The sequence below is a fragment of the Astatotilapia calliptera genome, chromosome 14 (assembly GCF_900246225.1).
Source record: "Astatotilapia calliptera chromosome 14, fAstCal1.2, whole genome shotgun sequence".
In the NCBI taxonomy this organism is placed as follows: Eukaryota; Metazoa; Chordata; class Actinopteri; order Cichliformes; family Cichlidae; genus Astatotilapia; species Astatotilapia calliptera.
The window spans coordinates 16,904,994-17,158,162 of NC_039315.1; the positions used below are offsets into that span (position 1 = coordinate 16,904,994).

The 253,169-nt window shown below is 41.3% G+C and overlaps 7 protein-coding genes and 1 long non-coding RNA gene across 15 annotated transcripts; 5 read left to right on the forward strand and 3 right to left on the reverse strand.

The window, feature by feature from the left end:
* Positions 1-20,778: 20,778 nt before the first annotated feature.
* LOC113036989 (uncharacterized) lies at positions 20,779-25,870 on the reverse strand. Its single transcript, XM_026193648.1, has 7 exons — positions 25,841-25,870; positions 24,730-24,848; positions 24,459-24,647; positions 23,709-23,861; positions 22,112-22,270; positions 21,572-21,667; positions 20,779-21,493 (listed from the first exon to the last, which is right to left on the reverse strand). Exons 4-7 carry the CDS (start codon positions 23,829-23,831, stop codon positions 21,173-21,175), a joined length of 699 nt encoding a protein of 232 aa, XP_026049433.1. The 5' UTR covers positions 23,832-23,861; positions 24,459-24,647; positions 24,730-24,848; positions 25,841-25,870; the 3' UTR covers positions 20,779-21,172.
* Positions 25,871-40,584: 14,714 nt separating this feature from the next.
* Positions 40,585-50,771, forward strand: rab4b (RAB4B, member RAS oncogene family). Its single transcript, XM_026192421.1, has 8 exons — positions 40,585-40,781; positions 44,261-44,341; positions 45,094-45,208; positions 45,378-45,440; positions 46,128-46,282; positions 46,361-46,456; positions 46,643-46,818; positions 48,018-50,771. The coding sequence occupies exons 1-7, from the start codon at positions 40,766-40,768 to the stop codon at positions 46,756-46,758; spliced, it is 642 nt and encodes a 213-aa protein (XP_026048206.1). The 5' UTR covers positions 40,585-40,765; the 3' UTR covers positions 46,759-46,818; positions 48,018-50,771.
* A 747-nt stretch (positions 50,772-51,518) lies between these two features.
* Positions 51,519-64,481, reverse strand: ap2s1 (adaptor related protein complex 2 subunit sigma 1). Of its 5 annotated transcripts, none has more exons than XM_026192424.1 (6): positions 64,425-64,481; positions 64,122-64,172; positions 59,135-59,284; positions 58,621-58,734; positions 53,650-53,709; positions 51,519-53,059 (listed from the first exon to the last, which is right to left on the reverse strand). In XM_026192424.1, the coding sequence occupies exons 2-6, from the start codon at positions 64,152-64,154 to the stop codon at positions 52,958-52,960; spliced, it is 459 nt and encodes a 152-aa protein (XP_026048209.1). In that variant the 5' UTR covers positions 64,155-64,172; positions 64,425-64,481; the 3' UTR covers positions 51,519-52,957. The 5 variants fall into 5 exon arrangements, with proteins under 5 accessions (XP_026048209.1, XP_026048208.1, XP_026048207.1 ...); XM_026192423.1 differs by lacking the exon at positions 64,425-64,481 and adding an exon at positions 64,261-64,319; XM_026192422.1 differs by lacking the exon at positions 64,425-64,481 and adding an exon at positions 64,257-64,316.
* A 276-nt stretch (positions 64,482-64,757) lies between these two features.
* On the forward strand, positions 64,758-123,543 carry arhgap35a (Rho GTPase activating protein 35a). 2 transcript variants are annotated; one of them, XM_026192419.1, is made up of 7 exons: positions 64,758-64,816; positions 102,026-105,860; positions 111,151-111,283; positions 116,131-116,208; positions 118,303-118,434; positions 119,974-120,079; positions 120,985-123,543. In XM_026192419.1, exons 2-7 carry the CDS (start codon positions 102,141-102,143, stop codon positions 121,454-121,456), a joined length of 4,641 nt encoding a protein of 1,546 aa, XP_026048204.1. In that variant the 5' UTR covers positions 64,758-64,816; positions 102,026-102,140; the 3' UTR covers positions 121,457-123,543. The 2 variants fall into 2 exon arrangements, with proteins under 2 accessions (XP_026048204.1, XP_026048205.1); XM_026192420.1 differs by lacking the exon at positions 64,758-64,816 and adding an exon at positions 65,182-65,283.
* An 8,992-nt stretch (positions 123,544-132,535) lies between these two features.
* npas1 (neuronal PAS domain protein 1) lies at positions 132,536-194,020 on the forward strand. Of its 3 annotated transcripts, XM_026192037.1 has the most exons (14): positions 132,536-132,602; positions 132,704-132,852; positions 134,512-134,672; positions 167,450-167,617; positions 169,051-169,289; positions 179,501-179,568; positions 181,192-181,281; positions 187,522-187,696; positions 187,842-187,957; positions 188,319-188,515; positions 188,699-188,805; positions 189,010-189,157; positions 190,491-190,603; positions 191,707-194,020. In XM_026192037.1, exons 4-14 carry the CDS (start codon positions 167,523-167,525, stop codon positions 192,807-192,809), a joined length of 2,451 nt encoding a protein of 816 aa, XP_026047822.1. In that variant the 5' UTR covers positions 132,536-132,602; positions 132,704-132,852; positions 134,512-134,672; positions 167,450-167,522; the 3' UTR covers positions 192,810-194,020. The 3 variants fall into 3 exon arrangements, with proteins under 3 accessions (XP_026047822.1, XP_026047820.1, XP_026047823.1); XM_026192035.1 differs by lacking the exons at positions 132,536-132,602; positions 132,704-132,852; positions 134,512-134,672 and adding an exon at positions 155,512-157,731; XM_026192038.1 differs by lacking the exons at positions 132,536-132,602; positions 132,704-132,852; positions 134,512-134,672 and adding an exon at positions 155,512-157,731 and having other exon boundaries at positions 187,845-187,957.
* Positions 194,021-198,444: 4,424 nt separating this feature from the next.
* tmem160 (transmembrane protein 160) lies at positions 198,445-205,090 on the reverse strand. The gene is made up of 4 exons (XM_026193474.1): positions 204,797-205,090; positions 204,576-204,600; positions 199,838-199,930; positions 198,445-199,059 (listed from the first exon to the last, which is right to left on the reverse strand). The coding sequence occupies exons 1-4, from the start codon at positions 205,016-205,018 to the stop codon at positions 198,743-198,745; spliced, it is 657 nt and encodes a 218-aa protein (XP_026049259.1). The 5' UTR covers positions 205,019-205,090; the 3' UTR covers positions 198,445-198,742.
* Positions 205,091-214,592: 9,502 nt separating this feature from the next.
* On the forward strand, positions 214,593-227,200 carry egln2 (egl-9 family hypoxia-inducible factor 2). The gene is made up of 6 exons (XM_026192166.1): positions 214,593-214,888; positions 215,580-217,049; positions 224,895-225,014; positions 225,232-225,368; positions 226,198-226,265; positions 226,381-227,200. Exons 2-6 carry the CDS (start codon positions 215,820-215,822, stop codon positions 226,431-226,433), a joined length of 1,608 nt encoding a protein of 535 aa, XP_026047951.1. The 5' UTR covers positions 214,593-214,888; positions 215,580-215,819; the 3' UTR covers positions 226,434-227,200.
* A 20,550-nt stretch (positions 227,201-247,750) lies between these two features.
* Positions 247,751-250,379, forward strand: LOC113036653 (uncharacterized). The gene is made up of 3 exons (XR_003274472.1): positions 247,751-247,866; positions 247,955-248,024; positions 248,128-250,379. It is a non-coding gene; the product is annotated as an uncharacterized LOC113036653 (long non-coding RNA).
* Positions 250,380-253,169: the final 2,790 nt, after the last annotated feature.

Sequence of the window (253,169 nt, forward strand, 5' to 3'; positions counted from 1 at the left end):
TTATGTTTAAGCAACTGACTCTAGGAGTTGTGAATGTACTGAAGTACTGAACAGTACTATAAATGCAGCTTATTGCCTCATTTAAAAACACACCTGTGTGTATGTGCTTATGTGGCTTTTGTGGTGTATTTCAAAAGTCAGAGCATGTAATTGCACGTAATGTAATGTCATTCCTCAAACTTTATAGCCAAACACAGCTCAAAATGTAATTAAGCAATTTCAGATAGAATGAGATGACAGAAGCGGCCTCATATCTTTTTTCTTATCTCCACCTCTGCTGCACAATAGAAGCTTTTTTTCCATTGATGGCTGCTGTTAATAATTGACTCGAGTTATGTCAGAACATCTTGTTTTCTCAAAGGTTCAAAGGTAAACATTACTAGGCGAGCTGTAGAAAATTTATATTTTTAAGAGTTCAGAAGCCACTAACGTTTTTTCGTAAGGTGAACATCTGCTGTTTGCTTAGTTCCTCGAGTCACCTCGACTGTACTTGCTTTCAGTGTTTAGTCTCAAATTGTATCTGGGGCATGAAAAGTAGTCCCGCCTGTGAACAGTAAGTGGTGATGAAACTGGAGCACAGGAGCACAGAGTTTGGGGTTTAACTCAATAAGGTTTTGATTTCAAAGAGGAGCCTTTTTTCTTTCCTGAGTTGATCATATTCCCTGTTTTGGATCCAGCTGAATGGCTGATGTCACTAACAGAGGTTATGATTGGCTCACAGCTGCAGCCCACTTTGTCTCTGTTGTGTGATTGGCCTACAGAGACATGCATTGTTCCCTCTGTAGAAACTGCTCATGGGTATAATGACCTCATTTACTCCGTGACATGTGTGAATATATTTTTCTCGTCTGTTCTTCCTTGTCTCTCTCTATACTTTGGCTTGTTTATTTCACATTATCCAGCGCTTCCTCTTTTTTTCTGCTGCCTCTATCACCTGCTTATCAGTTTATTTTCCTGGTGTTCCCTGTTCTCTGTGTGATTGCTCGCAGCCTGTGGCGCTTTGATCTCTCATATGGGACAGATAAGACTGCAGGGCATGTGTGTGTTTGTGTGTCTATATGCATACACACTCATTTATGCCTTGTTTCCCCTGGCCTTGGTGTTGTATTATAGTTTAGTACTCCAATAGCTTTCAGTTTGACTGATTTACACAGAACAAAGTCACCTCAGATAACATATGAGTTACTGACCATTCTTAAACGTCCATGCGGGATTGACATTATCTTCAAAAGAGTACATTTATTCCTAAAGTAAACAAATGTCAAACAAGTTAGTCCACGGATTTAGTGGTCACTGATAATCTCTGGGATGAAAGCTAATTATTTACCCAGCGTTGTGACTTATTACTGGTCTGAACAGCTCAACGTCACTGCAGGACCATTGTGTACTTTGGTGTAGAGGAAAGATCATTTTTTTTCCACACATGGAAGATGTGTATCACTAAATGTGTTAAGTGATAAGTGATAAACCCACGAAACTCATGTCCATCTGGACAAAAGAGGAAATCATGCTTTTAAAGGGCAGCAGAGAGAGGAAGTTGGGTTGATGGAACGGGCCAGCAAAAGATGATTCAATATGTGGAAACCTGTGCTAGCTTTGTGTTTTTCCGATTTAAACCAAACCTTTGTTTCTTTAGCCAGTCTAGCTCCACATATGAATGGCCCATTAGCTGGTTAGTCCAAAAGTATTTTAACAGACTAGAATATCAGATGGATTTTAAAAGATATTCTAGGTCATTGGGAGAAAAATCCACCCTGTTTGGTGATCCCTGGGCGTGTGGCACGTGGGACAAAAGTTTACATCAACCACACAAAAGCTAATGAGTGTGATCATCACCTCACTTTTCCTCTAGTTCTTCCATGAAGGTGACAATTATGGTTTTTAGAGTTTAATATTTTTGATCCTATCATAATGATAAATTGTAATGTCACTACTGTTTGGCACATGACCACTAACCAAGACACATTAACCTGTTGACCATTTTGGACTTGTGACAATAATGGTGATGATGTAGGATCAAGAGAATAAGGCCCCAGTCACACAGGCTTGAAGACCTGTCAGTGACCATCTGGCTACCCAGAAAAAATGAATATTCCCAGCTGCAGTTGGTTGATGGCAGTTGCTGGGAAAATTATTGCTAAAGTCCCAGTCATGCAAGCTTACAGGTCAGTGACCTGCTGGCAACCACCTGTGGCTAGAGAAAAACATTTATTCCCCAACTGGTTGGCAGAAACCTCCTTGTGATTGCTTTGTTGTCTAGCAAATTGCTGCAGTCATAGTGTGAATGGACTTAGCTGAAATTGTTAAATGTGCAACTCAAGCCGAACTGGAGGAGTTTCTTCTTTCAAGTAAAGATGTTGGCCGCAGCTCTGAGGTACAACTTTCTGAGGTAGTCTCTATTTCCAGTTTCCAGCACATATTTTTAAGTTTTAGTACCGCTCGGTTAGTTGTGAATATTTGCAACAAACAGGAAAAACTAGAGACAACTGTGGCTTTCTAGCAACCAAAGCAATCACAGAGAGGTTGTTGGTACAGCACCATCTTTGCAATAGGCAGCAGCAACAAACTTCCAAGAACCACTGCCAACGAATTAGGGAATACACATTGTTATTACATCCAATATGGCAAACAACTCTTGAGCAATCTGTGCATGACATCAGTTCAATTCAATTTTATAGCAACCCAGCCACCTAGTAATCAGAATCAGCATACTTTATTAATCCCTAAGGAAATGATGTGGGTTCCAGTTGCTCCAGTATAAATAACATATCAAGGAATAACAGAGGTGATTACTACTAAATATCAAGAACATCTGTAATATTCAACAGGAATATTACAAAGTAGAAAAGAGCGTGTGCAAAAAGCATGTAACTATTGCAGTGTTTACAGTGTATTAGATGGAAGAGTTGTACAGGGAGATGGCCACAGACAGGAATGATATCCTGTGTCGTTCAGTGGTGCTTTTTGGTAATCTCAGTCTCGCACTGAACGTGCTCCTGTGACTGGCCACTATATCATGGAGTGGGTGGGAGGTATCATCCAACATTGTCTTTATCTTGGACAACATTTGCCTCTCCGACTCCACCTTAAGGGAATCCAGCTTCATCCACATAAGATTACTGGCATTATTAAGTCTGTTGGCGTCTGCGACCCTCAGCCTGCTCCCCCAGCATGCAACAGCACAGAGGATAGCACTGGTCACAGCAGACTCATAGAAAATCCTGAGCATTGTCCAATAGATGTTGAAGGACCTCAGCCGCCTTAGAATATTGAGACAACTCTGACCTTTCCTGTAAAGTGCAATGGTGTTTTTAACCCAGTCCAGTTTATTGTCTATTTATAGTCCTCCACAATGTCCATGTTGGCCCCCTTGATTGAAACAAGGGTCAAGGTTTTCCTGGTCTTCCTGAAGTCCACGATCAGTTCCTTGGTCTTTGCCACGTTGAGCTGCAGATGATTCTGCTCACACCACGTGACAAAGGAGCCGACCACAGCCCGGTACTCTGTCTCATCATCCCTGCTGATGCATCCAACCACCGCGGAGTCATCAGAAAACTTCTGAAGATGGCAGGTCTCTGTGCAGTGGCTGAAGTCTGTGGTATAGAGGGTGAAGAGGAAGGGGGAGAGGACAGTCCCCTGTTGTGCCCCTGTGTTGATGATTACCTTGTCAGACACACACTGTGGGAGACGTACATATTGTAGTCTTCCTGTCAGGTACTCAACAATCCAGGACACCAGAGAAGCATCCACCTGCATCGCTGTTAGCTTATCACCCAGGAGGGTCGGCCTGATGGTGTTGAAAGCACTGGAAAAGTCAAAAAACATGACCCTCACAGCGCTCGCCAGCTGGTCCAGATGGGTGTAGACACGATTGAGCAGATAGATGATGGCGTCTCTGTTCCGAGACGGGACTGGTAAGCAGACTGAAGGGGATCCTGATGTGGTCTGACTATGGGTCGCAGCTGATCCAGGATGAGTCTTTCCAGGGTCTTAATGACGTGGGAGGTCAGTGCCACAGGCCTGTAATCCTGGGGGCCACTGGCATGATGTCTTCCACAGCACTGGGACCCTCTGCAGTCTCAGACTCAACATGAACAGTTTGTGAAAGACTCCACAAAGCTGGGGGCCACAGCTGGGTTAAAATGACCTGTTTTTAGCATTCATGCACCTATAACTCCTTATGAAAGTATTTTAATTTCAAAAGCATCTCAATTATAAAAACAAAAGCTGAATTATACATGCCTGCCAACCAGCTAGAATGACTATAGTGTTTTTTTCTACATTTGTTTTACTCTTCCTAACATGATTAAGTATATCAGCTTGCAAGCAGCACAAAAAGATCAACCAACACTGGAGCATGGGTAGTGTTAGTAGAGGAAAATATGGTATTGTTTTAAATATGACAGCTGAGATCCCTTCACCCTAACAAGGTAATAAGGCAAGTTCCAGCCATCCATTTTCAAATCCAATTCAGGGTTTGGAGTCAAACCCGACTGTCACAGGATGAAAGGCAATGAGGCATGTTTTTAAAAAAAACAAAAAAAAAAACAGCTCTGATTGTTTCTTCAGTCTTTGTAGTTTAAAATGAATCTTGTGGAAACACTGTTGCAGGTTTAATGGAATCACTTTCTTTGCCCCAGTTTTCATTTCTCATTTCTTCATCTTGGCTACTGATACACATCTTTCATGGTTCATCAAAGATACACAGTTTACTTCATGTTGAAACTTCTTAAAGATTGATAAGAGTGCTGAGCTTGGAAGTGTTACCTTGTGTCATCATTTGCTCCAAACTATTTGAAATAAATAAGTGGATCAGCAAATTAACGTGGCTTTTTCCTCAGTTCTTGGCGCTTCATCAACACATATGCTCTCCCGCTCAGCCTAAGGAGATGCATACTGACAGGAAACAGAATCTCTCATGGCCAGGGACACTTTGTTCCTCACTCTGCTCTAATGTACTCACCGATAGACATATGAAATCTGAATCTCGAGCCACTCAGAGTTTAGTGCTGCAAGCCCGGCCAAGCCAGCTGTTGGAAGTTACGGGGCCAGTTATGTAAGCACGTCCCTCTCTCCCTATGCGGCCAGTCTCCCTACCTCACGGCATGCTGCGCCTAAAGCTCTTTATCAGTAACTGAGATAACACCTGCAGAAGTGCTCCACTTCTCTGTGCCTGTACAGTGGAGCATATTTCCAGTTCACTGGATGACAACAGGATTCAGCTTGTACATTTGACGTACTTTTTCTTCTTCGCCCTTTTTTTTCTTGCAGCTTTTTTGATTTGTGCTTTTCTCCCCGTCTTTAATCTCATCAGTCTTGGCAGACTTGCGCTTGTCTTCCTTTAATTTTGTTCTTCTGCACCCACACTAACTCCCTTTTTCACCCCCTATTCTTCTCTCTTTCTAGAATCGCCCTTTATCCCACTTCTGAATATATGCATTCATTTCTCCATTGAATACAAAAAAATACAATGCCTTATTCTTCAGTTGCTGACCACCAGAATGACCTTTACCTTTTCTTCTCTCTCTGACCTCCCACTGGCTTTTTTTTTTATTTCTTCTTCGCCAAGTCTCCACCCCCAAATTTCATAACACACTGATTTATTTATTTATATATGTAATTTTTCTCATTTTTTATCCTGGCGTTCTGTTGTTTTACACTTCTTCTTCTTCAAACCACAAAATGTGATTTATCAGCCCACTTTCTACCATAATCCCCTACATACACAAACAACCATACATGCACACACTTCCAAATCTTCCAGACCTAATAGCCTTTTTATTCCCAACAGTGAGCTCACACTGGGACCGTGTTTGTCCACTGAAGTCAAACATAGAGCTGCCCTCAATGATTGATTGCTTAGTAATCTCACAGTAACAACACAACATACACTAAAATCACTGTTTGAGCATGTGGTGCACTACACAGGAGGTGAGGAGCCCCCATAGACAGACCACATGATCTCCCAAAACCAAAAGTTACCCTGACAATCACCATCTTTCAGCAGAGGATATAAGTGCTTCAGTTTTTAGTGTTTAATTGTGGAAGCCATTATTGTTACCCACAAATACACAGCAGCCCTAACTAGAGCTAAACTATTGCTGTGACCCTGCAACCTCAGCCCCCAGCATGCTTTGAAACCTGAGAAAGCAGCCGTGATCTTTGACCTCCAGCCTACCACCTCCCACGGCAAGAGGAGCCCTCTCTTTCTCCCCCTTTGGACAGGATGTGACCTATAAGAGGAGCTCCGTAGGAGGGCCTTTACTCCAGACACTGTCCAGACTTAGTGTCTGGACCCAAATGATCTGAGACTGAAGGCAGCACCTGACAACAAGATGTAAGCAGTTTAGATAAGTGGTAATAGAATAATCGCCATATTTCCTGTATCCTGTAGAAGATGAAAAAAGAAATATAGCCAATTTGAACTATGCTGCTCAAAAAAATGAAGGTGAAACTTGAATCACACATAGGCTGTTAACTAAGTTAAAAGCTGAAATGGGTTTTTTTTTAAGTTAAAAAGTTATACTGCTGTTTTTAGCACTATGTTTATATTTTATGAAGTGCTAATCAACCAAAAATTTCAAGTCCTCTGCTGACTTGTCTTGTAACCCATCATCTTGTCTACTGACTTACACCTAGTTCGTGTTCACTTTTTGTCTTTGCAAAAATGCACTATGTAGCAAAAGTGATGTCACAACTGCTGGTGTCCATCATGCTTGTTTTTGGATTGTCATGCATCTCAGTTTTTGTAAACTGGCTTGAGTGGTGGACTACTGTGTCAGTCATTACCACCATTTCACTGATACATCAGTACAGCATCCCTGTGGCTCAAAGATTATACAGAAAGAGATGCTGGAACATCTTGAAAACGTGAGACGTTGTGGGGATCTTCAAAGCCCTTTCACTGTTTTGACTCATGTGAAACTTTTCACAGTACTACAAAGCAATGATAACATATCTTTCACACCAGACAAACATGATGTTGCCCAGTATTGACAGCTGACCTCAGAAGCTTGCATGGTTGTTGACCTCAAAAAATGCATCCAAACATCTAAACACCACTGTGGATTGAAAAAAGATAGAATAAGTATGATTTCTGATTTCTGTTATGTAAACTATTCACTTTTTATCCAGTTGTCTAAAATGAGTATGAAAGTTTAAGTTGATTAGTAAATCTGTCTTGATGCAGCATTTAACCCAATCCTACATTTTCCTTCCCATACAATTTATTGAGTTAAAACTTTTAAACTGAACGTCACACCATCGTTTTCTTTTCTGTGAATCCCTCCCTTCTGGCCTTTCTTCGCCCATTCCCATCCTCCACTTGACATTATGAATGTATCCAGTCACTGCCAGTAAAGTTTATAAGAACAAACTCGCTTTTGTGATGCCACAGAGCAACGTGAATCCACATCATCCATTTGCTTTTGTTTCTCTGTTTTTCCAGGGCTTTTCTCAGAGTGCACCACTGAAAGGTAGTCAAATCACCATCCAAGCTTCTCTATTCAGTTCAGAAAATGGCTTTGATGCTTTTGATTGGGGCGTTATTGTCCGATTCCTTTTCACTTTGACCTGCTGATTCATTTCTTTGTTGGTCTACAGAGCGTCAGCCAACAAAAACATCAGGAAGAGCTGAGATGTTGAGTACAGGGAGGGAGTTTGGACACGTTGGGAACAGGGTCATGACGTCTGGTTTGTGTCAGCAGTAAAGCTGCCTTCACCTCTAGAAGAATGAGAGTAAGAAACCTGAAACTGGGTTTTAGTGGGATTAAATTCTTACAGTTCAGTAATGTGACGTGTTGTTCTTGCAAATGAAAAATTACCAGCTTAGTAGGTTAGTTTCATTCTAACTGGCTCTTATGTGTGTTCTGCAGTGCCCTGGCTTCATTCACATTTTATATTTTAGGAAGCTGAAGCTTTCCTGGTAATTTTCTATCAGTGCCTTCTCATATTTTTCTTCTTCGTCATTTTAACACAAACTTATAGTCATTTCAGCAAAAGGTAAATGATCAAATTTAATGTTTAGTTACAAATATGAAATAAAAATCCTTATTAATTGTTATTATATTAATGCAATTAATAGAAACAAGCAGTTTTGCAGTTTGCATAACTGGTTCCTGATTATTACACATAAACTATCCCATGTGTCCAGATAATCTTTAACAGGTTATTAACATGGAATTAGATGGAAACAGACACTTTTATATTTTGCAACCAATTTCTGGTTGTTAAACAGAAGCTACCGTTTTCTGGTTATAAGTCACAACATTAAAGACAATGTTTTTATCATTAGCTTAGAGCAAAGAAAAATGTTACGGACATAAACTAAAAGTAATTCGAGCATTATAATATGTTAACAGTGTGCTAATATTATATTATCATCCAGTATTACCTGGTTATTATGGTGTTATTACCACAAGTCTCACTATAAAAAGACTAACGCAGAGATATTACCATTATATTGCTAACATACTATTATATTGTTATCCTCACTATACTATTATTAATTGGTTTTGCCTCATAGGTATACATTTGTTTCAATATTAGGACCTCCTGTTTCTGGCCCATTATTACTATTCTTACTATACTTTGTATTTCTAATATCTTGCTCGTGTCCACCTTATTACCCCAATAATACCACATTATTACCAAGCTGTAATAGTGCATAAAGTTTAGCCATCCCAGACACACTCACAGTTTGAGGGTTTTGAGGGTTCAATGTCTTCCCCAAGCTAGACTTTGGCACATAGAGTTGAGGAGCCAGGGATTGAACCAGCAACCTTCTGACAGGCAGGTTCTGCATTTTTAGTCCACTTAATTTCACCATATGTTTTGCGCCACTGAAGATGAACTAGTGGTATTATGTTCCAGGCTGTGATGTTCTGTGCCCAATCAGTGTCACTCTTTCAAAAAGCATAGATTGCCCATGACAGTGTTCTTCTGCCAGTTGCTGCTATTGAAGCATAGTGTTGACGCAAGCATTTTCTCTCAACTGGATTGATACCATGCAGACTATGCTATATGTGCACTGTGCCAATAATGAAAATGTGTAATTACGGTGTTATAAACAGTTAAAATTAAGTGATATTTACTGAATATTCAAATGTCACCTAATAATATGTTGGTATTTTTACGAGGTTAAAGTGAACAGTTGATTAAGAACTAAGAACCTGCATGTGTCCCTTTGTCAAATTACAAACTGTTCCATTTGTACTTCTGTTTGTATGCAGGTTGAACAAACATGATAAAACATGTTCACCACCAAACATTATAGGTGCTAGTAGGCAGATTTTGATAGTTTTTTGGCAGTGTCAGTGTAGCTGATTCCTCACGTGTGTTTTTGTGTATACCCCAAGTGACTCATTCAACTCCTTTAACACATCAGTGTTAGCAATAAAAAGTGCAATGTGTACGATAATAAATTTACTAATGACGGGTTTTTTTACTTTTTGAACTTCTATTTCTTGAAGATGAATTATTCCTTACCAATCCAATGTTTAAAAAAAAAACACCTCACTTACCATGTCACCTCTGCCTGCACTGGTTTATAAAGTGAGTAAGCAGATGTTCATTGCAAGTCAAGGCTGAGCATCTCGCATTGTTATCAGTGGACATATGCTGACCAACCACCATGGGAATCATATTGCATGTGTGGTGTGTGTGTGTGTGTGTGTGTGTGTGTGTGTGTGTGTGTGTGTGTGTGTGTGTGTGTGTGTGTGTGTGTGTGTGTGTACGTGTGTGGGGGAGTGAACCACACAGAGACAAGAAGGGAGAGAAGGACTGAATGAGCTACACGAGGTCTGGGAAAAACAGAGGGGAGGCAGATCCAGAGAGCAGAGTATACTGTGAGGGAGTGTGATGTGAGTAAAATGAAAGGGTAAAGCAGTCACATTTTGCCTGGCTGTGGGAAAAGAGTCATATGACAGCTGCACCCAACAGTCAAATTCAAGGGAAAGAAAAATCTGCATTTATTGTTTTTAGGTTTTTATAAAAATGGGGATCATTTTCAAGGACAATGTGAGGCTTTATTCCTGGTGGGATTTGAGAGAGGAATGGAGACAAAAAGGGAGGGGGGCAGAGAAAAAGAGGGATTGAATACCTCCTTTGGGCAGCCTTCTAATTGGTCTCATTCCTGTGTAACTTCCTGGTGAGTGCAGGCCGTTCTGACCTTGGCCTTTGAAATATAGACCTATTGCATTTTAAAACTAAGGGCTCTGTGTGTGCCACTCTGCAGGCATGTATGGGATAATATGTGCATGCTCAGAGGCACTCCTGTGTTTTCATGTATATATCAGAATAAATTAACTATGGATCAAAAGAGTTCATAGGCATGGGCAAACTTTTAAATAATGATATCTTTTATGTACTTCCCGTGAGCCAAAGACTCCAGGCATCAGATTGCTCTGAATGTTTGTTTTCAGCGAGCAAATAACCTTAATATGGTAATTCAGAAGAAAATCCATTCAAAGGGAGATCTGTTGCTGTAAAAATGGGGTGGTTTCAGCACTGTACCATGTGCTACTTCAGTTCTCTTTAATTTGAATATAGTAAATATTCCTGCGTGTTTTAACAGATTAACTATTTCCTTCCATTGTAGACACACTTTTGTTTACTTAATTGTAAGAATTATTTGGTCTCCATCTTGCTCTGTATCTCACTACAGACACTCAGCTTGACTGGGGAAGAGCTATATAAGTACTATACCAGTCCAGACCTTAACAATGGAGTTCACTTCTTCACAAATGTAATACTACTACTGTGATTCCCTGAGAAGAACACCCTTATTCTGAACATTTCTTCTCTCTCATTATGACATCCTGCTATTCTTTGCACCCTTCTGTTATAGAAAATGAACGTTTGCCCAGTAACTGCACTCCCAGCTGCTGCAGATGTCTCAGAGGGCCTATAGATAGACTCACTCCAGACTGTCAGTCCATACTCCATACTGGAATTAGCATCTAACTACACACCGCTGAACTGCAGTACTTACACAGCAAATATATAGACAGATATAATTATAAATATATAATTAAAAAGAAAATCAACAACATGGAGCTCTAACATTTTATTTCCCAGTCTCCAATTTCTGCAGTTAATCAACGCAGAAAGCAAGTTTTATGTTCTCATCTTCTCTTTAATAAGTATCACATTGCTACTTGGCAAGTTAAAGTTGACCTGCAGCTTCTTTAATCCATGGAAAACTTGAGTCCAAGTGATGCCTAACATCTGTTTAAACATTGTTGTCATCACTGTGTATGCTTTTCCACCTGGATCTACATGAATAACTATGTGCCTTCAAAATAGCTCATTATCACTAAGGTAAATCTAAACCTATCCTCAGGCAAGCCTTCCAAAAAACAAAGCAAAGCAAAACAGCACTCAAAAACTTGGTTAGGATGGTGTTTATAAAAATATATTCAGCTAGTGTGGGTTTTTGAATTGGTTTGATCAGTATAGGTGGAGCACAAATAGGAGTGTACATGGGTCTAGAGGTCAGATAGTGGGAATGAGAAGCAGGTTAACAGATGACCCACGGTGTATCTGTCTCTCAAAGAGGCCTTATTGATGTGTTGTGAAGCGTAGTTGCAGATAAACAACAGGCGCCATTCTCTTATTCTGACATGTCACAGCTTGGTAGACAGTGTACTGTATGTCCGCCCCTATGCATTATTCTGTCCTCACTCCCCAGTTGCATAACCCGCCCAAAAGCTTCAATGTAATGTTCTGTTCATCACACTCACGCACACTGTGGCAAACACTGAGCTGATTGACAGCAACTCTGGCACACAACCCACAAACTTATGTAGACAAAAGCCAAAGCGATGTACATACTGTACTCAGACATTTATCCAATAACAGGACTCACAGCTGCTACGGAGCCCACTGACAGCAGAGTGAATCAGACCCTAGAAACATCCAGTCACATAAATATAGTAAGATAAACAGACTTGACAAGCTGCTAAATGAGGCTGCTGAGTTATATAAAGTCGGTGGCCTATTTAAGACACTGTGTCTAATGTAAATGTAATCTCACTCCTTCACCTGAAATTAGACATGCAAGCATAGCTAAGAAAAAGTAGCACGAAAGAGCAGTGAGAACAGCATTGTGACATTTTGTGTGTCTGTGAGCTGATGGAAAGTGGGCAGGATGGAAAGGCTTCTGTTTTATGGCCTGGTGATTGACAGAAGGCCTGAGGCTGCAGACAGGCGATGACATAACTGTGTGTGGTGGTGGGGTGGGGGGGGGGGGTAGTAAAGATAGCGATGGACGCAATAGTGCAACTCTTGGCAAGATATCGAAGTTTTGAGGAGGAGGAAAAGGTTGTATAGAAAGGAGACATGGGAGGATACAGGGGGAGGGAGCACACAAGAAGGGCCAGAGGAAAGAGATAAGGAGAAGGGAGGTGAAACAGAAAGACGCGTGGAAAAGTGTTCAAAAGAATAAAAGGAGTGGTGGAGAAATGTTATTGTAAATCTTCTGCTAGAGGCCGGCTATAAAGTCTGTTTCCAGGATTAATTGCTGTGAAATTTACACCTCAGCTTTATCAGTCTTTCTGCAGCGTTGACGTCAGTCACTCATTCAGAGGGAGAACAGCTAAGGATAAAGAGCAGCTTTGAAAAAGATCACCTGCTTGCCATAAACGCTGCCGCGAAAGGGACATTTACTGGAAGTTAGGCACACACACACACTCTCGCTGTCTCTTTGAAAGATTGCTATGGTGAAACTAGTGAACTTTGCTCTGTCATGGAATAGAGCGAGTCTTTTCAAGCAATATAGATAAGAGCCTATGTGAAAGGCCCATGTGTCAGTGTGATCATGTGACCGTGTATTAAAAACAGGTCTGCAACAGTTTCAGATGTTCATTTATTTCTTTAATGACGCTCTCATACACACACGGCACCACAGAGCAATCTTATAAGAATTTTTTGCTGACATTTAGTTTGTCTTAGGTCAATTAAATCAATAAGCAAGAACGACATTCCCACTGACCCTAGATAGAGTTAAAGGTCTCTATGTGCGGACACCAGCATACTGGAACTGACGCACTGCAGGGAACACAAGTATAGTTAGACGTAACCCCCACAACCCTGAACTAGATAAGTGTTTAAGAAAATGAATGGATGGATGGACTCTCTGTTTGATCTCCATGCTTTGAGGTTTCACAGACTTTTTCCAAGTATTTTTCGTTATGTAGCAAAGTGCCAAGGGTTTCACAGTGTTGGTACAGTGGGGGAAATAATTATTTGATCCCCTGCTGAATTTGTAAGTTTACGCACTTAACCAGAAATTTTAGAGAAACAGAATATCAACCAAAATCCAGAAAAAAACACATTATGCAAAAATTACAAATGGATTTGCATGTGTGAAATAAGTACTTGATTCCCAAACAAAACAGAACTTAGTTCTTGGGGGAGAAACCCTTGTTGTCAAGCACAGCAGTGAGACGTTTGTATACATCTCAGGAGGGATTTTGGCCCGCTCCTCTTTACACAAGCTTTTTAAATCCCTTAGGGTTCGTGGCTACGGCCTGATAACTCAAAGCTTCAGCTCCCTTCAAAGATTTTCTATTGGATTGAGATCTGGACACTAGCAAGGTCATGCCATGACTTTAATGTGACTTCCTCCAAACATTTCTTCATAAGTCATCAAACTTAGAAATTCAGCGGAGGATCAAATTGTTATTTCCCCCACTGCATACTGGCAGACATCAGATAACTTGATATTATTCCACGGTTTAAGGCGTATTAACCCTTTATGCCACCTGACAGTGTGGTTCAAGCATGAAAATAATGTTTTCATAAAGTCTCTGTTGAATTGGCAAACATACCATTTGCTGACTTTGGAAGGCAAATAGCAGAATCTAAAAAATCTTGTTGTCAGGCAACTGATCGGGCACACAATACAAACTTTATTTAAGCTCATTAATACTGAGTGAAGATGTGCTCAGGGATCGGTGGTGATGTCACTATTTAATGATGACTCAAAGTTAAACAGAAATGAGACACCCAACCAGGAAAGAGGAGATTCCTCATGTAAACAGTGGTGACTGATGATTGTGTTGGTTGTTGTTCAAACAGCAAAAGCTTCTCTTTTTTCCAACATTTTTTTCCAATGACAGCACCTATGAGATTTCTTTAGTCGTGCTAGCCAGTGAGATTGCAGATTAGCTCACACACAGACTTGTGTTTAAACAGGGGAGAGAAAAAAGTATCTTAATTTCAACCACATTTTATATATAATTTACTTCATGAGCATTACTCCTGTGCATTTCATGAGCAGCTCCCTTGAGAGGAGGACACTGGAGTCAATGATAGCTAGAGCATGCAGCGAGATTACGATCCCCTGCTGGGACAAATAAAGGGACATGTCACTCCGCTGAGAGGAGAGCCTCTTTAAGCCCAATCTCAGGGGTTTATCCTAAAGCTCAGGGCTTTAAACCACATGTAAGTCATAATGGTGAATTTCAGATTTAACGATGTGGTATGCATAATACTGAGCACATTTTTAATGTCTCTCTTTATGAAACTGAAATATCTTCCCAGTGGCTACTAAATGAAGTCACATCAATATCCTCTGGTAATTTGGAAATGTTCATACATTAAGACAAACGTGTTCCTGTTTTTTGTTTATTAAATTGCAGCTCTCTAATATTCCCTATGCCCCACATAGCTTTCAGTCTGTTTGGCATAAACACTGATCCAAAGCAACCTCTTTCTTCAAATATGGTTTGAGTTCATTCAGTGCAAATAGGAGAAACTAAGGCGCAGCGTTTTCGAGTTTGAAATCGTTACAGTATTTAGGACCGCATTTTGTTTCAGCTCTTCCACCGTCTGCCACACTGTCTCCATTATCCCTTCAAAGCAAATAATCTCAGCAGGCAAATTATTTGCTCTGCCACAGCAGCGTGTTTGGAAAATAAAGATTTCGTCAGCACCTTCCTGTTTGCAACGTGACCTCCTCATGCAGGACGCAGAGGCTTTGCATTTCAATCAAACGCAGACACGTGCTGACCGCTACAGACGCACACAAACAGGAAAAGACGGAAAGAAACAAATGCCTGTGTGTCGCTTTGATAGTCAACCAGCACGATCAGTGCACAGTGAATCAGCATTGTTGTGGCTGCGACTAAAGATCACCTACTGTCACCGTTATCCAAAGTGTTCCTAACTCTCCATCTTTTCAATTTTCTCCTCGCTGTTATTATCACGAAGCCTTCATCTGGTTCAGATTTCTGACATTTCGCACATGAAGAGACAAGTGCCCTGACTATTCTTTTCCAAGCTAGTTGCAACAGATTCACTGCAGGAAGGCTCAAAGTAAAGGATGATCAATCTTTCCTCCTCCTCACATTTAGTGTGGGAATCCCCTGACAAATGGTTATCTGTGTTAGGGATCTGCCCTGTACACTATCATGTGTCACACATATACGCAGCACGCATAACATATACACATATATGACAAAACACACACATGCTATGTCCCACAGCTGCTGTGGGTCACTTGTTTTTGTCAATGTGGCCCATGTCTTCTGTCGCTTGAGTGAAAACCAAAGCTTGTCTCAGGTTACTCTCAAACATCTGTCACTCTTGACTCACATGTTTCCATTATTGTCTTTGTCGCACACAAACGAGCAAATAGTCTCAGTTTGCCTCAATCAACTTTCCATTGATAGGAATGGGATTTTCAGAGCTTCTCATCTGTAAAACCACATGTGCCACCTTTAGAGTATATGTTGTGTATTAAATCCAGGAATAGTCATAATTTACCAAAGCAAAAGTAAAGACGGACTGGGGGAATTTTTAAAAGAAAATGCATCTTCATAATTGTTAAGCATGTCATTGTAAACCATTATGATAGTTATTATTCTGCCTTTCTGAGAAAGTTTTGTGTTGGACTTAACAACCATGTTGCAGATTATATTGACATAAGAACACTCAGCATGGCTGCTCAGGTATTGGATGACGCTAAGGAGATGGCTCTTCCACACAAAACCAGCAAAACTGTTGCATTTGGGCCTTCGCTTTGCACTCTGAAGTACCGTCATGTACATTTGCATCAGTCTCGACATCGTTATGGCCTTATCATTTGTGCCATATGTATATATTTCCATAGTTGAGGCATTTATTACACAGAATACAAGTGTCAAATTTTCCATATACAAATGTTATGTCAAGTTTTTTGCATGATGCTTCCTATTCCTGCTTTATGTGTTTAAGGATATATCCTGAATTGGATATGTGGAAGAAAGTGGTCAAATCTAGTAGAGACTGTGTGTTTTAAGCATTTAATATATACTACTGTAGCATTTCATCTACAGCAGGGGTCAAACTCATTCTCGGTTATTGGTCACAGACCAGTTTGACCTTAAATGAGCCAGACTAGTAAAAACAATGGAATGATTAAAAAAAACCTTAAGGTAAAAACATTTGAAAACCCTTTAACCTCCTAAGGCCCGAACTCTTCCATGGCATGCATTTTTAATTTCTCTTTGATATTTGGGCATATTGGGACTTGATGAATGTAAAAACAAAGAATTACCAGATTCCAGATTTTTGTTTTACCTGATTTTTGTTTGTAATAAAAATGAGAGCCACATATGAGGATATTCATTTAAAATTTCGATAGAACAGTGGCAGTATAATGTCCTTGTAAGTGGATATCAGGCCCTTGTAGAGCAAGATTTAGTATTTTGGTCTAAATAACCCAAAATGTGATGTCCACATATGTGGATGCCAGGTCCTAGGAGGTTAATGAAAAATAAAACAAAAAGAAAAAGAACAAAAAGATGATGATAAACAGTCTGAAAACAGTTTTTAGAAAAATAACTCCACTTTCAGTAATATGCCTCAGTCAATAAGCTCAGTTAAAATAACACATCACACTGGATCTTTACAGGCAAAAAATCTGAGCTTTTCAAACTACACAACTGCAGGGCTTTGAATGTCAACATCTAGATGTGCTTTTAACATATTGCACAGTCGCACTGCTGCACCGGTAATATCAGCACATGTTGTTGAACAGCTGAATATATTAACGACTTCACTGCAGTTTACACACATTTTAAAACCATCCAGTTGGCCAAACTGGACCTTTTGGCAGGAAGCTTATGGCCCCCAGACCAGATGTTTGACACCTCAGATCTTCAGAGATCTACCATAGTGATAAGATCATCACATGTTTAGAATGTAAATATCATCATTTGCAGAGTTACTAAAGCTAAACATTGTGTAGCAGAGATAACCATATGAAATGCAATAGAAGTGTAAAACAGCAAAAGGGGATATGTACAAATGTCTCATATCTTAAATCATGTATTTTTCTTTTTTGTGGTTGTTAGGATGAAATTGTAGCTCTCCATTTTACTTTGTGTGGGGCAGAGAGTTTATTAAAGCAGTCACTAGGGGATAAAACATTTGTTCAGAGGGATTTAAAGACTTGGTATATTTGCATTGTGCCTGCTGTCTTTATATAAGGAAATCTAAAACAACAGTGAAAATATTGCAAACACAATATCTCTGGTGTCAGACTGTTCACCAAAACCCTCTTTGTTTCTTCAAGAAATTCCACATTGCGCTGATTTCCGAAAAAAACATCCTCGCTGCTCTCTTTAATTCGCTAAACCACGTACAAAAAAAGTTTTTTTGCACGTGAAGGCAAACGATATTATATATAGTCCTGCACATAAGCATCAGCATGTATACCTACAGTGTTTTTGTAGGTGATAATGAGCTGCTCATCCTCACACGACCTTTTCACATGTGACGAAAGAGCGGCTCATTTAAGACACAATAATATAAAAGGATTGTTTTAGCTGAAGTTTGAAAAACACACAGGAAGTGTAAACACCGATACTCAGTTTAGAGTGCAACTGACCATAGTCTCAAAGATTTCCTCTCTTGCTTATCTTTGCATCAATTAATCAACGGCTCATGTCTTTTGCAGACATGCTCACACACACATACACACATTCCTGTGCTGATATGAATGGGATCCATTGATAAGTCTCCCTTTGAGGCCTGCTTCCAGCATCAGTGTTGTGCTGAGCAGGTAAGTGGTGGTGGGTAAACTGATCTACCCCCGGGCTCTGCTGCACCCCACCTCCTCATTCAACCGCACAGACACACACGTGCACGCTCAGACACACATACACCACTGCTATTGTTCCCCCCTCCATGTTTTCCCACATCTCCTTACTTCCTGGGCCCCAGTGCTACCTGCCGGCAAATTCCTCCCCGGGTCCTGTCAAACCCTTTTGTGTTCACTCTCTTTGTTCTTCTGCTTCCACTGTCACTCTTTCTTTATTACCTTATTTGCCTGTTTCCTCTCTTCGCCGGTGTTCCCTTTGTTTGTGTTATGTCTTACATGCCGCACTCCAACAAATAAAAATGAAGACCAGGACAAAAAGCACCTTTAAAGACTATTAAATGAAAAAGTGTTGAAGATATCTCATAAAAACACCAAACACAGCTTATACATTTTTCCTACAGCTGGAGCTAACTTGTGTCATGTGCATACATGTGACACCGAGTGACATATTCTTTTATTACTATAGACAATCATTGTAATTTATTTCGACTCAGTCCCACATGCAACTGCTGCTGTGAAATCTCATTAAATTAAAAAAATGTGTATTAATCTATATTTACACTTACAATAGTGCTCCCCAAAATCCACCTTGTCCTCATGCTTGAATAGCTCTTTGCTAAAAAGTACAGTGTTGAATTTTCAAGAAAATCACATTTGTAAGACAAAGAGACAAAGGAACAAATGTGAAGTTTCTTGCATGAAATATTTGCCGTCTTTCATTCACTATATTTTAATTCTCGGATGCCAAGAAAATACATCAGAGTGCATCAATAGCAAAACGTGAGGTTTTAAAGCCTGATGATGTGCTACCACACTCCTGGAGCTTTATTAATGCACTTCCCCATATAAGCAACGCCCTACGCTCATTATTTAGTAGGTGATAAAGAGAGATTTACAGCGCAGGCACAGAGTCAGTCTATCTTCACTTCATCGGTCATGCTCACTCCTACACTGACATTATCACTAAATCCTCTAGCAACAGTTGACTTCAATCAATGCGCCTTTTAATCTCTTGGATACAGAGTTACAAAATCACACAAATCAAGACTCCGCCCTCAGGTGTGCTAAGAGAAATAAAAGCTTCAGAACAAGCTTTCTTCCCCCTTCACCCCGAATGTCATGACAGTGTTTAGTCCTTCTTTGTCTGTCCTCTAGTCATATAATGAAGCACTTAGTGACTGCAACACCCATTCACAAAGTTTAAAGCTGCCGTCACCCCCTCCCCCTTTCACTGCCCCCCCATCCTCCTCTGGGTTCAAACTCCTCCACCACCAACTAATATGTCTCTCTAATCTTCTTCCCCTTTTCCTAACCTACCATAATGCCGTCCCCTTAAGCCTTAGCCCCACACCCCTCAGCCATCCCATCCCCAGGAGGCCCCCGAAGAGTCTGACTGGGTGGTCCCCCACCCCAGTCCAATCCAACCCCCTCTCTTTAGGGTCAGAAGTCAGAGGTGAACCCCAACATTGTGTGGGAAACGTGCTCTGCCATGTGCTCGCTGGGCCAGCCTAGAAAGAGAGGAAGGAGTTCAGGCTGCCTTATTTCCTCTCTGGGCCCTGCTAGAACTGCTTAATGGGGCTCTGGGGTCAGTGGGACAGAGAAACACAGGAGTTGTGTTGGTGTTGGTTACAGTTTTGATTTATTGGAACAATTTCTTCTCCAAACGTGAGCTTGTTTGTGTTGAAAGGGAGACAGAGGAGACAGGATGAGGGGATCAAGAGAGACGCCGTAGAGGATGATGGGGGAGATTGTGTGTGTACTTGTCTCTGTTCATGTGGTTAAGTGCAGAAATGTGTCTACTGTCTGTATTTGTGTGTGGCAACCGAGATCCGTTGCTGAGTGTGTGTTAACTTGAAGTATTTATTAGAGACTGTCTAGCCAGTGCAGTGTCTACACTGTAAAAAAAAAAACGTTGCTAAAACTTAAAAACTCAAGGCAACCGACTGCATTTACGTTTTTAGGTTCTGATGGATAACTTATAATTTCAAGTTTAGGTGATAAGTTGCTTTAGCTAATGTTTTTGTGTTGACAAAATTAATAATTGTCCTTTTTCTCAACTCATATTTTATTGTTTTTGCAACGCATTTCCTAAAGTTTACACAAGGTATTAGTTTTAGTTTTGGCAACGTATTTCCTAAAGTTTACACAAGGTATTAGTTTTAGTTTCGGCAACGTATTTCCTAAAGTTTACACAAGGTATTAGTTTTAGTTTTGGCAACGTATTTCCTAAAGTTTACACAAGGTATTAGTTTTAGTTTTGGCAACGTATTTCCTAAAGTTTACACAACATATTTTTTTTGTTTTGCCAATCAATTTCCTAAAGTTTAGAAAAAGTATCTTTCATAGTTTTCATGAGGTGCTCCCTGTTGTACCAATGAATGTTTACACAGTTGATTTTCAAATAACTTTGTGTTCAAACACAACTGCACCACTGACAATGTTGACTTTTGAGATCAGCCATTTTTAACATACTGACAACATTCAGCCACAAATAAAGTCCTTCCAAAAACACAAAAAAAGTCAAATTTTTGTAACAAATGTTACTCATCCAATTTTAAAGGTGGTGTTGTCAGACAGAATATCAAACCTATCTTGATAGATAGTCACTAACAAACGGATTCAAAACATCAGATGGCAGGATGTGAACAACTTCTATCTGGTTTCCATACAGCAAACAACTTTCAAACAAATTTTTCCACCACTTGTCTTTTAATAGTAATGGTATCAACACTCCAATTTCCTGTGAAGTTCAGTATCGCGCCACATTTGTTATAAAACTAATACAAATGTACCTAAAACCAGATTATAAAATTTTTTAAAACAGCTCAAGTTAGAATAAAACCTTTCAACATTTTATAATAACATGTTATACATGAAATCTGCAATCAGCCATGCAAGCTACATTAAGTAAAGTTAGAACAGAAGACATTGATTCAGAACTTTCTGCACCTTACCGTTTTCTTAAAGACAGAAATTAACTTTTTTCAGAGCAACTTGCCACGAAACCCAAAAACAGTAAATCAAAACAAATTGCCATTCTGTTTTACACAAGTTGCATTTGAGTTGAACATGTTGTCAAATAGGTTAGACTTTGGTTAAGAGCTTGGTTTTGAAGCTTCTTATCCTCTGGGAATAGGTAGATGTCAACTCCATAAAAATGTGTTGCACAGCTTCAAATGTGTACTTGAGTTCTTTGGGAAACTCCATGTTGAGCCCATAAAGTAGGCCAAACAAGTAGGCAAAGGCAGTGGGAAGGTCTGGCAGATCATCAAGAATAATGTCCTCTTCCAAAACAATGGCAGTGTTGACCACTGTGGACTGCGAGTTGGGTCCCACGTAGTCCTCCAGAACAGTGAGGATGCCCACCGTAACACCTCGGGTTGCCCTCTCAACTGGATCTGTATCCTATGCAAAATAAAAAACAACAGTACATATAAGTCTCTGAAAACCAAAACTGAAGATTGAGTAGATTTGCATACTCACCAGACATGTTAAGAAGAGTTTGGTCTCGTCGTCGCGAACAAATATCGGTAACCCTTCCAAACTGATGGTTCGTCGATGCTGGACTATGTTTGAGACCTAAAACAAGGAAATCAAATAAGACTCAGTCTCATTTATAAACCTACCATTTTGTTTTTAAAACACATTAAGTGTTGTTGCTCAAAATACAGCCTTAAGAAATAAGATGTTGAAATGAGTTATTACAGATAATTGGTCATGTTTTTGTCAGTTTTTTTAATTTATTTATTTTTTAAGTAATTTTGATGTGCAACAAATGTAGCACACTTATTACAACATTTATAACAAAAAGTGCCATGAGTGGGATGAGAGTTGAACTGTCTGTCATTACCTGCAATCTGCCAAACAGCGCTGCTTGTTAGCTTGTAATCCCATTCAGGACACACTTTTTGAAAACTAACAATTTTTACATCAATTTAGTAAATATTTAATAAAGTATCTTTCGTTACAGTGGGAACTTCAGGTTCCTCATAAACCAGACACAAATACATTTTTATATATTACCTGTTCATCAAACTTCTGCAACAGGGAATCCATGTCATTGCGGAAAGCAGCTTTTCTAATTCGATACAGCTTAATCAGCCGAAGTGAGTAAGTGTCGAGGGCAGTCATGAAGGTCCCCATGAGATCCTTGGTGGTAATGCGTGAGAATTCCGCACAAATCTACAAAGCAACAAAAAAAAATATAGAAGAAAACTTTTAAAGGTACATTATATAAAAATCACATTGTTTTCAAATTTGGTTAAAAGAGCTTAATTTCAAAACATTTAGTTAGTCTCGGTTGATCTATTGGTCAGGCCTTGATTGGATTTTTTTTTTTCTTTTAGTGGTAGTGGTGGTACAAATTATAACTGACGTATTAAAAAAAAACAAAAAACAAGAAAAATCTGATCAGCAGATTTTACAGTAAGTCTATAGAATACCTAATCAAATGTTGATAAGACAAAATAATGGTTTCAATTGTTACAGGATGTATTGCAGAAAAGAAATAAATCAATAAATTGTATTTTAAATTCATTGAAAAAATTCCATTAATTTTATAGTTATGTAGAAATGAAGTAAGAATAACATCCTGTGGTCAAATTTGTATACTTTCATAACACGTAAGTGACTTTCTCAATCCTGTTCTGTGAGTTTCATGGCTGTTGCCCGCTAAGGGTCAGCACCAAAAGATTCTAGATGCCCAGTGAAGACAAGTCATTGCGGCGACCGTGGTTCAGGGGGTTGGGAAGCTCATCTGTAACCGGAAGGATGCTGGTTCTATCCCCAGCTCTCTCTGTCCTGGTCGTTGTGTCCTTGGGCAAGACCCTTTACCCCACCGCTTACTGGTGTTGGCCAGAGGGGCCAGTGGCGCGATATGGCAGCGTCACTTCTGTCAGTCTACCCCAGGGCAGCTGTGGCTACAACTGTGGTTTCCCTGCACCGATGTGTGAATGTGAGAGTGAGTGAGTGAGTAGTGGAATTATAAAGCGCTTTGGGTGCCCAGAGAAGAGTGAAATAAAAGCAATCCGTTATTATACACAGCAAGTTGACAAGTAAATAGATTTCACTTCAATAGAGTTCATATTTTTAGAGCCAAGTATTTTTTTATATTTTATTGTTCTGCATTGTTAGCTCAACGGTAGCCTTCAACCTTTTCTACAAGATATTGGAGTGATACAAACAGATGCTTCTCAAGGGCACAAGAAATGGAGCTCACGTTCATTTACTCACCCAGACAAGTTTCGAGGCATTTGGAGTTGTTCAGAAGGAATTGTAAAGGTCCTATATCATGTAAAATCAACTTTTTGGAGCTTTTAAACACATTTTAATGTTATTTCCTTAGATTAAAATCCCTCCAGAGTGGTTTTTGGCTTAATTCAGGCATTTCTTAGTTGTCTCAGTGAATCCTTTCCCCATAACCGTGGCTCAGCTCTCTCTTGCAAAACGACTGACTCGTAACATTGGGATTAAAATTTCTTTCTAACAACTCCAAATGCCTTGAAATTTTTCTGGGTGAATAAATGAACGTTTTCAATTTTAGAAATAAGACCACACTGGGGAAAAAGGGAAGAAGAAAAAAACGGAAGTTTTCCTTTAAATATTTAAGAGATTATCTTACCTGTTCTTTCAAGAAGAGAGCTGGCCATCTGAGCTGCATTTCCTTGACCAAGGGCTGCATCTCCACAACTTCTTTCCTCCTGAGAGAGAATGTGATGTCCATCTTTTGGGTGATGAGTGCCATGTTCTTATCCCTCTTCTTCACCTTTTGGTTCTGTTGAGATAATTAATGGGTTGGTTTTGAAAAGTGCATCATTTATATTTTTAATTACATCATCATCTGCCTCAATGTTCTGTTAAGCAAGCACCTGTTTGATTCTTTGAAATGAATGAACCTGAGAAAATTTTAAAATGTCACTAATTTCCTCAATAATTCTCTGCAAAGCACTTTTAGAAACATGTAACAATGTTTGCATGCATAGAAAAAGTCTAGCTATTTTATGTTCAAGACATTGGTAATCTACAAACTCATTGTCCTCTTTATCACTTGATGCTACACCTGAACCACTTGGTAATGTCTCTGGCTCCTGAGAGGTATTTAAGGATTTATCAGGGGAGCTACTTTCACTAGGACATGCATTTGCATGAGAAATCAGTCTAATACAGTTTTTTATATCTTTTGAGTTTTTGTGCTTTCTGCTTGTGTGTGACGTAAAGGTTGTTAAATTGTTGGTAGCATAGTCACATTTTTGGAAAGGACAGGATACAGTCTGATTTTTTTAAGTGCCTTAAAATATGTGAAATAAATGTATGCTGTGAGCAGTTTTCCTTAAATTCACAAAAATCACAAAAAAATGTTGAGATCTCCTGCCTTTTCTTAGCCCTGTTGTGTGATCTGCTGAGGTGAGACTTCAATGCCCCTCGTGTCCTGAACGAACAGACGCAGTCACTGTAAACACAGGGCAAATGAAATCCTCTTCTATGTCGTAGCTGGTGATGTCTTAAGAGTACTTCTTGGCTTGAACAGACAAAAGAGCAGAACTGGCACTGCATACAAAAGCTATAATGAGAAGAGAGGAGAGGACAGTGTCAACAATTCAAAAGAAACCTGAATTAATCTCAAATTACCAAAGTTACATTACCTGATAATGTGTTTGGGGCGGGGGGCAGGCACTCCTGTTCTGATTCCTCTCCTTACCAACTCCTCATCAGTCCCTCATAAATCAGGACAAGCAGTGGTCTGGAGTTGGCTTTTAATTCTCTAAATAAATAAAAATAGCAATTAGTTTTAAAATAAAATACCAGCTTCCTGACATTACTTAAGAATTTTTTTGGCTCACTAAAGTGAGCTGATTCTGCCTTGTAAAATGCCATGTGAAACACAGTAAAACAAATAATTTACAAAACATACATTACATCAAATGTTTAATTTATTTAATTTATTATTAACAAATTGTATTCTACATGGAATGCACCAACAGTATACTGGGATGTATTATGTAAGCCAAGGATAATTTTGTGTGATTGGTTTTACAACTTAGAATGACAAACATTGGATTGAGAGTATGAGTGGGATAAAACTCCTGAAGCATCTGTTTAAATTATCAGTGCATTTATTAATGGTGCTCCATAAATAAACCAAAACAATGTTGTTTTGTGCATAACAAAAAGCTCACAATTGTGCAGTCAAAATGTAAAATAAAAGATGCTGAGCATAATAACAAAGACAGATTTTGCAGCTGCTCTGTTTCCAAGTTCTACTGCGCAACTGACAGCCTGGAGTTTGAAATTCTCTTTGTAACCGTGTCTCTTACAGGTGCCATTTATGGTCCTTACACACATAATATGGTAATATTACGTTGAAGCAGAGTACGTATCACTCTGCGAGGCTCCTCGGTAGCCGTAATGCTCCAACAATCCATCAAGCAGTGCAGCTTCATAGCTTACCAAAGTCGTACCAAAACATTTTTTGACATATTTTTTTAAGCTGTGTACCACATAAAATTGGTTCGAGGTCAGTAAGCACAACCAGAATTCATACATAAGGCAGACTGTCGATTTTTGAGATGAAAGGATTTTAGGCCGTGCGTCAACGCGTTAGCCCGGTTAGCTCACTAACGCCACCCAGCCCCACGCACGGGGTGATCCGCGGTAACTAGTTAACGGAGATTTGCCCCGTTAATGCAGTTATGGCATTAACTTTACGCTGACAGCACTAAAATAGTCATCTTCAAATGTTTTCTTTTTACCGACCAGCTCCTCTTTGATAGCTGCCGTGTCCATCTTGTCGTTGCCTGCAGGTGAAGCGATGGGGGAGGGGGAGTTGTGTTCAGTGAAGGAGAGAGGCGGAGTAACACAGCGTAGAGACAAAAGTGGACGAAAGAGAGGCAAACTTGCGGCTCCACGAGTATAATGATAATGTAGACTACATCGATATAAACTATATTGTCACATCTCATATTTCATTTAGTGGAGCTCGCTGGCCATGAGGACTCCACCACCCCGTTCACACAGAAACTAAAGCACACATTTTATTGGCTAGATGTGATTCGAACAAATTAAACAACATGGCAGCAGGCGCCCCCGAACTTTATTTTATTTTATTTAAATAGCGGCGGGGGGTTGCTGCCGTTGGTCATGAGTGAGCCAGCCTATTTTGTTTCGTTCGGTGGTATGGCGGCCACAGACTGCACTTCATGAAATACGCATAGGGGGTGTCGCGGAGGCTTGTCAGATATGAGCGCGCCTCTTTAGTAGCGAAGTTTGTCGGATTTTCATTGGTTTGTGACATGGAATCTTAAATGATATAGTAAACACATACCCATAAGCCACAAGGCTTCTTAGCCAAGAAAGTAATGCTATGCTAAGTTTCGGAAAAATACGAAGAACTTCAGTTGTGATATTTCTAACAGACAAATTGAGACTGTTCAAACATATACTGTCTGATATAATAAAAGAAACATTACTTGCCTTTAGAAACTTGAGATGAACGATCTATCCAGCTCCTAGCCTCACGTTCTCATTAAGGCAGACGGGCAGGTGGCTTTCAGTCCTTGCAAAAGCGCAAAGTAGACCCCGTAGCATCCAAAAATATGAGATGCGCATGCGTACTCAGGCACAGAAAGGCGCCAACAGCTTCAACTCATGTAAAACTTGAATTCATTCATTTTGCCAGCAATAAATTTAATCTGAGACCAACTTTTGCTCCAAAACGTTAAATGATTAGTTGAAACCCTTAATGTATTTGAGTTTATGGGCCAACTGAACTTTTATTGTTGAATTGTGAAAGAAATGACTGTAAGCTCAACAACTGCAAGTTTGATTTTTTACAGTGTAAGGAGCTTAAAGTGATTTATTTGTAAGGCTATAGAAGCTGGTTATTTTACTGGCAAATTGTTGTGTATTTTGGGAAATGATGGCCTTGATTCTGTCCAGCAAAGGATAACAAGCCCGACTGGCAGGCAATACCTGGCTGTGCTATAATTAAACTTCTGGAGGACATACTGCACAGTGTTTTATTGTGCTGTTTAAATATTGACAAAAGGTTCATTCTGTGGACGTTGACAGAAAGTTTTGGATTTGAAATCATGAAACACATTACAGCAACGGTCCCCAACCTTTTTTGCGCCACGGACAGGTTTATGCCCGACAATATTTTCACGGACCGGCCTTTAAGGTGTCGTGGATAAGTACAACAAAATAAAACTAGTACCGGTACCGAAAAAAAGAAGATTTATTCATAACACACGTGAAAAGACCCAGGAAAACCGAGTAAACGATAAAAACGATAACAAAATAACGCTGAAAACCGATAAAAACCCTGAAAACCACACATTTCACACCTGAGCCTCAACTCTCGCGGCCCGGTACCAAACGACTCACGGACCGGTACCGGTCCGAGGCCGGGGGGTTGGGGACCGCTGCATTAAAACATGTATAGATAAAACACCACCAGCAGAACAGCTTGCAGAATTCACCCTTGTTGGAATATAAGACTCACGAACATGGAAATATTTACAATGTGACTTTCAAGTACTGAATGGTTTTGCAATCTAGCACTAGTCCAGAAAAGGCCTCCTAATATGCACATATACTGTACATCCAGCACAGACAACAGGGACCATTTAATTCAAAGGTTTAGTATGGAAATGGTTTTATAGCCATACAAACACAACCTTTGCTACAGATATTATATTGTATAAGCCTTCACTTATGTGATTGCAGATATACCAAGTAAACATAACTAAAGTTATGTTGTGTAAAATGTAAATTATTACAAAAAGGAAAGTGGTTCAAAGACAACATATCAGATGCTGATGCAGATCATTTTGAAACATTTTAAATAAACGCTTAAATGAACTTTGATGCCAAAAAGGCATTTCAAAGAACTTGGATTAAGAGCATGTTTACACGTTTCTGATATTACCTCTTGTTTTAATGACACTCTACTATGCACTTAGTACACCTGTAATTCATCTTGCCCGTGTTCTGCCAGCTTTATTGGAGTTTATAAATGCTTCGGTTTAACATAGCATAGTGAAAGTAATCCAACCCCTATAAGGAGCCTTCAAAATAAACTCTAGTCAAAGGAAAGTGTTGGGAAGATGCAGACATTCTCCCAGATATTCCACTGTGTAGCAGAAGATAGTTGATGTCAGATCAAATTTCGCTATTAGAAATATTTGGTCTGGTTTTGGAGAAGGATGGCGCCAACTGTAGATGTACAGTGGCAGGATGTACGAAGGAAACTCTCTCGCTGTGAATTTACCAGAAGTTACCTGCCCTATTCGCACATGGGAGTAATTGGATGTTGGACACCGAGTTGTGCTGGTGGTGTGGCTGTTTAAAATCTGTTAAAAGTCCCCTAATGGCCAATTTGGACATTTATGTTCTCTTTTCAGCTCTGTTGATCTCCAGAAAAGTTCAGGTCTGCTCTGTATGTGTGGCTGTGGCTCATGAGGTAGAGCAGGTCATCCGCTAATCTGAAGTGTGGCAGCTGGATCCCTGGCTGCTCCAGTCCTTATGCTAAAGCATCCTTGAGCAAGATGCTGAACCCTAAATTGCTCTCGATGCATTCATCCGACCGTCTATGTGTAATGAATGTCAGAAATAACTTAGACATAGAAAAAAGTGCTTGTGTTAATGGGATTAAAATAAATTTTGTATAAAGGATTTTGAAATGCTCAAAAAGAAAAGTGCCATATAAGATCCAGACCTTTTATTTAAGAAACATGGCTGTCTTGGCTGCTCTTTTTTGTTTAGTTACACTTCGGTGAATGAAGTGGTTTCTAAACTTTAAAAGGCTCTGCAGGCCTTCCACTGTCTCTTATTTCTTGTGGCGGATTGTCCTGTCAAGCAACATCACAATAAAACCCTGGAGAAGAATACAATGAGTGGAAGCTCAAAGTAAACTTCCTGAGTTTCTCCTACTATGTTCTTTGTTTCTATTTAAGCATCCAACAATAAACATCTAAAAATAGAAAGACATGTGAGGTCCTCCTCACTCGCACTGCTCTCTTCCCGCACATGTGGTGATGATGGTGTTGTCTTCTGTAGTTTGAATTTATGTGTATTTTAATTACCAGCTGGCTGTGATCTTTACCTTTAAAATGCTAGCTCTGATCTCAAAACCACAATCAATATCAGTAGACAAGAGGACAGTTTTATAGTTTTGTATGTATGAACTAGGTATCTGTGTGCATGTGTGGTGGGGGGTTTCTGAGAGGGGAAGTGACATCATGGAAAGTGACTGCTGTGCAAACAGAGGCTGCAGCCCCCAGGTGGGCTCTATGATTAAGAGATTAGTGAGGAAATGAAAGGGCTTCAATCACACACATATGCAGACTTACATACACATGCAATAACGAACCCAATCTTTAGTGTGGATGTATGTCTATAAATTAGCCGTGCGTGTGCGTGTGTGTGTGTCTAGAAAGTAAAGGAAGTTAGCTCACAGTGGTTGCCTGTCCTGGCTGGCAATCGCTTGCAGCTCTGATTCAAGAACAGAACAGAGCTGATTTAGCATGGCTACAGGCAAACAAACTCCAAATGAGCATTTCAAAATCCTCCTCCGACATCCACTCATCAGCACATCATGAAACTTTCCTAATACTTTAATTTCATTCCTCATGCTTGACAGTTAAAATTCACCTGAGAACACCACCCACATCTGACATTTTCCACCTGAGTGACTTTTTTTTCCCCCGTTGTTTGATGATTTATTGGCCCCATGTGCTGTGAACTCCTGTTGCTGGTTACATGTGTGGTGATCAAAGAGAAGATCTTACACACTTTCCACTGCAATCACAACATCAGAGCAGAATTTTGCTTGGCTTCTAATCAATGCCACATTTACATGAGAGAACAATTGTGCTTTTTATTGAAAACTTTTGCACAAGGGATGAAGAGGCAAGCATCTTGGGAGGTACAGGCCACATGTTGCCCATATGCTCTCGTATTGTTTACTGTAAGGTAAAGTCGCACCTTAAGCAGAAAAGCACCAAAAGGTTCTCATCCCTTCAGCTGCTGGACACGGGAAAGTGATCAGCAGCTCTGCACTGCTGAAGCTTCCTGCTGGGGAGATCCCACAAGAGGTTATTTGTTTCTGCCCCAAGGGGCATGAGTGTAGGTGCTCTGGGTGAGCGGAGGGGAGGGGCGGTGCCCTGTAAAGAAGCTCTCATAGCCTAAAGGATGTGCTTTTGAATTAGGAGATGAGAAGGTTAATCAGAAACTAACCGTGTGAAACTAAGAAAAGTGTCTGAAAGTAGTTCAAAGTGGTAAAAATCATAGCAGGATTGAGTGGATTAAACCTTGATGCGTGTTTACACTTGTGTGTGTAAGAGGGACGTTGTTGTCATAGTGACTAAAGAAGGGATCGACTAAATTGCCACTTTCCCAGGTGAGCTCAAAAGAACTTCTGAGCCCCCTCAAAATGTGTCACATCCACAAAAGCTAATCCTTTTGCACCATTGTGTCCTGTTCTCCCACCAGTCAGGGCCCTGGAGGCTTGCCACTCAGTGCAGTGTGGCCAGCTAATCTAATCTCAGCCTTCTAACAGCCTACTGTTGGAAAACGATTTAACTTTATTAATTGAGAGCCCTTTGAAGAATTTAAGTCACCCTTCAAGGAAATGAGCCTTTATAAATTCATCCTGCAAAATGGTGACAGAGAGGATAAAGGCAACGGGAGGGGGCAGGGGGGTGGCCACGTTTGGCCACGTTTACTCTTTTAATTAAACCAAGGTGACAAGTCTGCGGCTAATGCTTGAAGTGGGCACACAAGACTGAGATTAGATGATGAAAAGTTAAAGCAAACACACGGAGAGCCACGCTTCTTCTGGAAATGAGAGTCAGTTTTGTTTGTGCATACCCTGTGATTTGAGGTAAGTAGCAATGACAAGTGAGAGGAAGTAAGGACAGAGCTGCAGCTGGACTCCTTCAAACTCAAAAGATAAACTTATCATCACCACCTCACCACAATAAGGTGTTTTGTTTTTGGTTTGGGGGATTTTTTTTATCCTTAGCTGACCTCGGAAAGATGGCCTGTGTTATTATGCTTTCGATTTTGTTTAGACTGTCCTGCTCGTGAATCTCAATCAAAGCAGTTGCAAAAACACACCAAAGCACAATCTAAATAAAATAAACAAAGGTCAAATATAGATATTGTATCTAAAGTTTTAGTATTTTGTAGTATTTACATTTCAGTTTAAAGTAAAAATCCATATTTAAATATTAACAGTCTGTATGATGGTTGATTTTACTTGTTCATTGTGACTTTTTGCTCACTGGTTTGCTTTCTCTGCCACATTTTGTGTGCTGTTTTATTGCCCAGAGTTAACTGCTCTGATGACAGGGGCAGTTAGTGACTAGCCTGTAAACATAAAGAAGCATTTAGACACATAGGAGTGCTCTATAAATCTCCTCATTTCTGCAAAACCACAGTAATTGGATTTCAAAAAGGTATGAATCATGAAATTCATTGTTTTGTTAAAATAATCCCAAATATGAATTCCTGTGTCTCAGCAAGGTTATTAATCTTGTTAGGCTGCTTATTTGGAGTAAAGCATATGAATGCAAAATAATGTTATATGTGTGAAGAATTTAAAAAAATCCACTTTTTATACAACTTTAACTTTCATGAACCATCATTTGGTAAGTAATTAAACATCATTCAGTCTTATACACGAGCTACACACTGACACATTAAAGATTCCTCTGCAAAAAAAGGAAAGAGTGGAATAAAGAGAACGGCAACATGAGGAGGAGCAGAGGTTGTGTTTGGGGCTTTTTGAGAGGATGTGGGCTGAGAACACAATTAGAGGAGCTTAAAGGAGGACAGCAGGGGGGAAAGCCAGCGAGGGAATAAGGGTGAAACACACACTCACCTGCACAGGCGTCCAAACCAAAGCACAGGTGTTGCACACCTGGCCTTTTGGGTTTCCCCACAAGCCATAGATTAACCCAACTAGTGAGGTCAATGACCCTCTCTCCTGTTACTAATAGGGGAAGATTTTGTGAGGTGGAATTAGGACATATTAGCAGGCTTATGTGGTGGAGTGTAGTCCAGTTCCTTTAATTTTATACATACTGTGTATAGCAACTAATGATCAGTTTAAACAAAATAGTTTCTAATCATTCATTTATTATTTTTACTTGCTCATAATATTAAATATTCAGTAATACTCATATTTCATGCTGAAAGCAGCAAATTATCAGACTTATAAAAGACTGAGGTTTTCCATTACATTCTGCACTAATTGCATAAGAAATGGATCAAACCTCACTTTGTTTTGTTAATTTCAGCCAATTTCAGCCAATTCAAACACTGTGTGTCAGTGTTATTCATATTTTAATTAATTAATTAATTAAAAATAGCCAAACCTGAATATTTTTTGCAAAGAGTCACTAGTGAAATTATTCTATCCTCTTGAGAAACAAAAAAGATGTGCACAGGCATATATCTGCTTTGTGGATATATGGGTGTTATGGTCAATGATGTCATCCATCATAGCCCCTTACATCATCCTTTTGGGGCAAGTGTTTCCTCTCACTGACACATTGCTACGGGACAGGCCAAGGGCGTGCACGAACTTGCAAGAACATACAAATGAACACCATGACTTGGACGGAGTGTCTTCTTCACATCCACACTTTTGGATTTCATTACTCATTGACCTACATTGTACCTGTTCTCCTGGGATATTTTGGGGTGTGTTTTTTGTTTTTTTTTTTAGATTTGTTTTAGCAACAGACTCTTGTCATAAATTAAAGAAAAACCTGAACCACTGACCCCTACAGTGAGCTGGCTCTGTTTAACTTGGGGGGGGGGGGGGGGGGGGGGTCACTGTAAATCAACAGAAAGTTGGTGATCCCTTTTGTCCAGCGATTTACTTTGATGGGAATTGTCTCTTGGGGGATGATAATCCATAGGAAACAGGTCTCAGTGAATGGTTTAATGCATATTTCTTTTACAGGCACCAGATCTCATCCCTGAATACCTGTGTGGAGATTTTGGACTCATCTGTTAGCCATCATCCTCAACCACTGTAATTAAACTGTGAATAAGGGATTGTCCTTTGAATGAATCAGTAACTTCGGCAGAATTACTGAAACTACTGTTGAGCCATCAGCTCAAGAGTAGTGATTTACTAAGACACTTTATGTCTGTCTTTCCTTTCATTTATACCTCATGTGTAGATGTCTAACGATTTAACAATTCACTACATAATTAACCTTCAAGGCAGGGATTTGTCTGACACATGTATTCATTTCAGGTAATACACAACCCTCGGCTAGAGCAGGAAACGCAAGTTTTCTTCACAGAACAAAGTGCCATAATCAGATAATTAAGGGATTATATCTGTGTGGAGGAGATAAATTCCCATGCTTTTTGACACATGTGAGAGGAAGGGGGTGGTGCAGAGAGCAGGCTGATGTGTGTGCGCCTGAGGCAGGGATATGAGACTGCTGGGCCTGCTGAGAACGTGAGAGATAACCCCTGAGATGGGTGAGCTAGTGGCAAAAAAGAGATTAGGTAATTAATTCGTATGTAACCTTATCGAAGTTGCTTTTGTTCTACGAAAATAATACATGTGCACTTTGGAGTGTCAGATTATAGACACAGGCTTTGTGTGTAGCGGGGATTTCCTCCTCTTTACAGGCAGAGCTCTCCTATCGTTCACTCTCAGCAAGCATCATTGTTCTGCGCACTTTCACCCCCTTTGCGCGTTTGCCTGGACGATCCGCTACATAACGTGCTAATTCACTTTATCATGAACCGATCCCAAAAAGCAGTTTTCACTCATTCAGGCATCCCACGAACGCTTCACACTAATCCAGATCTCAATCTTGTGCACGTCCGCAGGCACTCGTGACTTTCTGTTGTTTGTTTGTTTGTTCGTTTGTTGGGGAGGGGTCATTAGCAAAGTGTGTAATAAAATTAGTTTGCAGTTATTGACGAACATAATCTACGCATCCATCTGATGCGTGCCTAAAAATGACGAATTATTAATGACGACGCTTTATTTAACACACTACAGTAGCAGCAAAGGTGACTTCATCTAGTGGGGGACTTGTGGGGGGGTGCAGGATATAGAGCGAAATTGAGCCCGCGTGCAGTCTGGCATATTCACGGAACGTTTCGCAGTTTATGGACCTTTCAGTAACGATCACAGAACATTCCTATATGAAGAGATGTTGGTTCTTGTTGTCTGCAGTGCAGGATAGAAAGAAAGGAAACACTGGGAGTCTCGTTCAGAGGTGAGCAGGCACGCCACCTCTAGCAACTCTTTTACCTTTTACCTGGAAGACTTGAAAGATGATCTTTACAGCAGATCAGTATGAATTCCACACATCGTGAATGACATCATGCAAAGATTCCTCAACAAGTTTCATCCAGCAGGCACTCACGCTGTGACTGTTTATTTTAATGAAGCCAAGAAGAAGACAAGGAACAAATCAGGGCATGTTGCTAATTAAAATATCATGTGTTAATGGGCTTTCCCCCCCCCCCCACCCTCTTTTTGTGATTTCAGCAATGACTTTTGGCCAGTGGCTTATTTGTGCAACATGTGAAAAATAAGATGTTAATTTTAAACTCTGAGTAAACCTCCAAAAAGAAAGCATGTTTTGAGCTACAGGAAACATGGTGAGGAAAACAGGGTCTTATTGTTGTCTTTCATGCTACATTCACTCACTATTCCTCTTTCCTCCCCAACAAAAAACCTCTCATCACGCCAAGGAATACTGAGCACCTTCTTTTACTTTCAAATGTTATTTCTGCATTATGCAAGGAAAAGTTTGACTACTTTTTTAAAAAAAAATTTAATAAAGTGTTCGAGAGCGGAAATTGTCTTTTTGTTGTTGTTGTTGTTGTTGTTTTTGTTGTGGGGGGAAGGGGGGGTCTAACTTTTTTTTTTTACATTGCGTGTTTTACGCCTACAGCCAGATGGAGAAATATGAGCAGTTGTTAGCTTTGAATATCTTTCTTTAAATGAAAAAAAAATGTTGTGACTGAAATAGAAACAGCATGAATCTTTTTTGCTTTCCCAAAACACCTGACCACAAACAACCATTTGCTCCTCTCCTGTTCCTCCAGGTTGGGGTGTGACAGTGTGAAAAGTGGAAGGAGAGCAAAATGGGTGGTGTGGAGGTCAAGAGAGGTGAATATCTGCACTGAGAGAGGAAGATTTATGCGAAAGCTGCTGCTGTTTGAGAGAGCCATAACATAGCAAATCCTGCCTGTGCTCTTAACCCTTGACAACATGACCTTACGCTCTTTCCAACTGACAGCTCTTTAAAACAGATTTTATGTAAACTCAAATGAACCTCGTAACAGCAGATTGGTTTTAATTATATACCCCTTAAACTGACAACAGGGTGTATTTCAGAAACACATTTATGTTTCTGACACTCAAAGAACTTTTAGTTTAGTCGTTGGGAACTCTTTAAAATCTTCTTTATGTTTTTATTTTCTGCATCATTCATTTACTCAGAATTAAAGGGATCGTAAATCCTCAGCATAGTCAGCCAACTCATGTGGAATGGATTTAGCGTACTATGCAAACTCGTCATTTTCCCAGAAATACAAAAACAAGCTCATGAGAACAAATGATTAGAAATAGGTCCAAATCCAGAGACAGAGTCACAATAGTCATGCAAGTCCAAGTAACAAAATCTGGGCTTTTTGCAAGGATCAGTGATACTAACCTTTGGAAAGTAAGAGGAGAGTCACCTCCAACACAAGAAAATGTCAGCTTTCAGTTACAAGTGGCAAACACCTTATATGAAGGGTACAAACAAGCTTATACCAAAAGCTGCCCTGAAGTAACATGATCAACTAGTTCACCGGTCACTGAAAGAATCCAGGCTTGTTGCTGTTTTGGGTTTGCTTGACCCTGAACTCCAAAGCATTCTTGGTTTCTTTTGACACTCATTCCTTACCTCAGTGCATGTACATGGCCACCTGCAGAGTGAAATTAGACAGTCTAGTTTAAAAATAGTACAGACATACTTACATGTCCATTACATTAGCCACCAGCAGCTGTTGTCTACAATGAAGTCTATATAATAATCATACTGGGACTTTAGCATAGGTAATTGCAAAATTCTCAGTCCTTATTTCAAGTAAAATGTATCTTTAACTTTATATTAAGCTAACAAGTGCCACAAACTGTAAATCTTCAAAGGTCTTGGTTATTTTTGTCCAAACTTACAGTAGCCTATTAATGGAAAGAGCCTTACAATGGGTTTATTTCAAAAGGCCAATAAGCTGTAACGTCACTAACGATCGCAAAACAAAAAAGTCTGACTGTATTTCCATAAGTTTTGTTTGCATTAGCTTTTCCTAATGACCTCCTCCATGACCATGATAATAGATCAAAGTAATTGAGAAGCAGATTGACAGAAAGGTTCCAGTTTTTTATCTACCATAGAAAATAAATTTTACAGGACAGTCTGGGCAATGAACTTTTTCTGCAATTTTCCACATTTATTTCATGAGCCCAAATAGTCTTTAATATATAGAAAAAGAGATATGCTGTTAGAATTGCACTTCCTTTTCTGATATTATTATATCAGAAATATTATATTATATCCTCCGCCCCTTCCTCACACCTCACGCCACTGCCATTCTCATCCATAATCTTGTTATCTCTAGAATTGACTACTGCAACTCATTATTATTTGGCCTTACACAAAAATCTATCAACAAGCTCCAACGTGTCCAGAACTCTGCTGCCCGTATTATTACTAGGACTTCTTCTACCCACCACATCTCCCCAATCCTGAAGCAACTTCACTGGCTCCCGGTCAAATTTCGCATCCATTTTAAAATAATTCTGTATACATTCAAGGCTATTCATTCTCTCTCTCCACCGTACCTCTCTGACTTATTACAGATGAAGCTCCCATCCCGCTGCCTCAGATCTTCATCTTCTCTTTCTCTCTCTGTTCCCTCTGCTCGTCTGATCACAATGGGAGGGAGGGCCTTTAGCTGCTCTGCCCCTCGACTTTGGAATTCCCTACCCCTGGACCTCAGAAATATTAGTTCATTCTCTCTTTTTAAGTCCACCCTCAAAACTCATCTGTTTAAAATTGCCTATTCTTAAATTTCTGTATGTTTGAACTTTTATCTTCTATTTTTATCATTGTGTATATTTCCAGTTTTTATCTGTTGTACAGTGTCCTTGGGTGCTTTGAAAGGCGCTATTTAAATAAAATGTATTATTATTATTATTATTATTATTATTATTATTAAAATATCTGAGGGATTAAATGACAAAAACGCCTTTACACCAACAGAAGGGGGGATTTGATTGGTATGGCCCACTTAAGATCAAAGTGGGCTTTATGGGCCCACAATGTAAGATGAGTTGAACATTCCTGCATTAAAAGATACAATTTATCATCTGTTACCGATCACCTGTTTAAGACCTGCTCCAACACAGTCTCCGTGTACTGCTAATGCCGGCCCTAATCACAGAAAAATGGACGGGCATTCGGAAAAACAATCTGGGAAACTCAAATATGCAGATCCACCCAAAAATAACTTTTATTGAAATATCATTTGTAAGGTTTCTTTCCACAAACAATATCAATAGAAGGAATTCAGCAACACAAAATTGTTTTAGGTTTCTCTGTTCCTACTCAGCTGGTACATTAGGTACATTGTAGGCATGCATACCTTTTAAAAAACAGAAGTAAATTCAACTAGATTAAAGGTGCTTAGTAATCTCCAATGTATCCACACTTGTTTTTGTAACTGCACTGAGTCAGTCAGCATTATCGAGCCTTTTTAAATATCTTAGCAAAACCCAAATACAAAGAGTGCATGACAGAAGCTAGTCATTGTGGTTTTATTTTCATTTCCAAAATGCAGTGCTGTAGGCTGTTATGTATTTTTAGCTAAATGTAGGGGACCCACAGCGTGACATCTCTTTTGATGATGGGAAGATGAAAGGAACATGAAGTATGACTAGCTAAAAGGAAGCTGATATTTATGATATGAGAGACTGCTCTCCTTTTTGTGTAGACCTCAGTTTGACTTTAAAAGATGATCTCTTTTTCTTCTCACTCGTTTCAAACACTGCAGCCCTCTTCTGTAAATGTGTCACTCCCGTTCCCTTTACTTACTGTGATTCAGATAGCCTGGGGCTTCTCCTCTCATCCTCTTGTGTGGATTTGCTGACTTAAACAGAGCGACGTGAAGTAGAAGCTGAAGTGAATGCCCTGGTGTGCAAACAAACAGTTGCACAAGGACTACTGTACAGAGCAGGTATGCACATAAATACACCCCCTTAGTGGGAAGCAGAGCTGTACTAGTCATTCTCCAAACTAGCACACACGACAGTCTGCCTCTTATGTTTTTAACAGCTGGGTTTTAGATTTTTTCAGACTTCAAGTTCTGCATAGGTGAAGTATGTCATCACAAATGCTTGCATGTGTTTCACTCATTAATGCATTCACACCTTTCATCAATTTACAACACCTTGTGTTTTAATAGCCCTTACTTCATAAACTTAATGCCTTTGTTTTCTTTCTAAAACAGCAAGAATCCATCTGTTTTACTGTGTGGGCTATGACTCATGGTGTGACAGACACCTTTATATTTACAGTGATGCCAGCCAAATACAGAGCTCACCTGTCTCCAACTATGCCCTGGAACATGACTCATTGTTTGCTGTAAACATTGTAAATGTTGTATGGTTTATGTGGGGATTCCCTAATGAACGCATTTGTTTTGATCTGGGATTGAGACTGTCTGGATTGGTGCACGAAGAAGTCTCATTTCTGCACATTTTCCCTCCCTTTGTATTTCTGCATTCTTAACGGCATGTGAATCCAGCAGGCAACTTTTCTATTTGTCTGAACTGCGTCAGCACAGCCCAAGGTCAAAACTCCCAAACATCCCACACGCAGATATTGCAAACACCTTGTTTGTCCTGCAGCCCAGCAAATATCAACTCTAGTGATGATACTGCAGTGAACAAAAGGACAAGGAAAAGGACAAGAGAGACAAAGATACAATGAGCATTGGGACACCCATAAAGGAAAAGCGCCTAACGGAAGCACACCCACCTGCCCACCTCCCCCTTTTTCTTTCAGCCTGCTGCACACCTTTGAGGCCAGCCATTCTTGTAGCCCACCTTAAGAAAACATCCGTGCCCCCACACGATGTTGAGCCTTGTGTTTCCTTCTGTCTTTAATCTTAGTGAAAAGAGCTTTTAACAAGGCCAGGGAGGATGAGTGGATCTGCCAAAGAAGAACAAAGGCAGGGAGGGACTTGGAGAGATAGTAGCAGAATGGAAGGCTCTGTAATCTATCACCTGTTGCCCTTGGGCGGCCCTGTACTCCCTGGGCCCTGGGCTTGCTGTGAGCTCATGTGTGTATGTATGTATATCCAGGTATGGTAAGGTGATGAATAAATAAGCAAAGAACAAGAACAAAACAGATATTCTGGATTCTTTCAAAACCTCAGATTGCTTCAAGTAATTTTCTTCACAAGGAAGGAGTTCTCTGCTTGCCAGCCACTCCACACTTATGCCAAACTCCCATATCACAGACATATTTTGACATAGTGTATTTGTGTGCTGTTTCTTTTTTTATTGATTGGTTTGTTTGTTTGTTTTGGTCAAGATAATGGGATTAATGGAGCAATATATCAGTTTCCATAGTGCACATATGAAGAAAAAGTGCAAAATTAATTTATAGTAGCATTTAAATGAGAAAAAGTATGCAAAAGTAATTATAAAATACATCAAAATAGTCACATCACGTGAGGTTAAACTCAAACTTTAGTGTTGTTAGAGGGATCTATATGGGTTTTGCTACATTCTGCTGCCTCTTAAAAACTCAGTTCTCAAGTTCCTCTATCTTTGTCTGCCATCTTGTGGCTTCATGTTGCACGTACCGTAATATAGCCTATATCCTGTACAACATACTATATGGCCAAAAGAGTATACGATGGCTTCCCTCTGCTCAGGAAGATTACATTAATTCTGTGAGAGGCAATGCACAAGCTCACTCTACTTCTTATTTCCACACTATACTGTACAATATTGTAGTAATATTTCGATGTCATGTCTTATTGCATTTATATTCGACTTTGCTCGTATTATTTATTTATTTATTTAGTTTCATCTACCTCGTGTCTATTTTGTGGTATGTTTGTAATCGATGACAATGTGTTGCTGGAACACTGCGATTCATAAATAAACTATCTGTAAAAACTATACAGGGAAAATCTGGTGTCTTGATCTGTCTTAATACAACGCGCTTTACTTTTTAGCTTAGTTAAAGTTGGCTAGACTTCACGCTTCTCTAACTGAGCATCATTTTCTGTACTAGTCGTTCGTTCATTAGTTTAATGAGAACTGTCTATTCGTAAAATTCACTCAGTTTCTGTGCGATGCCAGTGTCCTTTCAGCGTGTTCGTCTCTTCTCTTAAAATTCCAACGTAGCCAATAACACATGAACGCAACACCACTAGATAACTAATGACGTAGCGCGTAGCTGTACTGGTTGTGGTCGGAGCAGAGGAAGCTGGGAAAGGATAAAGGAAACCTCTAGCATCGTAGATAAACACCGTAAAGAGGTGTGAAGCCAGCGGGCACACGGCTGTCACAGTACTAAAAGAACAGTAAAAGAGTCCGACTGAGTTCTCCATACAGCGAGGGTCAACATGTCTGAGACATACGGTATGTTTGTGTGGAGTAGGCGGTCATTTAATGCTTGCTAGCTGTTATGTATGACTGCTTCGTGGTCTAATGTGACAGACTGGCAGCGTTGCTATCAGCAAACTGTAAGATTAGCTTAGCTTAGCCACAGGCTAACTTGCCACCTCACCGTGTCTGTGGATTTTAACAGTAATAATTAACATTCAGTGCTGACACGTAGGTCAGTTAAAGTGCTCTGGTTGGATTTCTTCGTGTGTATTAACTGACACCTCTGTCGTTTGATGGTAGCGTGTAGTGCTTCACGGGCAACAAGGAGAGCAGAAGATGGTGAGACATCAACGGGTAAAAGTTGGCCAAACTTTAAGCAAAAGCCATTAATAGCATGTGTAGAGACGTTGAGTTAACGTGAACTTGGGGAGATTCAGGCAAGTTCTGTGACCTTGCGACAGGAAAGGCTGCTGCGATTTGATGTATATTTTTACTTTTAACTGCTAGCAACAAGGCCTGTAAGAGGAAGTTTGAAAGCGATGGTTGATCATGCATCGGTTACCTGCAGGGCAGACGTTGCTTGGTGTCTCACTGGTGTAATGCATCTGCTTCCATGCTTATTTAAAGTAACTCCGCTCTTGCACTTGACACAGATACGTTATAAATGAATCCTGACAGAATGAATGCTGCCTGCACTTATCTCAGATCATTCACATAATGAGCAGATACAGAGATGTATTCGTGGTCTCATAAATTCATTAAACAGTACTCTGTCTGATAGTCAGTAAGCCTGACACTGCAGAGCCATTTGTTATGAAATGGCACACCATCATCCTCTCCTGTTGCACTCCCAGATACACTCTCTCCTTCTGTTTATACTTGTACCCTGTCTCTCTCTTTCCTCGTATGAAACTTTATCCAAGTGGGCAACATTTATGGGAGAGTGCCAGCACTAATGGGACCTGTAAAAGACTTTTATTGATTTTTTTTTTCCTTCTCTCTCTCTGTCTCCTCAACTGTCTCATCTGGACGATCAAAAGTCGACAAAAAGGCATTATGAATCCAATAAGGGCCTGTTAAGTGCTTTAAAATGCATAGTTTTCACTTGTTAATTTCAGTAATGTCTATCAACATGAGAATCATGAGTTTATGTTGATGTTACAGAATTTGGCACATGTAGCAGGGGGAGAAGGAAATATTGTAGTAGTACTCCTTTTATTGAAGTTTTTGTTGCTGTTAGTTTTTATTCATCATTACTTTTTATATTGTCGGATCTCTCCCCCCCCCCCCCCCCCCCCCCAAAAAAAAAAAAAAAGAGAGAGAGAGATGGGAGGGCTCACCCATTGCACCCATCCTCCCTGGTGGGGGGGGTACTTAATATTGATGAGTGAGGAATAAAGTAGCCTGAGAGGGTAGTTGCTGCAGTCCATTCTCCCTGCTTTTGACATTATTGATGGTTTGATTGTTGTGTCCAGATCTCACACAGAAGTATACGATGTCTGAGAAAATGCAGAAAGGCTTGGGCTAACTTTTAAAACTGAGCGGTCTGTCTCTGATTTTTGTCAGCACTGTCACAGCCACTGAAGTGTGGTTGAGATGTTACGCTGACTGCTGTTACACAGAAAAATAAGTGGGTTTCGACGCCTTCGCTTTGTTGCAGTTACTCTGTTACCGAGACTTTGACCTCTGGCTTGTGTTGCTTAAGAAAACACCCGCTTCAACAAAGGTGCACCATGACCTGAGCTGGCGGAGGTGTGTGTCAGCAAATGAAGGTGGCTCATGGAGCAATGACATAATTGGTTTAAATGTCACCCAGAAAGTAAAGATTAATCTCATACTTTGATTTACTGTTTCTGTTGACTTTGTGTGAAGCTGGTGATATCAACAGCAGCCAGTAATCACTTGCCAGGCTTTGTGCTTTCAGAACCTTTGTTTGAGCTCAAAATGAAATTGAAAATTTACTTAAAATTCAACCTGAACAAGTTCTCAGTAGGGAAGCTGTAGTTTGCCATCATGCTTTCACATATTTAGGAGAACACTATCACTTCTGCATGTCTTGCATTTCATTTACTACCTCTCTAATTATTTATTATGTCTTACTTAACCAGAGCTAAGAGAGATTGAAAGTTGCAAGATAAAGCTTGTGAAGCCTTAGGAATTACCTGGATTACTGACTGATTTCTCATACAGGCTGGTCTTTATGTAAATCACAAGTATAGCCAGATGAGACTTGACTAATCTAACATACAAAGACTATGATTCACTTAAGCACTAACCTTTCATGTCTTGTTTCCTCCCCCTGAGGAAGAGAACTTTTCTGTTAGCAGTTTGTCTCAGAGCGTGCTGTATCATGCCTTTAAAAATGATAAGCATGGTAGAGGTAGCATCATGGTTTTGGGCTGTCCTTGGGATCTGGATGGCCTGTAGCCATTAACAGAACATTTCATTTAAAATTTATATCAAAAAATGTTCTCAGTGTAAGAACAGAGGAGCAGTTCATGACCCGGAGCTTCAAGAAGTTGGGTAACGCAGCCAGACAGTGACTCAAGTAAAACAACAGAGTGGTTCAAAAAGAAGAATTTTTGGGGAGTGATGAACAAACCGCAATCCTGACCTAGTTGAAATTATGTAGCATGACCTAGAAAGGGAGCAAACAAATATATATGAACTGAAACTGCTCTCTTGGAAGGAATGATGCAGAATTCCTCCCAATTATTGTGTTGTGTTAGCCCCACAAGCTGTACATGAAACACATGGTCAGGTCTTTACTGCTACTGCTTGGGTGGTTAAGAAATTCTGAAATCCTGGTTCCAAAGCCCTTTTTTTTTTTTTTTTTTTTTTTTTTTTTTGCAACTTGGTTTTCATAACTGATCAGCGTAAATTCACACACATGCAGCCACTTTTCATGCCTAACTCTCCTTATCAGATCTCCCAGTATACTGGTCAGAACTGCCGTTCAGCATACATCCAGTATGCAAATACCCCCTTGTGTTATCTTTGGCCACAGCACACAATGGCTATCTGTACTCTAAATGGGTTTGCATGTCAAGGGATCAAGTAATTATGGATCATTTGTGTTGGCTGGATTGAGCCCTTCAAAGAAAAGACCCACTTTCCACAACATCTGTGCAAAAGCCTGCCTTTGGTTATTATTCAACCTGTGTGCAAGTCTGTTGCCCTAAGCTGTGGTTAATAATGCTAAAGCTCAAACCTTGCTCTAATGACATGTGTTATTAAGTGTTGGTGCTTTTCTAAGGCTTCAGACACACTCATTTTCAACCTCAGACAAACAAGTGTATTAAATTAGAATCGTAAGTGGCAAGTTAAACTGATTACATGCTAGGCGCTTTGTGATTAGTAGGCTAATTTGGGTTTGGCAGGATACTATGAAAGTAGTAGCTCAATGGGATTAAGAGGAAGGATTGTCCCTGAGGATGGAAGTGCAAAGAGCAGCAGGTTCTCCATTGATGTTGGCATTGCATTGATCTCTACCTCCTTTTTTGTGCTTGCAGACTTCCTGTTTAAGTTCCTGGTGATTGGCAGTGCTGGGACGGGGAAATCCTGTCTCCTCCACCAGTTCATTGAGAACAAGTGTAAGTTCTAAAACGCTGCATTTCTAAAGTTTAATACTGTGCAAACACATAAATGGACACGTTCAAGAAATTATTGTAGTCAGTTTCACGAGTTGCATATTGACTAAACCATTAGTCTGCGGATGATCTGGAGAAAATTCTTCATTGACTGGTATGAGTCAGAGTACAATGACAGGATGATGTGGGCATTTGTCGACCCAGAATAAAACCAATCACCACAGTTCTTTGCCTCACACTGTCCTTCAGAAAGAGACAATTTTCTGTGTGGTTAAATGGAGGGAAAACATTATACTTCCTGTAGACTTTCTCTAGCTAACAATGGCCGAGTTTACACCGAGCTCGATGCTCTCATTATATTGTTAAAATTCTCCATATGAAACATTAATTTGTTTAAAATACAAATTGAAACGTCAATTCAGTTTCAGAGGGGTGGTTTAAAAAAAAACAAACCATGTCAACACTCCTTCATGTACAGAGTCGTGCTCATGATTACATTTAATTTGATTAAGATATCTCAGGGGTCCCTGTGGATAGAGAAAGAGAGGCTGGGCAACTTGGCACTGTTAATCTAATTTGCAACTCCCTGTAGCTTATAATGTGGATATGAGGTATTTGAAAACAGCAGCAGAGGTCTTTTAAACAAGCCAAACACCAAATATTACACATGTAGTTTTTTCGTTTGTTTTCCTGCTCCTTTATGTATATTTCACGTTGTGCCTTTTTACACTGTCTTCTGTTTGTTCCTACTGCAGTTAAACAGGACTCCAACCACACCATCGGTGTGGAGTTTGGGTCTAGAGTGGTCAACGTTGGAGGAAAGACAGTCAAACTGCAGATCTGGGATACTGCTGGCCAGGAGCGATTTCGGTATCTACCTTCAAAATTTACCTAAAGTCACAAGTCCCAGCTCCACTGGGATAATGAAGTGTCTGACTGATGATAACTGTTAAAATGATTGGACAGTTTCTCCTGTCAAATCTCACCATCTGATCTTTTAAAGGAGCCTTTTTTTTTCTCTCCTCCATTTTCTCCGCAGATCTGTTACACGCAGCTACTACAGAGGAGCAGCTGGAGCACTTCTTGTTTACGATATTACCAGGTAAAACAGCCACTGCCCTCGTGCTCCCACTTCCTTTTCATAAGTTTCTCTAACAAAGTGAGCTTTTTTGTTTGCTGTGATAATGGGATGTAGATACTACAGTTGTACCTTAATTTTCCCAGAATAAAAACTACATGTTTACTAAGACTCCCAGAAGCAACAAAATGTAAGGTTGTATTTGGTGTGGGCATTGGCATCTGTGATTAATTGAAAATTTTAAATGTGACTACAATTAAAATGAAATTTTACAGACTTAACTTTGAAGCTTAGTTTATTTTTGAGTGTTCATACAGTTTCATATATCAACTAACAAAAGGAGTCACATTGTGCCTGTACAGCCTCCAGAAATCGTGCTGTTTAATGACAGACCACTCACATTACTGTATTTCATAAACTCTGGGTCGTAAACTCAAGATGGATTGAATGCAGTAGTTTGCTTTTAACAAACTATGGGCTTTTGTTGAGGTGAGGTGGAGTGCGGACTGTCAAGAGCTGTAATATAGAGGCATCCTCTGTCAGGTAGCGTCTGTAGAGGAAAGCAGAAGTCCATCACAGATGGTGTCACCTGACACACTCTCGCACAGGGAAACAGACAAGTGTATACAATGAAACTAGAGCTACAGCCTCATGCTGAAAACAAACTGAAACAGAAAATTGGGTAAATAACATGAATAAAATGTCTTACAGTCGAGAGACATACAATGCCCTGACTAACTGGCTGACAGATGCACGGACACTGGCGAGTCCCAACATTGTTATTATCCTGTGTGGCAACAAGAAAGACTTGGATGCAGACAGAGAGGTGACCTTCCTTGAAGCTTCACGCTTCGCTCAGGAGAATGGTAACTTATCTGTACATTGATGCATTTCAAATGCTTTTTTCCCCACTCTTAGAAGTATTTTTGTTCTCCCACACACAGAGCTGATGTTTCTAGAGACTAGCGCGCTAACAGGTGAAAATGTCGAGGAGGGTTTCTTGAAGTGTGCTCGCACCATTCTCAACAAGATAGATTCAGGTACACATTGTTTTCTTTTTTATAGAAGTGTATCTGAGGTGGATGTTTTTTGTTAGAATTTAGTGACATTTCCATGTTTTGTTTTTAATGCTTTCAGAGCTTGAGCACATGAAGTGATGTGGATCTGACATTTTTAGAGCATACATGTCTGTGTCACTGATGTTTCTCATTGTGCTTCTCTCAAAGGCGAGTTGGACCCAGAGAGGATGGGTTCAGGTATTCAGTATGGAGATGCTTCGTTGAGGCAGCTGCGACAGCCCAGAGGCACCACAACACAGAATAAGCAGCAGTGTAATTGCTAGGGGTCGGGACCCACCCTCACCCCAGCCCACAGGTCCACACAGACAGAACTCCCCCTACAGGTCAGTAACTTGTTAACTAGGGATGGGTATTGATAAGATTTTCACGATTCCAATTCCATTTTTGATTCTGTTTAACGATTCGATTCTTTATCGATTCTCTTATCGATTCTTTTTAAAAAGGAGAACACTAAGGTCGATTAGCTTAGAACTTTGTTTTATATCTTCTCTTTGAACAAGATAGAAATTTAGGAGTAGCATGGCCTTACAAACCCAACAGTGAGATCTTAAGAGATCCTTAAGAGATTCAGCCTATGGCTCTTCAATGGGGTGTCACAGGGTCCCCGGGGGAAAAAATTGTAAATGTAAAATAAATATTCTTCTGTAGCAATAACAAAGTATAACATAAATCATTCTGTAGCAATTACACAAGAATATTCAGTAATGTCCCTGCCTACAATTAAACACATTCACTTACCGAAAATTTGAGGGCATCTGCTGTGGCAAATGGGTGCAAGCCTTTTACCACAAACTTAATCACTGCTCTGTGACATTCGTCTATCCTGGCCTGAAAGGAGACGCTACCGGTAGACTGCAGCAAGAACTGCCAGCATCTGAGCCAACCAGACTCTGTCTGTCTCTCATCATGGTCACCTAAATGCACAGTAATGGCAGGTTTTGTAATAAGGCAGATCGCGCTAACATAATATGCACTGTTAGTTGATTATTTACCTGCGGTATTAACGGGAGAGGACGTGCAAACGTTACCGCGGCTGCTGGGTTGAGATTCACGAGTCTGGAGCAGAAATAAAATCACGACATACATTTAAGGTCATCGCGTGTTTTGTGAGCAAATGCTTTTGCATATTCGTAGTGTTTCCTCCCTTAAATGAAATCTCTACTTTGCAAGTTGCCCTGTTGTCATCCGTTCTCGTAAAGTATGACCAAACTTTTTAGCATTTGAGCCGCCATGTTTCCTGCCAGGTAAATGACGCTCTGCAACGTGGTGACGTCATTCGGGGCGACTGGAATCGATAAGGGAATCGATTGCAAAAATGGGAAACTCAACAAGAACCGGTTTTCGATACCCATCCCTATTGTTAACTCATGTGACCAGTGGGACTTGTAAACTAACAGGTTTTATCTGTGTTAGCGTTGATGAGGGCGTGTCGGTGCTCACTTTGTTTCCTGTTCTTAAACATCTCGGCTCCAGGTTTTTTTTTTTTTTTTGGTGTGTGATCGTCCTTCCCCCTCTCCTTCAGTTCTACACACCTTGGATCACCTTGGGTCGTGGAGATCACTGCAACCTATGACCCTTGACCTCTGGTAAGAGTCTACGGCTTACCTGAGGGGGTCGGTTTGCTCTTGCGTTTGGACAGCATAACCCCTCAGTGTGAGCAAAGTGGAAATGTAAAGAGACATCCTCCACCATGGTCTCTGTTACTTATCAGACAAGGACAAAGTCAAGGGTTGTGTGTTTGGGCTGACCTACTGTTGTGTGTTATTCTTTTTTTCTCTCTTGCTCTCCGCTTTTTCATTCTGGTTTTAGCAATCCCCAAAATACTTTGAGCATTTACATATCATTGCTTGTAAATTATTATTGTTAAACTCTTTTGTGCATTCAACCTGTCCTAGTGTGGGTCATTGGGGGGTTTTTTCTTCCTAGTTTTAGCATTCATAAAGACATCCCTTACTTTTTTTCTTTTTTTTAAATCATGCATCATTAACTATATTTCTCATAAATGATGGAAAATAATATTTTCCATCATTTATGAGAATTTTATTTTTTTTAATGGAAAATAAATGATAAACATCACATTTTTTGGGTACGATTTACACCAGGTGTGATGCAAATCCTTTCTACTTTGTCCTGTCATTTTAATTTTTTCGTAGTAGACCAGATGGATTCATAGCATATAAATCCCAACACTGATATGTATAAACTCTCATGGGGGGATGATCCCATCACTCCATTCTACACCCAAACAGGCAAGGCCGTGGGTCAGGTTGAAAGCACAAAAAAGAGAACTTTTGCTCTTTATTTAAACCAAAAGTCCACAAGTCTGTAAATTGAGCTCTATCAGATTCACACCATGTTTAAATTCACATGTCCAGTTATAGTGATAAATTGGCATTATAATGTTTTTGACTCCTGCTGGGCTTTTCTCCATGACATCTCGTAGATTCATACATGCACGTACTGTATAAGACGTCACAGGAAACCACAGTTGGCTTTTGTTTGGTTTGTTTGGGAAACTTTTGTGCCGCCCAACCAGCCAAAGGTTTGACCTTTGTTTTGTTTGTTTGTTTGTTGTTTTTTAAAATCATGCCACATTGTACGTTCAATTTGACAGGATTCTGTTTTTAAACTTCCAAGTAATCACTTCTCTTTAAGCTCTGGATATCAGAGGGGGGGGGATAAAAGACAACACAAAATTATTATTAGACAATGTACTCTCTAATCATCTTCTTTGTTCATTGACATTGATTGTACAAGTGGAGCTATACTGGAGGGATAAATATTTCCTCATTTGACATCTTAAAATGCTAATCAAGATCCTCCATATGTGCTCGTTTGAGCTGTAGTATATGATTTGTAATATTTTATTTTTTATAGTCGGAACAATAATCCCTCATGCTCTATTGATAGGGCCATTCTCACCCTAGAAGACACCACCTCCATCAGATGAAGTTGGGTTTTGTTTTTTTGTTTGTTTGTTTTTGTGACTATCGGTGACCCTGACCCTCTAAACGGAAAAGTAGAACCGATCCATGCCAGCAAAGTGGCCCTCTCAGTATAACTGAGACACCACATCTCCTCAGTGTATGGGTCAAATTCCAAGTTTTTCCCTTTAATATCTCCCTCTGCAGCTCTGCTGCAAAATGTCAGTTTTGTTGCACCACTGAACTGACCCAGATGTTTTCTCTTGAGAACAGACCTTGTATTACTCTAGAGAGAAACAGGGGAATTTCCACAGAAACACAGTTTCCTCTCTGCTTGTAACACTGACAACATGGTTTGTGGTGCTGCTGGAGGAAAATGAGGTTGCAAGTTAATGGCTTAGAAAATCCAAAGCCCCCGCTCTGCTGTTTAATCAAAGGCACCGCTTCTGTCTGAATCACTGTCTGAGAGCAGGTCATACAAACCAAGCCAAGAGGAGCTCAAAAACAAAGTGTGCGCAAACGTATTTCTCAAGCCTCTGTGTTGGCATACGTTCTCCCAGACAAACCATATGTGTTTAAGCTCAACTGAGCCAGCACACTGAAAGGGCAAACATGAGATCATATAGGACATCAAGAGACAGATGGTCAAAACACATTGCTTTCATAAAATATTTGCATAGCATGATAGTTTGTCTCCTTCTGCAAGTGCACTTTTACTTTTGAATCTGTGTTTGTTTTGTTTATATGCTGTAACTATAGAATTGTACATTTTATTTTACTTGAACTGTATAATGTAATAAATATATTAATTTTAGATGTTATCTTTTTACTAAATGACAACTGAGATTCTTCATATGGTTTCATTTTTTCTGATGCTGTCAGGCAGCAACAAAAAATGGTGTAATAGTGTGATCTCATGCTGTGTGAGATTTGATTGGTTTATTGCTCCCTGCTGACGTGGAGGTAATGATGGAAGGGTGTTGACTTTGTGAGCTGTAGGTGGCCATCAGCAGCAATTCTGATCACTCGTTCACAGGCTGTCATCTATGCGCAGTTATTGAGTCAACTGTTGAATTGTTAGCCTGCATTCATCTGTATTCGCTGTACAGTTCATAAAGTTAATCAGAGTAGCTATATGAACATTTTCTCATTTGTTCCAGTATAGACTTAATAATGTGATGAACGCAATCCAACTCAGTTGTTGCTTAGTAATGTTATATAATCTAACCTAAATACTACTGTACATCTCAAGTAACCTATCCTGTAAATAAGATTTGTCTATTAAGGGTGAGTGTTGCTCATTGATTGTAATGATTATGCAATTCCCAGTAAACTGCTTGTTTTTCATGTAACTCTTTTCACTGGTTTCCTGAATGTTAATGCTATCAGGGATTTTTTTTTTTTAAATTTTTTTTTTTTTTTTAACTTTGGCATTAAGCCACTGTATTCACTCGGTTATTGCTCAAGGGCGTTGAAGTGCATCGGATCCTGAATGTTGGTGACCCCCAGCCCTCGTGCACAGCAACGCAAGCAGCATTTACAAATCAGATTTATAGCCAGCTGACTTAACAGACCTTGAAATTTAACAATGGGTCCTACTAGGTACATGATTCATTTACCTCTGCCTGCCTTTCTTCTGTCAAGTCATTTCTCTCAAAGGCAGTCAGGCTGAGGTTAGGATATCAGAGGACTCATATGATGAAGAGTAAATGCCCTCTGTCACAATTGTCTGGATTTATGCTCTTGGGTCGATGGAGTAATGGCCAGAGCGGTTTAATGTAGCTCAAGTGGATATATTGAATGATTTATTGATTTTTAGACAGGCTATCAAGATGACTTCATAACCACATTGCAAATTCACCGAGGGAAAGGATTGGCTTACCGCTAGATGGCGCTGATGCACTAGACAGGTTTAAATCTGAATTTTAAAGACTTGTATTTACATGTTTTGTCAGTAGCTTTGAGTGTTGTTTTATACGAAATCAGCCCAACAGTTTTAGCAGTGTAGCATGACTACATGTTTTAAGACATCAGAAAAAAGTCAAGATACACCTAATAAAATCCCCTCTTCCCAGAATATTAGGTCAGATACTGAAACCTTTGCATTACTTCATCTGTTTATTATTTACACAAAGAGGGAGATACTGGCATAAGTGAACAGGAGACAGTACTACACGCATCACTTTCATCAACAAACTCACAGGTGGACAAGAAGGGAAGCAGTACATATTTCACTACCGTAATTTTAAAAAATAAAATAAAATACAAAACTTGAATATATGAAACCACCTTTGAGACCTGTGAATAGATATGGTTAAAATTAGTATGACCATGTCAAAGATTTAGGCTGAGCAAAAGGATGTGAGTAAAAGCTTTTTTTTTTTTTCTAAGAGGAATTTAAAATTCAACTCATTTTATGCAATGCCAAAGGAATGTATGGAAATACTGTGAGCAGGAACTATTTGTGTTCACAATATTCAACACAGGCTACACTGTATGTACACACCATACAAAGCAATTTTTACATTACTGATTTATGTAAAATATACCTTCTGTATCTAGGGATAGTTTTAAGTGTTCTTAAGAGTAACCAACCAGCACCATTTGATGTAACGAGCTGCATTAAATGACAAAGATTATTTCAAAAGCAACCGAAATCATCACAACATACCACTGTGCAACCATTGGATGTAACATGACCTATACTATTGACCACCATCAGCCATGAGGACGTCTGGACAGCACAGGTTGCCATAACAAACTGTCAGAACGACACTCGTTCTAAGTAAACTCCATTCAATTGAACTAGCTGTGCTGGGTCAACTGGTCTGAAGAGGTTTCCGTAGTTTGCCTATACTCCAATCCAGATATAAATTGCGCAGCAGCCATGATGAATATCCTAAAACTTCCAAGACCTGCTTAACATTACTTATAGAAAAGGCTGCGAGGCTATTATAACTTCTCAATGCACAGGGGTCATTATAGGCAGTCTCTATGGTGCTTGTTAGTCACAGTAGTGCCATTAAATACATGTTTAGGTTAATGAGAGGAGGGCAGAAGAGAGCAGTGTGACACTTGTTTCCACACTGCACAGAGATAGATGCAATTACTTTGTGGTTACTACAGGAATAATTCATTTCTGTGGCCACTGGCTTGTGGAAGAAGAAAAACAGAATACAGCTGAGTGTAACTAAGGCAGTATATGTAATTTTAACTTGTTGAAATGTGCTGTATAGCCTTCAAAACATCCTCACCAGTAAGACGGGTGCAGAATATTGCAACATATAGACTTGTGACAAAAGATTAATTGGACTCATATCCATATGTAAACAATATTAATCTTCTTTACTAAACACCCCCTCCCCCCTTTCCCTTGAAGTCCCGGTAAATGTTGGCTGTGCAGAGACAGGAACATGACAAATGTCCATTTCAGACTGATACAAAAAAAATGAGCAAGATGTTTTGGGTGCCAGGGCAGCAGATTAGTATCCAGGTAAGATAGATGGTTATCGACTTTTTTTCTTCTTCTTCTTCTTTTTTACTCGAGTGATTGGAGCATGAGGAGCTGCTTGAGGACCTTTGTCTGACTGGTCTCCCTGATCTCCCCCGCCAGGAACATCTCATCCACCACCGTGTACACCTTAAAACACAATTCAGAGGACAGAGCCCAACACTGTGATGAAACTGAGGATATTAAGATGATTCAAAACAGAGTACAAATATCACAAAGTAGTCATCCAGCCTGCTATTTGTCATCATTGTGTAAAAATAACCAGAGTGACAAAGAAATTAACCTGACAAGATGAGTCACTCTTCTTTCCATCACCTGCTTTTCTCAGGTGTGTTGTAGTTTGTGAAAGAGGTTGTAGTTGTCAACAGCTGATTTACCTTATTTGTTGGTTTCTGGCCATGTCATACATGAGCGGTGTTAGAGTAAAGCATGTGGGCGGATGTTCACATGCTTTTTAGGTAATTAGCAATTAACACTAGCGGCAGGTGGGTCAAGGGAGTTTAAGCATTTATGAAAAGAAAAAAGAATCCACCCCCACTAAAGTATTTAAGATCAAAAAGAAAAAAAAAACCTGTGATTATTATATCAGTTACCATGGCACTATACTAAAAAAAGCACTTTCAGAGCTCTCTTTTGTCCTCCTCTGTTCAAGGTCTTTTTAATTGGATATCAAGACTCTTAAAAACAAAGGGGAAGAATTCACTTCTCAATATGCTTACCTTGTAGAAGTTGAACACAAGGTCCAGCTCACACACATTGTGGAAATACTCATTCAGCACCTTCCAAGAAGCAAAGGAGCAATTGAAAATACAGACTTTCAATTCAATCAGATAAGAATCCAAACAGACTACTTTAGTAAGACACACACACGCACGCACGCACGCACGCACACACACACACACACACACACACACACACACACACACACGCACGCACGCACGCACGCACACACACACACACACACCTTAATGTGATGCACTAGTGCAGGAAATTATGTGATGCTGTAGCAGCAGCAGAATCCACTTGAAAACCATGTAATACACTTATATCTACTACATCTAAAATGTGGCCATTTAAAATTAATGTGAGTCTGGCCTCATCTCGTTTCCACAGGAGATCATTTCGAGCAGTGATACGGTTTCATTTACAAAGCCAGAATTACTGACCCCTTGTATTTGCTACAATGAATGTTAAAACCAGCCTGTGAGCAAATCCTGCTGTGAGCTAATAGAAAGTGTGGCATGGTATCTTTTATGAGAATATTTTCACTGACTAAAATAATAATAATTTTTTTAAAAACCCTTCATTGGTGTTTAGATGGGGCTTTATGTAATAACAAGCTTGCCAGCTAGAAAGTAAGACAGCTCATTTTGAGAATACCGTAATGTGCATTCCTTCACAGTCAAACATTACATCAAATGACCTTCACTCCCGGGTGCTCTGGACAAAAAATGGTCTACTGTTTGTCTTAGCTAGTGGCAAACACTAGATTGTACTTTAAGCTCACAATTTCAATTGCTACCACATCATTTAAAGACTAAATGATTAGAAAAATAAAGAGATGTTAAACTAAGCTTTAGAGGAAAGCACACTCAAGCTGACTGATGTGTCCAGACAATCACCGTGATCTACCTATGCTCTCTAAATCACTGATTAAACTAAATGCTTGATAACAAAGGAGTTCAACCATTTTAAAAATAACTATCTCATATCAACTGTTGATTAAAGTCCATGAAGGCAGCATAACTTGTCTCGAACCTGATGCGCCACTGAAGACTAGATGGGTAAAGTTAGTTCTGTATCTGTTTAGGTGTTTTAGGTTCAGAGTTGCTCAAAATGAAACCAGCGACATTGAATTTTGGAGGGAATTCTGACAGCAGTTTGAGGGCATTCATTAGTTATGGCTAGTGGTGCAACAGATCACTATTGATCCGTAATCCGAACCGGTCCCCACTCCACAGTTCGGCACGCACATGATCCGAAGGTTCGAAAAAGAAGAAAAAAAAGTATGTGTGTGGTGCGCGTGGTCAGTCTGTCAAGCCGTAGTTATGGCCAGCGCTAGCGGTCCAAGTGGAGGAGCAGAGGAGTGACAAGATTGTTCCAAGCATTTATGAGCAGGAAAAGTCTAAAGTTATGCCCTTGTGTTTATAGCAGGTAGGTCTTTTCTTGAGATGGCATGTGGTATTTAGTTATGTCTCTGTGTGAACATGCCTTTTTTAAGCCTAACGATAAGGTGAATGTTTTGTGCTGTGACCTTTAGTGTTTTGGAGAAGTTGGTCAGTTTCATTTGGATCACTTGCAATTGTTGTTGGCCAGGTAATAATGGTAACTGTGGTGTTAAGCAACAATTGTTGCTGTGATCAACGTGGGGAGTGATACTGAATTTTGTGGCTATAGTAACCTTCTGTGGTATAGAACCACTTGGTATGTGACTATTTATGTTGTGGGGACAACAGATCACTTCTGGTTGAGATTAGGGCTGCCACGATTAGTCGACTAGTCACGATTACGTCGACTATCAAAATCGTCGACGACTAATTTAATAGTCGACGCGTTGTTTGAAGCTTTGTAAGATCCCAAAAGACGCAGGAATAAGTAGTAGGATTTAAGAGTGTAATAACGGACTGAAACAGAAGATGGCAGCACTGCATGTACAAGGATGCCAGCTGCCGTTAAACCCCGAAGAAGAAGAAGCTGTGTCCCAGAATTCATAGCGCAGCCCAGCTCAGTTTCCAACAATGGCGGCAGCTAGTTAGTTTTAATGTTACTCTTATTATTCTTTCTGGGTCACAAAATAAACGTTTAACATATTTTCAGGCGAGAATGTAGCTGTGTAAACCTCAAATATCTGCTCAGTTTATCAGGACACCACATATTTTCAAAAGCTCTCCGACGTTTTCGGAGACGTCTGTTACCCACTAGCTCGATAGCGAGCCGGGGGCTAGGCTCACTAGAGCCGTGAGAACACCGGACTCCTGGCAAATTGTTTTCAAACCCACCGCTGTCTTTCGCTACTCAGGTTAAACATGATATATAAGTCACTTAGATAACTTAAAAATGTTATTGTTTGGCTTTTTTTTAGTATTTTATTTGTTCCTGAGTAAATCGGTTTGGCTGAGATTAAAGTTATAGTTTTTACACAGCTGAATAAACGTCAAGCAGACAACTGATTATCAGAAGTGTGAGATGCTCGAGAATATACTCCGGTGTCCTGTTATATTTTAGATAGCAAGGAGTTTATTAAACTTCACCGAAACAATCTGCAAATTTCATTAAAATTTAATAAACTATCATCTTGTCTTTATTTTTAGTTAGCACAGACCTTAAACACTTAAAGCTGTAAGCTAATGATAGTTATATTAGAGCAGATGCTGCTGGTGCAATAAGCTGTACGTTTTACGTCCAATGGATGATGATCTGATTAGTCGACTAATCGCAAAAATAATCGGTGACTAGTCGACTATCCAAATAATCGTTTGTGGCAGCCCTAGTTGAGATTATTAGTTACTACTATTGGTTTCAGTTGCAAACATTTCTGAGTAATCATTTTGGTTTGCGGGTGTTATACTCCAATTTGGGTTGATCGCATGTTACTATCGTGTATGCAGTGTAGCAATTTGTGTGATCTTCATAATGATTAAATCCATTTAAATTATTTTAAAAGGACTAAGTTTTTCTGTGTAGTGGTCAGACAGTAGTTTTCTTAATATGGGAGTGGCTGCAGCTCAGGAGGTAGAGCAAGTCCTCTACTGATCGGAAGGTTGGTGACTGGTTTGATCCCTGGCTCCTCCAGTATGCATGCCAAATCCACCCCAAGTTGCTCTCCCATGCAGCCAACCGGAGTATAAATGTGTGTGATTGGTAGATGGAAAGGACTTACGCACAGAAGAAAGTGCTTGTGTGAATGGGTGAATGAGGCATCTATACAGCGCTTTGAGTGTTCTGGGAGATTTTTGCTGGCTTAATCTTCTTTCCAGGGTTGATTTAGCTTGATTGGAATAAGTATGCCACCGTTGCAAGGCACACATATTGTCCTGCTTTCCCTATTTGTATTTCAGATCTAGGATATCAAGAACCAGAAGACTCCAGAGAGGTCTTTTCTTTATTTGGGGATCTTGGAAGAACCTTTTTGAGTAGGGGAGGTGGTACACCCATCTGAAACCTCTACTTGTCTTGCAGTGACAGAGATTGGATAAAGCCATGCCTGAGGTTGGCTTAGGAGGATGGCACTTCTTGTGTTTATGCTCTCTGGCCTTTCATTTTTTGCTGAAATTTTAAGTACTTTAAAATAAAATCGGTGTTTTTAGAAACTCTGGGATCAGCCTTCATGCTGTGACTTTTGAGCCAGGTCATAAAATAGTGCAATACTGCCTTTTGGCACTGCAGTGTATCTATGTGGCAAGGCGTTATCAAATCTATCAATATTTTAACGATAACATTTTTTTCCAGCATGGTATAACACTAACACTAGTCAAAAATGATACACCCAAGACTGTAAAATGAATGTGACGTAAACATAGCTTTAATAGGTTCTGGAATTTGTACTGAAATACAGCGTCATGCTAAAAGTTTAAACTATAGATACAAGCTGTGGTATGAGTTTCGGCTAAGTCAGATTTATAGAAAACAATCTGACTTCACTAAAAACTATGAATAAGTTAGACTTTTAAAAATGCAGAAATTCAGGTAGCACTTTATTCTGAATTTAAAGCATCCTTTATACCTGAGTTATTTGAAATCCAGAATGGCTTTCACATTTGGGAAACAATATTATAATAATGTAAAAACTAAATGATGTGCTCTTCAGAAGCAACAGATAAAAAAGAAAACATATCATCTTTTAAAATTGGACTTATGTATGCCATGGAAGAAAGGGTTTATATCTGCATAACTACATTTGATATTTAAATTTGAATTTCACAGGTTGAATTATTTTATAGATACTTGCTTACTGGGAATATGCTTCAAAAATAGGGCATTCTATAGTATAATGTTGTAGTTCTATAGTCTTATGCAGATTTTATCAGCAGGAAGTCAGATCACAGCATAGTGGATCTCTGCTACCAATTCAGTTTTTACAATTGTCCTCTATTATGTGGAAGGTAAATACTTGAATAACAGCATCATTATGTGGGCAGAGGAAATATATCAAAATAAAGATATTTTTGAAAATAAATGGCAGAATTTAATTGCTGAATATGGGATGCTTTGAGCCAGGGTGAAAACTGAGAATACCAGTGGAGACTAATGAAAGAAGCAAGAGGGGATTTTGTTTTTCTTCCTGTTCTCTGTGTTATGTAAAGATTAAAAAATAATATTGAAATATATGTGCATTTAGCTATAAATGTATATAGGCTGGTAAATAATACGTGGATTCTGTTTAGCTGTACATAATAATGCTTAACTAATTTATATTCTTTTCCTCCGCTTCTTTGTAATCCAGTTTATTTTTTTTTTTACTTTTTCACTTCCACTGTATATACTTCAACTTTAACTACTAAAGACCTTTACTACATGTAATTTTACTGCAATCCTTACAACCCAGAGAAGTTCTAAAGGAGCTCCAAGCCAGTGAAGGATGATAGCCTCTGAACAAAATCATTGAGAGACATTCTTGAAAACCATCAGACCATGACAACTAAATTATCATAGCTCACTTACTAGGTCTATATATTGCGCGTTTCATTTACCTCTACAAAGTTGTGGATTCCCTCGAGGTACGCCAAGTTATTATCAGTCACGTCCACACAAATACAGAAGTACAGACCAGCATAACGTCTGTAAATGATCTTGAAGTTCCTGAACTGTGAGAACAACAGAAAAATCCTCTTAAGAGCTTAATCTCGCATATTATGACAACAGCAGCAGATTTACCAGGGCTGAAGCTCCCACGGTACGGTAAAACACACCCAGTATGCATACATTCATGCTGATTTTTTTTTTTTAACAGCATTAAAAACCTGATCCACTAAAGGGGTTCTCTTTTCATGTGATGTTGTATTCCACTAGAATTTCATTCAGTTATCATATAACATAGAAAAAAAACATGTTAAGAGATAATGCCTGCAATATCTATGTAGTGAAGGAGCTGGGCCAGCTGTGTCATTATACAGGATTAGAGAAAAGAGGTTGTTGTTCTAGCACGTCAAAGAATTGTTTGAAAAAAGAAAATGTGGGTACATGCGGCACTGCCTAATCCCATACCTCCACAAAGTTGGTGTGCTTGGCATCTCTGACAGTAACGACAGCATGCACTTCTTCAATCAACTTCTGTTTCTCATCATCATCAAACTGCATGTACCATTTGGCCAGTCGTGTCTTTCCCGCTCGGTTCTGGATGAGGATAAAGCGGATCTGTAAGAAACAAGACAAAAAAATAAATAAATGAGGCATTCTTTACTTGTCCCTAACATCCAATATTAAGCAGTTTGACACTGACAGAATTATGAAACTCCCAGAAATGACTCATTAGCAACACACAATATAATCTTACTTTGCCTATTAGTAGCTGTCGTACATAATATAACTTTGGAGATACTTACCATTTAGGTATCCAACTATTTTAATATGTAAGATATATTACAAGTAACTGTAGCTACCCTTAGCTTATCTACAGCTTATCGACAGTTAAACATAGTGTTAGCTAAACCACACCCATTCATTTTGACAGCATCGTTTTCGGAGAACTCGGCAAAATAAAATCGATCTATTTCAGTAAACTGATAGTTGTTTGGTAAAACATCTTGATTTAAAATTGTTGGCGTCCCAGTTAGCTTATCGTTTTCTACTCACTGAATGGAATAGCCGATCTGGCGAACTCTAAGATGCTAGCAACCAAACGACAAATGCTACTGACATGAGAAGAAAATACAACATAGTTCGTTTGAGACATATTTACCATTTTCGCCTCCCAAATATGGACCTTAGAGACTCCAAAGCAGCAGGTTCCCAAGTAAGTGTGCAATAATTTTCACATTAATACATCGATATTTTATGACCGCTCGTCCGCTATCTTCTCCAAGCTAATAGGAAGTGGCAAAACTATGGCTGCGTCACGTTGCATGATGGGATTGTAGTTTTTCCTGTCACATTTAGAAGCAATGGATTTTAATATAGAACTACAACAACCAACATCCCTGTGTGGCGTCTCGTATTGAGTCGTGCAGTGGATCACATGAGAAGCAAAGAGCCCATCTCTTTAAATATTTTTGTAGTTTTTCGTGTTTGTTTCAGGTTTTATTCTTTTCTGAAAGAACTACCGGAAGCACTTCCTGTCGAATAATTTCACAAGTATTGCATTTCACTTGTTATCTATTTTTTATAGTATCCTAATACTATAAAATTGATTTTTAAAAATATGTCACTGTTCTCTTGGGCAATTTCCTGTCAGTTCTTAGACTGGTTAACACTTCTTCTTTTGGCTGCTCCCTTTAAGGGTCGCCATAGTGAATCGTTTACCTTCATCTCCTATCTCCCCTTGCCTAGCATACTCCTCTGTCACACCAGTCCTCTGTATGTCCTCCATCACTACATCCATTAACCTTCTCGAAGATCTTCCTGTTGTCTGCCTACCTGGCAGCTTCATATTTAATATCCTTTCTCGAATATATCACCTATCCCTCCGCCTCACATGTCCAAAACATCACACCCTTGGCTCTCTAACTTTATTTCAAAAGCACTTCACCCGAGCTGTCCCTCTGATATACTGATTTCCTATCCTATCCCTCCTGGTCCCACTCCCAATGAAAATCTGAGGATGTTCAACTCTGACTCCTGTCTTTTTGTAAGGGCCACCATCTCTAAACCATACATCTATATCTTCCCTTTCACTCTTGCCGCTATCCATCTGTGACAAATCACCCCTGACACTCGTCTTCACCCACTCCACCCTGCCTGCACTCTATTCTTCTTCTCTATTGTGCACTGTCTGTCACCTTCACTGTTAAATCGGTCTCCGTCTCATTCACACATGTCTATTCTGTCAGGCTTCTATTGACTTTCATTCCTCTTCTCTACCGAGGATACCTCCACTTCTCCAGGCTCTCTTCCACGTGCTGCCTGATCTCACTACAGATCACATCATCATAGCCCAAAGAGACTTTTGTCTGCTCTATTTGTTTATACACATGGTGAAAATTGCTCACATACAGACTTACTAAATGTAAAAAAGTCCCCAAACGTGATAGTGTATTTGTCACATACACAGTTAATCAAACTGTTTTATTTATATCCACTTAATTATATTAGATTATTGCGTATAATTAGCATAAAGACATATGAACAAAAAGGAAGATTTGTAGAATACAAAAGATTTATACCCAAACTCATTACAGGCTGAAAAGTAGCAATAGCCTATATAACTTATTTGCACCCTCTTGAGATTACATTATTTTTGGAGGTTGTTTTCTGCAGAGTCAGAGTTTGTTTACTGGTCTGCCTGGGCAGCCAATTCACTGCAGAACATTGCCCAGACAGCTTGGACAGCTTGCCTCTGTTCTGGGTGTTTAGGGAGTCAGAGGTGGGGGGGATGGGGGACTGTGATTGTCAGGGATTGCACAACTGTGAGTGGAGGAATGCGCTGCCCTTGGGACTGAGACATATTTTAGCTGCAGATACAACGAGGACTGAAAGTGGGATGGAAAAAATAATAATAAAATGAAAGAGGAAACCAACCAGTGATTAAACAAAAAGTGCAGTGTTTTTCTTCTGTATAATGCTTGCAGCTGTGTTTTGATTCTGTCGCGTATTTTAGAGTAAAATAAAAATAAAATTTGCCATGGTGGTTATATAAGAATTATACGCATAAGCAGCACTGCATAGCAATGTTTTGTGATAGTCGCAAGACCTTGGCCTGTTTTAAAAACAAGTGGAGGTAGGCGAAAGGGATGTAAAACAGAGGCACATTATTCAACACACACTTTGACCCCAGCTAATCTTGGTCCGTGTGATTGGGGTCATGCAAATATTGCTGAGAACCTAGTGAGTAATGCAATTGGACAGAAGCGTGTGGACTTACTCAAACACAGGACAGTGCACCTTGAACCCTGTTTGACTGTGTATTTAATGATGGGTCACAATTCAAGCTTGTCAGGACACACATAGTGCACATTATGTACTTCAATTTAATAACTTATGTAAGAACAACATAATTTCTTTCCTATTTTATTTTTATTTACAAATGATTTTCTGCTATGTTTTGATTCTGCTATCCAACACTCCAGGAGGTTGAATACAGTAATAACCTTTAAACACGATGCCTCTATTGTTTACGAAGGTTTAGTCTTAAATATCCCCTAAAGTGCCAAATTCCAGTTCAAAACAATAAATTGAGTTCTACGGCCACACAAACTATTTGTTTTCATATCACACAGAGTTTAGATTACCAGATCGGAATTGCATGTTCTTGAGAGTTCAAGGAAGGACTAACAGGGGGAGAGAGAAAGAATTTCAAGAGAGGGTCTCACTGCTAGACACTAAACATCTGTTTGAGCTCTTAGTACAGGCTGTTGTCTTGTACAACACTGCAGATATTTCTCCAATGTATCTCAACTCTCTGCCTTAATTTTTAAAATGGCTTTAATCAAAGTAGAAAACACTTCACAATAACTCTTGACAAGCACATAACTCAGCGAACAACACTTATAATTAGGACTAACCTTTAAGATGATTATTTTTTCTCAGGAAAGGCATTAAACATTTCCTCTCTCTGCTGTTCAATAACAGTTTAGGTGGGAGTCCTTGGATGAATGCACAACAAATCTTTCACAAATGATTCAGCCATTAACTATTTAAAACTATTAAGCAACAGTTCTGTGCAAAAGCCCTCAGCCAATGATCAATGCTAAGTGAACCACCTAGTATTGACCTATGAATGATTCAACCATAAAAAAGGAACCTAACTCAAAAGATGAACCACACCTGGTTTTCTACACATAACAGATATCAGAAAAATTAGAGACTAATTAAATTTGTTTCTTTAGACACTTTTGTTACTAGCAGTCTGTCACAATCAAATCATTTTGTAATTAGTTCCTCTCTTCTTAAGGTGGCTGTCAAGAAGCCATTCCTAAGGAAAGGGAACAAGAAGAAAAGATCAGTGGCAACAGGAGTGACGAATCCACATTTGAAGTTTTTCTCAGTTGAAATCATCATCATCAGTGTGTGTAGAGGAGATCAGGGCAGGGGTAAAACAGGGAGTGTCTAGAGTATCAGCAAAACATGGTAGAGTGTTTGTCATGGTTTGGGTCTGCAGTTCAGCAGCAGTGGTGTGAGGGATCTGATGGGAACTGATGAAATCCTGAATACAAAAATATAGAGTCAAACCTCAAACACACTTCCAGCGCAGTCAAGGGATACCTAAATTTAAAAAACACATATGGGAACTCTACTGACGTCACTCATTAGAATAGTACAAACTTTGTTTTTGCCTTATATACTGTACTTATATATACTTATATACTGTATTTCCACATATCCTTACAGATGTTTCAATAAATCGCTGAACCTATTTCCATTTTCCTGGCAAAATATAAAGAAACGAATGGGTTATTCAAGACCTTTGCACAGTGTTGTATAACTAATGCTTGAATCTGTCCAGGGAAATGGTGGTCAGTTTTGCAAGGAAGTGGTATGGGAGCCGTGGGGCCATGAACGCAGATGGGCCAAAATAAAATAAATTAATCACAGTCATGATAATATAAACACATTTCCTTTTTATGCGTAGAAAAAACAAATAACCGTTTCATGTTTAACAGTAATCCAAAATGAGACATTAAAGACATTAACCCCACTTTGATACAACTCACAAATAAGTCCATGTTGGACAACGGAGCTAGTTTGCTGTTCTTCAATTTAAAATAAAAGAAAGGGCTATAAAGAAATGAAACTAGAAAGTAACAGAAATGGTTAAAGTAACTAGAAGTAGCTGGTTGCTAGCTAAAGCATAGTCACCCTTTGTGTGCGTGTGTTTTTTGTTGTTTCGAATATGTCTTTAATGTATTCAGTATGTTATACGTCAACTATTTTTTTTAGTTTAAATATACACACGTATGGAAGAGTATTATGATGGTTCATTTCAAATAAATTCACTGTTGGTCTCGGCTTACTAGTCACCATTAGCTACGCCTTAATAGTGTGGCGGTGAGCAGCGTATCATAAACAGTCTGCGTTTGTTGTAATTGTGTATATTTACCGCTGGGCGAGAGTGTCTCTCTGTGAAGAGCATGCCGCCATTACTGGGAAGCTGGGGAAAAAAAATAGACTTAAACACAACGTCACACATTTATCCTGCAAGGGGCTTAACATCAGAAAGGGAAAAAACACACACACACACAAGGCTTTCGTACGAACTGTTGTACTCTTCCAACAGCGGCGCTTTTTCTGTAAATGAAGGCTGATCCTTGCGGTCGCGTTTCCTGTGGACTCTTTTTTTTATAAATTTTTGACACAACAAAGGAAATAATAATTGGTCAAAACAACGTGGTGGAAAACACACCGAAACAGCGCTTTCCAACGCCGGCCCCCCTTTTCTCCTCCTCGCAAGACGTTTCCAGCCGTGGTGAAAAAAACTGAAGTTGAGCAGGATTTTTTTCCCCTGCCCTTTTCCTTACTAGAATTTACTTGTATTTTTTTTCCAGACTGGGAGAAAAGACAAACCATCTATGTATCTCGTGTCTGAAAACTTCAGACTGATGTAAGTGAACACCCTATGTGGGAAGCAATGGACAGACAGCCTGTTTACTGAAAAGGCGGAAAATAATCGATGTGAGAGCTTGTAGGGAGTGTTTTTGTCTGGTTTTTAAAGTATTTCCCCGGCTGCGGCTCGCAGAGGAGCACGGAGAGGAAGAAAGGAGCGGACAAGAGCAGGACAGAAACGGGAATGATATGGTAGGTAGACTGTAGCTTTTCGGCCACGATTGTGTGTGTGAGTCAGTGTGAATAAGCAGTTTTTAGACCTAACTAGTATTGGCAAAAGGCATTTTAAGGCGTTCACCTGATTTTACTTCTCCTAACATTGCAGCTTGGGTTGCAGTGAAGTGCTGCGAGTAACAAGAAACTGGGAGTTAACCCCAGTCCCCCTCCCCTCCACGGGGGCTGGCTTGATTTGAAGCCCGTTAATAGTAATCATAATGACTGCGTGATGATACGAGTGTGTATTAAAATAAAAGGCGTTCTTATGCAGGTTAGGGGTTAACGTGTGCTTGTTTAAATGGGACGTTTATATAGGAGAAAGGGACTGAGGGGGGTGGGGGTCTTAAAAATGGATCCTGTCCAAACCTTACAATTGTTTGGACAACAACACCTGGAATGCATTGGTCTGTCAGACCTGGAGAAACTCCAGGCTATGTCTGAACGTAAGGGGCAAACAGGACTTGAAATCGGGTTAGAGCAGATAGGATGTTTGGGAGAGGCTGAAGATTGTTAAACAGTTGTGTCACAGCATGTTTGCATGTTCAGTTTATTTCTTACTATGCTCTGCTTTAAAAAATAGACTTTTAATGTTTTAAAAAGCTTTGTTTATTGTAATTTCGTACATTTAAGTCGTGTTTAAGGTCTTAATATACCACGTTTTCTTCATGAAAATATATTTTAACCTTTATTGAATGTATCATTAACTTTGTAAATGCCAAAGCTGCACAGGGCTGGCTACTTGATATAGCTGGCTAATGCCTGAGGGTACCTGTACTAACTTCCTCATTTCCTTTACCCAACCTGTAACACAAAAGGCTGTGTTCTTCCTAGAAAATATTTAAAACCTTTCAAGTTATTTCTCAGGTGAGGATATTTATGTTGGCTCACTGAATGTGGAATGTCCACTCCTTTGTCCTTTAAGTTCTAGGCTGGTTAGGGTGACCTAATGGAGACAGTTAACATTATTAATCTATTTTTATGCCAGGACTAGTCACCAGTGTGTCACAGCCTAATCCTGCAGCAAAGTGGTCACTGCCCTGGAAGCCACCCCCTTTTCTTTCTTTCTTTCTTTCTTTCTTTCTTTCTTTCTTTCTTTCTTTCTGTTTTTTTTTTTTTTTTTTTTTTGGGGGGGGGGGGGGAGTCCTTCCACTGGACTTTAGTGCTTTTAATTCAAAGAGTGATCCTTCTATATTAAAGACTGACAATGGCTGATTTTAAAGCATGAGATCTCTGTGTAGCTTTATGACGTTGCCTTAAAACAGAGTATCCATTGGTTTGGTCTGTGCTGCTGTGTCATTGCCAGTTAAAGGAGACATTTTAAAACAGGAACCTTGATAATGGGTATGTGCCTTTGGTATCGTGCATCCTTTTCAAGCAAGTAGGTTGAAGCACACATTTACTGGCTGTGCTTGAATATGTGCTTTTTGATGAGTTTTCCTCCCTTTGATCTTAATCAGCCTTGTCAGGAAGACCATACTAAGGAGGAAATGCACACAGACTCGTATGCAAAGTTTTCTTGGTAAGACGGTCTCTTTGCGCTCAGGTAAATGCATTAGCAGCTGTCAGCACTTCTGTTCTGTGCTTGATTGGGCCCTTTGCAGTGCAGTCACACCTCTCCAGGAAGCATCTTCTTCCCCTAATAGCTGTGCCATTTGCCCAGGCAGCAGGCTAGCTACCAGCATACCCACTCACCCCTGTCAGTCTGTCTCTGGGATCATGTTGTGAGTCCTGGGCTTGAACATGTTCCCGAGATTAGAGGAGAACAGGCTTTGTTTGTCAGCATGTAGGCCAGAGATGAGAATGCATCCTTTGATGAGGACACTGTTCTGTCCCATATTATGTGAACAGATAAATCCAGGGTTTTTCATGCTTTGTAATAGAAGCAGCATAGGAACACTTACTCCTTACAGCAAATCTAAGATGTCAGCTCACTTGTTTTCTCAACAGTGGACCAGGGGGGGAAAAAAACGAGGAAAGGTAATTAGAAATTACCTGAGCCCTGTAGTGTGAAACATTACTTAATTCACTAAGCTAAGTAGTGATTAGTTTATTTCAATAGGGCGAAAGTGTCTCGGGCTTGTAGCACAGCACGGGCCGCTTTGCAGTGTCGACCCAGACTCTTAGATTTCTACTGTGCTGGCTGAATTAAATGGTGGACTTGCACCTGCTCCAGTTTTACTGCTTGCATACCTGTCAGAGTGAAGTTACTCCACCTGCCAAGCATGGAAAAATTTTTCCTACTCATCAGAAAACGCGTCATTCGCTAAATCTCTTTCCTCTTGTATTACAAGAGAGGGTTGCTTGCGAGTCACTGTAAGTCTGTGTTTGATGGAGAAAGGAGCTAATTATAGCGGGCAGCTTTGGAGTTTGGTAGACCAGATTACAGTCACTCTCCTCTCAATGACTGCCTTGTTCTAGTGGCTGATTATTAGGCAGAGAGAAGTGCATTCTGGGATGATTGTATCTGAATTTCCATTAGAAAGTGTGCCTGCCTCAGTTGAACTGAGGTTCTCTTCTCTCCCCTCTGTTTCGGCTCTCTTGCTCATTACAGATTTGCAGATGGGCACAGGCTGATATAAAGGCCTCTGTACTGTGACCCTGTTCTGTTCCAGAGCCAGTTTAGCTCTGTACCCTGATTGACCAATTTATGTACGAGGGAAATGACCCTGTTTTGAGGGAACAAAAAGATTAGAAAGTATTACTAATATTTCTATTCACTGGCCCTTTTCAACAAATTAGTGATCTGAGAATTTTAAATTCAACACAAATAGAATAGAATAGAATAATCCTTTAATTGTCCCACAAGGGGAAATTTGGTTCAACAGCAGCCAGAAAGACACAAACAAACAGTATACAGGACACAGAACAGAAACGTACACAATTTTTATTGCATATTTACATTAAGGACAATAGTTACTATAAACAGAGTACTGTACAGTTATTAAATTAAATAAAAATAACTACAGATAAGAGGCAAACCAGGTTGTAGTGCGAATCGGTTGATTAACTTATTGCAGTTACAGCGCAGATGTAAACATCTATGTTTGTTGGCAGCAGTTCTGATTGTACAGTCTGACAGCTGCAGGGAGGGTTAGGGTTAAATCCAGCATTGTTGGACATTTCTAGATAAAAATAAGGGCTATGGTTATGAACAGTGGTTTGAATGGTGGCTGTACGGTTCTATTGAGGTACTTTAATATTTAAAAAATATTAATACAGTGCTGACAATGTTTGAAATTACTGAGACCATCAAGGACCACAGAGGAATGGTGACCTCTGGACACGAACGGCCGTGTTTTCTCTTTTGCAAATGCGATTAAACAACAGAAGGACAAGAGCTGTGGAGCCTGAACATGAAGGGAGATCTTTAGGAACGAGGAAAAGTGAGAGTGTGATGCCACAAAGTGGGTTTTCAGTTTTTTGTTGGGGGGCCGCTACAAGGATGTTTGAGTAAAGCAAAGTGTGAACAAACTGCTGCCAGTTTCTGCTTCAGGCTGTGTTCCTGGTATGTGCCCTTTCAGCTTTGTGCTCAGGGATCAACCAATCAATGGCAGCCATAAGTAACCCTGCTGCTTGGCTATTGGACACAGCTGAATTCCATGACTCAGCATGGCCGTAGATAAGATGTTATGATTGAGGCTCTGCCAATAAAACGAGGCCACTGCCCGGAGTTCAATAGGTTGGACTTCTGCTTCTATGATTGCACGCACAAAGTTTGCACCACCTACACACACTGCCAACATGGTTCTTATCCTTAAAGTTCTCTGAGGTTTGTGGACTGTGCAGGGTGCTAGCTTAAAATGAGAGATTTGTCATGCATAAATACACGCTCCATTGGATTATCATGTTAAGGGTATAATGGCCTCTGATGGTTTTTGGATGAGTCAGTGTTTATACGGTCTGTTGAAAGCCTGTAGACATTTGAAACCTCTCTCACTCAAAAAAAAAAAAAAAAAGCAACAAAAAGACTGCTCTGAAATCCACCTACATAAGTATTAAAGGATAACTCTGAGCATGTTTGCAATCTGTGGATGCATACACGCTCACAATCATTTCCCACACTAAAGCAACACTCGGTTTTCATTTTTGTCTTAACCTGTTGTGCTGACCTAGCCCTAATCTCATTCGCAAGTCCTAATGCGTTATAGCCAAAATTGGGCTGGAGTGAGCAGGAGAAGTCTGTGTTTGTCATTGTTTGACTTTTTTTTTTCTCTTCTGGAGCTTCTCCCCCTGGTGGTGGTCCTGAATTTCCTGAAGGAAGTCCACTCACGATGCCTGGTCATGTGTTTATGCAAGGGGGATGGGGATGGAAGGCCAAAAGGAGTGGATAGGGTGGAGAAGAGGAGAGCTGAGGGTCAAAGGTGAGGGTAGGAGTTAGAAAGTGGCAACAATGGAGCCAGTTTCGTTCTTCTTTTAAGGAAGAATGGTGGCAAAATGGGAAGAAAGATTGGCTGTTTGTTAGAAAAAATCCTGTATGGTAGTAGAAAAAAAAATCAAATCCTGACCAATCAGCTGTCATGACTATTCTGGAGAGATGTAGGCAAGTCTTAACACAGACCCTCCTTTTGAACTAGTACTACCGAAAAGCCAAATTAGAATTGAGCCTCATTCAGTAGTACTTAAAACGTCAGTGCTCCAAGCACAAAGACAGTAGCATGTGTACATGTATTATAAAAAAAAAATCTACCAACTTAAATATTTAATCCATATATTCAGTATAAAATAATTTTAGTGAAAGATTGTCTGTCTTTTTTAAGTTAAACAAAGTCATTTTGATTAATTGGAGCTGTTTTGCAGACTTGGCTCACTCCAGTTGTTCTTATTGTTTCAATGTGAGTCTGACGTCATCATGTTAGTGGTCGTGTTAAAGCAGGCTGGACGAGAGCAACTGCAGATTGTACCAAATATGATCATGAAAAGCGACGACCAGCCAGCACCTGCTTGTCAGGTTTAGTCTACACTGGACAGTCCCAAGAGGGAGTGTCTGAAACGTTCTTGAGAAGTAAATGAAATTTTTTTTTTTTAGGTTGTGGTAACCTCATTTGATGAAAGAGATAAAAGAAAAATCCGTATAAGTGGGTGTGTGGTGCGGTGGTTAACACATTCTCCTAACATGTGAAAGGTCCCCGGTTCAGTGCTGGGAGGAGACACAAATCCCTGGGAGAGATGCTTCAGGAAGGGCATCCAGCCAAAGCAAACATGTCAATCCATCCGCTGTGGTGACTCCTCGCAAATAAAGGAGCAGCTAAAGGAAGCTACTTAAACTATAATCACAAGATCTAAACTGTACTTTCACTATTAAGTATATCATCAAGAGGCGTTATCTTTTTTGCTTAAGAGTTTTAAAACTTTCTGCTTGTACTTGCTGTCCTAAGTCGTGGCATGTGCTGTGGGTGTTATATGTTTTTAAGTGAAGCAATAGTTTTGTGTATTCTGATACAACTTGTTGCATGTCCATCTTTTGTGAAAGTAGAGAGCGTTAGAGGGCTGGATTTTTCGAACATTTCATTTTAACGGCATGTTTCTCTCTGCAGTCTTATTGTTTAGCGGTGGAGCCCTCGGAGCATCACCAATTGGATTAAATTCACTGGGAAAGGAGGGGGGAAAAGGTTTGTGTAACAGCAACTTGTGTATTTCAAAGAAACTTTGAGGTTGGGCTGTTATCTGTGAAGACTGGCTGGAAGCTCTTTCTGTCAGCCATAATATTGCAACTCAAAACACAAAGCAATAACTAGAATCCACACCTCAGCTGTTTGCTTTTCATTTCATTTTAACTCATTATTAGCAATAATTAGATTGGGTGGTTAGTTGAAATTGGTGGTGCAGAAATTATTTTAGTGTTTGGCAGTGTACAAACAGGAGACCTTGCAGAGGTAGGAAATGAGATGGTGAAGCTGTAATTGGGTTTAGATTTGTGTGTGGTCAACCCCCCCCCCCCCCCCCCCCCCAAAAAAAACAAAAAAAACAAACCACCTGCCTTAGGTTTGTTAGTTCTCTTAGACAATGATGTTTAGTTTGCATTATCCCGACTTGATGTTTGTTTATTGTGACGTCTCTTACAAGCTGCTTCTGCCTGGAGGTCTGACATCTTTATTGGAGGTGTCGGCATACACCTGCGATGCTCAGACAAAGGAGAGGTGGAGAGTGGGAGGCTGAGAAGTGTTCTGTTTCGGAAATATTCTAATTAAGGTTGGCAGCTTTTATCACAGACTGATAAGCATTGGAGAAAAAGGAGAGGGACAGGAGTTGAGAGGAGAGTGAGGGGGGGAAAGGGCTTGCAGACCCAGACAACCAGAGGCCTCAAAAAGAGGTCCACTGGAAGTTTTTCATTTATGAGTTGTGTAGATTGCTTACGCTGCTCCTTTGCTTCCTCTTTTCTCTCCTGTATTTATTTATTTATTTTTTAGTTTTCACAAAATGTTTTTGTTTATTTCTGTGCCCATGGCGCCCTCCATCACTGGATTTTCTTGCCCTTGGAGAGCAGCGCAGTGGTCGTCTGAGCCGCGGTTAAGGACACAGGAAGGGCACCACCTTGTCACTAGACATTTGCTTCAGATACCACTTCAGGGGGATCTGGCCAGCACTGTGGCGGTCTTTGGCATCTCCACCGTGAATACGTGCTGACGCTGTCTCTCTCCTGCATATACATGGCTGCACAAAAAAACCTTGTATCTGGAGAGGGGACATGTTTTACAATGTTGTGATTAGGTATTCTGAAGTTGTATCTTGCCAAAGGCATTTTAACATGTGCAAATCATTACATTAAATGTTTCAGAATTGGTTGTTTTGAGTAATAAGGGCAATGAAACTGTGTGGGGGACAGAAACATATACACTACTTTATGTACAGGCAATGAGAGCAACAGCAGCTGACCTTTCCTCACGCTCATAACATAACTGTCAGCATGGTTCTGGCCATTCGGCAGCTATGTGACAACGGACATCATATCCTCTTTAAGGTGAGAAGATAAGGTGGCTTTTCATAGCCATTTGTTATCACAGGCAGTAGGCCCCTGACACCTCCACATCCCTTATCTGGCTTTGTCCCAGTTTTTGGCCCAAGCCTGGGCTCATGCGTGCCCAAGGCTGATGAGTAAGCACCGCTCAGCCCGCGGATGGCTGTGCCTGCCGTTATCGATCGCAGCGGCACCGCCTGTCATCCAGCCACCACTTATCTAATGATGCCCATGCTATTGTCTCACGCTTTGGAAAACTGCCATTAAACAGAAAGTGACGGCTGATGGCGGCGTCAGTGAATATTTATTTTAATAATAGAGGAGACATACCTAAAGTGGGATCCACTGTAGCGTGCTTGTGTCCGTCTGTTCAGGTATTTGACTTCACAGAGTGGAAGGATTTGGGGATTTCAGCCTACACTGATGTCCGTGTGCACAGGCCGCCAATAAAACTAAGAGCGCGTAGTCCGATGTGGATGATACAGTGCGTAGGTCACATGAGATTGTTTGTTTGAAAAGTGAGTTTAAGCAGGAAAGAAGGGAACTGCGAAGGGGAGAAGTTAGAAATGATAGCAAAGATCAAAAAAAGCAACAAGAGAAGCACAGACAGTGGCTCCGGTGGAGAGTTTTGTTCCCACAGCTACAGCATATAGACAAAGCTGTGAATAGGCTCTCTCTAGGTTCAACCCACAGCCATACCACTTTTTTTAAAAGGAACCTAGGCTGGCCGACACTCTGTTATGCTGTCCTCGTCACAGGCTGTGCTTTCTTTCTGCCCACTCCCTTTCTTTCTGTTGTTGGCTGTCTTTGTTGTGACGCTGGTTGGTTGGTCTGCATTAAAGACAGATCATGATTTCCACCAGTCTGCAACACTTTGTGCTGACCTGGTTGTGACTGTCCTACTCTGATTGTTACTGTTGTTAGGCAAACACACATACGCGTGTGCTTAATAAAAACCCCTGTGATGAATCACGTGAAATTCTTTAATTTAGAGGATTTCCGGAAGGGCTACCCTGACGCGCAGTACTCTTTAAAACTTCTAGACATTTTAGATGCATCCGTCAGGCAGTCCCAGCAAAGGAAGTTGATTTATCTGTGCCAAATTTAATCAGAAGGGTGAAACTGTAATCCCAACCATACAGAATTACAGATTTTCAGTATTGACACTTATGTTGGAGGCCTCACAGTATCTGGAGCTCAACACCATGGAGTTACTTTAGGATTACATGATGAGGCTAAAGCTACTGAGACAGGATTAACCACAGAAGAACTTGACGTTTCCCAAGATACTTGGAAAAATTGACCCGGCAACCTTTAAACGCTACATACATGTATACCAAGGAGAAACAGCGCTGTTTAAAAGTAAAGAGTAGTCAAACTCAATACTGATTTGGTGTTGTTTATTTTTGTGTTTACTCCTCTTTGTGCTTCTGAAAGCACCCTCACTTAACAGTCATTAATATAGCTACTGTGCCATTTTAGAGGATTGCACATGGATTTTTCTGAGTTGGGGTTTCCTGGTGGTGACATGGGTCATTTCTCGTCTCAGTGCCATAATTTCCCAGGATGCAGTCGAGGCCCCAAGGTCCATAGCTCTTATGTCAGAGTTCATTTCCTGTTGGAGTGCTCCAGCAGCTCCTGATCCACCATTTTCTAACATTCCTGACAAGAACTGGAGTAATCCGTGTCACTTCCCCATCAGTTATTTGAAATTGTGGGTTGTTTTTTTTTTTGTTTTTTTAGAATCAGCTGAGGGAGTTGCGGGGAATTTCCCACAAATTACCCAAAAATTTCAAACCATGTTGAAGTCAGTTTACAGTGAATAAACGAAGTGTAGTTGAAGTGAAACTATGCTTGAAACAGCAGTGTGAAATCATTCATCTAGTTTAAGATTAACCTGCTGACGTTAACTTTATGAATCATAGAAGCGAGGGAGTGCAGTGGTTTTAAAAGGAAAACTTCTCCTTTCACTTTTGTGAATCATTACAAACCGAAAACTTAACTCGTAAACATTTTGCTTTTTCGAAGTTGCTGTTTTTGGTTCGAAGGTTATTCGGAGAGAAATATTGCCTCACCAAAGCGCAGCTTACATCCACCAAGGAGAAGACACTGCAGACCTTTGTGGGAAAATGTTGCTGTGAATTGTTGATGGGTTGGTTTCCTGTAGCTTAAATCCATGTAATTTCCCCCCCAAAAAAACCCAAAACATATTTTTGGTGGAAAAGATGAATATAAGACATTGGAATTTGAGTGGGAAAAGGAGAGAATAATGCATGTGTACTGAAAAGAAGACATGCAGCATTTAGATTGGGCTGAATGTCTTAATTGTCGTCATTTGCACAGGTGTATGTGACCTTTCAAATCAAATGCAATTGAAATTCGGCATTTACAAACGATTGCATCCATTAAAGAAAAACACCAGGTATTTAGCTTCTATTTCAAGGGTTTCAGATTTCTAAGATCTTGTGCAACAGTGAAACTGGCTTTTGCATTTGTAGTTTAGTCGGTGTGGATCCTGCATTTCAAGTGTTCAAGCCTAACTGAGTCATTTTCCCTGAATTGGCTAAGCCTTGCCAGAGCCACACACACGACTGTTTTTCCATGCACTGTGTAGACCGCAACTAGTAAAAGGACATTTACATGTGCCCTTAGCAATGAATTAAAGATTAACACTTACTAAATGTTTAAAAAGGCGTTTTAAGAACACTGTTTGTGTGAATGTGTAATTGAATTGAGGTTTCCAATGTAGTGCAGAAATGAAGGATCATATCATAGCATATTAATATCGTATTTCAGTATTTGTGAATTTTCTGTGGCTTATAACTCAATTTTACGACGATCCCAACAAAGAGTGAAGTTGCTTCTCAAGCTTATGTGTAGCTACCGTTACTCCTGCACAAAAAACCCAAAACAGTTTATTCATGTTTATTCATGCAGGCTCTTATGCTTTAAGTCCTGCAGCCACACCACGAGCAGTTAATCACTAACGACTCTGAATGACTAATGGCGTGCTCATCCGCCAGCGATTGTGGATTCAGTTCTGTTTCCTCCATAAAACATACCTGTGACACTTTAAGCATTACAAACGCTGATGGGCACTTTTACAGTTACAATTTTCAGCTCACAAATGCTCTATCTATGCAAGTACTTTGTGGGCATGCCAACAGGCATGAAGGTACCCAGAAGGTAACATTAGTGGTATGTTCATGTTGAGACTTTAAGACTACAACAGAATAGAAACAGCATCTGTTACATTACGCAATAGCGTTTTACACCATGTGCTACAGTTTTGTGCACATACCACATGACTCTAAGTAAGACTTTTTTCTTTAGAGCACAATATTTTAATGTTTATTTTTTAAATTATTATTATTTCACCCGCCATTACGGTCCAGCTCTAACTGCGTAGTTTCAGCATGACTTGAGCTTATATTTCCTTGAATCCATATTCACTGAAGTCACGCCTCATTCCTCATTTGGGTTACAACACTTTTTGTGACAGAAAGAAACGGCGAGCAGTGTAATCCTGATTTACTCAAAGGTGCAGTGTAGCAGTTAATAATTTTAAACAGAGCCAGAAAGGTTTTGGGTCATGTTGAGAAGAAGTTTTGTCACCACAAAAAAACAGTAAAAAAAAATTATTCAAAAAAGTTCCTCGAGCAGCTCTATCACCTGCTCTTTGTGTGTGTGTGAAAATATGCATGTGCTTTAGAGAGACCTAGAGTCACAAAGAAGTGATTTGGAACCTGAAATAACAAGAGAATGATTGTACAAGGAGAAGATCCAAAGTGTATTATATCCATTAGCTTAGGAGTTGACGTAACATGTCAGATTCTTTAATGTTTTGATTGCAGTTCTTGTTTAGGCCCAAGACTAGTTTAACCTGCCCTTAAACAATGATTCGAGGTGTTCCACATGAGCAAGTGTTAGACCTTAAGCAACCCTATTTCAGTAAGAGTCCCATCCACAACTTTTCAGTTTTCGCTTCACAACTCTGTAAATACACCTTCTCTCAGTCTGAGGTCTCCCGGTGTTTGAACATCGTGATTTAGGCTGTAGGAAATTTTGCTACTCTGACTGTTCACATGCAGCTTTTAGACTGCAAAGCTGAGCTTCCATTTAAGGCCTTGCCTTTTCCTCTCTTCCTTTCAGTCGTGCCTTCAGAGGTTATAGTTGACAGGAGACATGGGTGGGTGATGTCAGCCCTTTCCTCAGGGAATTCAGGGGTCTTTAGGGGTCCTGTGAGGTTGGGCAGCAGCTCCAGACGGGAAACGGTGATGGTAGAGAGGGGAAGGAACAGCTCCCTTTTGTTTTGTTTTGATCACGTCAGTGCTAAAGAGGGAGACACAGGATGTCTATTGCCAAGAGGAGCATTTGTGCATAGACGTATGCTGGAGCTGTTGGAAATACTTGGCACACTACCAGTTTTCCAGATTTAAGTTTAAATCGCAGTTTTGCTGCCTTTTGCATTCATTTTTTTCAGAATTTCTTTGTTTTTTGCTACAAGGGTGTAAAAGACGTTTGCATGAAAAGCTGGGAAAACTTCAGCTGCAAGAAACACAGAGTTTGCATTCGTTAATGCTGCGTCACTGACTTGTTCAGTAGGTGTATAATATTTAACATCATGTGCTAAACACTTGAGCGGTGGTTGTGAGAGCTCTGCTAGCGTGTGGGGCTCCTGGGTCTCACTGATGATGTACCATTGTAAACAGTTCCCACTGCTTGCACAGCTGGGGCACACTTGGCAACCTCTGCAGTGCATGTGAAGTGGGATGGGGAGGAGGCAGTCGGAGAGCGCTAGGTTAGCGCTGGACGGCGAGTGACTGGACTGATACAGCAGCGGAATGCTTCGAGGGCCTTTGGGGCATGATACGAACTGCAAAAAAGGAAAAGTGAGTCCAGGGGAAACAAGAGCATAAAACTGATTATAAATGACAAATCCCCAGCTCTTACAACCAAACAGTGTTACCTGCTCTATCCCGAGGATGGTAAAATGCAATCACAACAGCTCTGAGCCCAATTCAATCTCCTGTATGTATTCTGCGTGCATGTGTTGTGAGTACCATTGTGTTTGTGGCCTCCCCGATTTCAACAGTGACAGGAAATTTTGCCCCTCCTCTTCACTGTCCTCCCTTCATCCTCTACCCTCTGCTCGGTGCCTGGCGCTGATTGGCTGGAGGGAAAGCGAGGGATGAGGTTTTGTCGTCTAATCTGCCAGCAGATCGCCACTGATGGGTCTCTGTAGAATGGCTTTAGTAAATTACTGTTCCAGGGAAGGGCAAATCCCTTCTATCAGATAGCAGCTCTCTCTTCATCTCTCCCTCTATTCCAAGTCCCACACTCTTTCTCTTCAGTACGTCAGTCAGGCTCTGACTTTATCTTTTTATCACCATCTAACTCTCCTGTTCCCTTCACAGTTGTCCACTACTTTGTGTTTTCTTCTCTTCTCTTCCCTTCTCCTCTTTTCTTTTCCCTCTCACTTTTCCAAACTTGAACACCTCACGATGCACACCTGTTTGTGCGTCTGCACATTACGCCTGATTTTCCGTGCCGATGGGCCTCACACCTGGAGTGAATTAGATGAGCTGGTGTCAGAAAGAGACGCACTGTGAGTTTTGCTCCGAGGCTACTCATTGACATCGGCACATTACAGTCCCTGTGAACAGTTTCCCCTATTCCCTGGTGTGTTCATGCGTGTTAACAAGATGGGCCAGTTTTGAGAGCAGCCATCTTGCCTCTCAGTGTGTGTGAAATTGCACAAGATAATACAGTACATCCTGAAGAAGGGTGTTTGCGGATTAGAGGGGAACTGTTTTATGCATATGGATTTAGGTTTGCATACCTGTGCCACAAAAGATATCACAGGAATAAAGAAGATTAGGGAGGGAGAAGGATATTGAAAAAAACAAGGGAGTGTTTTTGTCTACCTGTAGCCTGCTGTGTGGGTGCACTCTTGCCTGAGGTGGGGAATGTTGCTTGGCATGAAAAGCTGAGCGAAGCCAAACTCCAAGTGACCTCCTGTGTTTTGTTACAGCTCAGTCTAACTCCTCCTCAGTTGTGTGAAACTGCCAGCATTCTTCTGCTCTGCCGTGACATATGGTAGCCAGGCATGTCTGATGTCACAAAGTACCATAGTTTCTGTGATGATTCTCTGTCTTGACAATTTGCAGGTGGGGTATGGTGAAAGGTGGAGACGCCACACGCGAGTACATTTCAATTTAAAAGGGAGATTTGTAGAAAATGCTGCCGTGGGAGAGATCACTGTTGTTTCTGTTGAATATCTCTGAGCTACTGAAGCCACTTTAGCATTATACGTGCATTATTTGTGTTTTAATACTCACTCAGAGAGTCCTTAAATCACTGTCAAAGACACTGAGAGACACTGTCATAGCATAGAAATGATCCAAAATGCACTGCAGGATAAGCTACATGATCTCAGCTTGCTTTGGGGACCAGGCCTCAGTGTCTCTTAATGCCGGTGGCTGTGACGTCATAAGCGAGGAAGCATAAGTGCAGCTAGAAAGAATAATGGTCTGTGCTGTGGCTAAAAACAAATGGCCATCCTGCTTTCTAATTGTCGCTTGCCAAGAGCTTCTGCCATTGTTTTGTTTACTGTTTATACTTCTTTTTTTCCTCTTATGTCAGACGGAAGGGAAACTGTGTGCTGCAGTGACTCATACCATCTTGGTACAAAGTACTACCTAACCAGCTAGTGCTGGTTTTTAGCCTTACATAATGCAATGTTTTGCCATTAGTAGAAATACATTACAAATATTTCTTGAACAGAATGCCATACCTGCACGTTTTAATTTTGGAATGTTTAAAACTCTTTTATGATGAGATGATTTATTTATTTATTTATTTTTTGGCTATACTGTTAGCATGACGTGTTTCACTAAACATGATTCACAATAACCCAACCCACTGTTTTGTAACTGTTTTATGAGTGTTTGCGGTTAAAGTAGAAGTTTTGAATCATACACTGGCTTTGATTATTGGCAAGATAAGCGCTTTACAAGGAACGCCAAAACTCTAATCATCTGAAGGAATTTGTCTTTGGTGTCTTTGTGTTGGGGGTAAACACACATTTCTTGACGTGTGGACATTGCTGTTGCACAAACAATTGTACTCGGTCACCAGTTGAGTCCAAGATAAGGGCAAGAGCACAGTTAACATTGCAGATGCATTATGGCTGCAATAAATAATTCTTATCATTTACTCAATTTTCTCCTGGAACTTCTCCTGACTCGGCCAAAGTTTACATAAATTTGGTGGCAATGATCAAGAAGAAGGCTGCTAAATTCCTAAATGGAAAAACGCAAGACACTAAGTGTTGTTGCAGTATTCCGAAGCTGTCTACAGATTTAACTAATGCATTCAAGTCAATATTACTCTTACTCTTAGGCAGCTGTCTTGTGATTTCTTTAAGTAGTCTTCAGGAGTATTTCTTCTGTTACATTTTCTTCTGTCCAGGTATGCTTTTACTGCATTGCCAGTGTGTTTGGGAAAATTTCTATGAATCTGGCAAATTAATCTGTTGCCAATTTGATGCTTTCTAGATGGTATTGCATGGTGGATCAAAATCAGAAGTCCAACCTCAAATGATGACAGACCCTCTGCTGTGTTTTACAGACTACCTGTTGTAACTCTTTCCTGAACTTCTCCCTACTTATTGACAATGATCTGAGCCAAAAAATTCCAATTTAAATTCATTAAATTTAAATTCATGTGACAAATAAAGAACCTTGAACCTTGAACCTTGAATTACTCTATAAAACCTGTTGGGACTCATTTTCCTTCCAGTTTTTGTGTAATTTGGCATACTTTAGACTTTTCACCCTGTTTTCTTTTCTGAAGAATGGCTTTTTTGACATCCACACTTCCACTGAAACGATTTCTGATAAGGCTTTGGCAAAACATTCCTCCATTTGGTGAAACAGTTCTCTGAAAATGGTAAGGTACAAAGACTGGACTGAAAATAAGTGAAAAAAAACTTTCCAAAAGACCAAAGAACTGTTGTTCAAGGCCATTTTTAAAAATTGCAAGAAGGTCTGATTCCTTGGAAGCAAAATATAAAATAAAATGAGAGGTGGCAGAAGACCTTTGCAGAGCATTGTGTATATTAATGTTAAGCTACACCTGGATTGTTTATGCCCATAGCTTCTAGTCGGTATTGCTGCTTGTGAAAGTGGATAACAGTAACGTTAATTCTTTGACCTTAACACAGAATGTTTGATCCTTCAGTCCAGATTAATTTTGCAAAGTATTTTGAAAGACTCGAAGGGCTCGTCCCGAGGAGATGCAAAGACAGGCTCAGGAAGAAAAAGCTATAGCTAATGAGAGGAGAAGAGCAGTACACCAGGCAATATGCCGCTGCTAGGGAGCAACCAGATTAGATTAACTCCATATTATAAATATGTATGTCCATCTAAATGTTATATTTTCAAATTAGTTAGTTTACAAGTGTGTTGATAAAATGTGTATCATATACATTTTTATGCTTTATGCTTTGACTTTTTTTGTTAATTTAAACTTTTATGCCAGTCAAGAAGCCAGAGTTGAACTACCCACCCTACAGCTCACAGCTGCTACCACAAATAGAATATTATTTTATACAAGGCTGTTGCAGCCAACATATCTATGCTCTCAAAGCAAAAGAGAAGTAATAAGTGTGCATTTTGTAGGCAATGTTGCTCTTTTTGCCTTACTGCAGTAAGGCAACAAGTCACCTGTAATATTAGGGTGTCGCCTGGACTACACTTGCAGGGTAGTAGTTATGTCTTATTACACCTAATAGTGTGCAGACTGGCTTAATTCTTACTGGAGTACTAACGCAGATTAGAATGACAGGACTCAGGATGACTCCTGTTCGCTGAACCCCACCCTTTTTATCGACTGTCTCTCCCCACAGTCTGAAAGGAAGCATCTGCCTGCCCCTCTGTCTCCCCGCTCCTCACCACACAAGCTCTCTCCCTGTTTCCACAGCCCACACTGCTATCATTGCAGCTGTTAGCTATCCAGCTCACACCGATGTTGGAGCCTCTAATCTCTCTAGCATAAAGGCCATGCAAAGAGAATTTATGTTAGCCTGCCACGAGAATGAAAGGAGAAGCGGAGAATCGTTTGAGCAGGTTGACAGATAAGGCTTTTGTGCTTTCTGTGTGGTGCTTTTTAAGCCATGTTAAGCTGCTTAATTAGACATAATCTACAGACCCCAGACTGAGGCGGAACTAATGAAGTTAAAAGACTCAAATCCCATCCTGCCATCACACTCTCCACTGCTCCACACCATCACCCGTGCTTCTCCGTCTCATCGCTGCGCCGTCCTATCTGCTGCCTACCATCGTCCTTCCTCCTCCTCCTCACAACACACTCTGCTCTCTCTTCCTCCCTACCATCCCACTGTTTCCTTTTAACACTTCAATCCCACCCAAACATTCTGCCTACGGGACAACCTTAAACCTTGAACACAAATAACTTGCCCATCATCAGCATAGTTTCTTTGGAGCACCGAATTGTTCCCATCTAGCATCAGCAGGATATGCTCAGAAGAAATAAAAAGGTCACACAGTGAACCTCAGAAAGAAATATTATAAATGGATATTAACCCCCCATAAATTCATTTATATACTTATATTTCAATATCACAAACCATCCATTGGAGTTGTTTGAGCGGATACTTTTTCTATACATCCAATTGGCAAATCTCATGTACGGCACACTGTTTAAGCTGCTTTAGCAGCTTTACCCTGTCATGTGTTTTCACTGATGCCTGCTCTTTTTTTGAGCTCGGTCTTGTGGCTCTTCTTTCCATCTACACCTAGACTACTGTTAGGATAGATAATCACAAAAATTTCCAACTAATTTGTTGACTCCAGCTGTGACTTCAAAACGCATCAAAGGAACGTTCCTGTTCCTGGCACTTTAAAAAGCCTATACACCAAAGCATTGTTTTTTCTTTTTAAGGCCGCCATCCTGCATTTTTACAAGATGCTAAAACATCAGAAGTGTGACGAAGCACTGAGTGTCTTTTCCGTGGTGAGCACTGCATGTCTTTCCTATCCAAATGGATGGCTGAACATTTACAGGTCAACACCTCCACGGGCCTAAAAGAAAGTTAAACTCTGGGTAGAACGCACAACTTGTTACAATCACTTTTTACCTGGCCTCACAGTAAAGGACGGGTGGGACAAAGTGTACACAACCAACTATTAGGCCCTACTTCTAAGCACTTAACAGCATTCGAGGAGAAGTTACTGCTGCTGGTCTGTCTGTACCAAATGACATCCCCAAACTGCCGCAATTGTGTTATGAAAAATAATGCTTGGAGGAACACGTTGTTCATTTTGTTCCGTTGGTCTACCAGTTAAGCAGCATTCAGGTAGAAACGGGTACTTGCAACATATTTCTTCTTTAGACATTTTTGTATCGTAGCAATTAAGGCATCACAGCTTCCAGAGTGCTCTCAAACGCTCCCAGCAGGGTGTTTTTAGAAGAGTGTCAGGCGTTTTCATCTGGCTTATTTGTGGTTTATCAAGCTTGTGCTAGTCCTGTCTACATCTTGGAAGGGAAGTTTTGCAAATGCATACATGTGTTTTTGACATGTGCTACATACTCTATAGTATTTGTTGATTTCTCTCCATGTAGCAGCTAGCAGCTGTGTTTTGCAGGATAGGTTTCCTAGTAGCAGTAAGTCAAGATGAGAGAGGGATAATGTGACAGTTTACAGCAGCTACAAGGCTGGTGAGATTCTACTGTGAATGGTAATAAAACACAAATGGTGAATATAGTATCCTCTGCGTTGAGAAATACTGAATATTAAAGACAGTTCAGGGCCTAAGAACTCTATATTCCTATCCATGCAAACGAGCTTCTTATCTAAATTGACAGATGTGTGATAAAGTACATAAAGGACAAGGTGCATAAACCAGAAAATGTAATGAGGCAGTAATTGTTGCTTTGTCTAAAAATAGAAAAGTGAGCGAGCTTGGCAGGTGTGGCTTCTTTTAATTTTCGACCCGTGCAGCATTTTCAAACAGCCTGCCCTTGTTTTTCTGTCCCCCTCCAGTAAAAAGAGGATGTTTTCATGTTAATGACAACACTTCTCTTCCGTAATCCCACCATGGCAAAAGAGTCTGCTCTTCAATAAATGTGAACATTTATCTGTAGCTATGTGAGTGATCCCTCATCCACCCATCCACATAGCTTTAAATAGGCTTCGTTAATACATCAGCTTTTGATGCAGCCTCTAGTCGCTGCTTTGGCAAGTTTACATATTTCTCCTATCTTCATATCTTGCAATACCAGCTTCTTTATTTTTACTGAAGCTGAACAGCAGTTGTTCCCTCCACCACCACACACCCTCCCACAGAGGAGTGGCTGCCGTGCTAGCTTGCAAACGCTCATCCTCTGTCCAGGAGGAGATTGCAGCTGACCATTGTTGGGTTTCATCATCGTCATGAATGCTCTGCTTCACTGTCGATGACCTGTCAGAGAATTTTCTTCACCCCATTATCTTTCTGCCTCTCCTCCATATCCTCCTTTAGCCCTCCTTCCCACCTCATCTTACCTCATCTTAACCTATAATGCTCATGGTCATTTGCACTGTCAAACTCATTCTCTTCACTCTCTTTTACGGGTGCTGGAGTATATTTGCATTCATTTAGATGAAGCAAAGGCAAACACTGCCAAATCCTCTAGGATGGAATTTACTTTCAGCTCTTATAAGCTGTAAAAATGTAACAGACGACATTAACGTTATTGTCCCTGTGCATCCTCCTTCAGGTTTACCTCATCTTCTACCTCCCCCTGAATTGGTCTCTTTGCCGGCCGGTATCATGGTACTGTTGAGTGGATCTCAGGGCTGCTGCATTCTGTTTTGCTTGATTAGCCTGTGTGTGATGCTGTAGGCAGCTTTGTTTTGTTGCTGAATGGACTGCTCCACTGAGAGCGCAGCAGACGACAAGGAGCAGAGGAAGGAGGGGATGGAGAGGAGAAGGGTGGAGTGGAAAAGGAAAAGCAGGAAAATGCTGAAAAAAGATAAAGGCTATGAGGGAAGGATGTAAAAAGAGAGGTGGGGAGTAGATAAATGAGTCAGGAGAGAAGGCTGAAGCAAAGGGGAAAAGCAGAAATGAGGAAAGGATTGTGATGCAGAGGAGAAAAGAATAAAGAAATGACCACTTCTCCTGTGAGAGGGAAGATAACTGAGTGTTTAGAAATGCTGAGGTGGACAGAAGCTATATCTTCCACCAACACAGCACCTGCTAGTCTGCCTGCCTCCTCCCATTCACTGACCGACTTTCTATTGTGGGTATTTGTGCGCTTATGAGTGTCTTTCTGCCCGTGGAAGTGTGTGTATCTTTGAATACACGTTATTATTCATACAGTTGCCGTGCCATTTTTGTTTCCACCCATAAGCAGACTGAGATTTTGTGCTCAAATATGACAAATCCCCGAATCCCTGCACTGCACCACTTTAATACATGCGTCCCTTTAATAGCTTTTCATGTAAAATATGGAAAGGGGTCTCTTTCCATAGGTTTCACCTTTAATGACTGCACAAATTCAAAATCTGTATAAACCCGTGGGACCTGCAGCTGTGCATCCTTTATAAGTTGGGGTTGAACGCTCTGATCGTTGCACTGGTCATAGGCGTGGTCTGTGAAACGGCACCACAACAGAGGAGCGACCAGGCTGTATCAGCTGAATGATTTAAATCATTTTTAAAAATGAAAAATATAAGATCCAGATTCCCCGGCGAATAATGTGGTTGCAGTACTTGTACAAAATAGCGCTGCGCTTCTGCAGCGTGCTTACCGTGATAAAGTTTAGAAAGAGATATCTATTTGAAAGTTTAACAAAGACATTCTGTTTGGCAGCCGGCTATAATTTGCCCAGAAATGTAATAAATTGTATGAAATGACTTCCTATTGCAGGTGAATTTTTAACATTAAGTAGTACCTACAATTGCCAATAGTTGTTTTTGTAACCGCTTGAATGAATAGTTGGGGGCGGGGTTAAACGCTTAATTATCCAAGGTTCACAATTTTAGCCCCACCATATTTTCCTTAGTGATCCTTGCTCATTCCTACCAGCTATTTTACAGATACAAATACACCTGTGAATATGGAGGTGGAGCAGCTTCAGCAGTGCTTTCAAATCCACACCTGTTCCCTTACCGCACCTCATCCCACTTCTCCACCTGCCGCCCGTTTGACGACAACACTGTTCATCCTGGTGCAGACAGATGGTGGATGATAAGAGAGCCCAGAAATTTTGTGTTATTTTTTTCATTTCAGTATGAAAAAGGATGATTTTTTTGCTTTCATGTCTTTCTTCCTGTTTTTGTTTTTTGTATGGGTATAATTCATTGTGCCTGTGCCAGCATGCATGTTTGGTTTTGTGGAAGCTGACTGCGCTGTAGATGAAATAAAGCTCACTGTGAGTGCCGACAGGATTGGTTTGTTAGCGCTGATGGGGTGGATGAATACTTAGTAGCGTAGGCTAGGATAGGATGGCAAAATATACTGTGTTTTCTTCGGCTGTACTTGATTGATTCCTGCAAATCTCTGCAAAAATTCAAGGATGCATACGGTAAAATGATAAAAATCCCTCTTTGCCATCTCCAAGCCTCGCTTTCTCTTTCATTTCCTTCCTGTTCCTATATTCTCTTATTCCTCTGTCTATTAAGTGATTTTTCTATTATTGCCTCATCTTGTTGTTCCTTGTCCCAGAACCCATTTTGCTCCCCTTTCTTGTTATCTCTATATGTTTCCACTTCTCCCTTTTGTAAATGGTCTGTTTAATAGACAATTGGAAGAACATGCATGCATGCTTGCATTCATTCACACACAGGCGAAAGGCTGAAATAAAGAAGCCCCTTATCTTTGCTAGCAGAGACACTTTCATGTGCTCGCATGCAGATGAATAATATATGTGGATACACACACACACACACACACACGTAACCCTATTCGATTGGGTGTGATGCTGACATGGGCCGTTGTACGCTGTGCCTGTGTGTGTACTTGGATGACTGCTGGCACTGTGAAGGGATGTGGAGTCTCTAGGGGCCTGGTGATGAATGGGAGTGTTGTCACTAGTCAGGTCCAGCTGCCTTTGTGCTGTCTTTATGCTGCGTGTTCTCCTATTATACCGCAAGCGCTGCATGTTTGGTGCACAGAGAGACAGTGTGGGCGAGCGTTGTTGTTAATGTGGATTGAATGAAACAATCCGAGACGGGCGTTAAGATGTTTACGTGCTGTATGTGTGAGAATATGCGTTAACACTTTCGATTAATGTCTTAAAGCTGTGCGTAGAACATCTAGACATTCACCCATGTGTACATCTGACTACACACACACCAGAAAAAACGGCTTCTCTCTCTTCATTTGCCTGGATAATTACGTGAGCGTCTGTGTAGTTGGTTTGGAATCAATATGAAAGGGTGTCTCCTCTGCCGGCATGTAGATTTTCTTTTTTTGTCCTCAGTGTGTGAGAAGTGAGCTCTGCGAAAATGCTGTCAAAGCAGAAGCTGAATAATTTGCCTACAGACACATTCATGATACAGTGACGTGTGTGTCCATAAATTTGCCTTCCAGAAGACTAGCTGTATGGTTCACATGGTTTGTGTGTATAAAGACAACTCATATCTCAGTGCAGTGGCCAGAGTATGATCATTGTGCGCACTTACGTGGAGGGTTATAGATAATAAACCCCAGCTTCTCTGCTGCGTATAGATGAATCAAGTTGTGGTTTGTGTTCAGTGGGTGGCACACAGGTTGTTGTGGGATGCAAAAAAAAAAAAAGTTTACATGCTTTATGATAAGGCAGTCAGAGCTGTTATACTGATAAACCTCACCAATAATTTCCATGGATGCTGATTCATGTGCAGACAGTCAATGTAGGAACCTGTGCTCCGGTTGTGTGGTCTGATTTCTGGGTGAGTCAACGAATCTAGCATGACTGTTCATAAATTGCTGCGTTCCCCATCTGGCAGGCATCGCTCTGGGTGCAGTGGTGGTATGTTGTTTCACTGTAGACTGGCTGTTCATGAGGTTCAGCACGATTATTTATCACTGGAGATTCATGCCCTATCAAGGTTGGCTTACAGCATTTTCCAGTTATTATTTGTTCTGCTTTCCATCCTGCTGTGATGGAAATGTTACTAGTGTAATCTTGGAAAGTGTGGATGTTTGCAAATGAGGACGCAGAGCTTCTGAGCTCTGATAAAGAGTCACACCTTCCTCCTTGTGATGCAGATCTTTCTGCTTGGGTAAAATCACATTTAATATTTTTGCGGGTCTAAAACTAGCTTTGATACATGTGTAGTGGGATAATCTGACGCCTATATGTATGCGCCAGCCCTACTATATTAGAGTACAGGATACTTGTCATATTATTCCATTAAACAGCTACTGTTTTTATCATCCAGACAATTTTGTTCATTATATTTCAAGTGATAATACTCTAAAAAAAACAGGCGTCAGGCTAAACTAACTCACCTTGCTGTTTATTATGAAAAGCATTTAGTGGTACAGGTGATAATGACAAAATTACAACAAGCCTCTCTGTTATTGTTAGATGCGCACACACACACTCTCTCTCACCTCCCTGTGCTTCTTCGGGGATCTAAATGGGAATCTGACTGGAGGTAAACATGTCATTGTGTAGAACAGCCAACAAACAGACAGACAGACCAGTTAATGGGGAGATGAAGGGATAGGGTTTAATAAGCAGTGTGGTGGATTTATTTAAAAGGGGCAATATTTACCAGTCTGGACAATGTCTGATTGACTTTAAATGGACCTCGCGGTATCTCACCACATCGCTTGTGTTTAAATTCTACTTATTTAGTTCTTTTCATTCATTATCATTTTCCCCTGATTGTGTCAAGTCCTTGATTTAGCTCCCATTGTAGGTTGTTTCTACTGAGGGAAGAGCCACACTTGGAAAAACTAAACATCGAAGTGGACTGTGGGACTGGGGCCAGGAGCAGTTTGTGGCCATTGGCGTGCGACAAGGATTTTAAAGATTATTGTACAATAGGAGCTTATAATAGTAATGTAGTCTATAAATTGAAGGAGGAAGATTCTGGCTGTAAAACGGTTCAGGTTGTGGCTCAGCTCTTCATTTTCGCATTCTTTCACTTTCACTGACTTGCTTATGCCTAAATTATGCTTCAGCGGGAAATCTACGTCATAACTTAACCGGAAACTCCCCGTAACCCTGTGCTGCAACCTGACGTCAGGTCAACAAAACCCACAACAACTGAACGGCAGGGAAGGTTACAGCGTAGGGGTAAGCGTGGTTTCTAGTTACGGTGTAAATTTCCCATAGAAGTCTAAATCGGGCTTTCTCTCCCTTTGTACCTTTTCTTCTACCATGGCAGCAACTCTCTAGAGTGCAATAGAAACAAGTCTTTAGCGGGCTTAATTCGTTTATTCCTTTCTTTCCGGCCTTTTTTCACCCTCCTTCACACTAGATTTTATCACTATTAGATGTTTAGCCATACCCCACTGCTATTGTAGCTTGAGTTTATGAATGAGCTCACTGAAGGTCATTTGATCACTTTGTGTGACGAAGCTCTGCACACGCAGCTCACACATATTTCTCTTATCTCTCGGTATGAAGGGGGGGGAAAGAAAAAGTTGTTGAGTGGCTCACGCCTTCTCACCTACTTCCTCCCTCCCCTCCCCGGCTCTCTTTGTGCAAATCCCCATGGAGACAAGAAGGGAAGGAATAAAGAAAGTACGCTGGAGAGATTGCTAGAGAAACAGAGAGATAAAGAGGAAGAAAAAAGAGAACTTTAAGTCCCCTGATGTGTGTTGAGTGGCCGGTGGCAAAATAATCCCTCCTTACCTTCACACAACAGTCACACTAATGACCTTGCCTGCGCTCATCAGTAGACAGACCAGCATCTTCAGGGAGAGACAGATGGAGTGTGTGAGACGGTGAGTGTGTGTAAGTGGCCCCCTTCTTTGTTTGAGAGGGGGGGGAGTACTCGCACATCAAGGATTAGAAAGGCTTAAAGATGTTACGCCTTGGCGGATGTGCGCATTTGTGCATCTTTTGTGAGGTGAGCGTTATCTCAAATGACGTCAGCACTAATAGAGAGTGGTGTTGCATTTGAAACACAGTCAGGTACAGAGGCTGCAGGAATACTGGCCCGCTGCTGTTATGAATGGACAATTTTAAGAGACGGGAGCATGTTCCTTTGGTTCATTTCTGTGTGTCATAATGGTCTTGTGTCGGGCCAGTGCGACCTTCTGTAAACAATAGCAACTCATTACGATAACCATCTTAAAGTTCTCTGCATTTCTTCCGGGCTGTCTGCAACCTCCTGTGGCTTTCGTCGGTGTATGGAGTATGCTCATTTTTACATGTAACCAATGTGATCTATACAATCTGTTTGTATAGTTGTTCTTGTAATCCTAAAAAAACATACGAAGATTAATCGTCTGTGGTTCTTTTGACTTTGACTGCCAACTGGACAAAACTAAACATCTGGTGACATCATTCCATGCTTTAAGAACATTGTTAAAAGATATTTTTTTACCGCTATTTCCAGACATAAGTTCCCTCATAGCAAGCAATTCAATTCAGACAATAATAATATTCAGGTGATCCCTTTTCATAACTTCTACTGCATCATAGCTTGCTGTGGTGAGTCACAAACCATATGAGTTTTTCTTTTTTTTTTTGTAATTATTTTGTTAAAGTGTTACCAGAATGTTCAAGTTTAACCTGTATGTTTTTAATAAGAGAAGTGATGTGAAGAAAACACAGCTTGAAGAACTGCATTTTTCTTCCTTCTTTTTTTTCTTTTTTCTTTTTACCCTATGGCAGGAATCCAGAGAGAATTTGGACCCTTATCAGCCACTGTGATTGGCCAGTGGGTTCATATGAGAACCCTGGGACATGAGGTAGTGTGAAGCAACAGTGCCAATCAGAGGGAAGAGATGGAATGGGTGGAGAGAGGAGGGGAAAAGTGAAAAGGGAGTCTTGGCATCATTGCTTAGAACGGGAATTTAATGGTGTGTGTGTGTGTGCCTGTGTGTAGGTGTGTGTTAGTTTTCATAAGAATGGAAGAGATGGGAGGGGTGAACACTTGGATTGGGTCCAGGAGAACTGTTGTAAAATCCAACCTGGTTCTTTTCCTGTTTCGCCAGAGAGGATGGTCTAATTCTCACCGCTGCCTTTTCCTGACTTTTTTTCTTCCTCCAGGCCTGGAGAGAGAACAGCAGACAATGCACAGAAACTAGTTTGAAGAAGATTGAATTCTGTAGTAGAAGTGTAACTTCTACAAATGAAGAGGAGGATGAGGTCAACAAGGGTCACGATTGATTATTTTTGGCTGCAGCCGTGTTTATGGACTGCCATTGTGTTTGGCGAGCTTTAACAATTGTGCAGCATCGCAGAGTTAAACTTCACCCTTTACTCCTGGTCTCACAGCCTTGAGGCCTCCAAGGTTGTTTTAAAAGATCCAGACTTTGACCTCTAGGTTTGCTGTAAACACGGGGAAGTAAACCTAGAACCAATCAGATCATCTCTTGCCAAGGAAGTAACAAATATTGACTTAGATGACCACAAAATATGCTCATGTGACTTTTAGCTATTTTTATCTTGGTCCTATAAAACTGTGTATGGTGCAGTTTTACTGTTTAAAATCAATCTGTCTATAGTATATGTGATTTTTGCACCCCACTAACCACTTAACAAATGCTGTGCATAGGTGAGACTTGCTGGAGTGCTACACTAGTTTGTCTTGTGCATCGTTCTCATTCAAAACTGATATTATTATTATTAAGTTTAACAAAAAAAGGAACAAGCTAACATGTAGGCGAAGTAGATGCGCAGTGAAAGGAAATATTAATTGTGCGCTCAAGGACATTCCCTATTACAGCATCACCACCTATTGCATACATCCATTGGCAGTGTGATTACTGTTGCTTTTTATTTTATACTCACACTATTCCACTTTCAATAGAATTGCCATAGACCTGTTGAGAATATCAGAAAGGAAGGCAGTGAATTAATCACAATTTTCTTTTTGTGGTTGCATGTGTAAAATACTAAATGATCCTACTCCTACAAAAATGTTAAACTGTAATTTTTAAAACGTTGACTCTTAGCCTGACTGTAATGTAGACACAACCAATTAGTTAGTGGAGGCTTCTTAGCGAGCCTCGTCAGGCAAAGCTTGGCCTTGGGCCTTAATACTGCTGCAGCTGCAGACAGCTCAGTGCAGAGTAGCAAAGTCTTGAGCTGTAATGGCGCACCAGTGTCTGTCTGTAGACTGCTTTAAAATGGATGACCAAGCACAACCCCCGTAACCTCTGGACTTGCTGCCCCAGAGCCTGCCAGCTTCCTCCATTCAGACTAGGGAAGGAACTCAGGGGTGGTACTCCCACATACGGGCACATAAGCACAGCTAGAAGAGTTCCAAAAGGTGATAGATTAACATATTCATGTGCTCCTAGAGCTTACAGGCTACATATGGCTAAACACTGTGTTCTATATATTGTAGTTTGTTGTATTCACTGCTTTTATATTATACTCAACAACTTCTAGTTCTTGCCATAAAGGAGAAAAAGCACAGATAAAGTTTAATTTGACAGAATTACAGTGAACCAGTGTTATCAGATGATATTGGTCTATTGGTGCGATATGCGCTGAACACATTCCACAACAGAGTGCAGAAGGAGGGTGTTTTCAATATTGGTGTGCTCACCTAGTTTGTCCATTATAGCAGCTCATGGTCACTTTTATGTACAGCGTTGCCTGAAGTTTGTGTAACAGTCAAGCTGTTTGTGAGATGCACTGTTGCAAAGTTAATAAACAAGAACCATGACATTTCCCTTTTTTGATATAACATGTTATATATACTGTTTATATAATATCAAACCTGCATTAGTGTCAACCCCCAAAATCAGTATGAGCCGGGCCCCGATCTCTTTGGCTTTCTATTATCCGTGCATGATTTGCACTTTGGTGAGCCAGGCAGGAGGGCAGAAAAAGAGAGTGAATCTGGTGGAAAAAATGAAAGTGATAAAGACAGAGAGGGAGTGAAAGAACACTGAAAAGAGGGGGAAAAACCTCTGTAACCATCTGCCTTTGTGCCAACAGTTGGTTACTGTAGCAACCAGTAAAAAGTCATTATCTTTAATTGACATGGAGGCATGTTCAGGTGTTTTCAATTGTATCTTTTTTTTTTCTTTCTGCAGTGACCCCACCTATCCCCTAGTTTTTCTGTGTGTGTGTGTGTGTGTGTGTGTGCGTTTTATAGAGAGACCATCAAGCCGTTTTCTTCTGTTCCTCAGGCTTGATGCTTCTGGGTGTTTTAGGCGGTTTAAAGCTGCATACACACTGGAAGCGATTCACTCCTCGCACATCGCTTTGAAGCTGAACAACATTCCAGGCTCTGGTTGCCTAGGTGACCCACTAATGTATATATTACTAGCTCATATGCCAATCATCGGTATTCTTCCCTCTCATTGGTCATTGCTTCAGTTGCTTGCCTGGAAATTTAGAAAAGTTTATCTTTTGCCTACTTCCTGTCACCAGCAGTTATTTCTCCTGTAGTTGCTTGAAGTCGTGGAAAGTCTCTGAGTTGATTATTGAGCAGATGTCAAAAGTGACCAGAGAGCAATTTAAAGATAAAAAATGTCATGAAGATTAAAAGTGAATGGCAGTAGAGACAGGAGACGGTGGTTGGTAAGGCTGAGGACACAAGAGCATTGAAGGTGGTTGTCTGTGATTTTTATGTTGAGGCTTGTTAGGGCAGATGAGCGATGAAGTCGTCCTGTCTGTAGACCATTAGCCAACCGCAAGTTCTAAGCACTTACCAGAAGCTCCTTGTGTTAACTCCCTGCCGCAGCACAAAGTCCCTCTTTCTCTTCTGTTTGTTTAGTTGGAAACTCTTCTTGTTCCTCCCTAATATTTCTTAATACTTCATTTGTGATTTTGCGCACACCTACGCCTCACAATACATTCACTTTGAAAAAACTTTGATTCTTTTCTTTGGCTCATTTCTTTTTCTTTTATAATGTGGTACACCCAAGTTCTTGGAAGGTTGTATTTACCAATGGAAAATAATTTATCTTTTTCTTTGAAACACTCGAAATGAAAAACACAATTTAACTCTGGCGTCAATATAAGCTTTCACAAACCATTTGTACTTTTCAAATCAATTTTTCCATTTTGTACAATGAGCCGTTTCTCACCATCCCTAGCTCAGCCGATCAGTATAAGAGTACAAAAAAAAGCATCCAATTCAACAAAAAAATAATTACACAAACAAAGCCTGCGTTGGGGTGTTCTGTCTCCAACTATTGTTTGAATCTGGGTTGTGCCTTTAATTCTAGGGAGCCTGTCAAAAGCAGTTGGCGGTGCTTTGTCCAGGCGTACCTTTTTATTACTACTGTCTGCTTTATTAGCCTTCCACAGAGCAGGAGAGGACAGAAAGAATTGACTGGAGATGCGAATGAAGGTGGCAACTATTGACTAGTTTGTCTTCTCTTGCTTCTGGCAGGGTGCAATGATGCTACAAGGATGCCGCTGTCCAGGCTAGCCCATTAGCACCTAGACTCCACACATGACAACATGACAAGAACAGACCACCACATGCAATGTGGCATTCGCAGGCTTGCTGCGCCGCTTTCACAGCCACCACTTTGCTTCAGCAGCCTTCTGTAGAAATAGCTTTAAATCATCTTCCACTTCCCCCTCAGTCCCCCTTTTTTTCGTTTCTGTCATTTTCCTTTTTAATTGGTCTCAAGATTCAGCAGTGCATGAACACTTCTGTGGCAAAGAGGAGTGTGGGGGGGGAAAAAGTTTATTTAAACGTTCAGTGTGTAAGCAGAGAGTTGTGAGCATGTGAGTTAGAGGGCTTGTGTATATTGTTAGATGTGAACGTGCCGTATCTATGTTGGAGCATATGTTGTAGGTGTAAGTGGCTTTTTTTGTGTGCGTGAAGACCATCTGTCACCTAGTAACGGTTTGGGTGATCTCTGGCTGATGTAAGAGCTCCCTGTAGGGATCATAGAGCATAATTATATACAAAGCCTGCAGGTCACAAGTACAGATGGAAAGAGTTTAGCAGCATTGCGCTTATACTCTCTGTGATTTGAAGAGAAATTATTGTATTTCTTTAATGTCAAAGTGAAAAATGATCACATGTAAAAGCCTTGGCAGCTGCAATTTTCTGAATGGCGTGTCTTTAATGTATCAGCAGGTTATTAACGTCTCTCTCTTTGATGATATCCTGCATAGAGGCTGACTGTAAAATGTATATATTGTTTTCTTTTCAGGGTTGTGTTTAGAAAGTCAATTAAAGAACCTTTCAAGCTCCTATCACATCTCAAGGAAATCTAAATGAAAGATAGATATACTTTGTATAATTTGGCTTTAGGTTTCTGACGTCAAATCAGCCACCAGACTTGTTTGGTCTCCTCTCGCTTTCCTTTAACAGTCCAAAGCAGGAAGCAGGGAATGCAGAGGATGCACACATGTGCACTGCTTATATGCTGCACAATTGAAACTTTCCTTCGTATTAGGACAAAACAATGGAAGCTGTACCAGTAACGTCAAAAAAACAAAAAAATGTTGCAATCAAGCCTTTGCCCCTGAGTTTATTCTGGCTGTCAAAATCTTTGCAGCGGCTGATAAAGTAATAAAAATTAAGCTCTGGTGGCAGCGGCATCGCTCCGTGAGTGCACACAGCTTTCCTGTCTTGTGCACCATCTGGAAAACACACCCAGCACATCTATTAAGCACTTACTCCAGCTAAGGACGAGCACTCCGCTGAAAATGGGTTAATAATGACAATTAAATTGAAGGTAATGTCAGCAGTTGATCTGCCACTCACAAATCATATTATTTTATGTGAATAGCTTTCTGTGCCTAGGAGTGGAATTGCAGTTTTGAATAAGTGTGAGTCACTGAGCCGAGCTATTGAAAATCTACAAAATTGCATTATTGTGTTTTATCAAGACATTCTCTTACTACATGAAGACTTTCCACCCAGAGGCCAGAGCGCAGAGTCGGCTATGTTCTAATATTTAGGATGTAAAGGATAGAAAGTTCTGCTTGGCTCTGCCGTTCTTTCAGACGTATCAGATGCATATGACTTCTTTCCTAGTTTATGCACTTTTTTTTTTTTTTAAATTGAGGAACTCTATTTGGTGTGGTGTTATTTTATCACATTCATAGTTTATCATAATGCAGTGGCACATGGACGTGTTTATTAGCAAAGACAAATGCAGGCACATGATATCCACCTGTCAGTGCTGCGAGATGGAGGTCATCCCTAGTGCTAAAATGAGGCGTACACACACACACCATCAAACCAATTACACTAGTAATTAGAACTGGAAGCTCATTCAGGTGGAAGATTGCCAGCTGAGTTTAAAAACCCACCTGCTAACCGCTCTCTGCAAAATGTTGTCAGATTTAGGCATAAAACCGCCACGTACGTCCATGTTTTTGTTTACTTTCTGAAAGCCTGCCCCCGTGTCTGCGTTTAATGCTCTCCGTCCTGCCTTGTGCATTGGATATATTTGCGTATGTTCTATATTCGTGTTTGTCGGTTTTTGTTTGTGCTGTTGCATCACATTTGGCTAGGAGGACAGGGTGGCTGTATTGGATGTCTGAATGTGTGTATACAGTTGTGCTGATGCTGACAAGCCTTCCAGCAGGGGAGCAGGGATCAGATGTATGCTAATATCACCAGCAGACAGTCTGCTAGTCTGACAGAGGCCCGGCTGCAAGGTTAGGCACTGCTGCAGGAGAAAGAAAACTGAGAGACAGAGAGGGAGACATGATAAGAAATGAAGAGAGGGGGATAGAAAGAAAAGGACGAAGGTAAAATTACATAAGGGTCAAGGGCATTAAAAGAAATAAGTACGCCAGTTCATGTCAGGCTGAGGGAATTAAGAAGCAGGGAGAGCGAAGGTCCACAGATAAACTTTTGTGCCAAAGGAAAACACAGGCCATCTGTCCTTCTGACCTTGCATGCAAAGCACCAGTTGTTGCTGTTGTTGTTTTTGTTGTTGTTGTACAGCCTGTTAAACAGGGAATTTCTCGGGCAAATGTAAAAGAGCGTGTCTTAAAAAGCCAGTGCTTTCAGTTGGCTCCATCACACATCTGGACTGAAGCCAATCGATCATTTTAATTTCATATTTTCATTTATCCTGTAGATTAATCTGTTAATCAGGCAAATAGTCTCGCTGTTAACCCTGAAGTGAGCGTTACTTTTTTCCTGCTTCAATAACAGTCCGATACACAAAGATATTTTAAGTGCAATGATTTGTCCATTAACTCTTCCTTTTGTCATGCCACTTGAACCTTGCTCTTTCCTAGTTTTTAGCTCCTCCAAATCTTTAGACATAGTCTTGAAATTCAGATTGGACTGTGAATGCAGTCTTTGCTTTGGCTATTTTATTCTCAGTAGTTTTTGTTTATTGCCTCCTCCTGTTTGTCCAGGAGCATTGTCTCCTCGGGGGTCCGTCAGAGGGAATAGCTGCATTGGAGTGACTTACTAATAATGCTCAGGAGCCTTCTGAAAATATAGCTGCAATTAATGTTAAGGTGTATTGTAATTAAAATGATGGTGTTTTACAATGTATGGAGGTATTAATCATTTTTAAAGGTATTATACTCCCATTAGTGTTTCAATGCACATGTTGTGGAATGCAAATATGTACTGAGGCAGAGAGGCTGTGGGGGGTATGATATTTGCCTTTTTTTTTTGTTGTTGTTTTTTGTTTATGCTGTTATATCAATGTTCCATCAGATCATGCTAATGCACAAAGTGTACCACATGTGATCCTGCAAATGGAAAGATGTGACTAGCTGAAGCTATTCCATAGAGTGACCGTAATCCGAGTCAGCGCTAACCAGCGCTTCTGAATCGGGACCTGGCTATGTGATGGTTTGGTTGCTGCGTTAATATTTCTGTTTGTCATATCAAAATATGTTTTTAACGAGTTTATAGGAATTACTTTTTTTAACTTACTATGAAATATGAGAGCTATAGGTCGATTGATTCAGCCTGTGCAAAAGTATTTTTGTAGGAATCATTTATTGCAGTTGGGTGTGCTTGTGCGGTTTGTTTGCCTGGCCACATGTGAAATATGTTAGCAGTGGTATGATTGCAGTGTTTGTCTTCTGTTGATGCATGCACACAATGGATGGAAAGAGTGAGGGTATTTGTATTTCCTGTTTGGTGTGTGATTGATGGATGTGCTGCATATGTGGAAAAGGCAAATGCCTTCTGTTTAAGTGGTTACGCTGAATGCACTGCGCCACAGAGCACTTCGTGTAAAGGGCAGTGAATGTGAAGTGCGGAGGCATTTACATATAGATGTATATACATTATTTGAGTCACTGTAAGACCCACGTCTGTGCGCTTCGCTGGTTAAGTGATGTTTAAAATGAGTTGTTTCTAACTCAGCATTCATATCAATTAATTCCTTTCCACTGCGAGCCGACCCACCCTGAACAGGAAGCAGCATCAGTGGAAGGACTGTCGACACCCACACACAGCCCCAATGCGTTGGCCACAACCCTAGTATCTTACTAATGGACAGCAAGTCTCCAGAGGAGGGGCAAAATGGGAGCAGGCGATGGAGAAGGGATTCTTGACAGATGGGAATCGGAAATCTATATGATGATGGTAATGTTCTGGGTGAGACTAGAGAAGTACAACTAGCTGCAGACCTAATTCATCCAAGGGGGGGTAAGGGGGGGGTAAGGGGGGGGCACGCTGTGGACGAAGACAAAGGAAGGGTCATTCACTCTTGAATCTTCGAGAATACAGGAGAGAGATTTTTTTTTTTCCCCCCTGCTGCCTCTCTGTCATCATCATAATCCTCATCACCACACTGCACACTTCATGACTATTTCATGACCTTTGTTTCTGTCAACTCCCAGCCTTTCCTGAGTGTGTATTACTCTACAACCAGAAGGTTTTCTGGGAAACTCGGCTTCCTAGTTTGTCCTTGCTTAGCACTGTTCACACTGTACTGTGTGAGATTCTCTGAGGCATATCTGATGCTTTTGGCAGCAACTTAAGAAAAGTGATAAAGTACTCCTTCTTTTATCAGAAATATTATTTCTACTATACTTTTCTTTGACTCTATAATCTATAAAATACTTGACCTTTACTAACAGTGTTGCACTTCAACTCAACATTTATTTCCATCACAACTATTTTTCTGACTCTGACTTTAAAATTCTTTCTCCGTAGATATAGCTTTCAGTCATGGTCATCCCATTCAATCCATATGGACTCTCTCTTGTCCAACATTTCCAGTCTGTAAGGATTTCTGTGTGTATCAAAACAGGCCTGGCTGTCATCCTCCCTTGCTAACTGTTGTAACTCTGTAATGAAAGGAATGCAGCCAACTCTTGAAAGCTGGATGGCCTCACGGGCCATGCAGCTACAAAGGGACTCTCCCTTGCTGCCCTTTGTAGCACGTGTAATTCTGAACTTCATGCCCTGACGCCCCAGCATTACCTTAAGGCTGAACTCCAGTACCTCACAGACACATCATATCTGCCTCTACTTTGTCCTCGAGGGAGAGCGAGTGTCCTAAAGGGCTGGTTCAGTCAAGGCAAGATTGCTGTATCTTTCCTGCTTTTAAACAGTTTAAAAGGAGGGAATGAAATAATCAGGCAAATGGAGATGTGGTATTTGGGTAGACCATGCTTATAATGCTATTTGCGATTACACAGGGGGGTGAGTGATGGGATGGGTCAGACTTTGACCCTTGTATCCTCTGCGCCTCACCACGCCCTCCCTCAGGGAATTCCAATCTCCAACTCACATGACCCAGGTTGCTGACCTCTCTCTCTCCTTCCTCTTGTACCCATTCTCGTTAGTGCACATGGAGAGGATGGGGGTACAAACTTCACACCCTCCTTTGCCTCCCTACAGTGCCTTGCCCTCCTTTCCATCTCCTGTCATTCTGCCTACTGTCACGTTTCAGGGTCGAAGGCAGATACAACGCAGGCCTTAAACCAGCCCAGGGCCTCGAGATGGTGGTATGCGGCTGGACATGCGCAGCAGACACCAGGCCTCGGGGTGAACTAGGAAACTGTCTGCCTGACTATTCTGCACCTGGACTGCTGCACTGGGACTAGCTAAGCACAAGCAGTGGTGTCTTTATGGGAAAGAGGAAATGTATTCCCCTAATGACTAGATCTATTGTGTGAAATGCTGCACTTAGGCTGCCAGCAGACGTGCTGTAGAAACAAGCTGAATTGTGCAGTTGCAGTTTAATATAAATTCTGTTTCTGTCAGTGACTTTGGTGCAGCCGTCACTCAGCGAGACATTTCATTTTTCTCTATTATTCACTGTGTTGGAAACTATTGCATCCTCACAACAGACCAGCAAAAATAACATCAACACTTTTTTTTGTTGCTACTTTTTTCTTTTTAAGCCTATCTCCTTGTCATACACACACACGCGTGCATGCACACACATTAACTTGCACTCTGCTCTAGTGAATATGTGGGCTGACTGTCACAAAATCTATATGAACTTGGAGGTCCATGTACACCTTGCACACACGGGAACATAATTAGAAAAAGATAGGTAGGGTCAGCAGAGCAGATGCTAGCAGGGCATCTGTAAGAGTGCTGAGCCTGGCCAGCCGCCAAGTCCATATAGAATTTTGGAGTGCTTGACTGCACTTAATCCAGACCCTCACTGCTGGTCGCAAACATGACCTATTTCACACATGAAGTGATCATCACCAGGATCTTGATTACATAGGATACATTCTGGGTCATCTTTATGTGCACGCATGTGCAAGCTCAGATGAAACATTCATGCTAATGTGGTTCTTCACTTGGGTTTCCTTACTTATCTGTAAAGGTAATACCCCCTCTCAGCTCATGCAGTAGACAGCTACTTCAAGCATGTCACAACAGTTTACGCTACAGAGATAAGTTTTACAAGCTAGCAATGCAAAAATAGAGCCCGCAGACCTACCAGAAATCCCTTTTGGTTTACTCTGGGGGAATAAAAAGAAATGCAGTATATGCAATTTATAATAAGTGACATTGCTGTACAGACTAGCAGTAGCTGTAAAATTAAAGGTTACCACCTATGAGGGATCCACTAATAATATGGCAGCTACAAATATGTATTGTAGTATGTATTGTATTTATTGATGGTCTTGAGTACCATGCAGCTTTTTAATTTCATGTCTGTGAAGGATGTCTGTATACAGCACAGCAAAGGATCATGTAGACACTGTATATTAAGAAATGATTATTATTATTATGCTGAATAGATGTTCAATTAAGTCAGTGGACCATGTCCAGGGGCAGCAGGTCTCTTTTCTTTCTGGTGAATGCAGTTGAGGGATCTGCTGAGGTCATCTGTGTAATGCGAACATAATTAGGTCAGTGAACAGGTTTGTTATTAACCCACAGATACCTCGATAAATACCACAGTGCAGTCCTTCCCATCCAGTTAAAGTGGTGTGTGTACATTCATATACTATCAAGCAAGTAGACACACACATGCCCAGCGAGAGAAGGAGATGAATTAATCACAATTCCTAGGTCATATTCATATTTGATCCTATCGACCATCAAGTCAGGCTGTACACAGTGTACAATGCATGTTGTTATTATAGGGATTTGGTCCACCTCTGTGAGCTTTGATGCATTTTTCATGCATGTTTCCTCTATAAATATCAAAACACGAGGTATTCTATTTGATATGGATTCCTTTTCCTGCTGGTGCTGGGTTATACACCTGGTTAAGCACAGGGGCACTCTTGTCTCTGTAATTTTAATCCACAGCCTGAGTGGAATTTACTTTTAGCAAAACACTAGGCTTCAGCTGGGAACTTTGATTAGTGGCACTCCCTTTCAAATGAAACTCAGAAATGCAGTATATAAAAGATGTAGTAGTCATTACATAGCAGGTTGGGTGTAGCTTTTTTTAAAGTCTACACTATTTTCTAACACACACAAGTTTCTTACCATTTTTTCTTGTCATTGTTCGTATCTCTGGTGAATCAGAGTTGGACAGTGAGGTTCATTTTAGGGAATCCGCAGATCTGTGTTGCCTGACAAACTCGATTCAAAAATAATGAAGGCTTTGGCTGCTTTTGTGTTCTCTGTCAAAAGAGCTGTTCGTGATTAATAGTGGTTTTAATGTCTGTTTTTACTGCATAAATGACTCAGTTATGACATGGAGGGGGTGGTCTCCATCATTTTGAAATGCAGTGCATGCTATCTGTCTGAGAGCTTAACAAGATTTTCATTCCATACAAATTGTGTTGTAACACCCTTTCATGCCTCATCCTTTCCCTTTTCTTAACTTATTTTTAGACCTAATCTACCAGTCGAATAAATAATACTGAGATGAGCAACTAAGCATCTCTATATGGTCTTATGTGTTTTTGCCTTTTTCTTACTTGCAATGCAGCCATTTCTTGCTTCTGATTTAGGTAAATATGCATGACATTAATGATGGTACAGGAGCCAACTCTTATCTGTTTGGTTATAAACATAGGAAAACATGTTTTTGATGGAAACAAGTCAGCCAACAGGCAATGCAGCCTTTTAAAATGCAGATGGCTTTCCCTAGTTGGCCAATTAGTAACTTTAGCTCTGGAACACTTATCTTCTTTCATCTTCCTGTGTGTGTCTTTCATTTAGGGTGCCGAGAGCTTGGTGTGCCTTTTTCTACAAGAGTGTCGTGCTACTTGTGTGCATATGTTTGCGTGCACAGTCGTTTGTCTGTTTGCTGCAGTAGTGAAAGAGCTACATTACTTTCCTCCAATGTTGCTGCGAGTGAGGCAAACCAACCAGACTGTTAGAAGCCAGATAATAAGCCAAAACACACATTGCGTTGCAATGAACATGAGAATGAAATGTGGAAGGCACCACTGTTAGCACTGCAGTTCTGGCAGCATTAAAATTAAATGAGTTAAACTGGGAAAAAATTGCCTTTAACTGAGTTACAGCTGGGTTAAGTAATATGCAGCATTCCAACAGCTTTACCACTGACCTCAATCTTTTCAGGAAATATTCAGTGGAGGAATAGGATCAGAGATTAACAATTGTTAACAGAACACAGGCACATAGTAGGAATTTAGATGCGAGGCACAGTAGCTAAAGGTTATCATTAGAATAGTGGAATTTTTTTTTTTTTGTATATCTCTAGATTAAATCTCACTTTTGTCTCTCTCTTTCTATCATGCAGGACCAAGCCTCAGACCAGTGAGCTTCTCTTGCATGGAAACCCTGCTTCCTTGGCAGCCTGCTCCTCTCTCTAGAGCTCACGGCCAGCATGGCAGGATGAGCCTCTGCCAGCAACGATGATGGCCAAAAAGCAAGATCCGCGGCCACCCACCTACAACCTGGTTGTGCTTGGGCTGTCCGGCACAGAGAAGGAGAAAGGGCAATGCGGTGTGGGCAAGTCCTGCCTGTGTAACCGCTTTGTCCGGCCAAGTGCAGATGACTTCTACCTAGATCACACCTCTGTTCTCAGTACCAGTGACTTTGGAGGGCGTGTAGTGAACAATGACCACTTCCTATACTGGGGAGAGGCTGTAAGGACAATGGAGGAGGGGTCAGAATGCCGTATAAATGTGGTGGAGCAGACTGAGTTCATTGATGATCAGACGTTTCAGCCACACCGAAGCACGGCACTGCAGCCTTACATCAAGAGGGCAGCTTCCACCAAGCTGGCTTCAGCTGAAAAGCTGATGTACTTTTGCACAGATCAGCTGGGGCTGGAGCAAGACTTTGAGCAGAAACAGATGCCGGAAGGCAAGCTTATGGTGGATGGCTTCTTACTCTCTGTAGATGTTAGCAGGGGTATGAACCGTAGCTTTGAGGATCAGATGAAGTTTGTTACCAACCTATATAACCAGCTAGCAAAAACAAAAAAGCCTGTGGTTCTGGTCCTTACCAAATGTGATGAAGGTGTTGAGCGGTATATTAAAGACTCACACACTTTTGCCCTAACTAAGAAGAATCTACAGGTGGTAGAAACCTCAGCACGTTCCAATGTCAATGTTGACCTAGCCTTTTTTACACTGATTCAATTAATAGACAAGAGTAGGGGAAAGCCCAAGATTATCCCCTACTTTGAGGCACTGAAACAGCAGAGTCAACAGATTGCCTCAGCCAAAGACCGCTATGAGTGGCTGGTCAACCGAATTGTAAAGAACTACAATGAGACCTGGCCTGTTGTCAGTCGGCGCATGCAGACTGCCCCCGAGTACAAGGACTATGTTTTTCTTGAGGGCACTGCTAAAGCCAAGAAGCTCTTCCAGCAGCATGTGCATAGACTTAAACAAGAACACATAGAGAAACTTAGGAAGCTCTATCTAAGTACTCTGCCACAGGCACTGTCTACACTCTTACCACAGTTGGATGAGATAGACCACTTGAGCTGGTCTGGAGTTCAGAAAGTCCTGGAGACTAAAAGAGATTTCTGTCAGTGGTTTGTTGTGCTAGATGATACACCTTGGGAGACCACAACACACATTGATAACATGGAAGATGATCGCATCCCACAAGACCTACTGGAGACACCAGCAGCGGAAGCCATTTATGAGTCCCATCTGGTGCAGCTAAGGAATGAGCGGAAACGGGCTGAAATGAGATGGGAGTTCAAGGAGAAGTTAAGTGTCTCTCCTTTTATCACACCAGGGAAGCCATGGGAGGAGGCCAGAAGCTTCATCATGAATGAAGAGTTCTACCAGTGGCTGGATGAAGCTGAATATCTGGATATCTACAATAAACACCAGAAAGAAATCATCGACCGGGCCAAAGAAGACTTTCAAGAATTGCTCCTTGAATATTCTGAGCTCTTTTATGAGTTAGAGTTGGATGCAAAACCGAGTACAGAGAAAATGGGAGCCATTCGAGAAGTGCTGGGGGAGGAGCAAAGATTTAAGGCCCTTCAGAAGCTGCAGGCAGAAAGGGATGCTCTTGTACTGAAACATATCCACTTTATCTATCACCCCACAAAGGAATCCTGTCCCAACAATCCGCACTGTGTGGATACTAAGATAGAGCAGATACTGGCCTCCAGATTCCCAACTCGGTACCCTTCATCAGACTGTGCGAGACTGGAAGGGGGGAGAGCTGAACGGATAAATCTTGTCATTCTAGGAAAAGATGGGCTAGCCAGAGAGATGGCCAATGAGATAAGAGCCTTGTGCACCAGTGACGACCGGTACGTGTTAGATGGAAAACTGTATGAGCTGACCCTCCGTCCCATAGAGGGCAATGTACGTCTCCCAGTTAATTCCTTCTACACACCAACCTTTACACCGCATGGCTGCCTATGTTTGTACAATTCAAAGGAATCTCTCTCCTATGTTGTTGAGAGTATAGAGAAGCTTAGAGAGTCGACTATTAGCAGAAGGGAAAGGGAAAACAGCTTATCTCAACTGCCACTGTCCCTCCTTCTGGTCACCAAGAGGGGGGTGGGGTCCATAGGGGATATTGGAGGGGAGACAGCTCAAACTCTCATACAACAAGGGCAGCAGGTAGCTGCAAAGCTACAGAGTTCTTACCTAGACCCTGCCTCTCCAGGCATGGGTTATGGCCGCAATGTCAGCGAGAAGCAGATCACTCAGATGTTGAAAGGACTCTTAGAAATACGTAGAAACATAGGGAGCAGCTCCCCTCCACTACCTCCTCCATCCTCCAGAGACTCTCAGTCCCAGTCAATGCTCGAGGCAGACCTGAGGATAGTCATGTGCCTGATGTGCGGAGACACCTACGACCTAGACCAACTCCTTGCTCCCTTCCTTTTGCCCCAGCATTGTCGTCCTTCCTCGAGCCTCGGTGGTGGCACCTCTGTTCTGCTGGATCTTAGTATAGGAGGTCAGAAGCAGAATATCGAGCTGTCATTGCTCTCCTTCCATTCCTCATTAGCCCTTCGCAAGGCTGGGCTCGTCCATGGCTACATTGCTGTTTACTCTACTCGCCGCAAGGCCTCTTTGGAGACATTATGTGCTTTTCTGTGTGAGGTACAAGACATCATCCCAATCCAGTTATTAGCAGTAGGGGAGAGCCAGATGGAGCTGTCAGATTCAGACTCTGCTAAGGAACAAGTTATTCAGGGGGAAGAATTGGCTCATGAAATAGAGGCAAGATTTAACACGGTAATATGTGGACATGGTGGCGTAGTAGGTGGTCTTCATAAGATAGATCTCTTCCAGCCTTTCTTAAAAGAGGCGATGGAGAAGCGCACCATTGTTGAGGCCACACACATGTATGACAATGTAGCAGAGGCATGCACCAATGAGAGCGTCAGCCCTCGTGGTGGCTCTCCCAGCCCGGTTACACTTTTGGACTCAGAAGATGATATTGATCCATCACCTCCTTACCCTACCCTGAGGGAGGATACTCTCAGCTCCCAACTGGGAAGCTTCAAGCTGTCAGAAATGGATTCAGATGATCCCTTCTCTTTCATTTCCGAGCTTAGCACTTTTGAGAGCAAGGTGAACAACAAAGTTCCTCCACAAGTGAAGCCCAAGCCAGTCCTTAAGGTTAATCTTGGCCCTTACATGGACCAACAGGGAGGCACCAACCGCCGCTCTTTGCCCCAAGCTGTCACCTGGGCCCGAGGTAGTGATGGTGGCTATGACCCCTCAGACTATGCTGAGCCAATGGATGCTGTGAGCAAACCTAGACACACAGAAGAGGAAAATATTTACTCTGTCCCACATGACAGCACACAGGGCAAGATTATCACCATCCGCAATGCCAACAAGGGTCATTCAAATGGGAGTGCTGGGGGGAATGGGTCAGACAGTGAAGCTGATAGCAGTTCACTGGAGCGCAGAAGAAAATTGTCTGCGATTGGCATAAAGCCTAAGCTTTACAGAGACAGATCCAAACGGCTTGGGAAGTTCAGCAATTTTAGGACGAGCTTTTCTATCGGCAGCGATGATGAGATGGGGAGTTCATTCAAGGCGAGCCAGGATGACGAAGCACTTAAGAAAGACAACTCCACTGAGGATAGTGAGGATCCTAAAAAGAGAAATATTCTCAAAAGCCTGCGCAGAACTAAGGTTAGTGTTCATGCAACTATCTGCTTAAGTTCAATATGAGTGCCATTTTGGTTTAAAAAATTCTGTAAATTAACTCATAAATTCAGAGCACTTTCTTTTTCTTAGTTTAGCAGTTTCCAACACAACAGTTACCAAGCTTTATTGCCAAATGTTCAGTATTTATTATTGAACCAATCGCCTACTCAAGTGCATTTTAAACTGTAAAATTTTCTTAATAACCTCCTCACGTCCTTTAATTGTTTTGGCAGATTAAAGTGTCTAATGCTAAAGTAAGGTAAAATTATTTTTTAAGCAAAAGAAGAAAACATTTGTAATGGTTAATTTTAAATATTCAAAACATGCCAGGTTTACTTTTTAATATATTTGCCTCACATATAATTATAATGTATAGAAAATCTGTATGAAAAATACCTCAAAGAGACAAGTGTGTTTACATATAGTTTATATAAATTCATCTGTATACATGTAGAAAATAGACGCATAAAATGTCCATAATCTCTCCAATATGATTAGTTCTTGTTTGAGATTGAACAGCTGTTTGCTGTTGCGATTAAATGTGTTTCTAACTAAACTCAAGGAATTTCTAATGAGTTGAGAAAGATCTGTCTTCTCTGAAGCTTAGCCCACTGATAACATGACATATACTGTAGGGGGTTTGTATAAAAGGATGTCTGCAATATTTTTTCACTGACCGCTCTGTGGGATCCCTCTAAACTACCCAGATCATCAGAGATAATGGAGGCAAACTCTGGTCAGTAAACCTCTATACCAGAAAGCAGAAACTCTTAATGAATAGGGACAGAGCCGTGGTATAGACTGTGCTATTTCATCTGTCTGTGTCCATCTCTATCTGGTATCTTCAGGTTTCCCTAGAGGAATAATGTTAGACATTGATCTTTTGCAAGGTTCTTAAACGTCTTTCTATACTGGCACTTAAAACAGATTAAAACAGATACTAAATCACTGCAGACTTTTAGAAAACTAGGTGCGAACATCCCTGCTAATAGCACTAACAAGCAAAAAAACAGAATAAGAATATAAGGAAAGTAATCTTTGTTTCAAATTAAAACCTTCCTTTTTAGATTGATCTACGGTATGTGAAGTCTGTATGTAACAGCAGAGTCACTATATGTAGTGTAATGTTTTTGTTGCTTTTACTGTCGTACTGCAGTGAAGTTTTGACTAAGACTGGACTGATTATCTTTATTTGCTTCCTTCCGTTACTTTTCTCATATTCTCAGTTTGGTCTCCTGTTCTTGCTGATTCATACTGCTTCTCACATTCCTGTCACTTTTTTCCTCTCCCCCCATTATATTCTTGTCTTTTGGACACACGTATCTCCTACTTTACTTGATTTCTGTCTCCCCATTTCTTTTCCTTCCTGTGCTTGTCTCTCACCCACATGCAGTGACCTTACAGTGTTCGGCTTATCAGCCTGGTATGCTGTTCATTCACACACATGGTGCGGTATAGAAGTGCCAACTGAACAGCAGTTACATCTGTGTATGTTGTGCTTCTGTGTCTGTGATAATTACCATGGCTGTCAGCAGAGAGGAACAGGAGGGGGATGATTAATGTTTTCACACACTCAGATGTGATGTCCAAGTACCTGAATAGAAGCTGTCCTCCCGGATAATTCAACTGCTAAGATCGCATTCTGTAGCACTTGTTGCCATTCATCCCACTGGGGGGAAAAAAGTGAGAACCTTTAAAACACAAGGTAGCAGGATTTGTGAGCAGACTAGTTCAAGTAGTACACTCAGTGGCACTTTATTATGTACTTGCTAGTATTGAGTTAGATCCTTTTGCCTTCAGAACGGTCTTAATTCTTTGTGGCATGGATTCACCAGGGTGCTGCAAAAGTTCCTCAGAGCTTTGGGGCTATATTAACATGACAGCATCACACAGTCGCTGCACAGTTGTCACCTGCACATCAATAATGTGAATCTCCTGTTCCACCAAATCCCAAAAGTGCTTTATTGGATCAAGATCAGGTGACTGTGGAGGCTGTTTGAGTACAGCGGGCTCACTCTTATGTTCAAGAAGTCAGTTTAAGATGCCGTGAGCTTTGTGGCATGCTGTTATTCTGCTGGAAGCAGCCATCAGAAGATGGGTACGCTGTGGTCGCATGGTCAGCAACAGTATTCAGGTAAACTGTGGCCTTTAAAGAGCCCCAAAGTGTGCCAAGAAAATGTCCTCCACAATGTTATTCCATCACCAGAAACCTGAACAAGGCAGGATGGATGCATGCTTTCATGTTCATCCCAAATTCTAAACGTTGATGCTGACAGCAGCCATGCCACATTCAGAGTCACTTAAATTTTCACTTAAAACTTCTGCAGATCATATTAACGATGTATACATGCCTAAATGCATTAAATTCCCACGTGATTGGCTTGCATTAAAAAGCAGTTTTGCATGTACTCAACAAGGTGGCCGGTGACTGTATGTTAGCAAGTACACAAGATGTAATAGCTGTGATTTTTACACAACCATACGCTTTGACCTTCTCTATGCAAAGGGGCAGAGCAAAAGTGGATCCATAAAAACCCTGTGATTTAAATTTCCAGTCATACCGCCCAGTACTACATGACACATTTTAAACCCACACATTTCCAAAGGAAAAAAAAAAAGCCAACAGAAGGTAGGCCAGTGTCAGCATCATTAGTTATATCAGTGCCCATGATTTGTGCCCTACGGCATGTCTTGGGATCTGGATATCCACATTACAAGCCATTATGGCTTAATTGTGGTTGTAACAAAGTGATCAAGTTCCATCACCTATTTTCTAAGCAGCTGTCTGAAAGATAAGTGTCCATTTTCAGTCTGCTGCAGCCTGAAATCCCTTCAGGAAGGCATTTTATTGAGTTATTTGGTCATTTCAGGGAGATGTATTGTGGCAGTGCCTCTCCATTGGCAAACAACCAGCCATTCCTGTTGTTGGCTGGTTGGGGTTAACTCAGCCTGTTTTTCAGTTGTCTTTTACGTGACCGTTTGGCGTTATGCAGTGTAAACATTTTCTTGGAGAGAGCCTTAGGGCGCTGTCTACCAATCTGAATCATGACGTCTAGGAACAAATAATGGAAGCTACACTCTTAGCCCATTTTAAAGCCCTCTTTACCTCAGGCGCTGACCAACTGTGTTTGTCCTGATCACCCTCCCTCAGCGAGAGGCCGGAAACGTTTCCTCTCTCTTTCGTCTGCACCTTTTTTTTTCTCCCCCTAACTTACTCAGCCAGAAAGAAAAGTGTTTGAAATTCCTCAGTCACCCAGTTTGTCTACTGACTTCATGCAGGAAAAAAAAGGCAGGGAGACAGTCAAACAAAAGGCTCAGAAACAGCCATGGAAAGAAAATGGAGATGAGAGGAATAAGAGTTATGATAAAACTTTTGAGTGGCTTTGTGTTTCAGTGTCCTACAGTGTGTGTAAATGCTCACTGTGGTGTCTGCGTGTTATTGTTGAGGATCTGTTGTGTTTTGATTTTGTGGTAGAGGTCTGTTTTGTCTCCTCAGCGCTGGCAGCATATCCTGTCTCAGTCAGCAACTGAAAGGAGTGGCCAGAAGGCAAAACTGCAGGGAGAGAAGACAGTAAGAGAGGAGAGTGGATGCAGGAGGAGGGGGTGGGCGTATAGAGACAGTCTGCTAAACTGAGATAGGGCACAGATATACAACACGCTCAGTGTGACAGGACACAAATAAATTATGAGCTGCAACATGGAGCTCGAAACCAAACTGGCAGCGAGTTATAACAACAATAGTTCTCTGCTGTTCCTAAAATTCAATTGAAGCTTTACGTTAGTGTTTTGTGAACGCATGAATACAGGGTTCAAATCTACCCCTGGTCCCATGGACGTCCCAGGGAGTGTCAGAGAGGCAGTGGAGGAGGTAGCTGGGGAGTGATAAGTGAAGGAATTCGACTTAGGAATCTGCTCATGTGGGGTTATGATGGAACGATAACTGGGAAGCTGTAACTGACTGGCTGAGAATCTGCAGGTATTTAACATGTATCACTTAGTGCAAGTCCAGACCTTAACAGGATTCTTGAAGGAGGTGCAGACTCTTCTTGGAATACTTTGTTATACTCTTATCTTTTGACATTTAGGGATTTTTTTCACTTGAACTTTTTTTGTCAACCGAAGGCTGTCATAGAGGAGCGTCTTGAGGCCAATGCAAATACTTGGATGCAAAATATATTCTTATGTATTTGTTTGCTAACTAAGCATCGCCTAATATTTTAGCAGTTAATAAGATTTAAGAAGGGAAAATCACAGTGAGTGCGCTAATGACTGAAGAGTGAAACTCATTGGCCTATGTAAAATTGAAGCTCTTAAAAGAATGTGATAAAATGAAACTACAGTTAAAGGTAAGACACATACAGACATAACTCTAGCCTACAGTTATGTGCTAATAATGGCCTTATTCATAGAAGGCTAATGAAAAATATCTTGCCATGGCGATGGCAAAAAACTCCAGGTGAGCCTTTGTTAATCTGCCCGGTCTTAATGAATCTATCACCACTTGTTCCCTCGAGTACCACTGAGAGTGAGTGTGAATATATGTGCAATCGAAAATGTTTGGCAGAGTGCAGCGAGGCCAGTATCTGGAGCAGAGGGCACGCCGTGCTTCTTCCCTCTAATGAGCACTCCTCTGCTCCTTTTCTTGTGTCTGTCAGGCCTGCACTGCACCAGCAGCCTGTGTGTCCAGCCAACCATGCATCTCTGGCTCGACACCCAGCCTTCCAGGCCAGAGCCTCAGGGGGCTGACAGACATACTAGAGATCCAGGGCTCAGAGGCCTTCAAATATCCCTGCTGAACACCATTAAGGCACAGCACAATTACTGCTGACGCCTCAGCCATACGGAGTAGCAGGCAAAAATGTTGCAAGAGTGTATCACAACTCCCATAACGGTAGTAAGAAAGTATTTAAACAATGAATAAGGGAGTTTGATTATCTGTTAACAGCAGTGCGCGTGCGGTAGCAGAGAGAGAAACAGAAACAGAATGCCATACAAAAGAACGAAGAGATAAAGTGATGAAATAAGTGATGCATATCTCTCAGGTATATGCACAGATCAGGGCTTAAGGCAGCCATATAAGTTTAACCTTTTAAGGAATGTGCGGGATAGGTGCATACACGTCTCGTCTCACAGTTGCTAACATAACAACACAGTCACATTTAAATAAGGTCATGGCCATTTCAAGACCAGTGCCACCAGGAAATGTTGATGTTCTTCTTTTGTTTGCTACCAACATTCTGATATATCTTTTTTTTTTCTTTTTTTTTTTTCCTAGAAACCACGATCCAAACCCAGGCATTCCATCTCAAAACCTGGCTACTTTGGCATGCCACTATCCACTGTGGTCACTCCTGAGAGACCAATCCCAGTCTTCATCGAGAAGTGCATCCATTTCATTGAAACAACGGGTAAGGATCTGTACGGATGCCTAATGGCATCCAGTGCAATGCATCGCAGGTTCTTGTGTTTCAGTCGTTTAGCTAATAACTCTTATAAAATGACTTTGTTGTTGTGGCCCTGCATGTACTACAGCTGCTTCCATTAGTGTGAATCGTTTCTTTTCTGGTGGATATTTCCTTATCCGTCCTCTCTTCTTGGTCGGTTTACATTTACATTCACGCATTTTCTTTGTCTCTGTTGTTCTTTGCTCAGGTTTATTTGATGATTGTGCCTAAGCCTATAGGTGGGCTATACAGGAGAACATCTACAACCCACTTTTTTATAAGGAAAAGAAAATGAATTGAATTTGAAATCATTCACATAAATATTAAAGGGTTCATGTGGCATGTTGCAAGTGGTTCATGTAAAAGCATCAAAGAAAACATGGCCGTGGTTATAGTGACAGTATTTTCTGTTGCCTTAGAAACAGAATCATTGATTTTAAGCAGCATAATTTTTCTTTAATATGAAGTATGTTAGAATATTAGTATGAAATATTCTCATCTGCTCTGTGTTATGTGAATTTTGCAGCTGTGTTTCGCTGACAGGTCTTTAGACTGTTGCCTGGCCTCTTGTCTCCTCTCTGCAAGCGCAGACACACGCGCTCCGATAGCTTCCTCTAACCTTGCTACCCTGTTGCCATGCTCCTCAGCTGCCCCACTGCCCTAGGATTGCCAGCTTGCTTCTCACTCTGTTACCAGCTGTTACATTAAACCAGAAGCAAAGTCTTGCGGGGTCAGTGCGCGTGTGAAGACATCGCACGCCTCTCCCTCTTCTCGGCTGGATCCATAAAAAGGATTTTAGCTACTCAAGCCGTCAGTTAATAAAAAAAAATGTGCACACATTAACTTCATAATGGGAGTTGCATTTGGCCAAGCTTACTGACATGCCAGTGCATTCCACTGTAATCTCTGTCCTGATTAAAGACTCAGTATTTGTGGATTACTGCGGCCTTACAAAACATCCGCCTTCCTCTGTGCAGGAGCGTAGGGGCAAAGCTCTCGATAACAAAGCGTCATGATAGGTTTCACCTCGCCCTGTTCAGATGTTCACTGGAAGTGGCTACAGCAGTTGCACCTGGTTAAAGTAGAAAAACTGGTTGCATATGCATTCAAGTACGCACAAGAGTGAATTCCAAGCTCCTCGGGAGGTATTTTCCACCTATTATCCTCACTCGCTGCTTTGTAGTATTTCTCCTAATGCGCCGTTTCCTTTCCCCTCGTCTCTTTTTGTGTCCTTGTTTCTCAACTTCTTTCTCCTGATCTGCTCCTCCTCCTCCCTCCATCTCTCAGAGTACCTACACTTGTCACATTTGATTTCCTTCATCTTCTTCCTAGCACACATTTCTTTTTCTTTCCCTGTCCTGTTGTCACCCTTGTCTAGTCATCATATTTTTTCCCTACTGTTCTCAAATCCTGTGTTTCCTCTTTCATTGCTTTCGGTCCTTCCCCCACACCTTTTGTTTGCATGCGGTTGGGTGTGTTTTAGTTACACCATGGTTATGAAGTTTCTTTTGTGTGTTTGGCTTGTTCGGGTTTTACCTATGAGTATAGGCATGTGTAAGCAGTATAACTTCACACATCTTATTAACCAACAGCGTATGTATGTATGTATATGTGTGTGTGTGTGTATATATATATATGTATATGTATATATATATATATATATATATATATATATATATATATATATATATATACATACACACACACACACACACACGGGGCACAATTCTGGGACTGGAAGGGGAAATGAGCTACAGTGTGCTATTTAGTTTTGATTGCAGCTGCTGTAAAGTCAGACTTTACTTATCCTATCTGCGTCCGTAATCTCTGGGTATAATCACACTCTCAGGAAATTACTTTACAGCACTGACACTATGTTTGTCACTACAGTGCGAGCTGGTAATGACTGACGTTGTCAAGCTGACCTTGGACCTGCCGCTTTAACCTACATCCTTCCCTTTTCCTTTTACCTCGAACAAAAACACTTAGCGCTAACTTGAAGGAAGAGTTCAGCCCGAAATCAAATAAACATGTTTTTCCACCAATTTGTCCATCAAATTCGATTTGGTGTGAGTTACCCAGGTTTGGAGATACTGGATGCAGAGATGTATGCCTTCTCTTGAATATGATGGAAATTGCCTTAGCTCATCTTGCACTGCTTAAAAAGAAAAATATATCTGAGAAACTCTGTGAAAGTGTCTCTTTCCTGACGTCATGACCCAGTTACTTAAACTACTTTATACCAAACTATATCCACCAGCCAAATTACGCTTGCAGTTAGCTTTCAGCTCAGGTAGAGGGATGGTTGGATGGCTTATTTCACCCTTCTCGTGCCATTATATTCCAACATAAGCCAAATATCTCTACAGTCAATATCTCAAAAACTAGAACTTCAGTGAAAGAGATGATCGATATTTTGTTTTATAGTCTCGCTTCAAACCCTGTCCCTGCTTATATGCAGCTGTGTAAATATGAAAGGTAATCCTCCAGTCCTTAATATATACATAAAAAGCCCCACAAATGTTCATAATCATATTTTTTTCTGGTTGTGAATAAAACACTTTTTTTCTCTTCTTGTAGTTTCAATCCTAAAGTCTTCTGTTGCTTCTTTTATTCGTGCTTCATTGCTCACTCTCTTTGTCCTTGAGAATAATAGGAGTGGATGTGGTATTTTGTGTTATTTTCATGCATTCTGAGCTTGTAGAAAAGCAGCTATATAAAATCAATCCACAGCGACTGCTGTTATCTCTTCTCAGCTCCGGCTTTCTCAGCGTGGTAGTCGCTAGTCGCAGTGTGCTCTGCTCATGGGTACTGAGGTGATGAATGTGTCTTAGCGTGTGCAGGCATATCTGCCGGCCGTACAAGCCTCCATAGCGACGAAAAGGGCAGCACCCAGCGACCGCTCGTCTCCATGGTGAACTATGAAATCAGCCTCTGGGCTGCTGAACCCTGAGAGAGACTGGGATCTGGGCTGATGTGGGATCAGCTGGAGTGGTGTCAGATAGTAACACTCTGCAGAATCGCAGCCTCTAACGCGGCGGGAACATTTATCGCACTCTTGGTTTGTGTGATTGCAGGGCTACAGGCATTTTTGACCATTTGATTGCTCCTGGAAGCTAACAAGTCACCACAGATTAGTGTAGTTTAGGTTTTTGTTCTGGTTTAAAATGTGTGTGCAGTGCTTAAAGGTATATGCACCAAAGCTGACAATAATTCATTTGTTGAATATAAACTGTTTTATGAATTGGAAAAGCCTTAAAAAGGTATATAAGAAAATGTCTGAGGGGGCAGAAAAAAACTTGTTTGTCATAGGGAAATTTTTATTTTTGCCGTGCCCCTGGAGTGATTTTATCAGGAGGACAAGGAATTTTTTTTTTTTCCACCTTCTATAGCCACTAGCTTCTTCTCATTGTCCCCTAACCTCCCTCAGTAGTGTGTTTTGGAGTTTTCCATCCTTCTGGTTAGCCCTCCTTATCTTAATCCCTTTATTTTTTCTCATTCTCTCTTTCATCAGTCTTGACTATGCATCCTCACACTCCCCCAGTGGCCATCCCATCCTCGGGTGCTTTTTCTATTTTGCACCTATCTCTCCCTCACCACACCACTACTACACTGCTCCCTCTCTCCGTATCTGTCCTCCCATCCCTGTTTTCCTAGTGTCTGGCTCGAAAAGCTTTTGTGGGTAATTGATTGGTAGGAGGGGAGGAGATCAATGTTGTATGCCTTGACTGAGAGCTCTCTCATTTCCTCCCTGCCTGTTCCTTTCAGGCCCCATTTTTTTTCTGCCACTCCCCATCTCCTTTACTCCCTCTGGATTGCTCTTTGTCTTCTTAGATTGCCACCAATGTGTCAGCGAATACAGGATTTTAAGGATGTAGATTTGGGGGGGGAAATATATTAATTAACCAAAATGAAGTGCACTTTCATTTATGCTGGCACTCCATGTGTCTTTCTGTCCCACTTTGGCTTGTTTGCAGTTTTTCCAATTTGTTCATTAGGTGTGTGTGTTCTGGACTACTAGCAAACTTTCTAATATGTAAAGAAAGTGTTTGCCGTAGTTGGTATGAAAAATCAGTGCATTTGTCAAAAATTATAGTAGGTTAAATTAGAATAGATTATTGCAGTAAACAGATTATAAAATCCAACAGCCTGACATAATAAGCATTTAATTGGCTACCTCAATCATGTTGCATTAGTGCGCACCTGCTGTGAGCCATTAAAAGTCTGGAAAAACACAAATTTAAACAGTAAGCAATAGGAGCAGTAAGGCTTGTAGGAAAAGTAGCACTCATTGCTACTCTTTTGTCTTGTGTTCGTGGTTTGAGATCTCATGTTTGAGGGATTCATATTTGCTACAATTCTTTATCAGTCTGTTCAGAATGTCAAATCATGACTTGGAATTTTAGCTTGATTTCATTGCTTTTCTTATAAAGTACATATTATTGTGGTTGAGTTTAGGCTGCAAATTGACTTTAACTTGGAGAGAAAAAGCTTGTGAAAAACAAATTACAATTTCTCATGTTATTTTATAGCATTGTGGCACTAAGATGGCCTGAATTTCTCACAATGGACCAATGGGCTATTAGCAGACCTGCAGGAGTGCTTTATGGGTTTAATAAATTGTGCTAATAGTGTGTTTAGATTGAAGGGGACATAGGCAAAAAGCACAGCCTTCAGTAGCTGTACTTTTTCTCACACAATTCTATGTTATTTCAGCAGCTCCCACGTATAGTTGACACTTGTTGCAAATTAAACATATGAAAATAACTGTGAGCTAATACCATTTCTCTCTTTCTTTCTCTTTCCACCAGGCCTGAACACAGAGGGCATCTACAGGGTCTGTGGGAACAAGGCAGATATGGAGAGCATGCAGCGGCAATTTGAGCAAGGTGTGTTACTTTGTGCCTACTGTACTCACACGTACATGTGCACATATGCCTCAGATGCACACCTACAGGTGTCTGTCTGCTTCTATCTGTTACAATCTTGTATCACCTTAATTAACCTTGGAGCATTAATTCTTCTGAGGGAATTGGCCTTCACTTCCTCTTAGATTACTTCCTCCTCCATCGTCTACCTGCTTCTCTGCGCGCTTGCAGCTTCACTTGGTACAAGAGCCCTCGATGTGTGTCTCCATGCATGTGGCTGTCTGGTGTGGGCAGTTAATTGCCTGCAGATTGGTTTGGTTAATGAAGCTTGCAGCTGCCGAGATAGATGGCGCAGAAAGATGGCTCGTGTGTGTGTGTATTCACGCATCCACGGCTGGTTGAGGTTAAATCCTACTCTGGTAATCAGAGTTGAAACCCAGTGTTGAATCATTCTGAGCCTCAGGCTGATGGGACAAGACAATTACAGGTGAAGCTACAGCGCAGGTGTCTCATAGCAGTGCTGAAGATGGCACTTCGTCACTTCCACGAAGATTCAGATAACTCATCACAGGTGAAGCAGCATCAGAAGCTCTATGCTTGGAAACTCTAAAAGTGGGAGCTCAAATCAGACTTTCAAGAACTTGTTAAACTGAAGCTGTGAGACTTGTCTGTTTTGCCTCTTTTTTTCTGCACATACTACCTTTGTAAAGTAACAAGTTATCAGAAAATGGCTTTTTTAATTAAGTCTCCCACACACACGCTCTCTGGGAGAGTGGTGCTCTATTGGTTTCTTTCTTTGCTCAAATTAACTTTACAATTATCTGTCGTTGATTGTTCTATTTAACTATGTTTATTAACTAAAATGATTTGTGGTACATCAACAGAGATGCTATTTGATATAGTTTACTTTGATATTTATATCAAGTAAACTATGAAGTGAGAAGTCTGTTTGGCCAGCCTTGTCTCTAAGATGTGTGACACTGGAAGCATCTAGGAAAATTGGCATTATGAAGACCTAGCAAATTGAAGTGCATCATCATATTAAACAAAAATTATTTATATCATCTCCCATTATTTCTACAAGGCACTGCTGTTAATGGGAATAGATCTCGGAAAGTTTGAAATATTGGGTAAGGTTTACAAGATGATACTGAAACCTGCTATGATCTATGGTTTGGACAGGAGGTGGAACTGCAGGTGGCTGGGTTAAACAGGCTAAGATTTTCACTGGGAGTGACGAGGAAGGACAAGATTAGTAATGAGTACATCAGAGAATCATCTCAGCAAGAATGACCTGGTTTAGACAAGTGCAGAGGAGGGATGGTGAATATATTGGACAAAGGATGTTAAAGATGGAGCTGCCAGGCAGGAAGAAAATAGAAATACCACAGAGAAGGTTTATGAATGTAGTGATATCGTGATATGAAGAGGATTGGTGTGACAGAAGGGCATGCTAGCGATTGGGTGAGACGAAGATGGACCCCTAAAAGGAGCAGCCCAAAAAAAAAAAGAATAAGCTGCCATTCAAGATTGCATTATGTCATATGCTGCTGTATTGAATTTGTGTAGTTTTATATTCAAAGGTGAGTACAATGAGCAAAGAAAAAAATAGTAGCACAGAATGAAAAGTTAATCGGTTCCATGGATGCAAAGAAGTATTGATCAAACGTATTGACTGATTGGCCAAAAGGATAACACTGATAATCACACAACAGTGGCATCAGTTCGGTGAATGAATTTTGCACTGGCTAGGCTATATCTTCAAAGATGGCACAAAGAGCCGAAAGACAGTTCAGCTATTTTTCATAATAGAGATTACTCTCTTTCCCTGCAGCAGAGGGGGACTAAATAATGAGGAAAACAATAAATATGTATGCATCCCTACGTGGTACCATTTTGTTCACTGTCCTCAAATGTATTAAATTGCCTTCTTTTACTTGTGTGGTCCAGGGATAAAGCATTGATCTCATGATACCGGCGTGATGACTAGATGAAATTAGAAGAGTTATTTTTTCTTATACATTCTATGCATGCACAGTTGGGATGTATATATTTGGCATACATCTGTCTTGCATTTAAAATGTCGAATTTCCCTTTCATTTTTTTTCCCCTTAGACCACAGCCTCGATCTGGTGGAGAAAGACTTCACCATCAACACAGTGGCAGGTGCCATGAAGGCCTTCTTCTCTGAGCTACCTGACCCTCTGGTGCCCTACAGCATGCAGACAGAGCTGGTGGAGGCCTTCAGTAAGTCCTGGGGCTGTGGGGACGGTGAGGTTGAGGCATGTGTGGGGAATTCTGCACTAAAACCCGAGGATGGATTGGATTTTGCCTGAAATCCTTTCCCCTTCATTGTAACTTTTCTTTAACCTAACAAGCAATACTCCTGCAATCCAAATCCACCCATGGGGAGAATTGGATTTGTCACTTGGTAAAGGGCTGGAAACGGGAGGAGGAGAAATGGATGGAGGGGAGAATATTTAAGGCTTTGAGAAGGAGGATACGGGGCTGATTGCGCAGCGTGATGAGGGATGCAGGAGCACTAGGGTCTGGATGAAGTCATGAGAAAATATGTTAGATAAACGAGAGTGCCCCTGCCCTCTCCACAGCCTCGCTTTTTCTCTTTGTGTCCTGTAATCTGTCAGAATGGCGATTTAAAGCATAGCTTAGTCTTGCATCACGCCAGAGAGATTTAACCCTGGGCCGTGAGGCTGCTGTCACTCACCGAGCTCTGCATCCCATGTCTTTGAGTGTGTGTGTGTTTGTTTTCTAACGCCCCCAGCGTGACCTTTCAGCTGTGACAGAGACCTGATAAAGCTCCTGCAGTCTGTACCACAATAGAGGAAAAGAAGTGAGGGTGAAAGAAGAAGAAAAATTATGGTAGAGTTGGAGATGAGAAAGGCGTCATTTGTGGAAAATAGCAAATTGGGGTTAGCAGAGAGGTGGAGAAAAAGGCGACTGAGAGAAAAGCTGGTGGGTGGATTTTTGGTGGATATTGTCATGGTGACATTACTTTAAATAAGCTGTAAGGAACTCGAGTTAAGTTTTGATCGCTCGTGATGGATGTAGAGCGGGAGGAAACTGTGACTGTGTAAAGTCGTTCGGTCCCAGATCTGTTTTTGATCCGCACTGACCTCATTGTGGGAATACAAACTCAGATTGTGCGACTGTAAATCATGTTTGTGATGTGCAGGAGAACATCTGCTGTTTCTCGCTGCTGCTCTCTGCCTCACTCACGCACACACACACACACAAACTCCCGCACTCTCAATGGACTGTGTTAGCCGGTGACGTCAGTTTGTCTGACTCACTCCTCACTGCCATCAGGCTTAACACACCCTGAGTGTGTGTCAGTGTGCGAGTGTGTGTGTGTGTGTGTTGCTGTAAGCTGCAGGACACTGTAATGGGTGTATGCATGGTGTATTTCTGCTGCAATGTGTGCGGTCCTTGTCCAATGGGGGGGTTTTTTTGTTTTTTTTTTATATATTATTTTTATGAATCTAGTCTGGAGTCCGTTCAAATATTTCTGATTTTGTCAGGGAGAAAATTTTATATTAGGATTAAATCAATGTGTCCTGCACAGACCTCTGCTTTTAGAGCTGAAATTGCCTCCCCATGCTCTTCAAGCTCTCTGCTATTCAGTTGTGCTCTCCCCATCCCTTCCTAATCTTTCTTTACTCTCCACTCGCTCTCCCCTGACATCTTCTCCTCAGATTCTTCTAATCTTGTCTTTCAGCCACTTTTCTCCCTCCTGCTAACCTCCCGTCTCTCTTTGCCACCATTCAGAGATCAACGACAGGGAGCAGCGCTTCCAGACGATGAAGGATGTTCTGCGCCGCTTCCCTAAGGAGAATTATGAGGTCTTCAAATATGTCATCAGCCACTTGAACAAGTGAGTGAACGGTGGGGGTCAGATGACTTCTGGCGACTGTGCTGACTACACCACTGGTCAGACAGTCAAGTGACCCAAGGGTGATATCAGTGTGATGAGCTTACTGATGAACAGAGGTTTTACTCAGTCTGAGAAATGATCGTCATTAATGCCGTGGTCACGTTATCTCTATTTTGAAATGGAGGGTAGTGGATGTTACATTTTAATTTATGTAATAAATGAATAATTCTGTTATCAGCATGTGTCAGGAAAACTGAAACCTGAATTCAAAAGTGTATATAAAATAGTGGCCATCGACCTGAGGGCCTAACCCCCTCTAAAGGTGACAGGATGATTAAATAAAAAAGAAGGGGCATATCAGTTATTAAAAAAATAAGGTTATTTTACAGTTTGGGCTTTCTTTATCTTATCAAGAGACAGTTTCACCTCTACATGGTTGTAAATTGAGAGACTCTTGAACTTCACATCATAAGAAAAAAACGTAATTATATTCTGTGAGATTCTAAACTCAAAATTTGTGAAACACGCTCATGCTCTGAAGGACCTTATCAGATCCTGGGCCAATTCAAGATTTAAGACATAAAATAAAACACTGATTTTGATTAGGTGCATGTGCATAACCAATGTCACCATGTTCCTGTTGACAGTGGTGTGATGTTGTCGATGCAACCTAGCGAAGTGAAGCAATGTCATTCCTTTACATAAACAAATAATAATGTGTGCAATCTGTTCACTGGAACTGTGTTGGTTTACTTTTATGTATGATTTATGTTTGTTTTCAAAATAATGAGTTTTTTTCTAGAAACTTTGAGTTTTATCAAAAATGTTTCCTACAGATATTTGGGGGGGGGGGTACCCTGCCGACAATGATCATATAATTTCACTTCTTTCTTTCTGTTTTCCAGGGTGAGCCAGAACAACAAGATGAACTTGATGACCAGTGAGAACTTGTCCATCTGTTTCTGGCCCACGCTCATGAGACCAGACTTCACCACCATGGATGCTCTGACTGCTACCCGCACCTACCAGACAATCATCGAGAGCTTCATCCAACAGTGTGCATACTTCTTCTACAATCAGCCACTGGCTGACGGCCTCCCTGGCTCCCCCACAGCTACGCTCTCCGGAGGAGGAACCTCTGCCTACTCCTGCATGGCTGGAGGCTACTCATCCTCAACAGCTCCGTCCCCAACTCCCTACGTCCTCCCTGCCACTCCACCTGTTATTCCTCACTATGGTCCTCCTATCCACCATCATTCCCATCAGCATCAGTCCCCATCCCATTCCCCGCCTCCTACTCCCCAGTCGCCGCTCCCGGCCCTGCTGCCGCCCTCCCTGCACCCGCATCACCCCCCGACAGAGCAACACACACTGTGAATCAGGGATCAAGGGAAAGCGGAGGGGGAAAAAGCAGAAGGATAACAAGATTCAGTTTAAAGGTTTCAGAATGAGAGATTTTGAAGTTTTGGGAACGATGTGAAGGAGATGAATTGAAGTAGGAAGTTGGGAGAGAGCGAGTGAGATGCAGTATGTACAGGGAGAAGAAGGGGGGCATTTATTTCAGCCTTCAGTGCTTTCAGAAAAACGGACACACAGAAGCCAGGAAGGAGAAACACTGAGGAGCCTTTGAACTGACAGTATGATCTTTCTCCCTCCCTGCCACTTTATCCCTTTCTGTCTCTCAGTCTCACTTCATCTAGATCTGCCCTCCTTGCCTTATAGCAAATCTACAGACAAACAGGCGAATGAAGAGTCAGATGTATCAGTAATTGTTAAAGGGACTCAGGGAGGGACTAAGAAGTAAATTACAAGGGTGAATGTGTAGTCCTTTATGTTGGGATTGCTTCAGCGTACACACAACCATGCACTTAATGCAAACACCCAGTGGCCAGTGTGCCTCCAACAGCCATTCTCCTCAGTCCCTTAGCTTCTGATTGTGCTGGGAAATTTGGTGGCCTGCACACGTTTGTTTTTTCATTTTTTTTTTTTTTTTCTGCAAATCAATCCACCTGCTGTATGTAATTGGAGGCTGCATCTGAGACAAAGTGGATAAGAGAGCCTGAACACACACATTTGTTTCTTTCACCACTGTACAGAGGACTTGAGCAAGAGACACGAGTTGCTGCTCACCCAACAGGATGTTCTCCTCGATCACAAATTCCTATCTGTCAACCCTTTACTCTGCCGCACACACACACACAGACAGAATCAGTTTTAGTTGAGGCAGTACGCCAAGCACATTAAAAAAAAAAAAAAAAAAAAAAAAAAAAAAAACTCACCCGACTGGATCTACTGGGCAGCAAATTAGAGCAAAGGATTGTGGGCACTGTGCTGTCTATGCATTTTTGGGAAGGCTCCTCCCACTCTCTGTCACTTTGAACTTCATCCTCATGCTCTGTTCTCGTAAACACAAACAGCTTAAAATGTGATTATTTTATTTTATTTGGTGAAAGCCTTCAGTCAACGTTCCCATTACCACTGTCCCCATTTGTTTTTATTATGTTGTTCATTTATGAAAAATCCCAGCCGAACTGGCAACTAGTGTAATGTGTGGCTGGCTGGCTGGCTGCTTCCCTGAGCACACCTGTATCCCTGACGTTTTGTTGAAATTCCCTGCATTAGACAGAGAGTGGAAATAATTCCAGGTTTGGATCCCCGCCTGTCATGTTTCTTCTTTCACGCTGTGGTGGATTCACGAGTGAGCTGGTGCTGCAGTTTTCATACCAAGGACCTTGTTCATAAAGCACTTTTCTGAGCACTTTTAAGGCACATTTTAAATTGGAGCTGCCATAACATGACAGCCACTGTTCACTTTATTGTCAGTCCACCCTACTGTCTCTTTCTGAGAGCACACCACTGACATCTAGAGGAAGAAATGGGTATTGCCGTTGCTTCCACTGCTGCATGGGCGTAGCATCCTTCTCCTACTGTGGTTTGTGTTGCTTCAGATTCTCTCTTAGGTGCAATTGTCAAGAATAATCTGTCAAGTAGGTTAAACTTAAGTGTAAAATTATAAATTAAGCAACTGTGGCAGTTTTAAATCTGGTAAAAATCAGTTGAGATTACATAGATCCTAACAGTGGAACCGCAAAGCATGTGGCCACATTGCAGTTGGTTAAGCATGCAGTGAATGAAATTGCCTTTGTGTCTTTAGTTGTTAGTCCCCTGTGGGCACCGACTCAACATTCAGCCCTTTGTAAAGGAGTTCATTCCACTACCCAGAAGTTATTTTAGAGAAAGAATATGAAGCCTTAGAGACTGAGGCACAATGTAGCATTACATGCAAGAAATAAGAGCTGGAAGTAAGGCTCAAGCCTTGAGAGGTGGGAGGCTTTTTATCCTTGGAAATTATTGGTAACCGCTGCTCTAGGCCCCAGCGTGTTGTCCTCTCATGAGACAGTGTTTAGAGACATGTCTCTAAAACAAAGATTAAAACCTGCTCTTGGTGGACGCAAAATGTAATTTGCAAGAGTGCAACCACTACGCCAAACTCCCTCCATCGTGACTGTTACGCCGCCGCTTCCCCTCGTCATTCGCTGTCCAAGAGACAGTTGGGTCCGGGAGAGACAGCAGACAGAACAGACAGTCCATTCATCCGTCTGCATGACTCGAATGAATTCCTCTGCTCACAGCCTGCTGTTACCGTAGAAACCAGCAAGATGGGGCTCGAGGAGAATTGCTGAGCCCCGATCGAAGCAGGTTTTGCAGTGCGTGTGCATTCATGCACGTGCTTTGAGTTTGAGTAAGAATGTGAAGTTATGTGTGTTAATGTTAAGCAGATGCTCACTGAGGTCACCTGCTCTGTTTGACACTAAATTGCATCTTTGCGCGTCTCTCTCTCTCTGCCCAAAGATATAAGAAAAAAAACATTCAGCCAGTCACTGAACTCTTAAAGGAGCTTTTATCAGTCCACACTACCTATTTACTGCGTGTGTGTGAGTGTATGTACAGTTTGTGTGTAAGAGTGTGTGTTTGAGCAGGTCGGAGCTAACATGCTAGCAAGCGTTGCTTGGCAAATGGCCAGACACCAGTGTGATCCCACCAAACGTGAAGGAGAGGAATGCAGCTTCTCTCGCGGTCATTACCCAACTGTGTAACCCTGTTAGCTCGTCCAGATTACACACACTGATCCTCAGTGAAAGTGTGAGAGAGAATGGGGAGGGGGGAGCGAGAGGGAGGGAAGACAGACAGCAAACTGGTGAATGGGATCTTTATTTGGGAGACGGAGGGAAGAAGGAGGGGTGACCACTGGTACTTGTGTGTGAACGCCGGCCAGTGGCGTTCCCTGTGTATATCAATGTGTTAATACTGAACTGACTGTGAGGCAGCCAAAGACTGGAGGGGAAAAAAGGGTTGAGTGAGAGATGGGAAGCAAAAGTGACAGTTTAGGAGAACATTGGATAATTAAAAAAAATTGAAAATGTGACTTTGAGCGATAATTTGTGGCTGCATTGCTTTCCTTTTTCTTGTTTTTTTTTTTCTTTTTTGCAACAATGGTGACAGATGTCTGTTAAGTTAAATTCAGAAACAAGCAAAGCTATATTCAAATGGTTGTTTATTGGTATGTTAGGGGGTCTAACACTTTTCCCTTTAGTCAGTGGTGATAGAGAAAGTTTCTTTTTATGGTTTATTTTATTAATTAAAAAAAAGAAGCATTTTTAACAATTTCTTGATGAACGATTGAGAGACCAGCCCAGTATAGTGCATGATTTCTTCCGGACCAAGGAAGTGGGCTCCACCACTCTCACTATTTAAGAGATAATAAAAAAAAATATTAAGAAATGATGGGGGGTGGGGTGGAAATGATACAAAAATAAATAAATGAAGTACTGTAAACTGAAATGATAACATCAAACAAAAAAAAAAACTCATTATTTACTGAGTATGGTAATTTGTCTCAATGGGAATGGTGTATACAGCAAGGCCTTATGTGATCTGTATCATAGTTAATAAATCAAATCTTGTAAAACTCTCGTCTCCTGTGTCTCTTTATCGGTTTAGTTACGTCATGTGTTAGGAAACCCCAAGCTACCATAACAGCCCAGATATTTCAACTGGTGAATCCTCTCTTAATAAAGCTTTGTCGTAAGAAATGAAAAAAATAAAAACGGTGTCATAGAAATTAATTCTATTAACTACAGACTGTGGTAAATATTTACAATCATTAATAGCTCTCAGTGACCAAGAAGGTGTGTGATTGGTCAAATGTTATGGGTGTACTTGTGTCCAGATGGTGTTTGGGTTATTTCTGTCAACATTTTAAAGCCTTAAAGTGTTAAAACTGACTATTAAGTTTATTCACATAACACCATAGGGATAAATCATAAGAATTCCAATCTAAAAATAATGTCATTCAGTTTGAAACAGAGGTAATGCTCACGTTTCATCTATTTTTGTAGGCTGTTGGATAATTATGGTGGTGCTCAACAAAAATGCTGCTTTATTTAAATGGGGTATTTGAACAAAGCTGTAGTTAAAGGAGGAAGGAAGGAAGCTGACGACTAAACCAGTGGATATTAAGTGAGCTGGTAGTTTACCTGTCTATGTCTGCAAGTGTTGTGATTTGATGCCAAAGAGAGCTATGATCACCACAGAAAAGTGGTCTCGTGAACTGAAGCTAAATATGAATCTAGTGCACCTTTATAAAGACAGACAGTGCTGTTATAAACATATAAAAACACCAGCAAAGACATTTCACATTTCAACAAGAAATGTCAGGATGGAGAAAAGTACAGAGTCTTTTATAGAAGACAGCTTTTTGGTATATTATAATGCAGTTTAGCAGAAGTATACTTATACCATGGGCTAAAAAAAAAGTTTAGTTTCACACAAATCTCTGTACCACAGTCTGATGCTCTGCTCTTTCTGCACACTGCTGAGGGACACTTAAGTCACAGGGGGACGGGGACAAGGTCACAGCAGCCCACAGGACCTTCCTGGATCCTGTGAGAGCGGCCCAAGAGAGGCTCGGTCTGTGCCATTTCAGGGTGATGTAAGAACTCTGGTCCCTGTGTGGCCGATGTGAAGGCCTCACTGCCATTTCATGGTGCCCTCATCTGACCTTTTCATTGAGTCAAACCAAAGGAAATCCATGTCCATGACCTTTGTGGTGCATCGCTCCATTCTGGCACAGTAAGAAAAAAAAAGAGCAGCTGATTAGGAATGAAAAGGGCAGGCCTGTGTGCACACAGGACACACGACCCATGAACTCTAACCTTTAAGAAGCACCATGAGGGAGAGAGTGCTCTGGGATGTGATTGGAAGTCAAATATGGGGACTGTCAACATTGCTTGACAAGCCAATGTTGCGTTCACGGAGATTTGCACGGTTTCGAACCCAACCTTTGCCTTTTCTTTACCCGGCTGCACTGATCTAATGTTCCACTTTGTTTTAGTAAAGCGATCCTCCTCCTCTTCCTTGCGCATACGCAAGCGCACCACTAGGAGGCTGACTTGTCTCACGCTACCAACCATCCACCTCTCTGCTTACTGTATCTGGGTAAACGAAGCAAAAGCAGTGAGCGCGGATCTAATTGATTGTGTCAAGATTTGGGTGTCAGCGGTGAGAAGGCACTTTAATCCCGCGCTCGCAGCGAGATGGATGCGAGAAACGAGCATCTGAAGACTTTTCTCACTGACTTCCTCTCTCACAGTCTGAAGTTGGGGGAGGAAACAGGTTTGACTAAACTCCAGAGATTGTGAGAGGAGAGGGAGGCGGTGGCGGGAGGGGGTGCTCAGCAAAGTAAGCCTCGGAATAAAGACAAAAGAACTTAATATAAAGTCATTGTTAGTCTGCGTTAGAGACGTGATGCTTTTTCCGCGCGGCGCATTGGCCTAAAAGTTCTGAGGCAGAAGGAAAAGATTGTGGATGGGGATGAGGAGGAAGGCGACATATATGGAGAAAAGAGACTGGTCTTATGATAAGTCGAGGCACGTATCTCCGCTCAACCGTGTCTTTCTGGGCTCGGAGCGCGCAGCTGCGGCGGCGGGTATTGAATTCAGATGCGACCTGTCTCTCCGCTCGGGCCGCTACAGGTGGAAATGCTCTTATCAATACAGACTGTCCGAGCCTGACTGCGGCCCGATCCGTCTCATTGACGATTTTAGGTGCCCCTGCCCTGCCTCTCCTCCCCTAGGAGCCCAATTGATTAATGTCTGGGTCACAGTGGTATTTCCATATTGATACCTCGATTGATGATGGCGCTTCAGGAACAAGCCATATTGACCAGCTGAAGAGTGATACGTTTCAAACTGTTTGGCGGAGGTATTTATGTGTAATGGGTATAACGTGGGTGAAAGCGGAGGATATCCATGATGTGCAAATGTGTATATATGACCCATTCATGCTGATTATCCTGTGTGTATGTGTGGCGCATGGAGGGGGAAAATCAATATTCCCACAATAAAAAACAGCCTGTTATAGCTACTCTTACTGCCAGTACTTATAAAGGATTGATAAGTGAGTAAAATGTAGTGTGTATGAGATGAGCTAAGAGATCAGATCCTATAAATACGCCTTACATTTTCACTGATCACAGAACAATGAGGAAAACATATTAGGATACATGGGATATGCTGATTAAAAAACATTCAAATGTCTGAAAGTAAGTCAAAGTTCTGTGTGCATGCTAGCATACATTTAATTAGCTTTTTATGAAATGAGGATCTACATAATGTAAATGTCTGCTAAGACAACTCTGGGCTTCCTGAGAGGGATTTAATATGCATTCATGCACTTAACAACTTTTTGCATATCATATCACAGTCAAAGTGACCACAGGCCAGGGAGGCCAGGGTCACACAAAGGGGCCCTTCAAAAAACAAAACAAAACAAAAAAAAACACGGCTTATAAGGGGTGACATTAAATTTTTATAACTCCAAATGTTGGCTTAAGTTAGGTTTAACTCCAATCAGCAGCATTTGTCTGCTACAAAAGAAGAAGGCGGTGAGAAAAACACGTGCCAATCAGTAATTTGATAAATGGCTTATTACAGCTAGATGAGACAGCTAACCGAGCTTCAAATAAGCTAAATCATCTGTGCCCAATTTGTAAGTGCATCTTTAAGAGAGGCGGGGATCACTTAGAGGGAAACCAGGGAACACTGAAAGAAGAAGCAACAGCTGTCACGCGGTTACAGTGCTACAAAATGTCATGAAGCCCGGTGCGAGTTTTGTTGCCACATTTTGCCATTCTGAATTTCCTTAGCCCCATGTTTACACGGCTTTGCCTTTGCAGCTGTGTGATCATATTCCTGCGAGTCCACCATGTTTTTCCAAAAGTGGCTATTTTTTTGGGCTTTTTCTTCATCGTGCCAAGAGCGCGCACCTCATAATACAGAACAACTCCACCGAGGGCCCGGAGTTGTGAACCCAATTTTGCAGACGCCCTAATTTAAAGCATAGGGAGACAACAACGTGATTCTGTGAGGCTTGTTCTGCTTGTTGTAGAGATTACTTTGGAGGCAGAGGGCATTGTGTGAAGATGATAGTCAGTGAGGAATTTTAAAAAAAGCATTGGGCAGAACTGATCCTACTTTATACTTTGAGGGTCAGTGGTCGAAACAGGCGCTCAGCCTTCAGGTCCTTGTGACAAGGATCAGGGGCCCCAATGTATATCTGCTGATTACATCTCCTGAAGTGGAAAAAATGCAAATAATAAATGTATGAGCAACGTGCTTGTTTTTTTACTTGATTAATTATGCCGTTTAATTCCAGATCCACCACGCTGCTCCACCGTATAATTTCCCAGTGGTCTTGGCTGTTTCTTCTCTCACATGCGCTCTCTCCTTTTTTCTTCATTGCAAAATGAATCATGGATCCAACCGTCTGTACCCGGGGGAGAGCGGCGAGCTGGCGAACGGGCTGACCAATCATGAGCATCAGAGGCAGACACACAGACGCACGGAGCCTTTTGTTGTGCGCCGCGCTCATTGAGTTAGAAGACAACTACGGATTTGGCCGGAAGAAAATTAAAAGATGGAGTGTAAGGAGACCAAATAGCCGACTTCATCCAAGTTCGTCGATCTGTTTTCTCTATTTTGTTACATTAACTCTCCTCCTCCTCCCTCTGTACTTTCCAGCTTATCCAATCAGGCTGACCAGTATGTGTTTATTAGAGTGGGTGGTGGGGTTTCAGTGCCAATCATAATGTCACCTGGTGAGCCGAATGCTCTTCTATTCCCAGCCCGGCCAACCTTCTTTCAGCCTCTTGACAGTTCCAGGTTAGCCCTTTTTCCTCTCTTCCTTGCCCCTCCTCTTCTCTTCCCTCCAGCTTTCCTCTCCAGCTCTCCCAGGGGCCCCACTGAGAATACTGCTCAGATCCAGGCCTCTGAGCCCCAAAGCCGGTCCTAATCCTCTGCATCGATCGTCCTGAGAATTTCCTCCCCTGCACAGCAGGGCCCGCTCACCGGCACTCACACTCCTCGACCCTGAACAGGCAGCACTTTATGGGTAGACACATGGAAAAGGCGCACTGCCTTTGTCTTCTCAGCAGATGGGTCTTGTTGATGTTATGTGTGTTATTAGGCGGTTATGGCAGGCTGTGCTTTGCTCCTGGGAGAACTGATGCTGCTGCCTCTCCAAATTCAGTTAGACTTGTCTGTGACTGGCTTGATGAACTCTCAGTATCTCAAACTGAAACATCTATACTGTTTTCTGACTGCAAGTTGTGTTCCAGTCAGAAATGATTCAAAAGTGAGTCAGAAGGGATTTCCAACTACAAATACACCCGGAGGAAGTGTAGCATGAAAGCAAAAGACATCCAATTTCATTTGTTTGGACAAACACATATTATGGTTCCTTATTCACAAAGGGTTGCCAAAACAGGTAGCTCTGCATATTAATTTGACAGATTTTTATGCTGGATGCACTTCCTGAGGCAACTCTAAAGAAATTTGTGTCTCCTCCCAGCCACGAACCGAGGCTCTTTCATTGGTTAGGCAAATGTGTAAACCACTACACTGTGGAGCCACATCCTCATAGATCCACTGTCTACTGATAAATGTAGTAAACACAAATGAGGCATAACTTTTTTTGTTGTGCAGTATTTTCGTAATTTCAGCAAATGATAATGATAAATAACAATAGACAAATAATAAAGATGAGTCACAATGAGAGATAAAGTATACCTCAACATTTAGATGACAAAGATTTGAAACTCAGAGAGTTTCAGGGGCCCTCCTTAAAACTGAGGTCTCTGTGCTGTTCTTTTTGATACTGGGGTTTGTGGTATCATCACATTAACAACTAAACAGACCTTTAAGATCTTTAGATAAAAAAAAGATTATAAGTTCAATGTTGGAAATCTACATGTATCATCTATCTCTAAGTGACCTGTCTAATTTATCGAAATTTGCTTTCTCCAAAGAAATTCATTCCAAGAACAGGCTTCTTAACACAAAAAGAACCCCTAAATTTCATCTCAGGATCAGCATGTAGCTACATGAACGAGATTATGCACAATTCAACTGGAAAGGCTGTGTACCAAAGAATCCTTTGTTCAAGTAGGAGCATTGCACCTGAACTACTGTTTGTCCGTTGACCATGTAGGCAAACCAGAATACTTGGAGGAATGCGTGCTAGAGAGATGAATCAAAGATAGAGTTGTTCAGTCATAGTAGCAGTAGACATGTTTGGTACAGATCAAAGAACAGCATTTCAGGAGAAGAACCCAATAACAGCTTTGAATCATGGTAGTGGAAATGCTGTGCTTTAGGGTTGCTTCACTGCCTTAGGGACTGGTAAAAAGGAAGTATAGGCAAGAAACCCTTTAGATATCTCACAACTAAAGGGATTTGTATTAAGGAGTGGTTAAAAAAAAATCAGTGCCAGAGACTGGTGGGAAAAATACCTTCAAAAAGTGACTTCTGACCACTAGTGTACTTGCATGTCATTTTTAGGCGTGGGTCAAATCTGTCCAAATATGTTCAAGACTCCCACTATTTGCAAATGAAACTGCCTTTTAATGGAGGCAGTGGAAAGACTATAAATTAGCTTGCCTAATGATGTGTACAGGTTTGACAGACCACTGAACAAAAACACTGTAGACTATATGAGTAGAAAACTTATACATAATCAACTGTGGTGTCACTGCTGTCATCTGTAAGGGCAGTGGGGTTAGATCTGACTTGAATGTTGGGAAGCACTGTGTTAGCAACACCAGATAAGTTTGAACGGTGCAGTTCATTGCTGGAAACAGCTACACTTTGAGGAATTTAAAACATAGATCTCCTGGCATAAGGATAGACCGTATTTTCATGCGCAAAGATGGAGTAATGGAAGGTGGTGCATGCTATACAACTCTGCTGGAAGATGAGAAAGTATCATTGCTAGAGGCCTCCTGGGAAAGCTCCAACCAACAGTCTATCCTGCGTAACATACTTGTTCATAATTTATTTACGCGGAAAGCTTCCCCTGGACTCTGCTGTGTGTCTTTTTACTGCAAGTGTGGAGGTTTTCGAGAGGTATTTTCCTGTATTTCTGTGCTCTTGTGAACAAGACCGGCAAGGCTATGTATCCAGTGAAATAGTAGATGATTAGACCTCATGCTTTATTAACACATTTGCTGTGTGGTTGGCATGCTAACTTCATCCCGATCATGAACGAGAGGGAAAATCTGGAACATTTGGCCCTCGTCAAAATTTGACTCCCTGGGCCAGTTAGAGAATCACTTTCTATACTGGCATTTAACACCAAGTACAGATGGTAATGTATCAATACTCTTTTTAACGGTGCTCAGAGCCACATTGGTGAATCAGCACAAGGAATATATCTGGCAATATCAGTTTGCAGCCCTTCTTGGGTAAATAATTTCTGTTCAATTGGGGTTTGGTACATTCTCACAATATACTGCAGAGTCATCTTTAATCTGCATTTGGATTTTATTGATAGGGTTATAAAGTATTTAACAGTTACCTTTACCCTCTCTGCCCGTTGTCTTCTCCTGCTTTTTTCTCTTATTCACTAGCCTGTTTTTCTGCCTGAACTGACCGAAGACCCTTAGCCTTCACACTCATGTTCACACACCCTATTTTGCTAGTATTTCCCTCTATCTCTTTACACCCGTCTATACTTTAGCGCTCCGCTCTTTCCTCTCATATGGTTCCTTTCCTGGCATCTGCTTCCTTCCCTCCTGTACTCTCTTCCCATTTTACCCTTGCTCTTCTTGCTCTCCTCTTGTCCGCTCCCTCCCACCCTGCCTTCTCTCCACTCTCCCTCTTTCTCTTTATTAATTTATTGGGTTGTTATTCTCCTTGCCTGGCTCTGCTAATGAAGGCAGGATGCAGATGAGGGCGAAGGTCATCTCCGCAGCGATCGACCCCACCGCCCTGCAGCATGGCACTCTGACTGGCACAGGTCAGTGGCAGCTGTCAATCAAAATGCACGCATGCGTGCACCCATTCACGTGCACACAAGCACTCACGCACACTACCATTAAAATAAATTCACACATAAAGATAACAGCTATGTTGTATGACAGTTAACAATTTATAATTACCCCTCCAAAATCAGATATCATTAGAAGGTAATTTTACAGCAGTGGTCTTTGACACATTCTTATGAAACAGTATCCTTATTTTAGGTGATTTGTTTGTGGTCTCAGACTTAAATTTGAATATGTTTCAGGCCTTTAAAACATAGAATATCACTCGCAAAACTTATTAGTGAAAAGTGGGATGTACTCAAACCACTCCACAAACTAGCCAAACCTTTGGACTCCGAAAGGTCAGAAGCGTAAATGAGCATCTGTAAACATCATCACAACCTTAATAAAGGTAGGATTTATTTAACTAATATCTTTCTCACTGAAATTCTCACTATTCTGACTTCAATCTTTTATCTATGTTTGCTGAAATGAAACACCAGCTACATGTCAGCTGTCATGTCATGTCATGTCAGCACAGAAGGAAAAATAATGCATGATCTGGTCTGTTGTCTCAGATATTCATGTTTCTCGGAGAATAAAATGTATCCACTTTTTTAATTTTCCAAATTTCACTGGTTCAGTATTTCACTTTTGTCTTAGGTGTACCTTGTGCTTAATGCTAGCAACTGAATGTTAGCCTGCTAACATGCTAATGTAGCGCAAAAATGCTGAACCTAGCCACTCAGGCCTACACACTGGCAACACATCTGGGAACCACCGCTCACTAGAGTGAAATGTGTATTTCCTTGCTGATTGTGAGGGGTTGCTGGAGACTGCTGGCAGTTACTATGAAATGACTTGCTTCAGCCTCAGTCATGCAGGCTTAGAAACTGGTCAGCAACCTCATGGTAACCACTGTTTGCTAGCCGGTTTGGTGGTTGTGGGATGTTGTTTGGGTGCCCTGGTGTGAAGCTGATTGCAAAGATGTAAACAGTACTACACGGAAAACCTCATTGCGATTGCTTTAGTTGCTGACTGGTCACTTCAAATGCCTGTGGTTTATATGGAAGAAGTCTGCAAACTGCTCTTTTAGCTGTATTCAAATTTTAAAAATTGCAACCCAAACCAGAAACAGAGTCCAATTATTCACCCGCATGTTGTGACTTTTGAAATTTATCAGCTGTAGCAGCAAGGCACAACTTTTGCTTTTAATGCGAATTTGTTAATTAATTAACCTTAATTTAAAATTTCACTATAGCTTAGAGAGTAAATGAATGTTTACAGACAAGTTGGCATCTTCCATGCATGTACAGGTGACCACTGCAATCTGCTAGCAACCAACCCAATTTCAAGGAGGTTTTTGGTAAAACGTCTTTATTCCAATCAAATTCATTGAATGACATTCAAATATATCTTAAAGATATACATTTAAATATAAATATGTATAGATGCAGATATAAATGTAAATATAAAGTTCTTTATGTGGCAGAAAAATAGGTGTGGCTGTTAGGTAATGAACAAGGAATCTCTTGGGGTGTGTTGTAGGAAGTGGACTGAAACTGACTTTACTCCTACAGCACCCATGCTATCTTGCTTAGATAGAGCGCTTTAGGTTGAAGTTGTAAAATGTTGCTTTTTTTGTTTCTTTCTTTGGGTTTTGTTTGTCTGGCACTGGGATTCTGTGGGCTTTTTAGGCGGGGCATTCATGGAATGGGGCTGCTCACTATACCTTTAGGTCTTTGCCAAGGCGCTGACCCAATGCCATGACAAAGACCATGCATCACTGCGAAAACCTGGGCAGTCATGCAGGCTGTGTTGTCCTGCAATGGGATGCTATTTTGTGGCGGTGGTGTTGCTATTGGGGATTTACATGTGGTGTGCATCTGTGTTTAAGTGTTTAGTTCATGTCAAAGTAACATTCATGAATGCCATGAATACCCAAGTCATCCCAGGAGAATATTGTGTTATATTAAGATTATTAATTTTATTCACTTTGTGGTTTTTGATCATGCAAAGATACTCACATGATCTTTCACTTAACACAGCTCATACATCTTTGCCTCCACAGGTTGACGTGTTACACCCCTGTTAAAGTGCCTAATCCTCGCCCTGCTGTTCATTGGCCTTGACATTGTGAAGACCTTTGGACTGCTGCTCCACGAAATTCCATATCTGAGCACTCCGAAGCATTTACAACCCCTGCTCTTCATCACACCATGTCAGGAGGCTGTGCGTATGTGTGTTTGTAGATGCACTCTGTGTTCAGACATCTTGTATGCATGTCAATGTTGTTCATTGTTATTGTTGTGGGTTTATTTGTGTGCTCAGCCATGTTCTTGAGTGTGTTCACCTGCATCTGGGCTCCTGTGAATGTGCATGAGTGTACAGCTATCACAAACACACGCACACACCCAAAACACGGACACACACACACACATATCTCTATTAGCAGTATAGTAGTGTTAACAGTGTTCTGCCATGCGTGAACCTCCCCACCTTTCCCTCATATCTATGCAAAGCTGGGGTCCTGTCAATCAGTCACCTTGGTGACATAGAGCCCCACCTCCCCAATTAGAGCTGACAGGGCAGGATTAGGAGGGGGGCGGGCCCCCACCGACCTGCCTACGTGTCAATCACGCGCCGGGCATCCACACGCCTGTTTACTGTCAGATCCCATCTCCGTCTGTCAGACTGCACGGCAACCGTCGCCCAGGGAGGAGAGGAGGAGGGTTGTGGGAGAAGGAGAGGGGGGGAGGAGGAGATCTGATCGGAATTAACTATGCTTCTCCCCACAGACCGGCCGTGCTTTTAATTCATGAAAGGGATGAGAGGAAAGTGGGAAGAGAGAGGGAGTGATGGAGGGAGGAGAGCATTTAAAACCCAGAGCAGGGCCTTCTTTAGAAGTTTTCAGAGTGATGTTTCTTCTCTCCCTGACAATCACTTTTCTCACCCCAACTCTTCCACTCGTCTTTCTCCCAGACTTCTTCACTCAGCGATACCTTAGTGGCGATATTGTTGTAAAGGTGTTGTTTTTTTACCCCGGCTGTTTTTAATTCACCCAAATGGGTGTTCGTATTTTTCGACTCAGAGAGTTAAGGTCAATTTTATTTAGTTCTGTACATGCTCATGCAAATTTGTGTCTCTGTTTCAGTACATGTCTTGGGGTTAGGGTCCTGCCTACACACCTACAGTAAGTGAATACATAATGCAATTCTGCTCCTCAGATTGTGTGCTCTAAAGCAGCATCACGCATTTAGAGTTGACACAATGCTAATGAGTGTGTGTTTGTGTGGCTCTCTGTTCACTTCGCTGTGTGTATTTCTTCTTTTTTGGGTCTCTGGTGGTGGCCTACCTTTGACCTTGTTGCCCTTACTCTAATCCTTTAGCAAATGAGGACTGTTTAGGGCTAAAGAGGGGGTTTGAGGGTCTGCATCAAGACACTGTTTTAGGATTAGAGGAGCAGAGTGAAGGTCTTGGGGGTTATTAGGATAGAAGTAGAGGGAAACAATAGATTGTATTGGAGGAGGAGGAAGGATATTATCAGCACTGTGCCCGTCACTAACGTTTTTATATCTCATACAACAAAGCTGTGTTTCTGACTCCCTCGTTTTTGTTTATGTGTCAGTTAGCAGAATCAAAATGTGCTTAATTCCTTTCAGTCAAATTTTTAAAAAAGTTACAGCATCATTAAGAATACTCTTTTTCTGGTATAGAGAGCTCCAATATGGGGCCACTTTTCAACAACTTTCACCTGTGCACTTATAGTCAACATTCCTAACACGATTCATATATTTCCATATGAGCTTAACCTATTTTTGCTTGACTAGAACATTTTGTACACTAAAAGAAAGCATTATTCCTTATTATTACAGTATTATTACATTATTTCATGTCATTGACTGCCATATTGTTCTTGTAATCATGCTTGCGTGAACTGCTGCTAGTATGCATCATGAAAATGTGATCATGTTTAGGCCAAAATTAATTTAAAAAAATTAACTCTTCACCGTAATGCAAACACATCTCTGGCATATCTCAGCTAACTTCCCATAACTCATAGACCATAAGTTTGGCATTAGTTTTTGTTAAATTATATTCAGTGGAGATTGGATCTGTTAAAAACAACTTCACATTTTTCATCTTGACATCGCCTGTCACCTGTTGGTTTGTGGGTGCACGTTGCAGCCTCAACTTTAATTCACTAGCACTGTCACAGTTTGCACAGCAAAATGCATTTTGCAAACTATATGTGGCCACTGCACACACTCACACACGAGTGGCACAGCAAGCCATATTATTTATTGAGGTAATTCCATTTAAAATAATTCACAAGACATATAAACTATAAACTTGATCCACTTTTAAGTTCAGTGAAAAAAGAAGGCAGCTAGCCTGTTTTGGCATCCACCTGCCACTTAAAGGGGCAAATAATTATTTGTCAAATTTAAAACATTTATAAAATAAATTACCCTCCTTTATAAGTGTAGCCATGGGAATGAAAATATGTTTTTTGTAATTTGCTATTAACCTGCTTATTTCTGCTCAGAGGTATTTGAACATTTGTGGTAATAGTCTGTGTGAGCATTTGGGGTTCTGCAGTTTGTGGCTCCTCTGCATTGACCCAAGAAGGTTGCTGCTTGGTTTCTGCACTCTCTTTCGCTCTGCAAAAAAAAAAAAATATATATATATATATACATATATCTCAGATATATTCAGGGTGAATTAACAAATGCTTATTTTGAAGAAACTGTTTGTCAGCTATCATGCCATGTGCTGCTGACAGGCATAGATGCATCCTGTCATTTGCGCCGATAACCGTATGCTCTCGGTGTTTGTTGGTAGCAGGCGTATGTGGGTTAAATATGTTTGTGTGTGTCTGTGTGTGTGTGTTTGCATTTGAGATGCAGGGTTGTGTCTGAGATGCAGCTCAGGTGTCTGTTGGTGTCTGTTGAACGACCTCGCTGCAGGGAACAGGCTATCAGGCTGAGATGGAGGCTATCATGTTAATTACTTTACACACACCCTGCCAGCCAAGCGTGCAACACAAGTGCTGAGCTCACACACACACGGACACGTACACGCAAACGCACTGGCACACGCACCTGAGTACATACACAATTAAGCGCGCACACCGATACGCACAAAATCATCCGTCTTTTCCTTTCATTTTGTCGTTTCTCTGTCTTCCTCCCTTTCGCTGTTTGAAGGCCTTGGACATCAATTCCCTTTTGCTTTCAAGAAAGATTGTTTTATATTCTAATCAATTCAACTCTGTCCTGTGAAATTAATTGACATTCATTCAATGATTTGAAATTCCTCCGAGGCTGTTCTTTTGTTTCAGCCTGTCAGTGAGCTGCAAGTGAGATCGGGCTAAATGTTTTGTCATCTCACACTCCAGGGTAAGCTGCTCCAAAGCATGAGCCCGAGGTCAGTTTAACCTCCTCACAGTCCCGTCTCCCGCTGCCTTTACAGTTTGCGAAGGGGATAGGGGAGGGGGATTCAGGATCAGAAACTTGGGTGAAGCCCATTCTTCAGTGGCAGCCTTCATATGTCTGCTCAGGACTATATTTTTTCAGAATCATGTCAGGGGTTTGAAAGGAGGTGTCCAGAGCGCCCGGGCCGAGGAAACAGAGGAGCTGGGGCAGGTTGATGCCTTTAGTTAAATGATGGTGGCACGCAGAGGGATTGCTTTGGGAAGTTGTCATCCATCATGATTTTAGAATGACTCAAAGCTGCACTCGGCTTTTTGGGGTTATGGTCTGCGATCTGTGATTGATGTGAAATGTGTGTGTTTGTTGTGTGTTGGAGAGAGGAGTGAAAAAGAGACTGTGTGTATTTATTTGCTGAAATAAGTTAAGATTGCCCTGTAGTTAAAGACTTCTTCTGGAGAAGTTTAATTTCTTCTCTTTTTGTTTGTTTTGTTTTGTTAAAGAAGCTGATGGATTAAAGTCACTCAAAATCAAATGATAACGACTCTCACAATGTGGCAAATTGTCTATACCTACTCATTGTTAAACGCAGTTCATCGCATGCCTTTTCCTGTGCATGCGTCTGTCCGCTGTTGTATTTCTTTTTTTTTGTTTTATGTCTGTCCCATTTGGATCTTTAGCCATCAGAATTGTTGTCTGAGGCCAAGAAAGATGCCTGGCAGATTTACTTTACCAAGTGCATCATCATGGCCTTGCCATATTGGTCCATTGGATTGACATTTATTTTAATTATGTATTTATTTTAATTTTATTTTCGGTTGTTACAGACGGGACAGACATGACTGGGGGATAGGACAGGGAGAAAGAAAGAATGAAAGAAAGAGAGGGAGGGAGAGAAAGAAAAATAGAGCAGAGAAGAGATGTTGAGAAAGGGGGGGAAAAAAAGAAAAACAAACAAACAAAAAAAGATGTTTTATTTGTTTAAGCTGAAGCATCTTGTCTGTCTTTTCCTTTCTCCTGCTTCTTTTTCCAGGTCCAAGTCTCACCCAAGTTAATTCTTCAATTAGTGCGATCCCAATATTCTGGAGAGATCATGGAGAGGGGCTCTTCCAATCAATGTCCAATTAACCAGGCTCTCAGAGAAGACGGGGGATGACCGCTCAAGCAGTTTTAGAAAAGACAGGGTTAGGGTGAAGGCAGAGGTTCAGAGGAGAAGGTGGAAAAAGGAGGGAATGGGGGCAGCTTGAAAGAGCGCTTAAAAGATGGTGAGAAGAAAGGATTCAACGTCTGTAAGTGGGTGGGGGTGAGAAGGGAGCATTGGGGTCTGAGGAGGTGGGTGTAGATGTTAGATGCTCAATCAAGTTGTGTGAGGACAGTGTAATTAATCCACTGAAGATGTCTGATTGCAGATGACTTTGGGAATACCAGAGTGGTGGCTGGGCCTGAGGGAAGGGGGAGGGCCGGAACAAGATGGATGCGGGGATGCAGGGAGAGGAAAAGCGGAAGGGCAAACAGAGAGAGAGAGTGAGATTAATCGAGACATGGGAGATACAGTACCTTTTAAATGAGAAGGATGAGTTTCAGTGACAATGTAAAAAAAAAATAAAAGTAAAGAAAAAAAGGGGGGGGGATTGATCATGTGCGGGCTAGGTCGACCATCACTCACAGCGCCGTGGGGGATAAAGACCTCCACCACCAGAAGTCACATGTATGTAAAGGAAGAAGCACGAGGCTTCATGCTCACTTAACTCCGACTTTCTCGCTGGTGAAACACTATCCTACGAGATAAATGGGTGTCTATCCTGTTCTAATGCTAATATGCTTTTAAGGTACTATTAGCTGGCAGAGGTTTGCTTTTATTTAATGGACTATTAATTTGTTTGAATGCATTTTGTCTCTGTGGCTACAGTACAGAGTTGTCTTGGCTTAAGCTCAGCTCTTGAGCGGCACGTGATTTACTTACCCAGAGCTATTTGGAGGCTAAGCCTTTATAATCTAATTAAATTTGATAAAGCTGAGCAATCATTAGAATATTATGGTGAGTACTCATCATACTGATAAGGTGATTTAGTTTTATTGTTATTAAATATATTTATTAAGGTTTTTTTTTTTTTTTTGCATTGCTGTTGGAATATGTTTCAGACTGCATACACTTTGTTGCAGAAGCCCGTGTGGGTTATAGAAAAGCAAATGTTTGTTGTTTTCACAAAGACCGTGATGGTAAACTGTGATGGATTTTCACAAGGCGTCAGTTCATGCGCAGGCTGGTAGAAATTGCTGACAAAAGTTGGATCCTCAAAATGTTTGACTTCTTTCATGGCAGAGAAGATGGGCTGAGTCAAAGGCCCCTTTTCCCCTCTTGACAGCTCACTTCAAATGTGTGTACATGTGGCAGACGGAATAGTCTGTAGTTAGGAAGATAGTGATTTATGTCTACTACTTTTGTTTCAAATTGTGTTTTTTATGTTAAATATGGGGGTTTGTTTCCCCCCCCCCCATATTTTTATAAAAAGTATGCTGTGATGGCTGGACTAGAAAAGTCTTGTATTAAACTTGCTTAATATAACAAATTGAATTTAAATGAAACAACTGCTCTGATTCTCCCTACTTTCAGCTTTGACTTAATTGCTATGTTTATAATTAATTAAAAATGTAACAATTGCATAATTTGGGGACTTTAGGGGAAGTGCAAAATAGCAAGTTAAATACCCATTTAAGACTCATTTTTCAACAACATTTGAATGAACTGGAATAACTTGTCACTCACTAAAACATTCAGAACTTGTAGTAATGCGTCTCTGCACTTGTGCACTGAAGGTTTTGTGTTTGGGACCAAAACTGACTTCTCAACATGTCTCAAAATGATGTTCTATGTGTGACGTGTGCACAGTGAAGATCTCTGCAGAACCATGTAATCGATGTAGAAGCCAGAATGCTTCCATTTAATAGTAATTAATAATTTAATAGTATTTTTTGTTCATCAGTTAAAATCAGATATAGATACAGTCGCTGAATTCAGAATTATTTTACTTAAAATTACCAGGTCCTGGTTTCCATGTTTATCTGATAGCATCAGACAAGTTGCTGCAGATTTGTCAGCTAAACCACTTTGAGATTATTTAAGCTTTGTGACACGGCACATTATCTTTGTGTGAAGCAGCCATCATAAGATGGGTAGACTGTGGTCATAACGAGATGGACACAGTCAGCAAAAATGCTCAGGTAGGCTGTGGCATTTAAACAATGCTGAGTCAGAACTAAGGGACCCACAGCCAAGAAAATATCCCTCATACCATCCAAATGGCACAACAGAAATCAAAGCTCATTAGACCAGGCAATTTTTATCCAATCATCAGTTGCCCAGTTATGGTAACCCTGTGCAAATCGTGTTACGGGGTGGGCTCCTCTTCTTCCAGGTTTGACATACTGTGCATTCAGAGATGCTCTTCTGTATCCCTTGATTTTAACGAGTGGTTATTTGAGTTATTCTTTCCAATAAAAGTCCTTTTTGCAAGTAAGATTGCAAACACAAACATGTATAAAGTGTTATGTTTGCAAATTCACAGCTTTTGTTTGCTGTTGAGCAGAATCTTTTAGGCTGGCAGAAGTAAGATGGGCCTCTGTTGGCCAGTGACAACTTGGCAAGGGCTCGAGAGATAAAAAAGAAATATGTCTTTCCCGGTCTTTACACCTTCACAGATACTGTACAAAATCAATCCAGGTATACATCAGTTTAAAGCTTTAGATAAACATTTGATTCCATTTATTTTACTTGCAATAAAACATTTTACAGTAGAGCGACTACAGCTTTGATCTCAAATCTTGATTTTACTGCAAAACCATTCTGTTTGGTTACATACTAAAGACATAAAATAATGCCACAATAGCTGAAGGCCAGAACTCAAATCGCATTAAAATTCTAATTTTAACTACAGAACTTAAACAATGTGATCGTTGCAGACTTACAGACTGCACAGTACATTTGTCCAATTGCTGCCACCATCCAGTAAAGATAAGGTAATAAATGAACACTTTTTCCCTCCAGAGCACTGCACAATATAAAATAAGATTAAATAGGATGTTTTGATTGGGCTGTGCTCTCCATTTTCTGTCCTGTATTCATTTACAGGACGAATGACATTTAATAATTAATGCAAAATTCTGGCTTTAAAACATTCAATGAATTATTAAAAATGAATATGATACTATTTAGTGGATTGCTTTTTATTTATCTGCATGCTTGGAGTGGCCAAGAATTATTACAATCACCATGGCAGCAAAAAGGGACTCAGCTTAGCTTTGCACTTGACTGCGACACTGACTTGTATGACAAAGTTTACACATTCGTGACTCAGTGTTGTAGAAACTTTTATTAACCCTCACGATAGTTCTATAAATAAATTACCATTTTAATGCAATAATCTAATGATTATTGGAATGAATGTGCACGATGTGTACGCGCAGACATGTTTCAGACGTTGATAACAGCAAAGAGACTGAAACTCGTGTGTGAATATAAATCCATTTATTTGCTGTGTTTTATACATTTTCTATTTTACTGGTAGATAAAACTAACTGTCATTTCAGAAAGTCTAACAAGTAATTTCACACATAGAGTTATGGTAAAAAGAAAGTTCACTCTGTCAGTGAAAGTTTTACATATCAGGGTGTAATAGAAAGTCATCCAGTGCTTTTATGGGCTTTAAAAAAAAAAAAAAAACTCACACGAACAACAACACATGCCATGTTACATCATTATTTATTTAACAAAAACTAAACCAAAATGCAGAAGCTGTGTTAAACATTAGCTTCACCCTATGATCCAGTAGCTTGCTGAACCACCTTTAGCAGTACTAGCTTGCAGTAATTGATCTGTGTGACTTTGTGAAGTCATTTTGGACCACTCTTCTTGAGGTTTGCAGGTTTACACACAACTTTTTTATTACATAACACGGCGACAGGACTGGAAAGTGAGGAGAGGACGAGCAGCAAAAGGGCCTGAGGTCAGAATTGAACCAGTCTGTTTCATTTAGCCTTACAGCAAATAGTTGCCTGCTCAGCCTGTGTGCTAAACCAGCACCCATGCACAGCTCTCTTAAGGTTTCTACTCAGCATTTCAGTAAGGTTGAGGTCTGGACTTTGACTAGGCCAATGCAACACCTCGATTCTTTTCTTTTTCAGCCTTTCTACTGTGAATTTGCTGCTGTGCTTGCGATCACTGTCCTGTTGCATGACATCATTTTGGGCCAAGCTTTAGCTGTCACACAGATGGCCTCATATACTCTGGTATACAGAGGAGTTCATGGTTGACTCAATGACTGCAAGGGACCCAGGTGATCTGGCTGCAAAACAGCCCTGCTACTTTACAGTCTTACTTCAGAAGAGGATATACAGAAGAGTATGCTACATTTAAACACTGCTTCTGGCTTCAGTTTTTGGGCAGATAAATAATAACTCAGAGTAATGTGTTATGTGTTATTGATAAGATCTGCTAAAGACCAGATGATTTTAAAAAATATCCTGAAATGTAAAAACTTCGAAATAAGAGGTTCTTTTGGCCATCACTGTAAGTAAATTCAAGTCCACATGCATCATCACACGGTACAATTTTTACATTAGTGCCATTAAAAAGAAACCTGTTAAAGCATTTCCTAATCTCTATGACATACAAAAAAATTACATCCCCTTGAGTTTAGTTTGGGTGGAACAATAGTGAGGTGGTCTGAATCTGGGCAGCATCCTTTCTGTGCGGAGTGCGTGCTCTCAATGGATGCTCCGGCTTTCCTCCACAGTCCAAAGACTTGCGTGTTAGACTGATTGTCAGTCTGGCTGTAGGTATGAATGTGAGCATGAATGCATGTCTGTCTCCCCACGTTAGCCCTGTGACAGATTGGCAGTCTATCCAGGGTGTTCCCCGCCTCTCGCCCTATGACAACTGGGAGTGGCTTCAGCCCTGTCGTAACCCTGAATTGGATAAGTGAAAGAAAATGGATGAATGTTGGGTATACGTCCAGAGGATTTGTAGTCCATTTATTTTGTGAGTGTTTTGCCTCATTGCATAGCAAGTTGATATTTCTGCCACCGCTTAAAAAGCAACAAGCCTGTGAATTCTCTGCAGTCTTGCTCCTAAGCTGTGACTCCACTCCTCTTCAACAGGCGTGTTTTGATTACTTGAGTAGCAACACGAACACGTCACCTTAGTCGTTACAACAAAAACACAATCTGAGTACTTTAACTCATTATAGGAACTTGTTGAACCCACCCAGATCGCGACACAGCACGTTGTTTCAATACTCACTATCGTCCCTCGTGGCTTGATCTGTAGGGCTCTCTAGTTTGTGAACAGCATCATTTCTGTGCGAGATCGGGGCCACGAGGTCCTGAGAAAAGCTAAAGAGAAAAGATGACAAAATAGAAATTAGTAGAGAGAAAGATAAACAGTAAGATGACAGTTTGAGATAGAGTGATAGGAATATACAAGAAGACTGCAGAGAAAATCATCCAGAGTGGAGAAAAACAGTGACAGGCAGTGGCAGAGTGGTGGGAGAAATGTAACAGACAGACTCAGGGTGAGCGAGGGAGAGGGAGACAGGCAGAGACAGACAGAGGGAGAGATAGACGAGCTGCGTGAGGATGCAGAGAGTGTCCCCCTCTCTCGGCTGCTGCCAGAGGCAAACAGACAGCCTCTCTGCTGGTGGAATGCTAATGCAACAAGCTGCTGCTCTCTTGTCTTCCCGCCCTTCTTTACCTTTCTTCTTCTTTAACTCTCCTCTGTGCAGAAAGTTTAGAGCCTATAAGACAAAAGCATAGACTTTGATAATGGAGACCCTGACCGTTTCATATTATTTGCACTTTATGTCGCGCCTGATTTGAGCAACCACGCCGATTCCTATTCTCTCTGGAAAGATTAATTTTTGGGGGCTAGTTAGTCGTACGTGGACGTGAGCGTGTTGAGGAGAATCTTAGATGAGTTGTTTTTTTCATCTCTCGTCGTCTTCTCGCCACCCCTGTGTCATACACTGACATCATGTTTGTCTGCAGCTCAGTAACTATGGCTACTGTGGTGTCACTTTTGTTTGTGTGTGTGTGTGTGGGGGGGGGGGGGGGGGGTAGGTGGGTGGGAGGTCAGCATATCGGTGGGGCAGTCGCAGGTCAGTCTGTCAACCTCTCTCTGTCTGTGTCACTGCTAGCTGACCTTTGACCCCCAGCTCTAAGACTCGGTCCAGCCGGAGAGACACAAAGCAGGTTTTTTTTCTCGCGACGATAAATGTCTCCTGGCATTATCTTCCAGCCACTTTGTTCTTCCATCATTTAAGACGTTCACATTACACAGAGAAATGGCCGCAAGTAAAAGACAGCGGCTATTTGTCCTCCGGAACTCCAGCGCATTTCCCTGCTGCGGCGACGGTCATCAGTTCTCAACTTTCAGGCAGGACATAACCTTGAGTGGAGCAAGTGGGTTGAGCATGCACCCCACCCCCCACCCCTTACTCTACGCCCCGACACGAAAAACCACACTCGCGGTCTGTCCGCCGGTGTGTTTGTCTGTCTGCGTGGAGATGGCAGGTTCTGAGAAATGGTGGCACGCTCTGAAGTGCGATCCATTTAGATAGCAGCGAGGTTCTCTCCCTGTGCACATGCACACACTTAGCTAAACACACGCAAGACACCCAGACACAGACGAGAGCATGCGTGCGCTTCCAAACACACAAAACGACGTGCACATGGGCACAAAGAAACAGAAACAGATCTCCCTGCTCCATATACCCACACACACACACACACACACACACACACACACACACACACACACACACTATATGCAGCAGTCTCTTGACATGCACTTGCTTGGTTGACAAGTCATCTCAGATAAGCTTGAGTGGCAGGTAGGGAGTGTTGACTACCAGTGTGTGTAGAACACTCTGCTCGATATCACAACCTTATGATTATTGTGTAGTATTTATTTCATCAGATTTATATTATTTACTTCTAAAATAACAGGAACTCATTTCTTAACAGATATGGAGGATAGTATTTTTTTCCCTCATCTCGCGCTTACTGTTCAGTTCATGTGGTATTGGGTTTATTTCTTTTTTTCCCCTCGGTTTCATTTTGGTTGTTAATTTCCCTGCCACCTTTTTCTATCTCAGTTCAAACATATTGCACTGCCTCCGTCATCTAGAGAGAATCTTGTCAGTTTTTTGGCAGCAGATGTATGTTCAAGCTATATTTTGAGGATTCAGGCCTTGTATACCCTCCTGCATTCACTCCTCCTCTCTGCGCTCCTCTCTATCCCCAGGCCTCCCCGTGCTCCATTCCTCTATTTTCTTATCTACTTTCTTCTCCTACTTGCTCCTCTATGTCATTGCCAAATCTCTCCTGTCTGCTCTTCTCTGTCTTCTCCTCTCCCTCTCTCCTAACTCTCTCCATTTCTTTTACGCAGCCTCTTCTCTCTCTATCAGTCTCTCTATTCTGTGACTGCTCTTGCTGGTCCCCCTGTGGCACACCGTGTCGTGTCCCTAATTTATTTATAATTAGTGCTCTTTGTCGGGATGCGCCGGGAATGTTAAAGTACACGCCACCTCGCTCTGGATACAAATGGGCTGATGTTCCTCCATCCTTTCTGCCCGCCCCAGCTGCCCCACCGACACGGCCACTGGGATGGACAGATCTTACATCTCAAAGCCAGACACAGGTTCTTAAAATTATAACGACTCCACAGAGGAGGAAGCTGTGCGCTGCAGGAAAAAAAAAGGGCTATTTTAAAATTGGGCTTTAAAAATGTGTTAGAACATGTCAGTGAAATTCAGTTTGCACTAAATTTTTGTACTCACTTTTAAGAAGTGAGTGCACGTTTCTTAAAATCAACAAAGGAGAGAGGGCTGGCTGCTGCACCGCAATCAAGAAAAATATGACTTGATTGTGCAACATATTTGAAATTCTTATCTGCGCAGATCTTTTTTTCAATTGTTCTGAGATAAAAATGACTTAATAGGAGGGAGAGTTTGCAGGCTGACTGACACCTGCTGAGATACAGATACACATTGTCAGTGCACTCACCTGTGCCGCACCTGAATGCAAAACAGAATAACAAGATTGGACAACATGTAATCTGAAAGTGTAATTTATTAAACATCCTGTTGAATTTTAATGGCCATCACTTGTAAAGTTGACTTGTTTTGGGGATTCGAACTGCAAAACCCCCCCAAAAAAACACACAAAAATGGCCCACAAAAAAAAAAAAACACAGTATTTTTTTATCACACCACATTAATGTCAATGCCATCGTCAGACATAACGTACACGACCAGATGTGACGGCGCTGACAGGCTTGCTGTGTGTGTGTGTGTGTGTGTGTGCGCGTGTGTGTGTGATCAGCCAGGAAGAGCTTTTGTCCTTGGGCTGAGAGGGCACCTGGCTCCTCTTCCTGTCCTTGTGATCTCTCTGTTCCTTCTCTCTCGTGCCGCTCTATCCTTTCTCTATCTGTCTCTTTCTCTCTTCCCCCAGCTCGGATCCCTTCATCCCCCCATCTCGCTCACTCCCTCTCCTCTGCCCAAGGCGATGCCGTCCTGCAGGCTTTGATCAGGGGGCCAGGGAGGAGAGAGGAAGTGGGTCAGAAAGTTGTGCTGGAGACTGCAGGAGAACAAGGCTGGAATATCGAGTAGGTGAGGCTGGGAGTGGGAGAGAGGGAGAGATGGGGTAATCTAGTGAGAAAGTGATAGAGCGTGAGAGGGTGAGATAGTTGGGGGGGGGGGGGGGGAATAGAGGGAGAGTGCTGGTAAAGAGGAAGGGAGGAGGGGTGAAATGGGGCAACCGTGAGAGGTAGAGGGAGGAGTGGGGGCTGCCTGAACTAAACGAGTAGAAGCAGATAAAAAGAAAATGAAGAAAGCAACAGGAGGAGATAGAGGAGAAGGACGTGGGAAAGAAGAGGTGTCTTCATTTACTGAGAGGAGGAAAAAAAGACAACACATTTGTCTTGAACGTGATGCTCAGCATTTAAACAGCAGGTTGGAGGATAAGGCCCTGTTTTAACTAATCTACACAGTGCAGGACAGATAGTTCAGCCCAGTGTGTCTGCATGTATGCGCAAGCCTATGAATGTGTGTGTGTGTGTGTGTGTGTGTGTGTGTGTGTGTGTGTGTGTGTGTGTGTGTGTGTGTGTGCGTGAATACAGGCAGTATAGCCCTGACTGTGGCTCTTTGTTTTTTTTCTATAGATCATTAAGATGCAAGCTTTATTAATATTCAGATCAAACCATTAATATTCGCAGAGTGTTTCTGCTCTCCTTGTGTCGTCAGCTCACCTGGGACTGGGGAGGGCAGAGGAGGAAGAATGGAGGCGTGAGGAAGGGGCAGATGGGAAGAGGGGGCAAAAAGAGGAGTTTACAGGGTAAATCAAGGAGGAGAAATACAAGATGATTGTCGAAGAGGAGAAAGGTGAAGCAGCGGTGATGACTGCATGTGACTTAGGAGGGAAGGGAAGCAGAAAGTACAGTGGAGGTGGTGGAGGTCCTGCAAAGGGTTGGGTGTATTGTGATGGACAATCTGGCCGTGCGGGGCTGTGGGGCGGGGTTGGAAGGTTGGGGTGTTTGGAGGCTCTACCACTGGGACCGTGAGGTGAGAGGGGTGAGGGATTTTAGAGGAGAGATTGGAAGCTTTGGGGTTTTGCTTGTGGAGTAATTGGGCCAATGGGAGGCTAACCATAAACACGCACACACACCAGCACTCATATATTTAAAAAACACACACACACGTCAATAGCACTTTGTTACACTTCTATATTTAAGAAAATCACAGCTATTCACAGTCATGCATGTGAATACATATTTTGATTTTATCAAGGCAAATAATAGCTGCAGAGGTACTCACCAATCACGGATCTGTGCAAACCACTTATACACGTATGCATGCAAAACATTAATGCTTTTACTCAGAAAACATAAAGATGTGCACACCTTTTGGGGGCTTCATTTAATTGTTTGAATCAGTCGCAATGTCTTACGCTTGTTTGTGAAATACCGAAGCAGCAAATCATCACAATTAAGATGCAAAAATGGAAGACAGTGGCTTTATTTATGGTTGAGAAACAAACAATTAATTATCGAGTGTTGTCAGTTCGTTTAATCAATTATTGACTAATTCTTTCACCTCTACTCACATTTATGTGAATACGCGCCCTTTATTATCTCTTGTATGCATACATGTACCCCCCTCACGCACACATTAATACACACAGCAGGCACTCCAGTCAGTTACAGATACACTCAGGCATGCACAAAAGCGGACAGCAAATTAAAGTGGTAATTACTTTTAAGCCCAGAAAGGTGAAGGATTGTATGGCAGGGAGCAATGGGTCACTGTTGAATAGAGAATAGCGATGCAGGCAGACAGTGTGAGAGGCAGATATGCAACTCAATGAAATATGGAGGAGCATATTCAACAAAAAGGAGAAATGGCTCCTTAATGGCCACATGCCCTCAAAGAATTATTGTCTGATAGATTTGGAATATTATCTACTCTGTGGCAGTTATCTTCAAACACCCTTTTATGCCTTTTGTGCGCTGCTGTATAGGGAAGGGGAAAAATGCAACCTAATGGTGTCATTTTGGTCTAATAAACACCAGTAAACTGTTGTTTATGTGCTCAATTGTAGGACTTCCACTTTAACAGTTGCTACTTGAATGTCATGAAGAAACTACCTCTTAATTACTTAGAACAAGACTTGGAATGTTATAATTTTGCTTTAACAGTTATGATCAGTAGCAGAAGGTGACTATTATCCAAAAAATCTAAGATTATTTATCTGGTGCATTTTGTTGATTAATCATTAAAGATCACACAATTAGTCATTGTCTGCACATTTAGATATGGTATGTTGAAATTCATTGTTTATATGGTTGGTTTATTTTTGGAAGTTTTCAGCAGAACAGCTTCATTTTCATTCAGCGCACAGACGCAGTGTGTTTTTGCTGCCAGTTTCGCTGTGTTTACTTTCTACGGAAACAGAAAGTAGGGTGTGTTAGGTCAGGGGACACGTTATAAATCTCATCTGTCTTTAACATAAAACCGCCACAGGTTTTCTTCCCATTGTTTGTGACCTAAGCTTAAATAGCAGCCATAAGTTCTCTTTTTGTAAAGTAAAGTAAATAGTCGTCACCTATGATCCCCGAACAGAAGATGTTTTTTTATTTCCCAATAAATTTCAGCTGCATCTCATGTCAGAGTTTTTACGCCAAGTCAGATTTTGGGTTAAGAACGAGCGTTTATGCTTTTAGTCTTTTCTGTAGCCTCACTTTCCTTCCTTTCCTGCTTCAAATAAGGAATAAGCAATAAGTAAATGTGAATATAGTGTACTTAATTATAAGTTTACTCCTCCCACTAGTTAAAATAAACAAACTTATTTAGTAGTTAGAGTTACCTGTCACATGGCAGGAGCTCAATACAGTCACTGAGTATCAGAATAGGGAAGAATAGTGGCTTTCTGTGACACTTCAGAGCAAAGCGTGTAATAGACACGCCAGTCCATTGTGTCTATTTCACGCTTTGTCTCTCCAAAACATGAAATGGAAATGCATGCAGAAGTTACAGCAGGAGGAGAGAATATATTTAAAGGGAAGAAGTCTCTAGTGAGCAAGGAAGGTAAGAAGTACATTCCAGAAATGATAAAGCTAGGCAGCTAATATGGATTTACATGTAAATGTGTCAGTAATGTCCGTTTAAGCGCTTTCCCGTGATTATTTTCATATTGGCCTGAAATAAAATATCTCAGCAGCTTACTGCTACATACTGAAACTGGTAAAGTGTCAAATGGACACAGTGGACCAGCGTGCCTATTACACACTGTGTCATGATACTGTGGTTGTTGGGGTCAGATGGGCAGGTCTGAGTATTTCAGAAACTGCTGATATACTGGGACTTTTCCTGCACAACAGTCTCTAAGGTTGATAGGGAACGGTCTGAAAAAGAGAAAATATCCAATGAGCAGCAGTTCTCCAGCTGAAAGTGCCTCGTTGATGTCCAAGATCACAGGACAAAGACCTCCGACATCAATGTGAAGCCAGAATGTTTCAAGCTGAAGGGAAGGCAACAGTAACTTAGATTGCCACTTGTTAAACCGAGCAGGCCTTTGGCATTACATGTTTACAGTCCCGATCAAAAGTTTAAGACCACTTGAAAAATCATATTTTGCATGACTGGATCTTAACGAGATTCCAAATAGAACTTCAACGTGCAGCAAGAAGAAATGAGAGTGAGAAAAAACATTTTTTTGAGCATCCAATTTACTGCAGTTATTTTTCAAATGGTCTAAAACTTTTGATCAGGACATTTTGAAAGAGAGAGATATTGACATTTTGCTTGGTTGGTGCTGCTGTTGTTAGGTTAGTTCTTAGCTGGACTGCAGCATGTGACAGTTAAAAGCTGCACTTTATCTGTTAGCAGTGGCTCATAGTGAAAGCACCCATGCATTTTACTCCTTGTTTATATCCCTCCATCTATTTTCTTAACACGTTAATTTTACCTTCCTCTCTCTCTCTTCCTCACTCTGTTGTTGTGACTGCTGTCCCTCCTTCTGGACTTCTCCACAGTGGGTGCTAGCAGCAGCAGCCGCCTGTAAATGTGAGGCCTGGTTACTGGTTGGTGCTGGTACTACTACAGCTAACACGCCGGTTAATTTGACATGTTTTGCTCTATCTAGTTTTTAGTTTTAGTTTTTTAGCTCCATTTTTTCACCACTTCTTCCACATTAAACTTCCACAAGTTGCATCTGTGCACCTAAGGTATAGGATGTAATGAAAATGAAAGAATGGGCTGCTGTCAGTGTTTGTACGGCCAGTGTGAACTTTGCTATAATAATGGGGGATAGTTTCTTGCTACACTTAGGATCTTTTAGTACCAAAAGTGTTTCATGCAAGTTCCACAACCTTCCTGGTGCTTTATTGCGCACAGCAAAAACAACAGTTTTTCGTGATTTTTAAAAAAGCTTGGTCTTTTAATGCATGTGGTATATTTTTAGCCCCCCTTACAAGATATTTCCTTTATCACTAACCTGTCTGCACTCCTTTCCTGAAAGGGCAGTTTACTGTCACTACATCGAACTTACCACAGCCGATAGCATGTGTAGACAGGCGGAGAAACAAGGTCAGACATGGGTGTGACTGTCTTGTTGACTGCTACAGTCATTACACGCTATACCACTTGCATGTGAAGGCCCACACTTACAGAAACACACTGAGTAAGGATTTTTTCCCCCATTTTTAGTCTTATTTATTCACCTGATTTAATTACATTTCTCATTCAGCAGGCCGTGTTAATTCTCCAGCTGCAGGTTGTGGTTTATCTTATTTCCAGGAGCACCCTGATTTGTGCAGGGAACACCTGTAATGCTGCTCTGCGAGGCAAGCCTCTGGTGCTAAACTCAGCCTGTGAGGGCTCACTGTCACAAACACAGACACACACACACACACACACACAGTCAGATATTCCCCTCAACTCTCCTTCAAGGACGCCTGGGGAAGACTTGGAGGACAAAATCACACACTCCCTCTACCAGCATCTCAGACGCGCCGCACTTCTAATGCAGACAGAAAACCTCCTCCAAAGAGACTAGGCACACACAGCTCTCTCCCGCGCAGACACACACTTAATCTTACACACACTCAGAGTTGTAGATACACCAATAGTCTGAAAGGCCTTGCCACCTTTCCATCCATAGGAAAAGCAGGACAGTTTAGTATGTGCCATTTTTCTTTCTTTTACTAATTCTTGCGCTTTCTTGCTCTCAGCTGTTTCAAGATGTTGTGTGTGAGTGTGTGTCTGTGTTTGCATGTGTGTGTGTGAGGTAGAGGGGGCTCTCTGGGACTCTTTGACGACCTCATTCACTCCCTTCTTCCCCCCACCCTGTCCGCGCCACAGTCGACATGCCCAACAATGAGGTTGGGGCGGTGGGGGGAGTCAGACAAAAACCACTGAATGCGTCTTCATTTGCCTGAACTTTTCACACGTCTTTTCCCTTTTGTCGCCGGCCGCCAGTTCACTACTGTGCTGCGAGCCACTCGGCCAGTTTCCGCTGGCGAGACAGCCAACCAAAGCAGCACTTTTCCTCCTCCCTCCTCTCTCTCTGTCAAACCCCCCCCCCCCCTTTCCACAATGTTAAGCCCATTTTTAGCTTGACATAATCTGAAATGGTACTTAACTGAATTTATGTCTACCTCAGTGCATTAACTTCTGCTATTTCCTCTTTTATGTTGCTGTTTTTTGCAGCGGGTGCAGCGACAGAGGGAGCGGGAGGGAGGGAGAGATTTGAAACTCAGACCACGGAGTAGACAGCCTATCAGTATTCAGTAGAGAAAGTGAGTGATGGAGGGAGAGAGACGGAGGGAGAGGGAGAGGGAGAGAGAGAGAGAAAAAAGAAGGAGGAGGGGGTGATGTATCAATATTCTGAGTAGTGTTTGAGGGCAAGGGGAACGAATAGAGGAGAGGGGACGGGGGAGGAGGGAGGGAGGGAGATTGGTGGGAGAGAGAGTGCTTGAGTGAGTCTCTGAGTGTGATTATTTGTTCAGGTATATGTTTGCATCTTTGATTGAATGTGTTTTTGTCTCTCTCTGTGTGTAGATTTGTTAGTCTTAGCATGCATGGACTATGGACAGTAGCTGTATGTAACTAAGTGCCCTCAGTTGCAATTTTTGGACGTTGTACTTTTAAAAAAAAAGTATTTCTATTCTACGTGTCATCAAAGGTGTTATTTAATTCAGAGTAGAAGGCAGCAGGCTTTTGCTGACTGGCTAAATATTTCAAATCTTTGTGAGAATCTGTTCAAATCAGTTATATGTCTATGGCAGCTGTGATTGGTCAACTCTGGAGAACAGACGAGGACTATACTCATGACAGCCCAGTCCATTAAAAGTGGGGGCTGTATTGCTCAACTTGACCTCTCGATATCCTTGTTTGTTATGTTTGCGTCTTTAAACAATAATGTAAAAACATATTTTAAACAAACTCGTTTAGCTCCGAGCTCTTCATCTGAGTGTCAGGCTTTGCAGAAACCAGTGTTTTTGAACATCATTTCCCTCTTTTGTCTGTGTTGAATTACCAAATTCAAACTCTAAAGATAGTAACACTGCGTCTTGAGCTATACATTTATGTTGAGCCAAAGCCTGATTTGCAACAGTCAGATAACAGCAGGATGTTTCTGTTTGGTAAATAGTACATCCCTGAGAACGTGAGTTAAAAGGGAGTTTTTCCTTCCCAGTGTCGCCAAGTGCTTGCTCAAAAGGAGTTGTTTGATTGTTGGTGTTTTCTATGGATGATTGCAGGCAAGAGATCAAAAATTATAGCGGACATAATTACACATTGTTCTTGTCTGCACCTGTCTCTGTCCACAACCGAGCAAAAGACAAGAAAAGAAGAGGTCTGTGATGTGCTTATGTCTCCTCAGCACGAAAGTAGAAAAAATAGCATTGAAAACCTTTCAGAGAAGTTGAAAGCCCGGGGATTAGATACATTCACCTCTTTATTTGAAATTTTGTCTGTCTTTAGTTTGGAAATCCAACCTTACATCATTATATATATAACAGAAAGTAAGGTTTTAGAGGTATTAGGGTAGAGTATAACTGATACCCTTTTAAAATAGGCCTACTTCCGTCTTCATTTGCCTTTGCACAATGCCTGTAATGATCATGTTTACCTCAAAATTTGACCAAACTTTTGGCATGATTGGCAACCCGTCAAGATGGTTCAATTAGTCCGCCTTTTTTATTTGTTTATTTTAATTTAATCATTCATTTTGCAGACAGGTGATGATTCTTATCCCTACTTTTATTTTTTCATGTCTATTTAAGTGCTATTTATGACACTATGTTTGCACTGAAGCACCGCAGCAATTTCCTAATGTTGTAAACCTGCTCAACATTTGGCAATAAACCCCTTTCTGATTCTGATTTTGTTATTAAATGGGATATGCCAAAAACAAGCAGTCGATAGTCTTGTAGTGAAGTAATATTGGGATAAGCTTCCTAATATAATTCTAATTCAAATCTTGCTTTTTTAAACTTTTTTTTACACTTTAGAGTGAAATTAATAAATGATCATTGGTTCTTTTGTGATTATCACAGCTTTTAGAGTTTAAAAGGGTCCAGAAACTTTTATATTTCTGAAGTTCTGCAAGTAAGAGTGCCTGCAAGAGACATATTTAATGACATCTTACTCTGTGTTAGTAGAGTAAGATGTGATTAAATATGTAGTGTTGCAAAATCAGTTTTACCCCGGTTTGTTTTATTCTTCGAAGCTTCCAGAGACGGCACTGGACTCAGTAGTCATTTCACAAAACCTTTATTCATCTTTATTCATCTTCATTTAAGCGTGCATCTTCTAGAAGGGAAGACGAGGCCGGTGTCCATCTGCAAAATCTTCACCCCTTTGTTAGTTACAGCCAGCTTTATAGAAGCGACCCCATCATAAAACCCCCATGGTGTGCTGCAAACTCTGTGTGTCTGTGTGTATGCACGAGCACGTGAGTGCCTGTGTGTGCGCGTACCCGTATGCCTATGTGAGTGCACGTGAGTGAATGTATGTGCGTACCTGTGTGTATGTGTGAGTGCACGTGAGTGAGTGTGCGTGTGGATGTGTGAGTGTAACAGTTTAAGCGCTGTGTGTGTGTGTGTGTGTGTCTGCGTACGTGACTTCCTGGGGGTCATAAAAGTAACCTCACCCAAGCTACACCAAATTCCTTTAGACCACATACAAAACAGAGTTAACATATTACAAATATTGAGACCACCACTCTGCATCCACTGGGTCGTTGGCCTCTTGTTGTCTTACATTTACAGATCAGGTGGAGAGTCTCCTGCGAACCTACTTCTAAGTTATAACAATTAGGAGTTTTTATTAAAGGTACAAGCATCAGCAACCCCCAACTGTAGCTTCCTGACTCCTTTTATTTATGACACCAGACCCCAGTGTCCATAAATTCCTTTCTCTCTAAACAATTACACACACTCTCAGGCCACAGCTAAACCAAACTGAAACACAGACCAATCCTTCCTTATTACTGTGATCTAAACAAATTTAACACATTACATTCTAATAATTATTTTTTTGTACTCACTGTAGTTTATGCTTTCCAGTATGCTTTCAAGGTAAATACTTTGAACTTAGCAGCTCATTTGTGCATTAGTTTGTGAACTTTATGGAGGTTTACAAAATGTAAGGTCTAAGTCATCATCCCTGAGCCTAACCTTAACCCTATGCTATTACAATATTAATTCTTTGGGTTTTTTTTAATTGTTCTCCAAAGTCTTGTTAATCAGAAAACAAAAAAAGTAATCATTCCAACATGCATAAAAACTATTCTTTCCAAAAAACATCCTTTTTTGCTTTTCTCCACAACAGTGTTATGGTTCTGCTAGTCACTGAAGGTGACTTGCCTAAAATAACCTCAGTTAATCACAGTGTGAAGTAAAGGATATGAGGTTTATGTCTTAAAAGACAAAGCGAAAGTAGATAACATAGTTACAGATGATGAATAGCAGGATCAGGAAAGCGTGTCGTTTCTGTTCGTGTCTTTCTTTTAACAAGTCAAACTTTTAAACACAACTTTGATCTTTCGCTAACCTTAGCCAAGGTAGCTCTTATCTTAAAAAATAGTGATGTCACGCTTGTGGCAGCTTTGATTGATTAGGACCTAAGCTGTTTGTTTTCCGTGATTTTAGAGATGGAAAAAATTGAAAGCTGAACACGTCAAAAGTAAACATCAGAAAAATGTTTAGTTTAGTGTAAAACAGTGAAATATTGGAGAAAATTACTTACAATTTCTGGGGTACTACTTATTGTTCAGCTGAGGATAGTTTATGTGTGTGTGTGTGTGTTTGTGTATGTACAGGACGGGGAGTCATTACAATATGTTTGGATGTGATGGAATCTCCCACTTGTTTTAGTCATCCTCTCTCCATCTCTTTCCGTCTCTCTTTCCCTCTTTTACTCTGGCTGCTAATCAGCATTTGAAAGGCAGCTTTGACAGTGAGAAAGAAAGTGAGGGGGGCACATGGAGGTGGGGATAAACGAAAGCATGAGACACAGCGAGTTAGGGGGGGAGAGCCAGCCAGAGAGAGACTGAGGCGAGGGGCTGTACAAGCATGCCTTTTATATTTACTAGTGACTGAGAGAGAGAGAGAGAGAGAGAGAGAGAGAGGGAGGGAGAGAAAGGGAGCAGCTGAAGGCAGAGACAACTGGTGTGCACGGCTTTCCCAAGAGGAAATGAAAAGAAAGAAGCTCAGCAAGGAGAATGAATGAGTGAGCGGGAGAGAGGAAGGGTGGGAGGGAGCATGCTGGCTGGAGAGAGAGTGAGTGAGAGAGAGAGAAAGAGATTCTCACACTGGCTGTGTCCTAATCCGAGTCCATCTCAAAGAAGCAGCGGAGCAGAGTGTTAGTGAAGTGAGTCTGAGAGCCGAGGAGAGCTACATCAGCTAGCTCACTCCACTTCGCACAAACACACACAGACACACGTTCTCCCTCTCCTTCTCGCGCTCTCGCTCTCTCCCTCTTTCACAAACACACACACACACTCTCCGTGCAACGGGAGTCCACGATGTGTCCGGCTGCACGGCCACGGCTTTTGTGAAAGTGAGGGGATTGCCGCTGCCCCTGTCCCAGCCCCCTTGGCTCACACACTCAGTGTTTGCCTGCCGTGTTTAAGCTCGAGGTGCTGGTGGAGGTGTGGAGGGAGGGGGCACTGCCAGGGCAAAGCAGGGGCACCAAAAGGGAGGAGGAGGAGAAGAAGAAGACGAAGAAGAGAAGGAGGAAGAAGAAGGAGACAAAGTGGATCAGGTCGACAGCGGTGGATTGAATGTTGGAAATGCCCGTCAGGTGAGTAGATAATGGACCTAACAACTTACAGTCAGAATGAATACACATGCATGACCACACACACACACACACACACACACACACACTGATCACATTGTAAAGTTCTGTGACTAGAAGGAATAACTGTGTCTCCTTTTATTTAATAATTTGGTTTAAAATGACTGAATTTTGATCTGTTTGTTTGGTGTTTGCTATGATTTTTAAATGATTTGTACAAGATTAAATTTTATCAAACTTTTATTGTATTTTGTTAAATCTACTTCAAAAGTACTTTTCCACCCCTTTAGATGAAAGATAAGCTTGGTAGCCATGGTGATAACATTTGTAGCCAGTCTCGTTTAGGATGGGCGATAAATGTTTTAGTTGATTTCATTTATATTGCTAAATTAGTCCATCATCAGTGTGGTTGTTATTACAAAGATAGAAAAAGGACACATTGGTAAAACTGACCGTATCCTTTCAACCTTTTTTACTGGAGTCTGTTTGTACTGTGTCAGCTTGTTTAAATCTATTTAGTTAGAGAAAAGAAAAACACAGAAATATGCTTTTTTTTTTAAAAGTCTAACTTTATAACATTTATTATGAATAATATTAATACACATCAAGCATACCGCTTCCCAACAAACTTCTTCATCAGTTCAGTTAAGCTGGCAGGCATTTTCACTCCAATCTTCATTTTTTCAGATAAGCCGAATAATTACGCATGTTTATGTTTTGTGCTGAGTGCACCTCTTTGCAGATTTCCTGTGCTTGAGTGTGTTTGCGCGCGTGTGTGTGCGTGCCATTTGAGATATGGAGGCACAGAGTGAACGGCTGCCTGCCCGTCTCCACCTGCAGAGGCAGAATTGGTCACAGTTTACTGGCTTGGTAACATTCGCTGCCTTCAGGGTGTTTGCAGCAGGTGGTCCAAATTGGCAGAATGACTGTGACAAACGCACGGTGTTCACTGCTGCTGTAAAGTAAATAACAAACTATCACAGAGTGTTTTCGTTTTGTTTTTTTTTTCTTTTTTCATAATTTTTTTTTTCTGTTATTGTGCTCAGAGGCTTGTCACTGGAAGAAAAAGTCAGATTACCAGAATAGAAAAATGCGCATTTATGAGTATGTGCGTCGACGGGCAAGTGCAAAAATGGGATTTGTTTGATTTCCTGCCAGATTCAGTTTGTAAGTCTGCACTCCTCCATATGCGGATATTTGCCTTGAGTGCTTATTTTGTATACTCTCCTTCAGCATCACTCTGAAATCAGTGGCATGTGTTTGTTATAAATTCTGCTCCGTCTCGTACGCCACCTAAAGCATCATTTGCAGCCACACCTGCTGAGATTGCAGGTGCTGCAGATAAAATCCAACCAAATAAGTACGTTCAGTGCAGACTTCCTCACTCGGGTGTCAAAATGTTACCAGCAGTTAGAAAAAAAAAAAGTTACCGTCCACACTGGTGTAATTTTTCAGTTTTTCCCCCCACTTTTAAAAAATCGGCATTAGATGAGTAAAGACTGGATCAGAACACTGACATGAAGCAGGGTCAGGCCGAGTCATTGCATGAGCACGGTACAGTTTATACCCCGACCCACTGAGCCACCAAGCTTCCCCATCCGTTTCACTTCTTGCGTGTGCGGGACACTTTGGTCCTGACCTACCTTCGGGCCTTTTTTATTAGTCCCAGATGCAGGTTTCTTCTTCGGCTTTTGCATTCAGGGAGCTGCAGTTTATGCCAAAGGGCAACTGTGTGACAGAAGCTGACTCGGATTACTGTGTGAAAGTGGAAATGTTGGTAAGAGCCCTGTTTGAAGACTGCAGAAAAAAGAAACAGGGAAATGTGATAAAGGCTGCTCTGAGATCACCTCTTTTTCAGCTCATCAAAGATCAGGGCTGGCGTGCATTTCTGATGTTTTTCTTTGTTCGCTTTGCATAAACGATGATCACACGAGTGGATAAAATTGCTCATTTCAGAAGCGCAACAGCAGGTAGGCATTTTAGGAATTTATCTTGGTTAGTAGACAGAGGCAGGCAGCCACTTTTTTTGACTCATTGACAAGTTCTCAGGTAGACAGACACCTCGCCTCGCCTCTCCCTTCCTCTTTCTATTCCTCTCTTGATATTTTTGTCTCTCTCTGTTGCTCTCTTCCACACACAGACACACACCAACGTGGTCAGTGTGTGGCGTGTTGACAGACAGCCGCTCACACACTTCCAGCTCCCGTCGTGCGTGCGTGCCAGTGTATGTGTGAAGAGCGTTGACAGACAGTGTGTGGGTCTGTGACAGAGGGTGTCAGCGCAGTGTCAGAGAGATGTGTTTAGTGTCACACTCTGCTGACCTGATCTCCGGTCGGACTGTCCACTCCGGCCCCGCTGTGGCTCCTTACATAACCCCTGCTGTCATTCACACACCAGCCTGAAGGGATCCACCACTCTTTTGTGCGCAAACACTCGCAGACACAGTTATTTAGTGATATGCACACAATGTATGGATGTCCACGTTTGCAGACACTTTCCCTCTAGATGGAATACCAGATCAGGTGTGGGCTTCAGAGCGTTAATCCTCACTCTTTCGTGTCTTTTTCTTTACAATCTCTACTTTATAGTTTAAGTAGAACTTACGCAAAATATATCTGGAAATGTACAAAAAAAAAAAACGCATCTGTGTGGAAATATAGCATGAGCCCGGCGGGTATCCTGGTTCCCCCAAGTGTACTGCCAGACACCTACACATCTTGTTCAACGGTGCTCTGAACTCTGACATTTGCACCATGCTAATTGATGTGTCTATATTAGCATGTGGACTTCTCTGTGCTGGTGTGCAGAGCTAGAGTGTGCTTTCAAGTCCTGGTTTGAGCACACACATTGCTGTTTGTGTGTGTGTGTTGGAGAGATTGAGTGACCCTGTGTGCTGTTCTCTGGCCTGTGGTTATTTGGAGGTCAGTGCTGATGTGGTCTCTGCCTGCGGGAGTGGATTTACCATCTTCAGCCGTATAGAGAGCTGCATCCACTTGGCTGACTCTTCCACAGCGAGAGGGAGAAGTTTCTGCCTTCTCTCTCCCTTTTGGTGTTCGCTCACTATTAGCTTAGATTTTGGGAGCGCTTGAAAAAAATAGGAAACGCTGCAATATGTGGGAATGTTATCAGTATTCCCCTTACATGTGAGCACACTGACATTCTTTTTAGAAAAAGTATTTGAAGTCTCACTTTTCACCTCAAGCCTTCCCTAGCATTAATGTTGGAGCATTTAACCCCAGAATAGACTGCATTTATTATTTAACCTTGTGCTCGGGGGTTTCTGTTTGAAGCATATAAATCATAAAGGTCAAAGATGGTTAACTTAATGATGGACGGAACATTTTAACTAACTTACTTAATGCAATTTTTTTACTGCATTTTCCCCTCAGCCATATCCATGTTTTAATGTTTTGTACTCCTGTTAATACTTTGTAGTTGCTCTGGTGCACTATTTAAATATCTAGTGTATTCAATTGGAACTGAAATATTATTCCTGCCATATGCAGACTACTTTTACCAACAGGGAAGCCTAACCCTAGAACTTGTTTTTCTCCTACTGTAGGACTAAAGTATTTGAAACATAACATACTTTCATGCACTATTTGGATTATCTTGTATATGTGGTTGCTTCTATAGCAATATGACTGTAGACCTTCGGACTCAGCAGACGGCGGGTCTTTTTCATTAATTGAATTACTAAGAAAGGGATTGCATTCAGTTCGTATGATGAAAAAATAAATAAATCTGCAGAGCAATCTGCAGGGGATACATCATTTTTGCTGTAAATATGGTTTTCTGTGTAATAGTAGCTTCAGCTTCATATTTGATACAGTGCAGGTGCAGTCAAGCACTCCTTTTGTGTACACTTGGGGCCAAGTCAGACGGTAATTATGACAGGCATGGATTGGATTCTGTGTATCTCCACACCGGTTAGGAGTGGACATCAAAGAGCGCTCACCAAAGCCTTCTGCAATAAAAGAGGAGAAAGACAAAGATATTGATTAGGGTGAACATTAGTAAATCTCTTTCTCTCTCCTTTTTTTTTCCATCTTTTTCTTTATTTGTCTATCATTTCACTACTACTCTCCCTCTCTCTCTGACTGTCTGATTTGCCTCTATCTGCCTCTACGTATGCTCTCTCCATCCCCCCATGCCTTCCCCATCCACCCCCTCTCCCTCTCCAATCATTTATTTATTGCTGATCTCTTTATTCTGTATTCGTTCAGTTTAGGGACAGTCCACGCTGTGTACGATGGTGTTTCACTCTCACGAACACACGGTGCCGTTATTATCATTCCTTTACACCCGTTCCAAACACTTTTTCTTCCTCCTCATCAACGCAGAGATACCTGGGGGCGGGCGGGGTCACACTGGTCCAATCTAAGGCCATATTGATTCCATTAGATAATTAATGATCCAGCCAAGGGCCAGGGAGGAGCAAAGGAGAGGTTATAGGAGAGGGATGTGTGGTGAGGATGATGGGAGAGGCAAAATTGGTGGATGGGTGTGTGTGTGTGAGGGAGGGGTAGCTGCAGACGCCAAGGCCCTTGAGAGTTGGAGAGAACCTTGGGTTGGGAATCATCCAGAGTCGTCAAGGTCAATCGGAGCCGGAGCTCCGATACGGAAGCAGAATGCCGAGCGAGTTTGGAATATGGAATGCTGAGCGAGAGAGGAGGGAGAGAGATCTTCATGTCCAGAAGCCGCCGATTGATCAGCAGCTGAAAAATTGTACATTAAAAAGTCTTTTGACTTCCAAATCCTGAGGTCCAACCAGGGCCGTAATGCATGATAAGTAGTTTTCAGCCCTCCAACCAGAATACCAAACTTCATCTCCCCAGACACTCCAGACACTCATTTACAACTACTCAACAACATGAAAGGCAAGATAGAAAACTAGCTGCATCAAATATTCTGTTCATGTTATTTCCAACCGTGTTTTCTACATCTTCCATGATATTGAACGTTCTCGATTTGATCAAATTTTATTCACAGGAATGCTTCATCACTGTTGTGCTGTGTATATACTTTACTTTTACCTTTAGACTTGGATGAATGAAGAACAGAGGAGAGCTGTCAAGAAAGCATTATCAGTTAAATTTTGATTGCACTGAAAACTGAACTGCATATGTCTTAAATGGGCCTTGAATGTTAAAACCTTTTTTTTTGTATTTAAGTGGGGGAAGCTTTTATTCAGCTGTGGGCATGAAAACGGAGGAGATCGAGAGGTTGAAAGACAACACCAGGCTTTTTACAGCTTTACAAAAATAACTTGTGAGCACATGGCAGATGAGAGCTGTCATCTTTCAGAATTTTCCATCATTTGTAAATTACAGGAATAGTTGCAAGTTCAACAAAGCTTTTGTAGGTTTACTTGATGTAAATGTGTAAAACTTTCTGCTTGGATTTAGCAGATTTTGTGAATCAGGCTCAGCCCTGATTAGCCTGACCTTCGCAATAGGCCATCGATCAGTATTTGCTCTAAAATGTACTAAAAATAATACAGTTTTTTCACTTATTTTAGGCGAAAGAAAAAAATCTAAAAGTGCAAAAAGTAACATTAAGAGCCTCTGCGTGATGCACTAGGACAGCGGCATCATACACATAATCTGTAAGACTTTCATTGAGGAGAATGAGGTTCTACTCCCATTAAGGAGTCCTTGTTTTATACTTAACTAGTTTTTTTTTTCCTGTAAGTTTTCTTTCAGCTACTGGTTGGTAACAAAAGCCATGGCTAAGACAACAAGACTCCTTGGTTAGATCTAGTTTTGGTTCTACCAGATATTTTTACATCATTTAGCGCATGAAAAAGCGCCTTCTCTATTTTCAGAGTTCCAGGGTGACGAGTCACATCTTTAGATGAGTTGATTACAGTTGTAAAACATGACAAACAAACAGAATGAGGCAGAATTTTATTTGCCTTGACATGTAACTGAGAATGCAGTAGCTGTATGAGAACATCGTTTTTAATAGACAGCACGCACAGCGATACAGAAAGCAGCAGAGAGAGCAGGAAAGCAGCAGTAAAGACTCTCACTCTGAGCCGAAATAAAATAATTGCACTTAAGTAAGGTAATTAACACAAATAAAATAGTTTTTCGGTGCACCGCCTGAACACTCTGGGTTACACTCCCACTTTCCCACTGACTCTTGTCTCCTTATAAACACAGGGAGGTCCAAAGGTTTCAAAGGGAGGGTCTCACACACACTAACGTCCTCGCAGCCCAGCTAGGGAGGGAGCCCAGAGTGTGACTTTGATTGTTTGCGAAGGTCACCATTATTCTGCTGTACAGAGCAAACAATTCTTCTAAAATAATTCTTTGCTGTGTTGTTAATGTATACAACCCTTAAAGCAACATTTTACATATTTCTTTGATATTTTTTAATCCCCAAAATTTGTGAAAAATCCTCTGAAACTGTTGTTTTTATTGTAAACTATAAATCGCACAGGCTCGGTCCTGCTCTTCCCCTTTTTACATGAGTGCAGTGTGCATGTAGTCTCTAGTGGGCAATGAGAACTCCTCTGCCTCCACATTGGCAGTCTTGGCCAGCCTCTGTATTGGGCCCCAGGGGTTGGGGAGATGAGGCATAAAACAACCATGTCTCTACCTAGGGGAGCTGGTGGCATGGCAGTGGAGCTATTGTCTGTCGGCGTGCTGTTTGACTTAAATGTGTTCATTTGCCTGATGCCCCTGACTCCCCGTGGGGAGGGGCGGCCCGGGGAAAGGAGGGGCACGCTAACGAACCTCTGACAGCTGGAGGCCCTAATTAAACGTCCCTGCTGAAAATAAACAGAGCAGGAGCCAAGCAAGCAGCCAGAGAGAAGCGCACTGCAAACAGCGGCTGTGAGCGCTCGCCGCAGTGCCCTCCTCTTCTGTTGCTGCTGAGGCTGAGCCAAGAGTGCACGGCTCTATAGGGTAGGGGTCTCAAACGCACACACTCAGGCTGGCACACATGCACCACACTTATGAATATGGAGCACTGCAGCAACATTGTGAACACCTGCGGTCACACTTGATACAAGTTGATCTCTACAGCTGTGGGCACAGTATTTTATTTTTTTATTTTTTTTATTTTTGTTACTTCCAGTGCTCTCAGAAGTTACACTTTTCTTTTTCATAAATTTCCCACTGTGCCATGACAGAATAAGTTGACTCGCTTCTCTCGAGTGGGGTTGTTTCACACTCTCCGCCTAGATGACACATCTGACATTCAGAAGCCTGTTGTGCTGCTAGCTAGCTGGAGCATTAGCAGTCAAAGTGGCGGGGTCTATTTGGGTGAGTGCATTAATGGGCCGACCAACCAGCGACAAGGTTATGAGGCTGATTGAATAAATACTGTGGAGGTCCCTGTCCATTACGCCCCTGTGTGTCTGCCCAGATAGAGATGGAGAGATAGTTTGAGACAGAAAGATGAAAGGAGAGATTAGATAAGCACAGATAGGGTCAATTAAGAGATAAACATACAGGTATAGGTTGAAGAGAGGCTTCCGCCTGTGTGCGTGGTGAAAAATTGAGAGTAAATTGCTTCCTGTCTGTGTCTCCTTTTGATCTCTTTGTCCTACTGTACACAGCCCAATTTGGCATGTAGTGCATTTATCCTGGCGAGGTGGAGAAGGTGACAAAGGTGAAGTTGTTAGACAGAGGTGCAATGCCCTCTGCTCGACCCTGTCTTCTCTCCAGCAGACTCTTGGAAAAGACTGTCAATGTTGCAGGCTGGTAACTTTAGTATCTATCTATCTATCTATCTATCTATCTATCTATCTATCTATCTATCTATCTATCTATCTATCTATCTATCTATCTATCTATCTATCTATCTATCTATCTATCTATCTATCTATCTATCTATCTATCTATCTATCTATATCTATATATATATATATATATATACATACACACATACACACATACACACACACATACTGTAGGTTACCTATGTTGGAGTAAAGCCCGAGCCTTAAAACTTAAGGCTAGGAATATTCTGCCAATTCGAATACCCAGGGAAGATGTTGAATCTGGAAAATTAACCAAACTCATTAAATTTGCAGCTTTATTGCTTTCCTGCTGATTTAAATTTACTTAACAGGCAATCAATTTGTAGGCAAATTGTCTGGATTTCACATAAAAGAACTCTGAAGAGCTAGAGCATTTAACATTAGGAGTGCACTAATGTATGAACAGCACCAGTTTATTCTTCCATGTCCTTAATAAATACAGATAAGATTGCCCTTCTCTGCTTCATCTTGGACTGCAGTAACAATCTGCAGGTATAAAAGTTCATAAATTATAGCCACAGTCAGGTGGTCAGTCCCCAGTTTGATCCAGCTTGAAATATTTCAGCTGCAGTTACATGGATTTTGATGTAAAGCATTCATAGTGGAGGATAAAGCGTGCTGATTCTAGCGATCTCCTTACTTTTCCTTTACTGTTACTGCATGCTTTTTGTACATGCATTGCATAATTGTGAACAAAATATTCCCTGCTAGAACTACCTCTTCAGTTCCTTTGGATTACTGACCTCAGAGCATGTTCGAAATAGAAGTTTTACATTTCTGCTTCACTGTTGCGGCCTAAATACAGAGTAAAACTATTAAAGTTGATGACCCACTCTTCCCTTTCAACAACTATTCCGCCTTTGTTGAACTGATTATTGACTCCTCTGCCTTTGAACTCTGTCCAAATGCATTAAATGTTGGCTCTTTTTGCCCAGATTTGCAAAATGATATCTGCCAAACCTGCCGAGCTTCTGCTGACCCCTCTTAGCCAAGGTCAGCATAGCCATGCTCAAACTCGAGACATAATCCATTTTCTTTTGCCCTGGCACAGCTCTACTGACATGATTGTGCTGACCCAGCCAGGCCAAAGAAAGAGGAAGTGAGAGAGTGAGAGGCAGAACGAAAGAGAGAGAGGGCATCTCAGGCCCAAGGGCATGACACTGGGGTGCTCGGGGCCACACCAGCCCTTTAAATGTCAACACAGCACAGAGGGGAGGGAAACTGGTGAGGAGCGGCGCTCTGTTTGAGGACAGGAAAGAATATTGGCAAGTGATTTTTTACTGCAGGAGGGTGTTAGAAGCTGGCACAACGCAGCAAAAGATCTGGGACGGGCGGGGTGTTTTGTCTTCAGACATATTCGGTTTAAACGCGAGTCACACACAGGTTTGAATATTCTCTCTGGGATGAAGGGAGACATTTTGAGATCTGTGATTTTCAGAGTAAGTGTGATTTCAAAGGAGGGTTAGTGTTTTGTCTTATGTCTGTTATCTTGGGAGCAGCCACTGACCTTTATGTAGGGAAGTACACATGGTACCTAATTACTCTGCCTCAATCTCTTTCTTCCCTTCTTTTAAATTAATCACTCTTGCCTTCAGTAAGATATCACAAGATGGGATCAATTTTCACCCAAGCTTTTGGATGCAAATTATAGTCAAAAGTCAAATTAAAAGTGTTGAATGGAAACTGTAAAAAGAGATAAAGTGTCATTGTTTTCTTAAAATTAAAAGCAGGTTTAAGAGTTTTTCTAGTGTTTCTTTAAAAAAAGGGGGATTAAACCATCAATTTTGATGGAAACAACCCAAAAATGCCATGCGTCTTCCTGCCTGTAGTTCCTGATTTATATTGCGGCTTTCATTGGCAGTTCTTGATAGTATCGTTCTTGGCTCTTTTTTCTCACCCCCATTTGTCTCTTTGTCACTTCTCTCCTTTCTTTTTGTGAATCTCCAGGTCTGAGTCCATCACGTCCTCAACCAATCGAAGCCTTCGTTAACAGCGGCGTGGGCACGTGATTGGAGGAAGGATGGCAACCATGCCATTTGTTAGTGAGGGGAAATGTGTGAGTGTGGAGTGGGATTTCCTGCAAGGACTACTGGCCAAGCCTCCCACCCTGCCCTGGTGAGACATCTCTCACACACACACAAACACATGCACACACACAGGCTGAAACTGTATAAGCCTACGTGCATGCCCATGAATTAATCTCTGCAAGATGGAATACATGCATTAACACCCTTGCACTCACTGACAGTCTGAAGAAGCTTTTCTTTTCTTTTTTTTTATCAACGAAACATTATCCAGAAACATACGCTTTTCTCCTTAGTGCTACATATCACCTGTATTGTTGTTCACCTGCCAATCCTGTCAGAGTTGCGAGTCCCCCACCCTTAGTGGGAGATTAAGTAAATTTGGCTGGAATTATTAATGGGAAGTAATTTACAGGCGGATATAAAAACTAAGCAGAATCAATGTGTGTGTATTGATTGTTCTCAGTGGCCGGGGTCGAGGCAGTATAATAATGAGATGTTACACAGGCTGGCAGCATGAGTCCACACATACACACACACACACACACACACACTGATTTCACTTATTAGAACCTAACAGGGAGAAATGCAACAGCTGTGTCAGCTGATTAAGATACAAACATATGTAAGCACAATATGCGCACGTCTTTCCTTTGTTCTTTTCTTCTGTCGCACGTGTATGCGCGCACACTCACTCACTCACACACCACCCGGTGGTCTGTCTACGGATGAAAATCAACAACACAGACACGAGGGAGAATGGCTGGTTCTCCTCTCTCTCTCTCTGTGTCTCTAACACACACATACACACACTTTATCCCAGCGCAGCACCGACACAAATTGTGAAGTGGCTGTGACAACATAATTCCACCACTCAGGCCCCATTGAGGAGAGTCAATACCCAATCACAGAGACAGGCTACCTGAGCCCCGGCCCCCCTCTGTCACTCTGCCCCTCCCTCGCCTATTGATCCCTCAATCATGGCTTCAGCTCACTAGCCCGGGACCAGATGAGAGGGGGAGCTGGGGCGGGGGAGGAGAGGGTGAGAGGAGAGGGTGAGAGCGAGGGAGAGTAAGAAAAAATAGGCAGTGAGAAATTGTGTGTATGTGTTCACATATGGATTTTGGAGCAAATGGCATTATTAGGACTCTGCCCGATAAAAGAAGCGAGTTTGTCTGTAATTACCAGGCCAATCTGCGAGAGATGGGTCAGAATGGAGATTGTTTCACTTGAATTGCAGGAGCCATTCCCATTATGTGTATTTATGAAATGAGTTTTTCAGACTGATGCTGAGGTCATTTTTACAGAGCACGAATCAATCAACAGGTGGTCAGCAAATGGCCATTAAGCGATAGCCCATCAGTTTTTCTTGTCTTACGTCGCGCTGATTCAGATTTGTGAGCCCCTCTGATCCTTTCTCCCTGTGTTTATCTGTTCCTTCATTTTACTTCTGTCTTTCACCCTCTGCACCACTTTCGCCCTTGTCCCGTTCGTCCTCATACCGACTTCTTGTCCACATCTCAGTCTCCAGAACCTGCGTAAAGAGAAATCTCGCAATGCGGCTCGTTCTCGGCGGGGGAAGGAGAACTTCGAGTTCTTTGAGCTGGCCAAGATGCTGCCACTGCCCGGGGCCATCACAAGCCAACTGGACAAAGCTTCGGTCATCCGGTTGACCATCAGCTACCTGCACATGCGGACCTTTGCCAGTCAGGGGGACCCACCCTGGAGCCCTCTGCTGGAGGGAGACAGCAACTGCAGCAAAGGTGAGCAAGAAACAAGCAATCACATGAAAAGAAAAGTTTTTGTGACTGAGATATTACAAAGAAGATGACGAAGAAAATTTAGGTTTTATGTTTTCAACTAAAAGAAATATGTACAATGATCTAAACCTTCTAAATGTGGGTTTTACATTGAAAATGAAGCAAATTCTGGTGCACCATTTTTAAAAATGTAACTTAAAAACAACTTTTTATGTTTATTTGACTTTAACATCAAATGTAGCAGTAGTGTGTTTGCATTAAGATATCGTATTTGTCCCAGACTGAATGAGTTGTAGACTCAGTACTTTTCCTTTTTCTCTTCTTACCAAAGTTAACATTTTCTCAGAGCCTGGGATGGGATTGGAAAAGTATTATGCTTTCCAGCTGAGTAACAAAATGCCCTAGTAGTGACATACTAGTGAATAATTGCCTAAAATATGATAATCTAGATAACACATTTTTAAGGCCTTTTTGAGGGTCTTGTCCTTGAATTAAAATTTTATTTTAAAAAAACATCCTGGTAACAGAAAATATCTCTATGACTGGTTAAGTGTTGACACTTTTTCTGGGTATGTCACGAGTAGGTTGTTGTTATCTGTTCACAAAATTCAACCTTGACAAAAGCAATGTGCAAATATGCAGGATTAAATTAAACACGCATATGTGGAACACTTTCAGCCAATGATTCCTACATTTCAGCCAATATGAAAATTATATAGCAGAGATAAATATGCTGCTTTGTTGCCAAAGGACGCAAACCACTAAAATTCATATTTCGACTCACTTCTCTGTTTCAATCAGAAGCAGACCTCAGCTGTCTGTTCTGCCTACGTACTCCTACCCACAGTGACACCCCACGCCACAAAAATTCAGTTCGGACTGGGGTATTGATCCAGCCTCCTATTAACAATAGTAATTACTGCCACTGTCTATGCGTGCAAACAAGCTCATGCGTTTTCTTTTTTCCCCTGTAACACACATGCAAATAATCATACAAGTATTTTACATAGACAAGAGTGAGTATGAATAAAATCTATGTTTTTGTGTGTGTATGCACATAAATATTACTCATATTATAGACAAAACTCCAAAAACATGTTTTCCTTATGTGGAAAAAAAGTAAAGTCCCTATAATAGTCATTTTAAAGTGAAGACCCATTTAAGGGGGAGGTCAGGTTCAGGTTTCAGGTTGTGATTAGATGAGTAGTAGCAGTAGTGGTTAAGCTCAGATCAAGACTCCAGGTAATTATTGTAAGTCAAATTGATGTCCTCTTAAGTTAGGGACACGCAACTGTGTGTTTGCGTGTGTCTGTGAGTGTGTGTCTATTAGGAGGGAGAAAGAGAAGGAGAGGGGGTAGATAATAAAAAAGAGGGAGGAAACTATTGGTGCAATTTGTAATTACTGAAATTAACTATATAACGAGGACAGTGTAATTATATAGCCTGTCTAATTGCTACTATTACTGAGGGGAAATGATGCAGCTACAGTGCAAATAGACGTGTGTGTGTGTGTGTCCGCCTTTGTGCCTGTTCCTGGTAAATTTGAGGAAATGTGAACAAAAAAAACCTGTCGTATTAACAGCATGTTTCTGTGAGACTGCATGTGGTGTGCTTTACCCACATTATGCACTGCATTTCCTGATGGGGTGAGTACCAGTAATGCTACCAGTGCGGTCTGAGTGTGACGTTATAGTAAAAAATACCAAACCAGTTCTTTTCCCAGTATCCTTTGGGGGCATCATAGAAATTTTTACACATTAAGATCAGTGTGGTTTTCCGTGGTTCCATGGTGTAGTTTGTTAACACCTTCGCCTTACTTGTGAAAGACACAACCGCAGCCTCAGGGTGTTAAGAGCTAGCCTGCTGCTAACGTCGGTCATAAGTCTCGATAAATGGGATGGTTATATCAGGAAAGGCATCTGGTGTCAAAATCTGTGCCAGATCAAACATGTGGATCCATCTACTGTGACCCCGTGGGAAAAGAGGGAGAAGCTTAAAGTATCTTTAAGGTCAATGCGGTTTTCATCTGGAACATCGCTCACCACATGAAAACACTCATGTAATGTCTTCTTTTTTGCTCGGAGACTTAAGGTGTAGCGTTAAAGACGGATTCCATTATGAAAGAATTAAGATATAAGCATCAATGGGAAGTTTTATATAAACAAATCACCCACAGGCTAATATTGTAGGTCCCACAGGAAGATGGAAACAGGACCTGTACATGACCTGAGACCTCAGATGTTGTCAGTGGATCCCTTTGGGTCTGTGGGTTGAGGATTGTGCTTGTATCTGTTGGTGTGCTAAAAGGTTGGGAACTGGGCAGCTTGGAAGATGAGTCATTCCCTCGGTTTCAAACCCTTCTTGATCAGCTTGACTTCCAACAATGTTTAGGTGTTGGTAGGTGTAAAACATCCACATGAATGCCAAAATCCAAGGCCTCACTGCGAGCGATATCGAGTGTAGAGGTGTCGAGCCAAATATGGGAGCTTGGAAGCAAAACGACTTAACAAAATCAAGCTTTTAATGCTGTATCAAGTTCAGAAATAAATTCCTCGGGCGCCAGCAGCCTTCTACACACGGCAAGGGGAAAACCACTTGGCTGCACATGAGGAACCCACTCTGGGAACAAAACAAACAAGGGCAAGCAGGATTGTTTATACACAGAATGCTGACAGGGAAATGACAGAGTGGAAGGTAATGAGGCACAGGTGAAAGTAATCACACACAGGTGAAGACAGGAAACAAAACGAACACAGGATGCAAACCTGCCTTTCAAAGTAAAACAGAAAATAACCAAAAGAGACTGATAGAGATATGAATACTAACACTTAAGAAGATGTACAAGACAAGAAAACGCAAAGTGACCAGAGCGTGAAGATAGAAACGAGACAGAAGAAGGCACAAATGGAAACATGGGGGTGATGATTACTACAACAGCTACTACAAGTAACACACAAAACGTGGATAGAACACAGGATATTTCAACACTGAATTCTTACCAGAAGCCAAACATAAAAACCACCAGAGACACAATAACATCACAAACTGTAGGCCATCATATAATCGTCAGTGAAGCTAAACTGAGGCTTACAGTATACGGAGACTAACAAAGAAATCAAAACAGCTTAAAAAGGTGTTAAGCACTGCAAAAATGTTATGTAACTCATGTTATGTTATGTTATGAAACTCAAAAGTAAAACAACGATATACCAGATTTAAAGTCAACATGCAAATAAAATAAGTTACTGATGTATACATGGCCATAAAGGAAAATGAGTATTCACGAGATAGCTGAATTAGAAAAAAAATTAACTTCTAATATGGTCTAAGTACATTTTTGTCATAGTTGTAGCTTTCAAATTGCCAGTGCTTGTGTGATACAAACCCTACAATAATCCAGAGGAAACCCCAACAATCAGACGACCCTCTAAATGTAAGCACTTGGCGACAGTGGGAAGGAAGAACTCCCTTTTAACATGAAGAAACCTCCAGTAGAACCAGGCTGTACATACAGACAAGTTGCACATGGTGACTTCTGGGCCCTAAGGGGCAATGTAGGACGGCTTTAAAGATTAGATATGGTATATATCTGACCACTTAATAGCATGGATGACCTCAAAGCCAACATATTGCTTTTAAAGAACTTTGAACTGCATCCTGTTACAACTTGAGTCTAATCTACAGTCATAGTGTGTGAAAACATGTATTCCTATGCATCAGCCCATTGTTGTACATCAATATCTCATCATCCTTTCTGCGCAGGACAATCTGATTGTCTGAGTGATATTCATATACTAGCACCCATACACACAGCCGCAGCCTTGACTCTACGGATGAATTGCGAATTGTTTTTCCTCTGTATTCCTGACTTTTCTTGGCCTTGATAGAAAATACCTCCTGTTCAGCATAGTTGGTGCGCAGGTAGTAGTGCTTCTTGCCCTGTGTACAAAGTGGAAGTGCGCTGAAAAGATGTGAGGTGTGCGGTTTACGCTACAACGAGAGGCACTTCTCGTACAAATGTGAGCCACAACGATAAATATATAGAGCCCCCGCGGAAGCTGCTATGTGAAGGTCGAGAAAATTGTGAATTATCTTTCACATTCTTACCACTGGGTCAACATCTGATATGTTAAGTATTTAATTAAATATTTGGAGATTTCTTACAAGCAGGTCACACAGTCTCCACAGGGCCTATATTGAAAATGCAATGCTAATTTGGACATCAGTTTGAACAAGTCTACCCACAATGCATTGGCAGGGTTTTAAGTGTGATGCATGACTTTAATTCCGTTAGTGGAATGTGGTCAGAGATCTGGCTGAAAGGGAGCGGAGGCCAGAGAGCAGGGGAAGGAACAAATGTAGGAGGAATAAAGACAGAAAGAGAGGAGGAAGGAAGAAGGAGAAGAGTGTGAGGAAATTGGGATGGGGTGTGTTGGGGGGTGGGGGTTGCATTCCTCCACATTCCCTCTTGTCCGGGGTTTTTGGATGGGCAGCGGAGAGGGAAGGAAGGTGGAGGGTGGAGGAGAGGAGAGGGATGGAGCGCAGGGGAGGGGCCGGAGTGGCTTTTGTCTGCTTCCCACGTTTCAAAGCCAGTCTTGAAAAATGAATAGACAGAGGAAAATCAATTGCATGACCTTCACAGAGAGAAAGAGAGAGATTGAGAGAGCAGGAGAGAGCGGGAGAGAAGGAGGAGAGAGAGAAAGAGACAGAGTATGGAAGGAAAGGAGCAAAGGAAAAGGAAAGGCTGAAGGCAGGGAAGGTAAAATGACCCATGCTGTATTTGGTATTTGTGCACCTGTTTGCACAGCATATTCAAGGACTATTTGACATCATTTATATTTCAAAGCCTCTGTATTAAGTAAATTTTGCTATCAGGGACAGTTTTTTCCCCCATACTACACTTCCTTTGAAAAAAATCCAGGAAGCCTGATTCCTATTCCTAAGCTTTCTATTGCTTGTGATAAGAATCTACTTAAACTTAGTGGCAGATCTGCAATCAAGCAAACTGACAGTTTAACCAGATTCTACAGGTGAAACCAAAGCAGTCTTCCTGTTGGACAGGCAAGGTTAAACAGGTTAGTCCAGGCGGTGTAATGTGATGGTGTGCTGTTTGTTTAAAGTAATTCAAGGCTTTTTGGAGGTTTATATACATTTTTTAAACCTCTGACACACTCTGTATTATGCTGCTCTGCACTGGCAAGAATAAACCACACCCAACCATGCAGACAGTATTAATGTTTTTATAAAATAACAAATAAGAAAATAATGTAAAAAAAACCATTTTATTAGGTTCAGCAGAATATAAATTAGTCCAAAAGTATCTTTTGCACTTTGGTTCAGTTTTTACTTTTGCATGTTAGTTAAAGATAATGTAGGGTTTGTTAACAGTAAGTGCAAACATCATAATAATAATAATAATAATAATAATAATAATAATGTAAAGAAAATAACTTGATTGTGGTAAGACAGAGATATCTTTTAAAATTTCCTATCTGAAATTAACTTTCTACTTTTATTTTTGTTTAATAAAACAGAAAAGGGGAGAAAATATCAACCTGTAACAGGTGTGCAGGGCAGCTGGAGAACGCCCTCTGCCTTTTTCACAAGGCACAGTGCAATGACAAGTCAGCGCCAGCAACAGGGCCAGCTGAAGTGTTTTACTGTCTCGGCTAGTGAGGTCAAACACACCTCTCCCCTCCCCGGCGCTGGTGACATTGACTTTCATTCTGCCTCCACTTGCTCGTTCTCTCTCTCTCTCCCTCTCACTCTCCCCCTCATTTCTTTCATTGCTTTCGTCTTCCCTCGCCTCCCCTTCTGTCTCCCCCACCTCTTCACGATCTCCCTGCGTCTGCCTCCCCTCTAATTCACAGCGTTTAAAGCAGCCTGGGCTTTTAAGGGAAGTTAATTGCACTCAAATTATGTTCGACCGCAAAAGGAGTGGGGGAGCGATGGAGAAGAGACGGAAAGATAGAGGACAGATAGAGGGAAGGAGGGAGGGAAGGAGGGAGGGATGGATGTCGGCGTGAGAAGATAATTGTGCCAGAGAAGGACGCTGCGATTAGGGTCACTTTTTCTCTCACTGTCTGTCGAACGGCCGAAACATCACATTTGGATTGGTAGTAAACAACTTGGCAAGTGACCGGGCTCTTGTTTTGAAAGGGTGAAGCTGCGGTGGCAGAGCCAAACTTAAGAGACAGAGATGAATAAGAAGACACAGAGAGAGGAAACTGAGAGAGAGAAATGGGGGTTCACTGTTTGGTTCCCATGGTAACATCCTAACCTGGGTAAAAGAGGTTGACACTGTGGGGGTGGAGTCTGTGTGTCTACAGCCCCCCACGTGGGGATGCTTGGCTCTGTGTGTGTGTGTGGCCATTCCTCTGGACTGAACTGGGACTAAATTATGTATTAGACAAAAGTATCATGAAAATCATTCAAATTTTTTCATTCAATCATTCAAATCTTTTCTGCTTGTGAAGCGCTGGGGAGTCCGTGCAAGTTGACCTCTGAGTCAAATCATAATTAACGTGTCCATTCCTGCCCTGTCCCATTCTGTCTCTTATTCCCACAATGGAATTAAATCTCTTAGCAGAGTCCCGGGAAGCTAATGGAATCGGAGTGTGACAGAATAGCTCGATTAAAGACCTCAGCCATCCCTGCGTCCAGCTCTGCACACAAGTCACGGTGTTTATTGGCACAAACTCACTTAAAGGAGAATTGCAATTTAACGCATCTTAACTAAAGTCAGGTTTTATTGCTTTTGAACATTTTTTTTATGGTTAAAAACTGAAGGATTTGATGAGATCAGGGATCAAAAAAAGAGTAATCAGGCAGTCACACATTTTTTAAACAAGTTAACAGTTCATGCAGGAAACCAAGACTGGGATGTCAAACTAATTTTAGTACATAAAGCTCAAACAGCCCGGACCAGTTAAATCAAACATGCACATATACTCATCATAATATATGTATGTAAAACTCCCTTACTTTAATTGTAGCATTACATGTGCAGTGTCTTTGTTAATAGGAATCATGTCAAACTGACAGTTACTTAGGCCTCTGCATTGGGTGAATGTAGCGTTTCAGGTCCCGGTTCAGTACACGATCTATTCTTAGCGACATGCAATGCTTCCTGGTGCAAAATTCATTGAAAAGGTCAAACATGATGCCCTCCTTTTCTGCAATTTTCACATTTAGCAAAAAAAAAAAAATTCCAGCGGGCTGTGCTTTGACTCTTTGAGGGCTGCATGTTTGACACCCATGATCGAGATCACTTTCTTGATTTAGGAGTTGAGTTGAAGCCCTCTTTCTTTCCAGCGCTTCAACTGGGCCAGGAGTCACAGATACAGGAATCTGGCAAATTAAACTTTTATTACACTGAGTGCCACCACTTTCTTTCTTGGCTGAAGGTGATCTTTTGGGGCAAAATTCTCTTGGTTATATATTTATGCTTAAACAAGAGGGAATAACGTCCAGTTGTCTGTACAAAAGAGTTAGGTTTCACAAAAATATTCCAAAATCTTGTTTGACCACAACAATATTCAACTACAAATGATGTTTTCAGGCACAATGATGAGATGTGTTGTCCAAAACTATCTAAATGAAACATTTAGCAGATCAGATCAGACTTTAATAACGTGGCCACATTGTTGGTTTGTTAATGTCTGTCCAATCATTTGTCATCTGTTTTGACTTGGTCTACCAATAAGACGCATGCACAGCAAGTTCAAAATAAGATCTAAGTTGTAAAAAAAGATGTTATTGTTTGAATTATGATTTATAATGACATAAAATATTATAGAAGCTGTAATATTAAGGTATACACACAGAATAATGCAAAGCCCTCACTCGCACACGGGCACACACATAGAGAAGGGGTTCACAGTAGCACTACAGAGGGATCTTTGTTCTCAGAGTGTGATACCATCAACGCTGTGAGACTCTTTCCCTTCACATGTGCGCAAGAATACACCATACACGCGCATGCTGTGCGCACAAACACACACACACACACACACACACACACACACACACACACACACACACACACACACACACACACACACACATCAGGTCCAGTGTTTTGGTTTCCTGGTTGCCCTATTGTACTGTGGCAGTCTTTAATAAATGGTCCTCTGTGTATTTGTGTCTGCGTGTGTGTGCAGGGGTGTGACTCATCTGTCAGCCCCGCTGGCCTCATGTCACATTCAGCGTTTCCTTGGGCCCGCTGACACTACTCAGCACAACTGATCACCCACCATCACCGTCGCTCCTCCAGGGTTCTGTGGCACGAAAGCCAGAACAGACACACACACTTTCACAACAATCGAAGTGCGTTTGTCTTCTGTTTTGATTAATTCTTATATGGTTACCACGGGGGTTGATTCCTCCAAGCTTCCTAGCACTGCGGCTGCATCGCTGCCCCACAAGGGAGCCTGCTAGGCAGGCAGAGAGCGAAATGGGCTCCCCATCCCCCTCCAGGCAGGGACTGACTAGGCTGAAGGGTCCCAGCACCAGACCCCCTTTCATAGCCCTGAATGGACTTGCCTTATTTAAATTCACACTCTGTCACACAGGGGGACCCCAATCTCACAATGCCACTGTGGCTTTGTCCGGCAACTCTGTATTTATGTGTATATGTGTGTGTGTGAGAGAGAGAGTTTGTGTGTGTGCACGGGTATTTGTGTTGTTTAATCGGAGAGCATGTTGCTGCTGTGTAGTCTGTGCATGAGAATTCATTGCTGTGTGTATTCCTAAAGTGTGTGTATGTGTGTGTCTATAGCTCTAATGGAATCCCTCCCTCTTCTATTCAACAAACCCACATCACAAGCAGGCAGCTGGGCAATATATATGTGCGTGTGATTGTATATGTGTGTGTGTGTGTTGGTGGGTGTGTGTGTTCCGATCCCCCCTCTGTGTTCAGTTGTAACCCACAGCAGCGCTTTCATTTTCCTGTCATAACGTGTATTGATTTCCCGCAGCCTTGCAGCGACACACACATACACACGCGCAGATATCCAATGATCCTTAAAGGCACGCACACAGACTCACACGCGTACATACATTTATATGCTCTTATACACACATATTTTGGGTACACACGGACATACGCAGTTTGTCTCCATTGGACGGGGAACATTGTGTTCAAAAGCAGCCCTGTTGGAGTGAGATTAGTTCTCACATATGGTCCCCACTTTTGCAATCACACACTTGCAGGTGCATAAACACCGTCACACACTCCTTCTGACATAAAACAGTAAATACACCTGATTGCAAAATTAATCTTCCACGTCAGTGGCGGCACCCCCAACCCCCATGCCCATGTTTGCTTTGGAGAAAGCGATCACTCTCTCCTTCCTTAAGGTTTTTCATTTTCCCTACCCTCTGTGCTCCTCTCATACCTATCTTCGCCCTCCTCCCCTCCTCCTCCACCTAACCACCTCCAACTCTATTTGTATTGTAATTGCCTTGGTAAACACCACCACTTTGGCACTGAAGCAGCTCTGATAGCTTGTGTTTGGGATGCATTAAGAGTGGTGATGCAGACACTGTGTGTGTGTGTGTGTGTGTGTGTGTGTGTGTTTGTTTGTTTGTTTGTATGCCTGGCAGAGATTGAGTGGTATGCGTCACGCAGCGCTCCACCTTATGTGCACTTTTTTTTTTTAAGCACGGTAAATTCTTCTTTTATCAGACATAATTGCTTCAAGTTTCACTTTTGATTTTGCTGAAGATTTTAAAGTTGTGAAAGAGATCCCACGTTAATGCAAAATCCTCTATTTCCAGATCAATTTGTGTAATCACTTATTCCTCAAAGCTGTATTAACTCATCCAAAAAAATGGAAATTAATCCATCAGCGTGGCTTAAACCCGACCGGCAAAATGATTTCCTACATATTAAGACGTTTGTGTTTTATTTATGCAGCTTTGACTAATTAAGCTGCTTCTGATGGTTACACTGACCAAGAGCATGGCCTTTCTAACTGTAATATGTGATCTTAACTGTCTAGTACTAAACATGGAGACTTTTTTTTTTTAGCATTTTGTCATACTACAGTAATAAAAACACGCACCTTACCTACAGAAACCCAAATTTCTGCACTGAAAAAGCCCTGCTCATGATCAATTAACAAAATCTACTCACCTGCTATAATATCAACAGGTATAAAATGCTGCCCGCCAGCATTTTATGACAATGTCTGTCTCCTTTTTCTCTGCAGTTAGACGTTCATCTCATTCTCTGGCGACTGACATGTTTGAGCAGCACCTAGGGGCACACCTCCTGCAGGTAACGACCGCATCACCCACACATTGCTTCTTGTACCGCACTGATTATGTCTATAGTTGACTTTTTTTGCCATGCTTATGTTGTGTTGTTAAGCAGAGAAACTAGTTTTTTCAGATGTATCAAAAGTTGAAGTTAGAAATGTTTTTTCCCCTCCTAACAGTCACATTTGTTTGATTATCCAGCTGTGCTAAGTCGCTGCTATGTGTGATCACAGCCTGCACTGGCTCAAGTCGTTCTGCCTTGACTCATATTTCCAGGCAAATTCCTAAACACAGTCACACTCAGACACAGAAGCACATCGCGTAACCCTCAGATGCTGCCAAAGAATACCTCCCTTTTGCACTAACAGATGAACACAGCCCGAGGGGTACTCTGGGGCAGGAGGGCTGCTGGGGTGACGAAATGCAGAATGTAGGCAAAGACTCAGAGGAAGAGCAAAGGAGGTAGCACTGCAGATTGTACTTTGGAGGGAGCTTAGGGAGGGGGAGGCGGTAGGAAGAACAGGTAGGAGTGGGAACAGGTGGAGGGATAAAAGGAGAGTAGAGAAGTGAGAAGGTTGTGGTAAAACAAAGAAACATTACATATGTCTGCTCTCCTCTGGCATTTTAAAGAGGAAGAGAGGCTTAGAGAACGGCGCTGATAGAAATCAAATTAACGCTCCAGAAAAACTGTATGATTCTTCCCCTCCCAGCCGTTCTTCCACAGTAATAGCCTGATAATTGCACTTTAGTTCTCCGACATTCATGCGGCTGGTTTCTCCTCGCCGCGACACGCGACACACGACGCTCCACACCCCGGCCACACATTTGCATACTGGATGTGTCAGTTGCATAAATTACCACTGCCACTTTAAGCACTAGGCCGCCAAAATAGCAATCATTTTTCTAGAGCAAAGTGGCCCTGGTGTGTGTGCATGTGTGTGTGAGGCTGAGACTGTGTCAGCTCACTCCTGGATGCTTGTTATGACGATTAATATTATTCTCTGAAGCAGTCCCCTCTAATGGGCTGGCTGTATACCTTTCACTTCTCATTAGAATCACTGCAGGCCGTAATGACTCTGGTTCTATCTGTGTCTGTGTTTATTTGTCCGTGTGTGTGCGTGTGTGGCTGGAGATCCAGGATGAAGCTTCGACTCTTGGTTTATTACGGCTGATTGGAACAGCCCCTGGTCTATAAGCTCAGTTTCTCATGTCTCGTTGCTGAATTTGTTTAAGTGCGCCTTTCTTGATGCACGTGCGTATGTGTGTGTTTGTGGACGTCCACACCGCATGCGTTGCGTCTGCCTCTGTTTTGTTCACCGTTTGTTCGGTCACGCAGGTCTCACTCGCAGCTGTCGCGCGTGTAGCTGCGTCTATGGGAATTGTTTCATGTCTATTCACATTTATGCACGTCATGTGAGTTTTTTGCGCGCGCGTGTGAGCGTGCTCACCAGTTGAGAGAAGAGGCCGAAGGGTGATGGGTTGTTTGTTCTCTAGCTCATTGTAATTTGTTCGATACACGCTAATTGCTCTAATTTGTCTGTCTTGTTTCTGTTTGCCTTTATGTCTGCGTCTCTGCGTGCATGTGTGTGTGTGTGTGTTTTTGTGTGCCCACGTGTGTGTCCCTGTGTGTTTATGTGCACAGTCTCTAGATGGCTTTGTGTTTGTGGTCAGCCAGGAGGGACGGTTCCTCTACATCTCAGAGACAGTTTCTATCTACCTGGGACTCTCACAGGTAAGACAACCTCATCTCACTCTCTTTATGTCTCTCTCACACAACACACGCACACACCCACACACACACACACACACACACACACACACACACACACACACACACACACACACACACGTGACCACATAATCCTTTATTTACAAGTGCATTTGCACACATGTGCCTGTCTTCTCTTTATGCTTTCATATCCCTTCCCAGGAGCGCGTGTGTTTGTGTGTCTGTGTGTGAGTGTGAATATCTTTGACTTCACTCTCTGTGCTCATCTCTGGAGTACAACTCTCACAGGGGCAATGCTGCTCTCTCTCTCTCTAGCTCTCTCTGCCGCCCTCTCTCCCTCTCCAGGTGCTCACCTCTGTTGATTGCCTGTGGCCTCTTGTACTGTGAATGTTAAGTCCTGCCATTTTGCCCAGATGCATAAATAATAACAGTAATTACTGGCCTAGCAATCAAAGTGTCGCCCCAGCGCGCTGGGCCTGTCTAGGGGAACAAATCGATAGGCATCTTAAAAGCCACATTGATTGTAGGGAGGGGGAAAAACACCAAGGGGGATGGGAAGATAGATAGAGACAGCCAGAGAGAGAAAGAGAGGGGGAGGAAAGGAGGAGAGGTGTGATAAGAGAGAGATGTTTCAAACTAAGAAGAATGGGTACAGCACGAGAGAGCGAGAGAGAGGCAAGTGTAACAATAACAGATGTAACTGAGGGTTTTTTCTTTGTTTAAGGGCAGTCGCTGAAACCATTAACAAACTTAAGAATAAGTTTTAAGGATATGTTTTTTTTTCCTTTTAGTACAGTACTCACATGAAGGAGATCTCATTAGTCTCCATTGGTCCTTGGCCACCATTATCATTCATATCTGTACTGACTGGAAAAATCTCTAAATATATATATGTATAATTATCAGAGCAGATAAATCAAACAGATGTTGTCCCCAGTTATGAAATCACTGTAACTTAGGGATATAATGTCAGAAGTAGTTTTTTGTTAAGCAGAAAATGTGATATTAAACAAAAAATATATCTATACACATGCAAGAGGATAACAGGCTTAGCTTTTAAACCATTGCTCATTGTTTCATTTAATTTCAGATGGATGTTGTACTTTCTTTCTGTATTGTTAAGGCTGTGTAATTCTTTAATTGCATACTGATATTGACTGTTTTCAGTCTATTGTGATTGCTGCACATGTGATGAATGTTACTACATTCTTGTTTTACACCGTAATACAAAGAAAAAAAATGCAGCAAGCAAGTTTGAAATGGAAAGATTTTCTTTAGATGCATTTTACTAAATCCTTCCTCAACTTTGTTAAGTTGCACTGATAGTCTGTAATTTTGGCCCTGGTCATAAATATACTTTCCTCCACCTGTACACAATGATGTCCTGAATTGCACCTGTAAGTCAGTGTAAAGAAAACTTGAGGGGGGAAATAGGTTTTTAGTTTTCAGATATTTAGTCATTGTTTAATGTTGAACTGGAGACTTGTAGGAAAAAAATGAGCTCACTGACTCCATTTTTTTCCTGATGGAGTTTCATATCATGAAGAGCCACAAGACATGTTTGTCCCCCCTCCCCGTGTTCTCACTACTCTCTTGACCCCCAAAATTGTTCTTGCAACAGAAGATATAGTTCAGTCTCTTAAATCAGTGGTTCTCAAGCTTGTTCTTGTATGCTGAGCTTGAAAAGTTGAAAAAGTTCACCTCACTTTGTTTTTACTAATTATTCACAATAAAAAAGAATCAAAAATCACATTTTCAAGATGACCTCATCAAGCCCTTTCTTATTTTCCACATATACAAATATTCATTCAGTTTCCCTCTATGTTTTTGTTGTGGTTGTCCATGCCACTCCTGCAGAGCTGCTGTGCCTTACAGATAGAGGAGGCTTCAGAAGGCGCTTGCAATAAGGAAACATAGGTCTTTCCTTTCACAGATCACTCTCTGTCTCCCATTTTCACTGGGAGGAGTTAAGATGCGGGGAAGAGAAAAAAGTGAGGGAAGCTTGAAGACATGCTAGCATAATAAAAAGCACCCATTGCTCTACAGCTAAGATCGATTCACAGCAAGTAAGGAGAAGAAGAACGATTACAACGCCTAATTACTCTTAATGTGAGGCAGACTTGAAACTATTCTTTAAACTTTCCTGTCATGGGGCATTCAATGAAGGTTAATATAAAGTTGGATTAGGACAAGGATTGTCTTGAATTGTCGTGGAGTTTTTGAGTCTTCTTTGCAAACACACACACACACACACAATGTACATGTAAACACAGAGAGATACAAAAGAAAGTGACGTAGAGACGACAGAACAAAAAGGGGAGCTGCAGAGAGGAACAGCGAGAACCAGACAGACAATTACAAGAGAGAAAGAAAATAAAGCAGAGGAATATGGGGAGAGACGGTGGTAAAGAGGAGCGAGAGAGTCTGAGTGTGTAAATAGAGTTTAAATGTGCAGTAGGAATGAAATTCGCCTTGGGATTGCCTAGGTAAACAAGACAGCCGAGGCTTTGGTGGAGATGCTAATAAAACAGAGCTGTTCTTATCAGCTGAGCAGATGGCCTAACCCATCACATCTCCTCAAAGTGGGCCTAAGCCATCAGCATTCTAATGAAATTATTTATGATCTAAGATTACGTTCCAAACCTTAAACATACAGCGCCACGTTTACCTTCCCGAAAAGATGAGGACGGCCGGGCACAGAGGAGGTTTATGATGAGAAAGACACAGCCAGAAAGGGCAGGTAGACGGGGTTCGGGGAGGGGGGCGAGCGCGAATATACAGTGTGTTTATGGACACAAGCAATGAGATGGAAAAACGCACAACAGGAAAGAAGGGAAGGTGGGAGGGAGAGGACAAAACACTTCAATATACTTTGCTGGTGAGTGGAGGCGGACACAGGGGAGAGGGGAAGGACAGACAAACAATGTTCTGAGTGAAAAAGTATAAGTGGTTGTTTGTTTTAGAGGGCATGTCGCCCCTGTGGACCGCCCCAGCCCCGCGTCTCCTGTCCCCCCTGTCTGACCCCTCTGCCCTGGCTTACCACCCGGGCCACTCCCCTGACAGTGGGGTTGCTTAGCCGACTTAGCCCAGGTCAGGCACCTTGACCAAGGGCACAGCCCTCCGCCCATTCCCCTGGCGCACAGGTATCTTTTTTCTTTTTTGTCTGGCTCACTTGGTTTTCAGGCCCGGGAGCACGAGGGATAAACCTGGGAGCGACACATAGCAGATGAGGCAGGGGGGAGAAGACATGGAAACAGAAGAGGGGAGGGCAGAATAGCTGGAGAGACAAAGGTTGGAGAAGATGAGGGAGGAGACATGAAAAGGATGGAGGAGTAAAAGTAGGATAAAAAAAAGGGATAAATGGGGTAAAGAGGAGGGAGGAAGGATGGTAGATTGAGGGAGGAGAGAATTGATCTGTGAATGGTTAGTATGCAGCCCCCACTCCACCTCCGCCCCACCCCATCTTCCCCTCCCTCCTCTCCTCTCCTCTCCCATCAGTCAGTGAGGGCTGAGGGCTGAGAGTATGTTGTGGACCACTGCCCGGATGCCTCATACATATTAAAGCCCCCTGCTATTATTTATATCATGTCTCTGCTTCCCCTGCTCGCTGCCCCTCGTCCCCACCACACCACCATACATGCATGCACGTGCATCTCTGCGCGCACACACACACACAGGTTCACACAGATGCGCTGACAGACAACTACTCGCACAAACAGTGACACACAATGACACACGGAGACATAAAAACAGACAGTCTAGTCACATACGCAGGGAAACAGAGGCGCGCCGTGTGCTTGCATAGGCACAAACGCACACACGCAGACACACACACGCTCTCAGAGAGATTTGAATGATCTCGGTCTCTCCTCACGCCTCCCTTTGCGCCACATTCTATACCTGTTTTTATGTCTGAGCCTGACTCATCCTCTCAATCGCTTCGTCCCTTCCTCATCTTCTCATTTCTGTCTGATCTTTTTTCAAGCTCGCCCTCCTGCTTGAGATGAAGTGATATTATTCGGATAGGTCTTAAGCCCGGTAAAGCCCATAAGGACCTGTTCGCCTCTCTACCTTGTTTTTCAACACCACCGGGTCGAGGGATTTTGCCTCTTTCAAATGGCTGGTCCAGTGTTCTGAGCAGACTTGGTCCTTGAGAATGACAATGTGCTAACAATTACATATACATGGATAAGTATACAAACAGATAGATACTGATATAATCGGTAACATGAAATGCTCAAAGCGAGGTTCATCCAGAGTTTAATAGAGATATCCAGCCATTTAATGGACAGCTGCAAACTCTTAACTTTAAAACATTAATGAACGAGTCAGTTTTGATGTCAGACTCAAAAAGCACGCAGCTGTAGAGTGCTGACGTATTATCGACGCTGAGGAGAAGAAGGATCGTTAAACAAAAACACTGAATTTTCCTCGTGTTAAAAATTCTTGATTAAAAAGAGTTTGCTGACGTACGTGAAGGTCAGCTAGCGCAGTGCTGTTGGTCTCCACATTTACCAGCCTCACCTGTTAGAGCTGGACAGAGAACGAGGGAGAAATAAATACATTAGACCTCAACAGCACAGTCTTTGGAAGTGAAAAAGTGAAAAGAGTTTGCCAACTGAGAGCCAAACACACACACACGCTTGCTGTATATTACTCTGCTGAGCCGTTATCAGAGCTTCTGCTTATCACTGTGGGAGCTGCGATCCAGTGTGCTCTTATGTGATGCATGAGGTTAGCTGAGAAAAGAGACATTTTTATAAAGAAAAGAAATGTAAATAATGTCATTCATTTAATTCCCCTTTGTGTAGGGGGGCATATATTTTGAGGTTTCTGCTTTTTATTAGACCCCTGAACTATCTGAAACCTGTGTTGCTCAATGTCTTAATGGTTAAAATGCATAAGATTTAATTGATTTTTCTTATCTTGGACTTTCTCAGTAACTGCATTTATTATTGTCTTGATGCTATCAGATATTAAAATCCTCAAATATCTATCCAAATATGTTCCCAGGTCAGCATGGTCAGCCGTTCTCGCACGTTTTCAAAGTGTGACAGTAGCACAGTTGTTACGGGATAATTACTTTTCGAGTCTTGCAAGTATGCAGGGCAGCCTCTCCATATGGTGCCCATCAAATCTAGTATTTAATAATATGTTTATTACAGGTGGCGCAGTTGCGAAATGTGGCACCGTCTCCCAAGAAATTAAGGCCTGCGTGTCTGGCGCTGAATAACATAAGGGGTGATAAAACCTCGTCTGTCATCTCCCCTCACTCGGTGGGGTTTCCTACATCTTTACCCCTCTCTGTTCCCTCATTGTCGATCGCTCTTATTCGCCTGCTCCCGCCTTCCTGTTCCCCTTCTTCCTCTCCCCCGGCTGTGATGTCCTTGAGGGCCTGCTGAAGCTCCCATAAAGCCTGCAGTAAATGGCTCTAATCCGGTAATAAATGGCTGTGTCCTACAGACAAGGGTGTGAGGCTGCTGCAGCCACGGCTTTATCAGATGGAATAGTATTGGCACACACACAAATGCGCGCACACACACACAGACACACACATTCACAGATGTAATGGAACCTGCATAGATGTGTGTAAGCATGCATGCCCCCCCTTTTCTGCTTCTCTCTCACACACACACTTATTCATGCTGCTTCAGATGGAATCACACCTTCTTCAATTGTGCCGCTTTTATGGATGCCATGCAAGAGCAGTGCCATTATTGCCTTTAAATGATTAGAGATGCGACTATGATGCATTATGATGATAGGATCATATAGAGCTGTATGAGCTGTTACGCTGCTGCCTGCTGGGATAGACTGTAACTGAATGAAGGAGCTGGGAGGGACACGGGGAATAAGAAGTATAGTAATGTGACCTTTGGAGATAGTTGGAGTTCACCTGTTTTTAATCAGCAAATACAATTGATTTTTATCTCCTCCTGGTTTTATTTGTGTAGCACTGTAGTCACTTGATCCTCCGAGACAGGACTTAAATGTGTGTGTGTATGTGTGCGCGAGCATGTTGGAGGGGTGGCAGGTGGGGCTGTCTTACATCCTCTCATTCCTTGTTCAGTTGTAACCCAGAGCGGCACTTTCATTTTCCCGTCATAACATATATTGATTTTTTTTTCAGTGCACTTGTGTGTGTGTGTGTCTGTGTGTATTTGTAGGCGTGTGCTCGCTCACGTATAGTTATTTTTGCACAAAGCGTCTGGTTTTGATCGGTTTGTGTGTGCTTCTCTTCAGGTGGAGCTGACTGGCAGCAGTGTGTTCGACTACATCCACCCAGCGGACCACGTCGAGATGGCGGAGCGGCTGGGAATCAGGCCACATCTACGGGCCGAGGCCGGCTGTCACACAGCCCCTGAGAGCGCTTCCAGCTCTGCGTCCACCTCCTCCTTAGCTGGTACCCCTGAACCCGGTACTGTCATGGCAAGAAAGCAGAAAGAAATATAACAAATACATAATATGATTTTCAACAATTCACTGTGCTCAAATGGCATTACTAAGACAAAAGTCAAAAAAATATATTCTTGAAACAGCTAATGTTATTTTCTCATCCCCAGCAGCTCCATCCAGTCCTCATTCTCCTGCCGACGATCCACCCGAGCGTGGCTTTCTTATCCGCATGAAGTCCACGCTCACCAAAAGAGGCCTGCATGTCAAGTCTTCTGGATACAAGGTATGAGAGAAAATGCGCCACCATAATTTGAGAACATATTGTGCATTCCTTAGCTTACTTGCATGTGTTCGGAATAAAATAACAATTTGGGTTTGTGCTGCTGGTGTTTCACACACACGCACAAGGTGGTCATTGCCAGTATATTTTATGGCTGTGCCCTTATTTCGCTCTGAACCGCTCCACGTATCACAGTTTACTGCGCTCACTGCTAATATGTCCAAGTTTATTACATATTGATAAATGCTACATTTTCTAAATCAGTGCATCAAACAGCTCTGATTCCACCTGATCTTTATTTAGTAATCCTCTTATAGACTGGCTTGTGCGTATGAGTGCGTAAGAAAGACTTTGTGCTTGTCAGGTAATCCACGTGACGGGACGAATCCGCTGCCGCCCCGCTCTCGTCCCGGGCTCCACCCGATCAGTGCGTCGACCGATGGGTTTGGTTGCGCTGGCGCACACTCTCCCGCCCTCCATGCTTAATGAAGTCCGCATGGAGAGCCACATGTTTGTGTTCCGAGTGAACATGGACCTACAGGTTACATACTGTGAGAACAGGTAATCCATCTATTGTTTTGCCTTTTGGGAGTCGCTCTATCTTTCATGTTTTTTCATGAGGAGCTGGCAGAGCACCCAGCCAGTTGGTGGTGTTAGCACACACATCTGCTTCTGTTTGGCTGACAAATGTGTGTGTGTGTTTTTTGTTTGTTTGTTTGTTTTTCTTCCTCCAATGCGCTACAGGATCTCTGAGTATATGGATCTGACTCCAGCAGAGGTAGTGGGACATACCTGTTACCATTTCATCCATGTAGAAGACCTGGAGAACCTCCGGCAGAGCCACGAGGACTGTGAGTCACATACATATGGATACGTATAATATATGACGTTCATCCCCATCCCTCTCTTTCTTCAAGTATCTGAACTTGGCAGAGCTGCTACAAGAGCCTGTTGAAATCTCCTCCTGTACTGTTGTTAGAGGCGCCCTCTGCTGCCACCTTCATGAACTGTCAAACCATTAACAGGTTTCTTTTCTTCCCATCTTTGCTCCTCAGTGCTAAGAAAAGGCCAGGTAGTGACTGGTTATTATCGCTGGCTCCAGAGGAGAGGAGGGTACCTGTGGATCCAGTCCACTGCCACTGTGTCCATCAACCACAAAGCCCCCCACGAACGCAACGTTATCTGGGTTAACTACGTCCTGAGGTCAGTAGAACCGGAGCAAAGCTGAAACCGCCGTTTCTCCACGAGTGCTGTTAGGAAGTCATTTTATGTATGCAGGCATCACACTGTGTACAGAGACCCTTTGAAGGGATAGCTGATGAAATGTAGAGGGATTATTGGGATAGGGAGGTTCATTTATTCCAGCATGTGAGAAAACTGGTAAGGATACACACGAAACGAGGAGATCAAAGCAGCAAACCACTGCCTAATTAATGTAATGGTTATTTTTGATTTTATTATAAATCTTGAAAGATTGGCTAAAATATCATTAAATTCTTCTTATTCTTTTAATAGATTTTTAGATTAGTTTGAATTTGCTAATGTTTCTGACAGTTTCTATGCGTCACGACCAACATACAGTAAAATTTGCGGCTTCAAAAAGCCGTACTTTTTCTTTCAAAATGTTCCTCATTCGACAGTCAAATGTTTATTTTATCTTGTATTTTAAATAGTAATTAGTAAAAGTTATCACTTTTTCATACCTTTTGCAGTTCGGGTTTTTTCATCCTGCATAATGTTCCTTTATGCATTATTCTATTGTTATTTAACGCTATTATTCTGAATAAGCAGACACCCTGTTACAGAAAGCTCCAAATCAGATTAAGAAAATTTTGAAAAACCTTGCACCTTGATTTCTTTTTAAATATAAATTACCTTTTAAGTGTCATATTACCTTTGTTTAAGGCTTTGGTGTGTTTACCACGGAGCGAGCGCGAGAGAACACAACAGAACGCGCGCATAGCAGCAGAGCAGTCAGACAAAAACAAGAGGAGTAGGCTGAATTTCAATGCTAATTGGACTGAAGCTATATAATTACAACAAATGGATGTCAGAATTTTGGGGCTGAATGGTGTTTTAGTTAATTAGTGCTGTAATTACAAGAGCTCATTAACTTCTCCAACAGCCTCCTCCTTGTCTGAGCTTAACTGTGTATAGGTGGGCTGCTGAGTGGAGCATTTGTGTGTGTGTGTGTGTGTGTGTGTGTGTGCATCTGCGTGTGTTTCGGGGGGTGCGGTCTGCCTGTGTGTCTGTTTGCATGTGTCAGTGTTTGTGCATGTGTGATACGGGCTGTTGGAAGGAGTGAGTGTGTGTTAGATGGAGGTTAGAAGGGTGTGAGGCAGTTTGGCTATTGGAGGTAGTTATTAGGCTGATTATATGTTGTTTCCATCTCTAAGTATTCACTTAAATCAGCATGGCATTCCTGTTTTTTTTTAAGTGTAAGTGGCTTTAAGTGGTAGATGATTTGTGTATACATCCAGCTTTTCACTCTCTCCCTTTCTCTTTTTTCCCATTTTTTTTACATCTATCCATCCAGTCGAACAGAGCTGCCCGACACTCCCCTGGATCTGCTGCAGCTACCAGAGAGCATAAGAGCAGAGCGACTTCGAATCAGCTCGTCCCCGACCGATGGCTCCACACAGGCCCGAGGTACCACACTACGTACTAGGGCTGCCACGATTTGTCGACTAGTCACGATTACGTCGACTATCAAAATCGTCGACGACTGATTTAATAGTCGACGCGTCGTTTGAAACTTTGTACGATCACAAAAGACGCAGGAATAAGTGGCAGGATTTAAGAGTGTAATAACGGACTGAAACAGAAGATGGCAGCATTGCATGTACAAGGATGTCAGCTACCGTTAAACCCCGAAGAAGAAGAAGCAGCTGTGTCCCAGAATTCAGCGCAGTTTCCAACAATGGCGGCAGCTAGTTAGTTTTAATGTTACTCTTATTATTCTTTCTGGGTCACAAAATAAACGTTTAACATATTTTCAGGCGAGAATGTAGCTGTGTAAACCTCAAATATCTGCTCAGTTTATCAGGACACCACATATTTTCAAAAGCGCTCCGACGTTTTCGGAGACATCTGTTACCCACTAGCTCGATAGCGAGCCGGGGGCTAGGCTCACTGTGAGAACACCGGACTCCCCGCAAATCGTTTTCAAACCCACAGCCGTCTTTCGCTACTCAGGTTAAATATATATGAGTCACTTAGATAACTTAAAATGTTATTGTTTGGCTTTTTTTTTTTTTAGTATTTTATTTGTTCCTGAGTAAATCAGTTTGTCTGAGATTAAAGTTATAGTTTTTACACAGCTAAATAAACATCAAGCAGACAGCTGATTATCAGAAGTGTGAGATGCTCCAGAATATACTCCAGTGTCCTGTTATATTTTAGATAGCAAGGAGTTTATTAATCTTCACCGAAACAATCTGCAAATTTCATTAAAATTGAATAAACTATCATCTTGTCTTTATTTTTAGTTAGCACAGACCTTAAACACTTAAAGCTGTAAGCTAATGATAGTTATATAAGAGCAGATGCTGCTGGTGCAATAAGCTGTAGTTTTACGTCTAATGGATGATGATCTGATTAGTCGACTAATCGCAAAAATAATCGGTGACTAGTCGACTATCAAAATAATCGTTTGTGGCAGCCCTACTACGTACATTGCTACCTTACTGTGACGTCCCATTGATGCACTCGCCCGTGCCTCATCGTGTCATAAAAATCTCCTTCCTCCTCAGGCTCGCAACCTGTGAAGAGCTCAGTGGGGAAAAGCGACCCTGACACTAAAGGCAGAGACAAATTCACCACCACGGCCATTCAATCAGAGGACAGGAGGAAGCGCCTGCTGAGGTCTGACCCGGAGGGCGCACCTCCCGAAACCCGTCGCAGACTGGAGGAGCTCCGTCACACGGAGGAGAGTGTCTCTGCCTCCTCAGACCTGGCGAGCGAAAGCGAGGGGGAAGAGGAAGATGAAACCGAGTGGGACCAGGGAGGCGACAGCGACAGATTGAAACGGGAAGACAGCGGAGGAGGAGGTAAACAGAGCAGAGGAGGAGACACCCCGACGAGAGGGGAGAGGGGAGGGAGGGTGCACAATGGCCGGGCTGTGATCCAGCAGCTGAAAAGTGTAGTGACTCCATCTCCCCTGCCCGGCAGCCCAGGCATCAAGACTGAGCATGAAGCCCTGACCACCGGGGGGCGCTGGGGATCACACACTCAAACTTCCACCTCACACACACACACCACTCAGCCCCAGCCCTCGCATGCACACACGCCGTCCAGCAGCCTCAATGGTGACAGCCCCACCACCCCGATCCCGGACTCCTCTTCCAGCAGCGAAGCCCCACCGAAGGGTTTGTTCACTCCCCCGTCCCCAGCTTTGTCCCCCGCCATGCCCGTGTCCTCCCCGTTGCCCCGCGAGGACAGGGCTGTGTCGGCGGGGGTGGTCAGCCGGAGCAGTGGCGGTAGTGGTGGTTTAGGTAACGGTCCTGACTTTGAGCTGCTTCAGAGACTGGCTGCTGGAAGTGCAGCGGGCCGGGTCCTCTTCCACCCCCTTGCCCTCGGCCCGCAGGGCCCTCAGAGCCTCTATGCCCCAAGCACTATCCGCTACGCTCCACCTGAGCTCCCCCCTTCCCACCACCACAGCACAGGACACAGTGATGGCCTGCAGCTACGCTCGGACCACCACAAGGGACCCCCACCGGCCTTCTTCCCCCACCTACAGCGGCTGGCCGGCCTTCCACCCTTCAGTGGTTTCTCCCCATCTGACAGCCCCTTCTCCTCTAGCCTGCCCTTCTGTATGAATGGACTGAGGGGGGCTGCGGGCACAGAGGAGGACTGAGTCTCAGAGGGGAGGATGTGAGAGGAGAAAATAAACTGAAGGAGAGAGCGGAGTGACAGGATGGAAAGAGAGACATTGAAAAGGGCAGGAGAGACAGAAGTGGCAGTAGATTAAACCTCTGAGGACGTTACTAATTGGACAATGAGTTGAATAACTGCAATCTAAAGTGTGTGACAAGCCGCTGCCATAGGATTTTATCATGTCAGCCTGTTGTGTACGAGTGACAGTGACTCTCAGAGAAACGGGGACATGGAAACTTTTGACTGGTTGTCCCTCAAGACTTTTCATCTTCGCGACAACAACGAACTCTGCTCTGTGACTTTCTCTAGATGACTGTGTTGATTTATGTGTCTCTTCCACTCAGAGAAGCCATATTGTACATAGAGAGAAAACCATGACGACCCTCAGCTCACATCCTCACCGTCAATGTCCGTCACCGCACATTAACCCAATTAACCCTAAAACCAGTAGGAAGAGATGGGCACTCGTCTGTAGGAATAAAAATGACTTTGGAATATAAATTTTTATTATTGCAGTATTATACAAATCATCTCTTTCAGTGGGCTCCGGGTGACAGTTTGATTATAGGGTTTCAACTTAAAATAGGTGGAGACAGCTTTTTGGTGTTTTGTATCGATACTTAAAATAATAATATAAAACAATAATATTGAAAAAAAGATCCAAGTATTCATCGATTCAGCCATACTAAAAGCACACTTTTGGGACAAAAGTATGATTAAAGTAGTCCCAGACATTCCATTATATATAAGGGAAGGAAATGCAATGCAGACAGGACGCTATTTGTATTGTTTGATTATAGGAAGGCGATTTGTTTAACTGATTATGACTTCTAGTGTATCATGACAATGTACAATGCTGCAGTTGTGTTTGTGTATGAAAGCCATATTCTTGTTTGTTTTTAGGTTTATATTGTTTTTCTTCACCAGGTGAAACCGATTGGGAAATTGTTTAAAATACGACTGTTTTAGTGGATGAAAAAAAATGTGAAAATGCTTTAGGAGGGGAAATGTGCTGGACAGAAGTGTTTTTATCATTTAAACATGTTTTGTTTTTTTTGTTTTTTTTGAGCACTTACCGAAATTTGTTCTGGTGTGAACTCTAAAGCACTTCACGGTTCGGCGTGTGATCCTGTTAAAACAGAAAACAATGCAAGAGCGGCCGCTAATATCATAGCCTGAGCACGGTATGTGGAGTGGGGGTGGGGGGGTGGGGGATATAAATGCTCATTTAGAAAGGCAGGTAAATAAACAAGACCACATGTGGTCATTAAAATGTGACCGTCGGAGGTCGATAAAACAAAACAGAATTGTTCTGATATTGGTTTCAGTTCAAGCGAGTCAACTGGAGATAAAGTTTTAAATTAAAAAGTGGCGATATGAAACACTTTAAATTTCAGTTTCATAGCAATTGATTGGAGCTCCTCTCAGGAAAAACAAAACACTTTTGACTTGGAAAAAATGAAACAACTAAAACAAAATTATACATATATGTGTAAGAAAATCACAACTAAAATAATAAAGAAGAAGGAGAATTCATAAATAATAACATTTGGAAATTTCACCCGGCCAAACTCATCAGGAAAAAGAAGTGAGAAGAATAAAATTTAACCACGATATGCAGTGATATAAGCTGTGAGAGAGATACGTTAAAAACAGTCTAGCACTTTGTAATAAGGTCGTCTGATCTGCCATGTTAGCCAAATACATGTAAATTTATATATACAGCAATTTGTTGAAAGCCAGGCCTTCTGGCACTATTTTCTTTGTCCTTCTTCTAAATTGAGATTATGATCGACAGCCTGATCTGAGGGTTCGCTTCATGGAACCGCTCATATCGTCACGTCTGACAGAGGCGGGGTGGGGCTGGGTGGGGGTTTTAAAAAAAAGACGGGGCGGGGGAAAGGGTGCACTACACACCCATACTACAAATATGTGTCAGCGCACATATTCTCGGGTGTTTACTGGTATAATAAGTGTGTGTGTGTGTGTTTGAATGCGGGCGTGTTCGCCTGTTAAAAGTGTGTGAGTGAGTTTGGATTTTGTTTTGTTTTTGGGTTTTTCTGTTGTTGTTGAATTAAACGGCTAACCCCTCGCCCATCACTGTGAATCTAACATTATTCTCCCATCTTTGTGAATACTCCACCCACTCGTCAAATAAAATGAACAAATGTAAAAATAATAACAGTGATACAGATGATGATGATGATAACAATAAAATATTCCAGTAGAGGAGCACAACTCAATGTCGGTTGTTTCTTTCTTGCTTTTGCAGGCGTGGAGAGTAAGCAGTTGTGATATCTGAAGTTTTAAATGTGTTGATGCTTTCGATTTCTACATATAGCTCCTTGAGATTTCATGTGATTTAAATAGATACAATTTTTTCTGCACTCACATTTGTTAATTCTTTTCATTTAACATGCATATTCTGAGTACTTAGAAGACAAATGCAGAGAGGATGTGTTGATTCTTGCACAGTTCTTTATTAAGATAGATAGATAGATAGTTAGTTAGTTAGTTAGTTAGTGCAGGTCAGACTAGACATCACTTGAGTGTTAGTTGCTTTGAAATAAACCCAGAAGCGCAGAGAGTCTCTCACTTATAGGTGTTCATGCATTACCACGTGTGTGTGTACATTGGCCGTTTGCTTGCATGTCTGTCTGTGTGTGTGTGCGTGCATTTCCGTGAATTTGTGTGTGTTGTCTGAAGCAGCCCCAGGGAGGGGCTCTGACATTGAAGACGGGTTAAATCCTGTTTTACATTCAAGTGGCAGGCCGTAGTTCATTAGAGTGAGGATCATTCCTCCTCAAGACCAAAGGAAGCGCATACTAAACAAGAGCAGTTGTTGGGGAGAAAATGCCATTGTACGTGCAAAACCGTATGTACTGTATAAGTGGGTGTGTGTGCGTGTGTGCTGATGTGCCGTGAATTGAGTTACAAAATAACCTCTCTTCTTTATCTCTTCTTTTCTATGGAGTAACATCTTTATAGAGGGAAGTAAAGGTGCGGCTTCTGCAGATTAAATCACCGTGGGTTATTTGTGTGTGTGTGTGTGTGTGTGTGTGTGTGTGTGTGTGTGTGTGTGTGTGTGTGTGTGTGTGTGTGTGTGTGTGTGTGTGTGTGGCGGTGGCATTTCTCCTGACTGTCTTCTTCTCAGCCTGTCACTGAGCCACCCGTACGCCCTCTCTGTCACTAACTTTGATGGCTTATCTTACCCCTTGAATTAGAGTCGTGCTCCTTGGGGAAATACCTTACCACATGTAAATGGATTTGAAAAAAAAAGTACAAATATGGAAAGGAATAATAGCGTGAAGGACGGAGGGAGACAGCCAGACAGTTTCCATCTGACATGGGCTCACTACATTTCTCAGGCTCTTTTTCCCTGATTCTTTTCTACCTCTATGATTTTCATCTTTGTCATTGTTTCCCAACAATCACCCCTTTCTCCTCTCAGCCAGGAGAAGGCCAATCCATACTTAATGTAGTTCTTAAGGCAGATCCTTTGATCCGTACGTATGGCATTTAACACCTGAAAGCAGATGAGCACTCGGCGCTCAAAATAAGCAGAGGTTAAGACTCCAACTTTCGATGCTGAGAGCGTAGATGTGAAGCTGAGGTTTGGAGATGTATGGGGCCAGGCCTGCACTTTGGGGTATGTTGTGCTGGCGTTATGGTTCCTATAGCTGCTCTGGGTCTGGCGTAGATGGTGTTTATCAGTGAGGGCGCGTCTCCTGCCTCTGGGCGCACTGCCCTTTAGACGCGCCAGGCCTCAGGAGCCTCCTGCATGCCAAACAGACCTGTGCAGTCAGATGCAGCCACGGAGGAGCAAAACGGAGAAGAGGTGGGAGGGGAGGAGTAGGGAACGTGAGGAGGAGACCAGAAAGAAAGGACTTGAGGGTGAAAGGGTAGAAGAGGATCTGAGGAAGAGAGCTGAAAGGGGCTCAGGGAGGAGGAGGTGGTTGTGTGTGTGTGTGTGTGTGTGTGTGTGTGTGTGTGTGTGTGTGTGTGTGTGTGTGTGTGTGTGGTGGGGGGGGGGGGGGTGCTCGTCACACTGCTGCAGTAGCCATCTAGCCTATTCGCACCCTGCATGTGAAACACAACTGCTCCAAAACGCCATGGGAATCTGCAAAGGAGAGGTGGGAGGGAAGGAGAGGACAGCCGGAGTGAAGAAGGAGAGGAGAGGAGGAGAGGGTGACTCCGAGGTGAGTCTCAACAGCAACACTGTGTGTCGATAGCTGGGAGATATCACAGACCTTCGCCCTAACCCAGTCAGAGATAGTAATCACAGACAAAGCCCCCCCATGACTAACACTCCCCCCACACACACACACAACCACATGCTGCCCGTTTGAGTTCAGATATTCACACATGCTCGCCGATGAGCAGCTCGTTATAAAAATTATTCATGTACAGCATGAATAGACGTCTATGTGTGCACGGACAGTTTTTACATCTTTTGACTCCTGCTGCAGGGAGCCTTAACTACAAACTCTGACAGCACGTATACATTATACTGGGCGCTGTCTGCATGAACCAAAAAAAAAAAATTAAAAAGCAATATACACGTTGAGATTTATGTGGTTTGATAATTTGCTTCAGCTGAAGGTTTTTGATTTCTTAAGGTGCAGGAGAGAGATGTTTACACATCTCCCCTTCTCATGTATGTCCGCAAGTATTTATTCACAGTATGTGTGTGCTCTCCATATTAGTGATTTTTTTAAATGGCCCCAGCTGTTAATCCTGAAGTCACTGAGAACATGCCCTTCGGGGGATTTATAATTGATCAGTTTCATCACATTTTATGAGATAATTCGTCTATTATGAAACTCTCCGTAGAGTTTGGTCAAAAACACCAACAACAAACATATCTGAGGTCTCATTCGATGGGTCATTAAAGGATACGCACTGATGTAACTCGACAGATTTCTTCTTGTTTTATTACTGTATATACAGTAGAGTGCACAGGAAGTCGTGCATTAAAAAAAAAAAAAAAGTAAACAATGTTGAACCCCATCTCCACATCTGCATTCAAACTCTTTAATGATCAACAACCCTTCACATCCATTAAATAAGCAATCATAGTGATTATAGTGTGGAATTCACTCAGAAACATGGCTACAGCAATACAGAGTGTGTGTAAATAATCACAGGAAAGCCTGTGAAAAATAGGCTTTGCTTCTAAAACTGTAGTTACTAAAGTTTCAAACTAAAGCGACAGAAGTGCTATTGCCCTTCGAAAACAAAATAATAATGGAAAAAAAAAAAGCTGGAAAAAAACAAATTAAAAACCCTCAGAGATTTTTGATCAAAACAAAATTACAGACCTGAAACACACACTCTGCAGTCCTCCTCGTAGGTCTCGCAGTTTATCACATCCAGCTTGTTTTAGTTCCACGCTTTCAAGAAAACTTCAAGTAGTCATTCACAGTTAATTATACTGAATAAGACAAACAGCACCCAACAACAGTTGGCTGTGAATGAGGATTAAAATGATATAGGGCAGCAAAAAGTAAACTTGAAGAAATAACGTGGCGTTCTCGGCGAGTCTTTGCAGAATGTAAAAAGAAAAAGAAAACAATTCAGACTGATGAAGTAAGAGACTCAGCTCTGGCTACATGTAGTTATAACAAAATGTTGATTTATTTTCGAAGGTAGTTAAACTACCCAATTACCAGCATGTTTCACAAATTTCTTCGACCAGTTTTCAAAAAGGTCTTAAAAGTCTTTCCCCACATTAATATTCATCTTGATAACAACAGATAATAAGATCGTATCTACAGACTCACACACGGCCTGCATATGTAGGTTGCTTATACACGCACATGTACACAAAATCCACACACATACAAATAAGGGAAACCCTGAATTGGAGCAGCACACATGCACAGCTTTCCACTCTGCATTCCTGGAAGACCTCTACTTGTTTTGCCCCTTGCCGTCACTGTCCTCACTGTCGTGGGGGCCACGGTAACCCCGGTGTTCGCGCCTCTCCCGGCACTCTCGGCACTCCTCTTCATCCTCTCCCTCCTCTCCCTCGTGGATGATCTCCACCTCTAATCGTCCGATGTAGAGCGATACAGCGCAGAGCCAGAAGAGGGCGACGCTGCCCACCACGGCTCCTTGGAACAGCAGTGCTGGCACAGACAGCAGCATCATCCTCCGCAAGGCAAAGAGGCTGCCAATATACGAGGCACCGCCAAACGACACGCACGCACCTCCCAGGATAAAGAAGGCTGAGGAAAAACAGATTGACATGGTATTATTGTAGAAACCCAATTAATTTCCTCATAAGTCACTGTAATTAAAGCTGGCATGGAGGCAGGTTGAATCGACTTTTCCTTTTAATTATTTAGATTAAAATAAAAGATTAAGTGGAAGATTTTCTGGCATCAAACTTATTTCAGAAGTTATACAAACCGTTCCCGTGATTTAGCATTGAGAATACATCAAGTAGGTCAGCAGCTTTTATTTTGACATAAATAATACCGCGTTCCTTCGATTTACTGCTGTGGCTCGAAAGTTTTGTTTTCAGACAGTTTTCAAATATTCATGCCCATCAGCTGTCAATTAATATTGATTCCATGAAGGTCTTCTTTAATAAAATGTTAAGGGCCTCATCTCACGTGTCAGGTAATGATGATGTTGGTTACAACTAGATATCAAGGATTTTGACTCTGTTTCAAGTCAATTGCAGGAATCCTTGTGAAATTATTCATATTAAAAGTGCAGCAAGTGCCCATTACAAAGTTTTCTACTTCACAAAAACAGCAGACGTATGTTTACATTTTTAGATAAAAAATATCTTCTAGAGAGAAACAGAGTTTAAAAATCCTCTTGATCTTAAATTTAGAGCTGCATCGACCGTTTGATAAGATAAGATAAGATAAGCTTTATTAGTCCCACACGTGGGAACGTTTGTTACTTTATTTAAATTTTAAGTGTATTTTACAAACAGGCTTAGGCTTAAATTGTCTGGTTTTCAGCTCTTCTGCACATATAACTTTCCCGTACCATATCCTGCTTCTCGTCCCACATCGCTTTGGACGAATGCGATGACTCCGATCCCGGTCGCCAGCAGACCGTTCCTGAACCACGAGAGGAAGCCTGCAGAATGATCAAAGGCAGAAATAAACAACTGACACGTTACAGATAACCAAAATCAATCATGCTGTTTACTGTAGCTGCATACCACAGCCTAATTACTGCCTTTTAATCTGCATCAGTTTAACGACACCAGATCCTGATGTTTAAAAAAAGAAAATGATGTTTAAACAACATATTTGTGATAAAAATGGTGGCTTGCTCAGATTATAATAACTTAATATTCAGAAACAAATGCTTTTAACTCTTGGTTTAAACTTGAGTTCTGTCCCACAGTGGAGACAGAAGAGATGGACGTCCTCGCAGCTCTTCCTTACAGCAGGAACCAAACACAGTTTGCAAAAAACACACCGAGTCCTGGCATGAGGTGAAACTGGACAAAGCAAACAAACTGTGTGTGTGAGCAGGGGGCATAAACAAAGACTAATTTAATAAGGACACCAAATTCTTAACGGAAGTGTGACAACTAATGAGGTCTCATACACCAGACATGCAGTAAACCCAAACCCCATGAAGGATACGATGCTCTAACTGTTCAGAGAGGTGCTGATTCAACTATATGATAATTTTGTAGGGTGTAGTTTGGGGTGCTAATGAGCTGCTGTGTGCAGATATAATCAAAATAACAGAAACGTAATAAAGTATAGAGCCATGCAGTTTAAAAGGAACACAAACTGAAGCTGAATCAGCACTTAATGAAGCCCGGGTGTATTACAGGACTGTTGTATTTAGACTCGGTATAGTGACAATTATTTTAACTTAGTGGATTCTCATAAGCAAGGACATGACTGCACTGACATTAGGGCAAACGATTATTTTGATAGTCGACTAGTCACCGATTATTTTTGCGATTAGTCAACTAATCAGATCATGCATCCATTGGAGGTAAAACGTACAGCTTAAAGCATACGTTTTACGTATATAAGAGCAGATGCATAATAATAATGCATCTGCTCTTATATAACTATCATTAGCTTAAAGCTTTAAGTGTTTAAGATATGTGCTAACTAAAAATAAAGACAAGATGATTGTCAGATTGTTTCAGTGAAGTTTAATAAACTCCTTGCTACCTATAATATAACGGGACACCGGAGTATATTCTCGAGCATCTCACACTTCTGATAATCAGCTGTCTGCTTGACGTTTATTCAGCTGTGTAAAAACTATAACTTTAATCTCAGACAAACCGATTTACTCAGGAACAAATAAAATACTAAAGAAAGCCAAACAATAACATTTTTAAGTGATCTAAGTGACTTATATATCATGTTTAACCTGAGTAGCGAAAGACGGCGGTGGGTTTGAAAACGATTTGCCAGGAGTCCGGTGTTCTCACCGGCTCTAGTTAGCCTCGCCCCCGCCTAGCTATCGAGCTAGTGGGTAACAGACATCTCCGAAAACGTCGGAGCGCTTTTGAAAATATGTGGTGTCTTGATAAACTGAGCAGATATTTGAGGTTTACACAGCTACATTCTCACCTGAAAATATGTTAAACGTTTATTTTGTGACCCAGAAAGAATAATAAGAGTAACATTAAAACTAACTAGCTGCCGCCATCGTTGGAAACTGAGCTGGGCCGCGCTATGAATTCTGGGACACAGCTTCTTCTTCTTCTTCTTTGGGGTTTAACGGCAGCTGGCATCCTTGTACATGCAGTGCTGCCATCTTCTGTTTCAGTCCGTTATTACACTCTTAAATCCTGCTACTTATTCCTGCATCTTTTGTGATCTTACAAAGCTTCAAACGACGCGTCGACTATTAAATTAGTCGTCGACGATTTTGATAGTCGACGTAATCGTGACTAGTCGACTAATCGTGGCAGCCCTAACTGACATACTGCATAATGTCACCAGGCTTAGAAGTGGACCGGTTATGCATTTTCCTTTTACTGTGTCACATGCTCTGTATACATTCATGTGGAAAAGAGCATTTCCAGGGCCTCAGAAAAAAATGAGCACATCCTTATTACCGCCACGAGAATTAAGAGCGCAAGCAGCAGCCAGGTGTTGCTAATCAAATGCACTTAACTGATCACCAGCAAATATGTGCACACCTTTAAAAGCAGAGGTTTAGGCAGTTTGCTGGTGTGGAGCGTTCAGGCGTGTGTAAACACGATGCCATAATCTTTACAGCAGTGAACAGATTTATTCTGAGCAAATGCAAAAACCCAAGTGCTACATATGCCAGACTCTACAGGCCTCGGTTAGCGTGTTAAATGTTCCCACCCGCCTAACATCTGAAGGAGAGGACAATTATCCCAGGCACAGCAGAAAATATACAACTTTAAATCTATAATGTCAGAAAAAGAAAGCCAGACCTCAACCTGATTGGACCTGTGCTGGGAAAAAGAGAGCTGTACATAAACGAATGCCTGTAAACTTGAATTTACTCAAGTAAAGTAACACTGTAAAGACGAGTAAACCAAAATTCCTCCAGTGATGTGAGAGACTGATAAAGTCACACAGATGGTGATTCCTTCAAGTTTTCCTATAAGCTCCTGAATCAGAGAGTGTACATAGTTTTTCACAGACCTGTAAGCTGTTGTGGCTTCAAGGTTATAAACATGTTTGCCTAAGACGTGAAGGGTTTGAACTTGGAGCAAACACAAACGAAGCCCCAATGGAATTCACAAGCTAGTGTACTCCTAGTCTGGATAAAGTTGCAGGAAGAAGAACATTTGGTGTAAAATCTGTGCCAAATCAAATATGCAGATCCATCCTCTGTGGCGACCTCTTGGGAAATAAGGGAGCAGCTGAAAATACCTGCGCTCCATGTGCACTGTCTCTTGTGACAGTGGAGGTTCATGTTTAACACGGCCAAAATTTCAAGTATTAAGGTCACTGTATTGTGCCTGTGTATACTGCTCTAAAGGCTTGGTCTCAGTCAGTTTTCTAGTCTGACCTCTGCATGAAGAGCACAGCAGCTCGACCCACCTGCAGCCTCCAAACTTTCTGTCTGCACAGAGCACGAAAGTACGAAAAAAAGCTGGCTTAAAGGGACAAAAAGGAAATTAAAGATGTTCTTCTTTTTTTGTCATTAGCCAGATGCAAGCATTAGAAATGTCCACTTTAATTATTACATGCATTTTTGATTTGCCAGTTAATTGTTTCAACTTAAATGTAATCTCTGTTAAATACTAACCATATACTGGAGAATATACTGACCTACCAGCCTATATTTTAACTCTCTTCTAAAGATTATTCGTGCAAGACATTTTTCAGGTGCCACTGTAGATGCAGGTTGGATTTCGGGAAGATGTTTTGTGTTGTTTGAGCCCCGTCCTGCAGCAGCTGAACTGCTTTGCTATGCTCAATCTCTGAACATGACTACAAATGAACCTTAAAGCATTGCAGTACATACACTCATCATATGCATGAATGTCACTGCAATGTTGGGGCTTTTACTTATTTCTCTGAACTGTTCTTTTTCTGCGGTGGAATGATTTTACCGCACACATTTTTAATAACGTTAAAAAAAAAAAAAAAAACTGGGTGCACAAATTGTATGTATTTAGGATTTTTTTATATCCACACAGAGTCAAAACTATACCAATAGACTCAAGTAGATACATGTATACTCACAAATATTTGGTTAAATGTCTCTTAGTAGATGCATTTGCTTGCCACCAGCAGGTTTCTTGCATAATTCTTCATGGATATTTTACCACTTTTCTTGATAGGATTGGTATGTGCCCTGGCACAGACCTGGCTTTTAAGCGTAGTCCACAAATTTTCAGTAGAGTTGAGGTCGGGGCTTCTGGAAGGCCATTCCAGAAGCCCCTGGCTATAAAACTTTTCCCCAAAAGGCATTTGGTTTGTCCATGTGGGCAGCTCCAAATTTCAGTCAAGCTTGAAGGTGGTTATTTCTGTATCTTCTGGCAGTTTCTAGTTCATGCAGACCTGAACCTCTTTGGTTCCTGGGTTGTTCCTAAACATCTTAACCAGTTGCCTCTCATGTGAGGATGAGGGTCTTCTTTAGGTCTTCATCCAAAGTTTGACAAAGTGGTGACAGATCTGAATAACCTGTGCCTACGGACAATTGTTCGATCCTGGAATCTGCAGTTCTTTAGAAATGACTTCAAGAGACTTTCCTGACTTGTGCACATCTACAATTCTTCTTCTTAGATTTTCACTGCCTTCCTTGGACTTTTCCATTGTTCTAAATACTGGTCTGTCCAATGAGTGCTGTCAAAAAGAAACTACCAGTTACAGTAAATCACGATCACTAATGAGAAGTAAAATGTTCTTAGTCTTTTCAAACTAAAAGACACTGGCTGTCTCTATTTGAGGCTGTACATATGCTTCTGACTCTAAAGAAAATCCTAAATAAATTCAAACCTGTTTTTCAAAGCAATTAAAGATGTGTGCTGTACAATCATTCCACCCTCGAAAAAAAGTTCAAAGAAATCATTAAAAGCCCCCCCAACCACCCACACACACACACACACACACACACACACACACACACACACACACAACCATGACATTCACACCCGTGATAAAAGTATAACTTATTACACTTTGAGTCCGACACTGACTGACCAGAGAAGAAACATACAAAAGTTCATTTTGCTCCTTGCTGCAGAAATCCTACAAGGGTTAGGATGAAAATTGGGACTACAGCCTGTATTGTGGAGCAGCAACGTTACCTGTTTCATGGGACTTTCTCAGCATCTGAAAATAAAAGAAGAAAATCTATTAGCAAAACTTACTCCCTCATTTGTTTACAGTTTCACGACGTTCAAAACAATTCCATCTTACTTCCTTCAGATAAGGGGAAAAGGAAAGAAAAAGCGGCTCTGCCATTAAAATTACACAAAGCTCACTACTGGCTGTAACACAACTACTGCATCATTAGGACTAAACTCACCAAAGCGTCGGCTTTGTCGAGGTCTGTGAGCTGGTACTGCTGCTGCTCCGGCCCCCGGCTCTTCCCCCACGGCCCCTTATCCGCGACCCGCTGCCGGGCTGAGCCGTGCAGTCTCCGCAGCGTGGCACCGGCGGCCGGCGGCCGGACCTGCTTCACCAGCCGGGCGTAGTGACACACGGCCTGCGGCAGCTGCCTTCTCATGAACAAAGTCAAGAAAGCCATTACATCACTAACCACTGCTAGCTAAAGTATGAGCCGAAAGAAAAAGCACAACACGACCTCCGCATGCCCTGTGAACCCTCAACCCGGAAGAGTCTCAGGTAAAGGCGCAGTAAAAGGTAGGCAGAAAGGAAACAGCGCCACCATCCGTCGGAAGACAAATATATCTATATCTATATCTACATCTTTATATATATATATATATATATATATATCTTTTATTTTTCTTTACCTTACTTTACTTTTCTGTTTCCGCAAGTGCTTATGTTGACATTTACCCTCAACGTCATTGAAGACGCCCTGCAACTACACATTTGCGCCACACGGGGGCGCGAGAACACAGGCCATTTCCGTTCTTCTTTATTTATTTGATTGCAAAAACTTAAACGCAATGTGAAACTAAATGCATTCACTGAATTCAGGGATTCGCGAAATCTTAATAAATGAAATCTAAATATGAAATATTTTAATATGCAGAAGAAAAACATGCTTAGATCTGAGCAGGTCTAAAAACGTCAAATGTATGGTTATGGCAGCTTATTGGGCAGCTTATTTATTTATTTATTTATTTGGTCACATATTGAAATAAATTTTGTGTTCATGTTTTTAAATTGTCATACAATCATGTGAAAGGAAAATATTTCACAGGACTCTGTGCAGTCCTGTGAAAAACTAAGTCCACCCTATTCTTGTTAAATTCTTTCAGTCACTGACATTTGCAGACATTTGTTTATGCACAGCTCTCTTAAGGTCCCACCACAGCATTTAACTTAGACTGAAGTTTGGACTTTGACTGGGCCGTTGCATTGATTCTTTTTGTTTTTCAGTGATTCTATTGTAGATTTGTTGCTGTTTGGGATCATTGTCCAGTTGCAAGATCCGATTCCAGCCACACTTTAGCTGTTGGACAGATCGCCTCACATCTGACTCTAGAATACTTTGGTATACAGAGGAGTTCATGATCAGCCATACTTTTTTGATCATTTTCTAATCAAACTCTTATGAACTTTTTTTCAGGATTGCCCAGAGTCATGTGGAAACTTCTTTTTTCCGAAGCCTGTAGTTTAGCTTCTGTCTGTAATAAAGTCAGTTAAGTTTTTATAGACTCCAAAAAGAGGCCATGAATAAATATTACATGAATATTAACAAAATAATTTGTGTTGCTAGCAGATAATAACATGATGATGTCAATCATTAAAAAAAACCCTGGAGACAACAACCAGACGTTTCTTAATTAAAAGATAATCTTGTAATTCTTCTCCTCAATTTAAAAATAGTGTCAGATACCCAAATACTGTATCACTCTACATGCCCCACACCTGTGTGGATGTGTGTGTGTTTGTGCTCTCGCGTGTTCTCATTGAGGATGAGCAGACAGCTTCTTCCTGTACGCCTTTTGTCTTTGTCGGCCTGCTGGGACCCAGAAAGACCACACCTATCGTACCTGATTGTTCAGCATGAGGAGCATAAAGAGCTGCGCAGATGGGAGTTTGTATTTTTATTCCTCTGTGTGTGTGTGTGTGTGTGTGTGTGTGTGTGTGTGTGTGTGTGTGTGTGTGTGTGTGTGTTTGTGTGTGTGTACAGACAGCCAAATCTTTGATGTAATTCTGCAGCTGACCTTGTGGTCATTCTCACGCTACTTTCTCTAACACAATGGTAGACTGATGTTTGAGTAAACATTTACAGAGAGCGCTCACACATACAGCTTACAGTGAAATTTGCTATATGCTACAGCTGTATATTAGAAAGAATGACCATTGTCATACTTATTTGTATGGACAATTTGTCAACAATTGGTGAAGTAATAATCACTGTGTTGTGTACATGCTGTTTTCTAAGCAGTAATCCGTAATGTGGCATGTAATGGAAAATATTTGCTGAGAAACAAATTTCTCTCAGTGGTCACTCAGTGGATTGTCTGTATATAAATTCTTTTACTTTTTCCTCCCACTGTTCAACCCTGTTTTCTCTTCCATCTTCAGCATCCTTTGTCCAATATATCCACTATCCCTGATCTGCACAGGTCAGCCATCAGCTATCTCAGCATTGCCTCTCTAACTTTGTCTTCTTCACTCCAGTGAAAACCTCTTCAGCTCCAGTTCCTGTCTTTTTTTGAGGGGTGCCAGAATTTAATGATTAGCATTTAAAATGAATGAAAGAGTTGAATTGTTGCCTGTGATGCTTTGATAAAAACCCTGAAGATAGAGATGCATTTACCAATTCGTTGCCTTACTTTGTGTAACAGCTGAGGGTCTGGCTGTTCTTGTTATAATACTGAAAATAATGCATTCTTTCTATATACATGATTTCATCACAATATCTCAATATGTTTTTCATTTGTGGACTGCAGGCAGGCCAGTTTAGCACAGAGACTGCTAATCTTAAGGAGCCATGCTGTTGATCATAGTCTGGAATTGTTTTGCTTAAACTGACATCATCTAGATGGCTGCATATATGCATATCTCTATCAGCTTATTGTATATTATACAGTCCCAGTGGTGCCTTCACAGATGTGCAGCCACATGCCCCAGTTCATCCCCATACCATCATCCATCATCATCATCACAGATTCTGGCTTTTTAACTGTGCACAATTTTTTATTTTAAAAGCCATATTCATATTTTAATCACATATTTTTTTCTTAAAACCCTTTTTGTTCTCAGTTTATTGTTTTGTTTGTTAGTTTTATTATGACATATTCTTTTTTGTGTGTTTGGAAATATTTGTCTTTCATTAGCTTCCCATTTCAGACCAGCTCATCACTTTGTCTTCTAGCATCCATTTACTAAATTTCCACCTTTGTGTAGTCTTCTAGAATATTCCCCACTCTCTCTAAACAAATATAACAGAAATTGTCTGACACTCAAGTCCTGCTCGCTATTTTTAGAGTTAGTGTACATTTCACTGGACTAGCATGACCTTCATCATTTGTGCTGTCACGCGTCCAGCAGCATTTGGCTCTCCTTTCTCAGTTTTGCTGGTCTGGAAAAGTGAAACAAACACTTAAAGAGTAACTGTGTGTAGGACTGACCATGCAGCAAAGCTACTGCACTAAATAATAAACCCAAAACAAAGCTGTGTGGCTATCTGCCAAGGCCTGATTGTGTTTGTCGTGTTCGTGCCTTTGAGAGCATTTTTAATGCATAATAACGTGGCTTCCTTGGTCATATTATTATATTTTCTACTGTCAGAACATCCAAGAAGTCTGTGTTCAGTTTTTCCAGGTGACTGAAATTATAATGATAGAAAAAAAAGTATAATTTATACTTATGTTAATTTTAGCAAATTTCTGTGTTTGTGTGATGCATATATACAAATCTATGAATGCAACTTGCTAAATAACTTCACCCATTGATCGAATAACTGTCTGTTGTTGTTCCAAAATAAAAGCCATGATGCCTAACTCGAGGTTTTAAATGTAGGTCACAAAGCAATAAGCGACCTCCATTTTTATCTAGTTTAGTTTTGACACACATAGCAACATAAAAAAAGTAAAGAAAAAACATAATATTGTTACAGACGAAAAAATCTGGTGTAGTTTAAGTTTGCATTTAGAGCAGAATTGGTGCAAAGTTGCATCAGATTTTTTGCTTTTCAAGCATGGAAAGAACATCAAAACCAAGACAAAAAGCTTAGATGGTGCAGGTCTCAGCTGTGTGCTAACTCTTTGCTTTTCTCCTTGCTTTCTCCCTGTAGCAAAGATGATAGCAAAAAGGAAATAAAGGGACAGATAGATGGACGGAGGAACAGGAAAGGGGGAGATGTGTATACGTGCGGAGCTGCACTAGTCTGCGTTACATAGTCTGGGGGATTCCAGCCAGCTGCACTGGGAGCACTGACCTTGGCAGCTATTGCTCTGTTTTTCAATCGGCAGGACAAACCAGCGTTAGATGTAAGTGTCAGCTGGTCAGACAAATGATTTACTGACATTTACTGACACAGACTGGAGCTTAACAAGTCAGCGCACGTGTGACCGGTGCAGAAAAATAAATCAAACGTGTTTTCTGAATGTACTAATGTGCTGTTTTCAGCCCGATCATTCACTTCTACCTCACTTCGTTATGCAAGCACTGCAATACAAGTTATAAAATTCTCTGTGCCTCTGCTACAGGATACAGGATGGGAAGCTGTCGGGGTTATTTAACGGTGCAGGTGTGTGAATGTGTTTGTTTCCATTCTTGTTTTTTCCTTCCATTTTGGAGCTGCTTTGCTTTTGATCTCCTGGGAGTCCAGATTTTATTTCTGAGGCGAGTTGTTTTCGCTGACAATAACTCTTGCACTGATTTGTGGAGCCTGCATGCGAGGTTAACCATTTATGCACTTGTTATATCACCATCCTCTGTATGTCCTGCAAAGTCTGGGCTAACTGTTCAGACTCTAGGAGCAAAGCAGGAACTTGCTTACCCTTTATAGTCAAAGCCAGACAATGAATCATCCTGCATCTATCACTGCTATTAAAGCTGTAAGCTGACTCCTGTGGTTGCTTGCCAGCAGCAAATCTTGGAGGGCCCGTGTTATTTTGGTGTCAACTATGCTTACCATGTAGGCTGTAAGATTTGAAAATCACCTAATTAAGACGAATGCTGAATTGTTAAGTCCCATTAAGCACATGTCTATAAGATTAGAGTTAACCTCACGGAAAGTCACACGCTTCCAATGATATCTTGTTTTTCCAACACTGATAAAAATGTCCCACAACTCCGTGATGAGCAACAGCAAAACATATTGATGGGCTGGTCAATACGACGACCTTTCACACTTACTTTGTGACAACTGTGTGAACAAAAACATGATCGACAGACAACAACTGGAACATTTCCTAAATGGTTTTCATGTTGATCCTAAAAATATTGGTTCTTATTAAATAGTGAGGCATCTTTTTTATAGTTTTACATTAGCCTGTGAGCTTTTAACAGCCAGTTAGATTAATGTCATGGAATATTTCAGACTTTAAAGGTATTCCATTACTCGAAATATCGTACATCAGGTGTTTTTTATTTATTCTTCCTGTTAGATTTTACATAATCATATGATGTACATGTATTGTGTTGTGCTGCATGTTTTCAGCTATGAATAGAGCAAATTTCCCTGCTGTTATATAAGCTGGTTATGACCTGAGTCTTCGACAAAGGATGCTCTTTTCGCCTACACTGATGCAGTAACAACAAAATCTGGAATTCAGTTTTGATCTCTGACTGCGAAGTGTCCTTTGCTCAGCCGAGTTCAACGACTCGGTAAATATGTGCCCAGACGCAGTCGATCAAAAGCCTCACGGGTCGCGTTGTAACCTTAACCTGTTTAACTTCATCAATCCTTCAGCTTCGTCGCAGCGTGTGTGCTCTTCCCCATGAAGAGTGCTTAAATAAATCTATTTTTTTTATTTTGCTTTTCTTTCAAAGAAGTAGACAAGAAGCCCAATATTGATGTCATGTTTGCACACTCACGAGATTATCTCCGTCTGAATTTTATCTTAAAAGACTTTACACAGGAGGCGACAACAAGACTGGTAACAAAATCCACCCGTCCATCATCTTCAGATCCCACTAATCAAGCGTTTTTTTGCTTTTTTAGAAATTTTGTGTGATTAATGTGGACACAATCAAAGCACTGAAACAGGTTTTAGGTGGGTTTTGTGGTTTGCTTAAATCTCAGCTGCCTGCCTAAGAAGAAGAAGTGAAACCAAGTCTTCAGTAAACACAGAGAGCAGTTAATTTAATCTAAGCTTATACAGCTTTTGATAAGAAAGGAACTGGTTGTATTTCCCACAAACTTAAAGCTAAGATGCTAAAACTCACAGTAATTGACTTTGTTTATAGTAAACACACACACACACACACACACACACACACACACACACACACACACACACACACACACACACACACACACACACACACACACACGTATACAATGGACACTGTTTTGCATGTGAAAAAGAACATTTTTATAGGGCTCTGCACAATCCTTGGACAACTAAGAATAATGCATTACTCTTATTTATACTTAATTAACTCTGTCTCTCCTTCCTTGCTTTTGCACATTTTGCTCTGTTTGCATTCTTATTCTTGTTGGCTACAAATTTCATTTCACCCCATGAATGCATGGAATGGCAATAAAACCCACGAATCATTATTCACTTTCTTGCAGAGCCACCTTTAGCAGCATTAACTTGGTAAAATCACTTTCTGTATGACTTTATCAGTCTCTCACATCATTGTGGGAACATTTTCTTCTTACTCTTCTTTACAAACTTCAGTGTTTCAGCTCATTGTGATTTGTGGCCTTTCATTTATGCACAACTCTTTTAAGCTCTCGCCACAGAATTTCAATCATGTTGAGGTCTGGACTTTCTCTGTGCCCTTGAAGCACCTTAATTCTTTTTTCAGCCCTTCTGTTGTAGATTTGCTACTGTGCTTGGGTTCATTGTCCTATTGCACGACCCAATCTTGACCAAGCTTCAGCTTTCAGACAAATAGCCTCGCATCTGACACTAGAATATGTTGTAATTACATAGGAGTTCATTGTCGAGTGATTGTAAGGTGTCCAGGTCCAGTGGCTTGTAGAGACTGTGATGTAGCTCTGCAGTTGTTTTTTGTTTGTTTTGAGCATTGCAGGATCTGACCTTAGAGTGAATTTGCTGGGATGTTCACTCCTGAAAAGATTCTGACATTCTGCAAACAGGCACCAGAATCTTCCAGACTAGTAAACTGTCAAAATGTCTGCTTTTATAGAGGTGCTAACACTTGCTGATGATCAATACATTGACTGCATTTGATTAGCAGCATCTGGGTGCTACTTACAATCTTATTTCATATTGAAGACATAGGGATGTTTTTCACAGGACTGCAAATCCTGTAAATACTCCTGTAAAAACTGCAACTACTCTACTGCATAAAGTTGCATCATTTTAGATGCAAACGTTCCAGCAGTTGTAAATGTGCTATTAATAGTCTGTTATGGCATCTTAAGACTCAGTATGGGTCCATTAAAAAGCCATTACACGCCTTTGTATGTGCATTTACATAAAATGCATAGCTGCTGATATTATCACGAGCATTTCACATGGCTGCTCTCCAAGTCCATACGATTATATAGGGCTGCACTTGAAACACAGGATGCATGCGGCATGCCAATGCTGTGTCAATATGCCCTGCCCCTAATCCCTCAGGGTGAGGCGTTAATCCAGTGCCCTTACCCTTGACCTGACCTCATAACAGAACATTACCTAATTTCCTTTTGCTCTGCGATTAAATGAACTATAAAAAGTCAAATTAAATGCAAATTAGATTACATTCAGGCAACCCCCCCCCCCCCCCCCCCCACCAAAGTGTCTAACCAAACCCATGATGACTACAGATTGAGAACACTTTGTTCAGACTTTGCACTTCTGACTTTTGCACATCAGCCTCTGTGTCATGTGTACAGATGTGCGCCTAAACGTATGCAGACTTACAGTGCTGTGAAAAAGTTTTTGCACCGTCCCTGATTTCTTCGTTTTTTGGCATATTTGTCCCACTTACATGTTTCACATCATCAAACCATGTTAATGATAGACCAAAATAACCTGAGTAAATACAACATTTGTTTTTTGAATAATAACTTCATTATTTAAGGGAAAACCGCTATCCAAACTTACCTCTCTCTAACAATTGGTTTTGAGTGTGTTTGACTGTGGAATGGTGTGATGTTCGTGAAATATTGTGTTCATTTTATGCCAGACAAGACAAGACTCAAACCTTCCAAAAAGTTCTATCTTTGTCTCATCAGCCCACAGAAGATTTTCCCCAAAGCCCTTGGGGATCGAGAAGGCATTGGCAAATGCAAGATGAGCCTTTTGTGTTCATTTTGGTCTGCAGTGGCTTTCTCCTTAGAACTCTTCCACAGATGCTGTTTTTGCTCAGCCTCTTTCTTATTTTTGACTCGTGAACATTGACCTTTACCGAGAGAAGTGAGGCCTTTACATGTTGTTTTGGGTTCTTCTGTGACCTTCTGTATGGTAGGCTGGCCACTCCCAGGAAAGTTCACCACTATTCCAACTTTTTGAAAATAATGTGCTTTGGGGTCTTTAGGGACTAGAAAAGCGCTATATAAATACAGGCCATTTACCATTTAATGTGCTGTGCTGTGGTTCACTGAAGCCTTAGAAAAGACTGTAACCTTTTCCAGAATGAGAGATGTCAATGACTAGGTTTCACAGGTTTTTGTTTCGATTGTGGCATGATGTGTCATTTTTTGACATCTTTTAGGCTACTCAGCTTTGTCAGACAGCTTCTATTTAAGTGATTTCTTGATTCACCATGTCTGGTGGGAATCGGGCTTGATGAGGCTATTAAAATTGAAATCAGATTCTCATTAATGGGCCTAATCACAGTTAATCAATGATTTAACAAGAAGGTAGTTATGTTTTTACACAGAGCCAGGTAGGTTTGAATAGGTTTTTTTTTCCCTTAACATCTTACATTTCCAAATTATTATAAACTCTATAGCAGGGATGTCACATCATTTGACTTCTATCTTAGGAGGGCTGAACCAGTGAAACTTCTCTTTCTCTCAGTGTAAAGACGTTTAACCACACGTTTAGCAGTATGATATCTAAACATAAGCAAAAGAAGTGCAGTTTCAACATGCAGTCTCTGTTTTTGTACATGATAATGCTGCTGTAATAAATAAATGAAATCTGGCAGCATAACTCTTCAGTCTCTTCAATGATCTGGGCTTAGATTGTAAGAAATAAATGTTATTTATGTTATTGCCCAGACTTCCAGTTGTTATTTATTTATTTATTTATTAATTTATTTATGTTACCAACTGTAAAACAATAATGATAATTATAAAATGTTATATTAATGTTTAACTATTAAGTGTGTTAGTGTACTATGAATAGCCATGGAGGAGGTCTTTATCTGTTTTGAAACTTTCCCAAAGCTGTCCAGAGGACTCGGTTCAAATGTGTGCCGGCCTTGGCCTTGTGTTGACACCCCTGCTCTATAGATGCTGAGCTGCTGCGGCATCAGCTGAGCTTATATTGATGTTTTTATGATGTTTTATATCAGTATATAAGACGTGGGCATTTGCAGAAAACTATAAAGCCAGCATCTGTGTAATATGCATAGTATCTATCTAAGTACTTGATTTACAAATTGCATGCATTTTGATTCTTCTGCTTCAAACGCATGCAGGTTATCATTTTAATAATTATGTAAACCAGAAAAATCACGTATTGATAGACGGATATTCAGTTTTGCAGATTAAATATTCCAGCGTTATTTTGTGAATATTTGCCCCCGACCAGTACAGTGTAAAGATATTTGTCTGATATTTATCCTACGTTTTTATACTTTCGAGTCAACTTTTCTACATTCTGGTATTGTTTAAATAAATATTAAAATCTTTGAATAACATAAACGCATTATTTTCTATAGTATTTTTCTTTCCTCTCACGGGCGGTTTATGTTATTGCTGCTGTAGGTCGGCTATAGTAGCAAGTAGTCACATGGCCGGCCTGCATGCATGTAAACGGCAGTTGGAGCGAGACACAGAGAGAGAGAGAGAGAGCTGTGGGAGGAGGCGAAAGAGAGTAGGGGTGGGGGGAGGCAGACACAAACTGGGGGCGCTCACCGACACAACGGGGAGCGCTTTTTTTGGGTGTTTTGAGGGCGCCTGGCGGATCTCCGGGCTCCTCTTTTCGCCCCTCCGCCCGGTTTAATGTGTCAGGCCGCCGTTGGCTGCCCTCGCCACCTGGATATTATTTATAACCGACAAGAAAATTGGATGGGACGGACGCACGAGCTAGACAATCCCGGAAATAACATGCGTACTCTCAGCCTGTCACGTACGCTCGCCGAGGATTTGCATTGCTGTAGGCTGCCGTAGGTAAGCAGTGGATTGTGCTTTCCCGGCGAGAAATTTCAACGCTTTTAGACCCCATAACCTGCATATTTAACTTATTTAATACTCTGTGGGACGTTTTTCTTTTTTAATGGCGTTCAATAAACCAGTTTAGTCTTTCACTCTTTTTTTCAAGGGGCACTTAACAATAGTGGTGCTGCTAAGTTGGTAATGAATGGCAGACAAAGACGAAATATAAATAATTTAATTGGGGTTTCGTCAAAATTTAATACACTTCACGATGTCGAAGCTTATATTGAAAGCTCCTTTTATAGTGCTCATTTTATCCTATATTATATTTTTATTATTTTCGTGTCCATTGTCAAGGTGGTATAGCCCAACTGTGTGTAAAAGTGACTTGTTTTGACCTTCCTTCTTTGTAATGACTAAAATCTGGGTATAAAGCTGCAGTAAATATTAGCCTGCACATTTTTTCATTTTCTTTACACTGATAGCATATGCTTAGGATTGTATTTTTAAAAATGTATAGGCTGCACTGTTTTCTTGCTCCCACTTAAAAAATACTACGAGTAGGCCTATATACCGCATATATAGCCCAAACTAGGAGTTTGTTGCACCACATAAATATTAGGAATTATTTACATCAGCTCGCTGTGACAGGTGGTCTGCACTGTGCTATTAATAGGTCTAAAGTGTATCGTTTTGCTCTTCACAGAAATGCCCAACACACTCCCAGAATGTGTATATATAAGACACGGTGACAAACAAACACGCTGCTTCAGAGTATTTAAACCGGAGAAATGGGAGGAATCAAAGGCAGCAGAGGAGGACTTAGTCATGAAACTTCCATCGGTTGCGCCAGGGATCTTCTCCCCCAGAGAGAGCAGCAGCGGCTCAGCTAGAAAATGAGTCGAGGACGTGAAGTACGTGCGCATCCAGCAGATGACGAGATGAAATGGAGAGTTTGGAACAGACGGACCTTGTAAACCCAGCCCGCGGATCCGTCGCAGTTTCACACAAGCAGGACAGAGGAGCGAACAGCAGGCAGTTTGTCAGCGGACCGACAGAGATTCACCACACGCACCGGACGGACATGGGGCTTAATGGCTTATGTGCGGCGCCGGTCGGCAGTCCAACCGCGGCGGAGTTGCTCGCGGATCTAGCCTCTCAGACTGACTCCCCGGGAATCACCACCCCAACGAAGCAATGCAAAACCGGCGTGCCGCTCTACAACGGCGGGGTGGTGTCGCCTTCTGCAACTGTAGAGGGCAACCACTCAGGCGTTTTGGCTCAGACGCCAAATGGTTACCCTGCCCAAGTAACGGGGGTGGAGGGGCAAACGGAGGGCCCCGGGTACCCCCTCACCAGCAGAGCCTGCCTGATGGAGAACGGGGACTGGACTGCTCATGAGAAGCACCCGTCAGTAATGCGGAGACTCAATGGTGACTTAAAAACCAGACAGGCACAACAGCAGAAAAAGAGATGTGGGGAGAATCGGGAGATTGGGCCAGAGACTGTTAACAGCCAGAGCGTGGGGTCACCTGGACCAGGAGGTTCTATGGACCCAGTATTCGCTTCAGGGGACTCAGACTGGAAGCGGAGAAGGTTGGTAGAGGGAGGCGTTGCAATCAAATCCACAGAAACCAGCAGAGTGGCTCGAGCAGTCGCCCCTCTCTCAGTTGCTGTCAACTGTGGCAACAGTTCCCATTCCAACCAGTTGGCTTCCTTAACCCACGCTGCCCCTCATAATAATCAGCACAGTGGGCACAGTAAGGTGGCTTCTTCAGGCCTTTCAGCTACACCCGGGGTACATGCTGCCCGTAACCCACCACTTCCTGCAGGGACTGGCTGGTCAGCAGAGCGCATAGCCAAGCAGTACATCGTCCCTTGCATGACGTATTATGGGATTTGTGTAAAGGACAACTTCCTGGGCTCCCAGCTGGGCGACAGAGTCCTGGAAGAGGTGGAGACTCTAAATCAGAATGGGAAGTTTCTCGGTGGGCAGCTGGTGAGCCAGAAGAACATTCCCTCCCTTAACATCAGGGGCGACCAGATCGCCTGGGTGGAGGGGAAAGAGCCCGGGTGCGAGAACATTGGAGTGCTGATGGCTCACATAGATGAGGCCGTCATGTACAGCTCTGCCAATGGACAGCTTGGGAACTGTGTCATCAACGGACGCACTAAGGTGAGAGGAGTGGGGGAGGGGGGTGCGGGTGAGAGGTTTTAAAAGAAACGTGCCAGAGAAAACGGAGGACAATAAAGGATGCCAGAGTAGAGCGTCAGTCTGACCTCATTCAAATTGTGCTAGGCTGTCTTGTCTGCCCTGCTTTACCTTCTATAATGCCGACATGTGGGTAGGCAAACACACACCATCGCACCACATGGGGAGAGTGCGCAGGGCTCCTGCTGATAGGATGTCAAGATGAGCCCTGTGTTTGTGGCACATGCGAGAGGGAGGGGCTGCAGTCCTACTCGCACTAGGTTTAGGCCTGCCGAAGTTTATCTCCCCGTCCTAGTCCCTGCCTTCATACCTCTGGCACCCTAAAGAAGAAGAAAACAAACTCGGGGCTGTATCTCCTCCTGCCATCGCTTTATCTCTGCCAGAATTTTCTATCATCACTTTGACCCACACAAACATGGCACAGGCATGGCAGAGGAGTGTTTGTTTTCATTTCCCTTATCTTATATCTCATGCCACGTGAGCAGCATTTTTTTCCCCCTTATTTTACTTTAGCATCACTACGTGACCCAGTTTTTCCATTGATATTTTTCAGACACAGTGCACAATTATCAGAGTGCGGCCCTCAGGAATGAGCCCCAAAATTACAAAATACTTCCCCAATAGTTTGGGAAAAACATTGTAGAAGAGCAAAGAAAAAAAAAGAATTGAACTTTGTTAGTCTTTTTCCATGTGTTTATCTCTGTGTATATCTGTTAGGGGCACTGTATGCTCTCCCCCCTGTCTGTGTTTTACACGCCAGTCTGGGCTGGGGTTTTTTTCCCTTTGTTTTTTTTTGTTTTTTTTACTCCTGTTGAAATGCGCAACCTGTTTTATGTGGAAAAGACGTCCAGGATGGCTCTTGATGTTGACCAAATGTGATCTGATCTGAAAAAATAGACACATTAATGCTCCGCATTGGAAAGCTGTTGCCTGCAAGCTGGCAACCACACAAGTCTTTGCAGCGGTGTAGCAAATTAGCCAGCATTTATCTTTATGTCTATGCAAAATACAACACACAGATGTAAAAAGTTGCTTGAAACCATGTCAAACAACTGTTTTGTTGTTTGACATAATAAAACATGGATGGATGGATATTCTTTTTTCACCTCTATTTCCATAGTGCTTCCTTCACAACCTTGCTAACTCTGCTCAACTGCACATAGCACCCTGCCCTAAATGCATGTCTTACCATTTACGTCAGCTTGAGACTGTGTTTAAACGAGGTCTGTTGTGCTTATCTCACTGCAGCCGCCTTTGCTCCCTTAGACTTGGGCCGACAGCGCTGCTTCAGTAAAGTGAAGCCACTTTAACATAATGCCTGAGCAGAGCTGTGTAAGGGTAACACATGCCCAGTTTTCCACAATTACCCCCATCCCTGCACTTCAGAGTGCAAAAACAGTAACAGTAAGGTCTTGTGCATTGCTGTTGAATGGCATTCTGCCGTGTAGCCTGTCTCACATTAGAAAACACTCTTTATCTTTTGACACTTTAAGCTGCAGCTTACTTTCATGACAGAAGTGGATTTATCTTTGAAGTCAATAACGCATCGAAGGTGTTACTTCGATCTTGAAAACAACAACAACAAAAGAGCAAACACTTAACCCTGGAAACAGTATGCAAATCTTCAATGCAGAACTTTAACGCTGTAAATGTAAAATGTGCTGATTCCAGTTTCTGCAGTGCCATGAAATTAGGAGGACAGTGAGTCAATCTTGGTTGATTATTAGATCCCACTGTTTTATTGTGAAGGATAATACATCCTTCACAATGTATTGTGTTAACTTTTACCTACTTGGTCATCTATTCTCTCTTAGATGGGATAACAAACCGAGTGACCCCTTGGTGAAAATGTTCGAGACCTAAACGGCAGTTGTTCCCAGGCCAAAATCACATTGTGCGCTCTTGGTGCATAAAAATAAAAGGAAAAGGTCCGTGCCGCATAGTACAAAATGTCCTGACGGGGTGTTTGTGTGGATTAGTGCGAGAGACAGCATTGCAATAGGTGCAATTGTGGAGTGAGCATGAAAGAAAGAGGAAGTGATAAGGAAAGGAAAAGAGGCAGTACAGAATACAGATACATGGAAGGGGCACCGTGTGGGTACTGTGGGGTACGTCCTCTCGTCTCATTGTCCAGAGTGCACTTGTATTTTTTCCTTCTTCTTGGTGTTCTGCTCTTCTTCTCGTCTTTTCCTTTTCTCCACATTTTCATTTCCCATGTCCTTTACTCCCTTTCTCCTTTCCCGTTTTATCAAGCCCCTTATTTGCTACTTGGGCAAAATATTTCCCTGCCGTTACCTTGGTAACAGGCCCATACAGAGTAGAGCTGCGCATTGTGTATGAAAGAGATGAGGAGAGGAAAAAGAGGGCCTGGCAATGCCCAAAATAATGCCGCACCAGCAGTAAGTAGCACTTTTTTCCCCCAAGCCTGTCTACTGTTAGTCAGCAGAAGGCCGGTTTCGCTGCCTGTGAGAACGTGGGGGGGGGGGGAAGGCAAGGATTATAGTGTTAACAAAAGGAATGGTAATGTAGTTTACATGACCCAAGGTGATACTGGGAAAGTCTCAAAGATAAGGGATGGGTTAGAGGAGATGTGAACGTGCAGTGGATCAGGGGGTAAAGGGAAGACAGTGATGAGTAAGCGAGAAAGGGCGATGCAGCAGAAGCTTGGCATATTAGGACTGTCTGTCTTCTGCAGTAAAGTGTCCTTAGATGCCCCTCCTAGAGCTCAGCAGTGCCACCGTGCAGGCAGGAGCCAGAAGTCATATACTAACACGCAGGCTAGTCACTGAGTTCCTAGCATGGATGGATGAATGGTTGGATTTTCAGTTTTTAAATCAATTTAATTTCCTTTCAGATAATCTATGGTAAATAGAACCAGATTTTAGTTTTAACAGTTAACATTTGGTTTCCCTTTGATGACAAGTTGGTGTTTATAAGGACGCTTGCCTATCATTTTGAATGCATCTTAATGTGATGTTATGCAAGATCCACTACTCTAAAGGACCCAGGCTTGGTGCATAATATGTGGAGCTGCTAATTTTTTATTTAAAAAAAAGAAATAGTGTATCGTGTACATGCAAATGCTAACACCTACAGAAATAGTCGTTTGACTGTGTTGCTTAGGCTAATATTCAGGGCTGACTCATACATAATGAGTGCAACTGTGGCTATAGTGTGACTGACTCATAAGGGCACAGCCTATGATCTCACCATTTTTATTTTTTTTTTTGGTTTCCTTTGTGTTATGTTCACACAACCCCGAGTAATATACTGTTAACACTAGAGGCTGTTTATTATATTTGAATTTGATTGTGTTTCTAACCATTTATATCTTGTCATGCGGCAATGTCTCCAAATGCGATAGTGCTGTGTTGATGTGATTCAGCTTTAGAGGCTCACATTTTGTAACCTTAATGACAAATTTGTTTTGTTTTTTTTAATTAGGCGAGGGAAAGAGGGGTCTACCGCCTCTTTCAAAACACTCACAGAGTTGCAGTGAATCCAGAGCCTGGGCATGTTAGCAGATATTGGCTATTCTTGAATGGGAGAGTGACACTCACTTGGATCACAGTATTGCTGGTTACGATATGCTGCTAGGGAACAATTATAGAGTTATTGTTTGAACTCACCTAGTCCAAGTCACACCCCTTCTCACACACTCTAAAACCATCCTTCAGCTTATATGAGCAGCAAACTAGATGTGAATCTGGCTAAGCAGCGGGCCGTGACATCAAACTGGAAGGACGGCAGAGATATGAGCTGGGAGTGGCAGAGCAGTTCAGCCTTATTCCGTTTTATTCACCCGGGCTCTTATCTCATTCTCAATTTGGAAGAAATTAATAATCTCTTTTTCTGCCTTATATGAAATCTCCTGCTCTCCCGGCTGCTTCTGAGTAATCAGTTTTGAAAATGGAGCAAAAATACTGTGCTGCTTGACAGTTAGTGACTCAGCAGGTCTCAACTGTGGAATTGAAAAAGATTTGTTTTACCGAAGAGTCCTTGAGCAGCTCCAAAACATTCACCATCAAGGACTTGTTGACTTTGATTCACGTTTTCCATTCATCCGAAAGGGCTCAGGGCTGCCACACGGCAAAATGTGGTGGAGATTGAGGACTTCTTTTGGCCTGCTAACACACTTCTCTTATGTTTTCATAGCATAGAGTTTGGGAGACATGCACAAGGCTTGTGGGATCCGCAGGGGACTTTAAAATAGTAATGTTTGCAACCGTAAGGAGTAACCGATCTGTGCAGTCTATATCTGTTGCAGCAGATGAGTAATATGACTCAAAGAGGATTTTAAAACAGTTTACTTGAAGGTTAACGAATCCTGAAATGTTTATAGAAACATAACTACCACCAAAACCCAGACTGAAAACTTTTTGTTTCTGAAATTCTCCTTAGCGTTTGGAGTCATCACAGTCAACTTGCAACATTTTCGCTGCTGTGCGTCACACGCATAAAAATGCCTTCCCTCTCTTTTACTCGATCACCTTGGCAAACGGCAATGCCTGTATTTGTTCAGCCATCCCCTCACCCAGCCCCACCCCCCACCTCCACCATAATTCCCTTTATCTGAATATGCATGTGGCATTGGAGTTTATTTTTGTTCTCCTCCAGAACAGCTTGTTCTGCCTGCCTGCCCGTCACCTGGGTATCTACCCAGAGCTGCCATTAGAGCATTAATGCTGGTCCCGGGCAGGCATGTGGTTTGTGCAAGTTAGACTTGAACTTACTGAGGGGAGAGATGAGGAGGTGAGGAGGGCCAGAAATGACAGATAGGATCAATTTGTGCTGTTTAGCTGACCGAGTATTGTGTGTCTGTGGGTGTCTTTGCAACTGACAGGTGTAGACTGATGCAATGTGGATGTATATGAAACTTATTTGAATACTATCGTTGTGTTAGAAAACTTTTTTTTTTCACCTCAGGTAGGTTTAAAGTAAAAAATAATAATAAAATAAAACAATAACTCATCTTCTAAATTATATACCCTTCTTGTGTACGCTTTGATAGCCACAGTGTATCAGTGTGCGTTTAATGTGTTTATGCTTCAGGGCTAGGCCTGAGGTGCCTGATGCGGCATATCACATGTTAATTGTGGTTAATTACAGCTGTTAAGACAGTTTGTGGGCATTTATGGGGGAAACCATACTTCCTCGAATACATGCACACCCAAAATATTTATACTCATTGTTAAAAAAATCAAATTTGTCATTGAGTATCAAAATGTCTGGTATGCCATTTTCCCGTTCTCAATAGCTGCGATTCAGATGATCACAAACTGCCTACCAGAATCCACTCTGCTTCAAAGATAGCTGCCATTAAAATAAAACTACTTATAAAAATTATACTCATAAGTATTCTAAACCTGAATAGTTTCCTTTTTGAATTAAGTCAAAACCAAAGTATACCTTTATACAGTTTGCTGTCTGTTTAATGACAGAGTGCATATTTATCCTTTGCACAACAGAGCAGCTTCTTGTCTGCACAAAAGGGCACGTACCCCCACAAGACCGATCAGCTGTTATCACTGTGGTACAAGGTCAGCAGCAGAAGGTAATATGTGAACTTGACAGTGACAGCAGGGTGCTAAAAGTAGACTCCTGTCTGGTATTTTCTTCTTCTTGTCACTGTTTGGCATGAAGATGTTGCAAAGTCAACAAGTAGAGGTCCTAAGGGTTAGCACATCAAAACAAACGATCAGTTGTTCAAAAAAAGCCGAAAATGACCAATTATAAGGCAAACTTTTTTTTTTTTACACTCCTCAGCCGTAAAAGGCTGACGGGCTATTGTCACTTCACTGGATGGGTGGCTTGGACAACTTAGTTTATGACTGCGATAGAATTCACAGAATTAGAGGCGTCATAGGAGCTTATACTGATGCCATAAGTATGTCTACTGCACGTCATGGATAAGTTTGAATATCAGTGACCTCAACCCCAAAGAGTCAGAGGTCATATTTTTCAGAAAATCTTGTAAATGCAATAACTAAAAAAGGAAGTCACCTAAGATTTTCAAATAGATACTTTAGGTCTATCTACTAAAAATCTCGGACAGGTTTGAATCTCACTGATCTCGATCTCAAGGTCAGAGGTCAGGTTTTCTTAAAAAAATAAAATAAAAAATATCTTGTGAATGCAATAACTCACGAACAAGGCGACGTATGGTTTTGAAAACAATGCCATTGGTACATCTAATAGAAATCTCAAGACGAGTTCTAATCCTGGTGACCTTGACATCAAAGTCAAAATAACCCAAGAGAGTGCCTGGTTCTCCTGGAAATTTGTAAAAGGGTGTTGTTGTTGTTTTTTTTCTCTTCCCACTGTCATCGAGTACTTGCTCATAGGGGTCATCTGATTGTTGGGAGCTTTTTCTGTATTATTGTAGGGACTCTGTTGAAATAAATTCTAAGTAAAGCGACACTTCTAATGATCATAAGCAACACACCCAAATATCCGTTTTTCATTTTGTACAATTAGTCTGCTCATTTTGACATGGACACCGTTTGGCAGTCTGAGTCGAGAAGAAGAGGTCTAGAGGTTAATGAGCGCTAACTCTGAGCACTGGTCAGTAATGAGAGCAGACAATTGTTGCCAAGCAGAGTCACACAATCAAGCTCACTTTTCTATGAAGCCCAGCAAGAGGAGCAGGAAAGCATGCATCAAAGCTCTCCTCCACAAAGTGTTACAGTCACTTTTGAGTTTCACAAACAACACTAGGGCAGGTGTGTTTGTCTTAGAAATCTATGTGAGCAGGCTTTCATTTCCTAAGGGTACAAGTTGCACACTGTAGTACAAGAACTTAAACGATAGCATCAGCTGAGTTAAATCAATACTGCGGCATTGCAGAAGCTGTTAGCAATGAATAATAGTATTGCTCAGCTGAGCTAAAGTGATGCGCTGACTCGTATTGTAAGCTTTGCTTCCCATGCAGAACAGTATAAGTCAAGACAATGACAGTATCTTCTTCTGTTGTCAACCTGGAGAGATAATAATGAAATCGTTACTTTACACGCTGCCAAATGCATCAGCCACAATCTCCGCTAGCAAAAGCTGATGTCAGTGAGTAAGTGAATCAGCTATAGATTTTTCATATATTGAGGAGACTTAAAGCCAGAGGAGACAGTTTGGAAAGTTACTGAAGCACAAATATGCCCCAGTTAATCTGAAGAATATGTCACACAGCCTTGTATGTATCATATTTTGGCACAGCTCTATTTTTTAGCCTACAGCCACGTGGCCCTGTAGTGGCCCTCGTCTGGAATGCGCATTGAACGAAGGACTTTTCACGCAGGTCTCAGTTCCCTCTGTCTCCCCAGAGAAAGCAGTGCTCTCCTGCTTCACAGCCTCCAACTCTCAGACGTCAAGCAGGGGAAATACCAGCGTGAAACCATTGTTTGCAGATCGTTTCTTTGCTGAACTCTGACATATTTCTTTGCTTTACTGCGCTGCCCACTTAATAACACAATGGAAAATATTAAATATTCAAATAGTTCTCGTGTGTGTGTGTGTGTGTGTGTGTGTGTATATGTGTATAGATAGATAGATAGATAGATATGGTGGTGTGGTTTACTGCAGAGGGTTCGAAAAGCCAAATGTGAGAGATGATTAGAGCAGGAGATGAGGAGGAGGGTAGCTGCATCATTCCTGCACTGCATCACTCGTATCTTCTGCTAGTGGCCGACCTTTCAAACAGTCCTGCCTCTACGTTACAAATATGGCTGAAGAATAAAAATCAAAAGTTAACTCTGTGTTTTTTGTTATAATGGTGTATCAAGTTATAACTAATGATCCCATTTCTTCTGTTTTTAGGCCATGGTTGCCTGTTACCCAGGTAACGGGGCAGGGTACGTGCGCCACATTGACAACCCTAACGGTGATGGACGGTGCATCACCTGTATCTACTATCTTAACAAGAACTGGGATGCCAAGGTACATTTTTTTCCACTATTTGTTTCACTCAGTTGAAATGAGAAAAACAAGTTAATCATCATTAGTTTATATGTGCATCTAATGTTATTGCATTATTATTATTATTATTATTATTATTATTTTGTATTTGGTAACCCGGGTAAACCCTCAGGGATTCGCATTATGTACTTTGGAAATAAGTATTTCTGTTTCTGTTATGCATTTGTCTTGTTTGTAGAAACAAGGTGGGTTGCTGCAGATCTATCCTGAAGGCAAAAATGTGGTAGCCAAAGTTGAACCTCTCTTCGACCGGCTGCTCATCTTCTGGTCTGACCGCAGGAACCCACATGAAGTTAGGCCAGCCTACTCAACTCGGTTAGTAACACGTGCACATTAATTCATGTAAAATCATGCAATGGGTTATTGGCAGCTAACTGTCTTCTGTTGCTCAGTTCTATAAGTACATCATAATTAACATACAGTTTAGGCTTTTTGTGCAGAAACCAATATATGTTTTTATCAAAACTATTCCAGCAGGTTAAAAAAAGATTACATTTATATTTTCCCTTCGCTCCCCTCTCTCTATTCTCATTTTACTTCAGCGTGGTCATTGTCGGTGTCTTTCTACAGTTGATTACGTGTGTGTATAGAAAACTGGGTTTCACATGGGTTGAAGTTTCCTTGATGCTCACACGAGATAATTCGGACCCACTTTACAGACCGACGTAAGCGTTTGCATGTTTACAAGGTCACGTGGCACGTAGCCTTTTACTCTCCCATCTCCTCTCCTCTGCGTCTTGACTGCTGGGGGGCGAGGTGGGGCCGGAGGCAGGAAATATGTGTTTCCTGAGGAGGTCGGTGGGAGGGAGTGGGGAGGAAGGTTCGATTGCAGGACTCGTGCTGGAAAGGCAAAGACATGAGAGACAGGAATAAACAATACAGCCCCACAGGAGAGATGAGAAACAGCAAGAATTAACCCTATGCTGCCTGTGACGTCTGCGGCCTGGTCGACTTTAGTTTTTATTTGTTTCTTTTGTGACATTGTGACTGTTACGACCATTGTGTTCCTGCTTTATCAATTTATAAAATTCACAGACAATGTCTCTTTTTCTTCTTCTTTTTTTTCCCCCCTTTTTGAGCCATAGTTCTTTGTCCATAAAAAGATGAGCTTTTATTCTTATTTCAGCCTTTTTGTCTCTTGCAGCTATGCCATCACAGTCTGGTACTTTGATGCCAAAGAGAGAGCAGAGGCTAAAGAGAAATACCGATTGGGTGAGTTTTCTGTTTTTACTCTTCTTGGTTGTGAGCAGCGTTACTTCTTGTTTCATTTGGTGTAATTTGTTGCTGCATGACGATTAATATGCCTTTTCTGTTCTTGCATCCATAGCAACAGGACAGAAAGGTGTTCAAGTGCCTGTCACTCAAAACAGCAGGATATAAATCTCATCTAGTGACTGGAGAGCACTCTCAGAGCATTACGTGCCTTCCTTAACTGTTAATGGACATTGTGATCATTAAGAGAGATGCCGTTAAGCTATTCATCACCACAGCTCTTCAAGTGTCGGCTGTCAGAGTCACATCACAGCCCGTGATGTAATATTTTTGCTGCCCTATGACCGGGCTGCTGAAACGTAGAGCACAGCGAGCAGGATTGTATGGCAAAGGTCATATTTGCACGTCGTGGCAGAAGAAGAAGGAAAATTACTCGAGCTTCTCACTGAATCGCCTATGAACACAGCAAGCTGAAAAACATTATTGCAGTTTTTGCCTGTTCAGTTATCAGCGGTGTATTGAGATATCAACGTTTTTACTCTGCTCTCGTGTATTTTTTTCCCAAGCGAAACACAAAGAGCAAAAGTGGTAAATCAATGGAAGCACAGTAGAAATCAATGCCATGAGATTCTTTGCTCCCTCTCGACTGTAAGACAGTGCCCTTGTCTCATGATGTGGGCAAGACAAAAGAAATGGGCCATGACAACGCAAAGAGTGGCTGTCAGCCACGATGCAGTGGACAGCCGCGCCGTGGCACTCATTCGGTCCTGGCTGAAGGACTAAGTCTTGCATGGGGACAGCTCTACACCATAGTTTGACACTGTATAGCACACTATGTAGGGTTCATAACGTGTGGGCTCTTTTGCAACAGCCTCTCAAAATGTTAGTGCAGTAAAAACACAAATCCAGCATGAACCTCTTTTTTTTTTTTTTCTTTTTTTTTTTTTTAATCTTTAGTAGATACAATGTGTGTGTAACAGATTTTCAAGAAGTAAAGCTGTTCTACATACTTGATGGAGAGTCCTCTGTAAATGACTGAAATTCACAGCTCACATATGAGGCAAGATGTTCACTGACAGTGGACAATACAGGGTTTGAAGAAACTGTGTGTGTGTGTGTGTGTGTGTGTGTGTGTGTGTGTGTGTGTGTGTGTGTGTGTGTGTGTGTGTGTGTGTGTGTGTGTGTGTGCGCGCGCGCGTAGATCCAGCTTGATTCTTAACTGTTCTTAACAAAATGGAAACAACAAGTTACCGTCAGTGTGGATGCTGTTGAACAAATCTACCCACCCCCTTAAAAAAAAAAAAAAGAGGCACACAAAAACAAAAGATGGATAGCAAAAAGAATCAGATGTCTAAGTTAAACTTAGCAGTAATTAACAGAACGATTAATCTCAGTCAGTCTGTGTGCTCGAGACCTTTTCATATACAAAGCACAGAGTAAACATACACTGTATAAATGAACAAACAGCCAGGTGAAAATATTGCCTACTCGTGTGTGGGATTGAGTATTTGTGTGTAAATGTGCACGTGTCCGTCAGATTCCAGTGTCTTGAAGAGGGCTGCAGGTATTCTCTCAGTGTATCTTAGATTGATTGAAGAGAAGGTTGTTTTTTTTTTTTAATTAAAAAAAAAAAAAGCACTTTATTGTTTAAAATTGCCATGCGTGAATGATAGAGGGGGAAAACATGATTACAAATGTAGATTAATGACTTTATGCTGTGTATAATATGATTCATTCAAATGCAATAGAAACTAAAACAATGAGAAAGAATGGAAGCTGTCTTTTTAAAAAAAATGTATTTAATTAAAATGTTTCTGTTTTGTACACGAAAATTGTAATTGAGCTACTGGGCGGGGGAGAAAAAAAATTCTAACCTGAATTGTAGTTTAACTTGCTTTCTCTTCATCTTAGATGAGAGAGCATCTTCCAGTACATTTTTAAATAAACATGTTTTCCAATGCAGTAATCTCATGTGAACTTTGTAAAGCATTATGACTATAACAAGTGACTTGATCTCCAAATATCGTATAAATGTGTGCTTATATTAAAATAAAATGTCAAGCTCTTTTTTCAATGTTGCACACAATGTTCCAAGGCCAGTTCACCAAAGTGAGTATCTGTCTTTACACAGAGAGCATCAGGAAACCGATAACGTGTCGGTCCTTATGATTCATAATAAAAAATCCTAACTAGCAGGCTCAGTGTTGCAGATTTAAATGTTCATAGGCAAGTTGTTAAGGGTACGCCTGATCCAACAAGCGTCTCTAATTAAAGTTTATTATAAAGCGTCTTTTACAAAGTGCCTGACACCAAAAGAACCTTAAATAGAAGAAAAACGGCTAAACTGATGCTTAAATGGTACAAGGCCAGAGATATGATTACCCAAAGTGTCTTTAGCTAGAGTTTTTTTGTTTGTTTTGTTTTTAAATCCTTCTGAAGCAAAATTAAGGGAACAATTAGTCAAAAGGTTTGGGGGCCTCCACCCCAAAACCCCAACCTCCATGTGTTTTAAGTGACTATATGGGACCAGCAGTAGCAAACAAAGGCCTAAGGGACCAGTTGGAAGAGTGGGTCGATAAAAGCTGTGCGATGTACTGGGGTGTGTTACAATTCAAAGCTTTAATAGTTAATATGAAACTGACAGGAAGCCAGTGAATAGATTTTAGAATTTGGGAGATATGAGGCCTTCCCCTTGAATCAGTTAAAAGATGTGCAGCTGCATTTTGGGCAGTTGGCAGTATAAAGATGATTTGTTGAGACGGTTAAATTGAGAGTTTAAATAATTTGAGTAAGAAAAGATAAAAGCATGAACAATTTGATCCAACTCTGCCTTGGAAATAACACACATTAACTTATCAGGGTTCCTTGGATGAAAAAGTGACAGATGAATTATCTTCCTGGCATAACAGTTTGAAGACAGGGAATTGTCCAAGACAACCCCAAAGTTACGTGCAGCACTGTGCGCTCACTTGTTACCTTATTTATAGTTTGGACTTGAGCAATACAGCTCTCCAGTATTTCTGAGGATCTTTCAGGTTTTTTTTCTTCAAACCTAAGGACATGTTTTTCTAAAAGTCTGTCACAAAACATATTTGTTCCCAATTCCTCAGTTGAATCTAATGATAAAACAGTTTAAGTTAACAGAAAAGGAGTAATTCCTTGTGTAATTCCAAACAACTTTTAGCCAAAACCTAGAGATATCTCGGTATGGTGTGCAGTATCTGACACAGGACATAGAGATGCATCTGGCACATCAGGTAATCCTTGTACTGCTCATTGAGGGAATCAGAATAAAAGACCTAAGATCTGCCAAATTACACAGAAAATCAGTGGCAACAGGTCTAATGGAGAGATGAATCCAAATTTGGATTCTGGTTCAAATCCTTGTCAATATATGTATATATATGGAGGAGGTGAGTAGAAAACATGGTGCATTTTTAGCCCATGGTGTTAGGGATCTTATCACAACTGATGACATTGATTGGCATTTTAATGCCAAATACTGTACTGCCAATATAGTAAAAACGTACCATGATAGAAAAACACTATCAGCCATGGACTGACCACCTCAGAGCCTGATCTCATCTTTACTTTTTTTTTCAAATCCTTGAAATTTGAGAACAAAGAAGTGTCTCTATGATGTAGTGGCTAAGACATTCACCCCAGTTTAAGGCTGGGAGGAAACAAATTTAACCTCAGGGGGTCACAAGCTAAGGTACTCCTATTTCCAGTCCAAGCCTGGATAAATGGAAGGGTTGGATGAGGAACTGTGCTGTATGAAATGTGTGGATCCATTTGCTGCGGTGAACCCTTTGGGAAATAAGGGAGCAGCGATGAGGTTGGTATCACAATGTTGTTATAAATTAGAACTTTCATGTGCCATAATATGTTCAGACCAGATATCTACCCCACATGGGGATATGACCCATGAAAACTTACCCCATCCACTTTTTAAAGTTTCTCAGAAAACAGATGTAAGAAAATCCAAGCCTCCAGTGCTTGTTTTTGTTACTCGGGATTCAAAGCCGTTAAATTTCTGCGTCGTTTCTAATGAAACTATTGATATTGATGCTCAAAGTTGATTACAGGGGGAAAAAACAATGATACAGCTTTAAATGTTCTTGAGCTATTGTGCATAATAATCTTTACATCTTATACCGACTATCTCTACATTCACACTAGTGAAATTGTGCATTCAGGGTCACAGTCATTTATACATTACGAGATAAATAAGTGTTTTTTTTTTACAAGGATTAAGTAAATTTTTGTAAAAGCTTACGTGTAAAAACCAAAGAAGTGACATTTCCTTAAATATTTTGTTAAAAATACTCATATAAACGTTCAAGCTCATCTTGAATCCAATCTGTTTTTTAAATCAGACAGAACCTTTGTCAGCCTGTACTTTCAAGTACAGTGATGACTGATAACTACCTTAACCTTTTTTATTTTCTCATTGTCATGAGATTCATTATCATTGTTCAGTGCAATAGCTTCTGTTAACATCCCGAGTACCCTTCACAGAGCTGGAACACACTGTTGCCGGAACATTAGGGGATGCTAATCCCTTTAGATTTTGATATCCTTTGATGTTTTAGTGAGTTTTCATGTAAAAAGCCCAAACATGTGAGAATATCATTTTGAATTTAATACCCTTAGAATCTAAGCTGTGTCAAACAGACCAAACGACAGCAAGTTGTCAGATTCTGTTGCACGTATTGTGGTGTATGATTAAAAGAGTTGGATTTTATTTGATGACATTTCAGCTCCATTAGCTCATCATAGTCACGTGTAAAACACATGACAGATTTTAGGGCTTCACTATTGACATGATACCTGATAGGATCACGGATAACTCAATTTGTAGAAACACAATGAAGGCAAGGAAACAATAGCAACATTTTACACAGGTCATCTTGATCGTTTCGGTTATCGCCCTCACGACAGTGTAACCACGTGATCTGAATAGACTGCCGGCATAACTACCTCCTGCTGTTGGCAGAGAAACCATCCACGGTGCTTATCAATGTTTTTACATAAAAATATTTTATGAATGTAGTACAATCTCACAATCTCTGCTATTATGATCCTAGTTTCTTCCAAATTATCTTGAACAAATGTCAAAAATGAATAGTAAAATGTAACCAAACACTTGCTCAGACAATGCACTTTTATGGCTCTTGTTTCTGTTTGGAAGCACTGTTACAGTTTCCTCTTTCCTCCTACACAGTCCTGGAGGCTCACCTAAACTATGATTTGTACTTTTGTTGTTTGAAATTTTTAAATTCACTGTTGTACAGTGTCCCTTCTGAATGTGTGTGATACTGGATAAGGAAAGATTTAAACCCTACCCCTAATTTTCTGATTAATTGCAACAAAATGTGCTTTATACTATATAACCACATGTCCGCACTGTCCTTGCCAGCACCTTATTGTTGGATGTAGATGATTGGTTGTTTTTAATATTCTTACTCATTGCGCATATAGAGAGAATATAGGTTGCAGAGAGAGAGAGAGCCATTATGGAGAGCAAGTAATGTAAAGATTTATTGCAGTCCTGAGTCAAAACCTTTCTTGTCGTGTCTAGAATCTCAGGTTACAAAGCATACCGTTGGAAAAATTTCTGAAGTGACTTTGGGAAAACTCTGTTAAAATCTTGCAGCGTATCAAGTCCTGAAGCCAGATAAGCACCTCCTCATGCAGTGATTGAGCTTAGATATCTATGTCATCTATATGCACCCAATTACTTCTGGGAGGGAAGAAAGCAACACCTATGAACTAAGATCTATGAACTAATGGAACTATTTTGCTTGTTCACAGAGTTTTGTATTTTCTGTTGTTTATTTGCTAAATCTTCAAATTAGCACAGACAGCTTTCCTTGCAGCACTGCCACAGTATTTGTATCTGCTGGTGGGGTTGCTCATGGGTTAAAACAAAACCAAAATAAACCAGAGTAACTTTTTAAGCGTATATTTTACAGTGTGACAGCATGTGTTTCAACAGCTTTGTGGCAAACACGTTTATTGCTGTCACATTGTGCCACCTTGTGGTTTATTTCCCTTCACAGACGAACCGTCTACTTGGTTGTAATGTAATGTGTAACCACTAGGTGTCAGCACTTACTATTCAAAGTTTTCATGATGCCAACCTCTCCCTGTAAATGGCGCAATGTGGAGTTTGGCCTGATGTAATCTTCTCTCACAATTTCCTCTGCCACCTTTGTTTGGTGGAGTGTATTGGCTGTGATCAAACACACCCAGATATATGTAGTACTGATTAAAACAAACTTGGGCCTTTGTGATGACACTGTAAAAGTGTGTAAAAGTGGATTTATAGTAACGATCTGTGCCATGGGTGAGGGATAATTCATAGTAGTACCTTGTAACTGATCACTTTATAGTAAAAACATTGCACATGTGCTACATTATTTGACAGTTTTGACAAATTTAAGCGTTTTCTGTCGGGTTTACCAACACTTCACATGTTCAGTCTAGTAACAGATGTACAATCTGCACAGGCAGGGCAGCATATGGTATTAAATATGCACATTTTTTGGGTTCTTGTACTTTATTTTTGTGCTTTGGTTGATGACGTGATTCTCCCAAGCTATTCGTCCTCAACTTTTTGAAAGTTACTGCTGACTCAAAGTGGTCCCTCTCACTGCTTTTATCAGCTGGGATCTCCAGTGCAGGTTTAAGGTAATGACAGCAGTGTTTTGCACTTTGACCCTTTCAAAAGCACGTGTTTTTCTTTCACTTTTGCAAGCTTCAAAATCACTTCATTTGACCCATTACTGTTGTTGTTGTAATGTGATGTTCCACTACTCTGAGAAACTACTTTCCCTTTAATTGTTTTTCTTTACTTTTGCTGGGTTTCACGGTGTCACATTGCACGTCCATGCAAATGTTTTATTAGTGTCCAGCTGTGTCTTAGCAACCGTATCCCCATATCTCACAAAAATGACTCTTACTTTGAAATGAATACAGTTCCTGTCAGATATCGTGTATTTTGTTCTTTATCCTTTGAAATACTATAAGTATCAAGAAAACATGGCACATGATTAGAGATCAGACTTCTTATAGTGAGTACACAGTTAACATTTCTGTAGTCTTATGTTCAGTAAAAGCACATGGCTGTGACAAAGCTGTTGGTGGTATCATAAACAGGAAGGTGGCAATTTCCACACCATGTAAACTGTTCAAATCGTGCTATTTTAAGTGCATGGTGTATTGCCTGCTTTATCTTAATGCTAAGATGTTCCTTTGTCCCTCAGTTTCAAATTAATATATTATAAATATTCCAATCTGATATTTAAAAAGGGGAATTTGCAAGACACAGCAAGAGGGAAATAGGGCGCGACAAAAGCTGGCACTTCACTTGATAAGAAGGACGAGTACCATTTATGGTGATGATTTACAGTGAATCATTTTTTGTGAGAAAGAGAAAGAAGGAAGTTCAATTCTGGAACAGTTTGTGAGCCGGCATGCCAACCATAAAAATACTTTGCTCTAAATAGCTTTTCTCCTGACGTGCTTCTTCTTCTTCTTCTTCTTCTTCTTCTTCTTCTTCTTCTTCTTCTTCTTCTTCTTCTTCTTCTTCTTCTATGTATTTGTGTCTGTGTATGTGTTTGATTTTAAGTGATCGTTGAACACTATTGTCTTTATTGAGGAAGTCAGGACCATGCTGTTATCAAGTATATAACAACATGCTTCCCCCCCCCTGCAGTCTCTTTCCCGCCTCTCATTTGACCTTGGAATGTAGGTGCAGGTGGAAAATAATAAATGGAAAATTTTATGGGATATTGCAGAGCGTCCAGTAGATCGAGCCAAGATGGCCTTTCTGTGATAAACAAACAAACAGCAAAGTTTATCCCATAAGTTGTGTTAAAGAATGAGAAAAGTTGGTAGCCTGATTTTTTTAAAATAACAAATATCAATTCATTAAAATAGAATATAGTTAGTAAAGAGAAGCAAGCTGGTCATGGTGGTCCACTTATGCCTCTTAACTTAATATAGGAGTCCACTGAGATAGTTTTCACTATTAAGACTTGGATCTGACTTTTAAACTTTAGCCTGATTTTTGATTTGTAATGTCACCCAGTGAAACTTTCTTGTACAGTGATTAAAGCTACTTGCAAAATTGCAAACGTGATGAAATTACGTGATTACGCACCAAAAAAAGAAAGCAAAGCTCAGTGGAGATTAAATGTTGGATTATTGCTGGCACATCGGTGTGGCTCAGGGATGGGGAGCACGAGGCCATACTGACAGATAAAATGAGTAAAGAACTGTACTTTGAGCACTAATTTATGATGCACTAGCATTAATTATTCTAAACCACACACAGTTTAGTAATAACGTGTAAGGACAGGGTCAGGTTCTTGTTTCAAAAACTAAGAACTTTATTTGTTACGCTTTTTTTTTATTATGAATGCAGAAGATGACTGTAAAATCTTTCAAAGTGGCTACAAAGTATCAAAATTCATGTGTTTGTCCCTGTGGAGCCTTTGATTTCAACAATCCCATTATAATAATAATGGATTGGATTGATATAGCGCTTTTCTAGGCACCCAAAGCGCTTTACAATACCACTATTCATTCGCTCTCACATTCATACACTGGTGGAGGCAAGCTACAGTTGTAGCCACAGCTGCCCTGGGGCAGACTGACAGAAGCGAGGCTGCCATATCGCGCCATCGGCCCCTCTGGCCAACACCAGTAGGCAAGTAGGGTAAAGTGTCTTGCCCAAGGACACAACGACCAGGACAGAGAGCCCAGGGATCGAACCGGCGACCTTCCGGTTACAGATGCGATTCCCAACCCCCTGAGCCACGGTAGCCACTTTCCTTTTTAAATTGGTCACCAATTTGACCATTTTGACCAATTCCAGCCACAGGATTGATTTTAGACTTTTTACTCTTGATTTATATTTTTTGAAAATGGGGAAACCAAATTGAAATCTTAAAATTGTTACAATTTGAAACACATAAAAATGTAATTAGAAGAAAACTTTTTTTTACGACAATCTAGGAATACGTATCAAACTTTAAAACTGTTTCCATATTTTATAAATACACAGTTGATAAAAATGTGGTTTATCATGTCATCCTTAGACTATGATGACCTGGATGACTGAGAACCTTCACAGACACATGCTTTATCTGTATTCATTTTGCCATATGCAAAAACAGCACCGGAAACTTGCAATCTGTCAAATTCAGTGAATCATATGTGACTCATATTACAATTATGAGAGAGCAATGAATCAGCATTTCTTAAGGTCTCTTCAACTGAAGTGTGAATTCTTGGTATGATGTTCCCCTTTCACATTTTCCTCTGTTCGAACATCCCCACCCAGTCTTGCAGCTGAACGCATCAACAGTTCATGGCGGTCACAGCATTGAAAAACACTTTCTGAGGAATAATATGTGTTCAGCAAAGCTTCTGTTTCAACATCATTGAAAGTAAATGTTAGTCTGGGCAGCACACAAGTCAACATCAACCAATTTACTGTTAACCATTATCTAGCGGAACATTAGCCATCTGTCATCATTTACGTTAATGTGGGAGATAGGAAGAAAATGTTATCAGTCCTGCCCGTCTCTAACGTTCATAGATGGTGTAAATTTAAAAGGATAAAAAAATTATTTGGTCTAAAAAGTGTTACATTCTTCTGAAAGTCCCAAATTAAAGCTGAGAAAGTGCCAGGAACTACACAGAAACAGTGGCAGCATACCTTATCAACTCAATATGATAGAGGTTGCTACAGTGGATCATATCTCTAGGATCCTTTTCTGACCCACCAATCCTCTGCATGTGCTTCTTCATTTCATCCATGAACCTCCTCTCAGATCTGCCTCCTTTCTCCTGTCTCAAAACACCATCTTTAACATCCTTTGTCCAATATTCACTATCCCTCCTCTGCACATGTCCAAACCATCTCCGTCTTGCCTGCCTAATTTTTTCTCCAAACCATTCAGCCTGAGTTGTCCCTTTGGTGTGCTCATGTCTAATCCAGGCCATCCTGATCTTAACATCATCAACTTTTCACACTGGCTTGTGTTCCCCTGAACCCATAAGAAGAACACAAGTCAGTGTAACGTTGTGCTGGGCAAATAGGAAGGGTTTAATCAGGAAGTGCATCTGGTGTAAAATCTTGGCCAAATCAAACATGAGGATCATAATAATCGAGACCTGTATTGTACTCTTGCCCTAGTTTGTCCCAGGTGTGGCCACTGCTGTGGACAAGCAGCTTTAAAAGCCATAGGCAAGAGTTTATTAAGAATTGGAAACTAGAGCCAGACGTCCCTGCAGTCATTGTGGCTGAAACACAAGCAGCACTGAAATTTCAAATGGCTAATGGGCTTTATCGAAATGATTAGCTGTAAATTAGATTTTACTCCATATTGACATGACAACATCACACAGACTTGTTGACTGCACAGTGGTAATGCAAATCTTCCATTCTACCACATCCCAAAGTTTCTATTTCAGTAATATCTGTGGACTGTGGAGGCCGTTTTAGTACTGTGAACTCATTTTAATGTTAAGAAACATGTTTGAGCACTAATGACGCATGTCTGCATTTCAATGACAGCAGATGTGAACTACAAGAGGGACCTGTTTGTATCACGATGGAAGAAATGGATGGACTATATTAAAAAACGCAGGCCAGTTTTTGATTTGACGATGTTAACTACTAGAAGACTAGAGGAAATATTACTTATATTAATGGAAACAAAAACACACTCCCTACATGCCTTTTGTATTTTTTTTCTGCTTTGCTTCTTTTTCTATTTTCTTTCTTTCTTTCTTTTCTTTCTTTCTTTCTTTTCTTTTTTTGTCTTCTTTCATTCCTTTTGTATGGATATTTTAGTTGTTTAAATACAGAAAAAAGAAAAATACATGTAGTGGCAAATTGTTGGAGTTGATGGTATTGTACAGTGATTCCTAAATGCCAATTAAAAAACAAAAACAAAACAAGTTTAAGGCCCCAAAACGGTGCAACTACTAGCGACTCCACACCTCCTTACCTCAACATGAATCAGGGAAAATAGTTGTTGACAGCTCGTTAAACCCTGAAACACAAGAGTGTTTGGAATGCATTATCTTATTTTAGTCTTATGGCTCTTGGTCAAACCCTAGACACTTTGTGTTATACTGAGTGATGAAGGACGCACACAAACAGACACGCACACATGAAAGCAAGTCCTTGCTCAGGAAATTTGATGTCTGGCTCCTATTTTACTTTGATAATCTTGGTGTATGAGTGCGTGCCATTGCTGAGATCCCCACTCTGTCTGTATCTGTCCGGCCTCACTCACCTCGTCACCATTCTGCTTTGTTTCTTTCAGTCATTTCCTCTTTACCTTTATCATTGTCTGAAGGTTTTACGTTAAGATTTATTAAGTGAGTTTTCACTTATATATTTAATAATTGAAATACATTTTATTTAAAGTAAAAATGGCAAGATAATTTAAGAAAATGAGATTGATTAAATAACCATGAAAAACCACTGCAAGTGTTAAACACTGTCCTCTCTTCTGTATTATAAGATGAATATTATCAAATATTGTAAGGTAAAAATATTGTATGATAAAGACCCTACAATAACACGGGAATGCATTTTCCACACTCACTGAAATGGGTGCTCAGGATACTTTATGGCCTTTTCTGCCTTTATAACTTTTGATTAATCCTTGTTTTTCTTTGCTGAGACTTGGTGAACAAGCCAAAAAGAAACCTCTCCTTTTAACAAAACCTGCTCCTTAAGCTGACTTTTTTCTGATTCACTGCCCCTCATATACATGGCTTTAAACAACCGGTGAGTGGGGCTTCTGTGTTTGTGTAGACTCAAGTTTTAACTCACAGGAATTACTTGCCACTGACCACATAATGTGAATATTTGGTTATGTTTAGTATGAGCAACCACCACTCTTAACAGTGTGTACATACTATCAGATCCTCCCCAACACTGGATACTTTTAAAAGTCGTCTAAAGACCCATTTTTATTCTCTGGCTTTTGATTCATCATGAGTTTGTTACTATAATTCTTTTTAATGATTTTATTCTCTTTTTAATGATTTTATTCCCTTTTTAATGATTTTATTTCCTTTTTTATTTTTTTATTCTCTTCTAAAACACTATTGTGTTTTTTTATGTTTATTTCCTTGTCCATTTTATTGTACAGTACTTTGGCCAACACCTGTTGTTTTAAAAGTGCCATATAAATAAATTTGAACTTGAACTACATACACCAGAAAATGAGGAAAAGCATAGGCTGACTTTAAAATTATGGATTCATTTACTTGTACTTGCAAAGCAAAGACTCCTTCTTAAAATACAAGATATACATCTGTCACAATGTTTCAGTTTCAGTGCGAGGAGCTGCAGGATGTAATGTGGCATGTAAGATAGAGACTCACCATTTTAGTGCACAATTTAAGCATTCAAATCATGCATAGACCATTAATTCCAAGAGTCTTGCAGGGTTAGAGCAGGTGGCATAATGAGCTGCTATTGATGTGACTTTCTTATGTTCGGTTACCTTCTTTCGTAACAATGGCACAAGAATTCCCACAGTTACCAAAGTATTTTTACATAACTGACTGAGTATGTGTTCTCTACTCTGTCTAAAAACAACTTTCTTCCACTCATGGAGGTCATGTTTAATGTAAATTAAATATAAACTATACCATATTAACATATTATAAAGCATACTCTGACCAGTATGGCCAATATAACTCAATTTTGAATCATTAATAAATCATTGATAATTAAGCAAGCAGAACATCTGTCCTGGTCTGTAATTCATTGGTGCACCATTGTTTTGAACCTAGTTCCAAGTTAAACTGCCATTAATCTGATCGGTCTTTGCCTTGTGCCTTGCCTTTATTTTTTTTTCAATACCACTTTTAGACTGGTTACCCAAGTATTTAGTATTTCCACTCTTCTTCTGTGAAATGTATTGAGTAGTTAGGTTTCATACTGACACACTGTTGACAGTAAATGTGAAGCAGTCGAGGTTCCTTCCTTATATTTGCATGTGACCTAACAGCCTGTCACTTTGTTCTTTAGGAAACAAAAAAGGTAAAGGATCGTTCAAGGTACTTCTTACCAAAAACAATTTGTTTCTAAGGCAGGAACACAGTCACATCTTCTGGTGAAGGACTGTATTAGAATTGGTAGATTAATATAATCCAGCACTAGCATAGTACTGGATTATTATAGCACAGAGTACTATGCATTTCTTTATATCTTGCTTCCAATGAACTAGAAATTTCCTTTTTCATTTTTTATGTGCGCGTGCGTGTGTGCATTTTATCAAAACACTGCACACCTTGGCAAGGTGTAGAGTGTTGCGCAGTGTGGTTTTTTTGTTGTTGTTCTTTTTTTAAAAGAGGAAATTGGACAAATGTGAAGTGCAAAAGAAGCAGTGATCATAAAGCAGATGAACAGCATGTGAAATTCATGTCCTTAAGAAATAGTAAGAAATCCAGCAAAGACCTGACACAGGTGCTGAGAGCTGCATTTAGGCTTTTAGTTTACTGAAACCTCATCAGAAATGGTCTCGGTGTAAGGGTGATTGTACAATAGATACAACAGTGAATGCCTCTGGAGAATGGCTCTCAAGTAGTTTGGGTAAAGACTTCAGACAGTGGTTTTGAGGATCTCATGAAAACTGATGGAACTATAAATACAGAAGCGTATCGTTAAATTTTAATCCATTATCCAATACCATCTGAGTTACCATAGAGAGATATTCACTCTCTATGGCCAATTTTGACTCACTAGTTAACATTGGAGGGAGCAGGCTGGAGTGCCTTGACAGAATCCACAGAGAGAACAGGGGAGAGACTCCGCACAGAAAGGTCCCGGCCAACTTGTACATACCAACCCAGGACCCTGTTTCTGTGAGGCAACAGAGCTAGACAGTGACAGGCAAACAAAACAATGATAAAATGCAATTATTCAGGTCAGTCTGTATGCTGATTTTCTTCTTATTTACTATAACCAACTATTTTCAGCTCTCTATTATGTGCACATTAGAACTTTAATAATAATGTAAGGTCAGAGTAAGTTTCACGATGCTGTGTTGTAAAGAGATCCAGCCCAAACCTTCCTAAGAAAGGAAATAGATGATATCTGTTAGTGGTGTAAACTCAGTGTTTCTAGGTGCAACTGAAGCAAATTCTTTCAAATCATTCCTGCATCAAAGAAAAATCTTGTTGGGATCACAATATTTATCACAAAGGAAAACTACAACTACAATCAGCATTCTCTCTTCACTTTCCAAAAATAATGTTGGATTTTTGTTTTGTTTTTTTGCATTTTGGCTTCATTCTGAGACGTGACAGATTATTGACAGAAGCTTGTTTTTTTTTGTCTTTTGGACTTTTATGCCAAGGGAACACGGTGTCCCTCTGTTCACAGAGCAATAACATATCATTATGGCTTGGAGGAAAACCCATTACTGTGATCTACTGGGACACACAACCAGAGCTGACAAACAATGAAGGTTCAAAAGAAAAGAAAATATCCAGTGCGTGGCAGCAGTTTGCCCATAGAACGAGATAAAAGAAAGGGCCAAAACAGTCAAATAACCTCTTGTTAAAAGTTGATGTTAAAGCTTGAAGCAGATGGGTTACAGCAGTAGAAGAACACCATGACCACAGTGTACCCATGTTCTGATGGCTGCTTCCAGAACGATAACAACAAGCTGAAATCATCTTAAACCAGTTTCTTGGACATTACAATGAGTTCATTGTACTTAAATGGCCTCCACAGAAATGAGATTTTCATTTAATAGAGCACCTTTGGGATGTAGTGAAGCAGGAGATTCACATCGATGTACAACGACTGTGTGGTGTAATCATTTCAACTGGAGCAAAATCTCTGAGGATTCCACATCTTGTTGAATCAACATAAAGATGAAACAAAGAATAACGGCTGTTCTGAAAGCAAAATCAGAACGGTCTGTAGTGTGGCTGTAGCTCAGAAGATATGAAGTGTGTGAATGTCAGATAGAAAGCAGTTACATAGAAAGTAGTTGCCAAAATGGGTGTGAATGAGGCAATTGTATAAAGCCCTTTTTGTGATCAGGTAAACTAGAAAAGCGCTATATAAGAACCAGTCCAATGTGGGATGAAACGCTAGAGTACTAGAAGGGTATCCCTAATAAAGTTCCAGTAGCGATAGATATTACCATCCAAATAAAAATGAATAAGGGATTTCTTGTGGTTGTTAGAATCATTTTCAGGCTGTGTACCAAAAACGTCTTTAAGTTTGAAGGACTTATAATTTTTTTTCTATTTCTTTTCAAAAACTGTTGTTGGTATTAAAGTAAGTTTATAACACAAAAAGACTGATTGTTCATTGGGCGCAACATTTTCTAATTATGTTTGCACAGCCAAAAACTGCTGTGTTGTTAGATTTGGCTAATTGAGTAACAGTGCATCAGCCATCTTGGTTGTGCCTGTTTTTATCTGACATTTGTCAGCATAATCATGTTCTTTGGAAGAAAGGCTAATCCATACAGGATATTGACAAAGAAACGCTAAAGATTTCATGCAGTTTGCAACAGTACAAACTGATCTAACATGAATGGAAACACAAGTGGGAGGATTGGTGGACAATTGAGCAAGAGGACAGATGTATCAGAATGTGATTTTAGATGCCTGACAGTTTCCTCATCTCTCAGCTTCAGTATCTGGGATACACAGAAACAACTCTGAACAAGAGTGAAGAGTCAAGTTGTGAATAATGATCCAGTCCAATCCAATTTTATTTATAAAGCACTTTAAAATACCCAGCACAGGAACAAAGTGCTGTACAGAAAGTTAAAACAATAGAATAACAGAAAACAGCAAAAATAAATAAATAAAACACATAATACATAAAATTAAAACAGCCCTATATTAAAACAAAAACAAGATAAAACAGCATCGAATCACTTAAAAACAACTGAAATAAAAACAAAAACCAACATCTTACGTGGTGTCAAAGGCCAGGATAAAGAGGTGGGTTTTCAAGAGTGACTTAAAAACAAATAACGAACTGGCCTGTCTAATCTCTAAAGGAAGCTCGTGCCACAGTTTTGGAGCTGCTACAGCAAAAGCACGATCTCCTCTAAGTTTACGCCCAGTCCTGGGTACATTCAGGAGCAGCTGATCAGCTGACCCCATATGGAAAAGATATATATAAATCTTATAAAGTTTTTATCTGTCTTGTATGAAACTTGTATGAAGAGTGAAAACACATATAAGATCCCTTGAAAAATTATATAATGAAACTTGTATGTTTTGTATACTTACTAAAAAAATATATGAAAGTAATGAGAAAGTGGCCACTTTCATGAGTAAATCATATATGTTTTTACTATTTCTTTTCCATATGGGACCTGAGAGAGCGGGTGGGTGTGTCAGGCTGTAGCAGCTCAGAGAGATAAGATGGGGCTAGGCCATGGAGAGCTTTAAAAGCATTTTAAGAAGAAAGAATTTTAAAATGAATCCTAAAAGAAATGGGCAGCCAGTGAAGTGAAGCTAAAACAAGGGAAATGTGCTCAAACTTTCGAGTGCCAGTTAAAAGATGAGCTGCGGCATTTTGCAACCTCTGTAGATGACTAATATATGATGTGCTTACCCCAATATAGAGTGCATTACAGTAATCCAGCTGAGTGCTAACAAAGGCGTGAATCACAGTCTCAAAGTGCCGTGAAAGAATTGGCTTTATTTTTGCCAGCTGCCTGAGGTGAAAGAAGCTAGATTTTACCACTGCTTGATTATTAAACTTCAGATCACAGTCCACTTTGACCCCCAGATTTGTGACAGTTGGCTTAACATACTGGGCCAGGGAATCTACATACACATTGGGGGTCTCAGTGGGGCTACCAAAAACCATCACTTCTGTCTTTTTATCATTGAATTTTAAAAAGTTAACAGACATCTAAGCCTTAATGTCATCGAGACCCTGAAGTAATGGCTGTGTAAGGTATCTGCCTTTTTTCTTTAGAGGGACATAGATCTGACAGTTATCAGCATAAAAGTGGAAAGCAATGCTGTGCTTTCTCAGTACAGAACCAAGAGGAAGCAGATATAAAGAGAAGAGGAGGGGGGCTAGAACTGAGCCCTGTGGGACACCACACAAAAGGGGAGCGGAGGACGACGCATAGTCACCGAGACTGACACAAAAAGTTCGCCCCGCCAAGTAGGACCTGAACCACTCCAGTGCTGTTCCCCTAATGCCCACCCAGTCCTCCAAACGAGAGAATAAAATGGCACAATCCACAGTATCAAGCACAAGAACAACACAGTCCCCAACATCAGTCGCTAAAAATATGTCATTAAAAACTTTTAAAAGGGCTGATTCAGTGCTATGAAATGGTTTAAAACCAGATTGGAAAACCTCTAACACATTTGTGTAAGATGATCTTCTAACCAGATGAAAGAAAAAGTAAATTAGTCAATGAAACACATGGTTTCTAAGACTTCTCTTTATTCTTGGATCTGTATGATGTCAGAGGGCAGATATCCTTAATTTGGTCATGTTACCTTCTATTCAAACCTACTATTTCTAAAGTGCAGCCAGTCAAAAGAAAGCCAGCTTAAAGGGAAAAATGGATTATGAGGGAGAGAAGCTGAAACAGTTTGTTTCAGACAGCTTGATAAACTGATGGGGCTGCACCAAAGCCCAGTATAAGATTAAAAAAAGGGGGGAACAGTGTGTGCATACAAAAATGTATGTCTATAGAACGACAGATATAGTTAAGAATGGTTGGCTGACCAAGGCAATATACTCTGATGTGTTTGCATGTCCCAAGGGATCCATGCCGTGTGATTGTTCACACGGGATGGGGTGTGCCCAAGCACCTATCTCAGGAACATCTCCAACACTGAGGGAGATTTAGCCTGTCTGACCCCTCTGTCTGACCTCTGAATGGTCTTCCACCGGGCCCCACAAACCTCCTGTCTGCTGGCGTCTGGATATAAGCCCCTGAGCAAGATTCTTTCAGGTCTGGTTTATAAAAAAGCCGTGGGAGATAGTTATGTCACATGTACACAAACCTCTGTAAGATTGCAATATTAGCCAAACAATACAGTAAAGCTATCCGAATAGTCCAAGCTAAATCCAAATGGGTGTAGTCTAAGACAGATGTAAAACACGGCTCCGCACGTCATGACCTGTAAGCTCACAATAACTCTGGGCGTGCCACATAACTGATGTTCTACCTATGAAACAAAAAGACAAAATAAACATGGTAAACATGTCCAGCTTAGCATCTGCATGTTAGCACTGTCTACAAGCTAACATTAGCATGTAGCTCAAAGCTTGGTGGTGGATTACTAAAGTCTTGCTATCATGCCTTAGACCTTTTCTTTTTTTTGGACTGCACCCTACTCATTTACCAAATTTTCTTTTTTTTCTCAGGGGGGGCAGCTTTTCAAATCAAGCAAAAATACATTTTGTGAGGCAAGACAAGGAAATCATGTTAGTGGTAGCAGGAGCAGTTTTATTAACCCTCATGGCAGTGATTTTCATCCAGTCTACTACTGCAGCTAATAGCTCAGGCCAAGAGGCATTATCGGCTACAGTAAGGGGATTAGGCCGCCATGTTGGTTCACACACACTGAGGGGGGAGAAGGGGTAAGGAAAAGCACGAAGGGGTGGGTGAATTGCTGGTGGATCTGGAGATTGGGATTGTAGAGATTAAGAGATTTTCTTTTTCATTCATGTTTTTACATTTTACGTGCTCACACCACACAGTGAACTGCCAGCGAAAACAAGCATGGAGTGACCTCCAGCTGTGTTTTAATTTAGAGCACAATCTTTTTAATAGTGCTGACTACTGAATTTATATTAAACTGACTCTACATTTGCCATCACGAATTTACAGCCCCCCCTTTTCAATTTTGTAGGATTAAGATAGCGTTGCTCTTTATGAGAAATGTATCTCTGTGGATATACTGAAGGGTTATGAAAGAAGCAGTCAAGGATACAAAAATATTCAATTTATTAGCGTTCAGGAGGAGAGGAGCTGACGAGCCTCTACCATACCTTACCCATAGACTGTGCATTAAAGACGGCGCTAGCTTCTGGGTCTAAAAAATTATGCCAGTGTTGAAGCCCCTTGAAACTTGGTTTCAAAAAGAGGTCAATTTGTATAGACGTTTTATTAGAACGTTAACATCTTGACCTGTAACCTTAGCCCTTCCCCGATGAAATTATGCCTTAATCATCAGTTTCAGTTGTCAGTGATTAGAACATGATGCTTATTTTGTATATAATGGCCCCCATTAGCGTCAGAAAGAGTAATAAGGCAGGCCCATCCCACAGATAATGATTTGGGATGGGCCTACTTTGTGACTCACCTAATGTGTTAGTCTCAATCCGATTAACCTCTCACTGGTCACATTAGGTTTCAGAACACGAGTTACAATGAGACTTCACTAATCAGTGAGAGATGTCACCATGGCTATGTCCATCTTTTATTGCCTATGTGTTTACCAGATGCAATCCAGTCAAAGAGAACAAAACAGATTTCCAGGCTAATGTAATCAACACACCTAGCAGCCTTAGTCTTTCTGACTGTATTGAACATCTTCCTTGCCACTAGCATTTTCCCATGAGTAGATGGCATCATTATCACTGTGGAAGCACTGCTACTATTGCCCTGGGGTTAGGCAGGTCTCCAAGCAAAGGTCTTCTTTTTACTTTGTTCGTGCATTGCTAATTACATTGATTAAATCTACTGGGCTTGCACTGTCGTCAGTGTTTTTGTCTGCGAAGTATTTGAACAGTCTGTTTTTCAAGGCCGTGTGAAGGACACATACCTAGCCAAACAAGGCAGCAATCCACCCCTTGAGAAGGGAACAATAAACAAGGTGGTCACACCTCCAACTTCCTTTCATATCTAGTGTAAACTTACTTACAGGTCTGAGTGACCTCTGCTCTGGTGCAGAGCAGTTAGAGCCAGCATGTAAACAGGACTATTAATATACACATCTTGCTTACATAATGCACTTATATATAGATAGAGAGCTTTCATACAGCACACATACATACATGTATGTCCAACAGCTGTACATTTTGCATTGTGTTGTCTAGTTTTATGTTCCCATGTTTTCTGAGTAAACTATGTGGCAACAACCTCGACAAAACTGTGATTAGATAATCACTTACTATAATATTGTGCAGAACTATTTTCCTCTGACGCAGTTAACCCTGATCTTCAGATTGATATGTGTGTGTGTGTGTGTGTGTGTGTGTGTGTGTGTGTGTGTGTGTGTGTGTGTGTGTGTGTGTGCGTGCGTGCGTGCGTGTGTGTGTGTGTGTATATATATAAGAACTGAATAGCTGAATCCTTTGATTTTGGGACAAGGTTAACAAGTTTTTTAGGCCTGTGTGAGATTTAGTGCCTTTCTATATGCAGTCTATATGCAGACATTTAAAATTAAAGTTCACCAATGATGCTAAATAACAACCCAAATAAATGTGTAGTGGTGAGATTTTCTTCTAGAAGTACAATGCATTTGCCATTCTTTATTCTTATGTGAGATTATAAACATATTTTTACCATTACACTAATATAAAAACACTCCACTTAAAATACTCCACATGGTCAGTGGAGGCGGTCTTGGGTTTCCAGAGTGTATGCTGCACATAGCGAGTGCAGAGAGCAGATATATGTGTAATAATGAAAAGAAGATGGAGAAAGCGGGATTAGAAAACAGATCAGTCACACAGCTGTTTATTCTTTAGGCCCATGTCATTATCTACACAAAAGAGCTAGTGAACAAGCATGGAGTAGGAGGTAGAAAACGAGACATGGAGAGAGGGTGGGCTGGTGAAAGAGAAAATTCTGAACGCTGTGCCATACAGTATCATATGACTTCTAAAGCAAGACTGTGCAAAGGAGCTGGGAAAGGGAGGCGTTACAAGAAGGGAGTGTTGATCTCAGCAAATCAGACCTCTCACTTGTTCAGTCTGGTTTGTACTGCCCAGACCTGGATGTTCCCTGCAACTGTCCTGTGGGAAGATTGGATTCTGCCTATGTTTTTAGTCTACAGGTTGGCTGCCCTTCTAGGACCTCGTATCTCATCCAGCTCTCTAACTTGAACCCCACTGTGACATTCTGACCAATGGTTAGAGAGACTCTGTCCCCTAAATGGAGTGCTGCAGAGGAAAATCATCTATTTATACTTGTTCTTTTTAAAAATATAAGACACAACAGACCTATTAAAGCCCTGATTTTTTAAAATGTACATAAGAAAGAAATTTGCTTATAATGGTTACATTTTAATAAGCTGTACAAGGTCAGAAATATTCTATGACATCAACCTCCAGTCAGGACATTCTAACTGGCTGATCTAAATGACTTTGTATAACCTTATGTGTCTCTAAATGAATTAACTTGACTTATTCATTTACAGACTTAGCCTTGTTTATGTATAAGAAGAATGTTCCTTCAGAGCTTTCCTGCTCATGATGTCCGGCACAGGAAAAATGATACGGGAGCTCAACTTGATCTGCTGTTTTCTGTGCCTTATTCTGATATGTGTGAGGTCTGATCCCTGGGGGTGACCTTCAGTGCTGCCATCTGTAAGGGTAAGCATTGTGTAAATAGTCTTAATGTGTCTTCATTTCTCTTTTTTCCTGTTTGAAAACATCAGAATTGTCTCTAATGAGTTCTCAGAATGATTAAAGAGTGAAAAGACTACAAGCTGTCTTTGTTGCAGTAGAGAGTGGTTCTCAAACTTTTCACAGTGAGTACCACCTCATAAAATATATGGCTCATGAAGTACCACCCTTATGTGGTATAGTAGTATTTCTTATTTGAATGTTATTTATTTTAACTGTCATAAACAGGATGTAACGAGTGATAATAATAACAACTGTACTGGCATCCAGGCGACAGTTCCCGACTCACCGACGGCATCTCCCACACCTCCACCGATTCTCCCGGGGGCCTTCGACTCATCGATGGTGGCTGGGATCAGGGCACGGCAGCACCACGGAAAAGGGCTGTGTTTTTACCATCAGTGTGACAGTGCCGTGCCACCTTTGCAGTTTTAAGGCCCAGGGAAATGAGCCCGCCAGTGCTCTGTAGCGGCGATAAGGAAAGGCTGCTCTTCATAGAGGACTCACGCTCAGGGAGCCGTTTTCTGGTTGACTCCGGTTCCCAGAAGAGCCTCGGGAACTCTCGTGTCATCTTTGCATGCTTCCATGATAGTATATAGTATAGTAGTATATTATTTAATCTTAAAAAAAATTGGAGATTTCCTGCGTACCACCAGAGAGAGCCCAAGTACTACTAGTGGTACGCGTACCACAGTTTGAGAACCACTGCAGTAGAGGAGCACTGCTGCAGTGGCAAAAACAGCTGAACTGTTCTCTGTGCGATATTGATTGATCTCAGCTCAATGTGGGTCATTTATTTAAATACTCATGGTGAAACAAACTTAAATGGGCACATTTAAGTTTGTTTTGTCAGGTGAATAAGGTGTCTTATTCACCTGACAAAAAATTTGTCAGGTGAATACTATGTACGCACATGACCTATGTAGTATAATTTGTTCTTGAACATTGGCTAAAAGGAATGTTTGTGACTGTGGGTGTGAACAAACAGCTGTGACCTTCCTCAGGTAACTCAGTGCACCTAAAGCCAACTGACAGACGCAGGGAGAGAGACAGGGCATGCAGATAGATTAGATTACCAATCTGTGAAGAGAGACAGTGCCAGAAAGCGTGCTACTGTATTCTTATCAGACGATAAAAAAGCACGCAAGTTTGAAGAAGCACAGGTTGTCCAAAGGTATTTATGTAAGCAATGGTTAACAAGAACTTGCACTAGCACAGTGTTGAAATCTCCTTGTTGGCTGCCACAATCTACAGTTTTAAAAATACATCATCAATTAACTCAGCAAAACCTGTCAGACTCAGCTAACAGCAATTCAAAGTCTGCTTATTCTTCAAAACAAGTCTTAGTTTATCCTGAGACTAAGGCAGGCAAAAGGGGAAAAGAGCCCAGGGAAGAGGAGTATGTGGTTAAACACTTAAAGCTAAAACACATGGAGTAAGACAACAGCTTTCCAACACATGGTGCATTTAAGTACAGCCCATGTGTGGATGCACACACTGTGTGGGTAATTAACTCAGAATGTAGCTTTATCTTATATAGAGGAACAACAAAATACAAGCACGGCTATGTAATGAAATGCAGATGTGATGAAAGAGCACCTTGGCCATTCAGCTTTGTAAAAAAAGGAAAGGTTAAAGCGAAAATCTGGTGCAGCGTATTTATTTTACAGGTGACAGAAAGTCAGACATAGTTTACTCGCTGAGGACAAACTTGATCTCTGAAACTACTAATGTTAAAAGAAAGTGATTGGACTTCTACTGTTAGAAATATTTGTTGTCCCTTTAACATCAAAGATAAGCAACTTTTCATCAATGCATCTGTGAGGACCAAAGAACTTTTAAATCATAAAAATTCCTCAGAAATTCTCGTTGGTCTGTTCTCACATTCATTTTGCAGCAGCGACAACAAATGTCTGCAGTGACCAGCTGTCCACAGAACCCCGATCACGGTGAAAGTAGAAAAGCAGCAGATTTTAATCAAACACCTTTAAATCAAAAATTCTTTATTGATAAACCAGTTAATGTTAAAATGTTAAATTATTTAACAGCACAATATTTCCAAAATTACATCAAGATAATATTTTTATGAAAGATTATTTTTGTCCCTCAGGAAATGTCATAGACTAACTGTCGGTCTAGAGCGTGACACCACAAAAGGCTAAAAAAGGAAAAAGACGAGTTCTTTATTTGATGTTAAAGAGCTGATGAGCTCTTTGAGTTCTCTTTTCATTCGTAATGACTAACTGGGTCCCTTTGTCTATGTATTGTCCTGCTACCTTTTCTTTTCTTTTTCCTTTCCCCTCACCCCCCTACTGTTCACAGCAGATGGCTGCCCCCCTTGAGCCTGGTTCTGCCGTAGGCTTCTTCCTGTAAAAGTAAGCACTTTCCCACTGTTGCGAAGTGCTTGCTCACAGGGGTCGCTTGATTGCTGAGGTTTTCTCCAAAATATAATATGGTCTTTACCTACAGTATAAAGTCGAGGCACTTTAATGACTGTCATTGTGATTTGGCAATATCGAAATAAATCCTCTCTTATGCTGAATCCATTCAACCATTCATTCATTTTCTTCAACTTATCCAACCATCCAAAGCCGAGAGGTAGGATACACCCTGAACCGTTCACCGATCTACCGCAAGGCTTTTGTCCCGAATGCTTTTCAAGTATATCATTTAGGATTAAATGTTAAGCAGTACACTCTTGTTGAATAATTGAAAGTATTTCACATTCAAATGGAAGTTCATTTGTCATACATGGAGGATGGCTCTAGGCACGGCATGTGAGTCTGACTGCGCAGCGCAAATCTGTAAATAAGTTCGGGAGGCCCCTTCTGATCACAGAAGGCTTTAAGAGATCAGATAGGCTTTAGGGGGCCCTCTCATCACTTGTGGGCTGCAGGGACAGTAGTGACAGCGAATCTACACATGGCACATGCATAAGGAGCTTTTTTGTAATGAAGTTTGCTTTGCAGTACTGTGAGGCTGGGCTTTGTGAAAGCAGTGCTTTGAGCCAAAATCTAATGTAGAACATGCACACTGTTGAAAGTGTACAATCCTGAGAGTGACGGTCGAGATAATGTTTCACTAAAAACCACAACTTCAGTTTACTTTGACATTTGCGTATAAAATGCACACTTCACTTTTTTTTTCTCACATAATACTAAATGTAGAACTGTTCAGGAGTCAGGATCAAAGTGCCATTTCAAGAGTGTTTTGTATCGCTGAGCACACACAGTGTATGATTGAACAGCACACCTCACTTATCACAAAGCAAGAAGCGTAAATGTTTGCTTCATAAACATTATGTTCTAGCAAACAGAGTTCGAGCATAATGGCCTAATGGCATGGCTTTCCCCATCTCACTCTCTTCTTGGTTCCTTTTTTCAAGTTTACCATAGTTTGCATGAGTATTATTCCTCAGCCTCTTTGAATATTCAGTCATGAAATTTCCCCTCAAGGGGTCTTAGTGGGGAAAAAAAGATATTATTTCCAGACTTTTCCTCTGTCCAACATTCCTTCCAGATAAACATCCTGGAATATATTTTCATCATGACTCTGCACCTTATCATAACTCAGTACCGCAGTACAGCACCATGAGTCATCACTTTGTCGATTATTTAGTTTGTGGACGACTACTCTTAATTTTGTATTTTTTTATTTATCTTGTTTGAAAAACAGCGTGGAATAAGTGGAAGTGTTTTCATACTTCACCCTGATCCTGCGCGATGACCGCAGCAGACCAGGATAAAAGATAGGGCATTGCTGCACTGGCACATTCAGGTGGAGGGGTATCAAGTTTCCTTTCAGCCTTTCTCATTTCTTTTCTCCCAGTCTCTCACTTGCTCTTCTCACGATACTTGAGACAGCAACGTTTTGTTGTTCACGTCCCCATTTCATAGGTCACATGAATTGCCCCTGTTTGTGCGCCGTGTCCTTATTCATGCTTGATTATCAAGCATCAAACTGTAGAAAAAGAGGGAACTAAACCTCCGGCCAGATGCCACGTGATGATAAATGCTAATGTTTACAGCTGAGGTGGTGCTGAATTTGCCATGTTCTCTGCCTTGGTTTAACGTGTCAGTGTTAAAGACATTTAGATTCAGCTGAGGTTTTCTGGACATATCATAACATATTTCTTCCAATTTCTTTTAAAAAATGAATAAAACCTCATCTCCAAATTAAGTCAGTTACAACTACAAAAACATAAGGGCAAAGTAAACACTCTTGGGCTCAGTGAATATAAAAAAAAAACCACTTAGTGCAATTTTAAAATGCCAAAGGAAGCCTTATCCTTATCACAAGGCTGACCGAGATCCATAAAAAAACCCTCTCCAACAAATATTTACTAACTTAAGTGCTGCCTAATAAAAGTCTTATATAAGACTTATAACAACAAGCCAAGGACACCGGTGTTATTGAACCTGTTCGAAGAACAGTACAACTTTACTGACACACAGATGTACGACAAAATGCTACATCCACCCACCAAATTTCGGTCTTCTTTGAAGACTTTCTCTACTTTCTTTATGCGGTCAGAGCGTAGTGAGTCAGTTAAAAACTCCAACCTTCACATTTAACTAAAGTTGAACTAATAACTCTCACCCATACATGTGTTATCATAGCATTGCTGTTGTTTTTGCTCTGAAATATGTGCATTTAGAAGTCAGACACTTCAGTTTTAATATATTAAATAACAGCAGAAACTCATCTTCACAGCGTGTGCATTGTGTGTTATTATAGATGGGGCCTTCTCAGCTCTTGTGCGCTAGCTGGCTTAGCCATTGAAGTTGTCCTTTCTCACAGGGTAATGCACTTTTCACAGAATCACGGTGATTCCTTCAATCATTCACACAGTCAGGGCGAACAAAGCCTAAGCTTTAGATAACAAACTTGGCTTGTAGAGCACAGCTTCCTGCCAGTCTGAGATCTGGTCCTGTGGGCATTATTTGGTGTTGAGGTGTTTTTCCCACAAATTTCAGCCAGTGGGAGTCTTTAAAAAAAGCACCTGAATTGTAGTTTGACTGTAAGCTATCCTCAGTATGTCCTGAACACTTACACATAAATTATAAACAATCGGACTGTAGGCCTCTGTGGCCCAGACAATGAGTCTGTCTCTTATTACATCTTTGTGCACACCTAGCCAATGATTGGAAGTCAGGATACTAACATTTCATGGATGTTTTAAGCCTTTATTTTCATCTGAAAGTTGCTTTCTTATTCAACGCTGTATTACTCACTTTCATTCTTAACTACTGTCAACACATTTCCAAGAA

What these genes read in the sequence shown, in the direction of transcription:
- LOC113036989 (XM_026193648.1), bottom strand. Translation starts at nt 23,831, where the DNA reads ATGGCACTCATCACCCAAAAGATGGACATCACATTCTCTCTCAGGAGG. An exon ending in CTCTCTTCTTGAAAGAACAG is followed by an intron (nt 22,271 to 23,708) that starts GTAAGATAATCT and finishes GTTGCTTTGTAG; the next exon opens with ATTTGTGCGGAATTCTCACG. An exon ending in AACTCTTCTTAACATGTCTG is followed by an intron (nt 21,494 to 21,571) that starts GTGAGTATGCAA and finishes TATTTTGCATAG; the next exon opens with GATACAGATCCAGTTGAGAG.
- rab4b (XM_026192421.1), top strand. An exon ending in CCAGTTCATTGAGAACAAGT is followed by an intron (nt 44,342 to 45,093) that starts GTAAGTTCTAAA and finishes TTCCTACTGCAG; the next exon opens with TTAAACAGGACTCCAACCAC. An exon ending in ACGCTTCGCTCAGGAGAATG is followed by an intron (nt 46,283 to 46,360) that starts GTAACTTATCTG and finishes TCCCACACACAG; the next exon opens with AGCTGATGTTTCTAGAGACT.
- ap2s1 (XM_026192424.1), bottom strand. Translation starts at nt 64,154, where the DNA reads ATGCTCTTCACAGAGAGACACTCTCGCCCAGCG. An exon ending in AGAGACACTCTCGCCCAGCG is followed by an intron (nt 59,285 to 64,121) that starts GTAAATATACAC and finishes TGTTTCTTACAG; the next exon opens with ATCCGCTTTATCCTCATCCA. An exon ending in TTGTGTTCAACTTCTACAAG is followed by an intron (nt 53,060 to 53,649) that starts GTAAGCATATTG and finishes TTGTGTTTTAAG; the next exon opens with GTGTACACGGTGGTGGATGA.
- arhgap35a (XM_026192419.1), top strand. Translation starts at nt 102,141, where the DNA reads ATGATGGCCAAAAAGCAAGATCCGCGGCCACCCACCTACAACCTGGTT. An exon ending in CCATTTCATTGAAACAACGG is followed by an intron (nt 111,284 to 116,130) that starts GTAAGGATCTGT and finishes TCTTTCCACCAG; the next exon opens with GCCTGAACACAGAGGGCATC. An exon ending in GTCATCAGCCACTTGAACAA is followed by an intron (nt 120,080 to 120,984) that starts GTGAGTGAACGG and finishes TCTGTTTTCCAG; the next exon opens with GGTGAGCCAGAACAACAAGA.
- npas1 (XM_026192037.1), top strand. Translation starts at nt 167,523, where the DNA reads ATGGCAACCATGCCATTTGTTAGTGAGGGGAAATGTGTGAGTGTGGAG. An exon ending in AGACAGCAACTGCAGCAAAG is followed by an intron (nt 169,290 to 179,500) that starts GTGAGCAAGAAA and finishes TTTTCTCTGCAG; the next exon opens with TTAGACGTTCATCTCATTCT. An exon ending in TGGCTCCACACAGGCCCGAG is followed by an intron (nt 190,604 to 191,706) that starts GTACCACACTAC and finishes CTTCCTCCTCAG; the next exon opens with GCTCGCAACCTGTGAAGAGC.
- tmem160 (XM_026193474.1), bottom strand. Translation starts at nt 205,018, where the DNA reads ATGGCTTTCTTGACTTTGTTCATGAGAAGGCAGCTGCCGCAGGCCGTG. An exon ending in TCGACAAAGCCGACGCTTTG is followed by an intron (nt 204,601 to 204,796) that starts GTGAGTTTAGTC and finishes TTTTATTTTCAG; the next exon opens with ATGCTGAGAAAGTCCCATGA. An exon ending in GGGACGAGAAGCAGGATATG is followed by an intron (nt 199,060 to 199,837) that starts GTACGGGAAAGT and finishes GTTTTTCCTCAG; the next exon opens with CCTTCTTTATCCTGGGAGGT.
- egln2 (XM_026192166.1), top strand. Translation starts at nt 215,820, where the DNA reads ATGGAGAGTTTGGAACAGACGGACCTTGTAAACCCAGCCCGCGGATCC. An exon ending in ACAAGAACTGGGATGCCAAG is followed by an intron (nt 225,015 to 225,231) that starts GTACATTTTTTT and finishes TCTTGTTTGTAG; the next exon opens with AAACAAGGTGGGTTGCTGCA. An exon ending in AGGCCAGCCTACTCAACTCG is followed by an intron (nt 225,369 to 226,197) that starts GTTAGTAACACG and finishes TGTCTCTTGCAG; the next exon opens with CTATGCCATCACAGTCTGGT.